Source organism: Cetorhinus maximus, chromosome 1 (assembly GCF_964194155.1).
Source record: "Cetorhinus maximus chromosome 1, sCetMax3.hap1.1, whole genome shotgun sequence".
Classification (NCBI taxonomy): domain Eukaryota; kingdom Metazoa; phylum Chordata; class Chondrichthyes; order Lamniformes; family Cetorhinidae; genus Cetorhinus; species Cetorhinus maximus.
In genome coordinates, this window is record NC_135879.1 from 97936188 (window position 1) to 98224545 (window position 288358).

Sequence of the window (288358 nt, forward strand, 5' to 3'; positions counted from 1 at the left end):
CTCCCACCAACCCAGTACGGATCACAGCTCCATCACTTCATCAAATCCTGACAATCACAGTGAGTCACGCACAGTCTTATCTAGCTCATGCTCATTAGCTGAAGCTCTATTTTCTAGGCACCAGCAGATCAAGACCCCCAAGCCAGCCCAGCACCAGTGCGAGTCCACAGAGTACGCACCCTCCACCAGCTCAGAAACACACACGTCGGTGGGTCTCAGCTGCAGATTAGACTTCGGCTCACTTTCTGGGCTACACCTCACTGACAGGTCCCCGCAGCAGTCAGAGGCAGGGACATACCAGGTCTCTGGCACTCAGAGGACTGCTGGAGACCAGCCACCTGCTTGGTCCAAGTCAGATGGTGAGCCTCTGGAAACAGCAACCAAATCTATGCTGGAGATGCAACGACAGGCGGCAGAACATCAGGCAGAGATTCGACAGCCACTCAGCAGACTAGAGCAAATGATGGAGGAGTCTGTCTGCGTTCTGTCTGATGTCACGGCTCTGACATGCGAGCGCCTCAAGGTCACCTTGGGAAGGATGGCAACCACCATGGAGACCTTGGTCCAGCAGATCTTGCCAGATTTGTGCTCAGCCCTGCACTCCATGGCCACACACCCTGGTGGGCACCATCAGGATGTAGGTGACATGGGGATGAGGCACCTTGACCTCCCTCCGGGTGCACCATCTCCTGTAGGACTAAGGGTGGGGTCCACGAACACCCACAGGGAGGATGAGCATCAGCCCCCTCGCAGGACACTTCAAGGGTATGTAGCCGCTCACAGCCCCCTCTGCCTGTGACCCCACCCACTCCAGCTGCTCAGGCCGCCGAGGGCGCTGCTGCCCCTGAACAGGTGACCCTTATCAGGCCGAGGCCCTCCAGGCCTCGAGCCACCAGAGGGCGTCCGCCAAGGTCATCACAGACATCAGGGCGTAGCAGTCAGCAGGCTGCCTCCACCTGTGCTGCGGATGTCGGGGCTGTACACAGGTAGAGTTAGGGAAGCTACAAAAAATTGATGTCACTTTTGGGTCACGTATGCTAGACATGTAACTAAATTGCACTTTTGTTAATACATTTGATGGCTATGTGAATGTTCCTGTCAACTGAAGGTGCCTTCCTCCCACTCAGTGTCCCATTGTGAGATTCACGTTCCTGTGATGTCAACCTCAGTTGAACTAGTCTCCACATCCTTGTGAGATGTCAGAGAGATGTGTTTAAATCTTATTGGAAGTGTGTGGTGTAAGTGTTTCTAACCTTTCTTCCTCAAAGAACACCATTGAGTGAGGGCAGCTTATCAGCATTGATATTCTAGCGGCCTTTGTGTCTCCTCTGTGGTGGTGGCAGAAGAAAAGACACGCACGGGAGGAGGAGATCCCTCAGCATGTCCACATCTCAGTCCCAGCAGTGTTTGCATCATTAGTAGCAACGAAGGCTTCATGTCTTCTCTCGCATCGTTCTTGTTCCTAAGTGGGCTCTCCGTTCTCAGAGTGAGCTCACTCACAGGGCGCCATGGACCAAAGCGAAGATCATGGCCTGGAGATTCACGAGGCCAGAACATGCAAGTGTGAATGCGGGACTCGTTCTCGCTGCAAGTGGGTGGACATCCCCTCAGTTGAAAGTAAATGGTATTGAGGGCCCTGAGAGATGTGGCCATATTCCCTCACTTAACTTTATTCTTCCTTGAACCTGTCAGCAGTTAACGTATCACGGCCATGTCGCCCACGTCTCCCTTCCTCCATAGCGTAATCGTGCTCATGGTGACCCTCACAGCCTCCTCAAGTTCCTTGGCCTCCAGATCTTCATCCTCCAATGAGCTCTCATCCTCCTCCAGGTCATCCTCTGGCAGGGGTTCACCTCTTTGTATTGCCAGATTGTGAAGGGTGCAACACACTGTGATGATGCAGGAAACCCTATCGGGAGTGTATTGAAGTGAGTCTCCTGAGCGGTCCAAGCACCTGAAACGCATCTTCAGAAGCCCTATGGTCTGCTGTATAAGGGAGCATGTGGAACTGTGAGCAGCATTGTACCTCTTCTTGGCATGACTCTTGAAGGTGACAGACTGGTGTCATCATCCAGTGTTTCATTGGGTACCCCTTATCCCCAAACAGCCATCCCTGCAGATGTAATGGCCCCTCAAGAATCTCAGGCACCTGTGAGTGACTTACGATGTAGGAGTCATGACAACTCTCAGGGTACCGCGCACAAATGTGCAGTATGTGCTTCCTGTGATCACACACTAGTTGTACATTGATGGAATGATAGCCCTTGCGGTTTATAAACATTAGGGACTGCTGCCATGGAGCCCGTAAAGCCACATGGGTGCAGTCTATTGCACCCTGCACTCTTGGGAAGCCTGAGACGGCGGCGAAGCCGGTGAATCTTGCAGCCTGACTATCTTCATCCAGACCAAACCTGACATAATGATGGGCCTTCCTGTAAAGGGCATCTGTGACCTCCTTTATGCATCGATGTGTTGTGGACTGAGATGTTGCACAGATCACCTGTTGATCCTTGGAAAGAACCAGAGACCAAGAAATTGAGTGCAGCGGTCACCTTCAAAGTCACTGACAGGGGATATCCACGTGGCGTCAGGTCTTCATGAAGAATATGGTATATGTGATGTACTAGAGCTTAGGACAAGTGCAGACATGCACGGCATTGCCTCTCACTCATTTGTAAATAGGAAACTCTTGGACGATAAACCTAGGTCTGGCAAGTAACCCCTGTTGTATGGGTCTCTCCTCCTGACCCTCCTGTTCATGCTCTGGCTCCGCTTGACCGTGTCCCTCCTGCTGGAACTGCACGTGGAGTCGCCTCTCCCTCCTTCACCTCCTCCATGGTATTAGGACCCTGACAAAGGCAGCACTGAGCCCTGGATCCATATCTGTTTTTGCCTTCTCTCTGAAAGGAAACATTGAAGACATTAATGATTCAAGGGGCAAGAAAGTGAAGCTGAGAATGACAAGTTTGGAGACTGTAAGGGTCCATAGCTTTTCCTGCCCTAGGTGTATGGTGGCTGATGCCACCTTGTCCATGAGACACTAGCACACACATCGAGGTGACCAAGATGGCATCGCAGATATGTAACATCTTGAGCCCTGTGTGGGATGCTAAAGTTTCAGTAAGATGATTGACCCAACCTAGCTCTGCGCTCCAATCTCTTATGTGGCATATTAATGCCCAATCATTGCTCATGGTCAATGAGTGGGAGCCCTTTTGCCCATTAGGGTGTCAATTCTGGTGAACACGTGACAGGCCTTCATTAATGGAATGTCATATATGATACAGCTGTGCCTCTTTCACTATTGCCTGCACTCCCAAATTCTACATTCCTATGTGTTACACTTGACATGCAGCAACTGTGATGTGAAGCCACTGAGTTCTGAGTAGCCCTTTAACAGTGCTAATGAAGCCATTGGCTTTCAGTGGCTTTCATCGCAAGGAGGTCTTCCTCTTTTATTTCTAAGCAGACTCCTGCTCACTCTGGCAGCAACAAGAAGTTAGAAGGTGACCCCAGAAAGGCCCCCCTCATGTTTGTGCTTCCCCCTCGCTGCCACTCCACAGCCTTCCCTTCCCGTTGCCCTCCTAGTGCTCGCCCTTCCTCCTGGGTTACCATTCCACAGCCTTCCCTCCCCGTTGCCCTCCTCGTGTTCATCAGCCCCACCCTCGCCTCACAGCCCACCCCTATTGAAGTGCTAGTCTCTGAAAGTGGGAGGCCTGCATGAGTACCACAGCACAGTGGTGTTCATCAGGACAATGAAAGCAAAGAGAAAGAGCAGTCCAGGCCTACAGCCCCAGCAGAGTGGCATTCATTGCAACAAGACCAGCGCAGCGCTATGGCAGATATGTTCCACTCACCTCGAAGTTACCAGTGAACTGAGGTCCGACTCGTGCAGCCACCCCTTTTCCAAATGGATTTGAGGCCGATGTAATTTCCTGCTGGCAAGATAGGAAGGCCTGACAGGATTCCAATGAGCAGCTGTTTTAATGAGCATTCATGACATGTTAATGAATGCAAATGACGTTCATGCCACTAGTTGGCGGAATAACCAACTCGCCATAAACCCACCATCAGGAGAATTGCAAGCTGTTTTTACGCTGTCAGATTTCCAACTTTTTGCCTGCCACTGGATTCTCTGCTCTCACCCACCATGAAACCCGCCCGATGGGAAAATTCTGCCCCAAGTTTCAGAAATGGCAATGACACAGTGTGCAGAATGGCAATGACACAGTGTGCAGAATGGCAATGACACAGTGTGCAGAATGGCAATGACACAGTGTGCAGAATAGCAATGACACAGTGTACAGAATAGTCTCCTGTACTGTAACATGCTATGAATGTAAACTTTAAAACTGTCACATAATTAGTGTGTGAGGGAATCAAAAGAATTCCACAGAACACAGGTAATGATACATTTACTTGACCAGATTTTGATAACTGCAAGATGAATAAACAAAATGACAAAGGCATTGGAGGGAATTAGAGAACATTCATCTTCAAAATTTGAATTCAAATTTGAATCCAGTATTTCAAAATGTAAGGTTATTTTGGTTAAAAAAAAAGCTACAAGTGCTGACAATTTGAAAGAGAGGAAGGTACAAACGCAAAACAGGTCTTCCAGTATCTGTAAAGCAAAACGAAAGATTAATGTCTGAGGTAGAGCATTTGGTATGAAGAAAATCAAAGGGAGATTTTCCCCTTCAGTAATTCCAGCACACACTATTCAGATGGAAAATCATGGACTGGGCATGCAATTTTCCAATAAGTGACCCCCTAGAAGGTGCAAGGAAGACTGGAGCATTACGTTTTAATTCTGATGAAGTTTCTACCCTAAACATGGCCCAAATCTTCCAGTCTCTAGATCGTCAGAGATGGGACATACGTTGGGCGATGTGCTTCAGGACCCTAGAGAAGTCCTGACGCTGGAATATGCAGAAATTTCCCAGGATGTTTAAACTTCCCATGGGCTGATTCCTGCTGCCCGAGACCCTCCACGAATGTTTCCAACCTTGAGCTCAGGGCAAAGACTTGTGCCATATACACAAAACTTACCTGCATACTTACCCAGAAAATGTTAGACAGCTTAAATCCTGGTCTAACAACTGTGCAACTCAACTGAGCACCATAATGAGTCCTCCCCAATCAGCTCATCCCAAACCATTCGACCACCACGTGACTACCCCTCACCCCGATCAGACCCAACTACCCCCGACCACCTCACTCACTCACCCATCTACCCACCTCAGTTACCTACCTACTTGCCCACATCACCCACCTACCCATTCACACACCCATTCATTCACTCGCTAACTCACATTAATTCATTAAAACACTTGAGACCTTTAAAAACTTAGTTCAATGCAGCAGCTACTGTTGTAAAAAGGGGCGTGTCCTCTCCTTCCCCCAACCCTCCGACTGGACTCACCCTGGAATGACTGCGCTGCCCACTTCTGCTTCAATCGTGATCGGAAGATCCTGGAAGAAGTGGGTAGCATTGCCTGTTCGAGAAAAACTTCACAGCAATGCGTCCAGCTGAGCGGAAGATTTAGGCCCATATCCTCACTCTTTTTCGAGAACAGAATGGATCTGTTCTGTATTTCCAGAATTCGATGTTTGCTTCAGATTATTCAGCCTCCCTTGTTGAGTACTGAGACTCAACTTTAATTTTTCTGCTGACAGTGAGATTGGGAAATTTCTTGGAGCCACTCCCACTTTGCCAGTGTTAGTTCATTAGAAGTGTGACAGAAACTGCAAATAATGCTTGCAAATGGGGTTCTGTCACCCCTACAGTGAAGTAATGCTGGCGAACCAGGAACAGCTTCAAGGAATTTCCCAGCCATAGAGGGGTTGGGATGAGAGGGGGATGTGAGGGGGTGGGCGGGAGGGAGGGGGGCTGGGGGTGAGAGCGGGTGGGGGTGAGAGGGGTGCGAGGGGGAGGAGGGTGGGTGGGTGGGGTGGAGGGAGGGGAGAGGGTGGGTAGGGGGAGGGAGGGGAGAGGGTGGGTAGGGGGAGGGAGGGGAGAGGGTGGGTAAGGGGGAGGGAGGGGAGAGGTTGGGTGGGGGAGGTGAGGGTGGGTGGGGGGAGGGAGGGGAGAGGTGGGGTGGCGGGGAGGGAGGGGAGAGGTGGGGTGAGGGGAGGGAGGGGAGAGGTGGGGTGGGGGGAGGGAGGGGAGAGGTGGGGTGAGGGGAGGGAGGGGAGGGGAGAGGTGGGGGGAGGGAGGGGAGAGGTGGGGTGGGGGGAGGGAGGGAGGGAGGGGAGAGGGTGGGTGGGGGGGAGGGAGGTGAGAGGTGAGGTGGGGGGGAGGGAGGTGGGGTGGGGGAGAAGGAGGAGGGAGAGGGGGGTGGTGGGAGGAAGGGGAGAGGGGGGTGGGGGAAGGAAGGAGAGGGGGGTGGGGCGAAGGAAGGGGAGGTGGGGTGGGATTTGGGAGGGGAAGGGGGTGCGGGGGAAGGAAGGGGAGGTGGGGTGCGGGGTAGGGAGGAGAAGGGGGGGTGGGAGGGGAGAGGATGCGTTGCGGGGAGTGAGGGGTGGGTTGCGGGGAGGGAGGTGTGGTGGGGGGATGGGAGGGAGGGGGGATGGTGGTGAGGGGGTGGAGGAGGGAGGGGGTTGGGGTGGGGGATAGGGAGGGGAAGGGGGGTGGGAGGGGAGAGGATGGGTTGCGGGGAGTGAGGGGTGGGTTGCGGGGAGGGAGGGGCGGTGGGGGGTTGGGAGGGAGGAGGGAGGGGTGGTGAGGGGGGTGGGGGGGGAGAGATGGGGTGGGGGGGAGAGAGGAGGTGGGGTGGGGAGGGGGGTGGGGGGGAGAGAGGGGATGTTGGGGTGGAGGGAGAAAGGGGGTGGGGGGGAGGGAGGGGGGTGAGGGGGCGTGGAGAGGGAGGGGAGGGGAGGGGCGTGGAGAGGGAGGAGAGGGGAGGGGAGTGGAGAGGGAGTGGAGAGGGAGGGGAGTGGAGAGGGAGGGGAGGGGAGGGGGAGGGGGAATGGAGGGGAGGGAAGGGAGGGAAGAGGGGGAGGGGAGGGGAGGGGGTTGGTTTGGTGTTGAGGGGGGTTTGGGGTGAGAGGGTGTGTGGGGGGGAGAGAGGGGGTGTGGGGGGGAGAGAGGGGGGGTGGGGGGGAGAGAGGGGTGGGTGGTGAGAGGGGGGAGGGTGGAGAGGGGGGGAGGGGGAAGGGGGTGGGGGGAGAGAGGGGGGTGGGGAGGAAAGAAGGGCAGTGGGGGGAGGGATGAGGTGTGGAGGAGAGAGGGGGTGGGGGGCAAGAGAGGGGGGGAGAGGGGGCGTGGGGGGGAGACGGGGGGACCGGAGGTGGGGGAGAGAGGTGGGTGGGAGGGAAGAAAGGGGATGTGGGGGGAGAGGGGGGTGTGGGGGGGAGAGAGGGGGGTGTGGGGGGGAGAGAGGTGGGGTGGGGGGAGAGAGGGGGGTGAGGGGGGTGTTGGGGGGAGAGAGGTGGGGTGGGGGGAGAGAGGGGTGTGTGGGGAGAGCGGGGGGTGAGGGGGAGAGAGGGGGGTGTGGGGGGGAAGGGGAGGTGGGGGGAGAGAGGGGGGTGGGGTGGAAGAAAGGGGGGGGTGGGGGGAGTGGAGAGGGAGGGGGAGGGGAGAGGAGATGGGGAGTCGGGGGGGGGGGTGGAGGGGGGATTGGGGAGTGGCGGGGGAGGGGGAATTGGGGAGTGGCGGGGGAGGGGGAGTGGGGGGAGAGGGGGTGGGGGGGAGGGGAGAGGGGGTAGTTCAAGATTCTCCCACTAGTGGAAACATCTTCTCAACATCTACCTGTCAAGCCCCCTCGGAATCTTGTACGTTTCAATAAGATCACCCCTCATTCTTCTAAACTCTAATGAATAAAGGCCTAACCTATTTAGCTGTTCTTGATAAGTCCTAGTGAATCTCTTTTGAACCGACTCCAATGCGATTATATCCTTTCTTAAATACGGGAACTTCTTCTTATCGTGTCCACGGACAGTCTATACATGGCCCAGCCAGAACTGGACGCATTTTTTCGCCTTGTTGTTGAATTCGGAAAGATCTGCAACAGTGCAGGGTTCCTCTAGTGTTAGGCATTGCAGGAGATGTTGCATAGTCTGTGGCTCAGTTCCACATTCACAAGTTGTCGGGCTGGTTGTTAAAAAATTCCCAATCCTCTGGCCTTCACCACTTTTCGCCACTTTGTATGCCTTAGTCTTTGATTGGATGCTCACCTTGACCACCTTTGTTAACCACAAGTGGTTCATCCTTCTCATCGAGTCCTTTTTGACTGGGATAAATTTTTGTTGTGCGTTATGAAATTTTGCTTAAATGTCTGCCATGGCTCATCTACTGACCTTCCTGTAGCCTATTTTCCCAGCCCGCTTTAGACAGCTCTTTTTTCATACCTCTGTAATTGCCCTTATTTAAGTTGAGGACACTGGTTTGAGACCCAAGTTGCTCGCCCTCAAACTGAATTTGAAATTCTACTATGTTGTGATTGCTACCTTCTAGAGGATCCTTAACTATGACATTTCTTATTAATCCCACCGCATTACACATTACTAGATCTAAATTAGCCTGTTCCCAGGTAGGTTCTGCAATGTATTGCTCTAAAAAACAATCCCTGATGCACTCTACAAATTCGTCTTCTATGTTGCCCCTGCCAATCTGATTTGTCCAGTCAATATGCAGATTAAAATCACCCATGACAATTGTAGGGCCCTTCTAACGCGCCTCCATTATTTCCTGATTTATACTTTGTCCTACAGTGAGGCAACTCTTTGGAGGCCTATAGACGACTCCCACTCATGACTTCTTCCCCTTGCTATTCCTTATTTCCACCCAAACTGATTCCACATCATGATCTATTGCACCTATATCACTACTCACCACCGCACTGAGTAGGCAACACAGCCTTCGGGACTCTCTGTCTTTGCTGCAGAGAACAGTATCTATTCCTCTAACTATGCTATCCCCTATTACTACTACATTTCTCTTTTCTCCCCCCACTTGAATGGCGCTCTGTACCACGGTGCTGTGGTCAGTTCACTCATCCTCCCTGCAGTCTGTGCCCTCGTCCTACCTATTGGACAAGGGCACTGTCTGAGGTTCCTCCAAAGCTAAATTCTGAAACCCCATACCTGCCTCACTCACAGTCACACCCTCCTGTCCTTGACCACGGTCCAAATTTGATGTAATAAATCTAAGGAGCGTGACTGTCTCCTGAAACAGTGTCCAGGTAACTGTCCCCCTCCTTGATGTGTTGCAGTGTCCACAGCTCAGACTCTAACTCATCAACTCTGAGCCGAAGTTCCCTGAGCAGCCAACACTTGCTGCAGATGTGGTCACTGTGGATCACACCAGCGTCCGCCAGTTCCCACATACTACAGCTGCAACACATCGCCTGCCCAGCCATCTCTATTCTAATTAATTCATTCATTTGGATGTTAAATATTTTTAAAGTGAATTTATTAACTGTACCCTTCAGCTGTAATAATGTCTCCTGATTTAAACCATTTGGCCCATCAAAAGAGACACGGAAGAGATACCTACCAATCACCTACCTGTTTTGCTCTGACGCCACACTTTGGCTCTGACAGGTAGAAACAGTTCCTCCTCTCGCACTCTCCTCAGGGCTATATTTTCCTGCTGAATAATGAAATATACATGAAAGTGATGCAGTGAAATATTGCTCTGTGTTTGATGCTGATCAAAGAATTCTGCTCTTACAAAAATGGGTTATTGAATAGTTAAAAAGAAAAATAGTAAAAAAGTAAAATAGCTGATTTTCACTGAAGCTTGTTAATAGTGAGCTTGTACTGCTTCCCACAGTTGCAGAATCAAGTTGAAAAATTAATATTTCACTACAATACAGGCCTGGTATTTGAGTTTAATAAACAGGAAAAAAAATGGTAATATTTTAAAATATCACCAAAACAGGGACAGAAATGAAACAGAGGCAATTATTTTGCCTGCTTCTCTGACCAGGTATCAGACTCCACAAACTGAAGTTACAACAATTAAACTGTTCATTATCTTCTCCTGTTCTCCACAACAAGTGAGCTCTCTTTGGGGTCAGGTTAGCTCCAAAAAGACATGGCTGATGATGGGAAGTACGACTGTATCAATGGGCTGGATATAGTCCTACCATTGCGGCACCCACCGGCAGGCCCAGAAGTCATCTGGAATCTGGCGTCGGTGTGTGCCAGTCAGTTGAACTGAATTACATGGCAGCAAGCTCATGATTGCGGCTGAAGTGAGCTTGCTGCCAGATCATGTGGTGGGTGTGGCTCTGACATCAGGAAGTCCGCATCACCTGATGGCCATGCAGGCGCTGGTGCCATATTTAAAGAGCAGCCAGCCCTGTATTAGAGATCATCTTACAGGCTTTTTAAGGAAGCTCTGCAAGTTTAAATCTGAATTTCTGTAGCTCCAGCACAAAAAGACGTTCCAAAGTTCAGGGAGACGATCCCTCTGCCATCACACAAGTTCATTTGGTGGCATCAATGAGTTAAACTGAGATGTCACAATCCAGCCAGTCCATCCCCTCCAGTGCTCAAAGAAGGACAGAGTGGATGATTCCCTTGCTGCCACTACCTCTCCTTTCCTTCCACTGAGAGCAGGGCAGGGGGTGGGGGGTGGTGGGACCTTGAGCAGAGTCTCCACTTCCAGGTGCCCTTTCTTCATCTTCCCTCTCAAGACCCACCCGCACTTCCGGGCTGGACAAGGAGCTGGACAGCACTTTAGTGACGCACTAACCAGTCAAGGCTAGGTTTTCCTCCATTTCAGTGTGCAGGCCATTGGTGAGGGCCTTGGTTACAGTCGGTTGCTGCCACTTCTGATTCTCCATGAAGATGGCCACTCTTCCCATCAAAGTGGACTCAGCACAGAGGCCTGTGACATCACAGCCATCATGCTAGAGCCAGACTCCTCCAATCTCACTCCAATGGTGAACAGTAACTCTGGAAATTCTAACAGAACCTCACACATATTTAGCTGCTGCCCCAGAATACTCTTTCATCACTGACCCCCGAGACTCAGCATCTGCATGCAGCTGAGGAGAGCTTGGAGTATCCAATGGAGACTCTCCATTTCTGTCCCTGTTTCTGACACCGGGTCTTCCTCCTCAGTGTGCACGACTTCCTCTAAGGAGTCCTTGGCCTTATCCTGCACCATGTCCTGCTTGATGTTTAAAGGAGCTGTGGGAGGTGAAAGACATAAATTAGAACTGACAAGGTGAAAGGGTTCAAAGTCATCATTATGCAGATGATCATATTTCAGTAGCTGCTGACATTGCTGAATCCTCCGCTATTGACATCCTGGGGGTTACCATTGGCCAGAAACTGAACTGGACTATCTATAAATACTGTGGCTACAACAGCAGGTCAGAGTATAGGAATCCTGAGGCGAGTAACTCACCTCCTGACTCCCCAAAGCCTGTCCACCATCTACAAGGCACAAGTCAGGATTGTGATGGAATACTCCCAACTTGGCTGGATAGTGCAGCTCCCACAACACTCAAGCAGCTTGAAACCATCCAGGACAAAGCAGCTGCTTGATTGGCACCATGTCCACAAACATTCACTCCCTCCACCACTGACGAGCAATGGCAGCAGTGTGTATCATCTTCAAGATGCACTGCAGAAACTCACCAAGGCTCCTTAGACAGCATCTTCCAAACTCACAACTGCCATCTAGAAGGACAAGGGCAATAGATACACAGGAACATCACCACCTGGAAGTTCCCCTCCAACTTTCTAACCATCCTGACTTGGAAATATATCACAGTTCGTTCACTCTCGTTTGATCAAAATCCTGGAATTCCCCCCCACTAACAGCACTATGGGTGTACCTACACCACATGGACTGCAGCAGTTCAAGGAGGCAGCTCACCACCCCCTTCTCAAGGGCAATAAGCGATGGGCAATAAATGCTGACCTAACCAGCAACGCCTACATACCATAACTGAATAGAATTAGCTGCTAGACTGGGTCTGCAGCAGGTGGTGAGGGAACCAACAACAGGGAAAAACATGCTTCACCTCATCCTCACCAACCTGCCTGCCACAGATGCATCTGTCCATGACAATATCGGTAGGAGTGACCACCGCACAGTCATTGTGGAGACTAAGTCCTGCCTTCACATTGAGATACCCTCCATCGTGTTGTGTGGCACTACCAATGTGCTAAATGGGATAAATTTTGAACAGATCTAGCAACTCAAGACTGGACATCCATGAGGCACTATGGGCCATCAGCAGCAGCAGAATTGTACTCGAACACAATCTGTAGCCTTATGGCCTCACATATCTCCCACTCTACCATTACCACCAAGTCAGGGGATCAACCCTGGTTCGATAAAGAGTGCAGGAGGGCATGCCAGGAGCAGCACCAGGCATACCTAAAACTGGGGTGTCAACCTGGTGAAGCTACAATATAGGACTACTTGTGTGCCAAACAGCATAACCAGCCAATGATAGACAGGGCTAAGCGATCCCACATCCAATGGATCGGATCTAAGTTCTGCAGTCCTGCCACATCCAGTCGTGAATGGTGGTGGACAATTAAACAACTCACTGGAGGAGGAGGCTCCACAAATATCCCCATCCTTATTGATGGGGGAGCCCAGCACATCAGTGCAAAAGATAAGACTGAAGCATTTGCTACAATCTTCAGCCAGAAGTGCCAAGTGGATAATCCATCTCAGCCTCCTCCTGAGGTCCCCAGTATCACAGATACCAGTCTTCAGCCAATTGAATTCACTCCACGTGATATCAAGAAAAGGCTGATGGCACCGAATGCTGCAAAGGCTATGGGCCCTGACAACATTCCGGCAATAGTACTGAAGTCTTGTGCATCAGAACTTGCCACGCCCCTAGCCAAGCTGGTCCAGCACAGCTACAGCACTGGTATCTACCTGGCTATGTGAAAAATTGCCCAGGTATGTCCTGTACACAAAAAGCAGGACAAATCCAACCTGGCCAATTACCGCCCCATCAGTCTGCTCTTGATCATCAGTAAAGTAATGGAAGGGGTCATCAACAGTGCTATCAAGCGGTACTTGCTTAGCAATGACCTGCTCACTGACTCCCAGTTTGGGTTCCGCCAGGGCCACTCAGTTCCTGACCCCATTACAGCCTTGGTTCAAACATAGGCAAAAGAGCTGAACTCCTGAGGTGAGGTGAGAGTGACTGCCCTGGACATCAAGGCCGCATTTGACCGAGTGTGGCATCAACGAGCCCTAGCAAAACTGGAGTTAATGGGAATCAGGGGGAAAACTCTCCGCTGGTTGCAGTCATACCTAGCACAAAGAAAGATGGTTGTGGTTGTTGGAAGTTAGTTATCTCAACTCCAGGTCATCACTGCAGGAGTTCCTCAGGGTAGTGTCCTCGGCCCAACCATCTTCAGCTGCTTCATCAATGACCTTCCTTCCATCATTAGGTCAGAAGTGGGGATGTTCGCTGATGACTGCACAATGTTCAGCACTATTTGCGACCCCTCAGATACTGAAGCAGTCCATGTCCAAATGCAGCAAGACCTGGACAATATCCAGGCTTGGGCTGACAAGTGGCAAGTAACATTCACATGACACAAGTGCCAGGCAATGACCATCTCTAACAAGAGAGAATTGAACCATCGCCCTTTGACGTTCAATGTCATGCCATCACTAAATCCTCCACTAACAACATCCTGAGGGTTACCGTTGACCATAAACTGAACTGGACTAGCCATATAAATACTGTGGCTACAAGAGCAGGTCAGAGACTAGGAATCCGGCGATGAGTAACTCATCTCCTGACTCCCCAAAGCCTGTCCACCATCTACAAGGCACAAGTCAGGAGTGTGATGGAATACTCCCCACTTGCCTGGATGAGTGCAGCTCCCACAACACTCAAGAAGCTTGACACCATCCAGAACAAAGCAGCCCACTTCATTGGCATCATGTCCACAAACATTTACTCCCTCCACCACCAACATACAGTAGCAGCAATGTGTACCATCTACAAGATGCACTGCAGGAATTTATCAAGGCTTCTTAGACAGCACCTTCCAAACCCACAACTACTACCATCTAGAAGGACAAGGGTAGCAGATAGGTGGGAACACCACCACCTATAAGTTCCCCTCCAAGTCACTCACCATCCAGACTTGGAAATATATCGCCGTTCCTTCAATGCCGCCGGGTCAAAATCCTGGAACTCCCTCCCTAACAGCACTGTGGGTGTACAAACACCACATGGACTGCAGCGGTTCAAGAAGGCAGCTCACCACCACATTCTCAAGGGCAACTAGGGATGGGCAATAAATGCTGGCCTAGCCAACGAAGCCCACATCCCATGAATGAATTTAAAAAAAAATAAATGTTGTGTTCCATTTGACTGTGCGAAATCTAATTATATCACCAGATACGAGGGAGACCTACCATCTGTCCAACCCCAATGACCATGCACACCACTACTCTGCTGTTCTCTATGGAATCTTCCTCCTTAGTGGGCAGGGTGGTGATTACTGGAGGGCCACGCCACTGCCGTATTGAGACTCCATTATTAAGCCAGTTGCTATCTCCATCCCAGCAATTGTATAATGAATCCATTCTGATCCCTGCCGGAGTCCCTTTAAATAGTGAGGCTTGAACGGGCAGTTGTGGTTTGTGACCACACCCGCCCACTCCGATTGGTCGGCGAACCCAGAAATTGGATACAAATACTGTGGCTGAGTTAAAAGTCCACGGCAAAACCCTCTGGACTGTTTGGGTTCCAGACCGGCAGGGAGCCGCCCCTGCTGCAACCAAGTGCAAAGTTTAAATTTCTGCTCTGTGGGTCTGAGGGAATTCCTATTAACTCTTGAATTCTAAAACTGGGGCAAGAATTGTAATTGCAGAGAAGCTTCTACCTTTTTAATTTGTCAGAAAAATGGTATTTTTTCATGCTTCATTTCCTATAACACAGCTACAAGGTCTGCAGTAAGGCTGCTATCTTGGAGAGAACATTGTTGGGTTTGGGCACTGGTTGGCATAACACATTCGGTGTCAAATAACTTGGAGCAGCTTGGTACATCTAGTTAATCCTTAATATCAGCGAACAAAAGGGAAAAAAAGCTCGTAGGAGGGACAATTTCTTCAGAAGAGAGTAATTATTCGTCAAGCTGTTTAAACTGTTGATAGATTTTGCATTATTTTCCACATAATGGAATTTTATCTTACTTAGTTTGTTGCTAGCAAATCATCAGGTTTGATTGTTGATACACACTCAGGGTGGTATTCAACCCAATTTAATAAATCTCTCAACAAAGACTCCTACAGTTTCACCATTACACATCCAGCTGTTTCTTAAATTATCCCAGGGTTTATGCCGCCATGAGCCTGCCCTATGCATTCTTCACTTTTTGTATGAAAAAGAACTAATTGACATCAGTCCTAAAATTGCACTTGAATAGTTTGAATCTGTTTTCCCTGTTGCCCAATGTGCTATATGTTTGAAGTTCTGTTATGGATCTACCTTTTCGATACCATTTATTTTCTAGTATATCTTTATAGGATCTCAGTTCCTTCCTGTTAAGGCTGATAAAACACTTTTAACTCTTTTCCCATAACTCAGGCTTCAATTGCAGGGATCTTGTGTTGTAGGTCCACTTTGCAGTGACTCCATGGTTGAATGTTTCCTTTGTGCCTCGATGTCCAGAACTGGATACTATACTCAGGTTATGGTCCCACCAGAGTGCTGTACATTTTGAGCATGACTCCCTTTAATTTCAGATACACATCCTTTTGTCCTATTGTTTGCTGCTCCGCAGTGATTGGACATTAAAAAAAATCATCGGACATTTTTTCACTCAGTTACATATTTGTCTAATTAATACAAAAGAAAAATAATGCTGGAAATCTGAAATTAAAACGGACAATGGTAAAAAAAATACTCAGCAGGTCAGGCAACGTCTGTAGAAAGAGAAACAGCTCATGGGCAGAATTTTGCCCTAGGTTGGCGGGCGGGCCCCACCAGCTCGGCGGCGGGCAGGCAGCCGAACTCTGCCACCGAAACGGGGCACGCCGCCATTTTGAGTGTGCGGGCCAATTAAGGCCCACCCAGCGGCCTGCCCAACGGGAAGCGCTATGCGCATCCTGTGCGGGCGGGGAGGGATTCCCCAACTGTCAAAGTGCGCTCTTTCACGCGAAAGAGCGCACTGCTCCCTGAGACAAAGTGCTGTCTCAGGGAGATTACTGACATTCTAAAAAGCTTTAAAAATAGAAAAATTAAAAAATTATTAACATGTCCCCCTCATGTGACAATGTCACACGAGATGGGACATGTTAATAAGAAGCACATAAACTTAATTAAAGTTTTTAAAAACGGACATGAAACCTCATCCCGCCAGTGGATGAGGTTTCATGTATTATCAGAAGCTCGCTGGGGCTCCTGGCCTGTCCGCCAGCCTTAAGGTTGGATGGGCAGGATCTTTAATTATCTTAATTACTCTGTCAATTGGCCATTGACAGGTCGGCGGGGTGGACAGCTGACTTTGCTGTCCGCCCACCTTCCTCAATATTTAAATGGACTGGGATGATGTCGGGGGTTCCTCCCAACATTATCCCGCGTCATTTTCCCGTCGGCGAGTGGGCCCCGCCCCCAAATCGTCGACGGGAAAATTCAGGCCCATGTTTCAGGTCAGTGACTTTTCATCAGAACTGGAAAATGTTGGAGATGTAACAGTTTTTAAGTGGGGGTGGGAGGGAGGGGGGCAGGGGAAGAATCAAAGGGAAAGTCTAAGATAGGATGGAAGGCAGGAGAAATTAAATAATCAAAGCAATGAGTATGTAAGGCAAAAGGAGATGTCAACTGGACAAGTAATGAAACCAAAGATCAGTCCGATATTAATGGGAAATAGCAAAATCATCACCAACAGCTGCTGCCAAAAAATGAGAGCAGAGGATATGAACTGAAATTGTTAAACTCAATGTTGAGTCCAGAAGGCTGTGAAATGTCAAGCTGAAAGATGAGGTGCTATTCCTCAAGCTTACGTTGAGCATCATTGGAACAGTATCGGAGATCGAGGACAGAGAGAAAGCGGGTCAGAGAATTAAAATGACAGGTGGCTGGAAGCTCAGGGTCACACTTGCAGACTGAACCAATCAGTGTTTGCTGTCCTCAGTGCACTGTGAGGAGCAGTAACTTAAAATTGGAAATATGCCAAGGAGTTCTCTGTGAGGCGATTAGTAGCCTGAATCCAAGTTGTGAAATGGAATTGAGAAACAATAGGATTCCCAACACAATTCCCTCGGGAACCATACTCTGCCCTTGCTCCACCCCAACATAATTTCTCTAATTGTTTCCTATGTTTCAGTCACAGGAAGTTCCACAGTTTATTTGGGATGTCACAAAATCTTTACAGTGCAGAAGGAGGCTATTTGGCCCATCAAGTCTACACTGGCTCTCTGAAAGAGCATTCTACCTTGTCCCACTCCCCTGCCTTATCCCTGCAAACTTGCACATTCTTTTCAGATAGCAGTCCAATTCTGTTCTGAATACCTCGATCGAACCTGCCTCCACCACCATCTCAGGAAGTTTGTTCCAGACTCCAACCACCCTCTGGGTAAAAAGATTTTTCCCCACATCACATTTACTTCTTTTGCCAATTATTTTGAAACTGCGCCCTCTAGTTCTTGATGTTCCCTTGAGTGGGAACAGTTTCCATAAGACTGTAAGACCATAAGACCATAAGACGTAGGAGCAGAAGTAGGCCATTCGGCCCATCAAGTCTGCTCTGCCACTCAATGAAATTATGGCTGATCTCATAATCCTCAACTCCACTTTCCTGCCTTTTCCCCATAACCCTTGATTCCTTTACTGAATAAAAATGTCTATCTCAGCCTTGAATATACTTAACAACCCAACCCCTACAGCTCTCTGCGGTAAAGAATTCCACAGAATGACTACCCTCTGAGAGAAGAAATTCCTCTTCATCTCTGCCTTAAATGGGTGACCCCTTACTGTGAGATTATGCCCTCTGGTCCTAGATTCTTTCCCAAGGGGAAACAACATCTCAGCATCTACCCTGTCAAGCCCCCTAAGAATCTTAAATGTTTCAATAAGGTCACCTCTCATTCTTCTAAACTCCAATGAGCACAGGCCCAACCTACTCAACCTCTCCTCATAAGAAAATCCCTCCATACCCGGGATCAACCTAGTGAACCTTCTCTGGACTGCCTCCAATGCCAGTTTATCTTTCCTTAGATACGGGGACTAAAACTGTTCTCATTATTCTAGATGTGGTAGAACTAGAGGGCGCAGATTCTTGTATAGTTTTAGCAAGACTTCCCTATTTTTATACTCCATTCCTTTTGAAGTAAAGGCCAACATTCCAATCACCTTCCCTATTACCTGCTGAACGTGCATGCACGAGGACCCCCAAATCCCTCTGTGCCGCAGCTTTCTGCAGTTTTTCTCCATTTAAATAATATTCAGCTCCTCTGTTCATGCCAAAGTGCATAACCTCACATTTTCCCACATTATATTCCATCTGCCAAGTTTTTGCCCACTCACTTAACCTGTCTATATCCCTCTGTAGACTCTTTGTGTCATCCTCACCACTTGCCTTCCCACCTATTCTTGTGTCATCCGCAAACTTGGTAATAGTACATTCACTTCTCTCATCCAAATCATTTATATATATTGTAAATAATTTAGGCCCCAGCACTGATCCCTGTGGCACTCCACTAGTTACAGGCTGCCATCATGAAAATGCCCCCCTTATCCCAAGTCTCTGTCTGCTATTAGTTAGCCAATCCTCTATCCATGCTAATATACTATCCCCAGCACCATGGGCTCTTATCCTGTTAAGTAGCCTTATGTGGGGTACCTTATTGAACGCCTTTTGGAAATCCAAATAAATTACATCTACTGGTTCCCCTTTATCTATCCTGCTTGTTGCCTCCTCAAAGAATTCTAATAAATTTGTCAGGCATGGTTTCCCCTTCATGAAGCCAAGCTGACCCTGCATGATTATATTATGTATTTCTAAATGCTCTGCTATTACATCCTTTATAATAGACTCTGACATTTCCCCAGTGATAGATGTTAAGCTAACTGGCCGATAGCTACCTGTTTTTTTTATCTCCCCCTCTTCTTGATGAAGGATGTTATATTGGCAGTTTTCCAATCCTCTGGGACTTTTCCAGAATCCAAGGATTCTTGGAAGATTACTACCAGTGCAACCATTATTTGCATAGCTTCTTCCTTTAATATCCAAGGATGCAACCCATCAGGTCCAGGGGACGTATCGACCTTTAACCCCATTAGTTTCCCTAGTACTTTTTCTCTAGTGATAGTTATTGTATTTATTTCCTGCTCCCCCGCCTCCCACCTTTTGCCCCTTGATTATTTAATATTTTTGGAATGCTATTAGTGTCTTCTACAATGAAGACTGATGTAAAGGATTTATTCAATTCCTCTGCCATTTCCTGGTTCCTTATTATTATTTCTCCAGTTTCATTCCCTAAGAGGCCTATGTTCACTTTGGCCTCTCCCTTAATTTTTATATATTTAAAGAAGCTCTTACTGTCCGTTTTTATATTACTTGCTAGTTTACCCTCAAAGTTTATTTTCTCCCTCTTCATTATTTTTTTGGTCATCTTTTGTTGGTTTTTAAACTTTTCCCAGTCCTCTGGCTTACCACTAATCTTTGCCACTCCCTATTTACCCTGTCCATACCCCTCAAGATCTTAAATAGCTCTATCAAGTCTCCTCTCAGCCTTCTTTTCTCCAAGGAAAATAGTCCCAACCTCTCCAATCTATCTTCATAGCTACAGTTCTTTATTCCTGGAATCATCTTGTGAATCTCCTCTACTCTCTCCAATGCCTTCCTCAAGTATGGCACCCAGAACTGGATGCAGTACTCCAGGTGAGGCTTAACTAGTGTATTATACAAGTTCAACATGACTTCCTTACTCTTGTACTCAATGCACCTATTAATAAAGCCTAAGATACTATATGCTTTATTAACTGCTCTCTCAACATCCCCTGCTGTCCTCAATGACCTATGTACATATACACCGAGGTCCCTCTGTTCCTGCACCTCCTTTAGTTTCCCCCTTTATTTTATACAGTCTCTCCATATTCTTCCTGCTAAAATGAATCACCTCACACTTCTCTGCATTGAACTTCATCTGCCACTTGCCCAATCCACCAACATATCTATGTCCTTTTTCAAGACTATCCTCATCACAGTTGACAACGTTTCCAATCTTTGTATTTAAATTGTCTCAGTAATTTAAAGGAGATCAATCAGGTAGAATCTTCCCCATCTAAATCCTTGTTGGTTACTGTTTAGTATGATACTATCATGCTGGTACTCCTCAACTTTACTGCTGATAATTGACTTCATTAGTTTACCTAATGCTGAAGTAAGGCAAATGCATCTATAGTTGCCACATTCTGTTTTATCACCCACTTTTGAAATTGGAAACCACCGTTTACCTGTTTCCAATCTACTGAAATCTCCCAAGTGTTCATCAGCTCTCTCTTAATGACACACCATACTCTCAAAATCTTTTGTTGGAAGTGCAACAGGAACACTACAAAAACAATGTTTACACTGTGGCTCCTCTGCTGAAACTCTTTCGAGTTATCAACAGTCACAGATTGCAACTCTTTCGAGTACAATCACAGTTCTTGGTTTCCGGGAGTGAGACATGAACCCACAACCCTCTGAGTCAAAGGCGAGGGTGCTATGGACTGAGCCACAGCTGACACCAAGTTGCAACAAGCAAAAGAATCCCCAATTACATGTCCCTAAGTATGTTAATGATCCTGTGCTCACTCTAGGTTTCAGCCTCATCACAACCTTTTATGAAGCTCATGTTCTCTGATTACCCTCATACTGGTTACTGATCAAATGAAGCGACTATTATAAAAGCATATCTGATCATGATTTATACCTTCCACACTCTTTTTAAGGGAGAACTTCCAAGTGATCAGTTTTGATTAATGTTTCAGGAGAAGACAAATTGCCTGTGAAGAAGGGATGAGAAGGCAGGTCCCCTGGAAAGGAAAATATGGAAGCAACAAAGGCAGGTCTCAGAAGGCAACCTGATATTAAGGTTGTTTTTAAGTTAAGACCATAGTCTGACAGACTGTTGATAAACTAAGCTGTCTGATTGCGATGGGTGTTTACTTCTTCAGGCATGAGTGATGTTAAGTTATGGTGACCTTTTTATACTATTTTTGTAACTTATAGCATATTGCTTTAGTGTGCCAAATTGTAAAGGAATACAAGGACCGGGGTCATGAGTGTGCCTGTCCTCGTCTTGACTAGTGCCAGCTTTATGTCAACAGAAAGTTATGTTTCAAGGTCAGGATTTCAAAAGTGAATATTTAATTGAATGAAAAGAACAAGCATTAGTTATCAAATCTTTGAAAGTAGTTACTGGTGTTGCAATTTCTGCCCATATAAAGTGTCACAGTGATACATGAACTTTGTTAAGGAGTAATGCCGTGACACCACTCAAAGCGCAATAGTCTCTCAATCCTTACACACAACAAATATTTATTTTAAAAAATCAAAATTGCATGCTTTGTACAACAAAAGTGTCCTGCAAAATCATTCTTACAGTCAGAAATATTTTAGTAGCCATTTTATTTTGCATGCTCTAGGGCTGAAAACTTTATATAGAGAAACCCACTGAAATTTCCCTAAAGAATTGACACATCAACTAAGGTCTGAGAATTGAAGGATTAAAGTTACCACAGACAACTGAAGCTGGAAATTTTGAACCTTTTCATTAATTAATTATTACTATTCTATAGTAATAGTTGAAGACACGTAGGAGTCGTAGACCAGAATAATATTGTTTTTAGTAAAATACTAGCATGACTAAAAGTTCTGCAGCACAAAACTGTACTTTGTTTGGAAGTGTGTCATAAGATATGTGAGTGGCTATTTCTCTGTACTCATATACAACATTGACTTGGGTGTACTTATAAATTGCCACTGCTATATTTGTTCGCATCTGTCAGGAAGAAACGCTTCTAATCCAGTGTGTCCCTTGTGTTCATAAGATTTATAAAATTCAATTCATCAATGGACATAAAGGTCTTCCAGGATTCTTGCTCTATAAATGGACATATACCCTCTCCAGTCCTTCCTCACAATAAAATATAATAGAGTCAATTAGCATTGCTGTCTTACCCTTATAATTTTATTTGAAGACAAGTGAAACATGCAGGCAGAATGTCCTGCAGCTTCTCAATAACAGCCAAATATTATTCTGCAGCATTGCTACATAAAAAGGAAGAAAAATAAGCCATTTTTAATTTTATGATGTTCACATATATTTGCCACACATTACAGGACAAAGTTATTTTTTGAAACACCTCCTTTTGTGCCTCCCCAACTGGCCTTCAAAACGCGCCCCTCAACCCGCTGTCCCCTTCCCCTCGGTACCCTATCCCTCCCCGTCCAAAATTCCCGGACTTGACCTCAGTCTGGTGTCCATCTTCGATCTTCATGGGCCTCCTTGCAGTCCCAGCAGCTCCCACCACTCCCTTCTGGTGCTGCTGGGACTGCAAGAGTGACCAGCCAATCTGATTGGAGATCAAACTCTTAACTTGATAAGGCAATCTGCAGAGTGATATCACTGTGGGAGGCCATTTTTTTAAAAAGTCGATCAGTTTGCAACTGACTTATTTTCTGGGGGGCGCGGAGGGGGTGGCAAGCAATATACCACTTTGTAAAAATCAGCCCAATATTTCACAATTTGCCTTCTCAAATATTATATTGCCCTTTTACATTTCAAGATTTTAGCCTATCTGCTCTAGAAGGAATTTTGGGGTTAATTAATATCGTGAGACATAAAGTTAACTAAAGTACAATGAAGTTAAATTTGGTTCACATGGGTTTAATTAACACACACCAGTAGAGATGAAATACTAACAGAACTCTGCAAATACACATTCCTGTATTAATCTGAGACAATGGGCTGAATAATATGGGGGGGTGGGGGGCAGATGGCTTGCTGCATGCCCCCCGGAACCAAAGTTGGCATGGAACATGCTCCACCCTGACCCATCCCGCAGCCATAAAGCGCTGTGGGGTGGCTGAACGAGGGCCAAGTGGGAGGGCCAAGTGGCCAAGAGCACATCATTGGCCGCTGCTGGGACTGCAGGAGAAGAAGGAAGAAGGCCCATGGATCCCTGGAGAATGTAAGTACTGGGTCTTGGGCAGGGAGGGTTTGGGTAGTTTAGGTCGGGGGGCATGGTGAGAAGGAAGGGATGGATTTAAAGCTCCAAGCAGCTGCCCTGCAGTCGGCAAAATGGGGGCCCTGAAGAGCAAACCCCCCACTTCCTTCCTGCCCTTTGAAGAATTTTTAAAACAAATTTGGGTTGCCCGCTCCTGCCCAGCTGTGCACGCCAAACGTTTTATGGCGTGGGCAGTGTATTACCAGGGTCAATTAGCTTGATAACAAGCCTAATTGACCCTTGATTACTTATTTAAATATGATGGGCGAGTTGCTGATTTTGGCACTCGCTCACCCCTCTATTATGGGGGTGCGCTCAGGGGTGGGCGGGAAGGTGATGGGGTGAGCACCCACCCTATTTTACGTGTCCCCCTGCCCAAAACCCAACCAGCAGGGGCACGTAAAATACAGCCCAATGAGTGAAGATGGGAGTTAGAAAAATGCAGAGATGTTTGCACCTGTTCGGCTGAATTTAATGCCAGTGGTGTGGCATAGATGGTGAGCTTGAAAACCAGGGGCAACATTGCCTCATCTGTTTAATGAAGCCCCAACACAATTTTGTATCCATCAGGCAATTAATTGGCATTGGGGCTCCCGTCCAGTTAAGGGTGGTGATCTTGCCTCCAAGACCCGCCAGCCAATCGGAGGGCAGGCAACTCTTCAGTTCCAGCAGAGCCACTGGAAGCAGTGACCACTGCTGGGACTGCAACCAGCCAGGAGGAGCAAGATAGACCAGGCTCCGAAACCCCGGTGAGATTGGTCGGGTTCGCTGGGGCCAGTCAGGCAGGTCGGGAGTCTTTGGCGTGGGCAGTGGGTGTGTTTCCGAGGTGCCCTCTGTGGGCTACAGGGTGCCCGATCAAGAGACCTGCCCCCACCAGGTCCACAGGAGGGTTGCCAGCTTTCACTGGGCAGTCTTCCCACATGGCTGTGGGAAGAGTCCCTTAAGTGGTCCTTAATTGGCCACTTAAGGACCTCAGTTAGCCTTTGTGTAGGAAGGCAGCCCTCAACCTTTCCTATTGGACAGAGTCAGGAAGATAATAAGCATTCCACTTCTTGCCTTCCCTCCCGCTTCTACGGCCCCTCTGCCTTGCTGTCCACTCCCATGGGCTGGATTAATTTCCATCCATAATATTGGAACATTTCATTAATTGTGCACAGCAGGAAACCTGGATAAACAGGCATTGAGGCTGCAGTCAATCTTATACCAAGGGGTGAGAGATTCCTCACTCAGTGTGGTAGCATTGATAGCTACATAATTCAATCCTCAGCACACAGACTCATGAAGAAGCCAGTTGTTGTGACCAATAGGAAATAGATAAAAGTCAATGTTAAAACTGTATTCTATCCAGTTATATATTACTTATAAAATAAATCAAGGTTCATTCACAATTAGCCTCCTAAATAAAGTGAAATAAAAACAGGAAAAACTCAGCAGTTCTGGCAGCATCTGAGGAGAGAGAAACAGAGTTAACATTTTGAGTCCAATATGACGCTTCTTCAGAACTGAAGGGAGGCAGAAATGTGATGGATTTTATGATGTTAAAAGGGGGGGAGGGTCAGGTGGAGCAAAAAGCGAAGGTCAGGGATAGGTTAGAGGGCGGGGAGATTAAATTACAAAGGTGTCATAGAACAGAAGGTAAAGAGAGTGGGTATGGTAGTAGTAAAGGAACAAAGCATTGATCCAGAGTAAGCGCTAATAGCAGCAAACACAAGGAGGGAAATGAAAAGCAATGAAGGCGAACAAGTTGAAATAAACAAACAGAAATACAGTTGGAGAGAAGAGCAGAGCTTCTTCAAGGTGGGCATTTCTGGAAAAGGAGTGTCAGTGAATCAAACACTACAATAAAAGCAAAATACTGTGGATGCTGGAAATCTGAAATAAAAACAGAAAATGCTGGAAAAACTCAGGTCTGGCAGCATCTATGGAACGTGAAAAACAGAATTAACGTTTTGAATCCAGTACAACTTACAATACACCATCTAACTATTGAAACTGAAAGAATAATTTTATTTCTGTATTTGAAAGCCTGTCAATGAAAGAATTCCAGGAACAGGCAACTTTTTTTTAGGTTCCTACTTAGGACTGGGGTTTCCCTGTGGCTCACTCCTCCTCTGAGAGGCTACTTCAAAGATTAGTCCACACTAGTCTGTGTGGACTAGAATCATCTGTTGGCCAGAAGAAGGGGGTGGCAATGTCTCTTCCATAAAAAAAGATAGAACCAATTGAAATTTTACAACAACCAGGCAGCTTGCATGGGAATGCCTTGTGGTACCAGATTTATTAAGTCCAATTTTTCAAGCTACTAAACAGCCAGAGCAGGCAAATCTGAATCCTTTAAGGTATCTAGAGTATTAGAACAAGGAATCGGTTAGAACGAATGAAAGGGTGGCTAAGGATAAATGGCATGAAGAACCTCCACGTGTAAAAAGTGACCAGCACTTGAAATGGTCTTTTGGAGGCAAAAACCTTAGATTAATTCAAAACAAAAACAGAATTACCTGGAAAAACTCAGCAGGTCTGGCAGCATCAGCGGAGAAGAGTTGACATTTCGAGTCCTCATGACCCTTCCGCAGAACTGAGTGAAGTTAGGAGAGGGGTGAAATATAAGCTGGTTTAAGGTGGGGGGGTTGGGGGGAGAGAAGTTGGGGGGGTTGGTTGTAGGGACAAGCAAGCAGTGATAGGAGCAGATAATCAAAAGATGTCACAGACAAAAGGAACAAAGGTGTTGAAGGTGGTGATATTATCTAAGAGAATGTGCTAATTAAGAATGGAGGGCAGGACACTCAAGGTACAGCTCTAGTTGGGGTGGGGTGGAAAGACTGACAGGGTATTACAGGTATAGATTTAAAAATAATGGAAATAGGTGGGAAAAGAAAAATCTTTATAAATTATTGGAAAAAACAAAAGGGAGGGGGGAAAATCGGAAAGGGGGTGGGGATGGGGGAGGGAGTTTAAGATCTAAAGTTGTTGAATTCAATATTCAGCCCCGAGTGTCCTGCCATCCATTCTTAATTAGCACATTCTCTTAGATAATATCACCACCTTCAACACCTCTTTGTTCCTTTTGTCTGTGACATCTTTTGATTATCTGCTCCTATCAGTGCTTGCTTGTCGCTACAACCAACCCCCCCCAACTTCTCTCCCCCCAACCCCCCCCATCTTAAACCAGCTTATATTTCACCTCTCTCCTAACTTTACTCAGTTCTGCTGAAGGGTCGTGAGGACTCGAAACGTCAACTCTTTTCTTCTCCGCCGATGCTGCCAGACCTGCTGAGTTTTTCCAGGTAATTCTGTTTTTGTTTTAGATTTCCAGCATCCGCAGTAGTTTTTTTGTTGTTAGATTAATTCATACGGCTTTCAAATGGTTGAGCTAAGAAGAGATACACAGGGGGAACAGTGCAATTTCTAACGAAAAGCTCGCACAACCTGCCATTGGGTTTGTGTATAGTGGCACGGGGATTGGCTTGGGGCCCGGAGGCGGGGGCGGGGCCTGGACCGGGAGGCGGGGCCGGGGATTTGTCCAGAGCAACAGCTGAAAAGGTTCAGAGTGAAGTAGAATCCCTGGAAGAGTTGGCGGTCTCAGCATTAACGGCGATGGCAACCAGGCTGGCGAGTTTATTGCAGGAATTAGTTGCAATGTTGAGCAGCGTGTGGGCAGTACTGCCGGTGGCGCTGGCAGTCGCCCTCAGCACCTGGCTGTGGTTTAGCAGAGGCAAGAAGCAGGAGCAGCCGGAGAGCCGGCAGGCAGCCGGGCTGCAGAGCACTTCCCCGGAGGACAGTGACCGCGGACAGGGGGAGATCAGCCCTGAGGACGGAGAGAGGCGGCCAGAGGAGAGGGAGGGCTGGCAGCCGGACAGTGCTGGTAAAGATTAACTAGCTGTTTACATTGGAGCTGCTTGGCCAGGGCAGCAGCAGCTTTCTCAGTTACCATGCTTCATATACAGAGAGAGGTCCCCGGGAGATCTGCCCCATCAGTCCGGGACCGCTATGGGCAGGAGGCTCACTGGGGAATATTGAGATTTAAGCATAAATCTGGCGTACGCTGATAGCACAAACCTCTGGGGGAGGAAAATCCCGTTTCCTTAAATTCCCCGAGCAGCGCTTTGCACTTCATTCTCCCTCTTACCTGCTTTCAACACCATAACATGGAGCCTGGAGGTGACTAAATCAAACTGCGGTAGAAAGGTCACATTTTGGGCTATATTGCTGAAGCAGAAATAGCTACTCCTCTGATTTGCATTCCCCGACAACTTCACCTTAATCACTTTAGGGGCTTTTAGAAGTTTGTTTTCAAAAACGGAATATCGGCACCTGAGGGGATGTGAACTTCATTTTTTTTTGAAATGCGTGTATTATTATTATTATCCGGTTCTGTTCGGGAGAAGTGATGCATTTCGTATAATATCGAATCGAACAAGCGTCACATCAGCGAATGAATCCGAATAGTTCACTGCCATCATGGAGTCACATGTTGATTTTTGAGGTGATTCGGAATTTACTGAAGGGAGGGGGGAGCCCGGCGAGTCCACACCGACTCGGATCTCTCCTGCCTGCCCACCCCCCTGGCCGCATTGCGCCAAATGAACACTGCGCTCTCCTGACCAGAGTGTGTTAGCCCTTCAAACCTGTTGTCTGCAACACTGGCGGTGTGCCAGTTTGGTGCTGCTTGCTGTTTTAAATGATTTTCACCGGCCCGCTAGCGCGAACTGCTCTGTTGCTGGGCTGAACGAATATAATTAATGGCTGGCGCCAGTTAAAGTTAGCGCGCAGCCCTGGCGGAGCAACTACTGGCAGTTGTGCAGGGAATGAATCCGACCTGTGAAAAGCACCAGCAATGGATCAACATGGGAGAGAGAATGGGCTCCAAGAGTCTTGGCTGTGCTGGAAGTCTTGGTGGAAGAAATGCAAAGTGGGAGTGATGCCTTGTATCTGCATAACCTCTTCCAGACAGTGCTCTGAAGACAGTGGAAGTACGGGTGCCAGTGCAAGCAGGTGGGTCCTGAGCACCGGGACGTGTGCAAGAAGTTGTCAAGGTTAGTGATTGCACCTTCAAATCCTACCAATTGCAACACCAGCCTCAGTCACGGCTCAAATCACCAAACCCCCATCATTGGCCAACAACTTGCATAATCAGTACCTGACTTTACTGTGTCCTCATGATTTCTCCCTTGTTATTGTTAATTTAGTTAATTGTTTTAACTCTACAAGAGTTACACTTAGCACTGCTGCATACCACCCACCCCATTCTCACAGCTTGCACACATTGCCAGCTAGCTAACCATGACAGCCATATCAGCCAAACCGATTGCATGACACTCACTGGCATACTTCCTCCTCTCTTTTATAGAGGAAGATGCACAACCAGAGGCAGCAGGAAGTAACTGGAAGTGGACAGGCATGCCAACACGTTATGATCTCTATGGATGAGACATTGCTGGTTATTATTGGGATGCCTGTTGCTGAAGGTATGGCCAGCAACAGGGTTGAAACCACTGAAGGTGATGGTATCCTCATGCCTAATTCTCCTCTTAACCCACACTCTTATTCACAAGCATGCATCTCTTACACTGCCCTGCTGCACCACAACCTTTGTGCTTTTCTCCTTCCAGATATCCAGGCAGTGGAGAAACAGTAGTGATGACAATGCAGCACTGTTACCTGATATCACATTTACAGCTGCCAGCTCAGATACTGACACTGTGCAATTTAGAGGATAGCATGTGGTGAGGCAGTGGATATGTGGCCAGGACAGGAAACAAGGTTAATACATATATCAGCTCACTGGAGGGAGAACTTGCACATGGGTTCTGCTGTACAGGACTCAGATAAGCACTTCAATGGGGTGACCTACAGAAGAAGGTTAATTGATATGCACAACAAAATACCTGATGCATTGGCATGCCTGCAAGAAACACTGATCACTGTTAACAAGCATGAAGGAGTCCAGCAACAACTTGGCACAGGTCTTTGCACTAAAGACCTTTCCAATGTGAAGCGGTGGCCAACTCAATCAGTGCACTTGTGGACCCAGCCATGATTCAGCATCTGATGGCCAATGTCTCTGCTTCCACCAGAAGTCCAAGAGCTGCTGTCAAAGCTCAGACTTCAGCCATCATGGCTGCTGATAACAGTGCTCAGGACATCACAACAAGCTAGCACCCTGTCATCCAACAGATTACTAGAATTGCTGGGGCTATCCAGGGGTAGTGGCTCCATGAAGCAGTCATCTGCTGTCCTCTCTTGGGAAGACTGCATTTGGAACCTCCACTGCCATTCACCAGTGCTCTTGCTGTTTGTTGCTGCTCATGCCAAGAGGGTGCCGCTGGGCTTCTTAGGCTCAGTGCTGCTTAAGGTCATCCTCAGCAACCACCACCCCCACCCCCTCACTGTTGTGAAAGTTAGTGAGCTTCCACCAACCAGATTGCAGCCGTTGGGGTAGCACTGCATAGGCACAGAAGATGAGCACAGAGATTCCCCAAGGATGATTGGTTGAATTTAGCACGCTATATGGCATGGTTTGATTTTATAGACTTAGCTTTCAATGTTGTGGTAGCATTTATTTTTGCATTGCATCCAGATGGATGCGATGATGGTCACTGACAGAGGGAAGGTAAGGATTGAGACTGCTGGTAAATGTGGTTGTAGTTATTGATAGAAGACTTGGATGTTTATTTATGGACAGTCTGGACGGGAAAGGGCTGTGAAGGTTGCCACCTTTTTTTTTCCCTCTCGTGTTGATCAGGGTTGTCTCCATATGAGGCTGTGTGGCAGGCATAAAGAATCTTGACATCCGTGCTGTCAAATACACCAGAGTCGTCCAGACAGTGGAAACATTGTTTCAGCACACCAGTGGTCTTACTTTGCATTGCTTTCATTCTCCTGCATGCTGTGCATGTGAGTTGTGTATTAGAGTTATGAGGTATGTGGTCAGCAGATTGTCCTTGGTTTGTTGTGGTGACTCAAATGCAGATGGTATGGTGGACTGCTGCAGAATGAAGGAATTGTGATTGCTGCTTGGACATTGATTTGCATGATTCTCTGCCTATAGTTACACACCAGCTGAACACTGAGGGAGTGGAATCCTTTTTTGGTTGCAGTATCTGGTGGAGTTGACATGTAGTGCCTGCAAAAATGATGTGTCTCCAGGCAATTGCATCATGGGGAAGCCAGCAAACCTCAGAGTCACGTGCTCAATCTGCCTGCTTCTCTGACCAAGAATGAAATGTACTTGGTTCTCAAAGAAAAGGGTCAGTGATACAGTGTGTGCAACAGTAGACTGCAAACTGCAGGATGTTGCCAATATCTCCATCTCCACCCTGAAAGGAGTCTGCATAAAAATTCATAACTAGAATTACCTTTGTAGCTACTGGCCACATGGTCCTTGCCCTGTTCAGAGGTTGCTGTTGTGACACTTCAGGTGACAGATTTAAGAGGTAATGTCTTTTCGTTCCTCTTGAGGTTATTAGAATATTTCCCTGAACACCCTAGGTAGATTTGACTGCAACCTCCTCAAGCAGCTTGTCCTGCCCTTGTGGCTCTGTTCATTCTCTAGTCCTGTATTCCAATGGGAATGATATCTAGTGCGCCCTGTCTCCCTGAGCACCTACCACACCAAATCCTTGTAGACTTTGGCAACTTACAATACATCACGTATTTTCTACATTTTAACAACAGCCATAGAAATGAACTAGCAACTAACCAAGTAGTTGATTCTCTTTAAATAGTGGTGGTGCTGGATTCCTGCTGCTGCTGCTGAACAAGTGTTCATCTGTGAGGTAAAGGGTTGGCTGGAGTGTTGAGCTCTTTTTTTTTCAAGAATATATATACTTTATTCATAAAATGTCTAATAACATTAATGACCATTTTGAAATGTTTTGTACAGAGTACAATGATATTCAAATTTTCTACATTGATCATGTTGCACTGAGGTGCTTTAATACAATTGTGATGCATGTAATATTTACTGTAACAATCAATGTGAGTCATACAGCCTGAAGTGTTCCATACAGTTTCCAGCTTCTCGGTGCACTATGGCTGAAAGGCCTTAGACGGCAACCTTTCCCCATTGCGTCTCTATGGCGGCTGCCCTAAACTTTTGTGCATCTCTCAGCATGTACTCCTGGACCTTGATATGTGACAGTCTGCAACATCGTGTCATGGACAGCTCTGCACTGGAAGACCCAACAAGTTCTGGGCAGACCAAAGAGCGTCTTTCACAGAGTTGATGATCCTCCAGCTGCAGTTGATGTTTGCTTTGGTGTGCATTCCTGGGAACAGCCCATAGAACACAGTCTAGTGTCACAGAGCTGCTTGGGATGAACCTTGACAAAAACCACTATCTCTCTCCAGACCTTCTTTGCAAAGGCACATTCCAAAAGGAGGTGAGCAATGGTCTCTTCCCACCACAGCCACCTTGAGGGCAACATGTGGTGCAGGTGAGAATCTGGACATGTACATAGGTCTACTCCTATTCCTATGTTCCATTCAGCCTGCTGTCACTCGATTAGATCATGGTTGATCATCTACCTCTACCACATTCCTGTATTATCTCCATATCCCTGATGTCATTAGTCATCAGAAATCGATCAATTTTTCTGTTTTGAACAGGCTCAATGATTTGAGCTTCTCTGGGGTAGAGAATCCCAAAGATTCACCACCCTCCTGATAAAATTCTTCCTCATCTGTCTTAAATAACCTTCCCCTTATCCTGAAATTATGTCCCCTGGTTTTAGGTTTCCCCTGGTTAATGAGTCTATCTACCCTATCATGCCCTGTAAAGAATTTAAGTTTCAAAGAGGTCACACACACACACACCACCCCCCCACCACCGCTCTCTAGGGAATACAGACCCAGTCTCCCCAATGTAGAAAGGATCTGATGGGGAGGGCCTTTCTCACCACCAGTCAAGTTACGTCTTGGTGCCTGTTTGAAAGCTCTGGCGGTGAGGCTGAATTTGACAGCCTTCTTGGGGAACCATCTGACAGGATCCACCATCTCCTTTTCCCACGGGGCCTCTCTGACATTACGTGCAGACCACTGCCTGATGGACTTGTGGTGAAAGGTGTTTCTCTGCATAAACTTTTCCATGGGGCACAGGTGGTGCAGCACGATCCAACTCCTTAGCATTCCGCGGCAGCGTGGCCAGACCCATCCTTTGCAACACCAGGGACAGGTAGAACCTCAGCAAGTACTGACTGTTGGTGTACCAAGAATCTACACATAGCTTGATGCAGCCACACAAAAAGGTGGCCATCAGGATGAGGGCGATGTTGGGTACTTCCCCCATGCTCCCCTCCCCTTTATTGAGAAGTTTGCACTGTGTTCCTGTGAATGTGGTCCATTTTTTGACCTTCAGATAAAGTGGAGAATGGCTTGGGTGATCACCGCAGTGCAGGAGTGAGGAAAGGGCCAGACCTGCGCCACGTACAGCAACAGAGTACCTCACACACCTGATGACCAGGTTCTCACCTTCAATGGAGAGGAAGTGTCGCTCCCACATGCCCAGTTTTTTTTTTTGACCAAAGCTGCTCACTCCTTCCAGTTTCTAGCGCATGGCCCAGCCCCTCCAAACCATATCCCTAACGTTTCAGGCAGTCTGATCTGACAGTGATGGGAACGAAGGATCAGTCAGCCTAGTTCCCAAAGGATGTGGCCTCACACTTGCCTTGGCACCTGAGGCTAGTTCAAACTGGTCGCAGATGTGCACCAGTCTCTGCACCGACAGCAGGTCCAAGCAGAAGACGGCAACATTGTCCATGCACAGGGAAGGAGTGTTGAGCTGAAATGGCACCACAGACATCAAGTTTCACTTATTTTTGAGCCATTTTTGCGTACTTCCAGTGGCTTCTCACTGCACGCCCCAATGCTCTCACCAATATGGTGTCCAGTGTGACGTGTCTTAGAAGTGTGCACAGATGCTTGCTGCAGATGTTGAACTAGTAATCAGCCCAGAGATCAAGCTGTTTCCAGTCAGCATGATTTCTGTTTACAGGCCACTCGTGCACAGGGGGTCGAATGACTTTTCGCTTCCAGTTGAAATCATTGATCTGCATTTGGCAATTTTCATAGCATCTGAGATAAAACTCCATGAATGGAGGAGGCTAATCTAAAGATCAGGATTGCATTTCTTTAGCCAAGTGATTTTGCTAATTACTCATAGAGGTCTACAGCACAGAAAAAGGCTCTTCGGCCCATCGAGTCTGCGCTGGTCAAACAAATACCTAACTATCCTAATCCCATTTTCCAGCGCTAGGCCTTGTATACCATGGCATCGCAAGTGCACATCCAAATACTAAAATATTATGAGGGTTTTTGCCTCTACCACCCTTTTAGGCAGTGAGTTCCAGATTCCCACCACCCTCTGGGTGAAAACATTCTTCCTCACATCCCCTCTAAACCTCCTGCCCCTTATCTTAAATCTATGCCCCCTGGTTATTGATCCCACCACCAAGAGGAAAAGTTCCTTCCTGTTTACCCTATCTATGTCCCTCTTAATTTTATACACCTCAATCATGTCCCCCCTCAATCTCCTCTGCTCCAGGGAAAATAACCCCAGCCTATCCAATCTCCCCATATAACTATAAAACTCCAGGCCAGGCAACATCCTGGTAAATCTCTGCACTCTCTCTAGTGCAGTCACATCCTTCCTATAATGCGGATTCCAGAACTGCACGCAATACTCTACTCTAGCTGTGGCCTAACCAGCGTTTTATACAGTTCCAGCATAACCTCCCTGCTCTTATATTCAATGCCTCAACTAATAAAGGCAAGTATCCCATATGCTGCCTTAACCACCTTATCTACCTGTCCCGGTACCTTAAGGGACCTGTGGACATGCACACCAAGGTCCCTCTGATCCTTGGTACTTCCCAGGGTCCTAGCTTTCACCATGTATTCCTGTGCCTTGTTTGTCCTGCCCAAGTGCATCACCTCACGCTTATCCAGATTAAATTCCATTTGCCACTGATCAGCCCATCTGACCAGGCTGTCTATATCCTCCTGTAATCTAAGGCTATCCTCCTCACTATTTACCACCCCACCAATTTTCGTGTCGCAAAGGACCCAACACCGATCCCTTTGGAACCCCACTGGATACAGGCATCCAGTCACAAAAACTCCCCTTGACCATCACCTGCTTCCTGCCACTCAGCCAATTCTGGATCCAATTTGCCAAATTGCCTTGGATCCCATGGGCTCTTATCTACTTTATCAGTCTCCCATTTGGGACCATATCAAAAGGTCAAATGCATTGCCCTCATCTGTGTACCTGGTCACCTCTTCAAAAAATTCAATCAAATTGGTCAGACATGACCTCCCCTTACAAAACCATGCTGACTGTCCTTGATTAATCCCTGCCTCTCCGAGTGTAGATTAATTCTGTCCCCCTCAATTGCTTCCAATGATTTCCCCACCACTGAGGTTAGACTGACTGGCCTGAAGTTTCCTGGTTTATGCCTTCCTCCCTTCTTGAATAACGGTACCACATTGGCTGTCCTCCAGTCCTCTGGCACCTCTCCTGTGGCCAGAGGGGTATTGAAAATTATTGCCAGCGCCCCTGCTATCTCCTCCCTTGACTCACTCAACAGCCTGGGATACATTTCATCTGGGCCTGGAGATTCATCTACTTTTAAGCCTGCCAGACCACTTAGAACCTCCTCTCTTTCTATGCTAATTTCTTAATTATATCACAGTCCTTCTGCCTGATTTCCATACCCACTCTTAATGGGCCCTACTCTTTCCCTAGTTATCCTCTTCCTCTTAATGTACTTGTAAAATAACTTTGGATTTTCCTTTATTTTACCTGGCAATGTTTTTTCATGCCCCTTCTTTTACTCTCCTAATTTCCTTTTTAAGATATTCCCCCCCGCCACACACACACATTCTATACTCCTTTAGGGCTTCCGCTATTGCTCCGTTTTTGTATTTAAGTTCTACCCATATTGGTTCATTTGAGGAGCCTTCTAAGATGTCATCCCTCCTTACTGCTGTAATTGATTCCTTGATCAATATGGCGATACCCCCTCTTTTACCTCCTTCCCTGACTCACCTGAAGACCCTATATCCTGGAATATCGAGCTGCCAATTCTGCCCCCCCTCTCAACCATGTCCCTGTGACAGCAATGACATCATAATTCCATGTGTTAATTTGTGCCCTCAACTCATCTGTATTATTCGTCAGACTCCTTGCATTAAAATAAATACCATCCAACCTTGCCAAACTACCTTGTGCCTTAACTGGCCTCTAATGTCTATGCCTTCCAGACTCACTTGATCTCTCTTCTAATTTTGGCTGTGCATCTCCCCTGCTGAACCTCCTCTCAAGATCCCATCCCCCTGCCAAGTTAGTTTAAACCCTTCCCAACAGCACTAGCAAACCTCCTTGCAAGGATGTTGATCCCATTCCAGTTCAGGTGCAACCCATCTGCCTTGTACAGGTCCCACCGCCCCCAGAAACGGTCCCAATGTCGCAGAAATCTAAAGCCCACCCTCCTGCACCATCTCTCCAGCCATGCATTCATCTGGACTAACCTATTTCTATACTCACTAGCAAGTGGCACTGGAAGTAATCCAGAGATTACTATCTTTTGAGGTCTTGTTTTTTAATCTGCTTCCTAGCTCCCTAAATTCTGCTTGCAGGACCTCATCCCTCTTTCTACCTATGTCGTTGGTACCAATATGCATCATGATCTCTGTCTGCTTGCCCCCCTCCCCCCCCCCCCCCCCTTTAGAATGCCCTGCAGCCATTCAGTGACATCCTTGACCCGGCACGAGGAAGGCAACATACCATCCTGGAGTCACGTCTACGGCTGCAGAAACGCCTGTTTGTTCCCCTTACTATCGAGTCTCCTACCACCATTGCTCCTCGTGTCCCCCCCGCCCCCCGGGAACTGAGCCACTCAGTGCCCATGAGCATGGCTGCACTTCCCAGAGGAACCGTCACTCTCACCGTTTTCCAACACAGAAAAACGGTTCTTGAGCGAGATGCACCCTGGGGATTTCCTGACTATCTGCCTGACACCTTTCTTCTGACTGGTCACCCAGACCCTCTCTGGCTGCACTTCCGTAAGCTGTGGGGTGACCACATCTAAAAATGTGCTATCCACAAAGCTCTCAGCCTCGCGGATGCACCTCAGTGCCTCCAGCTGCTGTTCAAGCTCCAAACCTCGGAGCTCAAGTAGCTGCAGCTGGTGGCACTTCCTGCACACATGGTCGGTCAGAGTGCAAGGAGCATCTAGGACTTCCCACATGTTGCAGGCAGTACATAACATGGGACTGAGCTGCCCTGCCGTGCCTCCAGTTGGAAAAAAAACCCCTTTAAGTTAAGTACAGTTTTTAAAAAAAATTAAATTATTTATGTACTCTAAATAAAAACTCGAATTCTTACCTTTCCTAAACTTAATCTATTTTAAACTGGAGAAAAAAATGAGAAAAACACTTACCCACTACTCACCAATCAGCTCTCACCTTTGTGCTGATGTCCCTTTTTGAAGCTTCCCTGCACTCGCGCTGGTTCTGATCTCTTCACCGCTCTCTCGCGTTGTCTTGGAATGTCACTCTTATTTTCAACAAGAACTGACTGCAGGACACTCTTCCCAGACAGCTTTGCTGCGATGTTGGCTGCAGGACACTCTCTTCCCAGACTCACTATTGTGCCAGTAAATTTGCTTGTTGCAGGAATAAATTGCCTGAAACAAAACAGGACTTTGGATATTGTATATTTATGACATGTCATATCTATGACATGGCATCCAAGATTATTTGTATGAAAAATGAAATGAACTAAATCCCCATGTTATGAAAAAAATCAATGTTTGTCAAACTAGTTTTTAATTGATACTTAAACCATGCAAGTATTCTTAAATAGAATGATGTTAACATTCCTGGAGATTAGTTCATGTACATTTATTCTTGAAGTAGGAACCTAAACAAATTGCTTTCTTAATTAAATCAACCATGGAGTATTGTGGTAAATTTGGATTGTTTGAATGCTTCCATGTGTTTACTAGTGCTGATTTTGGGCAAAGTATTAAGGGTAAACATGTCTTTCTGTCTCCTTACAGATAAAATTACAGGTGGTGAGAGGGACAATATACCAAAGATCAAGACAACAGAGTTGAGTGTTAGTGGTCAGCAGTCTCCTGTTGAACAAAAAGCTACTGCTTTGGAGGCTGACGATATATCCGATGCAATGATCAAGAATGAGAAAGAGGGTGAGCAGGACCAAAATCTGTCAAATAAGCAGGATCTTTCTGATTCCAAACAGAAGATGAATGTTTGTGAGAATAACCACACACAAATTCAATTGGTGGCTTGGCCAACCAACATTGGGCAAGTTACTATTCATAATGCAAGCATTACTGATGAATGTAATTATGGCAAAGAGAGGATGTCTGTTTGTGAAACAAAGTCAGCTGTCAATATTGAAAAGGTGCATGAAAAATTCGAGCATAAAGATGAAATTCTTGATCTAGTTTCAGCAATTGATCATAAATTCAGTAGAACAGGTCATCTAAATATTGGTGACGTGACTGATGATATCTGTGAAAGTAATGTTGACATGAGTGAGTTGAAATGCATTAAAACTGAAATGGAAAGAGAAGATAAAAGAAAATTCTTTCATGAGCAACAGGTTAATGCTGAGCCAGAAAGAACAAATATAAACTCAGAGCCTGAAAATATTGCCAGGAAAATTGCTGCAGTGTCTCCTTTGCCCCTCAACAACGTCTCTGTGAATTTTAATGTTCACTATATTACTTGTTCAAGTGCTCAGATCCTTGCAGTGACAGGAAACCATGAATGTCTAGGGCAGTGGGAGAAGTATGTACCATTGAAACCAAACAAGGATGGATTCTGGTCCAGTCCCATTCTGCTTCCAGTGAATTCCAAGATTGAGTGGAAATATGTGGTGGTGGAAGATGGAAAGATCTGCCGGTGGGAGGAATGTTTCAATAGGGCACTGGAGACTGGTCATGAAGATTTTGAAGTATACCAGTGCTGGGGTTACCATTGAATCGCAAGTTGGAGCAGCGTAATGTCCAAAAAATGCACTGGTCAGTACTGCAAGATGGAATTAAAATTAGAACTTTGAGTTCACTTAACTGACTGCTTTCAAAAGGGAACTGTACTTCAGTGATTATCTAACCCCTCTCTTTCAATTGTCATAATTTGTAGCAGTTTAACATCTGTTAGCTGTTTCTTTTCTAGTCTATTTCTATGCTTCAATTTCAGATTATGTGGGCTGCCAGGATTTTCAGTGTTAAAGGTTGTCTGTCTCTAGGTAACAGTTTGATGCTGCTGAGATGTGCTTTGCACTGTCATTTCCTCTTCCTTTGGAAGAGTAAGATTACTATGGTAATCAGCAATGTAAATAAGCATAGAATATTCAAATATTTACTGTAAATTTTAATGAGTAATATAACAATTAATGCATGAGGTTATAATCACTCTAATTCTCAACTATTTTTACTTTAGTCACTTTCCCACATGCAGATTAATTTAATGAAAGTTACATATAGGATTTCAGTGAATTTATATTTTTCAGGTGAAAGGGTACTGAGCTTTTGCATGATATTAGTGTACTGACTGCCACCGCTCCCCCCCACCCCCTCCACCACCACCAAACTAAGATGTTATAGGAAAACAAAGCTATTTAAGTGCAATTCAAAAATCTAATGTCATACTTCTATGTAGAATAGACAGTAAAGGAACAGCATCAGGATCTGTAGATTGTCATTAAAATAAAAGCTTTTTGGGGGGAATAAAAAACGAGCATTCCGATCAGGTTTGGATGTGTTGCATCTTCCTAACTGAAGGAATACTCTTGTTGAAGAGGGGTGGTTTAAAACTCAATGTGTTTAAAAATTGATTATTTGAAACTTGAGCTTTTAACTTGCTTTGCATGTTGTGAATCTACTCTTATTTAGCCCTTTGATCATGTAAATCTACAATATACTGAATTGTCAAAATGTGCTACCTCTTGTAGTGCAATGATGATGCTATTCATATTTTGAATATAATTTCTGCTAAATTAAATACCAACAAGGACAAAACAGTATATGCCACTACAATATATGAAACCTGTAGTTCAGTCCACCCTAAAGTTATGAAATTAGGTCTTTTTCTGAAGTCCTGCATTGAACTAATGTGAATAATCTCGGATCTGCTAGTGCTCAAGTCAGACCCAGTGGGGTTGTTGAGGTTGGAGTTCAAATAAATCCGGTATTGAATAGGGAGCAGATTTACTTGGATTTGAGAAGTGTTTGCAGCCTTGGGTCCTGGGACAGAATGTTTGATTCCTCATTTAGCAGAAGTTAAATTCTTTAAACTCATTGGGAGATAATTTTGTGTACACAATTCAGGAAATTTTAACCGTTTTTAGCCAGAAAACACTACAGGGAAATAGCCACAGTTCCAGTGGTGAAAAAACATAAGCTTCCCTTCTGACACACTAAATAAACTTCTGAGTAAACCATTTATACTTGTCTTTCATTAAATTTAAATTTCCCTTTTTGAATACCAGAAGTTTAATTTGTGGCCATCTACTAAATTTTAATCTGACTGGAGGAATGAAGTTTTGGATGGTGACTTTCTTATACCTTTGCCATAGTGATATATCTAGCTTATGTACACTTACAATGCCAGTGTTTTTTTTACTGTCTTCAGAGAATTGAGTGTCCTTTTTAAATTCACAACAATCAAGATTTTCCAATTTCTCACTGCACCCAGATCACTTCAAGGTGACAGAGATCAGACTGATTTCTGCATATGCATTAGTTAAATTATATAAACCCAAACTGAGAAATTGTCAACATGCCTGTATTTTTCCCATCAGTAGTCAAGAACATATTGTCAGTGGTGCATCTCGCATGTACCACAATTGAAACTAGTGAGTTACAACACAAGTCTTACCAACATTGGGTCTTGAGAGTAGTATGAGTCTTTTGTCTGCAGTTCTGAAGAATGGGGTAAATTCTGAACATGTCATGCCTGTCAGGATTATGTCCTGAAGGTTTCCATCTACATACCTTTCTTTCTTCACCAACCCTATGCATATACTTTTAATTGCTCTCCTCCTTAGCAAAGGATGGACAAGACTAGTTGAAAGCTGGTCTTTTTCAGCCAATAACTAGCTTCATTTGGACATCTTTTTATCTACTGATGCTGGAGTCCTGTTTTCCATTCCATATCACTTTCCCAGAAGTGTGTTCCACAGCAACCTAGAAATCACACATTTCTGCCCACCCCTCTAGCATTTAGCAAGTATACTCTTCTTCTCAGGCATAGTTTATTATTTTCACTAATTATTCCTGTTCAGGTGTTAAATCTATACTGAAATTTCATATGGCCTTAAGACATTTGTTCTAATTTTGTATACATGAACTGGCTAAGAGCTGAGTCTGTAGTTTTTTTTTGCTTGTAAGATTTGTCTGTGGAATTAAAGTGCTCTTGCCAAAATTGTTAAATTCCACAGATGGCTGGCTTTTACTGGTAGTCAGAATATCTTAAAAGAAAATGGAAGCATAGGTCATTTCAGTTTCCTGTACAAATTTTAATCTCCCAGCTATCTAATTACATAGGGGTAGATTGAATGAATAAAATAGGTTTCACAAGGTATTAAATAGCAGCAGATTTTATTTTGTGTACTGCAGCAAGTCAAAACCCATACATGGTAAAGAATAAAATGCAGAAACATGGACTTCACTTCTTTAGCATTTTCTCTCTGTCTTTTACTCTCTTTATCCTCTTCTCTTGGTTTCTGATCATGGAGGACATTTCTGTAAATCAAACGTTTTAGATTCTGTAATGTTCTGAAGCATTAAATTGTATTAACTTGAACGAAACCCTGAAAAATAAACTGATTACATACAAACAGCTGCTTTTTGAGATGTGTATAATGGAAGCATGCACCAGAATAAATCTTAAAGTCCAATTTCCAATATAGTAGAGATTTATTCCTAACTGAAGGAAACCATTTAAAAAGTAGAGGAGGATGCAAAAAAAAACTCCAATAATTTAAAATGTGAGCAAATTTTAAGTATTACAATACCATGATTCTTGAGCTGTAGATCTTCCACCAGGTTTTGCAGGCCATCCAGTTTATTCTGCAGTTTTTTGCAGGCCTGCCCTGCAACGTCCATCTGGTCAGTATCTGAAGGGATAAATAGGCCGAGAGTGCATTTATAACCTGATGATTTGATAAATGTAGGCTGCCGCATTTGCTACATCACAACAGTGACTACACTTCTAAATGCATCAGTGCCTGTAAAGCACTTGATGTCTTGTGGTCATGAGAAAGGTGCTATATAAATGCAAGTCTTGGGTACTTTCCCCACTATAAAGGCATCTCAGCAGAATTTGAATCACTTTTAGCTAAGGAATAAAATGCTTTCTATTGAATAGTCATCAAATCTAGCTAGAATGATTACTGAAAATCATTATTAGCAATTCTCATCTCCATTTAAATTGTCAGTATATATGTCACTATGCTGGGACAAATGATACAGGAACAGGGAAGAGGTCTTGATGAAAGAGTAGTGGGAGTTAGGCTCCCAATTAAGAAGCAGGACCTCAAGGGCAAGAATTTCTGGATTATTGCCTGAACCGTGTGCAAATTGGTATTGGAGCAGACCGATCAGGAGAATAAACGTATAGCTAAAGGGAGGACTGGGGGGTTCCTTTTTCATGGGATACTAGCCCCAGTTCTGGAACAGAAAGGGCTCCATCTGAACCAGGATGGGATTCATGTCCTGGTGAAAAGGGTAAATAGGGAGGCGGCAGAGGCTTTAAACTAGTAAAAGGAGGGGGAGGGACATACAAGAAACATAAGCAGCCTAAATAAGCAGAACCGGGCAGGAAAGCTTATGAAAGAATTTAAAAAAGGAGGATATTGATGGCAAAGGAATAGTTATAGAATGGGAGTGAACAAAGATCTGGAGGTTGTTCAGAGGAGGTTTACTATATTGATACTTGGAATGAGTGGGCTGTCTTATGAGGACAGGTTGGACAGACTGGGCTTGTTTAGAAGTTAGGGGTGACTTGATTGAAGGATATAAGATCTTGAACAGTCTGGCAAAGTGGGTGCGGAAAGGATGTTTCTTGTGGGTGAGTCTAGAACTAGGGGGCACTTTTAAAATCAGGGGTTGCCCTTTTGGGACAGAGGAGGAGAATTTCTTTTGAGGATTGTGACTTTGGAACTCACTGCCTTAGAAGGTGGTTATCGAAAGGGTGGAAAGACCCTTGAGCAAGGGAATCAAAGGTTACTGGAGGTGGATGGGAATGTGGAATTTGAAACACAAACAGATCAGCCATGATCTTATTGAATGGTGGAGCAGACATTTGGGGCCGAATGGCCGACTTCTGTTCCTATTTCGTATGCATGTTTTTGTATTTAAGTGAGAAAAATCCTATTTGAAAATGTCTGTATAGCAATGCACATAGTGTCTGTAATAAAAAGATAAGTAATTGTGTATTGGGAGGAATTCGACATAGTAAGAATTACTGAGATGTGGTCTCAGCAAGATGAGGACTGGGAATTAAACATTGCAGGGTATAACATTTAGCAGAGATTGATGGGGTAAATGGTCAGCAAGACAAAAATAGAATCCATGTGGATAAAGATAGAGGATCAATCAAACTAATAGGGTGTAGTCCAGAGATCACCAGAGTGGAAGAAATATGCTGATTAGGGAATTGAGTTTGCGGGGGGGAAATTAAATAAAACATCATGGGGGATTTCAGGCTACCATATTATGAATTGGCCAGAAGAGGTAGGTAAGGGGGAAAAGGGAATGGAGTTCTTACAATGTGCACAGGACTCCATTTTAACTCAATATAGAAAAAGCACAACAAAGGGAAGACTCACTAATGGATCTAGTAATGGCACATGAACCACTACAGATAAGTAGAGGAACTTCTAGGTAATAGTGACCATAATATATTATGCTTTTAATAGGAGGAGGAGTACACAACTTGGTTTTCATCACACTTATCAGATTTTTTAGAGGCTGAGAGTAGAATTTGAAAATAAAATAGGCAAGTCTCTTGGCAAACAATGGGACATATTTGAAACAATGTTCAATAGAATGGAAGAAAAATATATTCCATTAAAAGGGATGAACAAGCTAAACACTAGTGGGATCCATGGAAGAATAAAGATATAAAAGACAATTAGACTAGTAATCCAGAGACCCAGGCTAATGCTCTGCGGAACCAGGTTTGGATCCTGCCACGGCAGATGTTGAAATTTGAGTTCAATAAAAATCTGGAATTAAAAGTCTACTGATGACCCCATGAAACCATTGTCAATTGTCGTAAAAGTCCATCTGGTTCACTAATGTCCTTTAGGGAAGGAAATCTGCCATCCTTACCTGGTCTGGCCTACATGTGACTCCAGACCCATAGCAATGTGCTTGACTCTTAACTGCCCTCTGAACAAGGGCAATTAGGGATGGGCAATAAATGCTGGCCTAGCCAGTGACACCCACATCCCATGAATGAATTTTTAAAAATTTAGCCTTAGGAAAGAGGCATATGTTAAGTACATATCACATTCTCTCAGACAGTAGAGGAGTGTATGAAGAGATTGGAAGAGAAGTTAAAAACAATTAGGAAGGCAAAGAACAACTAAAATTATTAAAGAACACAAAGCAAAATAGTGAAATGTTTTACATTTATTTCAATTAAAGGAAGACTGTGATAGGAATAGGACCATTAGGTGATAGGATAGTATCACCAGTAACAGAGATAGTAAAATAATTATTTAATATTTTTGACTTGGTATTTACAAGGGAGATAGAACAGGTAGACATGATATTGAATGATGTAATGAGAGGAATATTTAAACAGAAAATAGAACCATCTCGAACTGAGAAATATGATGAATAGCATGGATTTCAAAAGGGAAAATCTTGCATGATCAAACTTATTGATCTTGTTTTGAGGTGGGGAGAGTAGACAATGGGCCTTCAATAAGGTGTCCTATAATAAAGTAATAAGATCAAAGACCACATATTAGGAAGGAGTGCAGAAAAGTTGGGACTGTTTTCCTTGGGAAAGAGAAGGTTAAGGGGAGATTTGATAGAGGTATTCAAAGTCATGAAGGGTCTGGACAGAGTAGACAGGGAGAAACTGTTCCCATTGTTGTAAGGATCGAGAACCAGAGGGGACAGATTTAAGGTAATTGGCAAAAGAAGTAACGATGACATGAAAAACTTTTACACAGTGAGTGGTTCGGATTTGGAATGCACTGCTTGAGTGTGGTGGAGGCAGGTTCAATCAAGGCATTCAAAAGGGAATTAGATTGTTAGCTGAAAAGGGGGAAAAAAATCTATTAGTTTGTGTGTGGACGTCACTGGTTAGGCCAGCATTTTTTGCCCATTCCCTAATTGCCTTTAAGAAGGTGATGGTGAGCTGCCGCTATGAACTGCTGCAGTCCATGTGGCGTGGTTACATCCACAGTGCTGTTGGGGAGGAAGTTGCAAGTTTTTTCCCAGCGACAGTGAAGGAACAGTGATATATTTCCAAGTTAGAACGGTGAGTGGCTTGAAGGGGAACTTCCAGGTGGAGGTGTTCCCATGTGTCTGCTGCCCTTGTCCTTCTACATGGTAGTGGTCATGGGTTTGGAAGGTGCTGTCTAAGGAAGCTTGGTAAGATCCTGCAGTGCATTTTGTAGATGGTACACATTGCTGCCACCCTGTATCGGTGATGGAGGGAGTGAACGTTTGTGGATGTGGTGCCAATCAAGTGGGCTGCTTTGCCCTGGATGGTGTCAGGTGCGGGGCTATGGGGAAAAGTGGCACGAGGTGAATTGCACAGACATGGGTTACAGCACAGCCTATTTGGTCCATTCTATGATTCTTGGAATGTGGAGTTGGGGACAACTGGCAGAATGGATTGCTAACTAGCTTCAAGACAGAAAGTAGAGTTTGTGAATAGTGGGTAGTTCTTCAGCAGCAGAAGGTGGGAAGTGGTGTTCCACAAGGATCAGTGCTGGGACCACTGCTGTTCACAATTTACATTAATATTTTGGAATCAAGAACACTAAATTCACAGATGACACCAAATTTTTTGGGGGGTGTGTGGTGGGGACTGGAATAGTAAATACAGAGAAGGACTGCAACAAATTACAGGAGGACATTAATAAAACTGCAGAATGGGCAAATGATGAGCACATGAAGTTCAACACGGATAAATGTGAGGTAGTACGTTCTGATAGGAAGACTAGAGAAATCACTTATTACATAGAAGGTGTAAGTCTAGGTAGGGTAGGGGAACAAAAGAATCTGAGTACAAATACATCAATCACTAAGTTGCGCCACAGGTTAGCAAGGTGGATTTCTTACAAAAAAGCAAGCCAAGCATTGGGTTTTACTTATACAGGGATAGAATTGGAAAATAGGGAAGTTATGCTATCAAACCTTGGTCAGACCAGAGTATTGTTTGCAGTTCTGGTCGCCATATTCTAAAAAGGATATAGAGGCATTGGAGATGGTGCTAGAGATTAACAATGATGATACCAGAAATGTAGATATACACAACAGGAAAAGATTGACAGGCTGGATCTTTTCTCCTGAAAAAAAGGATGAGGGGGTGACCTAATCTTTAAAATTATGAAAGGTTTTGATAGATTGGATGCTTGGGGTGAAACGTACCTAGAGGCCATAATATAGTCACCATGAAATGCAACAGGAAATTCAGAATAAATTTTTTTTTACCCAAAGAGTGGTAAGAATGTGGGACTTGCTGCTACAGGGAGTGGTTGAAGTGAATAGCATAGATGCATTTAAGGGGAAACTAGGCAAGCATATGAAGGAGAAGGGATAGGTGGTTACAATGGCAGATTTAGATGAGAAAAGATGGGAGGAGACTAGAGTGGAGCATAAACACTGGCATAGACTGGTTGGGCCAAATAACTTGTTTCTGTACCATATATATCCTATGTAATCTTGTGTATTTAGAGAAAAAAAAGTTCCAACTAACTTGGCTTAAACTTATTTTTATACTCTGTTCTATTTAATCACAACCTTAGTTCCTCATTTTGGAAGATACTTTTCTGCTGCAAGTTTCTTGGGCACTCTGGTTCAACAATGGTGAGGCTTTTAATGTAATTTTGCTAGTGGCACTCATCTACTCGTGTGTTTTTAGTTTGGATTCGAAGCTTAAAGTTTTGAAATCTTGCAATCTAAACTGACAACTGATGTGATTTTTGAGCCAACAATTCATGTTGTTGATATAACCAATTAATACATTTGTCTGATACTTTTGCTCCCTTTAATTGACTGCAGATGCTAACCTTATGTTGAAAGTTAGCTCTGCAAAAGCAAACCAAAAGTCAAACAACAAAAAGTCAAATGCCCCATCAAGGCTACAAGAAGGAAAAGGTTAGAATAAGTTTTAGTGGCTCCCCTTTTCTCTCATGGGGTACACAATTTCTCTTACCGTGACTTTGGAAGTGAAGTTCATTTTCTGAATATGGTGCTGACATGTAGCTGGTCCTTGAAGTGCACAGGTCATCGAGGACCGAGGTTTCCCTTCTGTGTTCACATAATGAGCCAGTTAGCAAGGAAGATACAGGTGATCTCTCTGACGGACTCTGACGCCTGGGGGAGGAGGTGTAACATGGACCACCTACCTGTAATGAGTGGTCTGCTGCAGGGAGAAAAACATTTTTTATATTTAGCAAAATGTAATTGGGTAATTGAAGTATATAGTTAACTATCACTAGATGCATCAACATGAGTTGCTGCCATTAGATCAACTGAGAACTGATCTCTATGACTAATCAAAGTGAGTTATTGCACTTGTGCACATCTTTATTTTATGTAACTGAAGTCATGGGTTCAGTCCTGCTTGCTTTTTCAGTTGGTCAACAGACTTGGCTGAAGTCCCATTTTAAATGTTGCAATAGTTAGGTGTAAGCAAACGTTTGTGCGTATAAGGCTTTCACGTAGGAAAACGTCCCAGTGCGTTTAACAAGCGTGAAAATCGGAAAAATAAATTTATCTTGTCATGGGAAATCTTGTTTTGGACCGATGTTTTACTGTTGGTAAATTGATTTTCTAGCATCTTTTTTCAATATGGGCTTTTCATAAAAATGTCCCATGTAAATCCGCTGCCTGAATTAGTGTTTTGTGCCTCTGAAGGGTGAAGTGTAGACCTCAGCTAGCAAATGATCAGCTCAATACCTTCAATTCAACCTCTTGCTAACAACAAAGTTAAGATTTGTGGCGAAGTCCACAATATTAGAGGGATGACGGGGGGAGAAATTTAATTAAAATTGAACCTTGAGCGTATTGTTGCCTCTGCCCATCTTTCCTGGAACTCCATATTTGAATCCCTCCAATCAGGTTCCTGATCCTGCCACAGTACCAAAACAGCTCTTATCAAAATATAAGTAACATCCTGTGTGATAATGGCAAAAGTAAATTATTCCTCCTTTAATCTTCTTGAGCTGCCTGCAGCCTTTGACACAGTTGACCACACCACCCTCCTCCAGCCACCCCTCCATTTTCACCCAACTGGGCGGTGCTACACTCACCAGGTCCATTCTTACCAACCTATTTGTAGTCAGAGAATCCCTGCCGTGACTTCTCTTTCTGCTCCTGCACTTTTAACTGTGGTGTCCCCTAAGGATCCATTCTTGGCTTCCTTCTAATTGCTAATTGACATGTTGCTCCTCAGTGACATCATCCGAAAACACAGTATCAGTTTCCATGTGTATGCTGATTACACCAAACTTAACCTAATCACCACTTCTCTCGACCCTGCTACTGTCTCCACATTGTCAGACTGCTCGCCAGTCATCCAGTACTGGATAAGCAGAAATTTCTCCCAATTAAGGATTGGGAAGACTGAAGCCTTGCCTTTGGTACCCACCACAAACTCCATTTCCTCACTGCTGACTCAATCTGGCAATTTTATGAGGCTGAACTAGATTGTTCACAACCTTGATGTCATAGTTGATCCTGAAATGAGCTTCCAACCATACATCCGTGCTGATACTAAGGCTACCTGTTTCCACTTATATATGGCCCATGGCTCAGTTCGTCTGTTGCTGAAACTCTCATCCATGCCTTTGGTACCTCTAGACTTGACTATTCCTATGTACTTCTGCCCAGCTTCCCACATTCTACCCTCCGTAAATTTGAGACCATCCAGAACTCTGCTACCCTTCTAACTCGCACCAAGTTCAATTCAACCATCATGCCTTTGTTCAATGACCTATGCTGCCTCTCAGTTAAATAATGCCTTTGTTTTAAAATTCTCCTAATTTTCAAATCTCCCCCACCACCCCACCATTGCCTCACTCTTCTCTGCCTCTACTCTCCTCCAGCCCTACCACCCCAGCCCCCACAACCTGTTGCTGAGGGGCAGCACGTAGATTAGAAATTGGAGGGAGCCAAGGATCGATCCTTGGGTGGTACCACAGTTAAAAATGCAGGAGCAGAAAGAGAAGTCATTCTGCACTTCCAAATCTGGTCTCTTCTGCATCCCCAGTTTTAATTGCACCATCATTGGCAGCTGTGCTTGCAGCTAAAATTTCCTCCCGAAACCTCTCTGCTTCTCTTTTCCTTTTTTTTACCGCAGTCCTTGGTCCATAGCCCTGCAGGTTAAGGCACTTCAAGTGCATATCTAAGTATTTTTAAGGCAATCCTTAAAACCTCACTAAGCAGCTTTTGGTTATCAGCCTTAAGATGTCCTTATGTGGCTTTGTGTGAAATTTTGAAATGCCTTGGGGTGTTTTACTACATTACAGGTAGTGATAGTCTGAACATTACAATGAAAGCTGGAAGTGAGGGAAGAACTTGGAAAAATATTGCTGGAGTGTTTTCAAACTGAAAAGGCTGTGCAATAAATGCTGTTAGAATGTTTTTTCAAAGGGAAACTGGCCGCTTGAACTTTTGGGACAAGGACAATTCTAATCATTATGCTAATCATTGTTCTTTCTTGCAGTTCATTGTGTTGAATATATGAAGTCATTGTTTTAGCTTGCACGATTCTACTCTTGATTGATGACAAAATATTACATACCTCCATAAAGCTCAGTGGGATAGTTTATTGTAATTAGCTTCATTAGACCTGACCTGTGTAAACTTTAAAGTTTGGCAGGTGTGTTTACACAGTGCTGGTTTATAACACATCCTTTTGGCATGATTAGAAGGAAGGGGAGGTATTTAAAGAGCCAAACATAAGTATTGAACAGAGTAAAACAGATAATCATGGCTTGAGCCAAATAGAACTTGTACTACTTCAGCCATAAACAGGATCTGAATTAAACTGGTTTGCTCTCCTACCAGGTAAGGTAGAGTAGCTCTGTCATAAAGGTGCCTCAGATGGTATCGGAAGCTAGACTTGCTTTGCCATATGTGCAACAAATTAGTAGGGCTAGTGTCAAGAAAACGTCATATTTTCCCTCTGTTAATAACCCTGTCATATTTCTTATGTACTGGAAGACAAGCTGTTGGGGGTTCGTAAATATGGTAATTGGTGACGGCAAGTGTCTAAAGCCAAAAGCAAGAAGTGGTTTTGATATGTTAATGAACCAAGAAGAACTTCAATTAGTGTTTTACATAAAACAATAACAGGAGTAATTTTGAATTGAGTTGTTTTAGTTCAAAGGAGGACGTATGCAGGTTGTAAAAAAAGGTGCAAGTAAAAAAGGTAAAATAGGGTAAGTTTAAGTTTCTTTTAAACCTAAGAGCTAAAGTAAAGCATCTAATCAATTCTGGGAAGAAAGCATTTCTGAAGAGACTGGTGAAGACAATAGAGAGATCAAAGGGAAGGAACACATTTAAGGAAATACTGAAGCCCAGGCTGGGGTAGCTGTTTTAGATCTCCCAGAAGACAGCAGGATAGCTGGTCATAACTCCCAAAAGACAGTGTGAACAAGGCCAAACCAGGAGAACCAGGTGCTGTCAGCCTCAGAGGACACCCCAAGGAAAAAAGGCACTGTGTGGTAAAAATTACTGGAATTCTATAGATTTTGAAATCTATAAGGATAGTTGCTGAACGGAAAAGAGGACGGTTGGCTCTGAGGGTAGTTAAATTAAAATCTTGTGGAACTGTTTTAAAGTACTGTTTACTGTGTAAAGCCATTCTTGTATTTAAGTGTAACTGTTTTGTTCCCTTTATTCTTTTAATAAATGTTTACTTACTATAAAATCATCACAAGGAGTTGGGAGCTTCATTTCCTGATTTCAGAACCTCTCCTTGTACTATACAAATTGCAAAATCCGTTTTGGCAGCTGTTTCAAGTTTCCCTCTGGGATTTGGGCAGCTTGGCATTTACCATTAGCCACAACAAAGCTGGGCTCTTTGCGGGATATTAAAAGAGTAATTCCTTGATTTGCTTGGAATTGGTGAATTTAAAGACGAGGGTGAGCAGTATATGGTTACCAGGAGTGGTATTGCGAGCTTTTAAAGTGGGAGACTGCAAAATGGCTTTAGCAGTTGCTAAGACTTGTCTGGGAGTAGAAGTTATAACTTTGGATGGTTTACAAAAGGTAACTAAAGCTAAGTTAATAGAATTGGCAGATAAATTACAATTAGGATTACCTACAGGGGTAAGGAAATCAGACATAATTGAGGTAATAGCATAATATTTGAAACTGGAAGGGATACCTGAAACTAGTGAGTCATAGCTGGAGATAGTGAGGCTTCAGTTACAAATGAAGAAGCTTGAATTTGAACAAGCAAAGGAACTGAAGAAACTTGAATTGGAAGTAAAAGAAAAGGAACAAAGAAGGGCATTCCAAACAGAACTGGCAGCAAGAGAGAGACAAGACAAGAGAATGAGAAGACAGGAAAGAGAATCAGAAATGGGTTCTGGGTTCGAATCCCACCATGGCAGATGGTGGAATTTGAATTAAATAAAAAAACAATCTGGAATTAAAAATCTGATGATTACCATTAAACCATTGCCAATTGTTGTAAAAATCCATCTGGTTCACTAATGCCCTTTAGGGAAGGAAATCTGCTGTCCTTACGTGGTCAGGCCTACATGTGACCCCTAACCCACAGAAATGTGGTTGACTCTTAAATGCCTCTGAACAGGGTATTTATGGATGGGCAATAAATGCTGGCCTAGTCAGCGATGCCCACATCCCATGAATGAATAAGAAAAGTAACAGAAGAAATATCTGGGGAATATGCTGCAGTGAAGAAGGCTATTTTGAGTGCCTAGGAGTTGGTTCCTAGGAGAAGGTGAGAAAACAGCCTGGACAGGCTTATATTAAGTTTGAAAGTGTCAGGTGGATCAGGGCATTAAAAATAGAGGGAACCTATGAAGCCCTTAGAGAAGTAATTCTTTTGGACTAGTGGATAGTGTAGAGGATAGCCATAATCTCCAAAATGATATAGTTGGGTTGGTGGAGTGGGCGGTAAAGTGGCAGATGGATTTTAACATGGAGAAGTGTGAGGTCATACATTCAGGGAGGTCAAACAGTTACAGGGATTACACAATAAATGGGATTATACTAAAATGGGTAGATGAAGTGAGAGATCTTGGCCTACAAGTACACAGGTCCCTGAAGGCAGCAGTTCAAGTAGACAAGGTTGTAAAGAAGGCATATGGAATGCTCTCCTTCATTGGCAGAGGTATAGAATATAAAAGTAAAGATATAATGTTGGAATTGTATAAAACACTGCGAGGCCACAACTGGAGTATTGTGTGCAGTTCTGGTCACCACATTACAGGAAGGACGTAATAGCTCTAGAGAGAGTGCAGAGGAGGTTTACAAGAATGTGCCAGGGTTAGAAAAGTGTAGCTATGAGGAGAGATTGGATAGGTTGGGGTTATTTTCCTTTGAACAAAGAAGGCTGAGAGATGACTTGATTGAGGTGTACAAAATTATGAGGGGAATAGATAGAGTGGACAGGATAAAATTGTTTCCCTTGGAGAATTCTAGAACCAGGGGACATAGATTCAAGATAAGTGGCAGAAGGTGTAGGGGGGACATGGGGAAGAACTTTTTTATGCAGAGGGTAGTGGGTGTCTGGAATTCGCTGCCCAAGTTGGTCGTAGAGGCAGAAACTTTAAACTCTTTTTAAAAAGTACCTGGATCTGCACCTTAAGTGCTGTAAGCTGCAGGGCTATGGGCCGGGTGCAGGAAGGTGGGATTAGAAAGGGCACCTGGGTGTCCTCGGGCTGGCATGGACAAGATGGGCCGAATGGCCTCCTTCTGTGCTGTAACTTTTCTATGGTTTAGTAGTAAGAACCCATGTGGAGGAACAAAGGGTTAAAATTGCTAGGCAGGCAGTAGAGATAGCAGATGATCATGAGCTGATCCATTACTCAAAACCTTTTTGACACCCTTTTAAATCTGAGAAGGATAAAAAATGGGAAGGTGAGAGGAAGGTAGTTAGTCAAGAAAAACAAGAAACAGCTGGAGATTCTAAGGAGATTTCACCATTGACTAGAAAGGAGGGTGCTGAGAGTGGAAGAGATATAAGAAAGCTTAAATGTTTTCATTGTAATAAGATTGGCCATACAAAGTCAATGTGCTGGGGGTACATAGAAAACCTTTTGGATTAGTAGAGACTATGAAAGGTGCTGTAAAGTCGGCGGTTTTAGAAGAGGACAAACAGGTAGCATTTATTCGAGCAGAAAACCAAGCACCAGTATTAGCTGAAGGTGTGAAAATAGGTTCCCAGCCTATTCAAAGGAATGCTGAAAGGCAGGTTGCAGACATGTTTAAAGATTTCATCTGTGAGGGAAAAGTCTTTTCATGTGTACAAGGTGGAGTTGGCAAAGATATATAAATTTTAAGGGATACGGGAGCTAGCCAATCCTTAATGTTATGGGATAGTGATATTTGTTGGCCAGAGGGAATTTTGCAGGAAAAGGTTTTAATAATGGGAATTCATGGAGAAACAAAGTATTCCTTTATGTATGGTGAATTTGAAAAATAGCTTGAAAACAGGTAAAGTGATTGTAGGAGCAGTGGGAAAATTGCCCATTGCAGGGGTTTAATTTATTTTAGCTAATAATATAGCTGGGTCACAGATTTTAATTACACCTACTGTGGTTGAACAGCCTATGGAAAAACAATCCACAGTGTGTTGCAGGAAGAACATCCTGGTTTGTTTCCAGACTGTGGTAACACGATCACATACTCATAAGTTGAGACAGGAGGAGGAGGAGTCTAGAAGACAGGGCAAAGAGACTGAAGTGCAATTAGCTGATACTATCATTGATAAGATTGTTCCGAAAAAGAGAATGGAGGAGAAGTTAAAAGCAAAGAACTGCGGATGCTGGAAATCCAAAACAAAAACAGAAACAGAAATACCTGGAAAAACTCAGCAGGTCTGGCAGCATCGTCGGAGAAGAGCACAGTTGACGTTTCGAGTCCTCATGACCCTTCAACAGAACTAAGTAAAAATAGGAAAGGGGTGAAATATAAGTTGGTTTGGGGGATGGGGGTGGGGGGGGTTTGTTGGGACAAAAAGCCAGTAATAGGTGGAAGATCTCCAGAGGAGATGAGGTCAGTGACAGTCCTGGAAACAATGGTTTGATGTTCAGTGGTGGGGTCATGGTCCAGGGAGAAGTAGGAGGAAGTGTCGGTGAGTTGACGCTCAGCCTTCGCGAGGTAGAGGTCAGTGCGCCAGACAACAACAGCACCACCCTTGTCAGCGGGTTTGATGACAATGTTAGGGTTGGACTTGAGAGAACGGAGTGCAGCAAGTTCAGAGAGAGACAGGTTAGAATGGGTGAGAGGAGCAGAGAAATTGAGACGACTAATGTCACGCCGACAGTTCTCAATGAAAAGATCAAGAGAAGGTAAGAATCCAGAGGGAGGGGTCCAGGTGGAGGGAGAATATTGGAGGTGGGTAAAAGGATCCGTTGAACGGGGGGAGGACTCCTGCCCAAAAAAGTGAGCATGGAGATGAAGGCGGCGGAAGAAGAGTTCAGCATCGTTCCGACCCCAAAATTCATTGAGATGAGGGCGTAAGGGTATGAAACTGAGTCCTTTGCTGAGCACTGAACGTTCAGTGTCGGAGAGGAGAAGGAGGAGAAGTTAGTGAGTAGGAATTCAGAAACTGCAATCTTGGACTATGTATCAAAGTTCAGGGAAAGATTGAACACAGCATGTGAATTAGCTAAAGATCATTTAAAAATATCACAGCAGGTGATGAAGACAGAAGCAGGTGGGAAGGCAAAGACTTGTAGCTTTGTAGCTGGGGAAAAAGTTAGTTTTGTTGCCAGTATCAGGCGAACCATTAAAAGCCAAGTTTAGTGGGCCTTACCAAATTGAAAAGAAATTAACTGAAGTGAATTATTTGAAAAGAACTCCAGGTAGAAGAAAAACCCAGAGGGTATGTCGTATAAATATGCTCAAAAAGTACTTTGATAGGGAGGATAACCAAAATGAAGTAGTATAAGTAGTGGTGAATCAGGAAAAGGAATTAGAGATGGAAGATTCTGAAATTGACTTTCCTCAAATTCAATTGGTCCATGGGGAAGAGCTGAAAAATCTGAATGAAATACTGCGTTACCTTCCAGATAAGAATCGAAGTGACTTGAGAGAGCTATTGCAGTCACACAGAACTATCTGTGGGAATAAATTGTGAAAAACAAAGGTAGCTAGCTGTACATGATGTAGATGTGGGGAATTCTATTCCAATCAAGCAATATCCTTATGGGTTGAATCCAGTAAAATTATCACAAGTGAGAAAAAAAATTTAATTTATGCTCAAGAATGATATTATTGAGTTGAGTTGCAGCAATTGGAGTTCACCTATTGTGATGGTACCGAAGCCGGATGGAACACAAAGGCTGTGTGGATTATCGAATGGTAAATGCAGTGACGAAAGCGGATTCATATCTTAATCCACGTTTGGAAGACAATGGGAAGTGGGACAATCAAAGTTAATTACAAAGATTAATTTGCTGAGAGGATATTGGCTGGTACCTCTATCGGAAAGGGCAACAGAGGTTTCAGATTTTGTATCACCAGATGGACTTTATCAGTTCAAAATCATGCTGTTTGGTATGAAAACTACCAGAAACCTTCCAGAGACTAACGAATAAGGTTATCGCTGGACTGAGTCACTGCTGTGTACACTGATGATTTGGTGATATTCAGTCAAACATGGGAGGAACACTTACAGCATCTGGGAGAACTATTCGATCTGGTGGTGAACTTGGCTAAGAGTGAATATGTGAAAGCACAGCTGACATATTTAGGCCATACTGTTGGACATGGTAAGATGGCCCCACGAGTTGTAAAAATAAAGGCGATTGATGAGTTCCCAGTGTCTTCAATGAAAAGGGAAGTTTTATGATTTATGGGCATGAGTGATTTTTACAGGAAGTTCGTGCCAAATTTTAGCAGTGTGGTTGCTCCATTAATTGAAATCTAAAAAATGAACAAGATGTTCAGCTAGACATCAGTGCCAAAATGCATTCAAAATTCTGAAAACTGTGTTGACAACAGCACCAGTTTTAACAACACCGAATTATGCCAAGCAGTTTAAATTGGCAGTTGATGCAAGTGATGTGGGTATTGATGCTGTATTGTTGCAGGAAGATGACACAGATATTGAAAAGCCTTTGGGATATTTTTTAAAGAAGTCATCAACAGAAATACTCAACCATTGAGAAGGAAAAACAGAGTTTGGCATTGGCATTGCACCATTTTGAAATTTATGTTGCCCAGAATTCATCAGAAACAATTGTTTACACTAACCATAACCCATCCAGATTTTTGGAAAAGTTCTGAAACCGGAATGCGAGACTGTTTAGATGGAGTCTATTGTTGCAACCATTTAACTTGCAAATTATACATGTGGCTGGACGAGAAAACCTAATTGCAGATGTATTATCATGGGTTTAAGTTGTAAGGAAGATTGGATATGTGAAACCTGGAAAAAAGGACTGAAATGGACTCTATTTTTACTGAAACCTTGGGTATATTATTATGTTAAGGCATGTATTTTATAATGTATAGTGTATAGAGTTAAGTAGTAATTAATAGTAAAGAGGTTGAGAAAATTAAACCATCTTTTTGAATGATGATGGTTCATTTTCTAAAGGGGGAGGTCTCAAGAAAACAAAAAATTGTAATATTTTTCATCTGGTAATATCACTGTCATATTTCGTATGTAATGGGAGACAGGCTGTTGGGGGTTTGTAAATATAGTAATAGCTAGAGTGACTGCAAGAGTCTAAGACCAACAGTAAGAAGTGGTTTTGATATGTTAATGAACCAAGAGGAACTTCAATCAGTGATTTACATAAAACAATAACAGGAGTAATTTTGAATTGAGTTGTTTTAGTTCAAAGCAGTACACATGCAGGTTGTAAAAAAGTAAAGTAAATAAGGTAAAAATAGGGTAAGTTTACTTTTTTAAACCTAAGAGCTAAAGTAAAGAAGCGTTTAATCAATTCTGGGAAGGAAGCATTTCTGAAGAGACTGGTTGAGACATGCATTTAAGGAAATACAGAAGTCTAGGTGGGAGTAGCTGTTTTAGACCTCCCAGAAGACAGCAAGATAGCTGGTCAGATCTCCCAGAAGACAGTGTGAACAAGGCCAGACCAGGAGAACAGGTCAGCCTCAGAAGACACCCCAGGGAAAAAAGGCACTGTGTGGTAAAAATTACTGGAATTCTATAGATTTTGAAATCTATAAGGATAGTTGCTGAATGGAAAAGAGGACGGTTGGCTCTGTGGGTAGTTAAATTAAGATCTTGTGGAACTGTTTTAAAGTACTGTTTACTGTGTAAAGCCATTCTTGTATTAAAGTGTAATTGTGTTTTGTTCCCTTTATTCTTTTAATAAATGTTTACTTTACTATAAAGTCATCACAAGGAGTTGGGAACTTCATTTCCTGATTTCAGAACTTCTCCTCATACTATACAAATTACAAAAACTGTTTTCAAGTTTCAAAAGCTGTTTCAAGTTTCCCTCTGGGATTTGGGCTGCTCGGCATTCACCATCACTCGTGCCATAACACTATGGATGACATTGCTGGTCAGTAGCTTTTCTGCACACTTTGGGCACATGCGAAACCTTAAAAACAAATCTACAATGAAAGCAAAATGCCCCAGGATTTCCTGCAATAGCAAAATAAGCTATGCATGCTGCAAATTTCACCATTTTGTGTGTTGATTGCCTCATTGCTAATTTACATTTTATTCAACTTGGTTCTCAAATCGGAAGCATTGCAGCCATTGTTTCCCAGCATTGACATTGTCAAGGAAATTGACTCATGCAGTTTGGGATTATTTCGTATGAAATAATTGAGTAACTCAGTCAAATCTTAATTAACCAATTCATTCCTTTTATTGTTTAACATGATAATGCAATATCCCACACTTTTGATACCAGAATGCTGCCTTTCAACATCCATAAGGAGCTCAGTAAGATATCCACCAGCTTTCATTGCATTTAACCCCTTATTGATCTAAAGATTGCTTGATGGTCTGGAAAGTTGCAATGCTAAAAAGGAGGGATTTCAAACTGTTACTAGATGTGGTTTTAAAACTGGTCACATTTGTAGGCTGATCTACGATTTCCTGCTTCAGATTGCATTGTTTTACACTGAATCAAAATTATGGTCTTAGTCTAACACTGAAACATTACCGACAACAACACAATTTAGTATTTTTAAAACAAGAAACTTTGCCTCTTAGCATATTGTTTTTCTCACCCTCCAAGTTTTTCAATGCATGGGAAACATCATATCATTTTGCCCTGGAACTATAAACTGAATGTATACCCCTTTTTAATATTGTCAAAATTAATGCAATATTCCCTATAAGGTATGAAGTAAATGTACTTCATGCAATGTTGCACTTACAATAGTCTGTAGCCTTGAATCAGCGGTCACATCAGAAGCACAGATGACATGTTTTATTTGTCTTTCTTTGTTTTGTAAAACTCAAACATAAGTGTTAAAAAAAAACTTGTAAGAAAAAGTGCTCAGGTCTATTATGGAAGAATCTACAGCAACATGTGATGTGTTTGTGCTGTGATTCTCTCCAATAATGATTAAAAATTTAGCTTCTGGTTTTGTCCCAGTTGTTTCTATTTGATGGACAATAATTTTTTGTCCTCCTTGTAAATAGTTCTTGGAGACTGACATCTTAGTTCAGCATGACCCATTCATAACTAAGCAGACAATTGATGCATTAGAGCTATAGGTCTACAGACAAGTATCTATGATGTATATAAATACAATCTGTACATAAACTAATGTATTGCTATAAGAAAGAGCATGACAATTTAAAGGACTTGACTGCTGGCTATGTTTCGGTTGTGACAGCTAGTGCTGGTCTGAGAAAGGTAAGAAGAATGAAAGCTGATTCCACATACAAACATATTAGGAAGCCTGAAATAAAAGCAAAAAAATGTTGAAAATACTCAGCTGGTCAGGCGGCATCTGTGGAGACAGAAAGAGTTAACTTTTCGGGTCATTGACCTTACATCAGAACTGAAAAAAGTTAGAGATGTAACAAGTTTTAAGCAAATTCAGAGTCAGGAAACAGGTGTGATCGAAGGGGAAAGAGCATAAAGGCAAAATTTGGGCAGCTCCTAATCAAATACAAAAAGGGAAAGAGAAAACAATGAAGGTGAACAAGGTAAAAGAGACAAACAAAAGTCCTTTCACAGAAGAGCAGAACTTCAAGGTGGACATTCTTGGGGGAGAAGTGGCAGTGAATTAAACACCAAGAAAACAAAATACCGTAGATGTGAAATAAAAACAGAAGATGCTGGAAATATTCAGCAGGTCAGGCAATATCTAGCATTTCCATTTGGCTATTTTATCTCATTCACCTTTATTGGTTTCTATTTCCCTTGTGTTTGATCTGGTACCTACTTAAACTTGCCCTTTTGTTCAACCACTCGGCCAATTTTTGTATCTCCTGGAAACTCCTTAATCATGCCCCCTATATTTAAATAGGATGTGGTGGCATAGCGATTGTTATTGGACTAAAAATTCATAGGCATGGACTACTGATTCTGAGACCTAAGTTCAATCTTACCGTGGCAGCTAGGGAATTTAAATTGTTATTTTTTTTCCAGATTTATGTAATTATCAGTAGTGGTGGCTATGAAACTACAGATTGTCGTAAAAATTCACCTGGCTTACTAATGCTCTTTAGGCCCGGCCAGGACAGCAAATTTTCTATACATTGTGTGACTCCAGACCCGCAGCATGTGGTTGAGTCTCAAGTGCCCTCTGAAATGGTCGAGTAAGCAGCTCAGTTGTATCAAGTTGTTACACAAAAGTTTAAGAGGAATAAAACCGGCAATGACTCTGCATCGTCCCTGGACATGACGTGAACACAACCTGCCCAGTCGATCCCAGAAAGCTCACTAACATCTGGGGACTTGTGTTAAAATTGGGAGCCTTGTCCTGCGGAACAGTGAAGCAACAGTTTGACATACCATACTCTCAGAATCAACATCTCAGTTTCCTCCATCACCATCCCTGGTTATGTCCTGTCCCACCAACAGGACAAACCTACCAAAGGTAGCAGCACAGTTGTGTACAGATGAGATGCAGTTACTCTTGGAGTTCTCAACAATGACTCTGGACTCCATGAAGTCTCATGGCATCAGGTCAGACATAGGCAAGGAAGCCTTCTGCTGTCTACAACCTACCACACTCCCTCAGCTGATGAATTAGTGCTCCTCCATGTTAAACACCACTTAGAAGAAGCGCTGAAGGTAGCAATGACATAGAATGTACTCTGGGTGGGGGACTTCCAAGTCCTGAAGGACATAGCTTCCAGAATGGGCCTGCGGCAGGTAGTGAGAGAACCAGTAAGAGGAAAAAAACTATTTGACCTAATTTACCTGTTGCGGTTGCACCTGTTCATGACAGTATTGGCAGGAGTGACCACGGCACAGCTCTTGTGGAGACGAAGTCTCGTTTTCATAATGAACATACCTTCCATCGTGTTATGTGGCACCCTCACAATGCTAAATGGCATAGATTCAGAACAGATCTGGCAGCTCAAAACTGGGCATCCGTGAAGTGATGTGGGCCATCAGCAGTAGCAGAATTGTATCTCCCCACGATCTGTAACCTCACGTTCTCACTCTACCATTATCATCAATCCATGGGGACGAAGCCTGGTTCACTGAGGAGTGCAGAGGAGCATGCTATGAGCATCAGTGAGCATACCCAAATATGAGGCAGCAACCTAGTGAAGCTATAAGAGAGGACTTCATGTGTGCTAACAATTAGAAGCAGCATGCTACAATTGAATAACTTATAAGGGGAGCAGGCTTCATGCTTAACCCCATCTGTAATGACGGCAGAGACCAGCAAGTGAATGCAAAAGACAATGCTGAATTGTTTGCAGCCATCTTCAGCCAGGTGTCATGTGGATGATCCACCTTCCGAGGTGTCCACGATCGCGGTGGCCTGGCTTCAGCCAATTAGATTCAGTCCATGCGATATCAAGAAACGTCCAAGTACATTGAATACAATAACATGCTGGTTGCAGGGTTCTCGGCTTCTGCTCCAGACCTAGTCATGCCTTTAGCTGAGCTGTGCCAATATAGTCACAACATTGGCATCTACCTGACGAAATAGAAAATTGCCCAGGTATGTCTTGTCCTCAAGACGAAGCACAAATCCAACCTGGCCAACTACTGCCCCATCAGTCTGCTCTCAATCATCAGCAAAGTGTCTGGTCAGTCATAACCCCCAGGATGTTGGTGATGGGGGAATTCAGTGATGGTAATCCTGTAGAATGTCTATGGGGAGGTGATTAGATTTTCTCTTGTTGGAAATGGTCATTACCTGGCTTTTGGTGGCACAAAAGTTACTTGAATGATGTCCAGGTATTGCTTGTGGGTACGGACTGCTTCAGCAGCTGCAGAGTTGAATGAAGTTTAACACTATCCATTCATCAGCAAACATCCACTTCTGACCTTAGGAAGGTCATTGATGAAGCAACTGAAGATGGTTGGGCCTAGGACACTACCCTGAGGAACTCCTGCAGCAATGCACTGAGGGTGATTGACCTCCAACAACAACAACCATCTTCCTTTGTACTAGGTATGACTCCAACCAGTACAGAGCCTACCCCCACCGATCCTCATTGACTTCAATTTTATAGGCCTCCATGATGGCACACTCGTCAAATATTACCTTGAAGGTTGTCATCCAGAGTGACATCAAGCAGCAGTTGGTCGCAAATAATTCACTGATGCTCTGTTGGGTTCTGCCAAGGCCACTCAGCTCTAGACCTCATTACAAATATTAACTAAAGTATTGAATTCCAGAGGCGAGATGAGAGTGACTGCCCTTGACATCAAAGCAACATTTGACTGAGTGTAGCATCAAGGAGCCCTAGCAAAATTGAAGCCAAAGGGAATCAGAGGAAAACACTTCACAGGTGCACAGAGGTAGTAGTGTGTAACATCGACAAGTGGCAGTGCAGCAACTCACCAAGCCTCCTTTGACAGCACCTTCCAAACCCTGTGACCTCTCCTCTCTAGAAGATCAAGAACAGCAGATGCATGAGAACACCATCACCTGCATGTTCCCATCCAAGTCATGCACCATTCTGGCTTGGAAATGTATCGCTGTTCCTTCGTCATAGCTGGGTTAAACTCCTAGAACTCCCTCACAGCACTGAGAGTTAACCACATGGACTATAGAAGTTCAAGAAAATTGCTCATCATCATCTCCTCATGGGCAGTTAGGAATGGGTAATATATATTATCCTTTCCAGTGAAACAACATCCCACGAACTAATCAAAAAAGTCAAAATTATTGAAATATAATCTGTGCCTAAGTAACGATTTATGTTGTCCCTCAAAATTTTTCCAATAGTTTCTCTCCCCGTCCACCCCAGTGAGGTTAGACTGACTGAATTGTAATTGAAATGGAAACTCCATGTAAAGCCCTTTGACTTTTCAGTGACAACCTTTCTCCCTACCCCAGTCAGTACCCAATAGGTTGCCTTGCATACATATGCTATGTCTAATTGTGCACATGTGCAGATGCAACAGCCTTTGGCAGGGCCTTCATGGACACCAAAACCCAGAGGTCTTCAGCCAAGAGCATCTTCACAGTCAGAGCAGGGATCTGCACAGCCTGCAGATTATCTCTGCTGAAACTGCAGGTGTTGCACCATTTGGGAGCAATATGAATAGTAAAAGTTTTGTAGTCGCACAATGGTATGCACAAGGGTGTATGAGGAAATGTCATGTTGTCAAGTTTCTGTTCTTTATTAGAATTATAAATATTATTTTGCACCACTTTGCCAAATTTTCCATTCATTTTTTTAATCATTCATGGGATGTGGACATCGCTGGCAAAGCCAGCATTTATTGTCCATCCATTGCCCTTGAGAAGGTGGTGATGAGCTGCCAGTCCAGGTGGTATAGACATTCCCAGTACTGTCAGATCGGTGAAGGAACCGCGATACAGTTCCATGTCAGAATGGTGCATGACTTGGAGGGGAACTTGCAGGCGGTGGTGTTTCCATACATCTGCTGTCTTTGTTCTTCTAGGTGATGGAGGCTGTGATTTAGAAGGACCTGTCCAATAGCAGTGAAGGGAGTGAATGTTTAAGGTTTTGAATGAAGTGCCAAACAAGCAGGTTGCTTTAACAAGCTGGAGCTGCACTCACCCAGGCAGGTTAGAAATGTTCCATCACATTCCTGACTGTACCTTGTAAATGGTGGAAAAGATATGGGGAGTTGGGAGGTGAGCTACACGCCACAGAGTTTTGTTAAGTTTCTGGTCAACGCTAATCCCCAGGATTCCCAGAAGGTGAGAATTCAGTGATGATAGTGTCGTTGAGTGTCAAAAGGAGGTGATTAAATTTGTGCTGGATATGTTCATTGCCTGGCACGAATGTGATTTGCCGCCTATTAGCCCAAGTCTGAATATTGTCCAGGAACAGTACATTACGGGGTGGGGGAGCCATAAGAACTAGGAGCAGGAGTAGGCAATTCAGCCCCTCGAGCCTGCCCCGCCATTCAATACGATCATGGCTGATCTCATTTCAGCCTCCACTCCAATTTCCCGCCCTCTCCCCATAACCTTTCAACCCGTTACTAATTAAAAATCTATCTATCTCCTCCTTAAATTTATTCAGCATCCCGGCATCCACTGCACTCTGAGGTAGTGAATTCCACAGATTCACGACCCTTTGAGAAAAGTAATTCCTCCTCATCTCTGATTTAAAACTACCACCCCGTAGCCTAGAACGATGTCCTCTCGTTCTAGAATGCCCCACAAGGGGAAACATCCACTCCACGTTTAGCATCTTATATACCTTAATTAGATCTCCTCTTATCCTTCTAAACTCTAGCGAGTATAAGCCTCAACTGCTCAATTTCTCCTCATAAGACAAGCCCCACATCTCTGGAATCAATCTAGTGAACCCCCTCTGAACCGCCTCCAATGCAACTATATCCTTCCTCAAGTAAGGTGACCAAAACTGTGCACAGTACTCCAGATGTGGTCTCACCAATGCTTTGTACAGATGCAACAACACTTCCCTATTTTTATACTCTATTCCTTTAGCAATAAATGCCAAAATTCCATTTGCCTTCCTTATTACCTGCTGGACCTGCACACTAGCTTTCAGCCATTCGTGCACGAGGACACCCAGATCCCTCTGCACTGAAGCATTCGGAAGTTTCTCTCCATTTAAATAATAAATCGCCTTTTTATTCTTCCAACCAAAATGGATAACCTCACAATTATCCACATTAAACTCCATCTGCCAAATTTTGGCCCACTCACCTAACCTGTCCATATCCATTTGTAAATTTCTTATTTCTTCATTGCAACTTACTTTGCCATCTATTTTGGTGTCATCTGCAAATTTAGCTATAGTACCTTCTATCCCTGAATCTAAGTCATTAATATAGATTGTAAATAGTTGGGGCCCAAGGACCAAACCCTATGGCACCCCACTAGTTACAGCTTGCCATCCAGAAAAAGACCCATTTATTCCGACTCTCTGCTTTCTGTTGGTTAGCCAATCCTCTATCCAAGCTAATATATTACCCCTAACTCAGTGTGATCTTATCTTGTGTATTAATCTTTTGTGCGGCACCTTATCAAAGGCCTTCTGGAAGCCCAGATATCCATCTACAGGATCCCCATTATCCACTTTGCTTGTCACATCTTCAAAGAACTCTAGCAAATTAGTCAAACACAATTTACTCTTCATAAAACCATGCTGGCTCTGACGGATTGCATTTTGACTTTCCAAATGCCCCATTACTACTTCCTTAATAATGGATTCCAACAATTTCCCAATGACAGACGTTAAACTAACTGGTCAATAGTTTCCTACTTTCTGCCTCCCCGCCTTTTTGAATAAGGGCGTTATATTAACATTTTTCCAATCCACTGGAACCTTTCAAGAATCCAGGGAATTTTGGAATATTATTACCAATGCATCCAGTATCTCTGCTGCCACTTCCTTTAAGACCCTGGGATGTAGGCCATCAGGTCCTGGGGACTTGTCACCCTTTAATCCCAATAGTTTGCTCAGTACTTTTTCTCTAGTGATGGTGATTGCTCTAAGTTCCTCCTTCTCTATATCCTCTGCTTTACCTGTTACTATTGGGGTGGTAGTAGTGTCCTCCACCGTGAAAACTGAGGCAAAATATTGATTAAGCGTCTCTGCCATTTCTGCATTCCCCACTATTAACTTCCCAGTCTCATTCTCCAAGGGACCAACATTCACTTTAGCTACTCTCTTTCCTTTTCTATACTTGTAGAAGCTTTTGCTATCAATTTTTATATTTTGCGCTAGTTTTCTTTCATAATTTACCTTTGCTCTTTTTATTATTGTTTTCGTAACCCTTTGTTGATCGTTAAAAGTTTCCCAATCTTCCAGCCTGCCACTGACCTGTGCAATTTGGTATGCCTTAGTTTTTGCCTTTATGTTATCTTTAACTTCCTTGCTTAGCCATGGATGCTTTTTTCCCCCTCTTACCATCTTTCTTCCTCTTTGGAATATATTTTACTTGGGTGGAATTGAATATCTCCTTAAATATCTGCCACTGTTCATCAACTGTCCTACCTTGTAGTCTTCCTGCCCAGTCCACGAGGGCCAAATCTGCCCTCATGCCTATGTAGTTACCTTTGTTTAACTCCAGAACACTAGTGTGGGGCTCAGGTTTCTTGCTCTCAAACTGAACTTGAAATTCTAGCATGCTATGATCACTCTTCCCTAGAGGATTCTTTACTCTGAGATCATTAATTAATCCCATCTCATTACACAAAACTGCTCCCTGGTTGGTTCCACAACATATTGCTCCAAGAAACAATCTCTAATGCACTCTATGAACTCTCCCTCGAGGCTACCCTTGCCAATTTGATTAGCCCAGTCTATATGCATATTAAAATCACCCATGATTATTGCCATGCCTTTCCTACATGCTCCCAGTATTTCCTGGTTTATACTGTGCCCTACTGCTGAACTACTGCTTGGGAATGTAGATTACTCCCACCAAGGACTTCTTTCCCTTGCTATTTCTTATTTCTACCCAGACTGACTCTATGTCTTGCTCTCCAGTGCCTATATCATTCCTCACTATAGCACTGATCTCTTCCTTTACTAACAAAGCTACACCACCTCCTTTTCCTTCCTCCCTATCCTTCCGAAACACTGAGTACCCTTGGATATTCAACTCCCATACCTGTTCTCCCTGTAACCACGTCTCAGTAATCGCCAGCAAATCATACCTATTTATCTCTATTTGCGCTGTTAACTCATTAGTTTTATTCTGAATGCTACGCGCATTCAGATACAAAGCCTTTAAGTTTCTCCTGTTGTCAATTTTCTCCACTCTTATATGATTCTTTGGCATTCACACACTCTGTCCCTTTCTTTCACTTTTTGGTAACAATCAGTCTCGTCACTAACCTGCACTCTTACCCTCTCCTTAAACTTTGATTTTTTATATTTTCATGCAACTGAACCCTCCCCCCCCAACTAAGATAAAAGCCAGGTAGTTTTTCCAGGTATTTTTGTTTTTATTTTTGTTCCTCCACCCCCCCCCAACTATTTAGTTTGAAGCCCTATCTACAACATTAGTTATGCAATTCGCCAGGACTCTGGTCCCAGCCTGATTCAAGTGGAGCCCATCCGAACGGAATAGCTCCCTCTTTCCCCAATCCGATTGCCTGGCAGCTTCATCAGTCCCAGCAGCGCCAGAGCGTATTTGTGGGCGCTGTTGGGACTGCAACCAGGAACAAGAAGAAGGTCCATGGATCCTGGAGCCAGGTAAGTCCACAGTCTTGGGCAGGGAGAGTTTGGGCAGGTTAGAGAGTGGGCAGGGGGGTGGTGTGTTTGATGGAGCAAGTGGGTAGGAACATAAGTGGGGGGGGGGGTTCTATCTTGGGGGCCCCAATCCGCAAAGGGCACCCCCAAAGACAGTACTCACCCTTACTTCCCACCCTTTTAAAAACATTTTTAAAAAAGCAGCCTGCCCAATTCTGCCCAACTGCCCATGCCAACCATTTTATGGCATGGCAGCATGTTATCATGTCAATTGGCTTTTTATTTAAATACGGTGGGTGGGCTGCTGATTTTGGCACCCTATTTTATGTGTCCTCCCACTGAAAACACGCATTTAAATTGCTGCATGCGGACATGGACTGCTTCAGTACCTAGGAGTTAGTTGAAGGGTGACATGTTGCTTCCTTGATGTTGAATGGAAAGACATGAATTGATGGGCACCAATGAGGGAGATGTACAAGGGTTGGTTGTTTTTTTTTAACAGGACTGTGTCAGTGGCACAGTGGGGTGAGGGGATGGGCAGGGATGTAGAGAGCAGCTACTGTGTGAAAATTCAGGAGGGCAAGATGGAGTAAGTGGTCATACTAAGTTACTTTTTTCAGCATTTTTATGCATTTATTTGCTCCATACATCCAATGAGAAAAGAAAATTACTGCTGGAAGCTTTAATTTTTTTGAGCTATTTGATTTTGTCACAGTAGTATCCAATAAGATGACACTCAGAGGCAATCTTGGGTCACATAGCCTCTTGTAGCGGCACTTCTGAGGTCTTTTGCCACTAACTGAATGTGTGTTGTGCCACTGGCTGCTTCCTGCCTGGTGTAAGTGTGGAAAGAGGGTGCAAGCAGGGGATGTATCTGCATGTGCCGGAAGACAGTAATGAATGCTATCCTGAAGCCACACAGCATACCTGGCCGATGTGATGCCCAGACTGCAAACTTTAAGCATGCAGGTTCTGTCTACATACGTGCTAATCACTCAAGAAAAGAACTAGTGCAGAAAGGCAAGATGGGTTCTGACCTAGGGCTATTTAAAGGGGCACTCAACAATTTACAAGTGACTTACTTTTGCTCAGACAGAGTTGGTGGAAACACTGAGAGTGTTGTCAGAGGTTTTTTTTTTAGCAGTTGGTGATTACAGTCAGGAAGGAGAGAAGAGTACTGGACCCAGGTATGGGGGCAATTGTTGCAGTACCTCTTGGTCAGCAGATGGAAAGGAGGAGGCAGAGAAGGGAAGTTCTGTGAGGAGAGAGGAGGGTTCTCCATTGAATGCCCTATCCAGCACAGGTATTCCGGGAACAGTATTCCTAATTCTTATGAGTCAGGAGCAATGCTTGATGTGGCTTGGATTTACCAGGAGGTGATCTTGGAACTGTGCCACCTCCTTTAGCTCGACCTGAAGCCTCACAGTGGATGAGGCCAGCCTACCTGGTGACTGTGAAGATCACTGTCACCCTCACTTTTTATGCCTTTGGATCTTTCTAGACATTGTGAATATCTTGTCGTATGTCGTTCAGTGCAGCATATGGGAGATGATGGAGGCCATATACACAAGGTAAGGGAACTTCATCCTCTTCTTCCTCAAGAAGCAAGATATCACCAAGAGAGCGGAATTCCCAATGATGCAGGGTGCCACTGACTGTCTGCATATGGCACTGTGTGCCCTATGTCAATCAGAATAAGTACAGAAACACAAGGGCTACAAATCCATAACCATGCAGTTGGTGTGCAACCAGACCAAGAAATTCATCTTTGTGAATGCCTGCTATCCTTGCCACAATGCAATTATCCGGCATCAGTCTGCCCTACCCGCTATCTTTGGGTCTCTGAGAAGGCCCAGAGGCTGGCAGCTCGGGGACAAGGGCTAGCCCCTCTGCATGTAGCTTTGACACCCTTCTGCAACCCCATCATGCAATGCATACACCCAGAGTGGGTGTATAACGAAAGCTAGGGAGCCAGGCGTAACAGCGGAGAGCAGGCAATTAGCCCTATGTAATGCCTCTGCTGCCGACACCACCTGGGGGGATCTTTGCAGTAGGTGTCAGGAAGGGTCTCCCCGTTTGTGGCAGAGGTGCTGCATCCTCCACAACCAGGCTATTAAGAAGGCGCAGGCATTTACCTCCTACTCCTTCAGAGCCCACCTCCGAAGGAGGAGGGGATAATGGAAGGCACAGAAGTGGAAGAGAAGATAGGGAGGAGGCAACGTGGACCCTGTGTAACTGGATGCAGCAAGAGAGCGCGGATTGTGAGTTTCCACTTCACTTGAAAAAAACTTTCCCATCCTAAACTGGGCCCACATTCTCCACTGTAACATCCATTTCAGATTCCCCACCTCAAAGTCTCCTTGGTCAACATTCAACAATAAAAGTCACAGATAAGTCTTCAGAAAACATCTTTATCCAACAACACATCCAAATATACAAACAACAACGAACTATTCACACTTATACATTATCTTAGTGCCCGTTTTGTGGGTGCTCTTCCCTGGCTTTGGGCTCCTGCACAGTGGTACCCCAGCGGCTGCAGCACGGTTGGTGGCATTCTGCTGCTTCAGGCTGCATCATCTTCGCATGGGCAGTAGCAATCTTTTTTTTAAATTATTTGTTCACAGGGTGTGGGCTTTGCAGGCTAGGCCAGCATTTATTGCCCATCCCTAACTGCCCTCAAGAAGGTGGTGGTGAGCAGCCTTCTTGAACCGCTGCAACCCATATGGCATAGATACACCCATAGTGCTGTGAGGAAGGGAGTTTCAGGACTCTGACCCAGCGACAGTGAAGGAACGGCGATATATTTCCAAGTCAGAATGGTGAGTGGCTTGGAGGGGAACTTGCAGGTGTCTGCTGCTCTTGTCCTTCTAGATGGTAGCGGTCGTGGATTTGGAAGGTGCTGTCTAAGGAGGCTTGGTGAGTTTCTGCAGTCCATCTTGTAGATGGTACACACTGCTGCTACTGTGCATCAGAGGTGGAGGAAGTGAATGTTTGTGGATGGGGTGCCAATCAAGTGGGCTGCTTTGTCCTGGATGGTGTCAAGCTTCTTGAGTGTTGATGGAGCTGCACTCATCCAGGCAAGTGGAGAGTATTCCCTCACACTCCTGACTTGTGCCTTGTAGATGGTGGACAGACTTTGGGGAGTCAGAAGATGAGTTACTCACTGCAGGATTCCTGGCCTCAGACCTGCTCTTGTAGCCACAGTATTTCTATGGCTAGTCCAGTTCAGTTTCTGGTCAATGGTAACTCCCAGGATGTTGATAGTGGGGGATTCAGCAATGGGAATGCCACTGAATGGCAAGGTGCAATCACTAGATTCTCTCTTGTTGGAGATGTCATTGCCTGGCACTAGTGTAGTGTGAATGTTACTTGCCATTTGTCAACCCAAGCCTGGATATTGTCCAGATCTTGCTGCATTTGGACATGGACCGCTTCAGTATCTAAGGAGTCATGAATGGCGCTGAACATTGTGCAATCAACAGTGAACATGCCCACTCCTGACCTTATGACAGAAGGAAGATCATTGATGAAGCAGCTGAAGATGGTTGGGCTGAGGTCAAGGGCATTCACTCTCACCTCACCTCTGGAGTTCAGCTCTTTCGTCCATGTTTGAAGGAAGGTTCTAATGAGGTCAGGAGCTGAGTGACCCTGGCAGAACACAAACTGAGCGTCAGTGAGCAGGTTATCACTAAGCAAGTGCCACTTGATAGCAACGTTGATAACACTTCCATTACTTTACTGATGATGGAGAGTAGATTGATGGGGTGGTAATTGGCCGGGTTGGATTTGTCCTGCTTTTTGTGTACAGGACATATCTGAGCAACTTTTCACGTTGCTACCAGTGTTGTAACTGTACTGGAACAGCTTGGCTAGGAACGCGGCAAGTTCTGGAGCACAAGTCTTCAACACTATTGCCGGAATCTTGTCAGGGCCCATAGCTTTTTCAGCATCCAGTGCCTTCAGCAGTTTCTTGATATCAGGAGGAAGGAATTGAATTGGCTGAAGATTGGCATTTGTGATGCTGAGGACCTCCAGAGGAGGCCAAGATGGATCATCCACTCAGCACTTCTGGCTGAAGATTGCTGAAAATGCTTCAGCCTTATCTTTTGCACTGACGTGCTGGGCTACCCCATCATTGAGCATGGGGATATTTGTGGAGCCTCCCCCCCAGTGAGCTGTTTAATTGCCCAGTCTGGGCTGGCTGAGAGGCAACAGTAAGGGCGCTGGCGAAGAGGCAATGATAGGGGCTTGAAAGCTATCATACTGTGAGGATAGAGGACAGGTCAACTGCCATACCCCTGGTACGGAATTTCAGCAAGTCTCCTCATCTGCTAGAGCACAGATGGTTGGACTGTGTGAAAGCATGGCAACAGTCTAAGCCTGGATGGGTCTCATGACCTCCATCCAATCTTTTCCTGCAGCACCGAGACACTGGGAGGATTCCACACTTACTGCACTGGAAGCTGAGGCAGCGATGAGCAGATGTGGGTGTCTCTGGCAAGTCCAGCATTTGGTGCCCATCCCTAGTTGTCCTTGAACTGAGTGGCTTGCTAGGCCATTTCAGAGGACAGTTAAGAGTCAACCACATTGCTGTGGATCTGGAGTCACATGTAGGCCAGGCCAGCTAAGGATGACAGATTTCCTTCCCTGAAGGACATTAGTGAACCAGATAGGTTTTTACAACAAAGGGACAAAGGAACAGGAGAAGACCATTCAGCCCATTGAGCCTGCTCTGCCATTCAATACGATCATGGCTGATCGAACACTTCAATGCCTTTTACCCACACTATTCCCTTTATATTATTGTTAATCAGGAATCTAACAATCTCTACCTTAAACATACTCAATGACTGAACTTCTACGGCCCTCTGGGGTAGAGAATTCCAAAGATTCACAACCCTCTGCATAAAGAAATTTCTCCTCATCTTGGTCGAAGTGGCTTCCCCCTTATTTTGAAATTGTGTCCCCTGGTTTTAGACTCCCCAATCAGGGAAATATCTTACCTCCTTGTACCCTGTCTATTCCTTTAAGTATTTTGTAGGTTTTGATGAGATCACCTCTCATTCTTCAAAACTCTAGAGACTACAGGCTCAGTTTCCCCAGTCTCTTTTCATAAGTCAGTCCCGCCATCCTCGGGACAAGTCTGGTGAACTTTCGTTGCACTCCCTCTATGGCAATAATATCCTTTCTGAGGTAAGGGGACCAAAACTGCACACAGTACTCCAGGTGGGGTCTAACCAAGCTTCTATCCAATTGAAGCAAGACTTCACTACTCTTGTCTTCAAATCCTCTTGCGATAAAGGCTAAAGTTCCATTTGCCTTCTCAATTCCCTGCTACACCTGCATGTTAGCTTTCAGTGATTTATGGACAAGGACACCTAGCTCCATTTGTGCATCTACACTTTCTAATCTCTTACTATTTAGGAAACACTCTGGACATCTATTCCTTCTACCAAAGTGGTAGATTTTCCACGTTATATTCCATCTGCCATGTTCTTGCCCACTTACTAAGTCTGTCCAAATCCTCCTGTAGCCGCTTTCCTCACAACACACATTCCCGCCTAGCTTTGTATCATCTGCGAGCTTGGAAATATTACATTTGATCCCCAAATCCAAATCATTGATAAAAATTGTGAACAGCTGGAGCCCAAGTACTGATCCTTGTGGTTCTGCACTAGTCACAGCCTGCCAATGCGAGAATGACCCATTTATTCCTACTCTCTGTTTTCTGCCTGTTAACCAATCCTTAATCCATGCCAGTATATTGCTTCCTATCCCATTTTGCTAACCAACCTCCTGTGGGTTAGTAATATCCTCAAAAAACTCCAATAAGTTTGTCAAACATGATTTCCTATTCGCAAACCCATGCTGACTATGTCCAATTAGATCATGGTTATCCAAGTATCCATTTATCACATCCTTTATAATAGATTCTAACATTTTCCCTACTACTGATGTAAGGCTAACAGGTCTGTAGTTTGCTGTTTCCTCTCTCCCTCCCATCTTAAACAGTGGGGTGACATTTGCTCCCTTCCAATCTTCAGGAACCATTCCAGAATCTATAGAATTTTGGAAAATGATCACCAATGCATCCACTATCTCATAGCAACCTCTTTCAACACTCTGGGATGCAGAATATCAGGTCCTGGGGACTTAACAACTTTCAGTCCCATTAATTTCTCCAATACAACCTTCTTACTTACACTAATTTCCTTCAACTCCCTATTCTCCCTAGTCCCTTAGATCTCGAAACCTGAGAGATTTCCTGTATCTTCCTTAGTGAAAATAGACACAAAGTAATCATTTAGCTTCTCTGCCATTCCTCTATTCTCCATTATGAATTCTCCTGACTCTGCCTGTAATGGATCCACATTTGTCTTAGCCAAATGCTTCCTTTTTACATACCTATAGAAGCTTTTACAGTCCGTTTTTATGTTTTTTGCTAGGTTGCATTCATTTTCTTTTTCTCCTTTTCTTTACCAGTTTCTTGGTCTTCCTTTGCTGTATTCTAAAAACCTTCCAATCCTCAGGTTTACTACTAGTTCTGGCAACTTTATAAGTCTTTTCTTTTAACCTTATACAATCCTTAACTTCCTTTGTCAGCCACAGTTGACTGACTTTTTTGGGTTTTTGCACCATGAAGGAATGTATAGGTGCTATAAACTATGTAATAGTTCTTTGAAGACTATCCATTGCCTGGTCATACCTTTTAATGTATTTTCCCAATCCACCTCAGCCAATTTGTCCCTCATGCCTTCATAATTTCCTTTATTCAACTTTAACTTGCTTAAGAGTGAACTACCTCACATTCAAACAAAGTAAAATTCTATCATATTGTGGTCACTCATCCCTAAAGGTCCTTTAATAATAAGATTATTAATTAGCCCTTTTTCATTACATAATACTGGATCGAAAATAGCCTGTACTCTCGTCAGCTCCTCAACATACTGGTCTAGAAAACCAAGCCTAACATATTCCAGAAACTCATCTTCCACACCATTAGTGCTCTATAGGTTTATCCAATCTATATGTAGATTGAAGTCACCCATGATTATTGTATTGCCCATGCTACATGCTTCTCTCATCTCCTGATTAATACCATGCCCCACATTACCACTACTGTTTGGTGGCCTATAAACAACTTCAATCAATTTCTGCTGCCCTTTGCTGTTTCCTAGCTCCACCCAAACAGATTCCACATATTGTTCATAATCGTTGATGGTTGTTATTACTGAGACTAACTTTATATTCCAAATTTATTCATTGAATTTAAATTCCACCAGCTGCCGTTGTGGGATTTGAACCCATATCCCCGGAGCACTAGTTTGGGCCCTAGATTACTAGTCCAGTGACATTACTGCTACACCACCATCTCCTGCAAGGCAGAGGGTAGAGTGTCAGTGATTGTGTGGTACTATGTTAGGGTGATATACCTGCCATTGCTGAATAGCTGGAGATGTGTGAAGGCAGCACGAGAATGTTGGTAGTATTGCTACATGGGTGAGGTAGAGCATGTAAAAGTTAAGCATGAGTTCTGGGTGCCAGGGAGTGTTGCAGGAAGAGTGATGGCAGTGTCATGCATTGAGCAGAGTGAGAAATTGTTGGTAGTGGGCATGAGATGAACTGTAAGTATGAAATCATCTAGATCACCTGTGTGAATTATTGTATTTTTTTTCCTGCATTGCTGCTATGTCCATGGCACCAGACATTGGGAATTTACCTCCCAAGCGACGTGCTCCTATTCCCTCTTCAGGCTGTGATTTGTGGGTTTCTTTCCCGTCTGGGGAAAGTTTTGCCTCCCTCCTGGAGTCCCACTCGGTTACTAGAGCATTCAGTACAGCATCACTAATCCAGGCATCCTCCTCCCTTGCCTACTGCCACATCCTTCCAATGCTTGAAAATGATTTTCTATTCAGCTAATAATTACTGCTGTGCAGTCTCCCTTTAATAGGCAGAGTCTTTAGGAAGAGCTGAGAGCCTACAGCACCTGAGCGCCAAACAACGTTGCTGGGAGCCTCATGAGAGAAGTGCTGAGGCTGCCCAGCCCAATGTTATCAGTCAAATGAGGTGAGTAGGTGAAAGCCGTGTTCAGCCCACCTCAATTTCAACAGGTGTGTTCACAAATCATGACCCCCCAAACCTAGGACAGAATCTTCGGCTCAGTGAGCAGGGACGGGCCCCGCTCGCCGACAAGTAAAATGACGTGCGGTGACGTCGGGCGTGCGTCCCGACATCACTGCGCTTCATTCAAATCTTCAGTTCGGCAGGCGTGCAGCCGAACTGTCAAAGGCCTATTAAGGCCATTTAAAAACTAATTAAAATAATTAAATGAGCTGCCCATCCAACCTTAAGGTTGGTGGGCAGGCAAAGAGCCCAGGCGGCCTTCGCATTTATCATGAGACCTCATCCATGGGTGGGATGAGGTTTCATGAAGATTTTTAAAGTTTAATAAAAATTTGTAACAAAATTCATTGACATGTCCCAGCTCATGTGACACTGTCACATGAGGGGACATGTCTTAAAAATTTTTTTTTTCTTTATTCTGTGCCTCAGGGAGATGAGCGCAGGCCCCGACTCAGCCTACTCCCTGAGGGAGTGCTCAGCGCTTCTGGGTGCACGTCACGTTGGGTGGGCCTTAACTGGCCCGCCCATGTAAAATGGCAGCACGCAGCCAATCGCAGGTGGCGATCGGCTACGTGCCCGCCCGCGCCCGCTCCCGTCCAACCTCCCCCGACGGGGAGAAAATTCTCCACTTAAAAACCAGGGCAGACCAAATTAAAGCCCACAGTTTGTGACTTACTCAATTGTAATCCAGTTGTTTTAAATAAGTCAAGAAGGAAATACAATAAAAGCAAAATACTGTGGATGCTGGAAATCTGAAACAAAAACAGAAAATGCTGGAAAAACTCAGCAGGTCTAACAGCATCTGTGAAGAGAGAAACAGAGTTGACATTTCGAGTCCTTATGACTCTTCTTCAGAGATGACGGAAATACAATTTCTGCACATTTTCAAGAAATCCAAAGCAACTTCAATGTTACGTGAGAAAGCTTTATGCAAAAGGGATAATTTTCCTGGTACAAATATCCAGCAGAGAACCACACTGATTGTGAGCCCATACTGGAAATCTGAGCACTAAAAGTTTTCACATTTAAACTAATGGTAGGGAAATCATATGTAGCACATCAGAACTATAGGCTGCCTCCAAGGCCTGTAAAGCCAAGTCAGAAAATGGCTTCTGTATGGTTCACATTAAATACTTGGAAAAACAGCAGGGAATGTTTACATTAACTATAAAGTATTGCACAGGTCTGAGCGCTAGGTATTACAATGGATTAGACACTGGCCTTTCAGCTCTGGGACCTGGCTTCAATCTAGCTGAACTGATAGGATGACAGTCTTCTATCAATTTCTGTCAAGAGGTTCGATGTTGATTGAGTTTCAGTCCAGTTTCAAGTGAAAACAGGCTCACAGCACAAAAATAGCTCAGATTTAGCACTATTTGTTAAACTCAGTTACTCCACTGGGATGTGCTCTTCTGAAGTTGGACTGAAATGCGTGGTTGAGGTGGAGTGAAAGGAATTTCACTTTGTAGCTTATCATGCCATACGATATATGTAAAGTGCTGAATGCTGACCCATTATCTGAAGTACAAAGTGTCTAGTCCCCAGCACCAACACCATCCTCCTGTTGAATATATGCACAAATAAATTCAATTTAATGATTCTGGAGGGATTGTAGACTGAAGATTTCTTTTTATCAACACCTCAGTAAAATATTTTCCATTACACCAACAGTAACATTCCTTACACAAATTTGTTGTGGAAATGTGGTATAGTTTCCCATAAAAATTGTACTTTTTTTTAGAGTAACATATATTTTTCAGAATAACATATCTTGCTGACAAAATCACCATGGAGACACGACTCCAACCAAATCCCAGCTGTGTTGTTAATGTTAAACTCACCAGTACAAGTAAAATGGTCAATATTGAAGGGTTCTTTTACATCCTGAGTACACATTATTCGATCCCTGCAGGGAAAAGAGATGCAAGTAGCATTCCAAGTTGCTAGTAGCATGTACAGGTTTAGTGAACAACAGCATAAGATTTAACTTCAGCAATCATGCAAACAAACATCACTGCTGGGACCGCAAAGGAGTCTCACAGGAGAAGTGCCAGCTGCCCAGCCCAATGAGGTGAGTAGTGCATTCAAGCACAAGTAGTTATGGATTTCAAAGTTACTGTATAAAAAAGGGATGAATTAATTTTCATCCTCAAAGAAAAATGTTGTTCCAAAGTTTAATTTTACATGCTGTAGAAAAAGCAATCCAGTCACCCCTGCTGGAAAGTGTGTGTATTTGTGAATGTCATGAAGCTATTAATGTATATAATATTATTGGAAAATATTTTTCTTTTAAAATAGAGGTTTAGTCTGTGGGTATGTCTTAATTGTATTAAAGCCAGCTAGTCTGGGTGCTTTGATATGTACTAGTTTTGATATGTAAGGGAGATAAAGTGCATTTGCAATTTTTGAATAGAGCATTGAAGAAGTGGGGTGAAAACTGACACCTATGTAGCAAGATACCAAGCAATATGTTTATATTGCTAATAAAATTGGTACTATGAAAGGGGTTTTATTGTTAGAAGAGGCTAGTGATACAATGAGAATTTACATTCAATGAGCTGTGCTAGGTATAACTTCAGCAGTTTTGTGTGTGCAGGGCAGAGGCAATGTAAGATCAAAGGACCTGGAAGCCTACAACTGTCTCCACATGAACCAAAGTGAAAGGAACCTCATTTTGAATTTGTAAGGTGAAAATGCTTTGCCTGGTGTCTGGTTAAGTCTATGGGTTGCTGTTGCCTTAATGGAGATTAGTTTGGGAATTTGATACAAGTTATGATCGTAGTAATTTGTAGCCATATGTATATATTTAACTTATGTACATTAATAAAATGTTTCCTTTAGTTTAATATAAAACCTCTCGAGAACTGGTGGTCTGATTCCTGAATTTATAGTTGCATCTCAAACATACCACTTAAAAATATAGGTTATGACAGTTGTTTAAAGTTCCCCCTGGGATTTTTAAATAACTTAGCTTTACCGAAAGGCTGTCTCATAACAGTGGATGTCAGGTGAGGATGATAGGATCAGGCTTTGTGATGCCTCCCAAGATCCAAGAGTTTTGACACTCACTGTCTGGATTTGGACATAGGTGAGATGTTGGAGGTAGGTTGTGTCTGTGGAACCATAGTCCAGCAATGAAAATTACTGGAATTTAAATAGGGAATGAAAAGAATGAGAACTGAGCATAAGCTTCCTTGACTATGGTCAATTAACACAGGAGTGACAGCATACAAGCAATAAGAAAGGGGAAGAAATTAGAGCAAATTTTCCAACAAATATACATTTATTGAATCCTCTGCTGTCAAACAGAAGTCTTAATTCCCTTTCACACTGGTAACTGCTTTGTAAAAAACCTAGCGTTATAATGTGAGAGAATCCCAGGAGCATAATCACATTATTAAAAATTCACTCAGTTAATTTTAAGTGTTTTTCAAGTATATTTCATAAATTGTGGAATTTGGCATGTTTGATTTACATTTAATTTTATTAATACTACTTGCAGCAGAAAACAATGACAGGTATTTTCAGTTGTCTTTCCAACAACATCAACAACAAAAAAATACTGAGCTGAAAGGGACATGCGTTTGAAAATAAACATATTAAACTAAACTGTAAAATTCTCAAACCTGAAGCAGGTGTCTTGTGTTCCTCTGTCCATACAGAAGTCTGTATTCAAGTCATCCCTAAAAATGAAACAACATGGGATAAAAGTAATGTAAAATTCACGCAACTTTCTAATTTCACAGCTACCAATATTAAGATTATTTTTTGTCTTAAATGGTCATTGCATATTGTTTTCACTGAAATAAATATAGAATTGATCATTAATAGATTTTCCCTCTACTTAGAAATCTAACACTTAAAGCATGCAAAATAGATTTCTTTCTTAAAGAGCCACTCTACCACTGTTCATTTATGAAAGATCATGGTTAAAATATTCCCCCCATTGAGGGGGAAAGTGCGGGAGCGGGCGAGGGCGAGCGGCCCTCTGCACCGCCATTTTTCATGGGCTGGCCAATTAAGGCCCGCCCAGCATGACGTCCGCACAGAAGCGCTGTGCGCTCCCTGTGCAGGTTGGGTGGGGGTGGGGGGGGGATTGGCAAATGCGGAAGTAACTAAGTGCTGCCTCAAGGAGATCGGTTCCCAAAGGGGAAAAGTGATTCTTTCAAAAATTTAATTTACCATCCACGTCCCCTCATGTGACAATGTCACATGAGTTGGGACATGGACATAACTTTAGGTAAAAGTTAATCTTAATTTTTTAATTCAGTCATGAAACCTCCTCCCGCCCGTGGATGAGGTTTCATGCTTTTTCAAGTGGCCGCCATTGCTCCCAACCTGCCCGCCAATCTTAAGGTTGGATGGGCAGGTCCACTAATTGCCTTAATTTCTTATTGAATGGCCTCAATAGGCCGTTGACAGGTCAGCGGGTGCGCAGCTGACTCGGCTGCGCCCCCACCGACCTGAAAATGCAAATTACGCAGGATGATGTCGGGAGTTCTGCCCAACGTAATTTCACATCATTTTATGTGCTGGCAAGCGGGCCCTGCCCCCACTCGCCAACGGGAAAATTCTTGCCCATAAGTATGTAAGGAGGTATATGGTACAAAAATCAAGATTTCCATATTTATAGAAGATACTGGAAGTGTGGCAAAGCAAAGAATGACATGCAAAGCATCTAGAGGCAGAAGGATGTAGAGCTTCCAGTGAACAGGGCCAATAAAATGCAAATATAATTAATTAGGGTAAATTCATTGCATGCTTGGGTGGAGGTGGGGGGTGGAGCAGGAATGGCCACTGCACTTAAAATGACAATATTCAGAAATTGGGCTACAACACTAGCATTGTTTTCCCAATCTGTGCTCTAGTCATCCAAACTGCCATGGGGTACCTGTATGGTGAGCTTACCATATTAAGAAATCAAGGTGGTGGGATACCAAAGCGAAAAATAAAGTAAAATAAAAGATAAGGTAAACTAGGAAGAAACAATTTCAAAACAATTAGTGTAGGAAGAAGGACATAAATAGGCAGTATGCATTAAGTGGAATAGTGGTGCTGTATACTGATCAGAAAAAAGATTGGTGAGTTAATTCAAACCATCAATCTACTTTACGGCTAGAAAGAAAATGGTAAACAGGTAATTATTTGCATTAGTTGAGAGGAAGAAAGCAATTCAAAAGAAGTGATATTGTTACTGATTAGACTAGATTTGAAGTAATTTAGGAAAGATATTTTTGCTCGAGAGAGAGAGAGAGAGAGGGAGAAAGACAGAGAGAAAGATCAGTGTAAAAACAACCAGGATGCTCAACCATGTCTCATGAACCAAAGTTATGAGGAGATTGAGCATGTTGTTCTTGGAAAAGAGCTTTAGGGTTAGCCTAATGAAGTTTTTAACATTTGGAAGGGACTTGATAAAATTGATCAGACATTGTACACAATGACAAAAGATAGAAAAACCTGGGAATATCAACTTCAAAAAATCCAAAAATTAGGATGAAAACAAGGGAGTAGAATTTCTGCTAATTTCCAGTGTTAGGTGCCCAAAATCTGCAAAATCAATGCAAATGATCAAGGAATTTCAAGCAATACAGCCAGAGCAAATTAAGTTTCCACCATTTTTGTGCTAGGTCATAAAACATTGCGCAGGAAGCTGGCCCCTCACACACAAAACCGGCCACGACACCAGATCAAACTAATCAGTGGAGAATTTCATCTAATTGTATTAATTTTTGGGAGCTCGTAAAAATAAGTTGTTTTTTTCTTCTCAGCACAAAGGCACTACTATGCACCAAAAAGTTTTTAATATATTTTTTAAAAATTTACTAAGAAACTGACTACATACACCAATTAAACTAGTTAATGGATCATTATAGCTTTTTAAAGCCATTTTTAGTTATTTAAAATCAGGTTACACATAGGTGATTTACTGAACAAGTTAACGATGCTTTTTTTGTGATAAAGCCACTTTTAGCTGTAGTAATAAAACAACACCAGCTTATCACTCTTAAATAAATCAAAGAATATTTTTAATGCAAAAAAATTACGTTTTAAGCACTGACTGATTGCACTTCTACATTCATAAGATTTTATGTTCAGCAATATGTAAATTTGTTTGTGCAGAAACTTGAACTAAAAGTTATATTTAGAAAATTAGCCAAAGAGCGCAATTCGCAACTGGATCGCCAATTGTGCCCAAAGTGGAAACTCTTCCCAGAGTTTACGCTAAGAGTTACTTCAGAATTCTTGCTGTGAATGCTGTATTGAAAGGTTTCCTGTGTTTAAAACAAAATTTGGTGGCCTGACTGGGACACGAGAAAACCTAGAAACATTCTAAGAATAGGAGAATTGTGGGCCAATGGAATGAAAATGTAGCACCTTATTTATGTTGTGAAACAGATCACAGTTCAACTGATGTCAACATTCAGAACAAAAAAAAATAAACCAAGGGGCATGTAAAGGAAGGATCATGCGGCTCTGAATAGGCTACTATATCCATGGCATGTTGGATACAATGTGTGAGGGATATAATTTTGCTGACATTTTAGCAACTATTGGAAGTAGCATTTGAATAATCTAAGTAGCGATCGACCACTTTATATGAAGTCCAGGGATTCCAACTACAAGACTCAAACAATTAAGATCCACAGACAAAGGAAGAAGTAAGCAAGAATTGCTACTTGACCTCACTATACTTGTGTATATATCAATGGTTTGGGAATGTTATACTTCCAGTTTCAAAATTGCGAAACCTAGTGAAATATCAAAATAAAATTTATACCTTGGAAAAAACTTTTCCAAAAAAGATTGATTTAAGCATACTGAGCTGCAACATTGATGAACATGTTAATAGGTACTCGACACCATGTATATAAAAAGGCAATAAAATAAAGTTTTGCTTACAAAGATTTATAAGATCAGTCTAGCAAATAATGCAGGATTGACTGTATTTTTCTACTTCAATAGAGGGGCAGCAGAAAAAGTATCCTAGAATGCATCATGACAGCCTGAAGAAGGCCCTTTCTCATTTGGCAAACAGCCTCACAAAAGTTCAATAAGATTTGGATTATCTATACCTAACATGTGATGTGAATTTATCCAAATGATAATTCTAAATGAGAATGCTCACCTCCAATGAGAATGCCCCTTTCCATGAATTATATGACCTGCTGTCATAAGAGGTGACAATAATGTCAATAGAAATGTGGGACAGCATGCTTTAATAATGCTGGACAGCACTGTTCAGAAAAGTAAATATGGAATATGGCTTTTCCAAGCACCCCTGAAATTGAAATCCTGATAAATTTAAACTAATTTAACAAACTTAATGCTGCTCCATTATGACCAAACAATGAAACATAGCAAGTGTCTGAATCTTACACAGCATGCATATTCCTTGATGTTCGTTCTCCTTCACATTCAGTGTAATTTACACTACTTGGTCTGTTGCACCCATCACAGACTGTACTCTTAATGTCCATTAGAATATTTTTTAGCTCAGGGTTCAAGTCCTCTTGAAGACCACTGGTCCTGGACACTGCCTGAAGTTTATAAATAGAAGAAAAGTTATAATTGGGATATATTTGAAAAGCTAATAAAAAGGCTAAAGTGAACATTAATATGCAACTTGAATTTGCTTTAGACCTTCAGAGCTGGGGAGGAGACATTGGGTTAATTTTCATCTTAACCATTTAGACAGTAAACAGGTGGAATGGATTGGTGGTCCATTGTAGGAGCCGCCCGATTTTCATTTCCATTGATTCCAAGTTCTATAATGGGCAAGCAATCCACTCTGTCAGTTTACCATCCAAGTGGTGAAGGCAAAATGATCCCCATTTTCTCCAGAGTTGCAAGCTTTTTGAAAAGCTCACTTACTATTGTACTTGGCTTTAACCTTCTCGAAGCTTTAATCCATAATTTTACATTGTGTGAAATGTCCTGCTATAGTTTCATAAGTTTCTAACAAAATTTCAATGAAAAAGCACACACAACGCTTCTTAGTTTGTTGCATCAATGCAGCACTTACTCCATGATCTGCCATTGACCTATTGCAAGTACAGTGAATGCCTGCTTTCTGGAAACTCACACTTCTCAGCATAAAATGTTAAGTATTTTGGGGCAAAAATAATGCAAGAGAATAAAACAAGTGTTCATGTATGAATGTTATCATCAAGAAGATTGAAGCACTCATAGGATCTAATTTTGTCTTCCAATATTTATGCCCTTAAAAGATCGACAATTGCAATGGGGGGAGAGATAGAAATGTATCTATGTATTTTCCATGACTGACATATTCAATTAAATAGCAGTAATTTGTCATTGTGCATGGATATTGACATCTTTGCCTAGGTATTGTTACAACATCTGGGTATCTCTAGCGGTAGATTGGAAGCCAGCAATACTGCAAACACAAGCACAAGCTGCATACTAAGAATATAAGAAATAGGAACAGAAGACAGCCATATTGCCCATCAAGCTTGATTCACCACTCAATCAGATCATGGTTGAATTTCTGCATCAATTCCGCTTTACCGTCCTATTCCCATATACTCTGATTCGTTTATTTATTGTCCATAAATCTATCAATCTCAGTAGAAACAATGAAAATTTCCAGCATAGAAAGAGGTTATGCGGTCCACTGTACCTGAAAGAGAACTATCCAGCCTAAATCTACTTTTAGCTCTTGGTCCATAGCTCTGTAGGTTAAGGCATTTCAAGTGCACATCCAAATTAAATGAGAAGAGGGTTTCTGCTTCCAACGCCCTTTCAGGCAGTAAGTTCCACACCCACCACCACCCTTTGGGTGAAAGAAATCTCAATTCCCCTCTAATCCTTCTGTCAATTACTTTAAATTTATGCCCCCTGGTAATTAACCTCTCTTCTAAGGGAAATAGGTCCTTCCTATCCACACTATCTAGGCTCTTCATAATTGCATACACCGCAACAAAATTGACCCTCAGCTTCCTCTATTCCACAGAAAAAATCCTACCCTATTTCATCTTTCCTCACAGATAAAATTTTCCGCTCCTGACAACATCCTCTCAAATCTCCTCTGCACCTACTCCAGTTTGATCACTTTCTTCCAGTAATGTGACGACCAGAACCATTCACAGTATTCTAGCGGCGGCCTAGTTTTATACAGTTCTAGCATAACCTCCCTACTCTTATATTCTATGCTTTGGCTAAGAAAGGAAAGTACCTGTGTAAGCCTTCCTATCCACCTTATCCACGTCCTATTGCCACCAAGGTGCCTTGGACATGCACTCCAAAGTCCCTCTGTTCCTCTACACTTCTCAGTATCCTATCATTTATGGTGTATTCCCTTGTCTTGTTTGTCCTCCCAAATGCATTACTTCATACTTCTCTGGATTGAATTCATTTGTGACTTTTCTGCCCACCTAACCAGTTCATTGATATCTTTATGCAGTCTACAGCTTTATTCCTCATAATCAACCACATAACAAAATGATGCATTATCTGCAAACTTCTTAATAATGCTCTCTACATTTAAACCTAAATCATTCATATGTACCATGAGAAGCAAAAGACCTAGTACTGAGCAATGCAGAACTCCACTGGAAACAACCCTCCAGTCACAAAAACACCTGTTGAAAATTAGTCTTTGCTTCCTACCACTGAATCAATTTCGGATCTAACTTACCATTTTTCCTTAGGTTCCATGGAATTTTACTTTTCTGATCAGTTTTCCATGTGGGACCTTGTCAAAAGGCTTGTAAAAATTCACAGAGATTACATCAAATCCGCTACTGTCATCAACCCTCGCTGTTACCTCCTCAAAAAATTTAATCAGATTAGTCAGATTTGCCCTTCCCTTAACAAATCCATGCTGACTGATTAATCTGTGTCTTTCTAATTCACAATTTATACTGTTCCTCAGAACTTTTTCCAATAATTTGCTCACCAGCGAGAGCATTTTATCATTCTTTTTATCATGGCTGAGCATTCTTAGTCTTCTGTGGTAGAGAATTCCAAAGATTCACAATCCTCTCAATGAAGAAATCTTTTCTTATCTCAGTCCTAAATAGTCAACTCCTAATTTTGAGACTGAGCCCTAGTTCTAAACTCCCTAGCCAGAGGGAATAGCCTCTCAGCACCTATCCTGTGAAGCCCTCTATGAATTTTATACATTTCAATGAGATCACCTCTCATTCTCCTAAACACCAAAGAATCCATTCCACTCAATCTCTCATCTTAGGTCAGCCGTTTCATCCCAGGAATCAGTCTAGTTAGCCTTTGTTGCACCCCTTCTAATGCAAGTATATCCTTCCTTCAGTAAGGAGAAGAAAACTGTACATAGTACAGGTGCTCCAGGTGTAGTCTTACCTAGGCATTATATAAATTGCAGCAAGTCTTCCTTACTCTCATACTGCACTCCCTTGCAGTAAGGGCTAACATGCCATTTGCTTTCCTAACTGCTTGTTGTACCTCCACGTTAACTTTCTATGATTCATATGCAAAGATCCCCAAACCCCTCTGAATACCAACATTTACTAGTATTTCACCCTTTAAAAAAATTCTGCTTTTCCATTCTCCCTGCCAGTGGATATTTTTACACTTTCCCAGCTTGTACTTCATCTGCCACCTTCTTGTCCAATAAATTAACCTGTCCATATCCCCTTGCAGCCTGTTTATGTCCACCTCACAGCTTACTTTCCCACCTAGCTTTGTATCGTCAGCAAACTTAGTTATATCACACTTGGTCCCTCATCCAAGTCATTGATACAGATTATAAATAGTTGAGACCTGAGCAGATTCTTGCAAAATTTCACAAGATATACCTGAAATCAAAACCAGTTAGGATTTATTTCCTTCTTATACATCTTAAAATAGGCAATAGCACTATCAATAGCTTGTCCTGAAAATTTCTGCAAAAGATAAACCCTAACGAATACTATAATTGATGTCTGAACAAGTTACACTTCCTCATACATTGTTACAAAATTTGTTGTAATAGTTATATTTGCAACAGACTCCATAATTTAGGCTGTTGTGCATCCTATTGTGTGTGATCATCCAGTGGTGCATTTACACCAAAATTTGCTGGACAACCAATTAGAACAAATCATAGTGAACATAGGAGTGGAGCAGAAGTAGTGCAGTCAATGGCTAAAGTAAAAGCTCATTGGGGCATGATGATATTCAAGCACAGAAGTATTTAAAATAGATGTTTAAAGGCTGAACTGATGGATAGAAACAATCACAAATGTAAACTGAGAGATAATTTGTTTTTATGTCTATCCTAAATCTGTCTGATTGGTTAATTACTTTCCCACTGAGGTTGTATGAAAAATACGAAAACCAGAGGCTTTTAGCCTACATTCCTTGAAAGAATAAAAGAAAAGCTGTTTGAAAAATGTGTAGTCCTTTTTCTGACTTGCTACATGAAGGATATTGGACATAGGCTACTAAACACCATATTCAGAACAAACGGAACTCTTCCAATATAGGATACTATATTCACAGCTGATGCAGCAGTCTCCTCTACAATGGGGAGATTAAAAGCAGCTTGGGTAATCACTTTGCAGGACCCCTCTCCTCTATTCTGTCCGTAAGCGTAACCCTGAGCTTCTAGTTGTCTATCATTTTAATTTCCTGTCCCACTCTTACCATAATTTCAATGTCCTCGGTCTCCCATGCTGTCCCAGTGAAGCTCAAAGTAAGCTTGAGGATCAGAATCAAATCTTTTGATTAGGCATTTTACAATCTTCCAGACTCAACACAGAGTTCAACAATTTCACAATTTCATAAAATCTGCCCCCATTTTTTTGGACAGCAACTATTACTGATGTTTCTGCTAGACCCATTTATATCTTCACTAGACCTATCTCTTGTTTCTTTACTTGCCCCATTATCATTTTCTTCTGTCTTGCACCATCACCCCTTTTCTCATTTAATCTCTCCTGCCTTCCAACCTATCACAAACTTTCCCTTTTATTCTCTCCCACCAACATCTCCTCCACCCCATTTCCCTGCCTCTGCACTTACTTAAAATCTGTTTCTCTCTCCACAGATGCTGCCAGACCTGCTGAGTATTTCCAGTATTTTCTAATTTTCTTCCATGGCATTCTCACTTGACATTTTTATTTTGATCAGGTCAACTTGCAAATTCATTTGACCAAAATGGTGAACCATGTTTTGGACAGTCATTAATTGATTTTGTTGGTGTCCTTTCTATTAATACAGCCTTTGAGCTGAAGTAAATACTGGTTGTTCAAATAGTCACACTTTAAAAGTATCAAGTAGACGGGCTCTTAGTTCCTTGTCTGAATAGTTATTTGTTGCTGCCACTGCAGTTCTGCGAGGAAAATCACAGCTACAAAGTCCGCTTCAGTTGTTGATGATGAATGTTTACTACAATTCAATTTAATTGTCCCATTGTTCATTGGTGTAAGTGGTCCATTGCTCTGTCTACTTTTCAATTTGGTTTGGATTCCATGAATGGTCAAACTGCACCACTGAACATCAGCTCCTTCCAAGGCTTCTGGCCCATTATTCTTTCTCAGTCGATCGACAAGACAAAAAGATTTCACCAAACTTTTCGGTCAGTGCAATTGTATGGCAGAACAGGAATGAACCAGGGGAAAATAGCAGCTGACAGCCTGCCCCATTACCCTGCTGCCATCATGTAAAGAAGAGGTAGGTGAAAGATCTGCTGTGGGCAAATCTGAACTTCTAGATGATCCATGAATCTTTAAACTGCTATCCCCACAGGGCCAGTTGCACTCTAAGTACCCTCATAAGGGGTAAAAGAAGTTATTTACAGCAAGATTATGGTCCTGGAAAATAAAAGTGCATTTATTAAATGGATTATGAAAGATGAACGCTTACAGAGGAGAGGTATCCTGATGATGGCCGGGAGGATGATGGATTAACACAAACTGGAGGGGAATAGACTCGAGCATTTGAACATTGACCAAGAGTAGTACTAAAACCTGGACCTTGGAGCTCCTTTAAAACAAAGATATTATACAAAATTATAATAGGTTAGCAGTGTATACTTTTTAAAAAAGTAAAAATATATAGTAATATATTGCAAAAAGCATTAGTATTTGATTGATTTTGATAACACTGTGTTTTACCTAATATGAAAACAAGTAATAAAATATTGGATTAAAAAGGAAAGGGGATAACAAAATGGATGCATTCTCCCACTGAAACCCTGGAACTGAACACTGAAAGGTGCCCAAAATAATATGTGTTGATTTGGCTTCCAATGTTTTGTGTGATAATGCTACTTGTCTTTGCTCAGTGTTTCCTCCAGTGGAACAGCCAAGTTCAAGTACAAACAGGTGGGGATTTATACTTTTACTTATATTTGTTTCAGTGTATCTGGCTATATAAATTAATTCAAATAAAGGAATCCAGATACAACTTGATCAGCAGCAACCAAGCACACCATTGGTTAAATGTAGTTAACTCCTGATTCATCCTAACAACACTGCAAATGTACCTACGCCAAATGGACTGCAGTGATTCAAGGAGGCAGCTCACCACCAGCTTCTCAAAGGCATTCAGGGATTGACAATAAACGCTAGCCTTGCCAGTGATGCCCACATTTCATGAACAAATAAACCAAAACAGTGGCCTGATGTACTATTAACTATTTTATTACTTTAATTTTGTGTCATTAAGGTTAAGTCAATTGCCAATTTAAATAAGTATAGCAAAACTTTGCTCTGGAATTAAAACACAGCATTAAGAGTTCAATTTATTTCAGTTCAGAATTAGTGACACCCTCAGCTAGGATGAAGCATATTAGTAATATTCTGTTTGAAGGATTACAGCATGTACTTTAATCCTGTTAGTCCTTCATAGTTCATGTACAAAATAATAGAAAACACTGTTTAAGGCTACATCTTGGATGACAAGCAAATATCCTCCAATCCAATAGCAGTTTAAATATTACATCACAGTTCCACCTCCCTCCCACCAGCACCCCAACCCCATAAGTCAGTTCTTTTCTTATTTCATGCATTTTGAATGTACTTTTATTGTACAACTGCTTCACTGTTCTGGAGCAATTTAAACACTTATTCACAGACTCCTGCTCAAACTTCAAGTAAATTACAACAGAATTTCCCTTTTTAATTAAACAATATTAAAATATCGCTTTAACAATCAGGTCGAAAGACAACTCCACCTACCAAATCTTCCAATAGACGGCTTATTATTTAAATTGCCAAGGAATTTTTCCACTTAAATAAGTCACCTGAGGGAGGCCAATAATTCGAAGTAAAGCTTCCAAGAAAACATTAAAACTTTAAAATTTTTCCCTGACCCCTTATGGCAATTAAGCAAAACTACAATGCATCAATCAAAACATTACAATATATATTTTCCACTTTTAGCCAGTGTATCTCAGATATTTCAAGGCCTCAGCAGGATTGGAATGGTAATGCTGCCCGCAGTCTATGCCTATTTTTATCCTCATAGCTTTCAATCCCATTCTTAACCTTTTCAAACATTGTTCGTCAACATAGCAGTCATTATGTTAATAGAAGACTATTTCCTCACAACTGCAATACAGCATTGGTAAGCATGTTATTCCCTATTGTGACCTTTCATAGATTCTCACTCGTAATTGTAAAATTAGGAATTAATCTGATTAACAACAATGAAAAAATGATTTTCTAATATTATGTGGGCAGGGTAACCATATGTGGAATGATTTCCTCAGCTCACTAAGTTTCGTACAGTCAAAGATGTGCATAAAAATACCATTTTTGATCTTACTACAAACACAAATAGAGGAAAACTCTTCTTTGTGAGTGGGGTAACCAGGCTTTTAGTGCTGAATTTCAGTGTGAAACAGTAACTTTTGAAAAGGTGATGAACTGTTTAGTATTGGTCAGGTCATTTAGTCTCTCGGGTCAGTTCTGCCATTCAATAGGATCATAGCTAATCGGCGGGATTTTCCGCACCCGCCCGCTGTCGAGATCTTCCAGTCCCGCCGCAAGTCAATGGACTTCTGGCTGGGGCGCCGCCTCGCCCACAGCGGGTCCCACCCGCGACAGGGCCGGAAAATCCCGGCCAATATGTGACCTAGCTCCATATACCAACCTTTGCCCAGTACCTTTAATAAGCAAAACTATCAAATTCAGATTTAAAATTAACGATTGACTCAGCAACAACCACCACTTGTGGAAGAAAATTCTAAACTTCTACCGCTCTTTGTACATAGAAGTGTTTCCTAACTTCATCCCTGAAAGATCTGACTCTAATACTTAGGCAATGTCCTAGATTCTCCAAATCAGCAGAAATAGTTTCTCCCAATCTACTCTATCAGTTCCCTTTAATTCCATGAAAACTTGGAGCAAACCATCCCTTCCCTGGCATACAGTCCTCGTTTGTGCAATTTCTCTTTGCGGTTTAATCTTCAGTCCAGATACCATTCTAGTAAATCTATGTGGCACTCCCTCAAAGGTTATCATATTTTTCCTAAGGTGCAGTGCCCAGACTAAACAGAGCACTTTCTCCTGGTGTAGTCCACTGGATATAAAGGTCAGCATTAGCTTTTTTGATTATTTTTTGCACTAGCCATGAGATTTTAATAATCTACATAAATGCACCCCTTGGCTCTTTGGGTTTTCACTGTTTAAAAAACACACTGGTCTATCCTTTTTTTAGGTCCAAAATGGATAACCCCACACTTGTTTTATATTGAAATCCATTTATATATTAATATCTCTTTGTAATTTGTATACTTTCATTTACATTGCCTACATTGCTACCTATCTTTGTGTCATTGGCAGACTTAGATATGTGGTTCTCCATCCTATCATCTAAGTCGTTAATAAATGCAGTGAATTGTTGGTGCCCCAATACTGATCTCGGTGGGACACCACTGGTCACATAGAATCACAGAACCTCACAGTGCCCTTTGGCCCATCGAGTCTGCACCAACATATGAGAAACACCTGACCTACCTACCTAATCCCATTTACCAGCACTTGACCCATAGCCTTGAATGTTATGACGTGCCAAGTGCTCATCCAGGTACTTTTTAAAGGATGTGAGGCAATGACAATTAGATGTAGGGATATTGGGCAATATCCCGACTCTTGTCTCCTGCTGTCAGCTAATCTCCCAGCCAGATCAATTAATTCCATGATCTTAAACTTTTGCAAACAATGTTTTATGAGAGACTTCATCAAATGCCTTCTGGAAGTCCATATTGATAACATCCATAGGCATTGCTTGAAACAAAAATGGTCAAAGGAGCTGAACTCAAGGGAGGATGGGAGAGTGACTACCCTTGGCATCAAGGCAGCATTTGACTGAGTGTGACATCAAGGAGCCCTGGTAAAACTGGAGTCAATGGGAATTGGTGTGTTGGGGGGACTGCCCACTGGTTGGAGTCATGCCCAGCACAAAGGTAGATGGTTGTGGTTGATAGAGGTCAATAATCTCAGCCCAATGACATTGCAGGCGCTACGCAGGTTAGTGTCCTAGGCTGAACCATCTTCAGCTTCTTCACCAACGACCAAAGTGGGGATGTTCACTGATTTTTGCACCATGTTTAGTATCATTCATGATCCTCAGATATTGAAGTAGTCCTTGTCCAAATGCAGCAAGACCTGGACATCATTCAGACTTGGGCTGATAAGTGGCAAGTCACATTCGTGCCACACAAGTGCCAGGCAATGACTATCTCCAACAAGAGAGAATATACCTATCTCCCTGGCATTTCCATCACTGAATCCCCCACTATCAACATCCTGGGGGTTACCATTGACCAGAAACTGAGCTGGACCAGCCATATAAATACTGTGGCTACAAGAGCAGGTCAGAGGCTGGGAATTCTGTGGTGAGTAACTCACCTCCTGACTTCCCAAAGCCTGTCCACCATCTACAAGGCACAAGTTGGGAGTGTGATGGAATATTTTCAACTTGCCTGGATGAGCACAGCTCCAACAACACTCAAGAAGCTTATCACCATTGAGGGCAAAGCAGCCTGTTTGATCGGCACCCCATCTACCAACTTAAACATTTTCTCCCTTCACCATCGACTCACAGTGTCAGCAGTGTGTACCCTATATAGGATGCACTGCAGCAACTCACCAAGGCTCCTTCGACAGTACCTTTCAAACCTGCACCTACTACCTAGAAGGACAGAGGCAGCAGACACATGGGCACACCACCATCTGCAAGTTCACCTCCAAGCCACAGACCATCCTGACTTGGAACTATATTGCTGTTCCATCACTGTTGAGGGATCAAAATCCGGGAATTCCTTTCCCAGCAGCCCTGTGGATGTACCTGCACCAGATGGACTGCAGCGGTTAAAGAAAGTTGTTCACCCCCACCTCAAGGACATTTAGAGATCAGCAACAAAGGCTGGCCTTGCCAGCGATGCCCATATTCCATGAAAGAATTAAAAAAAATTCCTCTGTCCACTTCTAGAGTAACTGCTTCAGAAACATTCAATCAGGTTGAAGAGACATGAAGTACTCTTTACAAATCCATCTCTCTCTGATCAGCTCAAGGTTTTCCGAGGTGTTCATGCCCATCTTATTCTTAATGACGAACTCCTGTAATTTCCTGGCAACAGATGCTAGGTTAACTGTCTATAATTCCCTCCTTTCTCTCTCACCTATCTTAAATAGCAGAATGACATGCTCAATTATCTAAATACACAGTTAAGTGAGAGAACTTTGGAAGATTATAGTTAGTGCATTTACAATGTTCTCGCCTCCTTTTAAAAGCCTGGGATGGATAACATCTAGTCCTGGTATTCTGTCACTCTTTAGTGCCATTATTTTTTAAATTTGCTTATGTTTGCTTATGTAAATTTGCTTATGTTTGGGGAGTAAATTATGTTGAGTCTCTGACTCATTTTATACAATATCAGTTTCCTTGCAATGACCGGCATGCTATTCTCTTTCTATATTGTAAATACTGATGCAAGTCCGGAGTGGGAAGGCTTGTGGACGGCCTTCCTTACCCGCCACCAATTAATGTCCCCAAGGTCCTTAATCTGAAGGAAGGCCCACGCTGTCACTTAAGTCCCTGACAGGCACTTAATTCCAGCAGGCCTCCCACAACAGAGGCAACGCTGGGCTCCTGCTGGTTTTCCAGCTGATAGGTGAGATCCCCATTGCAAACATTAAATTCTGCCCAATATCTCATTAACCCATTGGCTGGGTCATGTGAGCCGAATGGATGACAGCTGCTGATGTGTTCTATGGCAAACTTACTATTGGCACGAGACCCCCCCCCAGGTCGTCATGTCTACAATACAAGGATGCCTGCAAACGGGACTTAAAGTTGACTGGGATTGGAGTCGATGCATGGGAAGTCCTTTTGGCTGACCGGAGTCCCTACAGGCAAGCAGGCAGGAAGGGCATGGAAAAAGCAGATGACAAAAGAAATGACCAGATGGTGGTAAAAAGAGCCCGCCAGAAGGAAAAAAAACATCAGTCAACCTCGGGCCAACACTACTCATCTGTGCCAGCTACGGAAGGGACTGCCACTCATGAATCAGCCTCTACAGCCACAACAGATGATGTTCAACACAGAAGTGACATACACTCTAGGTGCAATCCATCGTCTCTCGAGATGGACAGATGATAATATTGCAAACCAGAGGGATGATAACATGGACCCTTTATTGAGCCAACTGAATACTATAATCTCTCATGTGCTATTACATGCAGTCTTCTATCATTATGGAAGGCGGACTGAAAAGACATTAAGGAAAATCATGATTATAAACCAACAAAAAGGGTCATTCTGCACGGTACATATCAATGTTGTCCAAGAGAATTTGCTGACTAACTATAAGGGTGGCTACGGTGACACCACTTTAGCCATGTGTGCTAACTTTAGTAGAAAATGCCTAATATGTACCTCACCATGCATAATTACTCGAAAGACATATACCAATTTTCAATGTGAAACTCTGCCATCTTTCTCTTTCATCAAAAGTTGAAATTCTGACATGAATATATCAGACACAATACTTTTTAACTACAGTTTCTAGGCTTTTATACATCAGTCATGAATGATACTTTGACTTTATCAGAATGGCTGTTGAGAATATTGACTCGTTGAGATGCACCAGCCCTGCCCTTGCTCTCCATCCAGAACACGGCTGAATGCTGATTGCCCTTGACCATGTCGTGCCCAGTTGGAGTTGTTTTTTATTGTTGGGTTTCTTTCCTTCTACTGGCCTGGTGTATTCTAACTGGTTGAGCTGGACATGATGACTTCTCCTCTCTCCATATAATGTTGCTCGTGATCCCACAGTGCTTAAGTCTGGCTTTTTAAATTTGTGTTACTTATCACATTAGCAGATTAACATTTTACCAATAAATACATAAAACGTTTCAAGTACACATTCATACATCACGCAAATACACACTATTATTCATTTACTAATCAAAAATGCAATTAGCCAACATGGTAACCGCAATTAGCCACACGTAGCTAGTGGCTCATGTATTGGACAACACTGGTATATACAAATGAACAGAATACACTGTCACAAGGATTGCAATGTGAACTATTAGTTGTTAGTTTCATCGAGTGGTGTAATGCCTTGGATTATTTTTAAAAAGGAAAAGAAACAGCTAGAATAGTTGTTTGGTAGTACAGAACTTGAGTACTGCTGAAAAAAGAGACATGTTGAAGCTTTTCATCTTGCATTCACCAGGACACTTTGCCAAGAATACCAGTATAAAGGGAAAACAACAATTTATACTGTATGTTAAAAGACTGCTGATTGGTTAGCAAGTGGACTCTGATTGGTAGAGGCATTGCCATGGAGAATGCACCAGTGATGATGACTGACAGTTAACTGCCAAGCCTTGTTTGAAACTTAAACGAGGCAGCTTGACCCTGATTGGTCAAGGCATTGCCCTGAGGAATGAGTCAGTGAATGGCTGTCACTTATTTTGTTTAGCTGAAACAGGCACAATGTGTGTACGTGTTCTTTCTGTCTGCAAAGAACAGGGCCCTGTGTATTAATATATATAGCTTCCGGTAACATAAATGTGCCAAACTGTGAGCCTGACTGACGATCTTAAATTGGTTGTCAGCGTAATTCTTAGCACACTCCTCCACCCTGTAACTTGTTCTGTTTTGCATACTAATGTGTGTGCATGTGTATATGTCGTGGATTCGGGGCATGTTTTTATGCTTTCAATAAGTCTTATACTTTTACCAGAATGAGTTTTTTAACAATTAACTAACTCTTTACTTGTTAATTCAAGAGATCTGGCTGGTTTATTTCTTCATATAGCTTTACATATGGTCAATTGCAAAATGAATTGAAAAAACACAAGTTTTAAAAAATTCAAACTCTATTATAGTTAGCATCAGGAATGGGAAAGAGGAATTTATTCACCCTTCTGGAGTTGGTCGTAACAACAGTTTTCACAGAATTGGGGCAAGAGAGGGGGAAATAGAGTGGGGTATAGTGAAAAGTGAGAAAGATTGACAGTGCATAAAAGGAAAAAAATGTGCAAAGAGGATGAGAGAAAAAGAAAGCAAGAGAAAAAGAGAAATTTAATAAAATACATATTTTTCCTCATCTGAAATAGCTGAGTTCCCAGTTGGCTATGACTTCCTCACTTATCGATTGGTCTTTTGAGTGTCCCAGTTCTGCCCAGCCAGTTTTCTTCACATGGGAACAAGAATAGGCCAGTTAGCCCCTTGAGTTGTTCTGCCAATGAGATGTGGTTAATACGCGGTCTAACTCCATTTACATGCCCTTGCGCCATATCCCATAATCCTTTGGCCAGGAAAACTCTAGCAACCTCAGTTTTAAACTTAACAATTGATCTAGCATCAACTACAGTTTGCGGAACAGAGTTCCAAACTTCTGCCACCCTTGCATGAAGGAGTGTTACCTAATTTCACTCCTGAGAAGTCTGGCTCTAATTCTTAGACTCTGCCTCCAGTCCCAGACTCCCCAAACAACAGAAATATTTTCCCCCAAACTACCCTATCTGTTCCACTTAATAGCTTGAAAACCCCTTCACCTTCTAAATTCCAGGGGCAGAATTTTCCCGTTGGCGTGCAGGGGGTGGGCCACGTGGCGAGTATCCTGACGTCACTGCGCGCCATTACGATATTTCATTGGACGGGCGCAGTGATGATATCCGCTGTGCACCTGCCATTAATTAACGGGCCACTTAAGGCCCTTGACTCACCAATCGACGCCGATTTTTCAGTGCAATCTTCGGGTCGGCGCACGATTGCAACGGGCAGGCGGGTAGGACACATTTGTATAAACTTCATCCAAGGGCAGGATAAGAGGGGTCACTGCGGTCTCTCAAGTATTGATTTTTCAAAGTTTTTGAAACTTCCCCGTGCAATCTGCAATACTTCAAAACACATACCAGTTGCTTTGTCTGGACTCTTAACCTTCGAGTCAGCACTCTGCAGTGAGGAATCTTTTTTGGGCCTGCAGGTTTCTGGAAACCTTCCCATAACCTGGGAATGGGAGCTGAACTCTCCACTGTCTCCACTGGAGGCACCTCCTCTGAGAAGGAAGGGAGGGATAGAAGGGGGAGGAGGCCAGGAGTGCACATGCAGCTTCCAGGGGAGCTACCTTTGGGAGGACAGGCACAGGCACAAGGAGCGCAGGGCCAAGAGGTAGACCATGGTGGAAGGGGCTGCAGAAGACGCCACTATCCTGCTGCCAGGTTATATAGGCAGTGAAGCAGCTACCTCAATATGTCTGAGGTGCAGTGCCGAAGGAGGCTCCGTCTGTCAAGGGAGACAGTCAACTATATCTGTCAGATGATTGGGCCTGAGATCTCCACTAACTGTGTGAGTGGACACCCCATGCCAGTGGCTCTGAAGGTCACAGCTGCCCTCAACGTCTAAGCCTTTGGCTCCTTTCAGGGCTTGGTGGGTGATCTTTGCGGTGTCTCTCAATCAGCTGTCCACATTTGTGTCAAGCGGGTTGCAGATGCTCTGTTTAGACGTGAATTGACCTTCATCCACTTCCGTTGGGACCAGGCAAGCCAAACACAGCAAGCCAGAGGCTTTGCAGCCATTGCTGGCTTCCCCCGCGTCCAGGGTGCTATAGACTGTACACATGTGGCCATCAAGGCGCCAGCAGGTGAGCCCGGTGCCTTCGTCAACAGGAAGGGCTTCCATTCCATGAACGTGCAGAGATAGCGTGTGATCACAGGATGCTGATTCTACAAGTCTGTGCACGGTACCCAGGCAGCTCCCAGGATACCTACATCCTCAGACACTCCCAGGTGCCGGGGCTCTTCAGTGCTCCAGCCCGGCAGGATGGATAGCTGCTGGGTGACAAGGGCTATCCCCTCAGAAGGTGGCTCATGACACCTCTCCGCCATCCAAGAACAGAAGCTGAGCAGTGGTACAATAGGAGCCATGGCACCACAAGGGCTGTGGTGGAGAGAACCATCAGTCTTCTCAGGATGCGCTTCCGATGCCTGGACCACTCAGGTGCGCACTCCAATACCCCCCAGATCGTGTGTCGGTGATAGTGGTAGCATGCTGCGCTCTCCACAATCTTGCGCTGGAAAGGGGGGACGCAGTGGACGATGAAGACATTGACGCAGTGGCTGTGGCTGCACACGATGAGTCCAGCAATGAGTCCAAGGATGAGCATGCACAGGGAAATGATGAGGGGGTAGATGCTGACCCAGGCATACTTCAGGGAGGCAGGAACACACGGGAAGCTTTAATCCAATGAACCTTCAGCTAGCACACCACAGATGGACCTCCAGGACAAGCCTGGGCTGTAGGCTCCATACTCGATACCTAAGTGCCAAATCTTCCAGGTTAGGAACAGTAACTAAGGGCCTTGTTAATAAAGCTGAATGGCCCACAAAACACTCATAAAATTTTTGGAAACCATACACATGCATAAGAAAAGAGACACCCTTAGACATGGTCACATGTCTGAATTTAATATCACAGACAAAGAAATTTAATGAAATAAAATGACAAGGGTGTTCCAATTCAAAGCAAATCATAAAGGCCTCATACTGGGCTAACACAAAAGCACCAGTGATAAACCCTTGATGTGCCTAAGGTGCCTTATGTTTACATTTCCGGGTGCTACGTTTTGGTGCTGCCCCATCGCTGGGAGTGGCATCTGAGCCAGCCTGCTGACTCTGCTGTCCTGTTGGCCTTGATGACCTTGGCGGTCGTCCTCTGGCCCCTGGAGCCTGTGCTGGCCCCGCGTGGGAGGGACCTGCCAGTTCCACAGCTGGCATTTCCCCAGTCGTCACAACCTCATCGGATGCCACGGTCACTGGGAGAGGGACGGAGGAGCTGCCGCCCTCATCCAGAGCACCCTAAAAGGTGCCCGCAGAGACGACAGGCAGCTGCTGCACTGATGTGAGGTTACTAAGGACCTCCCTGCTCACTGTGGATGGATGGGCACTGAGCTGGGAAACTTGGTGCCACACCATCTCCCACACTGGCTCTGACCAGCTGAGGTCAATGCCGATGTGAGGGCTTGCTGGTCAGAGCGCATCCCCAGGAAGCCCTGATGGGTCTCCTGGAGGAGGCTCTCCACGAGAGTCGCCACTCTCTTCAGAGAGGATGCATGGTGCTCGGACATGTAGTTCATTGCTTTGGCGATCGTCCGTGTAGACTCCTCCACCATGGAGACCAAGCCAAGCATAGCCTCATGTATCTCCCCCAGATGCTCCTGCACACACGGCTGCATCTCATGCCCCTGCTGCGTTGCGGACGACTCCAGAGGCACATCATCAGGCACCGACTGAGCATGCGCCTAGTCCCCTGCAGTCCTCCGACTACTGGCGCCATGGGCCTCTGTCTCTGCCAGCTCCTCCAGCAACTGAGAAGTGCCCTCACCGCTGTGCTTTGGGACACAGTTCTAACTCCCACCAAGATGCTAGTATCTGCGCTGGTGCCTGCCTGGCAGAGATGGTGTGACGCTGGTGAGACTTCAGGGCCCTCAGGTGTGACAGGGGCCTCTGCTGCTCCTCCTCCCGGCCCTGCTCCACTGATGCTGAAAGGGAGAACAAGGACATTAGATCAGTTAACGTGGAAACAATGACAAAGTGCATCCCTGTCCCCCGGATCATTATGCGCTCATCCTTCCATAACCAATGGTCAAGCCATGTTGCAAACTTCAATCACTGAACATTCAGCACTGCCATGGCTGTTGGGAGAACAATGTTGACCTCACTGCTGGGCAAACATACCTGCCCGTGGCACCCCAGCCTCACCGACACCAGTGGACCTGGGCGCATGGTGCCTCTCCAAATGCAGGGCCTCCTGCTCAAACCAGCTGAGAATGGCGATCTGCGCCTGGCCGCCGCCAGTCCTCACACACTCTGCAGCATTATGTGCATTCTTCTCCTGAAAAGGAGAGAAGAGCATTGATTTGTGCAAATTGTACATGGACTCTCTTCGCACACAGCCCATCCTAACCAGAGTGCGACATAACAGGGCTCCAGTGCCTCCTCACCCCGCTGCTGCCGAACACCCACACAAAGATGCTAGGCCTGTTCCCCACCCCACCCCCCCTTAGCCATATGCTGCCCATATCATATTAGGCACCACATGGTATATCCTTCCATAGCAAGGAGGCACAAGCACGTGGAGCGCAGAGGACAGCAGATGGTTCGTTGCCACGCCACCTTGAAGCTCCCCTCCCAGCATGTCATCACCCTGACTTGGACATGTCCTGCAGTTCAAGCACTGTGCCTAGGTGCAGCTCCTCCAGGTTGCCCCCAAAACAGTCATGTGGGTCTCAGTGTACCACATGCTGCGGGTGCAGAACCCATCTCTTCACCACCCTCCCAAGCTGACCTTGGCATGGGCAATATCTGCTGGCCCACCCAGTGAAGGACACATGCCATCAATGATTCAACACAGTCACTACACTCAGACTTGGGGGCCGGGGGGGCAGCAGGGGGAAAAGCCTACCTGCTGGGTTAAGTGACCAATGCCAACATTGTCCTCACCCTTCCAGAGCACAACAAGTCATTGAAGTGTTTTCAACACTTGATCCAGGTGCGCTGCACCATGTTGCGGGAGCTCACCACCTCCGCCACCTCCTCCCAGGCACGTTTCGTCATGTGGGGGGAGGCCTCCTCCTCCCGTCCTGGGGAACCAGCACCGCCCGCCATGCTGCCACCTCCTCGAAGAGGGTAGGAGGCAGTCATTGGAAAAACGAGGGCCACACTGGCCCCCCACCCCACCCTCTGGACTGGCCTGCCCCGATGGCCTACCTTCAGGACTTGCATAACCTCCATTGCCCCTCTGCAGAGCCCTTCGCCCAGCCATTGCGAGCAGCCTTTCCAAGGCTGCCAGGCCTTCCTTTATACCGGCTGCTGGGTCGCCATTGGACCCGGCGGGCTGCCAGCCTACTCCCGCTATGCATGGGAGTCGTGAAGCACACTGAGCAGGCCTTAATTGGCACACCTGCATAAAATGGCAGCCGGGACCTAATTGCAAGGGTGATCGGGTCCCCACCCGCTCCCGCTCCGCCCCCCCTGCCATCCAGAAAATTCTGCATCAGGGAAAACAAACTTAGTTTAACCCTTGGAGTTCAGGTATTATTCTAGTAAACCTATGCTGTATTCCCTCCAAGACCAATATATCCTTCTTAAGATGCGGTATCCAGAACGACTCCAGTACTTCAGGCGTGATCAAACCAGGGCTTTATATAGCTGAAGCATGACTTCTACCCCCTTGTATTCTGGTCCTCTAGATATAACGGCCAGTATTCCATTAGACTTTTTCATTATTTTCTGTTCATGATATTTTAATGATCTGTGTATCTTGACCACCCAAGTCTCTTTGGACCTCCACTGTTTCTAGCTTTTAACCATTTAGAAAGTACGTGATTTTAGGTCCAAAGTGGATGACCTCACATTTATCGACATTGAAATCCACTTGCCACAGTTTTGCCCATTCACTTCATCTATCAATATCGCTTTGTAATTATATGCTTCCTGTCATTAGCAAACTGGTTTTCCATCCTAACATAATAATTGCAATGAAATTCTGAGGCCCCAACACAAATCTCTGTGGTACACCATTGGCCACATTGTGCCAATTAGAGTACATGTCCATTATCTTTACTCTCTGTCTTATTCCGCTCAGTCAATTTCCTACCTGGGTGAATAATTCTCCTTCAATTCTATGAGCTTCAACTTTAGCTCTTGGAAGGGATTTTATCAATTGCCACCTGAAAGTCCATATAAATAACACTTATAGACATTCATCTGTCCACTACTTTAGTCACTGATCTGGAGTGCAGCCTGTGGACTGAACTTAATGGCCATGGCAGTGGCCCTGTCCATTGGCTGGAGAGCTGTTGGCAACACTGCCGCAGCCATTTCTGGGTGCCCCGATGGGATGAAATCCCAATCAAGCATTTACCTGCCTGTCGGTGGGGTTCCCAGGCCTTCAGGACCAGGATGTTGCCTCCAAGAGTAAATCAGGGGTCAGCAGTTTTCAGACCCAAAAGTGCTGCTGGTAGCGGTGGCCACTGCAGAAGGTCCAGGATGAGAAGCAGCCATGGAGGCCCCAGAACCCAAGTGGGGTGCCCCTACTGGTGATGTCAGGTAGACCCTGAAGAGGGTGGCAGGGAGAGGAGCATTGATGTGAAGTACAGGGGGGTGGGGGGAGAGGGGGCCTTCAGGCCCCACCAGTTTTTACTGGGCAGCTAGACCACGTATGGACGCACCCACCCCGCTCCTGCCCCCGCAAAATCCTTGCCACTAGTCGAATACCAGTGGCAATGAGATGAGGCCCTTAATCGGTCTCTTAAGGGCTTCAATTGACCTAGGATTGGGAAGGCTGACTGTGAACTTCCCCGTCCCTAACTTAATTGGGGGAGGGTGGCGGGGTGTAAATCAGGGAGGCGACAAGCTCCCTACCCAAGCCTTCCCACCTGATTAAACAGTCACCCCACATTCCAGCCCAATCTGGGGTGGTGGGCTGGTGGGGTTGGGGGCATTATATTTGCCTGATTCTTATATGCCTGGTTCTTATATGCCTGGTTCTTCCTAGCCTCCTGGTAGGCACAATGCATGGAAATGATTCAAAATAACTAGGACTAGACTATGATGAAAATCAAGTCTCAACATGCAAAACTAAACAGTATATAATGGTTTGCCTCTCTGGAGATCCATCTGGGAGACACACAAATTAAAGTTCTAAATAATTTAAAACATTAAGTCAAAAAATGTTGATCTTCTGGGAGTCATTACTTTGTAAGCCGAGTCCAATTTTAATAGGAATACCATCATATGAATTAAAACAAATCCTTACTATTTTATATGGGTATAAGTCGCAAAGTATTACACTAGTTATAGCAGATGCAAAATCACCCAAAATTGTTTAGTTATCCAGGCCTAGAAATCAAGTACCAATTACAAAGACTGAAACTAAGATTTAAAAGATATCATTAAACAGCAAAGCATCTACAAAAGATTAAAACGTAATAGCAAATAAACAGTTCATACCTTTACTTCCAAGGCATGCTGTAGCTTTAAGCGCATGAAGTCCTGCTCCTGGCGCTGAATAACTGACTGACAATCAGAAAACCTAAGGCAAGCCTGTTTCACATGGAAATCACAAGCAAGTCAAATTTATCAGCCAAGTTTAGCTGTTCTCTTAGCAATTTTTATTCAAAGCTTTATTTATATCCCTGAACTACCAATTATAGACAGAACTTTGGTGTGGCTCCAAATGGTAAATACATCTACAATTTATGATTCTATGATTTTCAACTGGAACACTATATAACATTTCTTTGTTTTGTAGGAGGGGTGTCCAACCTGTGGCCCCAAGGTCATGTGATATAGTCACCTCATAAATCCAGCCCTTGATGCTTTTGTAACTCAGTCCTAATTGTGTTCATATGTTTCATTTGCTCATTTGTCTGTTTAAATTCTGCGAATTTGTGAAGGATTGTTTTGAGTGCTGTTGGTTCATAGATAATTGTTAGGACTTAAAAATAAACTGTCCATCCACCAAGATAAATAGAATCTGATTTTGTAATGTACAGTGAAACCTGTACAAATGGGCAGTCCAAGGAAATGGACATCTGCAAAAAATGGGCATTTACTGGTAGTCCCAAATAGCTTACATTGTAATAACTCAGTACCAAATAAAGTTACACTGCGATAGAACTTGGACCCCAAAAACATGGACACTCATAAATTATTGATCACAAAGAGCCTTCAATGCACCAAGTTATCTTACAACTTAAAACATTGGACAGACAATATGTGCTATATTACAATGGGTGAAGAAACAGTTTTTGTGTAATGAGGGTACTTACCCAGCATGCAGAGCAGCAGAGAAACAGCTCTATCTCTGGGATTGAATGCTTGCATGGCTCTATCACAGTGATACAGGGGTTTCTCTGATGCTAGGTAAAGGAAACCCTAATACACAAAGCAAGGAACTGCTGGAGGGTGGACTGAGTGGGAAGTTGGGAATCAGGGGCCCAGAAATCATGGGGGCAGGGTAGGGGTACCCTTCAGTCTCCGGCGGGGGTGGGGGGGGGAACAAAAATTGGTGAGACTGAAGAATGGTGGCTTAGGAGAGATGTGGACTGGGGAATGGAGGTTGAAAGGGATGGAGACTGGGGCTCAGGGAAAGGGGTGGGAGTTAGTGGTAGGGGAGAGGGAAAGAATGGTTTTATCTTTCTTCCTGGTTTTCCTTCTTTGCCTGCTCTCAGGTGGCCTCCTGGTTCATGGAACCTCTCATACAACAACTAGGCATGAAACCACAAATGAAGATTCTTAACTAAAGGGACGAAACTTTTGGTCTGCTTCCTTAAGGGGGGATATATCTGCACTGGAAGCAGTTAAGGGAAGCTTCACTAGGCTGACTCATGGGGTGAAGGAGTTGTCTCATGATGAAAGGTTGAGCAGGTTTGGCCTATACTCATTGGAGTTTGGAAGAATGAGAGGTGACCTTATTGGAACATATAAGATTCTGAGGGGGTTTGACAGGGTAGATGCTAAGAGGTTGTTTGCCCTCGTGGGGGAATCTAGAACTAAGACACAGTTTAAAAATAAGAGGTCTCCCATTTAAGACAGAGACGAAGAGGAATTTCTTGTCTCGAAGTGACATTTTTCTTTGGAATTCTCTTCCCCATTGAGCAGTGGATGCTGGGTCATTGAATATATTAAAGGCTGAGTTAGACAGATTTTTGATAGACAAGAGAGTCAAGCATTATGGGGGGCCAGGCGGAAAATTGGAGTTAAGGCCACAATCAGATGGTGGAGCAGTTTTGATGGGCCAAATGACCTACTCCAGCTCCTTTATAAGGCAAATCCTGTAACCTTTGTAGAAGTCACTTGACCCAGTCAGTGATCAAACTTCCAGAAATGCCTCCAACTAGAGTTGACAACTTTATTCCACGAATACCTGATGTACTCATGAGCTGTTGCCCTCTATCAATTAAACACAGCTGCTACACACAAAGGGAGAGGTGTGCAATAATCCCTTCCCATCCCACCACCACCCTCCCACCCCATTTTGTCTGGGATTTGCCAGATACTCTGTCCTTCAGTAGCCACCTCGCCCTGTCCAGGCAGCCAACGTAGCATCAGGGCATCACTCCCTTGAGGGAGAAGGACCCTGGGATGACAATGAACTGGGAAACACAATAAACATAAAATGAACTGAAATCACGTCCTGCTGACAGGGCTCCAAATTATGCACTGGTGAAAGTGAAAAAAAGGAACGCTGCACAAGATGCAGCCAATCGCAGAATATTTGGCTCACCTGCTTTCTTGTACATACAATGACTATTTTGAAAGTAATGACACCTGCAAATAAAGGACATCTGATCCAAATCCCTTAGGTACTCCTAATTTACAGGTTTCATTATATAAAATACCCATTCCCAGAAGCTACAAGAAACAGATATAACAAAGGATTTTCTTTTACAAAAGAAGTATTGAAACACCATGCAATGCTAACTGTTTGTAGAACTGATCCTAAAAACAAAAGAAACATTTTTTAAGTACCAATGGCTACTGAAAATACTTTTACTACAAGCAAAAAGCTTGTAACAGAGGAATCTTTGAAAGGCCAACCAATCTAATAATCTAATGGCAGAGCATCACACAGCTACTGGGGACACCTTTAGCAAAAGAATAGTAGCGAAGAGGGATCTTCTTCTAGATCATGTCAAAGAAAGGTCAGGAGAAAAGTCTCTTGAAGGGACAAGTATTTTATTTATTTCCCCTCCCATTCCCCATGTTGCAAAATTTACACTTTACTTGTGGCATGTGGCCTAAGAAAACTGATAGGACAATCGTCAGTGAAAACTTTAATAATTTCTACTTTAATACAGTTGTCACCAGAGCAGAAAATGAGTGGTGCAGTCGTTAGTATACTGACCTTTCCCTTACATGGCTTGGGTTCAAATCCAGCCCAGTCTTGACGTTAGCAAAGTCTGCTTTACCCGCTGGTCAGTGCATGTTTTGGGTAATGGATGCAAAAACTTGGAGGCAAAGTTTATTTTTAAAAAAAAGAGCCACAGTCCCCAGCACTGAAGTTATCTATGCTGATGAATACAAAATATGCCCCAAATAAATAAAAGAAAAATTAAAATTGGTACAGCTACCTTCTCTAGTGCTGACTCCAATCTAATCAGTTTCTCCTTCAAGCTTTTTTCTTGAGACTTCAGGGTATCAAGCTCTCCAGCAATTTTGTTTCGTTCTGATACTATACAGGCAAGCTCCTTAGTTAGTCGAACCTTCTCTTCTTTTAGGTAACATTTCTCCTACAAAACGTAAAACAGGTTAAACAACTAAACCTGTCAATGTTAATGGGGGACAAAGGAGGTTGAAGAAGAGAGAGGAAATGCAATCATACACATTGTTTCAAAGCCAATACTCCTGTCCAAATCCTAGCCCGATTATTCATAGACAGCATCAAGGTTTCTAAAACCAGAAAAGCCAAAATAAAAAACATGAGATTCATGGGATGTAAATAGGAAGAGCACCATCTAAATTGCAGTGAAATGACTTATACAGTTCTAGGATTATCCTAATCAGAAATATAGATGACTTCCTGACATAAAAATGCGTGTTATTTAGGGCATTTGCCCATTTATGAGTGGGAAATTTGATGCATTTAAACACCTTCAGCAGTTTAAATGAGCAGACAGACACTGTGGTTTTCCTAATTGGAATTAAACAAGCTTCTTTGGTGTTTCACCATTTCTTCAAGGGGAGCTATTTATCTGCATTGTTCAAATTTGTTTGGCCAAAAATAGGGCAAATTGGAGAACTGGAGTGTCACAGGACTCTCATGCAAAGCTGCTCAAGTTAAATACCCATTCTTGTTACTTCATCAAAATCCTTCATAATTTTGAATACTTCCATTAAACCTTCCTTCAGCTTCTTTGTACCAAGGAGAACAACTCTAGTTTTTCTGCTGTCCCTGTAAAACCGGTACCTCATCCCTGGTATCATTATGGTAAATCTCCTTTGCAAATTCTCGAAGACTGTGACATCCTTCCTGAAAGTAGCTCCCAGAATTGGACACACCTCAGCTGAGGCCTAAACTTGTTGCAAGAGAAGGCTTCTTCCTGAATTCTCTGCCTGAAGGCAGGTCATTGGCAATTATTCACTGAACCATTTCAACCTACCACAATTTCATTTCCCACACTGGTAAATAAGTAAATTTTTGTGCATTTTTATTTATGCAAAACCTGAAATTGGACAATATTAATAAATCAGGTGCCTGGGCTTTATTATGAACAAAAACAATTTTGACAGATTGATATTTTCTTGATCCGGAAAATATGAATTAAATAATTGAATGTGTTTTGTGGATGTTTCCACAAATGATAAGAAATGTTTCGCATAATCTAAGAGCTGAGATAGCTTTTCAGTGCTTAAAATGTTAATGGCTTGCCAGGTTTCTCATTGTGTACAGTATAATCATTGTAGTTAATTAACCTATCTCAAGGCATTTAGGGCCATCCAAAATGCTGAATATTTTTATTATAGAATGCAATTATAAACCTGCAGTATAGAATAGTAAATATTAAAGTGCAATTAAAAATAGAAAGGATATCTTCAATTTAGCACTTGTAAATATAACAACCCCAGTTGAAGCAGAACCATTCCTTCTAAGGCTGCTAGGGAAGTCAGCTAAATTTAACCAAGTTTGAACTTCTGCCAAAAGCAGCTGGCTGGAAAACTTAAAACTCTCACCCTGGGTATGCAGCTATAAAAAAATTCTGTGGGGGAAGAGTGAAACATTTCACCAATAAGCTCTATCAGATAACAATTAAAGCATGCGGTGAGTTTACATCATATAGACACTTTATTTGGTCCACAGCAAAAATAAAAAGTCAGGCTTTGGAAAGCTGATGGTGTACACCTCCAAATGCTTAAATTGAAATAAGTTGTAGGGAAATGTAAAGAAAAGCACAATTGCTATTTCATATAATGGTGCAAAGTAGGAAGAAGGAGTTGTCTGTAAGCAATGTGAGTGGGTGGTGGAGCTAAGAAGATAAAGAACAGAAAGGAGAGGGAGAGTATGAATGACGTATTGTGCTTTCACAGCTTCTGAAAATGGTATCTTCTGGATCCACCCTCCTCAGGAATGTTTCAAACATGCACTGGAGTGAAGGACAGGATGAAGGTTACAAATAGCGAAATATGTCAATTGTAGGAAAAAACCCCTCAGAGCTGTAGGTCCAAATGCACATTTGGATTTCTCGCTTGCGGGTTGATGAATTTCTTTGGCTGCCCTTGTCAGCTCTGGCAAGTTCACAAAGTTGAGCTCTGCACTGGGTTTTTTCTCAAAATGCAGTTTCGTAAACTGTGTCTTTGCTTCCTTCCACTTATCCCACTCCCATCTGAAAGTAATTTCCCTGAATATTAGGAAAGGCATTGTCAGGTAAGGTGTTCCCCCCATCACCCCATCTCCCCCCATCACTACCACCCCCCCCAATTAGATAAGGTGTTACATTTCTTGGCCAGCCTCAACCATTCAATGATGCAGCAGTGCTGGAGGTATTGAAATGTCATTGTGGAGGTCCACGATAGGTTGAAGCTTGGAGCTTTAGAGATCCTAAGACATCAGCAGCGAAACATGTGTGTCAGTTATCCAAAAGGACAAATAACGTTCAATGCGAGTCTGAAATTCAGAATTTGGCATCAACCGGAATGGAAGATGATTCTGCCAGAGATCGCCTGCTTGAAGCTGGAGCCAATTTAAATAATAATAATAAAAACAAGCTAGGAATGGAAGCATTGGTGACTACAAACAATCAAACTTGTCGCAGGTGTGTAAAGTTTAGAAAAACTTCTACTAAACTTCGACAGATGATTATAATAACTACATTACTTATAACAGTAAGTTGAAGGGATACAGAAGGTTTTTGTACTGTGTGCACAAGAAAAACTATTATGAAATATCAGTATTTGATAGTAGAGAAACTAAAGTGTGGCTTAGAACAAAGTCTTAAGCAAGGAAATGTTAGGAAGCAACACCTGATTAGGATGACTCCACAAGGTAAAAGCATTAAAGGAAATGTGTGTCTTGGAATGAGTCGCCTCCTGCAACATGCCTCCATTAGATGATGAGGTATCATTATTAAGTAGAGGGTGATCAAGTGAAGAACAACAACTTGTTTTTAATCAAAGTTTTGAATAAGATTTTAAGATTAATGAATTACTGCATACCCTCTCAGAGTTCTCTAAAGCTTCTTCCAGGTACTGGATCTTGCTCTGTAGTGCATCTATCTGTCCACGCTTGGCCGTGATCTGCTTTTGCATTCCCATGGCAACTTTCATTGCTATAGGGCACACAAATTAACTTTTCAAATTAAATTAGGGCATTACATTGACAGCAAAGCAGGAAGGGTACAACTATGTGTGACAAATCCTTATAGCAAACAGACAAATTTGGGGCATTCTATGACTGAGGATTAGAAAAGTACCAACAATTTTTGTTGGTATCCAGTAGATAATTTTTCTTCAGATTCTTCAAAGTACAGGAGAGTTCAACTATTCAAAATATATCAGGCCCTGAATTTTTAAAGGGATTATCCCAATTTCCTGCCATACCTTCAGTGTAAGATTGTTGGAGCTTTCTTAGAAATAGCATAGATGACCCTTTCCAGTCAATTCTCCGAGAGTGACAGCAACCTTCCACCAAAATTATGGCAGGGGATTACAAAAACCCAACATTCTCTCCCCATATAAATTCAGGGCCACAAATTGCAAATTTAGAATTGTGTAATTAAATCAGAAAATATCAGAAATGCAGACCATGTCAGCCAGTGTCTGAAAGGGAAAAATAGGATACCCTTCATCTGAAATCTTCTAGAGACAAACTGACCATCATTAATTCCAGCATTTTCTGTAATTCACAGTTCCCATTGAGTTTTCCCTTCTCAGGAAGACACAAAAGGATTGCAATCACATCACTGTATTGTGGGATATTGCAAGAGTATTAAAGTATAAAGGGATATGGAACACATGCTGCAATGTGGTCAGAGAATTACCAGATCTCTTCCAGTTACAGTACTACAAATTTTAGTGGTTTCACTGGAAGACAAAACATTAAAAAAGTTTAGCATTTTCAGGATGTTAAAAGTAATGCTTCTTGTTTGGCTAATGGCATGTCCATAGGGAGATTACTTGAATGTGCATGTTATTTAACAGTTATCAAAGGCCCAAATATTTGAATCATATTTTTTTTTGGCAAATCACCACAGTGCATCCACTATACAAGTAAATGACATTTTCAGGAAAAAAGCATGGTACAACAAAGTAGCTTGTACATACAATAATATAAAAGCAAAATACTGCGGGTTCTGGAAATCTGAAATAAAGACAGAAAACGCTGGAAAAACTCAGCAGGTCTGATAGCATCCATGGAGAGAGAAACAGAGTTAACATTTCGAGTCTGTATGATTTCTTCAGAGCTTCTTCACAGCTCTGAAGAAGGATCATACAGACTCGAAACGTTAACTCTCTCCACAGATGCTGTCAGACCTGCTGAGTTTTTCCAGAATTTTCTGTTTTTATTATTGTATATACAATAGTCTAGCAAATATGGACTAAAGATTGGTACCATGGGTATCGGCTCCTTCGAGTACTTTCATTGCTTCTCTGGTTTGTTCAAGATCATTTTGGGTTGATTTCAGCTGAGCTTTAAGTTTGTTTGTAGCCCAATCGTATTCTTCCGTTTTGCAAGTGTAGCTCCTCTGCAAATTATTGTACTCCTCTACAATCAACCAATAAAGAGCTAAATCATAAACTCAAATAAACAAATAACATTTGAACTTTTAAGTATTCAACAGTCCTTATTTGATATATTTCACATTTATACAACAAAGCACAAAATCAAAGCATTGCAACACAGTAACAGACCATCTGCTTCTTTAAAATGTATTTCCCATCACTAGGTTTTTTCAAGTGCTTCATAGGGCAGAATCTTCAGATTGGCGTGCGGGTAAAATGACACATGGTGACTTCGGGAATGATGTTACCGTGCGTCATTCCGATCTTTAGTTTGGTGGGCGCGCAGCAGAGTCGGCTGCGCACCCGCCGAACTGTCAAAGGCCTGTTAAGGCCATTAATAAACTATTTGAAGTAATTATCAGGACTGTCCGTCCAACCTTAAGGTTGGCGGGCAGACAAAGAGCCCAGGCGGCCTTTGCATTTTTCATGAAACCTCATCCACAGGCAGGGTGAGGTTTCATGAAGGTTTTATTAATTCAATAAAAATTTCCATGAAAATTCATAAACATGTCCCAGCTCATGTGACACCGTCACATGAGGGGACATGGCTGAATAATTTTATTTTTTATTTTTTTCAATGTTTTATTATGAAATTAATCTCCGTGCCTCAGGGAGATTTCTGCGTTCTTTTGCACACATGCGCGAAAGAGTGCAGGCCCTGACTCTCTCTCCTCACCCCGCCCGCACAGGTAGCGCTGAGTGCTACCCGGCACACGTCAAGCTGGACGGGCCTTAATTGGCCCGCCCATGTAAAATGGCGGCACGTAACCGATCCAGGTGGTAATCGGCTCCGCACCCACTGCGCTCACTCCGACAGGGAGAATTCTCCCCACAATTTCATTCAGTATTACAGGCTCCTTGGTTTATCAACCAACTAAAGCAAAACAAACAGAACTAAAATTTCCTAGCATGCGTGAAGGGAGCTGTCATATTTTTAACCTTCCAGCCCTCTAGTAAAATGTTTTTTGCTGCAGGAAAATTATGAAAAATTGTAGGAGGCCTTGCTATTTCTTCCTTGGTTCACCCCAGGCTTCTTGTTTAGAAACCAATGGGGTGCTAGTAATTTGTCCATTTCATTAAATAATAACCTCCACTCACTGTTCTGTTTTTCCTCTGGTACTGTATAACTTCAAGACCTAGTTTTCTCTTGAAAACTGAGGCAACGTATTTATTTAGTATCTCCCCTATCCCATCATTCTCCACAAGTTTGCCTACTTAGTGGCCCTAATTCTACCTATTACTACAAATATCCCTATGGAAAACATCATGGACGGAGATTTGTGCTCAGCAGGTGGGCGCGTGCCGGACCCACTCGAGCGTGAAATGACGCGCGTTGACATCAGCCAAGCGTGCTGACATCAACGCACAGTCACGCGATAGTTCAGTTGGCAGGCACGCGCCACAGTCGGCAGTGCACCCGGCGACAATTAAAAGGCCTGTTAAGGCCATTAAATAACCAATTAACTTAAATTTTTCACTGCCCGTCCAACCTAATGGTTGGCGGGCAGGCGAAAAGGCCAAGCGGCCTTTGCATTTTTTTTTTGGAAACCTCATCCATGGGCGGGATGAGGTTTCCAAAAGACAATAAAAATAAAAATTTTAAAATATAATTAATAATATGTCCCTGCACAGAGTCACATGAGGGGACATGTTTTATTGCATTTTTATTTTCTTTATTTTCTTTTTTAAAAACACTTCATCTCCCTGAGGCAACTTTGTGCCTCAGTGGGACTTTCAAACGCCCACTCTCGCGCACGCGTGAAGTTCATGCTTGGCCCGCTCATCCTCCTCCCCTCCCAACCCCCCCCCCCCCCCCCCCCACCACCGCCCAAGCAGCACTGAGTGCTGCTGCTTACGTTTGATGCGGGCCTTAATTGACCCACCAGCGTGAAATCACAGTCCAGTCCCAATCGCGGGTGGCAGTTGGCTTCCCGATCGCCCCCACCCACTCCCGCCGAGCCCGCCTGCCAAGGGCAAAATTCTGCTCCATACATTTTAGAATGTTCACTCTTACTCCCTCTCAGCCTTTATTATCTCCATTTTATGTTTCCTTTTCTCTTTATTGCCCTGGCTTCAATTTTTATTAATTGTCTTGTGAGCATTAAATGCTTCTTTTTAGATTCAAATTTGCTCTTGCATCCCTATTCATTGATGGAATACTAGAATATACTTGATTTGTATCTTTTCTAACTCCTGTTTAAATATTTCCCATTCCTAATCATTGGTTTATTTGCAAATTTCTCCTTCCATCTAATCTGGAAAAAGGTCCCTTATTATCTCATTATACTTCGCTTTTTCCCAGTCCCTTTCTTGTACTAATCCTAACTATATCATGGTCATTGTTTCCCAAACATTTTCCTACTTTTAGATTGACTATTTGGTCTGCTTCATTAGCCAGAACCAAGTTAAGAAATACAATCTTTTTTGCTGCAACAGATGAGAAAATAGACCCCCACCCACAGCAATAAAAGTTCTTTCTAGTCACAAACATTTTCCCTATTCCAAGCTTTTATTGGATAAGTTAGAAGTTAGGTGTAGAAATGTATTTGAATTGCTAATGAGTAAACGTGGATGCTGTTTTAGCATGTAAGGTGTGGAGGAAATTTTCATTTTTAGATAAGTGAAGGATTTGTTTGGATTTCAAAGGGATGTTAGAATGTTTACAACTAGCCAGATAAGCAAGGCCAAGCAGTGTGTTTATTTTTCCCAAAGGTTACTGACAATATTGGCAACATGAAAGTTTTTTATATTATGGGAAAAGTACATTTCCAAAGACATTTGGAACAATGGAATTCACAGATTAAAGAGAGAGAAACATACATAATGTGGAATGAAAGGCTATGTTTGAGGGGTGGGGGCATGTAAGATCTAACAGGAGTGTGTGAAACTGCCTTGAAGAAGCCTCCAGCCATTTTTGCAAAAGTCTGCTGTGTCTGGTAACTAAAATTCGAGAAACGCCTTTGGGAATTCCAATATCAAATGGGTACTGTGGTAACTTGCTGCCTTGCTTTTTACATTTAAAATCCATTTTGGACTGTTGCCTAAAGGTGCTGTGCAGTTGGGAGTCAGGTTATTTAGGAATTTTAGGATTTGTTATAGTATTAAGTAATTACAGTCTTATGTGTGTGCTTGAAATCTTTTCTTTTGTTAATAAATATTTTAATTTAATTTCTTAAATCTCTAAAGGTCTTAGTGGACTCATTACTTCTGAATTCAGTGCACACATCTTCTCGTAATAAATACAAATTGCAAACCTGTTGTGACAGCATGGCCAAGTTTCCGTTGTGGATTTGGTCTGCCTGGCACATGTCATCTGCCACATTATAACAGTGACACACAAAGGTTAATACACAAGATAAGGGCTCTTGGAGTTGTGAGTAATATATTAGCAAAGATAGAGAATTGGTTAATGGGCAGGAAGCAAAGAGTAGGGATAAATGAGGCATTCTCAGGTTGGCAGGCTGTAACTAGTAGAGTGCCACAAAGATCAGTGCAGGTCCTCAGCTATTCGCAATTACTTAGATGGAGAGACAGAGAGTTGAAGGGCAGAACATGCTTGAGGGGCTGAATAGTCCACTCATGTTCCTATTTCATATGTCCTGTCTATCCATCTCACTCCTGGTCCTAGCAGCCCAGGATTGTGAATTTTTACCTCATTCATCATTTCTGTAGCCACGCATTCACCTCTCTAATCTGGCTATCACATAGCATTGGTAGTAAACCTGAAATTACCTGTAATATTCTGCTTCTTACTTTCCAACTCCTGAAGCATTTTTTTTGTTGCCAATCCTGAATCCTGTCCTTGCCAATGTTGTTTATGTTGGTATGAACCATGGTTTACAGATGATTCGCCAACTTCTACACCTGCTTTCTAATGTCCTTTACCCTGGCATCTGGGAGATAGCACAGCATTCAGGGTTCACTGTCATAGAATTGAATGTCTAGTGTCCTCACGACTGGTTGCAGGTGCATTCTTGCATTCAACTCTCCTTCTCTGGGCAAACAAGGATTCTAAGCAGCTCACTGTTGCCCTTCCTGAGTCATCATCCTTGAAACATCTGTTCATTATTGAAAACTTACCTGTCAATACAGGGCCTCTTTCCACCTCATTGTACAATCACCAATCCTTCTACTCTATCACCTGAACTGTAAAGCAACTATTTCTTGAAATGTGCATTCCAGAAACCTCTCCCCTTCCATCTGGGGAGCAATAACTCCTGCTGCCTGTTCAGGCTCAATAACTTTAAGACTGAGTGAATACTGCAGGATACAGTTCCTATTAGTAGGTTTGCCTGAGATGCTCAAATCAACTCTCATATCTACCACAGCAACATTTGGAGAACACAAATCACCCCTGCCACTTAACCTTTCAAAACTTTTATCTTACTTATGTTACACAATGTGAAGATACTTAAGGAGATGGTCCTATCACTTTAAATAATATGATAAAATCCAGATTACTAATTCTCCAGCATGGTCCTTACTTTAACAAATACACAGCAGTTAACACAGTATGCAATTACATGGATGCATGGGTACGCCACCACCTTAAAACTGCCCACCAAGCCACACACATATGAACATACGAGTTAGGAGCAGGAGTAGGCCACTCGGCCCTTCAAGCCTGTTCTGCCATTCAATAAGATCATGGCTGATCTGACTGTAACCTCCCTGCTATCCCCGATAACCTTTCACCTCATTGTTTATCAAGAATCTATCTATCCCTGCCTTGAAAACATTCAAAGATTCTGCTTCCACTGCCTTTTGAGGAAGGGAGTTCCAAAGACTCATTACCCTCCGAGACAAAAAAATTCTTCTCATCTCTGTCTTAAATGGATAACTCTTTATTTTTAAACAGTGATCCCTAGTTCTACATTCTCCCACAAGAGGAAACATCCCTGACTTTGAATTACATCGCCGTCGCTGGGTCAAAATCCTGGAATTCCCTTCCTAACAGCACTGTGGATGTTCCTACACAACACGGACCGCAGAAGTTCAAGAAGGCAGCTCGCCACCACCTTTTCAATGGCAATTAGGGATGGGCAATAAATATTGGCCTAGCCAGCAATGCCCACAGCCCAAGAGCGAATAAATTTAAAAAAAATTATGTTCCATTTACAGCATTGGTTAACATTATCAAATAATTCACCAACAGCACTACTTTTCAATGAGATATTGATGAGGCCTCAGATATCATCAATTGCCTTGCAATCACAAAGATATCAAACTCATATTTATATGAACATGGAGTTTTGTTTACTTCGGGAGGATGGAAGAAGAATTTAAGACAATGCTGGGAAAACATGAGAGGCTCAATCAAGATCCAAAAGCCTTGAATTTGCCTTGTTGGCAGACTGTCCTCATACCTTTCAAATCAGCCATTTGGTTCTGGACGAGATTTAATTCCGTTGCAAGTACATCCTTTTCCTGTAACAAGTCTCTCAATTCAGACATTTGCTCAGTTGCAGAATTTACCAGCTTAATTTTCTCCTTTTCCAACTCAGAGAGGTGTGCCTTTAGCTCTTGCATTTGTGCATCTTTGTGTTCCAATTCAGTCTAACAGAAAACACAGTTATTAACAACAAATTGGATTAATGCAAAATGACAACCTATATGGGTGTACATGTATAAACATGCCTCTACCTGTTGTTCACTATTGCAGAAACAGCATGTTTATGTCATACTTCTAGTAACTTGCTACTTTTACCAACCTTTGTTTAGGAGCAAATTTATGCTAAATAAAGCAAAGTTCCTGCAGCTGACTCAAATGCAGATTTATTTCACCCAGTCACTCAAACTATCATAACAATACCAACAATCATACATATGTTTCACTGATATTTTACAATTGCAATGGTCAGCACACAGGGTTGTCTCAGAACAGAGTGCGGCAGAAACAGAGTGCAAAAGTTTGGTGCAAATGGGAGCCTTTGATAGGCGAGTAGTGGGTGTGTACAGTCTAAATGAAATTTAGTTTAACTTTTTAGTTTAACTTTTTGAATTTAATTTGAAACTTCAAAAGCTCTAAAGGAAACTGCAGGATGGCCAAATTTAACAGCGAAGGCCTGGCAGTGGCAGTTATTTGTCAATGAGTTGTGATTGTCTGAATAGGTGCTAATAATTGTGAGTAGGAAGCTGAATCAGTAACGTACGGGTAGTGGGTTAAACTGAGAAATTTTGTTCGTACTGTAATAAATAGAGGCACAGTAGGGCACCTCAGTCCATTGAATGCAAATCTTGTGCCACTGAGAACTACAGGGCATTTTTCGTGTCCTAGACGACCACATGTGCAGGAAAAATTGTCAGCTGGAGGAGCTCAAACTCTGGGGGTAGAGTTTTCCCCTGTCGGGGGTGGTTGTGCGGGGGCGGGCGTGGACGCAATCGGCACCCCTGATCAGGTCCGCGCCACCATTTTACATGGGTGGGCCAATTAAGGCCCGCCCAGTGTGACACGTGCCCAGCAGCGCTGTGCGCTCCCTGCGCGGGTGGAGGGGGGGTTCCCTGAGTCAGGAGTGCATGCACGCAAAAGAGCGCAGAAATCTCTCTGAGGCACAAAGGTGACTCAGGAAGATTAGTTTAAAGTTTCTAAAGTTTAATAAAGGAAAAGAAAATCTTTAGACCATGTCCCCTCATTTGAATCTGTCACGTGAGCTGGGATATGTGTATTAATTTTATTAAAAATTTTTCCAAGATTTCAAAGACATTAATGAAATCTCATCCCACCAGTGGATGAGGTTTCATGAAAAATGTGAAGGCTGCCTGGGCTCTTCGCCTGCCCGCCAACAGACCTTTGACAGTTTGGCGCACGCGCAGCCAATTCGGCTGCGTGCCTGCCAAACTGAAAATCTAAATGACGCTCGGTAATGTCGGCAAGCAAGCCCGACGTCACCCCATGTCATTTTATGCCTCGGCGAGCGGGCCCCGCTCACCAAGCTGAAAATTCTCCCCTAGGTTTTGCTTATTGAGCAGCACCTGACGTCACAGTGCTATATCCAGAAGGCTGACTGGATAGCAGGTTTCTGCAGGTGGTCACCCTGCAGCTTATGGATGTGCAGGCAGAAAGTCTGGCAGCTAAGGAGGTCTAGGCCGATAGTACAGGAGTCTCATGAGTGCAAAATGCCCACTAACCTAAAAGTTAATGTGTGTGGAGGTGGAAGACACAAGCATTGTTCTTAATTAATATTTTGCGTCTCTTCACAAAGAGGACAATGTTGTGGACATTGTAGTTAATAAGGGGGAGTGTGAAATATTGGATGGGATAAACACAGAAGGGGAGGAAATATTAAGCGGTTAGCATCTTTGTAAGTGGACAAATCCCCAGGCCTGGATGAAATGTTTTCCACACTGCCAAGTGAAGCAACAGAGGAAGTAGCAGAGGCTCTGACCATTTTCCATTCCTCTCTGGCTATAGGCACCATTGCAAAGGACCGCTACATTCTATTATTATTTAAAAAGGGAGTCAGGCCAGTCAGCCTAACGTTGGTAGTGGGTTAATTATTGGAAAAGACTGGCAAGTCCTTTAACTAGGGTGGTATAGAGGGCTTTAAACTAAATAGTGGGGTCAAAGAGATCATGTGAGAGGGGATGTCACAAATCAAATGGAAGCAATAAGGTAATACAGCAAGATAAAGATTTGGGTAATGATAACCAGAGTGTGATAGGAAGGGACAGAGCATACAAACTTAAGAGTGCACCGGTAGAAAAGGTCAGAGATTGCAGAAACAGTAATAAGACACAGTTAAAGGCTCTGCATCTAAATGTGCGCAGCATTCATAACAAGATGGATGAATTGTTAGCACTGATAGAAATAAATATATATGACCTGATAGTCATTACAGAGACATGGTCGCAAGGTGGCCAAGGCTGGGACCTGAATCTTGAAGGGTATTTGACATTTCGAAAGACAGAAAGCTAGGAAAAGGTGATGAGGTAGCTCTGTTAATTAGGATATCTGTAAAAATGGGAGCAGTCAGACTAGGACTTAGGAGCAGGAGTAGGCCATTTAGCCCTTCAAACCTGCTCCGCCATTCAATAAGATCATGGCTGATTTGATTGTGGTTTCAACTCCAGTTTCCTGTCTGCCCCCATAACCATTGACTTCCTTGTCTATCAAAAGTCTATCAAAAACCTATCTAACTCAGCCTTGAATAAATTCAATGACCCAGCCTCCACTGCTTTCTGGGGAGGGGAATTCCACAGACTAACAACCCCCTGGAGTAAAAATTTCTCCTCATCTCAGTCTTAAAAAGGAGACCTCTTATTCTTAAACTGGGGATGGGGTGGGGGGAGGGGGCAGTGGTGGGGGAGAAATGATAGAAAATGGGATAAAAGGGGGGATAAAAAAAGGGATAAAACAATGAATAAAAACAAAAATAAATAAAAATAAAAATGAGTGGATAAAAAGTAAAAATGAATGTAGAAAAAAGGGGATAAAAAAGGGGTGAGGATAGAGGAGAGGGTTCATGGTCTGAAGTTGTTGAACTCAATATTGAGTCCGGAAGGCTGTAAAGTGCCTAATCAGAAGATGAGGTGCTGTTCCTCCAGTTTGCGTTAAGCTTCACTGGAACATTGCAGCAGGCCAAGGACGGACATGTGAGCATGAGAGCAGGATGGTGTGTTGAAATGCAACAGGAAGGTCTGGGTCACGCTTGCAGACAGACCAAAGGCGGTCACCCAGTCTGCATTTGGTTTCCCCAATGCAGAGGAGACCACACTGGGAGCAGCAAATGCAGTAGACTAAATTGAGGGAAGTGCAAGTGATGGGCTGCTTCACCTGAAAGGAGTGTTTGTTCCCTTGGATGGTGAGGAGGGAGGAGGTAAAGGGGCAGGTGTTGCACCTTCTGCGATTGTATGGCAAGGTGCCATGGGAAGGGGATGAGGTGTTGGCAGTAATGGAGGAGTGGGCCAGGGTGTCACAGAGGGAACAGTCTCTATGGAATGCCGCCAGGGGGGGTGAATGGAAGATGTGTTTGGTGGTGGCATCACGCTGGAGTTGGCGGGAGTGCCAGAGGATGATACTTTGAATGAGGAGGCTGGTGGGGTGAAAAGTGAGGACAAGGGGAACCTTGTCATGATTTTGGGAGGGAGGGGAAGGTGCGAGGGCAGAGGCGCAAAAGATGAGTTGGACACGGTTGAGGGCCCTGTCAACCACAGTTGTGGGGGGGGATCCTCAGTTAAGAAAGAAGGAAGACATGTCAGAAGAACTGTTTTGGAAAGTGGCATCATCAGAACAGATGCAACGGAGGCGAAGGAACTGAGAGAATGGGATGGTGTCCTTACAGGAAGCAGAGTGTGAGGAGCTGCAGTCAAGGTAGCCGTGGGAGTTGGTGGGCTTGTAATGAATATTGGTGGACAGTCTATCACCATAAATGGAGACAGAGAGGTCAAGGAAGGGAAAGGAAGTGTCAGAGATGGACCATGTGAAGATGATAGAGAGGTGGAAATTGGAAGCAAAATTGATAAATTTTTCCAGGTCCAGACGAGAGCATGAAGCAGCACCAAAACAATGATCGATGTACTGAAAAAGAGTTGTGGGAGGGGGCCTGAGTAGGACTGGAACAAGGAATGCTCCACATACCCTATAAAAAGACAGGCATAACTGGGGCCTAAGTGGGCACTCATAGCCACGCCTTTTATTTGGAGGAAGGTGAGACAAGTTTAAGGAAAAATTGTTCAGTGAGAGAACAAGTTCAGCCAGGTGGTAGAGAGCAGTGGTGGATGGGGATTGTTAGGGCCTCTGTTCAAGGGAGAAGCGGAGAGCCCTTAGACCATCCTGGTGGGGGATGGAGGTGTAGAGGGATTGAACGTCCATGGTGAAGAGGAGGCGGTTAGGGCCAGGGAACTGGAAATTGTTGATATGACATAGAGCTTCGGAGGAATCATGGATGTAGGTGGGAAGAGACTGGACAAGGGGAGAGAGAACGGAGACAAGATGGGAAGAAATGAGTTCCGTGGGGCAGGAACAGGCTGACACAATCAGTCTACCGGGACAGTCCTGTTTGTGGATTTTGGGAAGGAGGTAGAAGGGGGCTCTCCAGGTTGGGAGACAATGAGGTCTATTTTGCTTTAATGAGACCTTTTTAAAAAAACAAAAAGCACTGGGATTCATTTCCAGAGAGATAAGAAGTTATGTTAAACATACATAGAACTTTGGTTAGACCACACTTGGAGTGTTGTTTACATTTCTTGTCTCTGGACTATAGAAAGAATATAGAGATGCTGAAGAAGATGTAAAAAAGATTAACAAGGAAGTTATACCTATCAAGACAAACTGAATGGGCTGGAGCTCTTTTATCTAGAAAAGCCAAGACTGAAGGGTGAGCTGATAGATGCTAGATAATTATGAAAGGGTTTAAGGTCAACATAGAGAAAGTATTTTCAGTTGTAGAGGGTCCAAAACTAGGAGACATAAACGTAAAAGATAGTCACTGATAGATCTAATTGGAAAGTCAGAAGCATCTTCTTTACACGGGGTGTGATTAGAATATGGAACTCAGTACATGGAAAAGTTGAGGCGAATAGCATTAATGTATTTAAGAGGAAGCTATAATATATATATATATATATATATATACACACATAGAAACACACGAGGGAGAAAGAAATAGAAAGTCATGCTGATAAGGTTAAAGAGAGGTGGGACAAGACTTATGTGATACATAAAGAAGTTGACCCGAATGGCCTGTTTCTGACTATATAATATTTCTTATCTGACCTTTAACTCTTGAATCTTCTGGTTTTGGCAATCTACTTCTGTCTGAAGTTGTTTTCTTTCAAGCTGCAGTGCCTCAGTTGCACAACTCTGTTGCGATGTCATTTCAGAAATGCTTTCCATTTCTTGTCGTAGATTAGAAAGTATCTTGTTTTTCTCATTCAACTCCATTTTCACTGAATCATTATCACTCTGCATTTTCTTTAAGTGGGTAACAGCTTCTTCAAACTGATCGCAAATGGTCTCTTCTGCTATTTTCATCCTATGAATTTTTTGGCACTTATCTTCAATTTCATGTTGCAGTTTACTTTTTTCTTTGGCTTCATTTTCCAAACATCTTTCCTTTTCTTTTATTGATTCCTTCAACTGACAAATGGTTGTTTCTGTTTTGTCAAGTTGCTGGTTCTTCTGATTCAGCTCCTGTCCAGTTTTATAAAGGTGTTCCTCACAGATCTCATATTGTTTGACTATGGTCTTGATTTTTTCTTGGTCTTCAGTCCTTTGCTCCTCTAATGCTGCCTTTGATTGAACAAGGAAAAGAAATGGTGAAACTATCTAAAAGCATTTTTATTCTAAAAGAATCCTATTGATTTCAACCTTATAGTATGGGCCATGTTCTTTTTCCTAATTTCTCAATGCATCAAAAAATCTCTTGTAAATTTTGAAGCAAATGTTCTGGCACTATTCATTACCAATACATTCTCAGTCTTTGCCAACATAAGTGGTAGAGGTGGAATAAAACTGTTCCAGTGTGGAAGAGACTGTTTTTTTTTTTCTCTCTGGCCACTGGAAGTGATATTCAAAAGTCTGTCCTGACCTGCATTCAGAAAATTGGTCCTTTGCATGTTCTACTCTCTGCAATGTTTCTGCTTTGAGATTTACACTGCCAACCCCACACTTAAAGAATGTCTTGTGGTTAGAGAAAATGTTTTCCAAACTTAGTCTTATACCATAAAAACCCGTGGGAACAATAAAGAAAAACTTTATAATCTTCCATATTTAGAAGGAACAAAGAAGCACTTCAAGGCCCCATAACAGAATATGTAAAATTTGAACCTATGGCATGTATGATAGAGGACTTCTTACTTAAAGCAAGAACAATACAACACTTTCAGGCAAGAGATTACATAAGTGACTGCTGCAAATTCAACTTCTCGGCTAGGCCTTTTGTGACAGATTAGTTTTGTCATATGAAATGCTACCTAAAATACATGATACAAGCTTAAATGGCCTTTACCCAACCATCTTCAGCTATTTCATCAATGATCTTCCCTCTATTATAAGGTCAGAAATGGGGATATTCACTGATGATTGCACAAAGTTCAGTTCCATTCATAATTCATTAGATGATGAAGCAGACCATGCCCACACACAAGACTTGGACAACATTCAGACTTGGGTTGATGTGCCTACCAACAGATTCATGCTACACAAAGTCCAGGCAATGACCATCTCCAAGTAGAGAGAATCTAGCCATCTCCCCTTGACATTCAACTGCATTACCATCGCTAAACCCCCCACCATCAATATTCTGGGGGTCACCATTGATAAATAAGGTGATTACAAGAACATGACAGAGGCTGGGGATTCAGTGGCAAGTAACTCACCTCCTGACTCCGTAAAGCCTATTCACCATCTACAAGGCACAAGTCAGGGGTGTAATGGAACATTCTCCACTTGCCCAAATGAGTGCAGCTCCAACAACACTCAAGAAGCTCAACGCTATCCAGGAAGAAAGTAGTCTGCTTGATCGGCACCCCATTTATCACCTTAATCATTCACTTCACTACTGTCTCAGTGTGGCAACAGGGTGTACCAACTATAAGATGCACTGCAGCAATTTGCCAAGGCTTCGACAAAGCTCCTTCCAAACCCTTTAGTGCCTAGAAGGACAAGGCAGCAGAGAAGTGCTAAGGGCAGTGTAGGCTGGCTACGTCACCTCAAAGTGGGGTGGCATGGAGGAACACTGGGCAGAATCATCCCAGATTTGCATTAAGTGTGGTAGTGGGCGTGAAAAAAGACGTTTTACCCACCGGCCAAAATGATGGGTTTTCCTGCTGTATCGTCCCCTTCCCGCCTCATAAATCTTGCAGTCACGGGAAACACATGTGATCGTTGGCGGGTAACCTTCGATTTGCCTGCCACAACATTACCTTGCCACTTCCTCACTCCAGATGCTATATTTAAACTGCAGCCGCACACACAGTTCTCAATGCTTGTAGTCCAAGGCTGGTCCAGTGAAGACATGGCTCCAAAAACCAACAACAGTGGCAACACCCGCCCCACACACCGATTCAGTGACGCATCCCTGGGACGCTTCTGGATGCCATGGAGACCCGCCATGATATCCTCTGCCTCTGTTCTGGCCGCAGGAGGCCCATTCGCCTCACCGCTCTGGCTTGGGAGGTGGTGGCAGAGGTGGTCAGTGCCAACACTTCACACAAGAGGTTGGCCATCCTGTGCAAAAAATGGATGAATGATCTCATCCGTGCTGCTAGGGTAAGTCAACCATCTCGCAAATCTCAACTCACCCACTCATACGCCCATCACACATTCATTAGTATCTCATTCACTACCAGCTCAAGGGACATCACCACTCACTGTCTCACACACACCGTCACATCTCCATCTGGTCTCATCACCTCTGGAGACTGCCTCCTCAGCCCTCACCATCTTGAGGCCACTTGCACAGATCAAGATGTGCCCCCACACACACCCTGGGATACCACCCTCCCCCAGCACAGCCGTCGCCCTGCAGCCTCTTCCCTTGCCTGAGGCCAGTTCTCCCCCTTCTCCAAGCAAACCTAGCCCTGCAGCTGTTGAAAAGCCAACCCTGCCTTACGGCTGGTCTAACAGGTAGAGACTGCCTGTGAGCATCCCTAAAAGTGATGTGGTGCTGTCTGTGAAGCCTGGTGCTGATGATTGCGACTAAGTCCCGAGCAAAGTGCAGCTTGCCAGGTGCATGTTGCTTATATACTGTTGTGAAACACGTCAGCGTCCCTGGATGAACATGCTAAAATATTGAAATTAGGTTCCTGATGTGTGATGGCAGGAAACCCGGCCTGTCATTGGCGAGTGGAGCGGACGATCGCAACCTGGTTTCATGACGGCGTAAAACCAATTGTTGGCCTTCTTATCATATTGTCTATTCACGCCTGCCATGACACCCGCCACCAACAGGACCGGATGATTGCTAATCCAATTGAAAAGAGGTCCCTTAATCGAAGAAGTTTGCGAATCACTGTCCTAACTAACCTGACATTGCAACTGATGCTGGTACTGCTCCTTCAGAGAGTTTATCACACCATCCAGCCGCAGTATTTCCTGATTTTTGCATTCCAATTCCTGCTCCAAGTTTTCAACAGAGATGCTAGTACTTGTGCCACGTTCCCACAGCTTCTGGTTTTGCTCTTTTGCCACTTTAAGGTCCTCTTCAATTTTACAATAGTCAGCCTGAAAGTCCAATACATTAAAAAGTGACTATAAGTTGAAAAACACTTATGCCCACAGTAAATAACTTATTAGGACAGTTTTTTTGGAGTTTGGGAAATGGAGGCAATAAGGGCATAATGGGCTGAATGTGCAAGAAATTGCAGTTGGTAGGACCTCATGAACATGTCATAAATGCACGGATGCAATTCCTTTCTTTCTCCCCTCCCCATCCCTCACCTTGACCAGCAGGTCAGGCTTTGCCTGCTGGACCCCTTTATTACTTCTCCAATAAGAATTAAATTGGAGCCACTGGGGGATGAGCTTTGCAGAATCAGGAAGCCACAAACAGAAAAAGGAGCAAAAGTCTGACAGCTCTCAGTTCACTGGAGGCCAATATGCCCAGTGAGATGGGTGGCACCAGCTATAAGAACGAGGCAAGTGGGACACTGTATGGAAGGAGGGGGAGGGATTGCAGACCAGGAAAGCAGTAAGCAGTTTCCTTTTTTTTTCGATTTTGACAGGGAGACTAAGGAGGTCTGGGTAACACCCCTCCTCCGTGCATCTACTGCTCCTGTTCTAGATCCCTGAGTCATTGGGAATAGTCTGTTTCTCTCTGCATTGTACCACTCCTTCATAATTTAAGTACTTCAATCAAAACATTAATTAATCTGAATTTTAATGAAAAATGCCCTAATTTTTCCAAGTCATTTTCTGTATTATATTTCCTCATACCAGGCAGCATCCTGGCAAATCTAAGTTGTCCCCTCTCTATTGCCTCCTTGTAGTGTGAAGCCCAAACTTGCACATAATACTCTAACTGTGATCTTCCGAAGGTTTTATAATGATTCATAGTTCCATGGCAACTTTTATATTCTATACTAGCATTGTGTTATCTTGTCCATTGCCTTATCAACTTGAGGTGGTACTTTTAATGTCTTGTAAAGCTAAATGCCCAAGCTTTGTTGCTCTTGCACATCATCCAGCTTTCTTCCAAAAGTATAATTATTTTAATTTGATGCTTTTAATTGAAGTGTATCACCTCACAATTTACTGACGCTGAATTCCAACTGGCACTTTCTTTTGCCCATTGCACCACTTTATCAACATCCCTTTGCAGCTTCACTTGGTCCTCAGATTTATTTCTATGCCTCCTATTTCAGACTTTTCTGCAAATTTGAATGCCCACATCCAAATCATTGTTCTAACAGTGAACAAAAGCACAATGAGAGCAGCATCATGAGACATCACTATCCATTTTCATCACTGAGAAACTCCTCTCAACTTTCTACTCTCTGGGCGGAATTTAATGTCCTCCCTTGAGGCTCATTTGGTGGCAGGGGGGCATTTAATTGGGCCGGTGGGTGGCGAGTGGGGTCCCCGCCGCTGCCCAGTTAAGTGCCTGACTGGCACTTAATACAGCAAGCTTCTCCTAAAGTAGGTGACACAGGGTTTTTGCTGACTCTCCAGCCTGCAGCCAAGACCCCTGTCACCTACATTAACTTCTGCCCTCTGCTTCTCCCCTTCTAACCAGTTTTGATTCAAATTTGCTACCCTCCTTCCAATTCTATACCTCTTCAACTTCTCCAATAGTCTGCTATTTGGTACCTTGTTAAATGCCTGTTGAAAATCCTTTTGCACATCCACTCAATTTTCCTCATCCATCATGTTTATTATCTCAAAAGAAATTTTATGAAGTTTGTCCAATACAGACTTCCTTTCTGAAATCCATGTTGGTTACATCTAATCAATTTCTCTCTGTCCCAGCACATCAGCTGTTGAAACATTCATCCATGCTTTTGTTACCTCTAGATTTGACTATTCCAATGCTCTCTTTCTGGATTTCTTATCCAATTTAAGAAAACCACCAAGGGAATTCAGGAGAAACTTCTTTACCTGAAGACTGGTGAGAATATGGAACTCACTGCCACAGGTAGTGGTTGAAGCAAATTGTACAGTTGCATTTAAGGGGAAGCTAGACAAGCATATGAGGGCAAAGGAAATAGAGGGTTACGATGATAGATTTAGATAAAGAAAGATGGGGGGTGCTGAAATGGAGCATAAACAGCAGCATGTACTGATTGGGCCAAATGACCTATTTCTCTGCCATATATCCTATTTAGTCTTCCATAAAATTCACCTTAGCCAAAACTCTACGACCATATCCTAGCTCACACTATCCCATTCATCCATCATCCCTGTGCTGGCTGACCTAAGTTGTTTCCTGATCAGGCAATGCCAGGAATTTAAAATTCTTGGCCTTGTCTTCAAGTCACTCCAAGGTCTTATAACTTACCTCCAAGCCCTACAACCCAACGAGATTTCTGCACTTTTCTAATTTTGGCCTATTGCAAGTCTCCAATTTCCATTTCCCCATCATTACCAGCCAGTGATTTTAGCTGCCTAAGCCTTGAGCTCTGGAATTCCCGCTGCCTCTATCTCTCGGTCCTTAAAACCTACCTTTTTGATCAAGCTTTAAGTCGCTTGTGTGGCTAAGATTCAAATTTTGTTTGATAATGCTCCTGTGAAATGTCTTGGTGAACAGCACCCATATCAATAAATTATGCAAGCATGGCCACAGATTTAGCCTTTACTATTTCAAAAAGGGCTACGACTACAGATGGTGATTGGATAATGCGACCAAGATGCAATTCACACCTTGTATTTGCTTGTGAGCCAGCTTTAGATGAGTTAATTAATGATAGTAAGACAAATTGCAAGCAGACTTCTCAATTGACAGCAAAGATAAGCATTACAAAAGTTTATCACTGGAATGGATCCATGGGACCAGGTTTGCATCTCCCAATGGAGGTGTAAATCAGGTCGCAAAATGCTGAACTTAGTTTTTTTTGCAGGTTGGGTCAGGAAGACCTCGTGTGCAAACATTAACACATCTCTTTTGAGGTCAGGTCAGGACTACAGGGAAATTGTATTTCTTCCTGCACACTATTTTCATGTGGGTTTTGTAAGACCTGAAAAAAAACCTGCTTCAAGAGATTGTGACCACTGGGGGAAGTCTGCTGATGAGTCAGGAACATTCTGAAAGGTAAGTGTAAAATGTTTTGACACCTTCAAATATCATTATTAGATGTTATATTGTAATGTAGATATATTTTGATGCAGTGATTCATCATAGGGATCTGTCCTGCAAAAATAAGTTGGCCCTTATGTTGAGCAGCATTGTGTAATTGTTGTAATGCATTACAGTACTTTTCCATTTGTTAAAAGTTCCATAATGGATTAAAGATGTAAAAATAAATGTCCTTTCAGCCTCAGCTGTCATGTTTTCTCTTGTTATTTAAATTGACTGACAGCTCTCCATGTTAAAAAACCCTGCTTTTGAAAGTTGAAAAAAATCTCTGCTCCTGCTCCCCTCCATTAATTGATAGGTACTCTGCTTTGAAATGGAAATGGGATATTTGTTGTGTCAGTTTCAGGCAATGTAGCTGGAAGCTTTTGTTATGACAGCTATTCCAATAATGAATGCTTGGCTGCTAATGGTTTCAACTCAGCAGGTCCAAGAATAATTGAAACTTTTAAGAGGCTTTAATAAGAGATTATACCTTTGATGTGGTTTCTTGTTGCTTCTAAACCTGATGGGTACTTAAAGGATTAGATTTTTGACACAAGTCTTTTTTTCAGTATTAATGATATTGAGCTTTAATTTAGGGCTCTATTAGATTGTTAGAAGTTTAATTTTGTGTGGCCCTTAAGGACTGTACACAATGCATTCTGGCTGAGTGGCTATGGAGAATACATGGAGATAATGGAGGTGGTATGGGGGAATCTGAGGGGGCATGGAGGTGGAATGGGGATGGGTGGGGTGTAGGAAGGCATGGAGATGGCATGGGGGGATCCAAGGGGCATGGAGGTAGCATGGGGTGGATGTGGTTTGAGAGAGCATGGAGATGGCATGAGGGGATCCGAGGGGACATAGAGGTAGCACAGGCAATCTGATAGGGCATGGGATGGGTGGGGGGCAGTGGTGAGGGCTGAAATTTAGGGGGCCTTTAGTTGATGTTGGGAGAACCGAGGTAAGCCTTCTAACCAGCCCTCTTCACCAATCCTCATGCGAACCTGACCTCTGTGTAAAATGACAAAAATCTTGGGCAAAGTTACACATGAGTTGGGTGTGCATTTCGGAAGGTGCAAAAGTGTGTAGGCCAGGTTTTCCCAAGCACACATGAAAATCTGGCCCCTTATCCTTGACAAAGATTATCCAAGCAAGAGTTGCTGTCAGTCGAATCAGAGATGGGATTGATTGGTACTTAGCCTACCCAATCAACATATGATTTACTTTTCAATACCCACTCATGGTGGCATTGGTAGTTTGTCCTATAATAATGTCATGAAATTTTCCAAAAAGAATCTAACTGGAAAATCTTCATTATAGAAAACGAATCAATTGTAGGAAATGTTCTAATCTAAATTATAATTAAAAATAATATGTCAAAATTATTTTTCTGATGTGAAATAGAACAGAGGTATGGTGCTAATGATGAGAGAAGAGAACCAAGGGCATAGTCTGAACAAGGCATTATAACAAACTGCCTTCTCTTCTGACTCATGCATGATGTGAATGAACTTCTTATAAGTGGTGTCCTTGGATCATTTTCCTCTGTGGGATGATTGGAATTCTTATTTTAACCTAGAAGATCAGCAGGTAAAGGAGTGTGTAACAAGCAATGTGCATAAGGGGAACCTGTAGATGTGGCGTACTTGGATTTTTAAAAGGCATTCGAAAAGGTGCCACATCAAAGGTTACTACATAAGATAAGAGCTCATGATGTAGAGGGCAACTTTTAGCGTGGATAGAGGATTGGTTAACCAACAGGAAGCAGAGAGAATGGATAAATGGCTCATTTTCGGGTTGACAAGCTGTAACTGGTGGAGTGCCACAGGGATCATTGCTGGGGCCTCAAATATTTACAATCTATATCAATGACTTGGATGAAGGGACTGAATGTATGGCTGCTGAATTTGCTGATGAGACAAAGATAGGTAGGAGGGTAAGTTGTGAAGGGAACATAAGAAGCCTGAAAAGGGGTACAGATAGGTTTTAAAAAAGTGGGAAAAATTTGACAGATGGAATATAATGTGGAAAAACTTGAACTTGTCCACTTTGGCAGGGAGGACAGAAAAGCAGCATTTAATTTAAATGGAGAGAGATTGTAGAACTCTGCCGTACAGAGGGATCTGGATGTCCTGGTAAATGAATCACAAAAGGTTAGTGTGCAGGTACAGCAAGTGATTAGGAAGGCAAATGGAATGTTGTCATTTATTGCAAGGGGAATGGAATAGGGATGTTTTGCTACAATTACACAGGGCATTGGTGAGACCATATCTGGAGTACTGAGAACAGTTTTGGTCTCCTTACTTAAGAAAGGATATTATTGCATTAGAAGCAGTTTAGAGAAGGTTCACATGACTAGCTCAGTTTGCTGGACAACTGATTTGTGATGCAGAGTGACACCAACAGCACAGGTTCAACTCTCGTACCAGCTGAAGTTGTCCATGAAGGCCCTGCCTTCTCAATCTCGCCCCTTGCCTGTGGTGTGGTGGTCCTCAGGTTAAACTCACCACCAGTCATCTCTCACTGATGAGAGAGCAGCCTATGGTCCTCTGGGACTACAGTGACTTTCCTTTCTTTGACTGATTCCTGGGATGAAGGAATTAATTTATGAGGACAGGTTGGGCCTATATCAATTAGAGTTTTAAAGAATGAGAGGTGATCTTATTGAAACATATAAGATCCTGAAGGGGACTTGACAGGGTGGATTATGAGAGGATGTTTCCCTTTATGAGAGAAACTAAAACTAAGGGCCACAGTTTAAAAATAAGGTGTCTCCCATTTAAGAATGAGATGAGGAGATTTTTTTTCTCTCAGAGGGGTCATTAGGGGATTTGCTTCCCCAGAGAGCAGTGGAGGAAGGGTCACTGAATGCGCTTAAGGCTGATTTAAATAGATTATTATTGACAAGGGAGTCAAATGGTATAGGGGTAGACAGGAAAGCAGCGTTGAGGCCACAATCAGTTCAGCCATGATCTTATCAGGTGGTGTAGCAGGTTCAAGGGGCCGAATGGCCTACTCATTCTTCTCATAGAGTCATAGAGGTGTACAGCACAGAAAAAAGCTCTTTGGCCCTTTGAGTCTGTGCCGATCAAACAAGTACCTACCTAGGTGGGGTGAGTGCCTACCTATTCTAATTCCATTTTCCAGCACTAGGCCCATAGCCTTGTATGCCATGGCATCGCAAGTGCACATCCAAATACTTCTTAAATGTTATGTGGGTATCTGCCTCAACCACCCTTTCAGGCAGTGAGTTCCAGATTCCCACCACCCTCTGGATGAAAATATTCTTCCTCACATCCCCTCTAAACCTCCTACCCCTTACCTTAAATCTATGCCCTTGGCTATTGATCCCTCCACCAAGGGGAAAAGTTCCTTCCTGTCTACGCCATCTATGCCCCTCATAATTTTATACACCTCAATCATGTCTCTCTCAATCTCCTCTGTTCCCAGTCTAATTAGTATATTCATATGTGTAACTGAAAGTCTATGAAAACCAGTTAAAAGCATCTAACAATTGTAATTAACTACAAAAAAAACTACCCTTGATGTATTAAATGTAAATGATTTCAGTTTAAAAGCTAAGCAGCAGCTAAACTTACCATTAACAGTTGGACTCGGCCATTCGTGCTTTCAACCTGTTGCCTGAATTCATCTCTTTCTCTCTTGCAATTATAAATCTCACAATGAGATTGCTCTACTTGCTTTTCCAAGTTCTCTATCTGATGAAACAGCACGAAAGTGCAATGAAGCTATATATCGGTTTAAACAAGGCTGTTTATTTGTGTCATAACACCAGGGGAGCACTTTCTGCACATGCGCACTTGCAGTCTCAGTGTCAGAATGCCAGCTGCGTGCATAAAAACAAACACGTTGGCTTGACACAGACTAACAATAAAGTTCAACTTCCCCATTTTTAGGTCTGTGCAGTCCTTACCAAGTTGCAAGTTCAAATATCTAGTCCACCTCCCACGACACCCACATCCCATGAATGAATAAAAAAAACCTATCGTTTGTCAACTGTTCGCTCTGTATAACTTGCTTTTGATGATTCAGTAAATAAAGAAGGTATATAATCAGAAAATTTCAGTAAATGAGATTCTCAACTTCAAGTGTGGAGAATTAATTGCAATATTTATTTTAAGGACACTTCTTGGTAAAAAAAAAAATCAATAAAACAGTATTTTGACTAAAATATTTAAGAAGAAAAATCATTATCCAATGTGGAACTCAAAAATCATGACCTTGGAATTAAGGGTCACATTATCAACCAAATGAGCTACCCAAACTGTTTGGGAACTCCTTGCACAAAGCCTTAACACTCTGAATCTATTTTAAGAAGGCAGCACTCACAAAATCTCATCGAAATTGCGATCCCATCACAGATTGAGACCCATGATGGATTGTTGCTAGCAAATAAATTATGTTTTTCTATGTGCGACACAGCTACAGTGAAATGCTACAGAGTATTATAATGCCACTTGGTGGTATTACTGGCAACGTACACACCTGTAAATATTGAATTTTAATATTGGAATTCCCGTGGGAAATGCTTACATTGCAGGTTCCAATGCAGTGTGAGACTACTACATTACTATCTCTTTTTAATAGATCCAAACTCCTGCCGCTGATTGGACATGTACTCTGACCTCCCTGTTGTGTACAGTCAATAAAATTCTACGTTGATGTTCCACAACTAAAGTATCATTTTAATTTAATCATTGGCAACTTCTGCATAGTTCTTGTTATGATACAACAATATAATGTATGCACAGTATATTGTTTACAATGCATTATGTGATAAACCCTGAAAATTAGTATTGTTACATTGGATTTGTGGATTACCTAGGCAGTGACTTGAACCTTTTCCAAGTTTATTTGGTTAGGAGGGAAGTGTGCCTTTTGCAGATATTGCTACCAGAACAAAAAGTGACATGAATTGTTTAACCCACTCCTTTACAAGGTGTGTCTCTCGTATTTCCAATAAGGTGGCTAGGAAAGAGAATGTTGCTGACATCAAACAACTCCTATTTTTTTTTGTGCCATTACATTTCTTTTTTTTTAGGCCAGAGCAACTAAAAGAAGCTATTGTATAAATATATGTTTACCAGACCTTCTCCTCATATATCTTTTTCGCTTCCCGTAATTCAGTTCGCAGGTGGCAGACTGTGGACTCCAGTTCTGTAAGCTGTCGTGAGTACATCGTGCTCTGATTCCTTGCCTGCTCTCTGGATGCAGGAAAAATACTGAATTTTTTTCAATACGTAACACCGGAAAAAATAGTTGTGAATTTAAATGTATATTCTACAGTCATAAATATGATTAAACTCCAAACAGCAACTCCAATAAAACAAACAGGATGGTAAAATTTAATATTTAAATGTTTTATAACCTTGAAATATTTGGTACTACCACCACGTTCCTCCTTCCATCAATTACCACAATTAGAAACATTCCCAAAATCAACAGAACTCAACTAAGCAAACATGACTCTAAATGGATTAACAATAACATTTGAGCAGAAATAAAGAGGAAAAGTAAGGATGTAAAAATTCTGCAGAGGCAAGGGGTGCTGTTCACTGGGATTACTGAGAAAATACAGAACGTTGTCAGAACTATAACCAGTGGAGCAAGCAGAAACCTGGAAAAGGGCATAGCAGCTGACGCTAAGAACAACAGTAAAAGATTCTTTATGTACCTAAACAGTAAAAGGTCCATTTAAAGAGATGAAAACCGTAATTGTTACAAATGGGTTTGAAACAGAAGATGACCATAAAACTAAAAATTCTAAATGATGACATGGGAAGGCATGAGCAGCATGCCCATTCCAAAGAACGATATCTCAAGTGAAAGGAAGGGAGAAACTTAAAACATTTTCTATCATGAGAGAAAAAGCATTGAGAAAACTACTGGGACTAAAGGTTGACAAGTCCCCTGGACCTGAAGGCCTGCGTCCTAAGTACTTAAAAGAAGTGGCTGCAGAGATAGTAGATGCATTGCTCATAATCTTTCAAAATTCCCTAGATTCTGGAAAGGTCCAACTTGATTGGAAAACCACAAATGTGACATTTCTATCCAAGAAGGGAGGCAGAAAGCAGGAAAGTATAGGCCATTTAGCCTAACATCTGTCACTGGGAAAATGCTGGAATCCATTATTAAGGAAGTAATCAAAGGACATTTAGAAAATCTTAAAAGTCAGGCAGAGTCAACATGGTTTTACATATGAACAAGGAGCAGGAGTAGGCCATTCCTGCTCTGCCATTTAATAAGATCATGGCTGATCTGATAGTAACCTGAAATCTGCATCCTACCTGCCCTGATAACCTATCACCCCCTTGCTTACCAAGAATCTATCCACCTCTGCTTTAAAAATGTTCAAAGACTCTACTTTCACTGCCTTTTGAGGAAGAGTTCCAAAGACTCACGACCCTCTGAGAGAAAAAAGTTCACCTCATCTCCGTTTTAAATGGGCAACCATTTTTAAACCGTGACCCCCGGTTCTAGATCCTCCCACAAGAGGAAACATCCTCTCCACATCCACCCTGTCAAGACGCCTCAGGATCTTATATGTTTCAATCAAGTTGCCTCTTACTCTTCTAAATTCCAGTGGATACAAGCCTAGCCTTTCTTCAAAAGTCAACCCACCCATTCCAGGCATTAGTCTGGTAAACCTTCTCTGAACTGCTTCCAACGCATTTACATCCTTTCTTAAATAAGGTGACCAATACTATACACAGTACTCCAGATGTGGTCTCACTAGTGCCTTGTACAACTGAAGCATACGCAGCCCCCTACTTTTGTATTCAATTCCCCTCGCAATAAATGATAACATTCTATAGGCTTTCCTAATAGCTGCATACTAGCCTTTTGCAATTCATGCACTAAGATACCCAGATCCTTCTGCATTTGTGAAAGGGAAATTGTGTTTGACAAATTTATTAGAGTTCTTTGTGGATGGAGCAAGCAAGGTGGATAAAGCATAACCAGTGGATGTAGCATATTTGGATTCCAGAAGGCATTCAACAAGGGGCCACATAAAAGATTACTACACAAGACACGAGCTCATGGTTTTGGGAGTGAAAAATTGGAAGGATAAATGATTGGTTAACCAAAAGGTAACAGAGATTTGGGACAAGCGGGACATTTTCAGGTTGGCAAATTGTAACTAGTGGGTTGTCACCAGGATCAGTGCCAGTCCTCAACTATTTACAATCTATATTAATGACTTGAATGAAGGGACTTAGTATATTGTAGCCAGATTTGCTGACAATACAAAGATAGATAGGAAAGCAAGTTGTGTGGAGGGTACAAAGAGTAGGCAAAGGGATATGTATAGGTTAAGTGAATGAGCATAACATTGGCAGATGGAAAAATAATGTGAGAAAATGTGAGGTTGTCTATTTTGGCGGGGAGAATTGAAGACTGCAGAATACTGAGGGACAAAGGAACCTGGCAGTCCTGGTACATGAATCACAAAAAAGTTAGCATGCAGTACAGCAAATAATTAGGAAGGAAATGGATTGTTAGCCTTTATAACAAGGGGGATGGGGTATAAAACCAGGGAAGTCTTGCTACAACTATATAGAGCATTGGTGAGATCACACCTAGAGTATTGTAAAAGGTTTTGGGAATGAATTTTATAGCCACAAATTGAGTGGGTGGATGGGCTGCTTCTCCCCACCCCACTGCGCTTACATAAAATATGGCATAATGACATTAGCCATACATGTGTCATTACACTGGCCTCTGCCATTAAGGAAGGCGAGCGAGCGCTGAAATTGGAAGCTCACCCACGACTTTAAAAAGAACAATTAACAAGCTATTGAGTTTGTAAATGACTCAAGTGACTGCAATTTTCTACTGACCATTTCACTTTTTGGTAGCCAGGTTAGAAAATGTTTGGGGGTGATTTACGCCAGGTATGAGGTGGCAGCACAGGGGCAGATGAAAGAGCCTGCAAATGGGACCATGGCTGCATGTAGCAGCAGAGCCTGCTGATGATGGTGGCAGCATTTGGATGTTATTAGACTTTATTTATTCACTGGTTTAGGCCAACATGACAAACAGGGAGAGATTGAGATGGCAGGGGATCTTTAAATTGGTGGCCATGATCAACTTTCAGATCACAGCAATACCCTTCTCCCACCTGATGTCCTGGCCTAGACGCCCGGTTGGGCACAGAGCCCCTTTCCAATGCAAACTGGCCACCTTCCCGCTTGGTGGCCAATAATGGGCCATCTGGCTTGATTGACATGCTGAGATGGTGGGGACGGGAGCAACAGACCACACACTTCTCATTGCTCCACCCTCATCCTGCTGAAAACCGTAAAATCCAGCCCCCCCTCTCCTTACTTAAGGAGGGGTAAACTTGTATTGAAGGCAGTTCAGAGAAGCTTCACCTGGGATGAAGGGGTTATCTTATGAGGAAAGGTTGAGCAGATTGGGTATGTATTCACTGCAGTTTAGAAGAATGAGAAATGATCTTATTGAAATATATAAGTTTCTGAAGGGACTTGACAGGGAAGACACTGAGAGGATGGAGGGAATTTAATGAGGGCACGTGGGGGGCCCGACGTCTGCCACCAAAATTGATGGCATCTGTGCCCACCTGGTCTCTGCATGCTCAAGGGAGTTCAGTCCCTAATTGAAAGCGGGAACCCTGTTACCTGGGCTCCCAGCTCCACAGGGGACTTTTAATTGTAAACATCCCCCAGTGCAGTGGGAACCCCGACCCTGAGAAGCTGCTGGCCAATCAAAAGCTGGCCGTACTGCATTATCGGCAGCATCACCTGGAGTGGTGACTGCTGCCGGCCCCACCCCACCCATTCTGCATGTAAACCGGCAGGGTCTGCTAGGTGGTCTTCCTCACATGGCGAGATCCCCCTGCCACTGGTTGAATACTATTGATTGCTCACTTAAGGGCCTTAACTGGCGTCTAGGTGGAAAGGCCACCTGCAAGCCTTCCCACCCCAGACTTAATCGGAGGAAGGCAGGAAGATGGTGGATCTCCATCCCGCAATTGCATGCACCCACTCCGCCTAAAAATTTGCAGGAGGGGTGGGGCATTAAATTCCTCCCAATGTTTCCCCTCATATGGTTTCAAAATAAGGAGTCTCCAATTTAAGACAGATATGAGATGGGATTTCTTCTCTCAGAGGGTCATTAGTCTTTAGAATCCTCTACCCGAGAGGGCAATAGAGACTGAGTCATTGAATATATTCAAGACTGAGTTAGACAGCTTTTTGATCTACAATGGAATCAAGGGTTATGGGGATAGGCAGGAAAGTGGAGCTAAGGCTACAATCAAATCAGCCATGATCTTATTGAATGGCGGAGCAGGTTTAAGGGGCCAAATGGTCTACACCTGCTCCTATTTCTTATGTTCTTATGTAAACTGAAAGACTTCAGCATGTACAAGATGGAACTTCTAAAGCAGGTTACGTGTATTCAAAACAAATAAATTCCCAGTGTTAGATGGTTTTTACTCTAGGGTGCTGAGAGTAGGGAGCAGAATTCTGAGACACGAACAATCATATTGAGTAGGCACCAACGGACACTGGGGAAGTTCCAGTCAATTGGGAACAGGCAAATATGATACACATATTCAAAAAGGGTCACAAAGCAGACAAAGAAAGCTACAGATTTAATTCAAAAACAAAAATTGCTGGAAAAACTCAGCAGGTCTGACAGCATCTGTGGAGAGGAAAACAGAGTTAACGTTTCGAGTCCGTATGACTCTTCATCAGAACAATTTTTGTTTTTGTTTCAGATTTCCAGCATCCGCACTATTTTGCTTTTATCTACAGATTTAATTAGTCTTTTTGCATCCCATATAAAATAATGGAGTTAGTTATCAGGAATAAGCTTGAAAATCACCTGTGCAATAATAAACTGCTAGACAGCAGTCAACATGAATTCTAAGGTTAAGAACCTGCCTGACTAACCACCTCTATTTCTTTGAGGAAGTGACAATGTAACTGGATTGTAGAAAACCTTATGGACTTGGTGTACCTTGGCTTTTAAAAGGATTTTGCCTTTCCACATGAAAGATTATCAATTGAAACTGAAATGGGGGGTTTAGAGTAAGCCCAGGAATTGGATATAAAAGCAGCTGAAGTGCTCATTAGAAGGGTTATATGTGTTATGTGCTACCAGGGTTTGAAGCTGAGACAATTTCCATTCTAATTTACATAAATTACCTCATGCAGAAACTCAATGCAAAGTGGTCAGAGTTGCAGATGATATCAAACTGGGAAGGGCAGGGGAATCAGCTGTTGCAGCTCAGAAATTACAGAATGAGCTGGACTAAATAAATGTGGCCAAAACAACAGATGAAATTTAATACAGACAAGTATAAAATGCTACATATAAGAAAGAAAAGTACATGATATGCATATTCCACCAATGGTGTTGAAATAGTGGACGACACTAGATATGTCCAATTAATGCAGAATAATAAATAAAGAAAATAGCATGTTTGAGTAAATAACAAAAATAGTGGAATGTAAGTCAAAGGATATAATGATCAAACTAAATAGTGCTCCCCAAAGACTGAACCTTAAATACTTCATGCAGTTTTAGTCACCAAGAAACAAGAAAGACATGCCAAAGGGAACGTCTATGGTACATGTAAAGAAACAAAAGATGTTTCTAGAGTAGGTGTGAGTGGCAGAATGCTGAACAACTGCCACCCAAAAGCAAAGGAAGAGAAAAACAAGGCAGTAATACCAAAACCTGCAAAGATAAAGGAGACAAAACTTGAACTTGAACCAATCCCTTTGACCTTGCAACAACCACCCTTTTGTAATTTAGAGCCAAATGTTCCTCTGGGTTTGGGGAAACCCAACTGCACACTTTCACAGCTGGCAAACTGCATATCTGTCCCACATGTGAATTCAAACGCCATTTTTGCCCTTTGACACTGGAGTTAAGTTCACAGTACAGTTTGCAAGCCAGGAACCAGTGCAGGAGGAGTGTGGGTGTGGAGGGGTTCTCCAACACAGTATCCCAGCTCCCAACAGGGTTTAAAAGTCCTTAATCCCTATCTCTCACCTCCCTCACTCCCCACCCATTCCGATGCCAGCCCATACCCTCTCAATGCCATGCATCCTCCATAGCTACATATCAATGGAACATTTCTGGTGGGGGGAGGTGCAGGGGGAAATGGGCTTCTCACCATCTGTTAAAAGCCTCCATATCATTAATACTGAAAGAAAAATTGCATTTTTCCAGGTGTGAAAAAAACCTTCTAATATTTGTAATCCTATTAGCTGGTGTCAACAAACCAGAAGGAAAGAACAGGTTCTCATTTCAATTTCAAAGCAGAGTGCCTGTCAATCAATATAGGGAAGCAGATGATTAGATTTTTGCAAGTTTAAAAACCAGTCTTTTTTTTTAATTAGCCAGAACCATTTATATCACAATAGAAAAGACAACAGCACAGGTTGACAGACCTCAGCGGGGGCAGGTGAGCATTTTGCACATGAACAAAGGCCAGAGGAAGATGGGAATGCTGACTAAAATCACATTTCCTCCAAAGTGTGGCCATTTCTGCACTGAGTACCGTCGCCGAACTGTGGCAAAAATTTGTCCCTTAATCTCTCCTGTCTTCAACCCATCACAGACCTTCCCTTTTATTCTTTTTCAAACCCTCCCTCTTTCACTTGCTTGAAATCTATTACATTTCTAACATTTCCAGTTCTGATCAAAGATCCTCAAACTGAAATGTTAACTCTGTTTCTCTCTCCATGGTCACTGCCTGACCTGCTGAATATTTACAACATTTTCTCTTTTTAATTCAGATTTACAGCATCTGCAGTATTTTATTTTTGTATTAGTGCTCCATAACTGCAGGATTCACTTCATTTGACATATTTCATTAAAAAGCTAGTCCATTAAATTTCACATCCTTGTTAACATATATATCTACAATTTGATACCTGATAACCAAGTTCAAAGTATATCAAAGTAACAAGCACCAAGGGACTTGTATGGTTTTTCAACTCTTCAAAGAGTCATCTAAACAATGACGATAATGCATGGTGGATTCTACAAACCAATTGCAAAGATGGAATGTACTAATTGATTTTCCTGTAGATCTTCCTGCGTCTTTTTGGCAAAGGTTTATACTTACTGTATGGCCTCCACTTGATTCTGGAAACTTGTGGCAAAGCTGCGAGAACGGTTTACTTTTCCAGTTAGTGCTGACAATTCTTGTTCATGTTCATGATTCAGCTGCTCTATTCTATGAAAGAAGGATTAGGAGTTACCCTATAATTCACCACATGGTACCTTTTTGTTTTAAAAGATACACACAAAAAATATATTTTCAAAGTACTGTGCAAAGATTCTTTGAGAGGATCACAATATTGCTGCCCTTTTAAAAGGAATATCAATTAAGAACAAGGAACAACTTTATTTATTTTCATTTATATGTTTTTTTATAAAAATCAACAGAAGTTGATCTCCCATGACATCTCTCCACCAGACTTGGATTTTTATTGTTTACGGGGTGCCCAGGTGCACACTAAGCTTTCCTTCTCAATAGGGGTGGGGGAGAAATTCTGGCTGACTATTAATTAGTCAGTTCATACCTGGATTTAAGGGCAGAATCTTCCGGTCGGCGAGCGGGGGCAGGCCCGACACGCTGACGTGTAAAATGACGTGCGATGACGGTGGGCATGCGTCCCGACATCATTGCTCGCCATCGTATTATTTCATTCGGCGGACACTCACCAGAGTCGGCTGCGCACTCACCGAAATGTCAACGGCCTAATAAGGTCATTAAGATATTAACTAAAGTAACTAAGAACGCTGCCCATCCAACCTTAAGGTTGGCGGAAAGGCGAAAAGCCCAAGCGGCCTTCGTGTTTTTCAGTAAACCTCATGGTAGGCGGGTGGGAAGAGGTTTCCTGAAGCTTTTATAAAATAAATTAATTAATTTTCCCACCTTTACAAACATGTCCCAACTCATGTGACATGAGGGGACATCTTTGAATAAATATTCAAATCCATTTTTAAATTATTTTCATAACCATTCAATCTCTCTCAGGCAACTCTGTGCCTCAGGGAGATTGCTGGGCTCTTTCATGCGCATACGCGAAAGAGCACTGGCCCCTCCTCTCCCTCCTCTTCCTGCCTGCACAGGTAGCGCTGAGCACTATCAGCCGCATATTACGCTGGGCAGGTCTTAATTGGCCCACCCATCTAAAATGGCGGCACGCAGTCGGTCACGGGCGCCGATTGGCTCCGTGCCCGCCTCCGCCCGCTCCCACCCAGCCCACCCGCCTGCCATAGGAAAAATCCAGGCCTAGTAAAGTCAGTCTAACATTATGCATGGTGGGGGTTGAGTAGAAGGTTGCAAGCTAAAGCCTTGATTTAGTTGTCAGAGTCAAGGAAGGGTAGGATTTAATACTTGATTATCTTGTTATTTCTCCTCTCACATGACAGTAAAATAGACCATTGTCTGATCTAATCAGTGTTCAGGAGCCAATTCTTGACATTCCTTTTCCTCTATTCACCCAGACTACAATTTTTATTGCAAATTGGTAGAGAAGGTGTTGGATAATACTGTGAGCACCCCGATTATTGCATTACAGTAAGTCCTCACTTTAAGTTCTGACGGACTCGAAACATCAACCGCATCCCTCTCCGCAGATGCTGTCAGACCTGCTGAGATTTTCCAGGTATTTTTGTTTTTGTTCTAGATTTCCAGCATCCGCAGTATTTTGCTTTTATCTCACTTTAAGTTGCTCCACTTAACGTCATTTTAGTTTCAAGTCATTTACTCTTTAGGGCCTATTTTCCGATTTGCGCCTCCATTTTCATTTTTATGTCATTTAGTTGCGTCAGCGTGGAGTTACGCATCGTCATTGCAGATCAGCATACAACAAGTGAAAGAAATCCTACTGACACGAATCTGTGGATATCCAGGCAAAGAATATTGGAAACCCATCTGAAGGTGTTTGGAGGGCTTGGGTAGCCATTTGTGACACAGGATTAAATATTTTCTTCAAAGGATGAAGAACACTTGGGAAGAAAATCATGGGGGCAACTAATCGCAATGTGAAGAGATAAAAGGAGATGTGAAAACGTAATGCAGCATTTCATAATTGAAAGGTTACTAAAAGATATTTTTAAAAATACATTTAGCTGTATGACTGGAAGAGCTGCAGAAGAAAACACTTAGGGGACAAGGTTTCTGAGCCTTACAGAGGAAAACATAGCAGAGATTTTCTGTGGATTTTAGGGAAAAGGTCCGAGGACCCAGGGTCAGAGATTGCTCCCCAGCTACTAATCAAAGAACAATCAAATTACACAGCACAGAAGGTAGCCATTCAGCCTATCATGCCTATGTTGGCTCTTTGAAATACTGTAGCTATCCAACTAGTCCCTTTCCCCTGCTCTTTCTCCATGGTCCTGCAATATTTTCCCTTCAATTTAAAGTGTTTCTTTTATATTTAGTGACTTGTTTTATTTTGAAAGTTATTTCAGCTAGGAATGCACAGTGCTGCACATATATTGTACAGATTTTCAATGTGTACATTGCTTTTTCCAGGCAAGAAATGTCCGAAAGAACCTAACTCCGGCTTTAGCGTTGACTCCCACGATCTACTTAAAGTTGTTTCACTTTAAAGTCGTTATTTTCAGGAACGCAATTGCAACTTTAAGTGCGGACTTGCTACAAATGATCACAACCTCAGACAGATACTCACCTTGATACTCCAGCTCTGGGATTTAAGACTCTCAGAGCAAATACTCTATTGGCAAAGGATACTGCAGTGAACAGAACATGACAGGAGTTTTCATAGTGTTAATACCAACCACAACACCACCTACAAGCGTAACAAGCACTGCAGTTAAATGTTGATACTTTTAGAATGGTGCTTTCCATTAATAAAGCCCTAACATAGAAGTTTTCAATGTATGTTGAGATGGAATGTTGCAGCCCATACAACATTTTTAAGACACAATAGATTGTATTTGCCAAGTACTCAAGACATCAGAAAAATAGCTAGAAAATATTGAATCAAACACTAAAATGAAGAAAAAAACATTCCATTTATCTAGTGCCTTATCACACCTCAAAAACATCCCAAAGCATTCCATATTGAACAAATTTCTTTGAAGCTCAAAGATTAAAAATGTAGTAGCCATTCTGCACACATTAAGGTGTCACAAAAACCAACAGATTGATCAGAAAGAGGAATGTTAGCTGGGACAATGGGCAAAATTTATCATCTCATTGAAAGGACCCCACCTTTGACTGTGTAACACTCCCTCAGCACTGCACTGAAGTACAGATTATTGCTGTAATATTATTATATTATGTTATGCTAAACCTTTATAAAACATATAGACCCCAGTTGGAGTATTGTGTTCAATTAGAAGCACCACATGTTAGAAAAGATGTCAAGGCCTTAGAGAAGATGCAAGAGGGATTTACTAGAAATGAGAAACGGTAATGAGAAACTTCAGTCATGTGGAGAGACTGGAGAAGCTGGAGTCAAAGCTGAGAAGGTTAAAAAGAAATTTGATTGAGGTTCTCAAAGTCATGAACCGTTTTGATACAGTAAATAAGGATAAACAATTTCTCATGCCAGAAGGGTATTCTTCTCAAAGAGAATGGAGTATAAAAATAAGGAAGTGTTGCTAAAACAATACAAGGCACTAGTTAGGCCACGCCTGGAATACTGTGAACAATTTTGGTCCCCTTATCTAAGGAAAGATATACTGGCATTGGAGACAGTCCAAAAATGGTTCACTAGGTTGATCTTGGGGATGGAGGGATTTTCTTATGAGGGGAGGTTGAGTAGGTTGGGCCTGTACTCATTGGAGTTTAGAAGAATGAGAGGCGACCTTATTGAAACATATAAGATTCTTAGGGGGCTTGACAGGGTAGATGCTGAGAGGTTGTTTCCCCTTGTGGGAGAGTGTAGGACTAGAGGGCATAATCTCAGAGTAAGGGGGTGCCCATTTAAAACAGAGATGAGGAGGAATTTCTTCTCTCAGAGAGTAATGAATCTGTGGAATTCTTTACCACAGAGGGCTGTAGAGGCTGGGTTATTCAGTATATTCAAGGCTGAGATAGACAGATGTTTAATCAGTAAGGGAATCAAAGGTTATAGGGAAAAGGCAGGAAAGTGGAGTTGATGATTATCAGATCAGCCATGATCTCATTGAATCACAGAGCAGACTCGATGGGTCGAATGGCCTACTTCTGCTCTTGCATCTTATGGTCTTAGAAGGGTTGGTAACCAGATGACACAAATTCAAGATGATTAGCTAAGGAACCAGTACTGACATGAGAAAACATTGATTTATTTAACAAGCTGCTGTGATCTAGAATGCACTGCCTGAAAGGACAGCAAAAACTCTTTCAATAGTAACTTTCAAAATGGAATTGGATAAATACTTGAAGGGGAAAAAAATTACAGTTCTATGTCGAAAGAGTAGGGGAGTGGGACTAACTGGATAGCTCCACTGGAGCCATCACAGGCACGATGAGCTGAGCTGCCTCCTTCTGTGTAGTATCATTCTATGTTTCTATGAAAATGTAACAGCAAACGTAAAATCAAAATTCTTAATTGTTGGGCTAGTAGAAAGTTCTGAACAACGCTTTATGCGCACTAATGGTATCCACTCCAATAAACGTTTGATTTCAGCTAAAATATTGTAGAGCAATTCCTGAGTAAAGGTGGCTGCCACCTCACAGGAGAAGAGGAACTGGAGGGAGAATTAGTGTTGTATTTTTGAGTTGGATCCCCAAGTAGCTTGCATTCACAGCAGCAGTGATGAGTGCCAGGAGCTTAGTCCTCTTACAGTAACACATCCCAAGAAAGTACTGAAGTGCACATATATTTGAATTCAATATATCATCCTCTTTAATAGTTTAAATTAACAGTGGAATGATATTAAATATAAGTCATTATTCGTACACTAATGATGCATCATACCATTTTATTGCATACATCGATAGGAATGCATACAAAGATAGGAATTTTAGATTTCCTATCTTTGTTGTGGTTTTCTATAAATCCAGTTCAGCCTCCACATAAAAAGGAATGAGTCAGCATTCATTGGAAAGGGAGAGGGGAACCCCCTTAAACATGGTCATTTTTGAACCATTCAGAAAACATACAGTGATCCTCCCATCCCTGTTGAATTATAACATCCAACTTTTTAAAAATTGAATCATAGAACAATAGATGACTAAATAAATGCACACAAAAAGAATAAGAATCACTAAGTAGACCAAATCAGAAAAGCACTGAGGCATGATTATACGGCGAGACCTGTACTCAAAGGAGAAGGGAAAGTGTAAGTTAAAATCTTAAACATTCCTCAAAACTTATTTATTCTTCAGATAGGAATGCTGTAAGCGAAAGGAGTAGAGAAAAATGGAGATGTGAATCTCCAGGAGTTAATTTTGAGGCAAGCCTCAATTAGATATAAAAGTACTTAACTTGAGCACCAATTCAAGACAATAATACTTGCAAACTATTCCATGTAGCAAACTTGAGCTTGCCAAGATAGACTATTTATAGTTTAGTCTGTTATGACACAGCAGTTGGCAGAGGGAATCTTTAAACAACTGTCATAACCTATATTTTCAGTTTGTATGTTTGAGTTGCAACTCTGAATTCAGAAATGAAAGAAGCCTCTGGAGGTTTTTTATATAAATTAAATTAAACATTTATTAATTTTAAAAAGAAATTAAACACATACACGTCTGCAAATTACTACCATAATAACCATTAAACAAATCCCCAAATTAATCACTCCCAGGTAATCTTCCCCAAGGCAACAATAACCCATAGGCTTAAACAGACACCAGGCAAAGCACATTTTATCTTATGAATTCAAAATGAGGTCCCTTTCAATGTGTTCCTTTGCAGACACAGTGATAGGCTTACAGGCTTAGATCTTACATGCCTTTGACTTCCACACACACAACTTTTCTGTATATACCTAGCCTTCCCTTTGAATGCAAATTCTCATTGTATCACCAGGCCCTTTGAACTCCACCTCTTCTAACAATAAAACTCCTTTCACAGTACCAATTTTATTAGTAATATAAACATATTGCTTGGTGTCTCCCAGCTAGCTGCAAGATTTCACCCCCAGTCTTTGAATGGTTTATTCAACAAAATGTAAATGTACTCTTTATCTTACTGTTTAACATCTCAAAACTACTATGCATCAAAGCACCCAGACTAGCTGGCTTTAATCTAATTAAGGCACATACACTCACACACAGAGACACAGACTATACTACAAGTCCAATTTAAAATAATTTCCAATAACATTATATACATTAACATCTCTTCATGGCAGGTCCATGGCACAAGCAGAATAATCCCAAGCTGCTCATTTTAGCTTATGAGCAAGGATGTATTCTACCACACATCCAGCCAAATATTATTCTTTTATCGCTTTCACTAACTGCCAAGTTTCATATAAATGATTGGTTGCTCCATGTAAAACACAAAACTTTTTATACCTGAACAAAATGCTGTTTTCCATACAGAGAGGACAGATGTGATGGAAGGTAAAATTTCAGGCACAATTTAAGGTTCAAATTTCAGGTGTAGTAATAGGAATGCTCTATGTCATTGCCTAAATAGTGTGGAGGAAATTGCCAAGTACGCAGCTCACCCGTGCTTCAAATTAAAAATATATGGGGAAAAAGTTGGGGGGGGGCCAAGTGTGGGAGCGGGCGCGAATGGGTGCGTCTCCGATCGGCACCCCCAATCGGGGGCACGCCGCCATTTTACATGGGAGGGCTAATTAAGGCCCGTGCAGCGTGACGTCCGCCAGGAAGCACTATGCGCTCCCTGTGCAGGTGGGTGGGGGGGGGGAGATTCCCTCAGTCGGGAGTGCGCTCTTTCACGCATATGCACGAAAGAGCGCACAGATCTCCTTGCGGCTAAGTGCTGCTTCAGGGACACTGTTACATGAGTTGGGACATGTCCATAACTTTTATTGAAACTTTTATTGAAAATTTAAAAACCCTCATGAAACTTCATCCCGCCGTGGATGAGGTTTCATGCTTTTTCCGAAGCCTACCAGGGCTCCCGGCTTGCCCGCCAACCTTAAGATTGGATGGGCAGGTCCATTAATGACCTTAATTAGTTTTTCAATGGCCTCCATTGACAGGTCGGTGGGCGCACAGCTGACTCGGCTGCGCCCCTGCCGACCTGAAAATGGAAATGACGCGGGGTGTTGTCGGGAGTTCCACCCAACGCCATCCCGCGCCATTTTATGCGTTGGCGAGCGGGTCCCCCCCCACCACCCCCCCTCCCACCGACCAGAAGATCCTGCCCACGAAGTACGATATCCACATAATAGCAAGAGTTGAAACAGATCAGAAATGGGCTTACAAAAAGCAAGGCTCATGTTGCAGGTAAACGCAATAGGAATGTGTAAAGTTTGGGTTTTCACCTGTTTAACATGAACCTGGAACATGAAACACAAAATGCCAACAAATTACCCGATGGACCGAAAAATTCCAAAAGAAAACAAGATAGTTGGAGTACTGGATAGCCAAGGATCAAGGAATTTAAATTAATTTGACATTTTATGATTTTATAGTGGAGCTTTTTCTGAATGCTGAATAATTGCCACATGAGAAAAGATACATCGCCTCAATAAAATCTTCCTCCCAAGAGTCGCATTAAATAACTGGCCATTCCAAGGGAAGCTATGAGTATCCAGGGCTCTGTTTGAAAGAGTAGCTCCTGCCTTTACGGTGTGAGGTTGGTAAGACTGTCAAGACCAGGGATTCACCAATTATTGGTTAATCTCCTAAATAAAAAAATGATTAGACATATAACTTGAAACTGCATTTCCTTAAAGTGGCAGGGAGGCATTCAGAAGTCTCAGGTGCAAGCATTTAAATACGTGTTTCCCAGTCAATAAGGAAATGTCAATCACCAGAGCAGGTGGACAGTTGAACCTACAGTGACAAAATGCTTGTTTTGTCACATTTTCCCCTCCCTCTCCGAAGAACATGAGATTTAAGTAGCAGTTGTCTAATTGCTTATTTATGCTTCCTGGAACAACTGTGGGTGCTTCAGGGCACACTGCAGGAGAAGGTTTAGCGACAATGTTCTTGTGAATCTTTTTGTATCTGACACAACAAAGCTGTCCTGTCTGGCCTATAGCAGTTTTACACTTGAATCCTGCTTACTGCTCCATGGGATACAAAATTATACCGAGACTATAAGCAGATCTGTCTGAAATGAAGTAGTTTTGAAGTGCAGATCTATTGTTGATTCTAGTTCATAGTTTTCTTCAAGGAGGAATTACAGTTTCTCCATGAATATAGTCTTAAGAGTTTTGAAAAGAAATTTGGCTGATTCAATTTCTAAGCGGCTACAAATATGAAGCTGCTACAGCCAACAAGCACTTTGGAAATGCTGACATCAGGCTGAATGGCGGAATATTATATTGATAGTTTGCTTTGAGACTTGAGTGCTGTACTTACCTTGGTTATCACATGCGGAACTTTAAGCTTGATAGATGCCAGGAATCTATTTCCTAAATGATCTGAAGTAGCATTACTATTTTGAACATCTCCTTGAAGATAAAATTATTTAAGATCCTTATATCAAATATATTTCAGAGAATGCTAACCTTGTTCAGGATGACAAAACATCCTGCAGATGTAAGAGTAAATCCTGCAGTTTTCTGGTCACAAAGAAGGCACATCTTTAGCTGAAAATGAGCCTCCAGAGAGTCATAGAATGATACAGCACAGGAGGAAGCCATTTGACCCATAATGCTTGTACCAGCTCTTAGAAAAAGATATTTAATTAGTCCCACACTCCAACTCTTTCCCACAGTCCCACAAATGTTTTCCCTTCAGGTATCTATCCAATTTTCTGTTGAAAATTATTATTGAATCTACTTCCAATACCTTTCAGGTAGGCGTATTCCAGAATATAACTACTTAGGTGAAAAATCTTTTTACCTCACATCATCCCGGGTTCTTTTGCCAATTATCTTAAATCTCTTGGTATTGACCCTTATGCCACGGGAAACAGTTGCCCCTTACTTAACCTATTAAAACCCTTCACAATTTTTAATACCTCTACTAAATCTTCTAATCTTCTCTGCTCTTAGAAGTAGAAGCCCAGTACTTTTAGTCTCTCCATGTAGCTGAAGTAGTTCACACCTGGCACCGTTCTAATAAATCTCTTCTGCCCCTTCTCAAAGGCATTGACATCCTTCCTAATTGGCCATAGTACTCCTGCTGGGGCCCTGAACAGTGTTCATGAAAGGTTTGGCATAACTTTGTTGCTTTCGTATTCTAATGTTTCTATTTGCAAAGCCAAGGATCCCACATGCCTTTTTACATAGCCTTCTCAATTTGTCCTGCCACCTGCAAAGGCTTGTGTATGTCCACCTGTAAGTATCTGTTCCTGTACTTCCTTTTAATTGTACTACTTAGTTTATAATGTCTCTCCTCTTTCTTCTTGCCAAAATGAATCACTTCACACTGCCATATGTCTGCCCATTACACAAGACTGTCTGTATCCTCCTGAAGTCTGTTACTATCCTCCTGTCTGTTAATATCCCCCTCAGTTTTTACTACATTTTGTGTGTCATCTACAAACTTTGAAATTATGTCATGTATACCCAAGTCCAGGTCATTAATACATATCAAAGACAGCAGTGGTCCCAACACCAACGCCTGCACGCCACAACTGCACATTTCACCACAGTTTGAAAAACAACCATTCAATCTTTACCTCTGAAGCCAAAATCTCCATAGTAATAGGTTGGCTGTTCGAAGAAACCTAGCCCCCGAATTCTGAGGATTTCTTTGAAAGGATATGGAAAAGAAGAAATCATTTAAAAATTGGGGTCTCTGTGCTAAAACTATATGTGCTCATGTCACTCTCAAAATGAGTTAAATTTATTTACCGAGTGGCTCAAGTTAATGATGACATTAACTAACCTCATGCCATTGTCAGGGATAGCTGGTTTGCTATGTTGTTTTTGCACAGCCTGCTAAGCTACTGCAACAATCCACAATTGATGACCTCATTGGTGGTGGTGGTGGATGATGCAGCTCAGGATACCTTGCTCCACAGGCATGCATGTTTACACATTTCAGATCTCCCCAGTAACAGTCAGATGATTCTTCCAGTCTCTCTCGACAGTAGAATTTCTCTTATGAGAAGTTGGAGATGCTGAACAATTTCACCAAACGTGATCCTAGGTACAGCTCAACTGTTTGCTTGTGCAACTTAACATCTAGCCTTAATCTAAACAAAACAAAGAAGCCCTCAATACTTAGGAGATTCAAGCTCAGAGGTTCAAGCTCACCAGATAAGGGCACCAGCACTATCCAAACAAGGTGATTTTTACCAGCTGGTACTCACAATGCTAGACCCCACTTGTGACCTTGTTTGTCATTGCTCTTCCCTCAGTACTCTAAGACCTGCCACCGGGAATAGGATTAAATATTTTGTGTATGAGTAGAACCTCATCACATTGGCTCCGTGGGCAAAGCAGACTGTACAGGAATCTTGCATTGCCATACTTGGGATAACAGAGTTGGTCATCACCAAGTAACGAAAGGTATAATAGGTCTACTCATATTCACTATTTTTTTTAATTGCTGAGGAAAGTGGAGATAAAGCCTCCTACACTATTTTGGTGGAATTCAGCATGGAAAAAGTGAAAGGGAAAAGTCTACATTATCTTCTAGTACAAGATACCTGTTCCCTTGCCATCGGTAGAATTCACAATGTGAGCAGAGCAACATCAAGTGCAATTGCTGTGTGAGCATAATATTCCTCAATTATTCATTTATATTTGATTTGTATTTGCCTAAACCCAATGGCTATCTGAAGTATCATTTATCCTAGTAACTCAACAAACTCTTGGGATAGCCAAAAGACAATAAATACCCATTGTCTCAGCTGGATCAGGTGTCAAGATAAATAGACAAGCATGCATCAGTCAGGGGCTGTTGGTATGGAAGTATGTTGAACAACTCATTATTAAAAACAATTTCCTCCCTCTCCATTCCCATCACTTCTCATAAATCAGGGCCACAACTAAAGGCCAACAACATGAGCAGTTACTGAGAAGCTGGCTTCTTTGCAAAAGGTTTTGAGGAGGGATCCTCATGCAACCATCACTGATAACTGTATTCCTGAGATTAAAGTTGGTTTTGTTCCATTTGTCGCACTCAGTTAGAGCTACTTCACTGCAGAAGACTTGTCTGAGCTAGAGGAGATGGGCAAGTACAGAGGATCCCCAATACCATTCCATCTTCTAGGATCACCTTGCACCACTTCAGCCTCCCAACAAGTCCAATAGGAGTCTTGAAACAAGCTTAGTACGTAAATGCACTGCTTAATGCACAGAAGCAATGTAGGCAACATTTGTGGGTATCATTACCCACTGACTAAAGGTGGTCTCTAATGTTATCAGCAACTTTTATGCAGTCACAATGGTCAATAGATGTCACACTTAATGACACACACCTCGACTTAAGAATGTAGACATTGTTCTCTGGAATAGAGGATGGAATTTAATGAGCGTGACAGGGGTCTCGCCCACCAATAGGAGAACCAGTGGGAGGCCTGTGTTGTTTCTCTCCAGGAGACCTGATGCGATTACCAGGTAATCAGACATTTACCTGGACAGCATCAGGCCTCCCACCCGATTAAGGCTCCAATAGAGTGGAAATCCCACTCCTGTGTGCAGCTGACCAATCAGAAGCCGGCAGCTCTCCAGTACCAGCAGTGCCACCAGGAACAGTGTCCAATGTAGGTGCTTCATGCAAGCCTGCAGGAAGGATCAATGATGGATCTTACATAGAGGTGAGTCACGGAGAGGGTATTGTCAGTGGTGGGGGGAGGGAAGGGGGGTCAGAAGCAAGGCGCTGGCTTTCAGCAGGCCCTCCTCCTTGCTCATGAATGAGGGATCTGCCCCGCTAAGCCGCTGGTAAAATCGACAGGGTTTGCTGTGTGGCCTCCCCAGATGGTGAGTCCCCCATCCATTGAATACCAGCAATGGCAGGATGAGGCCCTTAAGTAGTTACTTGAGAAAGTCACCCAACACCCTTCCCTCTCGGAGCTTAAACAGAAGGATTTGGGTAGGCAGCAGTGTCCCCATCCCACCCACTCGATCAAACAGCCACTCCCCCACTCCTCGCTGCCTCCGAACTTGCCTCAGGGGAAGCATTAAATTTTGTCCAGAGAATCAATAACACATACTAAAATGAACAAAACGCTTGCAAGCATTTATTTTAATGTATTTTGCCCAAACTAATCAAATTACTGAAACTATAAGTAGTGACCAAGCAGATAGCAAGTTTGAAGATTTTTTTTCTCTGGTGTGGACTAATAGGATTAGTGCCAAAGATAACAGAAATTTAAACTGAAGTGCAAATTCAGTAGACGTTGCATGAAGTGTGGCTGATATAAGGAAGGATGAGTTCTCTGGAGCATGTTACTGCAGGAACAGAGATTCTTAAGTCATAAGATCATAAGAAATATGAGCAGGAGTAGGCCATTCGTCTCACAGAGCATATTCTGCCATTCAATAAGATCAGGGCTGAGCTGACTGTGGCCTTAACTCCACTTTTCTACCTGCCTCCATAACACTTGACTCCCTTGTAGATCAAAAATCTGTCTAAAGAAACAGTACTTTGTAGTTTTCCCAATTTGATGATTGTTCATTTTATTAAGAGGCCAATAAATAAGGAAGAATTAAACAGTGCTAGCATATCCACAAAGGGTGCATACGGTATACATTACAATTAGTCAAGAAATAAACTAAGCAATTCTGATACCAGCTAAATATATTGTTACTTTACTTTTCTCTAAATAGACAAGGCCAGTCATAACATTGCAATTCTGTGTATGAAAGATTTTCTTTGTAAGGGATGTTAATGCTTATGGAATGTAACATTCCTCATTGCGTAGACCTTTTGGGATTTGTACCACTTGCAAAAATTCTGGCCTGCCAAAAGTGCATGTTGGAAAACTATATGCAGTGGCCTTTAATTTTACACTGTGTGGTGCCAGCAAGTGAGAACATAACATCAGAAAAAGGAGCAGGAGTCGGCCACCCAGCCCCTCTGCCACTTGGTAAACTCATGGCTGATCTTTGACCTGCCCCATATCCTCCAATTCACCTCGAGTCAAAAAATATATCTATAACAGCCTTGAATATACTCAAAGACTGAGCATCTATAGCTCTCTGGTGTAAAAAAATTCCAGATTCACAACCCTCTATGTGAAGGATTTTCTCCTCATCTCAGTCTTTAATGATCGACACCTTATCCTGATACTATGCTTCCTAGCTCTAAATTTTCTAGCAAGGGGAAAAACTCAGCATCTGCCCTGTCAAGCCCCCTCAGAATCTAATGGGCATGGAATTCAATTGCATAGCAGCACTAGAGCTCCATGTTTGTAATGCAGGAGGCACTGCTGGCCGCTCCCCTCATGAGACTTGCATCAGGCAATTCGAGTGGTGCACATAGTTGAATCTCCCATGCACCTGCAGGAACACAGATTCTTAAGTCATAAGATCATAAGAAATATGGGCAGGAGTAGGCCATTCATCCCACAGAGCATGCTCTGCTATTCAATAAGATCAAGGCTGATCTGATTGTGGCCTTAACTCCACTTTTCTACCTGCCTCCATAACACTTGACTCCCTTGTAGGTCAAAAATCTGTGTAAAGAAACAGTACTTTGTAATTTCCCCAGTTTGATGATTGTTCATTTTATTAAGAGGTCAATAAGGGGTTGAAACATAGAAACATAGAAAATAGAAGCAGGAGTAGGTCATTCATCCCTTCAAGCCTGCTCCGCCATTTAATATGATCATGGCTGATCGTCTATCTCAAAGCCATACTCCCACTCTCTCCCCATACCCCTTGACGCCTTTAGAGTGTAGAAATCTATTTCCTTCTTAAATATATTCAGTGACTTGGCCTCCATAGTCAATTCTCTAGAGAATTCCACAGGTTCACCATTCTCTGAGTGAAGTTTCTCCTCATCTCAGTCCTAAATGGCCTACCCCATATCCTGAGATTGTGATCTCTTGTTCAAGACTCCCCAGCCAGAGGAAAGATCATCCCTGCATCCAGTCTGTACAGTCCTGTCAGAATTTTATACGTTTCAATGAGATCCCCTCTCATTCTTCTAAACTCCAGTGAATACAGGCCTAGTCGGTCCAATCTCTCCTCATACGGCAATCCTGCCAGACCAGGAATCAGTCTGGTGAACCTTTGCTGCACTCCCTCCAAGGCAAGTATAGCCTTCCTGAGGTAAGGAGACCAAAGCTGTACACAATACTCCAGGTGTGGTTTCACCAAGGCCCTGCACAGCTGCAGTAAGACATCCTTGCTCCTGTACTCAAGTCCTCTTTCAATGAAGGCCAGCATACCATTTGCCTTCTTGACTGCTTGCTGCACCTGCATGCTTGCTTTCAGTGATTGGTGTACAAGGACATCCAGGTCCCGTTGTAATCAACATTTCCCAATCTATCACCATTTAAATAATACTCTGCCATTCTGTTTTTCCTACCAAAGTGGATAACTTCACACTTATCCACGATATACTGCATCTGCCATGTATTTGCCCACTCACTCAACTTGTCTAAGTCGCCTTGAAGCCTCTTAACAGCCTCCTCACCACTCATTCCCACCAAGTTTCATGTCATCAACAAACTAGGAAATATTACATCTGGTTCCCTCATCCAAATCATTGATATAAAGGGCGAAACCATAATATCACAGACGGGCTGACGTAATGCACAAAAACAAAACTTGAATGTGCAAGGAACACCTTCCTTATTCATGCCTACAACAACAAGTGTTAGCAAGCAGGATGGGACCTGTTCTGGGACTACTTAAAGGGTCACTCAACAAGTTCAAGCTGAGATGTTTTTGACCTACTTGTCCTGTGGTGAGTTGCTGGAGGGGTTTGAAGATTTCTGTTGACCACAGTAAGGCTAAGTGAATTACATAGCCTTTGGTAAGTAGGAGGGCAGTAACTGCTGTGCCACTTGCTCTGCAGCATGATCAGGACAGGCAGAGGCAGAGGTAGAGAGGAGAACCTCTGCGAGTAGGAGGAGGGCTATCCTTAGAAGGCCTTACTCGAGAGAGTCTTTCAGGAGCATCCATCTTACTTTGGCATGAGTCAGAAGGCTTCAAAAGTGCTTCAGAAGGCTTTGCCTTACTAAGGAGGTGATCATAGAGCTGTGTTACTTCCTTCACAAGGAGATGGAGGCGAGGGTGGCCCTCCCAGTGCCAGTGAAGATCACTGTCATCCTTTCTTTCTTTCCAACTGGTTCACTCCAGGCAGGAGTGACATTAGCAACATCGCAATTTGCCATCCACAGAGTTATCTTGGAGGAGACAGAGGCGCTCCACAGGAGGAAAGGAAACTTCACCCATTTCCTCCTGAGGACTGAAGACCAGGATGAGAGGGTACGTGGGTTCACCAGGATAGCAGAATTCCTGATTGTGATCCTAACACAAATGCATCCCATATTAAGTTCAAGAGTGACACAATGAATCAAAAACAATAATCTTAAACTTAAACAAAGTCAATTACATAGGTATGAGGAAAGAACTGACTAAGATTGACTCAAAGGTTTGGTGGCAAATAGTGGGAAAAATTTTTAAAAGTGATTCAAAATGTTCAACAAAAATATGCTCCACTAAAAAGCAAAAACTCAGTGAGAAAGATCCATTCAAGACTTACTTGGGAAATTAAGAATGGTATTAGGTTAAAAGAGGAGGCTTATAGTGTTGCAAAGAATAGTCATAAGTCTGAAGATTGGGAGAGTTTTAGAAACCAGCAAAGGGCGATCAATCGGTTGACTAAAATGGAAAAAAAATAAATATAAAAAGGTTTGTATGAGCTTTTATAAGTATATAAAAAGGAGAATAGCTGAAGTAAATGTAGGCCCCTTAGAGGCAGAGACATGAGAAATTATCATATGGAATGAGAAAATGTCAGCGATGTGACCAAATATTATGGCCCCGTTCACCAACATGAATATCAGGGGCAATCCTGCTTCTGCCAATCATGGAAGCCCAGACCAAACTTCATATTGAACAGGCAGTTAATTGCCTACAGTTGTGGCTTCCACCCCTCTCCGAGAGGATACCCTGCCTGCAAGAGGTGCCAGTCAATTGGAGGGCCAGCAGTTCTTCTCTCTCAGTAGCGCTACCAGGAACAGTGGTCACTGCTGGGACTGCAGCAGGTCCCAGAACAGCAGCCATTGAGGATGCCTGTAGCATGTGGGTAAGTGATGGGATTGAGGCTCACCAGTACCAATCAGGCAGACCCAACGAGGTGGGTGGGGGGAGGGGTCAATTGTAAAATCGGGGGGGAGGTTAGCAATGTGGGTGGTACGCCACTTGGTGGGGGCTCTCCATGGGCCACAGGGAGCTCGATCAGAGGACACATCCTCCCCGTCGCCCCCCTCACCCCAGAGACCACAGGTGCCCAGCCGCTGCTGATAAAATCCCAGCAGTGGTGAGAAGGCAACGGGCATCTCACCTGATAGCTGCAGTGATAGTGGATGCACTGGTTATGATGTTCCAAAATTCCCTAGATTCTAAAATGGTCCCAGCAGATTAGAAGTTCACAAATTTAACAACACTATTCAGGAAAGGAGACAGGAGAAAACAGGTCAGTTGTCAGGAGGATATAATAATTTTCATAATGTTATTGGAATTTATTGTAGAGTAATAGTGGGGTCTGTGTCTGTGTGTGTGTGTGTGGGTGGGGGGAACTTATTTGAATTAATGGCAGCTGGTCTGAAGGCTTTGATGTATCAGAAGATAAGCTAGGTTTGAAATGTTAAGTAGGTAAATTTAGGTGTAAAGGGAAAATTTGCATTTTTACATAAACCAGACTAGATTGAATTCAAAAGAGGGAGTGAAATGTGTCACCTAGCCAGGAGATGTTAAGAAACAGTGTGTTTACTTTTTCCAAAGACTACTGGTAAAGTTGGTACTGTGATACATTTTATTATGAAAGGTAAAAGTCCAACGGCTTTGTGAAACAATAGGAATTCACATTCAAAGAGGAAAATATGTATAAAGGAGAAGAGATTATGTGTAAGGGCAGGATTCTAAGATCTAACAAGTGTGAAAAGCCTCCAGCATCTAAGCCTTAAGCTGCTGTCTACAAAGAATTGAAGTTGAGAAAACTCATTTAGAATTTGACTGTTCAGGCTATTTTGTGTTACTTTGCCTGGGCCTTTTAAAATCCATGTGTCTCACTGTTACCTTAACGGAGGTTTAACAGAGGTTTAGATTAATTAGGGGATTCAGAAGTTATCAGGGTAGTAATCTGTAGATCTATGTATGTGCTTAAAATCATTTGTCCTATTAATAAAGGTTTAATTTAGTTTTGTAAGAAACCTATAAGACTTGGTGGCCTTCTTTTACTGAATTCATAGCCTGCATCTCGAAATAAGTACAAATTGCAAAAATAGTTGTGACAGCTGCTTCAAGCTTCCAGCTGGGATTTGGGCAACTTGGCATTTACCATAACACGGTTTTGGGGAAAATGCTGGAATCTATTATTATTCTTCTTCTCTAGGTAACATCCTCAATTATTCAAGGGTCGCTGAACCATGTCTTACACTGTGATTTTAATATAGGTCAGGGCGAGGAGGCAGGCCCAAAGTCTACCTCAGCCAGAACGGGAATCGAACCCCACACTGTTGCCGTTATTCTGAATCACACGCCAACTGATCTAACCCACACTCCCCTGTTCCAGAATCTATTATTATGCAAGTCATAACAATGCATTTAGATAATCACAGTATGATCAGACAAAGTCAACATGGTTATACAAAAGGAAAACCGTGTTTGACAAATTTATTTGTGTTTTTTGAGAATGTAACTAGTAGGGTAGATAAAAGGGAGCCAGTAGATGTAGTATACTTGGATTTCTAAAAGGTATTCAATAACCTGCCATACATAAGGTTAATATGCAAGATAAGGGCTCCTAGGGTTGGGGGAATATATAAGCATTTATGTAGGATTGAATAACCCACAGGAAGCAGAGAGTAGGGATAAATGAGGCACTGCAAGTTGGCAGGCTGTAACTAGTGATGTGCCACAAGGGTCAGTGCTGTGGCCTCAACTATTTACATTCTATATTAATGATTTAGACAAAGAGACAGAGAGTAGTGTATCTAAGTTTACTGACGGTACAAAGCCAGCTGTGAAAGTAAGCTGTGAGGAGGACACAAAGAGGTGGCAAAGAGATATAGACAAGTTAAGTGAGTGGGCAACAAGGTGGCGGATGAAGTATAATGTGGGAAAGTGTGAGGTTATTCACTTTGGTAAAAATAGAAAAGCAGTACTTTTTTTAAAAAACATGGAAATTTTAAATGCTGCTGTTGACAGAGACTTGGGTGTACTTGTACAAGGAACATAGAATATTAGCATGCAGATACAACAAGCAATTAGGAAGGCAAATGGCATGTTGGCTTTTATCACAAGGAGAATGGAGTACAAGACCAAGAACAAAGAAATCTTCAAGTCACACACCATGCTGACTTGGAATTATATCGTCTATTCTTTATTTTCACTGGATCCAATCCTGGAACTCCCTCTCTAACTTCATTGTGGGTATACCTACAGCACTTGGACTGTAGTAGTTCGAGAAGGTGGCTCACCGCCACTTTCTCAGGGGCAATTAGGAATGGTCAATAAATAATGGCCTTGCCAGCAATGCCCACATCCCATGAATAACGAATAAAAAAATTGCCGGTCAGTTGCGAGAGCCTGCATGCCACATGAAGGAATGAGATCTTGGGAGTAAAACAATCTCTCAGCAAAGAATGAGGAGTGACACAGGATGAATCTAAAAAGGGAGAACATGTGTACAATTTAAAACCACAAATTTTAAACATTTACATTTACCATGTAAACTGTGAGGGGAAGTTTCAGACAACAATTTTGTTCTAACCCAGTTTCTCCCCACCCAGTAGTCCAAGATAACAATAGCTACAATTTAACTGATAGGAGACCATTAAAGAGAATTACCTGTTTTCTTGCTGCTTAAGCAAAGCTTCAGTTTTGCTTTGAGATTCAGTTTTCAGGCTTTCCAGCTGTTCTTCAATCTAAACCCAAATAACATGCTTCAAGATGTTAATTTTGAATATCTAATTCAACTAGCAAACAGACAGTGACAAAACAATACTGAATTGTTTCTCAGCAATAAAAATGTACAGGAAACATGCAAATATCCTTTTTTTTTAAATAGAAAGCTGGAATATTCCTGGAACTAATTTCTAATGAATAAAATCTAGATCTAAATATATTCACTCCCTACTGTGATTGCCCTTGCTTATCTATCACAGCATAATTCTTTTTATCTCTTTATCTGATCTTTTTTATCTTCCAATCCCCCTCTCTGGCTCTTAAACTTTCTCACTGCTGCCTCTATTTAAATAGCTTGCGCACTTTCTCCATCATGTTATAGATTTCTCTTTCTCTTTCTCTCTGCTTCCAATTCATCTTAGGTCCGCCTTTCTCTCTAACCGTCATTGATTTAATCTATTTATAATAATTTTTACACGTTAACAAAAAACTAATGCATTTATCAAAGTGCAGTAATAGATGCTAGGGAAGAGATTACCCTAACTGAAAGGGAAAGTGAAACTTCAGGGCCAGAATCTTACACTGATCGAGTGGGCACGTGCCTGATCTGAACGCACGTGAAATTGTGCAAAATGACGTTGGTCATGCATCCCAACATCGTCGCACACGCGAGCAATATTGAGATCGGCACAGGAGCTGGTGCCGCACCCGCCGACAATTTAAGGGCCAATTAAGGCCATTAAAAACCCTATTGTCCATGATTTTATGTTGCCCGTGCGATTTCGCACTCATCACACTAACTAAATGGGCAGGCGGGCAGCCCGTTTTTAATGAAGCCTCTTCCAAGGGCGGGATGAGATGTCCGGGGTGAAGTATAATAAAAAAAGATATCTGAGGACTGATGCTTTTTGAGTTCTGATGTCAGGTGCTTGAATGTGTTGCAAGACACAGTTTGGTGCATTTCTTTCTAGACATTTAATCTGTACAGGTCTGCAGCTCCCTGAGGCAGCTCCATAGCAGCTGTCTCCCTTCACAGAGTTAGCTAGAAGCGTCCACCCGCACCCTTAATTTTGCCGGCACCCACCCTCTTCCTGCCCCCCTTGGCAGCACTGAGGCTTTCTCAGTGCGCGTTTCACGCTGCCTGGCCGTTAATTGGCCAGCAAGCGTGAAATTGCATTCGGGGTCCGATTGTGGACGGAAGCGCATTTCATGACCACTTCCGGGCCAACCGACTTGCACACACCAAGCGCAAAATTCAGGCCCAGGTTTCTGGAAAATGAAACTGTGACCTCAGGTTTCCGGGAAAGAGGCTGTGACCTCAGGTTTCTGGGGAATCTGAAACTAGTTGAACCTAGATAAATACATAGGGCCATAAAAGCTCAGATTTCCCAGTAGTGCAGGCAGACCGTGCAGAGTTGTGCATGGGGTAGTTTAAAGAAGGAAACTTGAAGGCTGAATCCCAGAGCAGTGATAAGAAAAGTGAAGTTACTGCCACTGTTTCAGTCAATTTAAAGGGACCAATTAACCAGAGCCAGCCATTTTGGTGAAGACTGTACCCGCCGGACTCAGGTTGGTTAGAAGCAGCTGGCGGAGTAAAATCAGTGTCATACTCGTGCGTGGAGAAAGGAACTGGATCTCTACCTGAGGAAGACAGAATTTTGACAGGCTTTGTGACTGAATGTGGTGCCATATGTGCTAAATGGGCTGCCTAGTAAATCCATGAAATCTATTTTTGTTGTATCTGCTATTTAAAGTGCAATATATAGTTTATATTGACCATAATTTGTCTTTTAATTAATATTTATGTTGATTTTGGTTTCATTGTTAAAGTAAAGTTATGAAAAGTGAAATCTTGTCCGTGGATCATTTCATTGCAGGTCATTCGATAAATTTGGTTCTTTTAGTTTGTTGGTCTCCACAGGGATCATAACACAGGTTTTCTCTCCTGCCACAGAACTGAAAGGGCTCTTATCAAAGTTATGAATGGCATCCTATGTGACTGTGACAAAGGTAAATTACTCCCCTTCTCGACCTGTTTGCAGCCTTCAACATGGCTGACAACGCCACCCTCCTCCAATGCTTCTCAACAAGCTGGGTGGGACTGCACTTGCCTGGTTCTATTCTTATCCATCTAATCATAGTCAGGTTATTGTCTGCAATGGCTTCTCTTCCTACTCCACATCATTACCTCTGGTGTCTCCCAAAGATTTATCCTTGGCCCAATCCTATCAGCATGCTGCCCCTTGATGACATCCAGCTCTGCCTCACCACCACCTCTCCCAATTCCTCCATAGCTGCTAAATCATGAGACTGTTTGTCGGGCATCAGTACTGGATGAGCAAAAATTTTGTCTACTTAAATATCAGGAAGAGTGCTCTGAGTTGGCTGCTGGTTTTAAGGATCCTGTGAAATGAGTTTAAATGGTCTCAATCCAAAATCATCCTGAGCATAAACTAAAAGCCACATCAGTGTTTGGTACTAATTGGCAAGTTCATTCAGGTCCCTGCTCCAAATACCAGTCCCCCCAGCTATTAACTCCATTCTTCTCCCTGACAACTACCCGAGACTAAACCAGTCTGTTCGCAATCTCGTGCCATATTTGGCCCCAAGATAAGCATCCAACAATATATTCACGCCATCATTAAGATTGCCTGTTTCCACCTCTGCAACACTGCCTGACTTTGTCCCATCTTAGTTTATCCTCATCCTTGCTTTTGCTACTTCTAAACTTGACTATTCCAAACACTCTCGGCCAGCTGCCGACATTCTATGTTCCGTAAACCGGAGGCCATCCCTCTGCTGGCCGTGTTCTCACTCGCACCAAGTCTGTGCATCTGGACCTGCTGGCTCCCAATTAAGCTACACCTCAATTTTAAAATTTTCATCCTTGTCTTTAAGTCTCCCCTATCTTTCTAATTTCCTCTAGCCTTACAACCCAAGGTCAATGTGCAGTGTCTTCACTTTTCCACTGACCATGAAAGCTGAGCCATTGCCTTGGTCAAAGAGGTAGCTTTTAAGGAGCGTCTCAGAGAAGGAGCAGAAATTAGATGGGTAGAGACGTTTGGGAAGGGAATTCCAGAGCTTATAGCCCAGGTAACTAGGTGCACAGCTTTGAAAAGCATAAGAATAGGTGCACAGAAATCACATAGGGTTCTGTGCTGGAGGGGCAAGGCTATGAAGGGATTTGAAAATAAGGATGAAAATGGGTGGACTGGAATCAATGTAAGCCAGCGAGCGTAGCAAGATGAGGGCCTGAGCTGGAATGTTTTCAACTCCAGTTTGGATTGTTTTCCAGTCACGTGCAGTAGATCTGAAGCTGCAACCTCAAAGGCACTATAACATGGCACAAGGGAAAAATTCAAGGCCAGTCCCCGAGGAAAATACAGGGCCAACTGCATTGAGAAGTGGGACAATTCCAGGAAAAGAAGTAGCGAGTTAGGCCAAAAGCCAGATCAAAAGTTAGGGAGAAGCCTGGCTGAGGCCGGAAATCTGGCAGTAAAACACTGTTAAATTAACAATGGCATAAAAATGAGTCAAGTCCTAGTCAGTATCTGATTAAGCCCTAACCATTAGCATTTCATTATTATCTGCCAGAGATACATTAATAGTCATGTGGTTAGCAGGGAGCAATTGGAAATCGTCACACTGACATACAGAGGGAGAAACAAGTGCATGCATATCAATTCTTGTTAAAATAGGGCTGCAACAACAAATAGAATTACTTCAAATTGTGCACAACAGATATTAATATGACAACTATATGGCAATATGCCACACAGATCAGGAGTGTCACAAACTTGATAAATAGAATGTGCTAAAATAAATGCTGTCAGCTGTGGGGAAACTATATTTATCAGAGGCTAAATCTGTCTCAGTGTCCTTAGGCAGGGGTAATGGAAAGTCAGCTAGGATTCCCAGACACACAAAACACTGCTAGAAAATGCATGCAAAACACCAGGCTATTATTTTTTAAAAATACAGAAAAGCAGCTTTTCCTGTGTCAGGATCAAGACTAATACTATATTCTAGTTCTAGTAAAATTATAGATAAATTAATTCAGAAGATAACTCTGACTTCAAACTTGGCAAATGATATCAAAAATATATACTTTCCTAGGAAAATGATCAGATGTGAAATTACATTTCCATACCACTAACACAGAGGTGCCTCCTTGTTTGCTATTCACATGATTCTTCAGATAATAATATTTTTTGACTGCTAACTTTAATATTAGTTTTGCTATCTCATGCTTCACTTGGACTGCTTCCAGGCAACATGTAAGGTAGCTGCAGCAACTTGCACTTATATTGCGTCTAAGACATTCCAAGGCACTTCACACAGGCACAAGGAAAATATGGACGTCGAGCATAAGGAAGTACAAAAAGGATATGAGGGCACTGGGAGCCAAAATAGGTCAATGCCAATGGGGCTGAGGAGCTGAGGTGTGGAATAGGAAATGGAGAGTAGGCTATGGGGCTGACGGGTAGAGTGTGGAGATGGGCTGAGGCAGGGGTGCAAGCAGGCGATGTTATGGGGGTGGAAGTAGGCATTTTTATGATTGATAGGATATGGAGTCACAACTCAGCCCAGGGTTGAACAGGATTCCAAGATTACTAACAGTCTTGTTCAGCCTGAGAGTGGCTGAGGAGGAGAATGGAATTGGTAGCAAGCGTAATGAATTATTGGCAGGAGCTTAAGCCTTATCAAAATTCAACTGGAGAAAACTGCAGTTCATCCGATTGATTCCTGCAATGAGAGGGCACTCTTAAGAGGAGTGGTTGATTAGAATGAGCTTATATTTTCTGGAGTTTAGAAGAATGAGATGTGATCTCATCAAAATGTATAAAGTTCTGAGAGGGCTTGGATAGATGCTATAAGACTGTTTCCTCTTTTGGAGAACAAAGAACACAGCACCATAGACTTAGAATGAGGAGTCAGCCTTTAGTAGTGAAAATGAGGAGAACGTTCCTCACAGGGTTGTAAATCTTTGGAATTATCTACCACACAGAGCTGCTGATGTGCAGCTATTGAGTATATTTCAAGACTGAGATCAATAGATTTTTGGATATGAAAGGACCAAGGAATATGAGGATAGGGCAGGAAAGTGGAGTTAAAGTAGAAGATCAACCATGGTCATATTGGATAGCAGAGCTTGGTCGAGCGGCCTATATGGCCTACTCCTGCTCATGCTTCTTATGTTTTTACTCAAGTCTGGATGCTAGACACGCAAACAGACAACACAAAAGGACCAAAGGAGTCACGAGAAGTGTTGGGAGAGTTACAGATAGATATTGTCAGTGTAAATGTAGAAACTGATCCCATGCCTGTGGATGTTAACATCAAGGAGCATCATTTTTGAGACAGGTCAGGGGCCAAGGATAAATCCTTGAGAGAGTCTAGAGATACTGGTGCATCACAAGAAAAAAAGGCCATTGCTGGAGACGCTCTAGCTAAAATTGGAATGATAAGAGTGGAAAGAAGGTATTGCAGTTGTACTAGGTTGGAAATTGAAAAGCTTTGAAGGAGGATGACGTGGTCAATTGTGTCACTGGTTGCAGAGATATGGAGACGAATGAGAAAGAATAATGCACTGTGGGGCACAGTAACTGGGGATGTGATTTGTGAATGTCATTAGGGTTGTTTCAGTATTGTGGTATGGCAGAAACCAGATTGGAGAGATTCAAACAAGATGTTGTAGGAAAGATGGACTTGGATATGGAAGTAATAAGGACTGGAGAAACAGGGCAAATTGGAGCTCTGGTGTAAAAATCAGAAAATGCTGGAAATACTCTTCAGGTCTGGCAACATCTGTGGAGAGAGAAGCAATGTTTACATTTCAGGTTGATGAGTTTTCATTTTGTTGAAGCTTGGTCGGGTACTTCCAAGGACACAGAGTCAAGAGTGGGTTTTATGAGGAATGGGTATGATAGCAGTTTCGAAGGGGAGAGACCTGTGCTCAAGGGAGGGGATCATTTACTGATTGATATTTGTGATCAGTGCCTGGGGGTTACCATTAACCAGAAACTGAACTGGACTAGCCATATAAATACAGTTGCTACAAGAGCAGGTCAGAGGCTAAGAATCCTGCGGCAAGTAACTCACCTCCTGACTTCCCAAAGCCTGTCCACCATCTACAACGCACAGGACAGGAGTGTGATGGAATACTCTCCACTTGCCTGGATAAGCATAGTTCCAACAACACTCAAGAAGCTTGACACCGTCCAGAGCAAAGCAGCCTGCTTGATTGGCACCCCATTCACAAATATTCACTCCCTCCACCACTGACGCACAGTAGCAGCAGTATGTACCATCTACAAGTTGCACTGAAAGAATTCAACAAGGCTCCTTAGACAGCACCTTCCAAGCCCGCGGACCACTACCATCTAGAAGGACAAGGGCAGCAGATAGATAGGAACACCACCATCTGGAAGTACCCCTCCAAGTCACTCACCCTATCCTGACTTGGAACTATATTGCCATTCCTACACTGTCGCTGGGTCAAAATCCTGGAACTCGCTCCCTAACAGCACTGTGGGTGTACCTACATCATATGGACTGCAGCGATTCAAGAAGGCAGCTCACCACCACCTTCTCAAGGACAATTAAGGATGGGCAATAAATGCTAACCTAGTCAGATATGCCCACATTCCACGTATGAATAAAAAAATACTTCAGGTGGACTGGGATCAAGGGGGTGGGAGTAAGTCTTATTGACAAGAGATGCTCGGAGAAGGTGTGATGAGACATCAGAGAGAAACATGACAGATATCCAAGAGAAACTTGAGATGTGTTCAGAGTTTGACCATGAAAAGGAGGAGAAGGCTGCAGAAGCAGTTGAACAGATGGTCTCTAGCTTTTGAAGGTGAGGGTGGAGGATGCAGGGGAAAGGGTTGGTAAAGAGGAGCAGAAGCCAGGAGTAATCTTGGTTCCCCTGGATAATCCTGGAGTAGTGGGTGGCTTTGGCAGAGAGAGATGAGATCCAATAGGTCATGACTTGTTACAGCCAGATGTGATAATAGATGGCTAAAACAGTTGTGCACTAGATGAGCTCAAGTCTAAACTCCTAGGACTTGAAGGTGGAAAGACTGGAGCTATACTGGGAAAATGAATGAGATTAGTGAGTTTTTGCTGGGGACAAGGACATCAAAGGTGCAAGTGCGTCTGTTTGAGTAAACAGTATACCAGAAGTATCCTGGTTCCATCAGAAATCTTTAGAAAACAATGGTCAGGACATTCAAGAAGGGAGGAAGGGATAAACTAGGGAACTACAGGCCAGTCAGTCTAACCTCAGTGGTAGGGAAACTATTGGAAGCAATTCTGAGGGACAGAATTAATCTACACTTGGAGAGGCAGGGATTAATCAAGGATAGTCAGCATGGTTTTGTTAAAGTGAGGTCATGTCTGGCCAATTTGACTGAATTTTTCGAAGAGGTGACCTGGTGTGTAGATGAGGGTAATGCATTTGACATAGTCTACTTGGACTTCAACAAGGCTTTTGATAAGGTCCCACATGGGAGACTGATAACGAAGGTAAGAGCCCATGGGATCCAAGGCAATTTGGCAAATTGGATCCAGAATTGGCTGAGTGGCAGGAAGCAGAGGGTGATAGTCAAGGGGTGTTTTTGTGATTGGATGGCTGTATCCAGTGGGGTTCCACAGGGATCGGTGTTAGGTCCCTTGCTGTTTGTGGTATATATAAACGATTTAGGCTTGAATGTAGGAGGGCTGATCAGCAAGTTCGCGGATGACACAAAAATTGGTGGGGTGGTCAATAGTGAGGGGGATAGCCTTAGATTACAGGAGGATATAGACGGGCTGGTCAGATGGGCTGATCAGTGGCAAATGGAATTTAATCTGGATAAGTGTGAGGTGATGCAATTGGGCAGGACAAACAAGGCACGGGACTACATGATGAATGATAGGACTCTGGGAAGTACCGAGGATCAGAGGGACCTTGGTGTACATGTCCACTGGTCCCTTAAGGTAGCGGAACAGGTAGTAAGGTGGTTAAGAAGGCATATGGGGTACTTGCCTTTATTAGCCGAGGCATAGAATATAAGAGCAGGGAGGTTATGCTGGAATTGTATAAAACGCTGGTTAGGCCACAGCTAGAGTATTGCGTGCAGTTCTGGAATCCGCATTATAGGGAGGGTGTGATTGCACTGGAGAGAGTGCAGAGGAGATTTACCAGGATCTTGCCTGGGCTGGAGAGTTTTAGTTATGAGGAGAGATTGGATAGACTGGGGTTATTTTCCCTGGAGCAGAGGAGATTGAGGGGGGACATGATTGAGGTGTATAAAATTATGAGGGGCATAGATAGGGTAGACAGGAAGGAACTTTTCCCCTTGGTGGAGGGATCAATAACCAGAGGGCATAGATTTAAGGTAAGGGGCAGGATGTTTAGAGGGGATGTGAGGAAGAATTTTTTTCACCCAGAGGGTGATGGGAATCTGGAACTCACTGCCTAAAAGGGTGGTAGAGGCAGAAACCCTCATAACATTTAAGTAGTATTTGGATGTGCACTTGCGATGCCATGGCATACAAGGCTATGGGCCTAGTGCTGGAAAATGGGATTAGAATAGTTAGGTACTTGTTTGACCGGCGCAGACTCGATGGGCCGAAGGGCCTTTTTCTGTGCTGTAGACCTCTATGACCCTATGACTTTATTACCGCAAAGGGACTCTGACATTGAGACTAAATGGGCATCCTGAGCCCAAATTTGCCAGCACTTTGACATGTTCAGCTCCAAAGCCCTCGTGGATAACCCCTCCATGAAGCTGGCAGCCACCCCACAGAGCAGGGGATCACTCTGTCACCATAACCCGAAGAATAGACTCTAATAATGGTCCTTCAATATTTAAGTTGGCAGGCAGCCACTTCACATCCAGTCCTGTAGCTGGGAAACTTTCCTGGCAACAGGACTTTGTCAGAAAGCTGTCCTAAAATAGCACCCGCTATTTTCCCAGCAACACCCCACATCACCTCCACATCCCCGCACCCAGACCCCAGACCATCATATGGAAGCCAGGAAATTCCTACCCAATGAAACTTGACAATCACTTACTGGGCCAAGTCTTCCTTCGAGGTAGGAAACGTTAGCGTCCATGTCTCTCAGGATTTTATCCACTGCTGTGCCCATGCTTTGGACATGAAGGCTGCAGATATTTTCATGTTCATATATTTTCTTGCCAGTGCGCTCTTCATAATGCATCATTGCTTGACGGACTTCATTTAGCACAGTATCGTAGACATGTACCTTTTTCCTCAGTTGCTCGATCTGAACATTGGCATCTCGAACAGTCTCATCCTGCATATGATTAACTGTTTCAAGGTCTTGCACTGTGTTGTGCAGCTTGCATATCAATTCACCTTGGTCCTGACTCTCTTTAAATCTGAAATATAATACAAATTCACTGATTTCAGCAAATGCTATTGCAAGATCCTATTAATTCTCAGCCTGTTACTTGCACTTTTCTACAGAGTATTGAAAAGGTTTTTTAGGTTTTCACAGCTCTCGTTAAACATCTTTAAATCGATCTAGAACAATTTCATATAATTTTTGTATTAAAGTAGAAAAATGCAACTGGGAACAACACAGGAGCATTATGAATGAGGAAAAATAACAGCTGGCATACTTGCCCAGTGCCACCATTGCACAAAACTGGTGGTCTGTCATACCAACAGCACCACCTGAGACGTCAGCAGGTTTCAGCTCTGGAATAGTATGTTAATGCACTGAGTCTCCAGGGGAGATGGGGGCAAGATGGAGAACAGACAGACCACAATTTTTTGAAAAAAGATTTAATTTACAGGATGAAACACACCAGCTGGTGTGCTGCTGAGCCATGCACACAAAGAACCCTCCAGTTGCACATGCTGGTCTTTACCAAATTAACTGAGTTACAGCTACTTTGCTTCAGTATTCTATCACTGCCCTTAGTAGCTTGGTGTAAAAATGAAATAGGGAGTCCTGGGTGAAAAAAAATGTCAGATTTTCCATTGTATGCCTGTGTGAACTTCAGGGGAAGATGGAAAATGCTATTCCGTGTAGGCACTCACAGTTGCTGTAAAGAATGGCTGATTAGACGATATAATAGAGGGGCAGGTAAGGCAGAAAGTGCACCTTGACAGATGATCAGCATCTTGAGAGAATTGGATGAAAATTGGACACAGTTCTTTTTTAAAAATAAACAACTGTTTACTTAAGCTAGAGGTTGCTTTGTGTTCCTTCGAATTCAACTGGTCCTGTCACCCTCCAGATCAGAGTGATAGACATGATAGTGAGCTTATTCATCACAAGGCATCTACAAAAAACATGACCAACTGCAGATGGTTGCAAATGTGAAGCTACATTCTGCTCAGATTGTTCACATTTAAGACCATGACTGTTGTATTATATGGAAAATACTAGGTTTCTGAAAGCAACAATCTCTAAGTGGTTAAAGTCTGGAAGGTACTGCCTGAGTGTGGTGGAGGCAGGTTCAATTGAATCATTCAAAAGGGAATTAGACTGTTATCTGAAAAAGGAGAATGTGTGGGAGAAGGCGGGAGAATGGAACGAAGTGCATGGTCATTCAGGGAGCCGGTACACACGTGATGGACCAAATGGCCTCCTGCTGCGCTGTAACAATTCTGAGATTCAGTGAAATTCAGATGATGTCAAAAAAAAAAGCCTTAAATATGGCTATAGTTATCTGAACACCAAAATATATTTCAAATTGTTTTGTTTTGTTATTGGATGGTGCAAGATTTCAGGTCATGAATAGAATATATAATTTACAATTCTATACACCCATATAATTCTGCACACTTTTGTGGGGCTGCTAATTGACAGAGCTTGGTTCCTTCCTCTGCATAGGAGCTCAGATTACATATGTAACAATCACTTGGCCTCTGTGATGGACAGTTCTGGCATCTGTGGGAGGAATAAGGCATGATTTTGGTGGGGTTCCACCAAAACACAGCTTACAGGTCCCTTTAGTTTTCAGGTAGGAGTGGGGGGTGGGTGTTAGGTGCAGTGGGGCCCATGCTTCTTGGTATTTCCAAGTTTCGTCTTTTAACAGTCCATCACTTGCACTGCTTGATGTCTCACAGGTTCTTTCTCTACAAGTTGTGAGTGGTGTCCGATTGCACCACAACTGAAGGATGCTTTTTCTTGTTACCTAAAACAACAGCTGGGCAAATCCAGGAGTAACAGGGTTTTTTGCATCCCTGGCAATTGGCCAGTTCTGGATATAGTGAGGCCAGTTCTGATGGTCTCCAGGAACTACACCCAATAAGACTGGAGGGCTCAGGCATGACTAATGCCAGAATGAGGCATGCCTTTTTGACACAGTTCTGTCAATGCAACAGAGTTGGGATGAATTTATAAAGTTTGTATGTGCTGAAGTTAATATGGTAGAAAATATTGATTTGGGCCTTTTTCAGTCTGCTCTAGGTTAAGGCTGAGATTGTCAGTTTCAATGTTTCCATTCACAGCTCCTCAGTGAATACAAGCTAGTCACATTCCCAGGATTCATACAAGCTGTTACAATTATGAAGTTTATAAGATTATGGCCAGGATTCTGGGTGGGACCTGAAATTCCTGCCCAAAGTTAACGGACCTTTGACTGGCCCGTCAAATATTTTGGGACTGTGACTTTAAATTTAGGGTAAAATGAAGGAAGTCATGTGACCGCAGCGCTCAATTTTTATGCTAGTGGCTCTTTTCAGGTGTCCACAGGTGACCTCTGTGGGATATCACAAGCCTCCACACACAAATGAATCCATGAGGTCACAGATGCCATCTTCGCAAGGGCACACAACTTTGTGTATTTCGCCCGGGACCAGGAAAGCCAGGACGCAAGAACGATTGGATTTGCCCAGATCTCAGGTTTTCCACAGGTGCAGAGTGCCATCAACTGCACTCACGTGATGCTCAGATCTCTATCGCAACACGCGGTCAACTATGTCAACCACCAGGGCTTCATTTGCTGAATGTTCAGTTGGTGCGCGACCACCAAAAACGCATCCGACAGGTCTGCGCATGGTTTCCAGGGAGTGTCCATGACTCCTACATTCTCAGTCAGTCACAAATCCTTGACGTCTTCCAGGGTCCACAGAGGCTGCAGGGGTGGCTCCTCGGGGACAAGGACTACCCACAGAGGGCGTAGCTGATGACACTCGTGCGGCGGCCTCAGACTGCAGCAGAGCGAAGGTATAACAAAGTTCATGCTGCAACTCGCAACTTGGTGGATCAAACCATTGCAATGCTGAAAATGAGGTTCCAGTGCCTGGATCAGTCTGGTGGAGCCCTGCAATACAGTCCACAGAGGGTGTCACGCATTGTCATTGCCTGCTGTGCCCTTTACAACCAGGCGCTGCAACAAGGAGAGGAGCTGGCTAAGGAGGAGATAAAGGAGCTGGAGGTCTCCTCAGATGAGAGGATGCTGACAGGGATGAGGGCGAGGAGGACCTCAAAGGCGGCGATGACAGTGCTGAGGCCATCGCACTGGCCAGACAAGACAGGCGCATTCAGGAGGCCCTCATAGCTGCCAGATTTGTGGAGGATGACGATGACATGCAATGAGGTGACCCCATATATCCTCATATTGCATCTGTCAATGTTTGACTCCAGTCTGGCTTATGGCAGCACACATACCCTCTCTGATAAGGCTTTTGTCAGAGACGCAGTGGAGGCCCTAATAGTCGCTCGATTTCAAAAGGATGATGATGACATGCAGTGAGGACGCTCCATAGATCTTCACATAACCTCTGAGAATATCTGGTTCCTGAATGACCGAGAGCAGCTCGCTTGCGCTCTGTGATCAGGGTCATATCATGGAGATGCAGCCATGAAACTTTAAATGCACCTGATCCTTTGTCCGCCTTCAGCACCTTACCCCTTTCAGGAGCACAACGTCACTGGTCACAGATGCTGAAGAGATGGGGGCCAGCTCACCTTAAAAGGTGCTGAGAGCACACAGAATGACGGAACTCTGTGATGCCCGCCACAACATTCTGGCAGCAATGATAAGCACCATCAAGGTAATGTGTCCAGGGAGAGAGAGGCCGGACCATCACTTTCGTCTGAAGGCTGCACACTGCACAGGGAAGAGGCCCTCGACTGAGACAACTGCCTTTATCTTGTGCAGGAAGCAAGGTTTCACACCTGAGTGACATGAACACTGCTCATCAGAACAAGAAGCCATAGGCAGGAAGACAATCTTGGCAGTTTATTTACAATAATGAACATTACGTACAAGTGATTAACACCCATGCCCAGGCTGTGCAACTACATCTTCTTAACCTTCCTAACTCTGCCGCTACATCTTGGTGCTCCCCAGGCATCCACAGTGGAGGTGGAGGCAGCCTGCTGACTGCTACGCCCTGAATGTGATGACCTTGGCGGGCCTTCCAGAGGGCTGAAATCTGGAGGGCCCCGGCGTGTTTTCAGGGTCCTGCTGTGTGGTAGTAACACCTTCCTCAGCCTGTGGAGCTGGAGTTGCTGAAATAACAGGAAGTGGGGATTCGAATGGGCTGGACACTCCTGGAGTCACCTGGGTGGATGGCCCTGGGGTGTGCACCTGCTGATCCTCCTCCCTATGGGTGCGCAAGGGCCCCAGGCTGACTCCTTGAGGAGAAGGGGTAGCTGGAGTGAGATCGAGCTGCCCTGCATCTCTCTCGCGTACACACTGTTGGAGACCAATGATGGCGTCAGTGATGGAGTTCAGCCCGTGCAGCAGTGCAGGACCGATGTTCTGGACCAAGGTCTCCATAGCAGCCGCCATCCTACCGGTGTTGTCCTCGGTGCGTTGGCAAGCCAGCGCTATCACCTCAGCCTGAAGGCGGACGGACTCCTCCATTGTGCCCTGAAATCCGAGGAGTGCAGCGGACATCCCTTCCTGATGTCCCCGAGCTTGCCTTTGCAGCTCCAGGAATTGGACATAGCCGAGTCCAGAGGCTCATCATCAGACTTAGACTCAGCAAATTTCTGGCCTCCAACAGTCCTCTGAGTACCAGAAAACTTTGAAGTCCCTGCTGCCGCCTCCTTTGGATCAGACTGTGCAATGTGCTCACCAGATTGTGATCCTGAAGCTATTCTAAAGCTAGGTCCCACCGAGGTATGTGTCTCTGAACTGGTGAAGGGTGTGGGTGAGCGCTGTGACGGGTCTTCAATGAAGGTGCCTCCAGATTCCTCTTCAGAGGTTTCTTTAGGGCTTGATTGGAGGCCCTGGGTCGTGAACTCTGTCAGCTGTTTCCCAGATGCGCCTTTAAAGCAAGGGGAGATAATTAGTGCATGGCAGGGGACTACGGAACAGGACACATGATTCATAGCATGGCTGTCTGATGGACGTTGCATTGCTGGATCCTCATTTGATAGAGCACCGCTGAACTCATCGTCAGCACAGGAATGGTCCAGATCCTCGCCAGCCAGCTGGATGGCTCTATTTTCAAAGTCCGTGAGGATCTTGATTTCAGGCATTCCTCCACCAGTCTGTGACCTCTCCCTCTTGTTGCATGCCAGCTTGTCCTGCATGAATAGAGATGGAGAAAGTGTAAGGAGGATGCCTGCCAGACCAGATGATAAGTATGCCTGGCATATGTGGGTGCTGAGCGGTCCCATGGATGGGATGAGGATAATGAAGGTGTGTGTGAGAGAGTGAATGGTGATGTCCCTTGAACTGGCAGTGAGTGAGATCCCTGTGGATGTGTGATAGGTTTGTGAATGTGCGAGTTGAGAATTATAAGTATGGCTTACCCTGACGGAACGGAGGAGATCATTCATCCTATTTCAGCATTGGGTGGCTGCCCTATTTTGCAGGTCGTTGGCACTGACCACCGCTGCCGCTGCCTCACATGCTGGGTTACTCCTGCGGCCACAGCGGAGGTAGAGGACATCACGGCGGGCCTCATCTGTGCCCAAAAGGCACTCGAGGGACGCATCATTAAACTGGGGGTCTGCAGTCTTCTTGCCTTTTGGGGCCATGTCTTCCACACAGCAGTCCTGGGCTGGAAGCACTGAGAGGTGTGCGCGTGGCTGCACTTTAAATATGGTGCCCAGTGTAACAAAGGGGCAAGGAGATGACGTGGCAGGCAAATGAGGGCCCACCTGCCATTGAAACGGTGTGTTTCCTGGGAACACATTATTAATGAGGTGGGTTTGGGACAATACAGCGTGAAAAGCCATCATTGCGACTGGCGGGTAAAATGTCTTTTTTCCCCACATGCTACCGCACTTAATGTAAATCTGGGCCGATTCCACCCGAAATCTTCTCCGTTCAGCTATTGACTGAAAATTCAAATTTCTTTTTAATAGTTATTTGTCTCTACAGGAGTCATAACAAAATGTCCAAAAAAGCTTGAGGAAAGCCCAATAATGCTTAACCCTATCTACTAAACAGTGTTAATGGACAAGGAGAATGACAAAAGCTCTGTGTCAACTTTCAGAAAACGTCTCTTATCCCCAATTCCCTAAGGTAATCCAGCATGCTTTTGGAGACAACAGTCCCTACATTACATCAGGGCTACTCATTTAAGCCTTACAACTAATATATCACAATGCAACTAGGGAGGTCGGACTGTCCAGGCCTAGAAAAGTCAATTTCCATGGGTCAGTCCCAAAGAACACTTATTCCAAACTTCATGACCCATTTTGTGTGTTGTTATCCAGCTTTGAAAACCCGCAAGAACTGAAATGATGGTGTGGGTTTTCCCTGTAACTCTGGTTCCCTCCCTGTCTACCCATTTCAATGCTGCGGCAGAGGAGAGTCAACTGCCAAAGTTACCTTCATTCAAGACTAGTCACAAGATTCTGACAGAACTGTTAAGATTTTGGACTCTTATTACTTTATTTCAGAACAGTTAAAATGATTGTGCAAGTCCAATATTGTACTGCTGGCCACTTGCTGAAGGAAGAAACAATTAACTTGCTCTTATCACATCATCAGAATGCTCCAAAGTGTATTTGCAACCAACATATTACTATTTTTAAGATAAAAGCAAAAAACTGCGGATGCTGGAAATTCGAAACAAAAACAAAAATACCTGGAAAAACTCAGCAGGTGAGAGTTGAGGTACCTGCTGAGTTTTTCCAGGTATTTTTGTTTTTATTACTATTTTTGCTTGTTGCTTATGACGTAGGGAGGTTTGACAATCAATGTGGACACATCAAGTCCCCACAAAAAGCCAATGAATGAATGATTATGTGCTGAATTTCTCAGCACCTTGCTGGGCGTGCTTTTCACTTGGGGGGGGGGGGGGCTGTGTGTGTGTGTGTGTTTGTGGTATGTAAATACATCAGGTGGCTAGCCCACTGCTTTCCTGGTCACCCCCAACCTAGCCCCCATAATACAGAGGGTTGGTAAGGCAACCACTATGCTGCCTGCCCTTAGGCCTATTGAGGGCCTTAAGTAGCCAATTATTGCCCACTTAAAGCCCTCAATCCACCTCCATCACCATAATACACTGGCCGGCTGAAGACAGGCTAGAGTTAGTAGGCCAGTTTTACACCAGCTTTGGTGAAAGGGCAGGAAGGAAGGGATTACCTCCTTTTGTTGGGGGGAGGGCCTTTGCACATCGCAAGTACCCCACCCTATGATCTTACCCCCACCTTTGTACCTTCCCACCTGACCTTCAAACCCCCCCCCACCACCCAAAGTGCCCCTTATGTCCCTCACTAGGCGCCATGATCCCTCTCCAGGCTCCCCAATCCCTCCCCATCCAAACCTCGGGATACCCAAGTTCAGAGACGATGTCATCTTTGCTGTCCCAGCAGCACCCACACAGTTTAGTTGGCAGCTCTTGAGGGCAGGACTTCCTCCCATTGAGGGGCAGAAGTCTAATTCTCACCTCATTTAGGCCACCAGGAGCCTTTCATAGCTGTGGGGCGGTTTTGATAAAAGTCAGTCGATTTGGGACTGATTTAAAATGCAGCCCTAGGTTTTGTTTGCTGTTGGCTCTTGACACCTGGAGAACTTCTGTTGTTCTTTAAAAAATTTGAATGCCATTTTGGGTTAATTTTGCTTTGCTGGTAATAACTGCAATTATCAAAACATTCCAGAAAGTTGACTTGCATTGACTTCCACATTGAAATATGAATCATTTTGATTAGGGAGGAGGTTATAGAGGGACAAAAATGTGATTCATCAGATTTTCCAACAGTAATTCAGGTCAGTACTTACCTGAGATCCATCAGATTATCTCTTTCTGCTTGCAATTCCTGTAATTTACTCTGCAAATCTATCACAGACCGTCTAATATTAAACTTCGGCTGTTCATGATGCTGAACACTCTGAAAAGAGGGAGGAAAATGGATATGATGTTGCCGTACAAAATTATTTACATTTTTCATAGTTTAGCATAATTAAACTTCAATTCACTTCAATTTTAATTTATTGTCTGCACGGAAATTCATTTCAAGTACATTGCTCGTTCATTAAAAAATTACATATATATGAATAGTAACAATAAAGAGAAAGAAAATTACCCTATCACAAAAGTCCAACTTTAATTAAAATATATGATAAAGACTATTCCAGTACATTAAAATAGTCAGTCAGTGAATCCCCTTATAAGTGCACATCATCATCCATTCATCAAACTCCTGTTAAAAGTTCTGACAGAAAAGAGTAAGCACGAGTTCAGGAACCAATCTGTCCTGCATCTAAAGGATTGTAGCCTTTTCCCTGAACACATCCAAAAGTAATACTGAAAGAAGGGGTGATTCTCACTGTTCATGATACCCTTTACTTTCGTCAAGATTCTTCAAGGACAGCATTACTTTCATTAATTTTCTGTGAAAAAACATCTGGGAAGGAATTTAAATGTACTTTGAACTAACAAAATACAGTGATCAGGACTTCTTTAAATTCTAACCCTGGATCTGCCCATTGTAGAAGCCTTGCTGATTTGTAGTGCACTAAATTTCAAATTGGGGCATGTTTGATGAAAATTAAATTTACAGAAAAATGAGAATGTTTTTCATTGCAAAAGACAAAGTTTCAAACATTCTTAATTTACAGTCAGATAGGACCCATCAATGATCAAAGGATCATTGTTCTTTTTAATGTTCTCCAATGTTAAAAATATATTTGATTTGTCTGTACTTTATGTATCATTTTTTTACTATGGAACTTTTTCATATATACGTGCCAAAATAGAGTGTTATTTTAGATGTGTAATCCAATACATTTTCAATGTGATTGCTCAAATATTTGCCTAAAAAAGCCACAAGAACCAACATGTTGAATCAAAATAATATCTAAATATGTGGTGACTATCAAAGAAGAAGATGAATACTACAGTTATGAATTTCAACAAGTTATCGTATTTTCTCCCTCTGTAATACATTAAAGGCATCAGCAGTTCTGCAGGTAAAGGTAGATCCTTGGTACCTCAGCCAATTAGTTATCTTCTTGTATGAGCCAGATGAATGGTAGGCCATTTAATCATGAGCTAATGGGTTTCACAGCCAAGTTTAATCCTTTCCACGGCTCACATCCACATGTCTATAACAATGCTCACTTTTTGTTACCCGGCTCTAAAGAAGAGGCATACGGACTCAAAACTCTCTCCACATATACTGCCAGACCTGCTGAATTTTTCCAGCATTTTCTGCTTTTACTTCAGATTTCCATGTCGGCATTATTTTGCTTTTATCTCAGTTTTTGTCTGTTGGAACAGTTTTGATTGATCAGTTGAAGAGGCATGTCTATTGGTGGGTTTATTTGATGGACATTGCCTGATGCATTTGGAGGCACATGGGGCATGCAGAAGACAGGAACACTTGATGCATGTGCGACTGCCAATGATGGCGGCAGCAACAGAGTGGGTGCATTGATGGAGAAAAATAACAGCAAGGTAAGGGGGGCCCAATGGGAAAGTTTCAGTGGCTGGAGAGATCACAATAAGGCATACACAATGAGGCTTGGCTGATCGAGAGCCCAGACATCCATTACTTCTGTTGAGATAGTTGAACCTCAGAGAAAACATTGGTTGATTGACAGGTCTAGCTCACTGATCTCCACAGTCAATTCCACAATGTTTATTCATACAAGGTTAAGTGGTTTTCAAGAATTTGTGGTTTCTGTTTCTGATACTTTAAAGGGTCTGGATGATTGACACTTTTATTGCCTTGTAGTGAAATGATTTTTTTAAAACATCGTGGAAAGTAATGAATGAATAACTTTTTGAAGCTTTTTGTTAAAAATACAGATCCTACTAATAAATAGGGTTTATTGGTCGAGATAGTGTACAGGGGATCAATTGGCATGGAAGTGCCATTGTTTGGCATAGGTGGCATGAGGGACAATGGGGGTGGGTGGATGCTATAACCTGGCATAGGGAGCATGAGGGACCATAGGAGGTGGGTGGAGTACCATAGCTTGGTATAGGGGCATGAGGCAGTACGGATGGGGCATGGAGAGTGTGTGAAGAATGAGGGGGGGGGGGGGGGGTGTGAGGGGTGAGGCCTGGAGGGCCTTTGTGTTTTTATTTTAACTGGAACAAAGTCCCAAAGCACCAAGAGTTTGGTTGCCACTACAAATGGCTTGGCAAGTAGGTACAAATAATTAAAGTTTGCAACAAGTATATGAACGCCACAGAAAGGAGAAGATGCAGGTTTCATAACTACAATTTCCCCAAAGGTGAGTTCACAATCTTGATCAAGAAAAGGAATGCAATTTTTTTTAAATCTCTGGGTATAGCTGAATAAGATGCTATTAGTGACCAGCTCAAGAGTAGGACTGACTCTCAAGCATTGCCTACACATACTTTCAAGCATGAAATGGAGAGATAGGGGACGGAAGGTGCAGTTTTAAATAATTTGCTTTTCATAAAGAATTTTACTTCACTTGGTCACTTATTGTTTACCTCATTTGCACAGTCGTCCATTGACTTCTCCACACATGGTGATCCAGAAGACAGAACGTTCTTTCTGGAGACAACCAAATCTAGGTCATATTTTGTAGTCTGTGGCGATTTGTTATGAGGGGCTTTTGAGATAGAAGCCTGAAATAATGAGCTATGAAACGGAGATCTCACATTTGGGAAGGTTGCTGTAAAAGAACCTGAAACAACAATTTAAAAACAAATAATTGTTTGGCTGTAAAAAATTGAGTATGGCTGAAAAATGAGGCATTGTCGCAACGATGTGACTTGTTCATGAATGATATTAATCTGTAATTTCATCATATGAACAAAAATATGCTGAACTGTTTAAAAAGGACTTTTTAAAGACAAGAAAAGACACAGACTAAAGATGGCTGCCATGAGTCACCTGATGTCTGGTATTGCAAGTTGACCAGCTTCTGGAAAGTTCCACTATGAATTGTAATCCAGACATGCCCAGACACCTTCATGGAATTTCACACTGAGGATGTCAAGAACTACTTCAAAGGGGTTTACTGAAAAAATGTACCAAACCTAACATGTATATTTCTATAAGACTACCTCTCCAGCGGAGACAAAAAGTCTGCTGGAACAATGGCTATATGGAGATATATCTTCCTATTTCATCAAGCTGGATACTGACTCATTCAGGGGATTAATGGCTGGGAATTACAGGATCTACTCACATACACCACGCCCGCCTCCCCTCTCTCCCAGCCATAAAACAAAAGCGATGTCTGTTCAGGCATCATATAAACAAACACTTTGTGAAATCATTATGAGGAGAGAGGTGTTATGTGACTGAGGTAACCATTTTGAAACCCCTTTAATATAGCATGTAAGATGCAGTGTTCAGTAGTCTGGAAAAGCTGCCAATGGAGCAGTAAGGAGCTCCCTTCCCTCCTCCCCCAAGTTAAGACCCTATCGCTTACTGTTTAAAAATCCACCACATTAAATCAGGCAAGAACATGGCAAACGGAATATAATGTGAAGAAATGTGAAGTTAACCACTTTGGTCGGAAAATTAGAAAAGCAGAATATATTTTTAAATTGAGAAAGTCTATTAAATGTTGGTATTCAGAGCGACCGACAGTCCTTGTATGCGAATCACAGGAAGTTAACATGCAGGTGCATGTTAGGAAGGCAATGTTGTGTTTGTCCTTATTACAAAATAAATAAGGTGTGTGATGGCCCATGCACTTTGGGGAGAAAATGAAACTATATTTTATGCTGGGGTGTTGGTTCCTTTAAGAACTAGGGATGGAATCGTCCCAGATTTGCATTAAGTGTGGTAGCGGGCAGGTAAACCGACGTTTTACCCGCTGGCCGCAATGGCGGGTTTACACGCCGTATCGTCCCAAGCCCGTCGCATTACTTATGCATTGCTGGGAAACATGATGTTTCCATAGTGGGCGGTCTCTCATTCACCTGCCATGCCATCACCTCACCCCTTCATCACGCTGGGCGCCATATTTAAAGTCCAGCCACACACGCACATCTCAGTACTCCCAACCCATGACTGCTGCAGGAAAGATGTGCACAAAAAGCAAAAAGACTGTAGACCCGAGGTTTCACAACGTGTCACTGGAACAGCTTTTGGACGCCATGGAGGCCCACCACAATGTCGGCTGCCCTCGCTCTGGCCACAGGATGGGGCAGCAACGTGACCAACCAGGCTTGGGAGGCAGTGGCAGCTGTGGTCAGCGCCAACACCCTTCAAGAGTACACAGCCACCCAGTTCCGCAAGGGGATGAATGATCTCCTCCATTCCGGCAGGGTAAGTCACTCCTCTCACACTCTCAATCACACACTCACAAACCCATCACAAATCTCACTCACTGCTAGTTCAAGGGACATCACCATTCACTCTCTCACACCTTCATTGTCCTCAGCTTGTCCATGGGACCACTCACCACCTACACATGCCAGGCATACTTATCATCTAGCATGGCAGGCATCCTGCTTACACTCTCTCAATCTATATTCATGCAGGACAAGCTGTGCACAACAAGAGGGAGAGGTCACAGGCCGGTGGAGGAATGCCTGAAATCAAGGTCCTCACAGATGTTGAAAATAGAGCCATCCAGCTGGCCAGTGAAGATCTGGACCGGTCCAGTACTGACAATTAGATCAGCGGTGCTCTACCAAGTGAGAGTCCAACAGTGTAACATCCATCAGACAACCATTCTGTGAGAGAAGTGTCCTGTTTCACAGGCCACTATCATGCACTAATTATCTCCTCTTGCTTCCGCAGGCATTTCTGGGAAACAGCCAACGGAGTCCACGACCCAGGGCCTCCAATCAAGGCCCAAAGAAACCTCTAAAGAGGAATCTGAAGGCAATCTCCTTGAAGTCCCATCCCAGCGCTCACTCACACCCTCCACCAGTGCAGAGACACACACCTCAGTGGGGCCTAGCTTTAGAATAGCCTCGGGATAACAATCTGGGGTGCACATCGCACTGTCTGATCCACAGCAGGCGATAGCAATGACTTCCCTGGTGTCCAGCATTCATAAGACTGTTAGAGGCTGGAAATTTGCTGAGTCCAAGTCAGATGAGGAGCCTCTGGACTCGATCATGTCACAGCTGCTGCAGCTGCAAAGGCAAGCTCGGAAACATCAGGAAGGGATGTCCACTTCACTCCTCAGATTGCAAGGCACGATGGAGGAGTCCGTCCACCTTTAGGCTGAGGTGATAGCGCTGGCATGCCAATGCATGGAGGTCAACACTGGTAGGACGGCAGCCGCCATGGAGTCCTTGGTTCAGGATGTCGCTCCTGCACCACTGCATGGGCTCAAATCCATCGCTGATGCCATAGTTGGCCTCCAACAATGTGTGCATACGTGAGAGGGGTGTGGGGCAGCTCGATCTCACTCCAGCTACCCCTTCTCCTCAAGGAGTTAGCCCGGGGCCCTTGGGTACCCATAGGGTGTAGGACCAGCAGGTGTGCCCCCCGGGGCCACCCATGGAGGTGACTCCGCGAGTGTTTGGCCCATCCAAATCCCTTCTTCCTGTGACCTCAGCAACTACAGGTCCAAAGGAGGAGGGTGTCACTGCCACACAGCAGGACTCCGAAAGTAGGCCAGGGCCCCCCAGGTCTCAGCCCTCCAGATGACGCCCGCCAAGGTCATCACAGACAGGGCGTAGCAGTCAGCAGGCTGCTTCCACCTCCGCTGTGTCCAGGGAGCACCAAGATTAGAAAAGTTAAGATGTAAAAAAAAACTCTTTCGGAGTCAACTAAATAAACTAAATTAACAAAATGAGGGACAAAATAAACACATCCCCTAAATTAGGGAACAGCAAAACCAAAGACAAAATTTAAAGGAAACTTACAAACATCGAATCAAAATGTGATTAAAGGGGTTGATAAAGCACCCCAGTCCCCGCAGTGCCCACCGGGCAAAGAAGGCCTCGACGGTGCCGGCACACACCTCGTGCTTTCTCTCCAGGGACACCCAGCCGCGAACATAGCCATGGAAGAGGAGCAGACAGTCGGGTCGGACGACCCCCCTCGATCACCCACTGCCTGGACATGTTAATGGCTAACTTGGCCAGGCCCAGGAGCAGGTTCATGAGGCGGTCCTCCTCCCTCCCAACCCCCTCCACACTGGGTGCCCGTAAATCAGGAGCATGGGGCTGAAGTGCAAACAAAACATCAGTAAAAGGTTTTTTAAATAACTGAAAAGGGAATGCAGCCTACAATACCCTATATATACATGATCCACGGACTACACAAGGCCTGGTTGCACAGCCTGGGGACGGGTGTTAATCACTTACACATACTGTTCACTATTGTCAATAAACTCCCAAGAATGTCTCCCTGCCTATGGCTCCTTGTTCTGGATGAGCAGTATGTGTGTCACTCAGATGTGAAGCCTTTCTGCACAAGATAAAGGCAGGTGTCTCAGTCCAGGGCCACTTCCCTGTGCTCTGTGCAGCCTTCAGACCAAAGTGATGGTCCGGCCTCACACTCCCTGGACACATTACTGATGCCTGCACCTCGAAGGTGCTCGTTGTTGCTGCCAGAATGTAGTGGGAAGGTGTCAAGAGTTCTGTCATTCTCTCTGTGTGCTCTCAGCACCTTTAAGGTGGGCCTGGCCCCCATCTCTGCAGCATCTGTGACCAGTGACGCTCTGCTCCTGAAGGGGTCAGGTGATGAAGGCAGACAAAGGATCAGGTGCTTTCAAAGTTTCATGGCTGTATCTCTATGATATGACCCTGATCACAGAGCGCAAGAGAGCTGCCCTCAGCCAAACAGAAGTCAGATATTCTCAGAGGCTATGTGAAGATCTATGGAGCATCCTCACTGCATGTCATCATCATCCTCCTGGAATCGAGCGACTATTAGAGGCTCCACTGTGTCTCCGTGACAGGAACATTATCACAGAGGGTATGTGTGTTGCCATAAGCCAGACTGGAGTCAAACGTTCACAGATGCAAGGTGAGGATCTATGGTGTCTCCTCACTGCATGTCGTCATCATCCTCCACAAATCTAGCAGCTATGAGGGCTTCCTGAGCACACCTGCCTCATCTGACCAGTGCAAGGATCACATCCCTGTCATCGCCGCCTTCGAGGACCTCCTCACCCTCATCCCCATCATCATCCTCCTCATCCAAGGAGACATCCAGCTCCTCCACCTCCTCCCCAGCCAGCTCCTCTCCCCGTTGCAGCACCAGGTTGTAATGGGCGCAACAGGTGACAACGATACATGACACCCTCTGTGGGATATATTGCAGGGCTCCACTAGACAGGCCAGGCACCGGAACCTCATTTTCAGCATCCCAATGGTCTGCTCCACCAAGTTGAGAGTTGCAGCATGAGCCTAACTATACCTATGCTTTGCTGCAGTCTGAGGCTGCTGCACAGGTGTCATCAGCCACGGCCTCTGCAGGTAGTCCTTGTTCCCAAGGAGCCATCACTGCAGCTTCTGTGGACCCTGGAATACATCAGGGATCTATGGCCGACTGAGAATGTAGGAGTCGTGCACACTCCCTGGAAACTGTGCGCAGACCTGCAGGATGCATTTCTGGTGGTCACACACCAGTTGCACATTTTGTGATTGATGTAGTTGACCACGTCCTGTGATGGAGATCCGAGTGTCACGCGAGTGCAGTCGATGGCACCTTGCACCTGTGGGAAACCTGAGATCTGGGAAAATCTAATCGCTCTTGCATCCTGACTGTCCTGGTCCCGGGCGAAATGCACAAAGTTGTGTGCCCTCACGGAGAAGGCATCCATGACCTCATGGATGCATTTGTGGGTGGAGGCTTGTGATATCCCACAGTGATATCCTCACCTGTGGAGTCCTGAAAGGAGCCACTGGCCTAAAAATTGAGCACCACGGTCACTTTCACAGCCACTGGTAGTGGTTGCCCTCCATGTCCCCGTAGTGGCAAATCCTGCAGCAGCTGTCAGATGTGACTGACCAGTTCCTTAGACATGCACAGCCATCGGCGACACTGATTCTCAATCATCTGCAGGAATGAAAGGCAGCGTCTATAGACCCTGGGTGTCGCTAAGCACCGACCAGCGATGGCTCGCTGCAGCTCTTCGGCAGCATGTGCGTGAACCTCAGCCACCCCTTCTTCCTGAGGGTGTTGCTCTTTCCTCTGTGCAGCCAGGTCCATCCATCGCTCTCACCTCCATCGTCTTCACTGACTGTACAACACAAGGCGTACAGTTAGTTCACCAGGCTCCATGATCCTGATGTACTCCTACTGCAGGATGAAAGAGAGAGATACGTGGTTAGCATGGGTGTACTAAGAATCTGTCTTGGTTAAGTGCGAAGGCCCCTTAACGCTTCTGGGAGAGTGCTAGCCACCCCTTGGATGGCCAGAGTTTAGTGCACTGCGTGGCTGCTTGAAACCCCACTCACTTCCACCCCACTCCACCTGACTGATTGGCAGCAGCTTTGCCCACTGGACTGCATGCTGCGCTCTCAGCTCACGTGCAGACATTCTCCTAACCCGCACTGCAAGGCTGCACTGTTAGCGTGAACCATCCAGGAGACTGGTCCAAACCGGGATGCTGACATTGCAAGGGGCTGTGAGCGCCTCCACCACTGTCTGCTCCATGGCCAGCTTTAGCAAGGAGATTATACAACATGCCCAGTCGTCCAACTGTTCTGCAGTCCACTAAAATGCTTATTACTTTGCAGTCTGTGCCAGGGGGGTGAAAAGCTCTTGAGCATTTGGCGGCACTTTGATGCCTCTGCGTTGCTTGAGTGGGCAAATAAACTAGTAGCCCGACTCCAATCATATCAATGGCTGCGCCTGAACTGTCTCATTTGCAGAGGAATGGTCACCTTATATAAGGTATCCCTAATGCGTGGCTGCTTCCCTTGCCTGCCCTACCCTCCACCCTAAATGCTTGTGCGCTACATTCAACCGCAGGGCTGCCCTTGCACCTGCCCCCACCCCCTCCACCCCCACAAGTCACCTCAACTGCAGGGCTGCCCTTGCACCCGCCCCCACCCCCAAGTCACCTCAACCGCAGGGCCGCCCTTGCACCCTCCCCACCACCCACCAACACACCTCAAGCTTGAAGACCAACAGGCAACCCAGGTGAGCGCTGCGCAATGTTACCATGCACTCATCTCCAAGTTCCCCTCAAAGTGCAGCCCACCAAGTGCACGCCTTTTATGTGCTGTTGTGAAACAAGTTGGCATGGGTGGACGATCCAGCGTGGGTGGGGGTTGATTCCGGCAGGCAGGCCTAATAATGATATGCAGATGTATTACAATGAGGTTCCCAAAATCCGATGGTGGGAAAAGCGGCCCGCCATCGGCAGGCTGAGCGGACAACTGCAAACTGGTTTCATGTCATCGTGAAACCAATTGCGTCATACTGTCTGCTCACGCCAGCAAACATGCCTGACTCCAGCGGGCACGGAAAATCCCGTTCCAGGTTTCTGTAGGAGTTGATTTCTGGGAAAGCACCTGGCTTCCAGTAAATGATCATGTGACCAAGCTGCCTGGGAGATAAGCGATAGAATAGTACAGTCAACAAGAAGTTAATTATAGGGATGACTAGCGGGTGGGTGTGGCTCTGGTCTCAAGCAGGGTTTTTAGAATAATCTGACTGCAGAGCAAGGTGCACAGATCATGTGGTTAATCTTTGAAATTTTGTTAAGTATCTGACTTGGGTTTTGGGGGTGGAAGTCAAATGGGAGTAGAAGGAAATTTGAGTTAAGTTCAGTTTAGAAAATAAGTAACTGTTTATTGTACTTTTAATATCTTCAACGTAATTGACCATTTAAGTTGGTGCAGTTTTGAATATTCATGTTCTTTGATTTTTCTTTAGTAAAATTCTTTTGACTTAAGCCATGAAGCTTGTGTTTTCATTCTTTGAGCAAGTACCTGGGTTTTCGGATTCTAAAAGGAAAACAAATAAACACGTTACCGGTCTCTACTGAGATCATAACAATTGGTGGTCTCATTCAGGATCGTAACAGGTACAAAGTAAAGAAGTCTTACTTCCATTATTAGGGCCTTGGTGAGACCGCACCTGAAGTACTGTATATAGTTTTGGTCTCCTTAACCTGAAAAGGATGGACATGCCTATGAGGGAATGCACCCAAGGTTTACTGGACTGATTTCTGAGATGAGTGGATTGTCCTATGAGGAGAGATTGAGTAGAATAACCCATATTCGCTAGAGTTTAGAAGAATGAAAGAAAATCTCATTGAAACACATAAAATTCTTAAGGAACTTGACAAGTAGATGCTGGGAGATGTTTATCCTGGCTGCAGAGTCTAGAATTAGGGGTCAGAGTTTCAGAATGAAGGTTTGGCCACTTAGGACTGAGATGAGAAATTTCTTCACTGAAAGGTTGTGATACTTTGGAATTCTCTACCCCAGGGAATTGTGGATACTCAGTTGTTGAGTATATTCAAGACAGAGATTACCGTATGTTTGGATACATAGGAATCAGGAGATATAGAGATGCTGTAGGAACTGGAAGTAGAGGAGATCAACCATGATCATACTGAATGATAGAGCAGGCTCAAAGGGCCAAATGGCTTACTCCTGTTACTGTTTCTTACTTTCTTATGTTCTAACACCATGGTCTGAAAGGGAGACTGCAAAATGTAAAATAGCTCATTACATAACCATATGTATAAGATAAATACAAAGAAAATGCCAAAAGGTGCAGAGAGCCATATAGTGTGTGGAAGTTATGCAGAACACAGGAAAGAAAGAAGTCAGAGAAAGATAGAAAATGAGATAAAGTTCCAGACACCTAGGGCAGAATTTTCTGCCTATCGGGTGGGCCGTGCAGGAGTGGGCGCGGGCAGGCGTGGACCCGGTCGCTGCCTGCGATCGGGTCCACGCCGCCATTTTACGTGGCGGGCCAATTAAGGCCCACCCAGCGTGAAACGCGGCTCCCGGGACAGCGGGAGTGGGCGGGCAGCAGCGGGACTGCTTTGACCGCTGGGTCCAATGGCGACCCGGTGGCCTGTTTAAAAAGCTCCTGCAGCCTTGCAAAGACTGTCAAACATGGCCAGCAGAAAGGCTCCCCAGAGCACTGCTGGTGAGCAGGCCAGGCAGGAGGGTAGGGCAGGAGGGCACTGTGCCCCTCGTTTCTCAGACGGTTGCCTTGCTGCCCTCCTCAAGGAGGTGGCAGCACGGCGGGAGGTCCTCGTACCCCAGGCCGGGAGGAGGAGGCCCCCCACATGACCAAACGTGCCTGGGAGGAGGTGGCGGAGGTGGTGAGCTCCCGCGATGTGGTGTGATGCAACTGGATCCAGTGTCGCAAGCGTTTCAACGACCTTTTGCACTCTGGAAGGGTGAGTACCATGTTGGCATTGGTCATTTAACCCAGCAGGTAGGCTTTCTCCCCTGGCCGCGCACTTCCCCCACCCACAAATTCTGAGTGTAGTTACTGCATTGAATCATTTACATCATGTGTCCTTCGCTGGGTGGGCCAGCAGATATTGGCCATTCCAAGGTCACCCCGAGAGGTTAGTGATGAGATGGGTTCTGCACCCGCAGCATGTGGTATAGTGACACCCACATTACTGTTTTGGGGGCAACATGGAGGATCTGCACCTAGGCGCAGTGCTGGAACTCCAGGACATGTCAAAGTCAGGGTGATGACATGCTGGGAGGGGAGCTTCAAGGTGGCGCGGCACCGATCGATCTGCTGCCCTTTGCATTCTATGTGCTTGCGCCTCCTTCCTCTGCAAGATTGGACTGTACGGTGCCAAATGTGATGTAGGCTGCACTTGGCAGGGTGGGGGGGAGGTGTTGAGGAGGCACTGGAGCCCTGCAATGTCTGGTTGGGGTGGGCCGTCCGTGAAGAGAATCCAGGTACAAGTTGCACTAATCAATGCTCATCTCTCCTTTTCAGGAGAAGAATGCAAAAAAAATGCAGCCGAGCGGGTGAGGACTGGCGGAGGGCCGGCCCAGTTGGCCATCATTACCTGGTTCGAGCAGGGGGCCCTCAATCTGGAGATGCACCATGCGCCCTGATCCACCGGTGTCGATGAGGCTGGGGTGCCACGGGCAGGTACGTTTGCCCAGCACTGAAGTCACTGTTAACATCCCAACAGCCATGGCAGTGCTGAATGTTCAGCGATTGAAGTTTGCAACATGGCTTGACCATTGCTTATGGAAGGATGAGCGTATAATGATCCGGGGGACAGGGATGCATATTGACATTGTCTCCATGTTAACTGATCAAGTGTCCTTGTTCTTCCTTTCAGCATCAGCGGAGCAGGGCCAGGAAGAGGAGGCACAGGGGCCCCTGAGGGCCCTGAAGTCTCTAACCCACCAGCGTCACACCATCTCTGCCAGGCAGGCACTAGCAGAGATACTAGCACCTCAGTGGTAATTAGATCATGGGCTAGTGTCCCGGGGCACAGCGATGAGGACACGTCACAGTCGCTCGAGGAGCTGGCAGAGACAGAGGATGTCCATGGCGCCAGCAGTCGGAGGATTGCAGGGGACCAGGCACATGCACAGTCCGCGGTTGATGATGTGCCTCTGGAGTCGTCCATGAGGCAGCAAACGCTGGAAGTCCAGCAGGGTGTGAGGGAGGATCTGGCGGAGATACATGAGGCCATGCTTGGCTTGATCTCCATGGTGGAGGAGTCCATGCGGACCATCACCGAAGCAATGAGCCTCGTGGCCAAGCACCATGCTTCCCCCATGGAGAGAGTGGCGACTCTCGTGGAGAGGCTCCTTGAGGAGAACAGTCAGGGTTTCCTGGGGGATACGCTCGGACCAGCAAGCCCTCACATCGGCATTGACCTCATCTGGTCAGTGCCAGTGTGGGAGATGGTCTGGGCACCAAGTTTCCCAGCTCAGCGCCCATCTACCCACAGTGAGCAGGGAGGTCCAAAGCGAGCTTACGTCGGCGCAGCAGCTGCCTGTCATTTCTGTGGGCTCCTCTCAGGGTGCTCCGGATGAGGGCAGCAGTCCCTCCGCCCCTCTGCCAGTGACCACTGCATCTGATGAGGCTGCAACAACTGGGGGGATGCCAGCTGTGGAACTGGCTGTTTCCTCCCAGGCGGGGCCAGCACAGGCTCCACAGGCCAATGGACGGCCGCCAAGGTCATCGAGGCCAACAGGACAGCAGTCAGCAGGCTGTCTTAGATGCCAGTGCAGCAAGGGGACAGCACCTAAACGTAGCACCCGAAAGCGTAAATTTAAGGCACCTTAGGCACACCACAGGTTTCTCACTGGTGCATTTTTGTCCCGCAATGAGGTCATGATTAGTGGGTGTGGTGTTTAACACCTTTGTTATTTTGTTTCCTTAAGTTCGTTTTGTTATATCATTAAATTTAGACATGTGACCATGGCTGATGGTGCCTCTTTTCCTCTGCAGGTGGATGGGTACCCATGATGCTATGAGTGAGTTGTGTCACATTGAGCTTTATTGACAAGGCCCTTAGTTAATGTTCCTATCCAGGCAGATTTAACACTCAGGTATCGAATATGGAGCCTGCAGCACAGGCTTTTGTGGGAGGTCCATCTGTGGTGTTCTAACTGAAGGTTCATTGGATTAAAGCCTCCCAGGTGTCCCTGCCTCCCTCGAGCATGCCTGGGTCAGCGTCTACCCCCTCAGCATTTCAGTGTATGTGCTCATCCTCAGACTCACTGCTGGACTCATCACGTGCAGCAGCAGCAGCCACTGGGTCTACATCTTCATTGTCCACAGCACCCACCCCCCCCACCTTTTCAGCGCAAGATTGTGGAGAGCGCAGTGTGCAACCACTATCAGCGACACACGATCTGGGGTGTACTGGAGTGCACCCCTTGAACAGTCCAGGCATTGGATGCGCATCTTCAGAACACCGATGGTTCTCTCCACCACAGCCTTTGTGGAGGCGTAGCTCCTGTTATACCGCTGCTCTGCTTCTGTTCTTGGATGGTGGAGAGGTGTCATGAGCCACCTTCTGAGGGGGTAGCCCTTGTCACCCAGCAGCCATCCATCTAGCCGCGCTGGAGCACTGAAGAGCCCTGGCACCTGGGAATGTCTGAGGATGTAGGCATCGTGGGAGCTGCCTGGGTACCTTGCACAGACTTGCAGTATCTGCAGCTTGTGGTCACACACTATCTGCACGTTCATGGAGTGGAAGCCCTTCCTGTTGACAAAGGCACCGGGCTCACCTGCCTTGATGGCCACATGTGTGCAGTCTATTCACCCTGAACAGGGGGAAGACAGCAATGGCCGCAAAGCCTCTGACTCACTGTGTCTGGCTTGCCTGGTTCCAATGGCAGTAGATGAAGGTCAATGCATGCCTGAACAGAGTATCTGTCAACTGCTTGACACAAGTGTGGACAGCTGATTGGGAGACACCGCAAAGATCACCCACTGAGCCCTGGAAAGAGCCAGAGGCATAGAATTTGAGGGCAGTTGTGACCTTTAGAGCCACTGGCACAGGGAGTCCACCCACAGAGTTAGCGGAGATCTCAGGACCTACCATCTGACAGATAGAGTTGACTGTCTCCCTTGAGAGATGAAGCCTCCTTTGGTACTGCACCTCAGACATATTGAGGTAGTTGCTTCACCGCCTGTATACCCTGGCAGCAGGATAGTGGGTTCTTTCGCGGCCCCTTCCGCCTTGGGCTTACTGTTGGCCCTGTGTCCCTTGTGCCTGGGCCTCTCCTCCCAAAGGTGGCTCCCCTGGAGGCTGAATGCGCACTCCTGGCCTCCTCCACCTTCTGGCCCTCCCTTCCTCCTCAGGGAAGGTACCTCCAGTGGAGAGCACAACTCCCATTCCCAGGCTAAGGGAAGGCTTCCTGAAACCTGCAGGCTCCAAAAAAGGATCTTCACTCTAGAGTGCTGACCTGAAGGTTGAGTCCTGTCCAAGCATCTGGGATGAGTTTTGAGGTATTTCTGCTCGCACAGGCAAGTATCAGTAACTTTCCAAATTAAATATCTGACTGAGCACATTCGCGACCCCACTGACCCTTCTTATCCCACTCGTGGATGAGGTTTGTACAAATGTGTCCTACCTGCCTGCCTATTGCGCCAGTGCAACCTGAAGATCGCACGGGCCCCGAAAAATTGCCGTCAATTGGTGCCTCAAGGGCCTTAAGTGGCCCGTTAACTAATGACGGGCACACATCATCGCGCACCCGCCCATCAAAATATTGCAATGACACGCTGTGACGTCGCGACACTCAGCCAACGTCACCGCGCGTCATTTTACACGTTGGCATGCAGGGCCCGTCCCCACCACGCTAACGGCAAAATTCTGCCCTTGTGCAGGTAAGCAGATTACATCAATTTTAAAACAAATCTCGTCAAATGAAATATTTTAAAATTATTTTTGATTTTTATTCCCTATGAATTATGTTTTTGGATTCCCCACATGCCTCATCGGTGATGATGTAGTTGAGACCTCTGGTGGTTCAGGAATTTTTCATGAGTTGGTAAAAACAGCATCATCCTCTTGGGATCAAGATGTGTGACCAGCAATGTAACAAAAGAATAGTTAGTCTAGTTTAATTCCAAGATCATGGCTACAATCAGAAATTGGTAGGCTGGTACGAACAGCAAGATATGTTTCAGCACAGCCTTTGTTTCTCTTTTTGCATTCTCTACATTACCCAACAGTTCATGTAGCAGGCTTCCCAAAGCCACTATCATGTCTCCATTAATGAGTACAAGAGAAGAGGAAGTGCAAAAACATGTTTCCTGGGGAAAGTGTGGTAAAGAGAGTTGCTTAAATCTATCCCCCTCGTTCCAACTTTGAATATAATTCTCCCATGAGCTCACTACACTCAAGTCATTTACAACATATTAATACCAGTAGAATATTGGTCAGAAGAAATTCTCATTAGACTATATAATGCTCTGACCAGACTGCAGCTCAAAAACGGTGCCCAGTTCTGCTAGCCAAGGAACCCAAGGAACAAGGGAATAAAAACAAAGTGCTGGAAAAACTTAGCAGGTCTGGCAGCATTTGCGGAGAGAGAAACAGAGTTAACAGTGAGTCAAATACGACTCCTTTTTTAGAACTTCCAGTTCTGTGTTTCTCTCCACAGATGCTGACAGGCCTGAGTTTTTCCGGTACTTGATGTTTTTATTTCAGATTTCAAGCATCCACAGTATTTTGCGCTTATTCAAGAAACAAGGGAGACGTTTAAGATTTTGAGCAAGTACAGAAAAGGCTGATCTCCAATGTAAAAGTCCTGGATTATGGGGAAATATTGAGCTTTTCAACCTGAGCAAGAGACTTCTGAAAGGTGGCTATAAAGGTTTACAAAATTATTCAGGGAATAGAGATGGCAAATTTAAAACATTACATTAATCTGAACTAGCCCCACTATTATCTCAATTACCCACGGCTAAGGTTATGTCTTTTACTTGGTTCCACTCCCAATTGTCTCAAAGCAACTAACGCATCTCTGGCAATGGATTCTCTTCCTGTCACTTTACAGTCATTCATGTCCTTGAAGAATCTATTCTTAACTCAGACCTCTTCCTCATCAATATGCTGACCATCAATATTCTCTGCTGTGATTGAGTCACCTTGCACAGCACACCACTCTACCTATATGTCATTTCCCTCAGCTCTAGAACCATCACAATGCCATCAGGCTGTCTGTTTGGTGTGAGGTCCTGGTTAAGCCAATAGTTCCTCCAGCTGAGCAAAAGGAATATGGAGGCCATAATTTTCAGTCCTCTCCCTGGCTAGTTGTGCACAGTCCAGTTCAGGTTGCACAACATTGATATCCTGCTTGCTGCAGAATTCTGCTTAAAATGCGATACCCTATTCATCATCAAGATCACTACTTCCACATTTGCAAAATTTCCCATATCCACCATAGTTCAACCTTCACAAAAACCCTTATACATTTACTTCTACTGTGCTTTGTTTCTCAAATGCCCTTCTGAACCCAGCTTTTAATTTGTCCAAACCTCTACTGCCCACACCCGGTCATGCATCAGATTCTGTTCATTCTCAATGACTTAATCTAGCTTCTGTCTTTGTCCTGGTTTTATATATTTGTTCACAGGATGTGGGTGATACTCATAAGGCAACATTCATTGCCCATCTCTAGCTACTGCAGTCTGTGTGGCAATGGCCTACCTACAATGGCATTAGGTAAGGAACTGCAGAATTTTAAACCAGTTGCAATGATGGAATGATAATGTCTGTTCAAGACAGGACAACACAGTTGCTAATGGTATTCCCAAGATACTGCTGCCTTTGTTCTTCCCAATGGTAAAGCCACAGGGCTAGGAAGTGCTGTTAAAGTAACCTTGGTGAGTTACTGCAGTGTACCCTGTAAATTGAATGTACCGAAGCCACAGTGTGCCAGTGATAGAGTGAATGGATTATCGAATCTGATGGCAGGACACTGATCAAGCATATTCCACTGTCCTAGGTGATGGTGAGCTTCGATTGCCATTGCAGCCACCCTGATAAAAACACGTGACGAGTTTTCAATCATGCCTTGATTGAGCTGGCAAAGCTTTGAGTTGTCAAGAGGTGGTGCACTTGTCAGGTACATAACCTCTGCTCTTATTGCCATTCATATGTTATATTAATATGTTTGATCCAGTTAAAATTCTGTTCAAAATGACACAGAGGATTTGGAACGTGGGGGATTCAAAATGCTATTAATGGTTAGGAGGGTGTGGTTGTAGTTTGCCTTGCTGCAGATGGTCATTAAGTAGTACTTATGTCATGCAGATGGTCCTTGACACTTGTCAGCCCAAGTTTGGATACTGTCCAGGTCTTGCTGTGGTTCTGCAATGGGCTGTTTCAATGTCAGAGGAGCTGTGAATGGACCTGTGCACCTTGTAATTGTCACCAAACAACGCCACTCCTGACATCATAATGAGGGGAAGGTCATCAAAGGAGCAATTTAAGGTGGTTGGGCTGAAAGTGATGGCCAATGAACTCCTGCAGCAACAACTCTCCTCCAACAATCACAACCACTTTCTCATAGATCAGTGACATTCATTAGAGGATTTCCAGCTTTGTGCCGTATTAAGTTGAATGCGAGGTGTCAGCTGTGGCTCAGTTCATGGCACCCTCACCTTTGAGTCAGAAGGTTGTGGGTTCATGTCCCACTCCAAGACTTTGAACAAAAAAAAAGAAAAAAAAAAAGTCAAGAACTGTGAATGTACTCGAAAGAGTTACATCCTTTGTATTAAGTTGAATGCGGAAGTGCACTCACTCTCTCCCCGCTCCGGCATTTAGCTCTTGCATCTATGCCTGCAATAAGACAGTGATGAAGTCTGAAGCCAAATGGTTTGATGGAATCTGCATTGGGAATTAATGAGTAGGTTACTGCGAACACATGTTGCCTCATGGCACTATTGGTAGCTTCATCCATTACTTTGCTGATGATTGGGTGAGGTCAGATATGTCATATTTATTCTTTTCTTGCAGATAGGATATACCTTAGCAATTTTACACATTGTCAAGTAGATACCAGTGTCAGCTGCACTCAAGCAGCTTCACTGATGGTAAGGGGGTGGGAGGGTTCTTGTCTACAAATTCCTCCCTTACCATCCCCACCAGAAGTCTGCAACCTCATCAAGTCTGGCTAATGTACCTATGCAGGAGCAGCAGAGGCTTGGCTAGGATAAATGGCCGCAGTTTACCAAAGTATGGTGGAATAAGACCACTGAGGGATTGCAATGTTTGGACCGGGATTGCAATGTTTGGACCAGGATCTTAAAGTTAGCTAACAGGGTGCATATCATTAATAAATATTTTGCATTGTAATTCCTATAATTGCCTCCTGTTCTTGATTTTGGCTTTGAGTGCATTCCCCTCTCATTCCATTCTGCCTTGGGCAGTAGGTACTTTAGCTACTTTGGTCCTATTCTGGGACTCCTTCCCTAAACCACTCCACCAGTTTCTTCATTATAAGGAATCTGCTGAGACCCATCTCTTTGACCAAGCTTGCAGTCACCTCTCATAACTGGCTTTCCCCAGGGTTGCTTTATGTTTCAACAAAGAAAGGGACAATTTTCTTGATGAAAGTTCAGCACTTAATCCTTTCCTCTTCTGTGAGGCACCTTGGATATTTTTCTCTATGTTAAATGTGCTGTATAAGTGCAAAACTGAGATTGATAAATTGTTGTTAGGTAATAACATCAAGGAACATAGAGCAAAGGTGGGCAAATGAGGTTTAGGTACAAATCAACCATTACTTAATTGAATGGTGGAGCAGGATGAAGGGACTGAAATCCTTTTGACTATTCCTAAGCTGTATTAGTGATGAAGTTAAAAATTTCATCCTCTATTGAAATAACAGAAACTCTACCTGTGTGGAATTCTCAATAGTTTGGTTTCAGAAACTCTTAAGCATAATGGTGGTTTCCAAGCAGGCTGTCCAAAAAGAGAGAATTTGTAATGCACTATGACCATCACTCAAAAGTGTTTCACATTCTTGCAAAGACTTTAACAAGTTAATTGCTTAAGATTAATTAGGCCATTACAAAAATGTTTTGATTTTGCAGTATTACTCATGAACAAAGTTATCATGATCGAATGTTGGCAAGCAAGGCATGGTATTTAGAACCAAAGTTATTTTCAATGTAGGAAGAACCTGAGAGCAGGAAAAAAAAAATCAGTCTTTTTAGGCTAGGGCACTAACATGTGCCCTTCACTAGAGATGGGTGATTGGAGGAAATAGCAGCAACACAAATTTTGAATAAACTTGAGACTTTGGTTTAACAATATCTGAAAATTGTAACAAATGTTGGGAATCATATCCTTACAATATCAAAATGGAGATTGTGGCATAAACGTTTATTTTCCATTGTAGTGCATTGAAAGAAAGGTTTTACTGTACATTCTCAACATTGCGAACAATGAATATCCAGTGTCCTTTAAAATGCATCTTTTAAGAGCCATCTTATCCAATTACGAAAGAGTGAGTGTCATTGAACCACATTATATATGCGTAAAATTTATGATAATTGTACTATGCATCAAGACATCATCTCCACAGTGTAGTACATGGAACTATACTTACGGTCTGATTTTGACTTGTCTTTTGGGCTAGTTGAGAACTCATCGTGACTACAACTTCTACCCTCATTAAAATTCCAGTTGAATTTGTCCATTGTTAATTTGGTGGCAAGCTCTACTTCTTCCTGAAGTATCTTTGTTTCTTTTGTCTGTTTTTCGAGTTCTTTCCTGTAGATAGGAGCACAAAAATAGTGTACAAGGTATTTTGTTCTTGATGCTAGAAAATGTTCTATGAGCCAACAGTAACATCCATCATCTCGACACTCACAAAAGAAAATCAGCCAATGATAAACTGCACTTGCTGCACTCATTATAGATAAATCAGTAATATTTTTACTAAAGATTATTCTTGTCCCTTGTCCCTATTACAAGTATCAATAATCGGATCTTAGCTAGATTCTAATTCCTACACACCATAAAACACATGCAGAAGTGAAAAATACAATGCTTTGTTACATTCATCCAAAATAATTTTCCATTATTTTAGTAACAAGATGAATATTATTTTTGAAGTCTTATTCATAGGTCCAGAAACAGTCATAAAATTTATAACTACAATTCAGTGGGCCAGAATTTGCTGAAAAGACATTTCAAAAATGGACACTTATTAAAACACAAATCAGCCATCAACATATAGTGAGGAAGAAATATCACATGAATTGTGAATCCCCACAAGTTGCTGGTTGATTTGCAAGGCTCTGCAATTAGCTACAGGAAAAGGTATCTTGTGCTTAACCTTCTTCTGAGTTTCATGAAGTTGCTGCATTTGCACAAGATAAGATCACACGGAATCAGGGGTAATATATTAGCTTGGATAGAGGATTGGCTAACCAACAGAAAGCAGAGAGTCAGGATAAATGGGTCTTTTTTCTGGATGGCAAGCTGTAACTAGTGGGGTGCCACAGGGTTCGGTCCTTGGGCCCCAACTATTTACAATCTATATTAATGACTTGGATTCAGGGATAGAAGGTACTATAGCTAAATTTGCAGATGACACCAAAATAGATGGCAAAGTAAGTTGCAATGAAGAAATAAGAAATTTACAAATGGATATGGACAGGTTAGGTGAATGGGCCAAAATTTGGCGGATGGAGTTTAATGTGGATAAGTGTGAGGTTATCCATTTTGGTTGGAAGAATAAAAATACGACTTATTATTTAAATGGAAAGAAACTTCAAAATGCTTTAGTGCAGAGGGATCTGGGTGTCCTCGTGCATAAATCGCTGAAAGCTAGTATGCAGGTCCAGCAGGTAATAAGGAAGGCAAATGGAATTTTGGCATTTATTGCTAAAGGAATAGAGTATAAAAATAGGGAAGAGTTGTTGCAACTGTACAAGGCATTGGTGAGACCGCACCTGGAGTACTGTGCACAGTTTTGGTCCCCTTACTTGAGGAAGGATGTAATTGCACTGGAGGCGGTTCAGAGGAGGTCCACTAGATTGATTCCAGAGATGTGTGGCTTGTCTTATGAGGAGAGATTGAGCAGTTTAGGCCTACACTCGCTAAGTTTAGAAGGATGAGAGGAGATCTAATTGAGGTATATAAGATGCTAAAGGGGATGGACAAAGTAGACGTGGAGCGGATGTTTCCCCTTCTAGGGCATTCTAGAATGAGAGGCCATAGTTTTAGGCTAAGGGGTGGTAGAGTTAAATCAGAGATGAGGAGGAATTACTTTTCTCAAAGGGTCGTGAATCTGTGGAATTCACTACCTCAGAGTGCAGTGGATGCCGGGACGCTGAATAAATTTAAGGAGGAGATAGACAGATTTTTAATTAGTAACGGGTTGAAAGGTTATGGGGAGAGGGCGGGAAATTGGAGTTGAGGCCGAAATTAGATCAGCCATGATCGAAATGAATGGCAGGGCAGACTCAAGGGGCTGAATTGCCTACTCCTGCTCCTAGTTCTTATGTTCTAACTGTCCATTAAATTTACCAAAATTCACCAAAGTCTAGTAATTTTCAGTGTAAGTACCTTTTTAACAATGTAATTGTTGATGATTTCCAATCAAACTCTCTTGCCCAGTAAGTAAACAATTCTAAGAGTGGAGTCTCATTCCTTCAGGTTGTTAAAGATTTTTAAAAGGTCAAATATAATTTTTTAAAAAAGATTATCTTTCCTTAAGCTCTTTTTTTAACCTCTCTCCCTGGATCCAATCTTTTTTTCCCTCTTTATTTCTTTTTCTGTGCCTGATTTGACATTGAATTCAATCACTAATTTACCCTCCTCCTCAGTCCCTCCTCTCTCTGTTTCTCAATCTTTTAATCTCATTGATTAATGGGATACATCATTTGTCCCATTGTTCACCAAGGTCCCAGATGCACTGTTGCCCTTGCTGTGCCACTATCGGTTTGCAGTTTCAACTGCCTAGGCAAACTTTTTTAAACCTAAACTTGCTGCACCAAATCTAATTTTATGGAACAGCTCCATCAGAATCTGGCCAATTATCTCTTAAGTTTAAGAAGTATTTACAGCATTGCTGTCTTTAATCCTAAATAAGAAAAACAAATTTCTAAATTCACAAAAGTAACGAAGTCTTCAACCCCAGCTATTGTCTTAAATTGAAGCTGACCATAACATAATTTCAACATCTAATTTAGCTCTGAACAGATCTTCCAACTTCATATTCTACATCACAACGACCATCAGGTTCCACCACTAACATTGCCTGTCTCCACCCCTGCCTGAGTCAATTAGCTGCCAAAACCCTCACCCATAGTTTTTTTACCTCCAGAGTCAACTATTCAAATACTTTCTTGGCTGTCCTCCCATCTTCCATAAACTCTGCTGCCCATAACCCAACTTGTACCAAATTTTGTTCAGCTATTAATCCTGAGCTCACTGATCTACATTGGTTCCTGGTCTTCCAACAATTCCAATTTAAAATACTCATCCTTGTGTTTCAATTCCTTCATGGCCTCTCCTTTCCCTATCTCTGAAACCTCTTCCAGCCCAACAATTCAAGATTTCTGGCCTCTTGTGCATCCCCACTTTCTTCACCTTACTATTGATGATCTTGCCTTCAGCAGTCTAAGTCCTATGTTCTGATATTCCCTCCTTAAACCTCTCTATCTCTCTCTCCTTTAAGACCTTCCTTCAAACCTACCTCTTTGATCAAACTTTTAGTCTCCCAATATCTCCTTCTTTAGCTCAGTCAATTTTTGATGTTTTTCTATTAGAGTCTAGATAAATGTACAATGTTGTTGTTATTTAACACATTCTAGTCTTCAGGCCACCATAGTCTATTCTGACTAGAATCAGTCGTTCTTTATTAGTTACATTGATGTTCATATTCAGAAACATCTGTTATAAAAACAACTCGGTCAGAGGAGAGAAAGTTCTGTTAAAATCTGAAGTATTAATGTGTTAGCGTGACACATCAGGTTTTATTACACTTTCAGCTTTTGAAAAGGACCAAGTGCTCAATTAAGCTCTGTTATTAAGCTTGTTGCAAATAGATTAGTTGAGGAGGGAGTGGGGAAAAAAACAGTAACTATATTATCAGAAAAATTATGATTTAAGAAAAGAAATTGTCATTATGTGGCTGAATGAATGAACAATTAGCTTAGATATCAAAATATTACCAACAGGAATAGTTCAGCAACTTTTAGTATTTAATGTGCTTCTGAGAAAAGGATGAATGTTAGTGAACAGATGCGTCTTAGTAAGAAAGTTTCCCAGAAATGAATTGTTTACAAATTGGCATTTACAGACATAGCACTGACTGATGGAAACTGCTACAATGGCCTGGATTTTCCAGCCCCGCCATGGCCGGAACAGCCGCCGACGATGCAGCAGCCCAGCTAAAAGTCCATTGACTTTCGGCGGGACCGGATGATCCTGGCGGTGGGCGGGGCTGGAAAATCCAGCCCAATGTATGCTCACTCACTCCATCTTCACAATATAAGGTGCAGAGGAATACAGCGGTCTCTAAGTTAAAGATATGGTCATCCATATCCATTAAAAAGAACAGAATTGTTTTAATCTTTTTTTTAATCTTTCATCTAAATGACAAATTATACCCACTGATTTTGACCTTCCAAGTTTACCCCACCTCACCTGTATCCCACAGATCAGAGGTCAGGAATGGGAAAACGGTAACAATATGCAGTTCGTTTGAAAATTGTGTCAAATGCATCAGAAAATACCTTCCTTGGAGTCTAAAACTCAAACTTGTGCAGAGTGGAAGAGTGACTCCTTGAGCGAAATCTTGTTAAGGTATCGGGGGTCTCACCCATTGGATAGAGAGCTGGCAAAAGACCGTCGCTGCTTCCTTTCAGGAACGTCCACTGAACCACAAGCCAATCAGGCAGTTGAGAGGCCAGCGACAGGTCTTCCCCCCTGAATCCAGACCCTAACGGGGCAGAAGTCTCTCCTACCAAGAGCTGGTGACCAATCAGAGGCCAGCAGCAGAAGCCACTTGGGAGGACAGGCACCAGAGTCCCAGGATTGCCAAGCAACCCGAGTCACAGGTAAGTGATGTGTTGGGAAGTGGGGGTGCGGTTGCAGGGTGAAGGTTGTGAGGCGATGGATACAGGGGGTCAGCAGCAAGGCCAAAGGGGTGACTCTCAGCCGGCTCCCTCACTTCCTGATGTCCAGTCCCTCGGTCAGGCACTGAGTGTTTGACCTCCCCCCATCACCCCCCAACCCCGTGAGGGCTGGCCGCACAGTTTTAGCTGCCATGCATGCTGCATGGTGACAGGCCTGCCTGCAGCTGGGGTTAATTTTTTTTAATTCATTCACGAGGTGTAGGCTGCAGTATTTATTGCCCATCCCTAGTTGCCCTTGAAAAGGTGGTGGTGAGCTGTCTTCTTGAACTGCAGCAATCCATGTGGTGTAGGTACACCAAAGTGCTGCTTTGGAGGGAGTTCCAGGATTTTGACCCAGCAACAGTGAAGGAATGGCGATATATTTCCAAGTCAGGAGGTGAATGACTTGGAGGGGAACTTCCAGGTGGTGGCATTCCCATCTATCTGCTGCCCTTGTCCTTCTAGATAGTAGTAGTCATGGGAAGGAGCCTTGGTGAATTGCTGCAGTGCATCTTGTAGACGGTACATACTGCTGCTACCGTGCATCAGTGGTGGAGGGAGTGAATGTTTGTGGATGTGGTGCCAATCAAGTGGGCTGATTTATCCTGGACGGTGTCAAGCTTCTTGAGTGCTGTTTGAGCTGCACTCATCCAGGCAAGTGGGGTGTATTCCATTAGACTCCTGACTTGTGCCTTGTAGATGGTGTACTGCTTTGGGGAGTCAGGAGGTGAGTTACTCGTCACAGGATTCCTAGCCTCTGACATGATCTTGTAGCCACAGTATTTATATGGCTAGTCCAGTTCAGTTGCTGGTCAATGGTAATCCCCAGGATGTTGATAGTGGGGGATTCAGTGCTGGTAATGCCATTGAACATCAAGGGGCGATGGTTAGATTCTGTCTTGTTGAAGATGGTCATTGCTTGACACTTGTGTGGTGCAAATGTTACTTGCCACTTGTTAACCCAAGCATGGAAATTGTCCAAGTCTTACTGTATTGGACATGGACTACTTCAGAATCTGAGGAGTCATGAAAGGTGCTGAACATTGTGCAATCAGCAGCAAACATCCCCACTTCTGACCTTATGATGGAAGAAAGGTCATTGATGAAGCAGCTGAAGATGGTTGGGCCGAGGACACTACCCTGAGGAACCCCTGCGGTGATGTCCTAGAGCTGAGATGACTGACCTCCAAAAACCACAACCATCTTCCTTTGTGCTAGGTATGACTCCAACCAGTGGGTTGTTTTCCCACTGATTCCCATTGCCTGAAGTTTTGCTAGGGCTCCTTGATGCCATACCCAATCAAATGCGGCCTTGATGTCAAGGGCAGTCACTCTCACCTCACCTTAATACAAGCAGTAGTGGGATGAGGCCATTAAGTGGTCATTAATTGGCCACTTAAGTGCCTTAATTGGTGACAACGGTGTACACCACCATCCCACTTAATTAAATGCCCTTCCCACCTCCAAGCTCACCAGATAGAGCAGGAGATTCCACCTATTGATTTAATATTCCTAGTGAAAAGTACACCTTGAAAATTGCGAAATGCCACCTGCGATTTCTGTCCATTAATTTTAATGCATATAAAAGTCACAGACTGCCCTCTCTCAATTTCCCAAGTTATACTCTCTCTGAATTCCACTCCACGGTATGTGCGCAGGATCACAGAATAATCGTTCATATTCTAATTTATGGTAAGGCTGTTAAATGTATGAGATGAATTTCTCCTAAATTTTCCACCTTTGGATGAGAACAAGTAATGCACTGTCTGCAGCACATTCAGTTCAGTGTCACATCAGCTGAGAACATCAGCTGCATATGCATTTAGCAACTCTACCTGAAACTAACCTCAATTCCTCTAAGTTTTTGCTCGGTCTTCTGCTATCAGAAATATCTGGAAAAAAAAGACCATTATTCACAAAATTTTCATTTGAAGATTATGGGAATCAAATTGCAACTAATCAAACCAAGAATTTGAAAATATCAGTGTTTCCTTAGATTCCTGAATGAATTTTTAAGAAAACTTTTGATTGTAACTGCCAAAGATGCACTTTGTTCAAGACAGAGAACAAAGTACACGGCTTATTATATTTTGATTGGCATCTGTGTCAGTATCCTATGGGAAAGGGACAGGGTCATTGGCTGGTCGTAATTTTCTTTAACAAATAGCTCAATAGCCAGAGATATGCTATTACATTAATAAATTAAGCACCACATGATGAGCGAATCAAACCTACAGCACAAAGACAGGCCATTCAGCCCAACTGGTCTATGCTGGTGTTTAGGTTCCACATGAGGCCCCCCCCCTCACCCTAATTTCATCTAATTCTAACCCCATCAGCCTTAAAGGTACCCGCATTATTCTTAAATGAAAATATAGCACGCAACTTCCTACATGTATGATTGTGACTCTAGGGGAGGCGATGGTGTAGTGGTATTGTCACTGGGCTAGTAATCCAGAGACCCAGGGTAATGCTCTGGGGCCTTGGTTCAAATCCTACCATGGTGAAATAAATCAATAAAAAATCTGGAATTAAAAGTTTAATGATGACCAAGACACCATTGTCGATTCACTGGTTCACTAATGTCCCTTTAGGGAAGGAAATCTGCTGTCCTTACCTGGTCTGGCCAACATGTGACTCCAGACCTACAGCAGTGTGGTTGACTCTTAAATGCCCTGTGAAATGGCCTAGCAAGCCACTCAGTTGTAACAAACCGCTACAAAGTCACAAGGAATGAAACTGGACAGACCACCCGGCATCAACCTAGGCACGGGAATCGACAACAGCAATTGCAGCCCTGTCTACCCTGCAAAGTGCTCCTTACTAACATCTGGGGGCTAGTGCCAAAATTGGGAGAGCTGTCTGACAGACTAGTCAAGCAACAGCCTGACATAATCATCCTCACTGAATCATGTCTTACAGATCATGTCCCAGACATCACCATCACCATCCCTAGATATGTCCTGTCCCACCGGAAGGACAGACGCAGCAGAGGTGGCGTTACAGTGGCATACAGTCGAGAGGGAGTTGCCCTGGGGGTCTTCAACATTGACTCCAGACCCCATGAAGTCTCATGGCATCAGGTCAAACATGGGCAAGGAAACCTCCTGCTGATTACCATGTACCACCTTCCCTCAGCTGATGAATCAGTGCTCCTCCATGTTGAACATCACTTGGAGGAAGCACTGAGGGAGGCAAGGGAGCAGAATGTACTCTGGGTGGGGACTTCACTGTCCACCACCAAGAGTGGCTCGGTAGCATTATTACTGACCGAGCTGGCCGAGTCCTAAATAACGTAGCTGCTAGACTGGGTCTGCGGCAGGTGGTGAGGGAACCAACAAGAGGGAAAAACATAGTTGACCTCATCCTCACCAACCTGCCTGCCGCAGATGCATTGTGTCCATGACAGCATCGGTAGGAATGACCACCGCACAGTCGTTGTGAAGGTGAAGTCCTGCCTTCACATTGAGGATACCCTCCATTGTGTTGTGTGGCACTACCACTGTGCTAAATGGGATAGATGTCGAATAGGTCTAGCAACTCAAGACTAGGCATCCATGAGGCGCTGTGGGCCATCAGCAGCAGCAGAATTGTACTCGAACACAACCTCATGGCCCTGCATATCCCCATTCTACCATTACCATCATGCCAAGGGATCAATCCTGGTTCAATGAAGAGGGCAGGAGGGCATGCCAGGAGCAGCACCAGGCATACCTAAAAATGAGCGGTCAACGTGGTGAAGCTACAACAGAGGACTACTTGTGTGCCAAACAGCATAAGCAGCAAGTGATAGACAGAGCTAAACGATCCCACAACCAACGGATCAGATCTAAACTCTGCAGTCCTGCGACATCCAGTCGTGAATGGTGGAGGACAACTAAACAACTCACTGGAGGAGGAGGCTCTTCAAATATCCCCATCCTCAATGAGCCCAGCACATCAGTACAAAAGAAAAGGCTGAAGCATTTGCGACAATCTTCAGCCGTAAGTGCCGAGCAGTGATCCATCTCGGCCTCTTCCGGAGGTCCCCAGCATCACAGATGCCAGTCTTCAGCCAATTCGGTTCACTCCAAGTGATATCAAAAAACAGCTGAAGTCACTGGATACTTATGGGCCCTGACAATATTCCGGCAACAGAAGACTTGTGCTCTTGCTGCACCCCTAGCCAAGCTGTTCCAGTACAGATACAACACTAGCATGTACCCGTCTATGTGGAAATTTGTTCAGGTATGTCCTGTACACAAAAAGCAGGACAAATCCAACCCGGCCAATCATACATGGACAAAAGAGCTGAACTCCCAAGGTGAGGTGAGAGTGACTGCCCTTGACATCAAGGCCGCTGGTTGGAGTCATACCTAGCACAAAGGAAGTTGGTTGTAGTTGTTGGAGGTCAGTCATCTCAGCTCCAGGACATCACTGCAGGAGTTCCTCAGGGTAGTGTCCTTGGCCCAACCATCTTCAGCTGCTTCGTCAATGACCTTCCTTCCATCATAAGGTCAGAAATGGGGATGTTCGCTGATGATTGCACAGTGTTCAGCACCATTTGCGACTCCCCAGATACTGAAGCAGTCCATGTCCAAATGCAGCAAAACCTGAACAATATCCAGGCTTGGGCTGATAAGTGGCATGTAACATTCACACCACACAAGTTTCAGACAATGACCACCTCCAACAAGACAGAATCTAACCATCACCCTTGATGTTCAATGGCATTACCAGCACTGAATCCCCCACTATCAACATCCTGGGGGTTATCATTGACCAGAAATTAAACTGGACTAGCCATATAAATACTGTGGCTACAAGGACAGGTCAGAGGCTTAGAATCCTGCGATGAGCAAGTCACCTCCTGACTCTCCGAAGCCTGTCCACCATCTAAAAGGCACAAGTCAGGAGTGTGATGGAATACTCTCCATTTGCCTGGATGAGTGCACCTCCAACAACACTCAAGAAGCTTGACACCGTCCAGAACAAAGCAGCCAACTTGATTGGCACCGCATCAACAAACATTCACTCCCTCCACCACCGACGCACGGTAGCAACGGTGTATACCATCTATAAGATGCACTGCAGGAATTCTCCAAGGCTCCTTAGGCAGCACCTTCCAAACCCACGACCACTGCCACCTAGAAGGACAAGGGCAGCAGATAGGTGGGAACATCACCACTTGCAAATTCCCCTCGAAGCCACTCACCATCCTGACTTGGAAATATATCAAGGTTGTCGCTGGGTCAAAATCCTGGAACTCCCTCCTTAACAGCACTGTGGGTGTACCTACAGCACATGGACTGCAGCGGTTCAAGAAGGCAGCTCGCCACCACCTTCTTAAGGGCAATTAGGGATGAGCAATAAATGCCTGCCGAGCCAGTGATGCCCACATCCCATGAATGAATTAAAAAAAAACTGCTGCTGAGTTATCATAACATATGTAATAACAGGCTAGATTCAAATAGAGAAGCTGCCCATAGTGTTTCTGTTCATGTAGTCACTTGTTGACTTGGCTGTCATGTCCTGAGTGCAAATGGAGTGTGGCAATTCGACAGATCAAAGAAAAACCCCAGAGAAGGAGCCAAAGCAAACCAACACATGGGGAAAGTAGCTTTACTTGCTTGCACTCTTATATGCAGTGATAGCTTTTGTTTTATTATTCGTTCATTGGATATGGGCACCATTGGCAAGGCCAGCATTTATTGCCCAGCCCTAACTGCCCTTGAGAAGGTGGTGATGAGCTGCCTCCTTGAATTATTGTAAGTGTAGGTGCACCCCAGTGCTGCCTGGGAGAAAATTCCAGGATTTTGACCCTGCAACCATATCGGAAAGGCTATATAGTTCAAAGTCAGGATAGTGTGTGACTTGCACTGGAACCTGCAGGCAGTGATGCTCCCATGCGTCTGCTGTCCATCTTCTTCAAGGTAGTAGATGTCAGGGGTTTGGAAAGTGCTGGTGTAGAAACCTTGGCGAGTTGCTGTAGCGCATCTTGCAGATAGTACACATTTCTACTACTAGGTGCCCCTAGTGGAGGGAGTGAATGTTTAAGATCGTGGATGGCGGGGCGGGGTCAATCAAACGGGTTGCTTTGTCCTGAATGATGTTGAGCTTCTTGAGTGTTGCTGGATCTGCACTTATTCAGGCAAGTGGAGAGTATTCCACCACACTACTGACTTGTGCCTTGTCGATGGTGGAGCAACTTTGGGGAGTCAGGAGTTACTCACAGCAGAATACCCAGGGCAGAATTTTGAGTTCGGCGGGCTGGCACAATTGGCAGGCCAGGGAGCAGCCAGGAAAGGTGCCACCGCTCACGATCAGCCCCCGACCGCAATTTCATGCTGGCAGGCCAATTAAGGCCCGAATATGGGCGGCTCCCCAATGGTCAGGAAAGGGCAGGCAGGGGATGGGGCCTGTCGGTCGCTGGGTCCATGGCAATCCGGCGGCCAGTTTAAAACCGGGACAGTCAGGCCCTGGAAAGCTGCCAGCGAAGACAACATCTTTGGTGTTGTCAACAGGAGTAAAAATTATGGATTCAAGTGCGGCTGCAGATGCCATGCGGGAGGGCAGGTTGGGTGGGCACTCACCCCCCCACCACGGTTTTCTGATGAGGGCCTCGCAGTCCTCCTGGAGGAGGTGGCTGCCAGAAGGGACACCCTTGTCCCCAGGGATGGAAGGAGGCAGCCACCGCACCTTTCGAAAAAGAGCATGGAAGGAGGTGGCAGCGCTCCTCAGCAGCCATTATGCTATGCGGCGGACCTGGGTACAGTGCCACAAGAGGTTTAATGACCTGTTGTGCTCAGGAAAGGTGAATACTGTGTTGGCATGGATCAGGGTGTTGAAGCATTAAGGACTGGCCATCCCCCTGTGGAGCTCAGGGGTGTTAGAGTCTGAGCGCCAACTGTCAATCACACCTGAGCTGGCCAAGGGGGTGAGACCTGTTTGCCTGGACTGAGTGCCTTGCAGCTCAAGGCCCACGACTCGGACGTGCCCTGCAAGGTGTTCTCAGGTGGGGTTAGCCGGGTTGCAATGGCGCTGCAGGTAGAGAGTGGACTAATTAATGCTCCTCTGTCCTTTCAGGAGAAGACAAGCCATAACAACATTGAAAGGGCGCGGACCCCGTTGGAAGGCCCGCAAACCTCCTAATCCTAACCAGATACAAGCAGGACACCTTGGAGCTGGAGAGGTGCCACGCAGCTTGGTCAGCCGGTAATGGAGAGGATGGGGTGTCAGATGAAGGTAACAGTGCAGTGCACAGAGATGACAGTTTTGGATGGTGCAAACATTCTTGTGTAGTCTCATCATTGATGGGAGCTTCAAAACTGGAGTCCCCATTGATCAGTGAAAGATGATGGCACCATGATGTAGATCTCCATGGTCTCACCAGGGTGCCTGGCATGCACAGTGACAATGTGATGACTTAAACTAATGACATGTCGTTGTTCTCCCTTGGGTTTGCCACCATGCACCAAATTGCAGGAACCCGAAGACCAATCCCTGACGCCAGAGGACCGCCAGGCTCCAGATGCACCAGTCACACCCGCTCTCTGAACCAGGCACCAGCACAGATACCAGCACCTCGGTGGGCTTTAGATCTTCAGCTAGACTGTTGGTGCACATTCACACTCACTTGAGGTGCAGACTGCTGGGGACCAGGACGATGCTGAGTTGAAGGCAGATGATGAGCCTCTGGAGTCGTCCATTAGGCGGCAGATGCTGGATGTCCAGCGAGATGTGCAGGAGGATCTGGTGAAGATCCATGAGGGTATGCGTGCCACGGTGTCCATTATGGAGGAGTCCATTACGAAGCACCAGCACTGCGTTGACCCTTATGGCCAAGCGCACTGCCTCCTCCATTGAGAGAGAGGCGATTCTCAAGGAGAGGCAGCTCCAGGAACAGAATCAGAGGTTCCTGGGGTTGCGCTCAGACCTGCAAGCCTCACACAAGGATTGACCTCAGGTGGTCAGTGTCCATGTGGGAGATGGATGAGGCACCCAGTATCCCACTTAAGTGCCCGTCCATCAATGGTGAGCAGGGAGGTCCAGGGCAACCTCACATTGGCGCATGAGCTGCCTGTTGTTTCTGCGGGCCCCTCTCAGGGTCCTCTGGATGACGGCAGCAGCTCCTCCACCCCTCTGCCATGACCGTGGCATCTGATGAGGCTGCAGTGACTGGGGAGCCATGGCACTGGCTGCTCCCTCCCAGGCAAGGCCAGCACAGGCTCCACTGGCAACAGGACAACTGCCATGGTCATCAAGGCCAACAGGACAGCAGAGTCAGTAGGCTGTCTCCAATATTGCTGCCAGCAAGGATGGAGCACAAAGATGTAGCACTCGCAAATGTAAGTTTAAGGCACCATGTGCACAACAGGGACTAGTCATGGTGATCTTCTGTTGTGCAATGTTTTGTTTATGTTTACTGGTCTGGGGTTGAAGACCAGAGAAGATTCTGTTAATTTGTTTTGACTGTCAGCATGAGATTAATTTTCTTTTGTCACAATGGCATGAGTATGCTTCACCTTTCTTATTTAATGTGGTGCAGGGTGCACCAGTGTGTAATGCTGGATGTGGGCGGCTCGAAACATTATTGCACAGGCAGAGTGGACTTTGGAGTTAAAGGAAAGGGTCATTGCAGACATCCGGGACAGAGGCAGCAGCACTTATGTGGCAGCCTAGCTGAAGGAGCGTTGGATCAGGGTGTCCCTGGTGTCCCTGCCTCCCTGGAGGTTACAGGGGTCTGCCTGCATGCCCTCAGCATTCTCCTCAACGTGCTCCTCTTCTGACTCACTACTGGATTCATTATCTGTGGCCTGTGGAGCTGCCTCAAGATCCCCTTCCTCCAGTGGGTCCCCCCTTGCCAGTGCCAGATTGTGGAGAGTGCAGCATGCAACCACTATCAGTGACACCCGCTCTGGGGGATATTGTAGTGCTCCCCCTGAACGGTCAAGCCATCGGAAACGCATCTTCAGAAGACCTATGGTTCTCTCTATCGCTGCCCTTGTGGAAGCATGGCTCCTGTTATACCGCTGCTCTGCCTCTGTTCTTGGGTGGTGGAGAGGCGTCATAAGACACCTTTTCAAGGGGTAGCCCTTGTCACCTAGCAGCCATCCATCCAGTCAGGCTGGAGCACTGAAGAGCCTCGGCACCTGGGAGTGTCTCAGGATATATGTGTCATGGGAGCTGCCAGGGTACCTTGCACAGACTTGTAAAATAGTAATCCTATGGTCACACACTATCTGCATGTTCATGGAGTGGAATCCCTTTCTGTTGACGAAGGCACCCAGCTGACCCACTTGCCCGACGTCATCATGCGCTATTTTATACTCGAGTGGGTTGGGCGCAAGCCCGCCACTCAGCGAAAAATTCTACTCCCAGGCTTTGGCCTGATCCTGGAGCCATAGTATTTATATGGCTGGTCTAGTTAAGTTTCTGACCAATGGTAACCCCCAGGATGTTGATAATGAGAGATTCTGTGATGGCAGTGTCATTGAATATCGAGAGAGGCGGTTAGATTCTCTTGTTGTGAAGGGTCATGTTTGGCACTTGAGTGGTATGAATATTAATGCTCAGTTATCAAACCAAGCCTGAATGGTGTCTAGGTCTTGCTGCACACGGGACCGACTGTTTCATTATCTAAGGAGTTGTGAATGGTAATAGACACTGTGCAATCAGCGAAAATCCCTGCTTCTGACATTAAGCTGGAGGGAGGTCATTGATGTGGCAGTTGAAGGTGTTTGGATCTAGGACATTACCCTCCAACCATAAACATCTTCCTTTGATTCCAGTGAGTGGAGAGCTCCCCCACTCCCACTACCAACACCCTCACAATCCCCTGCACTGCACCCCCCCACCGCCAGTCTGATTCCCATTGACTTCAGTTTTGCCAGGGCTCCTTGATGCCACACTTGTCAAATGCTGCCTTGATGTCAAGAGCAGCCACTGTCACCTCACTTCTGGAATTCAGTGTTCTTTTGTCCACGTTTGGACCAAGGCTGTAGTAAGGTCTGGAGCCAGGTCGTGCTGGCAGAACCCAAACTGAGCATTGGTGAACAGATATTTGGTAAGTGCCACTTGGTAGCATTGTCAATGACACACTTCCATCACTTCGCTGACGATTGAGAGTAGACAGGCGATAATTGGCTAGATTGGATTAATCCTGTTTTTGTGGACAGGGCATTTCTGAGTAACTTTCCACATTGTTGCGTAGATGCTAGTGTTGCAACTGTACTGGAACAGTTTGGCTAGAGGCATGGCTGGTATTGGCGTAGAAGTTTTCAGTACTACTGCTGGGATACTGTTGGGACCCAGAGCTTTTGTTGTATCCAATGTCTTCAGTTTCTGGGTATCATGTGGAGTGAATTGAATTGACTGAAGACAGGTATCTGTAATGCTGGGGATCTCAAGGGGAAGCCTAGATGGATCATCTACTCAGTACCTCTGGCAGAAGATGGTTGCAAATGCTTCAGCCTTTTCCTTTGCCCTCAGATGCTGGGCTCCACCATTATTAAAGATGGGGATTGTCCTTCTCCTGTTAGTTATTTAATTGTCCTTCTCCTGTTAGTTATTTAATTGTCCACCATCATTCATGATTGGATATGGCAGGGCTGCAGAGTTTAGATCTAATCCATTGGCTGTGGGATTGCTTAGCTCTTGTATATAGCATGCTCTTCTGCTGTTAGCATGCACGTGTTCCTGTGTTGCATTTTCACCAAGTTGGCACCCCATTTTTAAGTATGCCTGGCGCTGTTCCTGACATTCATTCTGCACTCATCACTGAAGCAGGGTGACCCCCTGGCTTGAAGGTAATGGTAGAATGAGGGATATGCCAGGCTATGAGGTTACAGATTGTGTTTGGATACAATTCTGCTGATGACCCGCAACAGATCATGGATGCCTAGTTTTGAGTTGCCAGATCTGTTCTGAATCTATCCTAATTTGCATGGTGGTAGTGCCACACAACACAATGAAGGGTGACAAGGTGGGACTTCACCTCCTAAGGTCATTTCTACCAATACTGCCATGGACAGATGCATCTATGACAGGTTGTTTGGTGAGGACAAAGTCAAGTAGGCTTTTCACTCACGTGGGTTCCCTCACCACCTGCCACTGGCCCAGCCTGGCAGATGTATCCTTCAGGACTCAGGCAGCTATCAGTAATGGCACTACTGATGCACTCTTTGTGATGGACATTGAAGCCTCCTACCTAGAGTACGTTCTATGCCTTTGCCACATTCAGTGCTTCTTCCAAGTGGCATTCAACGTTGGGGAGTACTGATTCATCAGTTGAAGGAGGGCAGTAGATTTCCTTGAATATGTTTGACTGGATGCCATGGAACTCCATAGGCTCTGGAATCAATGTTGAGGACTCCGAGGCTACTCCTTACCAACTGATGGGTCTATCCTGCCAGTGGGTCAGGACAAAATGGTGAAGGAGGAGCTCTGCAACATTGGCTGTAAGGTAGTCAGGCTATTGCTAAACTAGTCTATGAGACAGCTATCCAAATTTCGGCAAAAGTCCCAGATGTTAGTGTGAAAGACTTTGTAGGGCCAACTGGGCAGGATGTGCCCTTGTTTAGTCTGCTCCCTAGGTGAATATTGGGAGGTCTGTCCAGTTTTATTTTTATTAAACTTTGCTTTGCAGTTTGGTACAACTGAATGGCTTGCTGGGCCATTTCAGAGGGCAGTTAAGACAACCACATTGCTGTGGGTCTTGAGTCACATATAGGCCAGAACAGGTTTGGACAGCAGATTTCCTTTTCTAAAGGACACTTGTGAACCAGATGGGTTTTACGACAATTGTGATCACTATTACTGAGACTAGCTTTTTATTCTAGATTTATTTAATTAAATGAATTTGAATTTAGCTTGCACCCTCCCCATCCAATAACATTTCCTAACACACTGAAGCTGCACAGGCTACACCTATACCCACAAGCTGTGCTGTTCCACAAAAATACACAAGCAGCTTTCTGAAGTTAAAATTCCATGGCAGTTCAGAAAGGCTTAATAATTCCCTCATGTAGAAAGAAATTTTATTATAAAATGACAGAGCATATAATAGCTTTATAAAAATTATCATTGTAGGTTAAAATTTGCCACCACAGAATAAAAACTGACACACATGCCTTATAATCCCTTTCCTCCATATTCTCTCCACTGCAAAGATTCACAAGAACACATTAAGAACCCAAAAACACAAGAGACAGGAATAGGAGTAGACCATACAGTTCAGTCTGCTCTGCCATTCAATATGATCATGACTGATCTCAGGTTTCAGCTCTACTTTCCCGCCTGCTCCCCACATCCCTTGATTCCCTGAGAAACCAAAAATCTGTCTATTGCAGCCTTAAACATAGTCAACAGTGGAGCATCCACAACCCTCTGGGGTACAGAATGCCAAAGGTTCACAACCCTTTGAGTAAAGAAATTTCTTCTCATCTCAGTCCTAGATGATCAGCTCCTAACCCTGAAACTGTGCCCTGTGGTCTAGATTCCTAGACAACCTCTGTGTCTAAAATTCTGTTAGTGTTGCATTCAAGTGCTCAATCAGGAATTAAAATATCCGAAGAATATCAATAATCCAAACACTTACATTTACACAATGTAAATGGTTCTTTTCCAGCTTTTGAGGCATGCAGACTTGACTGACAAGACCGACAGTCAGTAGATGATAAGTGTCCACGAGCCCCTAGTAATCAAATAACATAAATATCAGAATATAGAAATCAATTGACAATCATACTCTTCTTCTCTTGTTGCCCTTTTGTCTGTGTGCATGCTGTTGCTCTTCTTTTTAACCCAGCTCAATCACTAGCTTTTACTTTATTCTTACAATACCAAACTACATCAATTCACTCATTCCAAAAAAAAATACTTCATACTCATGAAGCATAATTGAAACATTCTAAGAGTAGCACTGAGGTAAAAATGTTCCTTTCCTGCATGCGATTGAACTAACAGCTGACAGCAACAGTATTGCAATAGATTTTTGTAACACGTTCTGTATCACGTTAAGTCAATGGTCATATTATATAAATATTGCCACTTTGCAAAAATACAAGTTAACAGTGAAGTTGAATAATGAATTTCCCCAAAATGTCAAACTGTTCAGTTAATATTCAATCTGATCTAACAAACTAGTTAGAAAGCACAGAAATAAATAATACAGTTACAATGTTCTTCTTTGGGTTCTGCCACAAGAGGTTGCTTCTCAGTGACAACAGTTGACAGCAGCTTCCTCCACTGATGGAAACTGAGAACTACAACAGTCCAAGAACATTACTGAGAGGAGATGAACATTTTGATTAAATCATGTCCAATGCCAGTAGAAATCTAAAAGATGATTTCTCTCCACCAGATAATCAGCTAAAAGTCATCCACTGTATTACCAGACATCAGGTCAGGCCATCACTGGATATATCATAGCAACCCATTTGTTGTTTTAGGTGCCATAACTTTTGCACTTCCTATATTCAAAGGATTATAAAATAACAGCATGGTATTACTCGCATTACAGGGCATTACTCGCTTTGGATAATGAAAGTGAAGATAAACCCAATGTAGACTAAATGTTCCAAGTATTAATTTCCGACTTGTATCACTACAACTACAATCACAGCCATAAGAACTTGCATTTATATAGCAAGACCAAGGACAACTTACAATGAAGGAGAAAAGGGGATATAGTGAATAAAAAAGAGGTGCAAGAAGGGAACAGAGAAGCTCGGATAGGAAAGTACTTTTGCAGAGGGGAGTTTTGAAGGTGCTTTCAAAAGTAGGGAAGGAATTAGGAAGAAAACTCCAAAGGACAGCAGGATCACAGTGGATGAATAAGTAGCTGTTGATGATAGAAAGGCTAAGAAATCTAACTTCCGAAGAGTGAAGGGTGCATGCAGGAATGTAACACAGGAGGAGGCAATGGAAGGTGGGCGAGTGTCGAATCAACTGCTGGGGTCTAGAGTCATTGATTTTGGAGAGGACTTGGAAACAGGGCTTACTGTGGATGAGGAAATGAAATGTGTTGTTTTAGAGGAGTCTAAACTTGTGGCAGATTGATGCTGGAGAGCTCGCAGCAACAGCATTAGAGAAACCAAGCCTTGAGAGACCAGGGTTTCATTGGCATAAAGGAGAAACGGGTTGGAGGTGGATGCTGTGGAATGCTGTGGAAATGGAAGGAATTGTTTGTGTCATGGACAAGACATGGACAAAAAGATTGTTAAGAATTGGGTCCTGTGATGAGTTTTTTTTTAAGAAAAAAAGAGAAAGGATAGAGAAAGAAAAGGAGAAAGATATTAGAAAAAAAAGAGACACATATTCAGGAAGGAAGTCCTAAAGAGTAGGACAGAAGCAGTTAAAAGCACTGCAACTAATGGTGGATCAAAGAACAGGTGATACTCAGGTCAGAGTGAGAGAAAGAACATACAGTGCCTGAGGAGATTGCAAAGATGGAGTGGGGCAAGGCAATGGAAAGATTTACAGGAGAGGTCAAGGATTTTGAATGTGGTGTTGGGAGACCATAAATTAGTGTAGAAACCAAATTAAGAGTGGTATGGTGGGATTCTCCTTATCCACTAGCACCGGAAATTATGACTTTAATGGAATGGGGTCAGATTCAAAATTGCATGATTAGCAAACAAACAGCAACAAAAATGCCCCTGTTCCAATGAAGCCAATTTCTTCCATGGATTCTATGTGGTCTATTGTGTTACGCAGACTACAAAACCATTTAAACAGTTAAAGGAAAATTCTGCAAGTGACTACAGCTTTACCGAAAGTAAAGTGAAATTTCATTTTGTGCTACCTTGTACTAATTCATTAAGAGTGCAACTATAAGAAACATTAAGAAAAAATCCTAGCTTCAAAATAATACAGTATTGTTCACAGTTCTCTTCCAAAATGATTTCACACTGTATCAAATGAGGTGCAGTAACATTTTCTCAATCAACTTCAATATTTAAGGTTACACTAATAAAACTACTTTTAAAATTTAAGCACGGGTATTTAAGATATTAAAATACATCCAGACCCGTGTGTGCATATCAAGAGTAAACAGCAAGGGTATAACTTAAAAATCAAGGGCTTCAAATGATATTAATTGGTAAAGGCGCAGCTGCAGTCTTCTACTTTCTTCATTATACATATGTGTTGAAACAAAATTAAAAATTGAAGGGAGATATTCTTACCGCCACAGCTGGGCAACAGTGGAAAAAGCTTAAGGAGATGTTGCAGTGACAGTGTTGTGATGGGGTATTATGACATAGTTAACAAAGAATAATCAGTTTGTGATTCACAGCAACATATAACAAGAAAATTATTTTGCACTTGGGAATTTATGATTTCTCTCATATTTATGGAAATCATAATCAATGATCTTGCTAATCAATTTTATCTTAAATTTGCCCTTCCCTCGGTATGTTTATGACACATTCGTTTCCTCCTTCCATCTCTGCTCCACGCCTCACTTACTTCTGCCACATCTACAATGAACTGTGGCACAGTGGGATACTGTGGGTTTGGGTTTCAGTTCCTCACACCTCAAGCTACTGATTTCTGCCATGCCATAAAATAGATGCAACAATTAGAAGAGACCCCATTCCCATGTGAAAAGTGTAAAAATAAATCAAAGTGTGAACTACCCTTGGTGCTCTTTTGTTTTTGTATATTCATTCATGGGATGTGAGCATTGCTGGCTAGGCCAGCATTTATTGCTCATCCCTAATTGCCCTTGAGAAGGTGGTGGTGAGCTACCTTCTTGAACCGCTGCAGTCCATGTGCTGTAGGACCACCCATCGTGCTGTTAGGGAGGGAGTTCCAGGATTTTAACCCAGTGACAGTGAAGGAATGGCGATATATTTCCAATTCAGGATGGTGAGTGACTTGGAAGGGAACTTGCAGGTGGTGGTGTTGCCAGCATCTGCTGCCCTTGTCTTTCTACGTGTTAGAGGTTGCGGGTTTGAAAGGTGTTGTCGAAAGGTGCATTGCTGCAGAGACATATTTAGGAAGGAAATTCTAAAGGGTAGGACAGAAGCAATTAAAAGCTCTGTGACTAATGGTGGGATAAAGAACAAGGGATACTCAGGTCAGAGTTCAAGAAAGAACATTCAGGACAGGATACAGTGCCTGAGGAGATCGTAAAGTTAGAGTCTTTGAAAGCATCTTGTATGTGGTACACACTACTACCACTGTGCAGTGGTGGTGGAGGCAGAGAATGTTTGTGTTTGTGGTGGATGGGGTGCAAATCAAGCGGGCTGCTTTGTCCTGGATGGTGTTGAGTTTGTTGACTGTTGGACCTGCACTCATCCAGGCAAGTGGAGAGTATTCCATCACACTCCTGACTTGTGCCTTGCAGTCAATGGATATATAGGCTTTGGGGAGATGAGGAACTCTCCGTAGAATGCCTAGCTTCTGTCCTGCTCTTGTAGCCACAGTATTTATATGGCAGGTGCTGTTCAGTTTCTGGTCAATGGCAACCCCCAGGATGTTAATAGTGGGGGGTTCAGTGATGGTAATGCCATTGAATGCCTTGGGGAAGTGGTTAGATTCTCTCTTGTTGGAGATGGTCATTGCCTGGCACTTGTGTGGCACAAATGTTACTTGCTTATCAGCCAAAGCCTGGATGTTGTCCAGATCTGGACAGACTGTTTCAGTACCTGAGGAGTCACAAATATTGCTGAACATTGTGCAATCATCTGTGAACATCCCCCTTTTCTGATCTTATAATGGAGGGAAGGTGCACAACTTGCACACCTCACCATTGATTCGAAAATAACTCTAGCAGTGGTTTGGATAAAAATATCATTACCGCTTGTTCAGCAAGGAGCACAAGCCATAACGGAAGTTAAAGAGCACAGAGAGTGAGAGGCAAGAGTCCATTAAAGTGCATGGAGTGAGAGGCAACAGTCCATTAAAGAGTGCAGAGAGAAGTGAGAGTCCATTATAGAGTGGACCCAGTGGTGTGGTGCCGTCAGTGGGGCTCAGCCTGTGGACCAACCGCATTCGGAGAATTATCAAAGTGAGAGGTCACAAGGAAGCAGATAAGTGATTGGTTAGTGAGTATTTTGCTCCTTTATCTTTTAAAAGTGTGTAAATTATTAATAATTGTAAGATTCTACTGGTAGTATTAAGGTCTACTAGCAGTAGTAAAGGTTACTGGGAGTAATGGGGTTTATTAATTATAAATTAAGTAAGGAAAAGTAATTAATTAACTAAGTAACATATAATAAAGATGACAGGGCAGGTGATGTGTTGCGACTACAGAATGTGCTAGCTCCTAGATACCAGTGTGATCCAGGGCAAACACGTCTGCACTAAGCGTCTGGAGCTTGAGGAGCTTCGGCTCAGAGTCATTGGCCTGGAGACAGAGCTGCAGACACTATGGGTCGATCAGGAGTGAGTGCAGGGGGCACAGAGCCAATCGCCGCCCGCGATTGGCTGCGCGCTGCCATTTTACATGGACGAGCCAATTAAGGCCCACCCAGCGTGATGCGCGCCCAGTAGTGAGCGCTACCTGTGCGGGCGTGGGGAGGAGGGAGAGTCGGGGCCTGTGCTCTTTCACGCATGCGCGCGCAAGAGTGCAGAAATCTCCCTGAGGCACAGAGCTGCCTCAGGGAGATTAAGTTCAATTTGAAACATCAAAATAAAAAAAATTAAAAATCATTTACACTTGTCCCCTCATGTGACAGCGTCACATGAGCTGGGACATGTTTATCAAACGTTTAAAAAATATTTATTAATTTAATGAACACTTCATGAAACCTCATCCCACCCGTGGATGAGATTTCATGAAAAATGCGAAGGCTGCCTGGGCCCGCCAACCTTAAGGTTAAGCCCTGTCCATTTGGTTAATTAGTTTATTAATGGCCTTAACAGGCCTTTGACAGTTCACTGGGTGCACAGCCAACTCCGGTGCACACCCACCGAACGAAAGATCGGAATGACGCGTGATGACGTAGGAACGCACGCCCGACATCACTGCGTGTCATTTTACATGTTGGCATGTGGGGCCCGCCCCCACACGCCAAACAGAAAATTCTGGCCCATGATGCATCGGGTGAGGGGATGGTGTGACTGCAGGTCAGGTTGGTGTGGGGACTCAGCATGTAGTGATGGAGGAGCCTCAGCCCCTGACTTTGTCCAACAGGTACGAGGTGCTTGCTAGCTGTGTGGATGAGGAGAAGGACTGCAAGGTGGATGAATGGACTGACCATAACAGCATGGTGAAGGATGCCATTCAAGTGGGTGGAGCGAAGAGGAATGTGGTAGTGATAGGAGACAGCATAGTCAGGAGGATAGATACTGTTCTCTGCAGCCACAACAGGGAGCTTCAAAGGTTGTGTTGCCTGCCAGGTGCCAGCATTAAGGAGATCTCCTCACGGCTGGAGACAAACAGAGTGGGAGGGGAAAGATCCAGTCGTTGTGGTCCATGTGGGAACCAATGACAAAGGTAGAGCCAGGAATGATGTTTTACCAAGAGATTTTGAGGTATTAGGGTCCAAATTAAAATGGAGAACAAAAAAGATAATCATTTCTGAATTGTTACCTGAGCCACACGCCAATTGGCATAGGGTTAATTGGATCAGGGAATTAAACACGTGGCTCAAAGAGTGTTGTGGGGAGAAAGGGTTTCACTTCATGGGGCACTGGCATCAGTACTCAGGGAAGAGTGAGCTATTCCATTGGGATAGGCTCTACTTGAACTGGGCTGGGACCAGTGTCTTCGCCAATCATATAATTGGGGCTGTGGACAGCATGTTAAACCAACAGATTGGGAGTGGGTTGGGGAGGCGGTTGAAGGGAGATTTAGAAATTCAAAGAGAAGAGTCGAGGCTTTGGAACAGTATAGCAATGGGGGTAAAGACAAGCAGAGTGGGTCAGGAAGGTACAGAGGGTTTAACAAAAATTGTACAACAGCCAATAAGGTCATTGCAGGTAGAAGTAAAAAATTAAGTTAAAGGTTCTTTATCTGAATGTACAAAGCATCTGCAATAAGGTAAATGAGCTAGTGGCACAAAGACAGGTAAATGATTTAAATCTGATCATCATTACAGAAACATGGTTACAAGGTGATCAAGGTTGGGGAATGAATATTCCAGGGTGCACAATATTTTGAACAGACAGACAGAATGGCAAAAGAACTGGGGTAGCTCTTATAGTAAAGGATGACATAAGGACATAAGTGAGAATGAATTCGGCCTCTGAAGATCATGAAGTAGAATCAGTATGGATGGAAATTAGAAATAGCAAGAATCAGAAAACACTAGTGGGAGTAGTTTATGGGCCTCCTAACAGGAGTTATACCGTTGGACAGAGCATTTAATAAGAAACCATTGGTGCTTGTAACAATTGTGAGGGACTTTAATCTTGATATAGACTGAGACAAGGTGGCCCAACTAGATGGCTCCTGCTAGGCTGCCCTAGGGAGCTCCTAACCATACCCATCAATGTATAGCTATCTGCCGCCATCCCTTGCTGTTTCACCCCTCTAAATCCTCACTTCTGCTGATTAAGTTCCTCTGATTCTAACCGTGGGTCCATTTTAACACAAACTTCAAGTTAACTTTTATTTTTAACAGCCTCTACCTCATGGCTCAAAGCCCATCCCCTGACGTGAGCTTTGCTGAAGATCTGGAAAAGACCTGGCTTCGGATTTGCTCTCAAATCTTGTTTTAAATTCCTCGACATCATCGGACATCTAGACCATAATTCGGCGCTGGATTACATTGGGGAAAAAAAAGTAAGACCCTGCTTCTGACCAGAATCTGCTGTAATTTTTTCTCTTCTTTCCTGATCTACAACCTCTGGAATAACCTAGATCAACAACATCTTTCAAACACAAAGATAAAAACAAAAAGCTAAAAGCTACTGCGGATGCTGGAAATCCAAAACAAAACAAAAACAGAATTACCTGGAAAAACTCAGCAAGTCTGGCAGCATCGGCGGAGAAGAAATCAGTCAACGTTTCGAGCCTCCATGGCCCTTCGGCAGAACTGCAGCATAGTTTCAACAAGGGAGAAATATAAAATGGTTTAAGGTGGGTGGGGGGGGGGGGGGAAGAGACACATTGAGGGTGTGGTGTGAGCAGATAATAATCAAAAGATGTCACAGACAAAAGGGTCAAAGAGGTGTTGAAGGTGGTGGTCTTTGTCTGAGAAAAGTGCTAATTAAGATTGGAAAACAGGATATTCAAAGTACAGCTCTAGTGGGGGTGGGGTGGAAAGACTAAAGGTTTTAGTTTTAGATTTAAAAATAATGGAAATAGGTGGGGAAAGAAGAATCTATATAAATTATTGAAAAAAAAGCGGGTGGGGGGGGAAAAGAAACGGGGTGGGGATGGGGGGAGGGGGAGTTTAAGATCTAAAGTTGTTGAATTCAATATTCAGCCCAGAGGGCTGTAAAGTGCCTAGTCGGAAGATGAGGTGCTGTTCCTCCAGTTTGCGTTGGGCTTCACTGGAACAATGCAGCAAGCCAAGGACAGACATGTTGGCAAGAGAACAGGGTGGAGTGTTAAAATGGCAAGCGACAGGGAGGTTTGGGTCTTTCTTGCGGACAGACCGCAGGTGTTCCGCAAAACGGTCGCCCAGTTTGCGTTTGGTCTCTCCAATGTAGAGGAGACCGCATTGGGAGCAACGAATGCAGTAGACTAAGTTAGGGGAAATGCAAGTGAAATGCTGCTTCACTTGAAAGGAGTGTTTGGGCCCTTGGACGGTGAGGAGTGAGGAAGTGAAGGGGCAGGTGTTGCATCTTCTGCGTGGGCATGGGGAGGTGCCATAAGTGGGGGTTGAGGAGTAGGGGGTGATGGAGGAGTGGACCAGGGTGTCCCGGAGGGAACGATCCCTACGGAATGCCGTCAACGGGGGTGAAGGGAAGATGTGTTTGGTGGTGGCATCATGCTGGAGTTGGCGGAAATGGCGGAGGATGATCCTTTGAATGCGGAGGCTGGTGGGGTGATAAGTGAGGACAAGGGGGACCCTATCATGTTTCTGGGAAGGAGGAGAAGGCGTGAGGGAGGATGCGCGGGATATGGGCCGGACACGGTTGAGGGCCCTGTCAACGACCGTGGATGGAAAACCTCGGTTAAGGAAGAAGGAGGACATGTCAGAGGAGCTGTTTTTGAAGGTAGCGTCATCAGAACAGATGCGACGGAGGCGAAGGAACTGAGAGAATGGGATGGAGTCTTTACAGGAAGCGGGGTGTGAGGAGCTGTAGTCGAGGTAGCTGTGGGAGTCGGTAGGCTTGTAATGGATATTAAACATCTTTCAAGCTTGGCTTCTAATTCCTGGATTCCTCTCAACATCAATTCAACATTTTCTGCTCTGGACCACACTGGCTTTACTATAAGACCTAAACTCTATCTCTCTCTTGCTGATCTCCTGTGAAATTTAAACCTCAGGTAGAGTCTACTGCCCTACCCCCATCACTACATTGATTGTGACAGAAGATGGAGCATTAGGGAGAGTCAGCGGCGCTTGGGGAAGGAAAGGAAAGGAATCGGAAAAGAAGCATGAAACAGATCAGAATAATTCAGGAGAGCGGGGTGGGGGAAAGCAACACAACCTGGTGGCTTCTATATGTTCACGTCCTGCCTGTCATTGTGCTGAGAGAGAGAGAGAAAAATATAATAACGACAAGGATGGCTAGTGCCAGTGGTTTGAAAGTGGAATTTATCGTCAGTGACAAATACAAACTGGTCAGGAAAATTGGCAGTGGCTCATTTGGCGATATCTACCTGGTGATTAACATCACCAACGGGGAGGAGGTGGCAGTGAAATTGGATCCACAGGAAGCAAGGCATCCTCAGCTTCTCTATGAGAGCAAACTGTACAAGATCTTGCAGGGAGGAGTCGGCACCCCTCACATCCGAGGGAATGCAATTTAAGGATTGTATGTCCTAGGTCCACACAGTGGAGCCTGGTCTCCAGTCATCTCAGACCCCCTTGTCACTGGACCAAGGCCTTGCTCCGTGAAGCCCGTGTGGTAGCTGGTGTGCAATGGTCACCCCGTGTTAAAAGAACTCAGACACAGGCATCTTCCACCCCCTTAATATGGAGTTCAGGACCTGGAACGTAAGGACCCTCATGGACAACCCCAACAGCATCAAACTGGAACAGCGTACTGCTATCATTGCCCGGGAGCTCAGACATTTTGACATTGACACCGCCCTAAGTAAGACCAGCAGGCAGGAGAAGGCCAGCTCAAGGAACAAGGTGGCGGTTACACCTTCTTCTGGAAATGTAAATCAATAGAAGATCACCGCCTCCACAGGCTTGACTTCGCCATTAAAAACAAACTAGTTGGCCACCTCAAAGACACCCCTTGTGGGATAAACGAATGCCTCATTACCCTTCGGCTCACCCTGGACCAGAGCCAATGTGCTACAGTCCTCAGCATGTACGTCCCAACACTGGATGCTACAGACGAGTCCAAAGAGGAACTTTACTCCAGCCTCGAACAAGCCCTGGCCCGAGTCCCAAAGGGCAATAAGCTGATCCTCCTTGGCGGCTTCAACACCAGAGTTGGGGAGGACATAGACCTCTGGGGGGATGTAATCGGCATAGAAGGGGTAGGGAAATCCAACACCAACAGTACCTTGCTCCTGACAAAATGCCTAGAACACAGTCATAACCAACGCCTTGTTCTGTCATAGACACAAGTACCAGGCCTCATGGCAAAACCCTTGCTCCAAGCACTGGCACTTGCTCAACGTCATTGTCCGAACAAGGGGCCACAAGGATGTGCGTATCACCCAAGCCATGACAGGTGCCGACAACTGCTGGACGGATCAGCGCCTCATTTGCTCCGTCATCAACATCATTGTAGCCCCAAAGCAGCGACGGCAACAGAAACAATGCCGCAGGAAAATCAACACTGAGGCACTCAAGGACCTTGATAAGAGAGCCCTATTCACTGCCAACCTGGTGACTCCCGGTGACCCAGAGACGGAGAGTGTCCACGGCGCCTGGTCTGCCCTCAAGGACTCCATCATCAGCACCTGCGATGAGACGTTTGGTCACTCGACCAGAAAGCACCAAGACTGGTTTGATGAGAATGACCAAAAGATCCAGGAGCTGATAAGCTGCAAGTGCAGGGCATTTCTGAACCTGAAACAGCAACCCAGCTCGAGAGCAAGTAAGCAACTCTACAGAAAGCTGAAGGCTGAGGTCCAGCAAAAAGACCCATGACCTAAAGAACAGATGATAGGTGGAGAAAGCGCAGGAGATCCAACAGTTAGCCGACAACCATGACGTGTGAGGTTTCTTTAGCGGAATCAAGATCACCTACGACCTGAGCACCCAAGATCCCAGTCCACTGCTGGCCAAAAACGGAGAGGTGCTTATGAAGGGCAGAGAGGCAGTCAGCACCTGCTGGAAGGAGCACTTCAAAGATCTTAACAGAGACTCTGTCTTCAACGCGAGTGTCCTCGACTCCATCCTGCAGCATGCTACCCGCCACCACCTCAGCACAAGACAAACCCAGCACGAGGTAGAAAAGGCCATTTGACAGCTAAAGAGCAACATGGCATCAGGAGAAAATGGAATCCCCACCGAAGCACTAAGCACAGTGGAGAAGCACTATTGGCGCAAATACGTGGCATCATCTGCCTTATCTGAAGAAGGATAGCATGCCAGGAGATCTCAGAGATGCTGTAATCATGACCGTCTTCAAAAAAGGTGACAAGACCGACTGTGGTAACTATAGAGGAATCTCCCTGCTGTCGGCCACGGGGAAGGTCATTGCAAGAATCCTCCTCAGTCGCCTTCTCCCTGTGGCTGAAGACCTCCTCCCAGAGTCGCAATGCAGATTCTGCCCACTATGGGGCACAACGGACATGATCTTCACCACGTGGCAACTGCAAGAAAAATACAGGGAACAGCACCGACCCTTCTACATGGCCTTCTTTGAGCTCACAAAAGCCTTCGACACTGTTAACCGCGAAGGATTATGGGGCATCCTCCTCCGTTTCCGCTGCCCCCAAAAGTTTCTCACCATCCTCCGCCTGCTCCATGATGACATGCAAGCTGTGATCCTGACCAATGGATCCACCATAGACCCAATCCACGCTCGGACCGGAGTCAAGCAAGGCTGTGTCATTGCACTGACGCTCTTCTCAATCTTCCTTGCCGCAATGCTCCATCTCAGCAAGCTCTCCACTGGAGCAGAGCTAAACTACAAAGCAAACGGGAACATGTTCAACCTCCGCCGCCTGCAGGCCAGATCCAAGGTCGTCCCGTCCTCTGACATTGAACTACAGTATGCAGACGATACTTGTGTCTGTGCACACTCCAAAGGCCAAGCCTCAATCCATTGTCAACACCTTCACCAAGGCATACGTGAGCATGGGCCTTACAGTAAATATCCGTAAAACAAAGGTCTTCTATCAGCCTACCCCCACCACACCACACAGCCCCTCCCACGCCCCAGGTTATCAAAATCCACGACGAAGCCCTGGATGATGTGAACCACTTTCCATACCTTGGAAACCTACTGTCAACAAGGGCAGACATCTACGACGAGGTTCAGCACCGCCTTCAGCGTGCCTGGGCAGCCTTCAGCCACCTGAGGAAGAGAGTGTTTGAAGATCAGGACCTCAAACCTGGCACAAAGTTCATGGTCTACAGAACCGCCCTCCTATATTGCTCATAGATGTGGACTACGTACAACAGGCACCTCAAAACGCTGCAGAAGTGCCACCTGCGCTGCCTCCGCAAGATCCTGCAAATCCATTGGCAGGATCGGCACACCAACATCAGTGTTCTTGCTCAGGCCAACATCCCCAGCATCGATGCACTGACCACACTCAATCAGCTCCGCTGGGCGGGCCAAATCGTCTGCATGTCTGACACGAGATTCCCGAAACAAGTGCTCTACTCGGAGCTTCGACATGGCAAGTGAGCCCCAGGAAGGCAGAGGAAATGCTTCAAGGACACCCTCAAAGCCTCCTTGAAGAAGTGCAACATCCTCACCGACGTCTGAGAATCCCTGGTCCAAGACCACTCGAAGTGGAGGGAAGGCATCCGGGAAGGAATTGAACACCTCTAGTCCCATCGCCGAGGGCTAGCTGAAGCCAAGCGTTGACAGCGAAAGGAGTACATGGAAACCTGGGCACCCCACCAGTCCGTTCCCCCTACCACCGTCTACCCCACCGATGACAGAGACTACAGGTTGCACATTAGACTCTTCAGTCGCCTGGGATTTAATTTTTAATGTGGAAGCAAGTCATCCTTGACCCTGAGGGGCTGCCTAAGATATAGACTGGGGCAATCAAATTGGCAAGAATGGTCTAGAAAATGACTTTATAGAATGCTTTCATGTCAGTTTCTTGGAGAAGTACGTAGTTGAATCGACTAGGGATAGAGCTATCATAGATCTAGTATTGTGTAATGAAGCAGGGTTACTTAGTAATGTCATAGTAAAAGATCCACTGGGAAATAGTGACCATAATACCATTCAATTCCATGTTAAGTTTGAAAGTGACATGGTTCAATCACAAACGAAAAGCTTAAACTTCAACAAAGCCAATTACATAGGTATAAGGGGAGAATCAGCTAGGTTAATTGGGCAAATCAACTAAAAGATATGGAGGTAAATGAACATTAGGAAACATTTAATGAAACAATTCAAAATGTTCAACAAAAATAGCTTCCATTGAAAAGCAAAACCTCAGCAAGAAGGACCCATCTGTGGCTCACTCAGGATATTAAGGATAGTATTAGATTAAAAGAAGAAGCTTATAATGTTGCAAAAACAATTGTAAGTCTGAGGATTGGGAGTGTTTTAGAAACCAGCAAAGGGCCACCAAAAAGTTGATAAAAAGGGAAAAAAATAGAATATGAGAGTAAACTAGCCAGAAATATAAAAACAGATTGTAAGAGTTTTTCTGAGTATATAAAAAAGAGTCGCTGAAGTAAACATTGGTCCCTTAGAAGCAGTGGCAGGGGAAATTATCATGGGGAATGAGGAAGTGGAGGAGGCATTGAACAAATATGTTGTGTCTGTCTTCACAGTAGAAGACACAAGTTCCAAAAAGTGCGGAAATTATAGAAATTCATATCAGCAGAAATAAAGCATTGGAGAAACTTAAGGGAATAAAATCCAACAAGTACCCAGGACCTGAAGGCCTACACCCTAGGGTTCTAAATGGGATACCTGTAGAGATAATAGATGTGCTGGCTATGATTTTCCAAAATTCCTTAGATTCAGGAACAATCCCACTAGATTGGAGGTTGGCAAATGATATACCGCTTTCCAGGAAGGAGGGAGAGAGAAAAAAAATGAACTACACTAACATCAGTTGTTGGGAAAATGCTGGAATCTATTATTAAGAAAATCTTAACAATGCACTTAGAAAAGCATAGTATGATTAGAAGAAGTCAACCTGGTTTTACTAAAGGGAAATCCCGTTTGACAATTCTCTTCGTAAAATGCATACAATTTTAACTTCTTAACATGATAAATCTTATGTATATGCCACCATAACAGTACCTCAACTACGTAACTCATCGTCATATTTGCCCTCTGCCTTATAAAGAGCCTTCCAGTGGGCCTATAGTTTATAACAAAAACAGAATTACCTGGAAAAACTCAGCAGGTCTGGCAGCATCAGTGGAGAAGAAAAGCGCTGACGTTTCGAGTCCTCATGACCCTTCAACAGAATGTTCTGTTGAAGGGTCATGAGGACTCGAAAAGTCAGCTCTTATCTTCTCCACCGATGCTGCCAGACCTGCTGAGTTTTTCCAGGTAATTCTGTTTTTGTTTTGGATTTCCAGCAATAGCTTTTAGCTTTTTGTTTTTAGGCCTATAGTTTATGTTTTGCTAACAGCAGAACCAGGATTTTGGTTCATGTGGTACTTGCAAATGTTCACATTATGATTTTAGCAGAATTTCTGGCAACTCTGCACAAGTTGCAGATTTTCCTCAGTGCATTCTACCAATGAGGTCAAGTCATCCTGCAATTTGAGACACACACCACCAAATTTCTGTCTTCCCTGACAAGCTACCGTGATCAACAATGGTCTATTCAGCATGCAAACAATGACTGAAAATGGTGCCACCAGCCTCTCTGTACAAGGTACATTTAACTTATAATTCCAGTCACAGGAGTTCTATTCAGCATATGGGTGTAACATTTGGTTCTGTGCTTCAATAAATCTCTCCATCAGGAATAGTGCAGAGCTGTTTGATGTGGCACTACTTCCCTAGTTACATGACTAACTGGAAGGTAAGGTTTCTAACCTGATTGGATAGAATTTCTTATAGAAAATCAATATATAAAAGACATGAATAGCTGGGTTTTTCCAAATATATCTTCCACTAGAGTTAGTATCACTCCTTCCAGATGTCTAATGCATAGCTCACGTTTTATCCACACACTGGGTTATTCCTGGCCAGCAATGGCCCCATGATGTTTGCACCCACTTTTTCAAAAAGGCTGTTTACATTTTAAAAAATATTCCATAGAGAATGCTTTGCCTCGATCCCCTCGTCTTATGCAATTTCTGGTATTAATTGCATGTTCTATAACATTGAATCTTTTAAACTTTAAAATAATTGAGCAATAAAAATGGGGTAGTAAACAATGCTTCATACATTGTGCCTCCTGATGCAGAGTGAATGGAATTTTGTGGGTTACTTTTAATAATTCTTTACGATATTTCTGGTGCAACTCTATTTGCTGGAACACTTCAAATTCTATGCCACTGGTTTGTTTCGAACTCCACATCTAACCAATGCAGCTGAACAAAGCCACTGCTTCTGCTACACTTTGCTGTTGGCCTGCATGTTTTGCTCTCATGCAGCTTGTACAATGGGACCAGTCTTAGTCTGTCAAATCCAATCTGTTCAAATCTCCAGGCTCCCCCTTGATAGCTGTACCAAAGATGATGTTGTGCAGGGATTATCTACCTCTCCATATGCCTTAATAATATTCTGGCCAAACACACTAGAATTCTCCTCTGATTAATGCTATCTCTTCCCTCTATTCAGACAGTAAATGCCTCTGCTCTTCTATAATGCACTCCACTTCCATTATAGTCTGCCTTATCGCAATGTAATAAAATAACTAGTCAACAGTGCCATCAAGTCACACTTACTCACCAATACCTTGATTACCAAAGCTCAGTTTGGAGTCAGCCAGGACCACTCGACTCTAATAAAAACAAAAAACTACTGCGGATGCTGGAAATCCAAAACAAAAACAGAATTACCTGGAAAAACTCAGCAGGTGTGGCAGCATCAGCGGAGAAGAAAAGAGTTGACATTTCGAGTCCTCATGACCCTTCAGCAGAACTGAGTGAAGTTAGGAGAGGGGTGAAATATAAGCTGGTTTAAGGTGGGGGGGAAGGAGAGAGAGAGAGAGGGAGAGAGAGCTCTCTCCCCCCACCTTAAACCAGCTTATATTTCACCCCTCTCCTAACTTCACTCGACTCTAAACCTCATTACAGCTTGGTTCAAATATGGACACGAGCTGAATTCCAGGATGAGGTGAGAATGGCTGCTTTTGACATCAAGGCCAAATTTGACCAAGTGTGACATCAAGGAGCCCCCAAAGCTGAAGTCAGTGGGGTCAGAAAGGGCAACTAAAGTGAACAATGTCAATGGCAGCTACAGGCCAGCAACCAACCGACTGAAATATGTGTCAGAGGCAAACTCACACCTGGTGAGTCAGAAATTAGCTCTGACTCTATAAACAAGGTACAAAACAATGACAACGTCTATTTGTATTCGGACCAGCCAGTTTTCCTAGCAGGTAACCTCGACATCTGATATGGTCTTCAGTTTTCAGTTATATAAGTGGATGTGAATACCCTTTAGTAGAGGCAGGCTGTCAGCAATAATATTGATACTGCACTGGAGGAGTCTCTGACTCTCTTAGGATGTGGTACCCAGCAGGCAGGTAATAGCACTGCAGCACTTAAGATTCTTAAGCGCTGCAAAGAGGTAATTAAGCTGATGGTTTTAAGGGGGATCAAACAAGTGAGGAAAATGTTGGGAGTCTTGGGATATACTTGATATAACTATGGACTGGTGCCACATTTGGGAAAGAGAGGGAGAAAGAAGCAGGATTTCCAATATAAAGCACAATATTTTAGGCTCAAAATTTTTTTAATTCATTCACGAGATATGGGCTTTGCTGGCCGGGCCAGCATTTTTATTGCCCATCTCTAGTAGCCCTTGAGGTGGTGGTGAGCTGCCTTCTTGAACCGCTACAAGTGGTGTAGGTACACCCACAGCACTGTTAGGAAGGGAGTTCCAGGATTTTGACCCAGCGACAGTGAAGGAACAGCGATATATTTCCAAGTCAGGATGGTGAGTTACTTGCAGGGGACCTCCAGGTGGTGGTGTTCCCATCTATCTGCTGCCCTTGTCCTTCTAGGTGGTAGTGGTCGTGGGTTTGAAAGGTGCTGTCTCAGGAGCCTTGGAGAATTCCTGCAGTGCATCTTGCAGATGATACACAGTGCTGCTATTGTGCATCGGTAGTGGAGGGGGTGAATGTTTGTGGATGTGGTGCCAGTCAAGCACATGCTTTGTCCTGGACGGTGACCAGCTTCTTGAGTGTTGTGGGAGCTGCACTCATCCAGGCAAGTGGGGAGTATTCCATCACACTCCTGACTTGTGCCTTGTAGATGGTGAACAGGCTTTGGGGAATCAGGAGGTGAGTTACTCATCACATGATTCCTAGTCTCTGACCTGCTCTTGTAGCCACAGTATTTATATAGCTAGTCCAGTTCAGTTTCTGGTCAATGAAGGATGTTCACAGTGGGGAATTCAGTGATGGTAATGCCATTGAACATCAAGGTGCGATGGTTGGATTCTCTCTTGTTGGATCTGGTCATTGCCTGACACTTAAGCGGCAAGTAATATTCGTGCCACACATCAGCCCAAGCCTGGATATTGTCCAGGTCTTGCAGCATTTAGACATGGACTGCTTCAGTATTTGAGGAGTTGTGAATGGTGCTGAACATTGTGCAATCATCAGCGAACATCCCCACTTCTGACCTTATGATGGAAGGAAGGTCATTGATGAAGCAACTGAAGATGGTTGGGCTGAGGACACTACCCTAAGAAACTTTTGAAGTGATGTCCTGGAGCTGAGATGACTGACCTCTAACAACCACAACCTTTGTGTTATGTATGACTCCAACCAGTGGAGAGTTTTCCTCCTAATTCCCATTGAATCCAGTTTTGCTAGGTCTCCTTGATGCCATACTATGTCAAATGCTGCCTTGATGTCAAGGGCAGTCACTCTCACCTCACCTTGGGAGTTCAGCTCTTTTGTCCATGTTTGAACCAAGGCTGTAATGAGGTCGGGAGCTGAGTGACCCCGAAAGAACCCAAACTGGGCATCAGTGAGCAAGTTATTGCTAAGCAAGTACCGCTTGATAGCACTGTTGATGACCCCTTTCATTACTTTACTGATGATCGAGAGTAGACTGATGGGGCGGTAATTGGCCAGGTTGGATTTGTCCTGCTTTCTGTGTACAGGACGTACCTGGGCAATTTTCCACATAGCTGGGTATTGCCAGTGTTGTAGCTGTACTGGAAAAGCTTGGCTAGGGACGTAGCAAGTTCTGGAGCACAAGTCTTCAGTACTATTGCCGGAATATTGTCAGGGCCCATAGCCTTTGCAGTATCCAGTGCCTTCAGGCGTTTCTTGATATCACGTGGAGTGAATCGATTTGGCTGAAGACTGGCATCTGTGATGCAGGGGACCTCCGGAGGAAGCCAAGATGGATCATCCACTCGGCACTTCTGGCTGAAGATTGTTGCGATGCTTCAGTCTTATCTTTTGCATTGCTGTATTGGGCTCCTCCGTCATTGAGGATGGGAATATTTATGTGGGCCTCCTCCTCCAGTGAGTTGTTTAATTGTCCACCGCCATTCATGACCGGATGTGGCAGGACTGCGGGGCTTAGATCTGGTCCATTGGTTGTGGGATCGCTCAGTTCTATCACTTGCTGCTTATGCTGTTTGGTAAGCAAGTTGTCCTGTGCTGTGGCTTCACCAGGTTGCAACCTCATTTTTAGGTATGCATGGTGCTGCTCCTGGCATGCCCTCCTGTCCTCTTCATTGAACCAGGGTTGAATCCCTGGCTTGATGGTAACGGTAGAGTGGGGGATATGCCAGGTCACAAGGTTACAGACAGTGTTCGAGTACAATTCTGCTGCTGCTGATGGCCCACAGTGTCTCATGGATGCCCAGTCTTGAGTTGCTCGATCTGTTCGAAATCTATCCCATTTAGCACGGTAGCAGTGCCACACAACACAATGGAGGATATTCCTCAATGTGAAGGCAGGACTTCGTCTCCACAATGACTGTGCGGTGGTCATTCCTACTGATACTGTCATGGACAGATGCATCAGCGGCAGGCAGGTTGGTGAGGTAGAGGTCAAGTATGTTTTTCCCTCTTGCTGATTCTCTCACCACCTGCCGCAGACCCAAACTAGCAGCTACGCCATTTAGGACTCGGCCGCCCGGTCAGTAGTGGTGCTACCGAGCCACTCTTGGTGATGGACATTGAAGTCCCCACCCAGAGTACATTCTGCGCCCTTGCCACTCTCAGTCCTTCCTCCAAGTTATGTTCAACATTGGAGGAGCACTGATTCATCTGTTGAGGGAGGGCGGTACATGATAATCAGCAGGAGGTTTGCTTGCCCATGTTTGGCCTGATGCCATGAAACTTCATGGGGTCCGGAGTTGATGTTGAGGACTCCCAGGTCAACTCCCTCCCAACTGTATACCACTGCGCTGCCTCCTCTGCTGGGTCTGTCCTGCCAGTGGGACAGGACATACCCAGGGATGGTGATGATGGAGTCTGGGACATTATCTGTAAGGTATGATTCCATGAGCGTGACTATGTCAGGCTGTTGCTTGACTAGTCTGTGAGACAGCTCTCCAAATTTTGGCACTAGCCCCTATAAGTTAATAAGGAGGACTTTGCAGGGTTGACAGGGCTGCGATTGCCATTGTCGTTTCCGGTGCCTAGGTTGATGCCAGGTGGTCCATCCGGTTTCATTCCTTTTTTGTGACTTTGTTACAACTGAGTGGCTTGCTAGGCCATTTCAGAGGGCATTTAAGAGTCAACCACATGGTTGTGGATCTGGAGTCACATGTAGGCTAGACCAGGCAAGGACGACAGATTTCTTTCCCTAAAGGACATTAGTGAACCAGATGGGTTTTTACAACAATCGACAATGAACAATGGTTTCATGGTCATCATTAGACTTTTATTTCCAGATTTTTATTGAATTCAAATTCCACCATGTGCCGCGGCAGAATTCGAACCCAGATTCCCAGAGTTTTACCCTCGGTCTCTGGATTACTAGTCCAGCGACAATACCACTACGCCATCGCCTCCCCAATGGAATAAGCCCCATGGAATAAAAGAGACGATGGTTGAATGACAGGAAACAGAGAGTAGCGATGAACAATTGCTTTTTGGACAGGAGGAATGCATATAGTGAGTCTCCCCAGGGATCATTGGTAGGACTACTGCTTTTCTTGATCTATATCAGTGACTCAGACTTGAATGTAGAGGACATAATTTCAAAGTATGTGGATGACACAAAACCTGGAGGCATAATGAACTATGCAGAGGATAGTGATAGGCTTCAAGAGGACATAGGCTGGTTGATGGAATGGACAGATGCAATTTAATGCAGAGGAGTTCAAAGTGATACATTTTGGTGGAAAGAACGAGGAGAGCCAACATTCTAAAGATGGTGTAGGAACAGAGAGACCTGGGGGTATGTGTGAACAAATCATTGGAGGTGGCAGGGCAGGTTGAGAAAGTGGTTAAAAAGGCAAATGAATGGGCTTTTTAAATTGAGGCATATAGGGTACAAAAGCAAAGAAGTTACGATGAATCTTTAGAAAACACTAGTTCGGCCTCAACTGGAGTATTCTGCCAATTCTGGGCTTTGCACGTCAGGAAGGATGTGAAGGCTTTAGAGAGGGTGCAGAAAATAGTTACCAGAATAGTTCCAGGAATAAGGGACTTCAGTTATTTGGATAGGCTGGAGAAAATGGGATTGTTCTCCTTGGAGTAGAGGAGGTTGAGAGGAGATTTGATGGAGGTGTTTAAAATCATGAGGGGTCTGGACAGAGTAGATTAATACCACTGGTGGAAAGGTTGAGAACCAGAATACACCAATTTAAAATGATTGGAAAAAGAAGAAATGGAAACATGAGGAAAAACTTTTTTTTTTACACAGTAAGGTGGATAGGCTCTGCAATGCACTGCCTGAAATGCTGGTGGAGGCAAATTCAATCATGGTTTTCAAAAGGGGATTGGATAAGGATCTGAGGGGGAAAAAATGCAGGGCTATGAGGAGAGGGTCAGGGAATGCATCGACGGGCAGAGGGATCTGGGTGTACAGGTCCACAGGTCACTGAAAGTGGCAACGCAGATGGATAAGGTAGTCAGGAAGGCATATGTCATGCTTGCCTTCATTGGCAGGGGTATTGAGTATAAAAGCTGGGAAGTCATGCTGCAGCTGTATAGAACCTTGGTTAGGCCACACTTGGAATATTGCGTGCAATTCTGGTCACCACATTACCAGGAGGATATGGAGGCGTTGGAGAGAGTGCAGAGGAGTTTTACCAGGATGCTGCCTGGTCTGGAGGTTATTAGCTACGAGGAGAGGTTGGAGAAACACGGATTGTTCTCACTAGAGCGACGGAGATTGAGGGGCGACTTGATAGAAGTTTACAAAATTATGAGTGGCATGGACAGAGTAGATAGTCAGAAGCTTTTTCCTAGGGTGGAAGAGTCAATTACATGGGGACATAGATTTAAGGTGAGAGGAGAAAACTATAAAAGTGATGTGTGGGGCAAGTTTTTTACGCAGAGGGTAGTGAGTGTCTGGAATTCGTTGCCAGAGGAGGTGGTGGAAGCAGGTACGATAGTGGTGTTTAAGAGGCAGCTTGACAAATACATGAATAGGATGGGAATAGAGGGATACGGACCCCGGAAGTGCAAAATGCTTTAGTTGACGGGCAATATGATCGGCGCAGGCTTGGAGGGCCAAAGGGCCTGTTCCTGTGCTGTACTTTTCTTTGTTCTTTGTTCTTTGAGTGAGACTATCTGGCCTGAATTTTCGGTCTCAGTTGAGAGCGCAGAGTTGGTAAAATTCCAGGCTCCACAAACCTGACTTGGGAGTAATACCTCGGACTGTATATACACCGGACTACCAATGCTTGCTATTTCACTCTGTATTTTGATATAAGCCTGAGAGCTATCTGGCTGGTTTCACAACCTATCATTATCATTGGAGTGCCTGTCAGTTCACAGTTTGAATGTATAGATAGTTCAGTGTATAGACTCTCTGGGGCATTTCTCCCAGGCTGTCAGACTTTGGTTCGGTGCGGGGTTGGGGTAGGGAGTGGGGGGGTAAGGGAGGTGGTGATAACTGGAGTAAGATCCACCAGCCTTGGAAAGGGTTCAGAGGCAGCCACAGGGGCTGTCAGAGGCAGAAGCTATGCAAATGGCCCGCCTCAGTGATCCGGGACTCTGCTTTAAAACAAACAATAAAACAAAAAGCATCCCTCCAGCCCTCACTCCTTACCCTCCCACACACCCCATGCCGCATCCATACCACCTCATACGGTCCACCCAACCCCCAGGGCCCCTCATACCATTCATGCCAACCTATGCCCCTTTCCATGGCCCTTTATAGCCCTAATGCCAAAGTGGTGCCAACACAATGCAACCCATGCTCCTTATCCAGCCCCCTTTGTGCTTAAACCCTCCATGCCAACTCACCCAGTATCCACCATGGGCATACCTCAGGACCCATGATGAGATCAAATAATGTATCTATTTATGAATTCACAGTTAAAAAACACTCTCATTGGTAAAAGCCTATCACTAGATTTAACTTTCTCCAACTAGTTAGTCCCTTATAAACAAACATTTATATTCATAGCCCCACTTCAAAAACTTTATAAGTATTTGGAGCTGTCAATCAAATTGGGAACTGACAGGCACCCCACTGTGATAATGAGAGGTTGTGAAATCATTTACCGGGCCCAAATCTTGTAATGACAGCTCTTCGATCTATGTCATCAGACAGAGTGCAATAGTAAGCATTGATTTTTTTAAACTGCAGATTTTTCCAAAAATTTAAAGGCCAGAAGATTTAAATGTCTTGACAGCTTGACAGTTCCAATGAGTTTATCCACTTTTTACACACATTCATGTCTAATTTTAACAATCCCAAAAGGCACCTGACCTCTCCTAAAGGTGTCCCTGGACCTGTCGAAAAGGGTACCCTATCACTCCAAAGAATTCTGGCAACTTTAGACCTTTTCCTGAAGCGCCTAAAGCTCACGAGTTGCATTTTGGCCATTCCACTGGTAAAACTTGGACCTGACTGAAGGCAACTGCCTCCGTGAATCACAGATGTGGCAAACTACAACCTGCCCCCAAACCCCCCTCCCCCCAACACACACACAGTGAAAATGCTGGGTGCTCAGTTTGAGGGCATGACTTCGGGTTTCAGGCCTTTGGCACCATTTTGGATAAGCTGGAGACCCTCTCCATTGTGGTAAAATTTCAGGCCTTTAAATTGCTCTTGCAGAGCTGGCATGCACTTCTCATGTAACCATTCTGTGATTCTATATATTGACCATCCTAGGACAGGTGGAACTAAGAAATTAAAAGCCCCTGGCAAGATTGAGTGGGAGCTTGACGTGATTCACAAAGGAGACATGGTAGAGGATGGATAAATGAGCTTTGTCAAAAGGAGGGAAAGTGCACCATGGTCACAGACGTATAGGATGCCACAGATCAGGACACACTCAGTGTTTGGTGGGAGAGTGGGCAGGGGAGGTTTAGGGGGCTGTAGAAATTAAAACTGTTGAGCAAAAGATTAAAAGGGTTTTCCCTTGGCCCAGAGTTGTGTACCACGTGAACAAAATTCCCAGTTAAAGCAGGTAATGCTGCGTCAATAAACAGTTTTTAAAAAAAGTTTGGTTGATTATTACTTTAAGAGTACTGGAGATTATAAAGGGCAAATATAAACTGAGATATTGAAATCAAAAGTTCTGTCTGGAACGATATCCCTTCAGTCATTAAGATCTTGAAAATGCCTTGCAAGGAAGGCACTTATCAGAGATGAAAACAATACCAGATAAATATTCTGGAGTTCCTGACTTCCATTTGGGTGACAGGGAGAAACTCTGCAGAGCCATTCATCAAGAGAGTGGGCTGCAGTTTCATTTCCATTTAGCATTGGTTTCAAGCTTTTGGGGACACAGTGATTCAGAAGTGTTAGGTTAGCTGAGGTCAGGTCCCAATTTTTGAAGCCAAGTGACACGAGATCACCTCCTGGACATAGTGTCACACATCACCACCTTGCACTGAGTACTTTTACTCAGCCTAAATTAGTTGGATAGAGGCCACAACAGATTAATATGAATACTTGCATTTATACTACATCTCACACAAGTTATTAACGAAACATTGTCACTATTGTTTTCTACGCAGAGCATTCATTCTGCACCAGTAATATCCCACAACCATCCTTGAGATGCATGATCAATTGACTTGTTTTATGATGGCTGTAGCTGAAGGAGTAATATCGACCTATTCTCCAAATAGTGCCATGGGATTTTTTAGGATCCACAGAATCATAAAATCCTACAACACAGGAGGCCATTCAGTCTACCATGCCTTTGCCCACTCTTTGAAACAACTGTCCAATTTAGATTCACACCCGGGCTTTTTCTCCATAACCCTGCACATTAGTGCTCTTCAGGTATGTGAAATTTCCTGTGGCATCTGATTCCACCACCCTTACAGGTAGAGCTCTCCATCCCCCTGTGTGAAAAAAAAATTCTCATCATTTCCCCTCTAAATGATTTTAACCTTTGATCTCTAGTTATTGATCCACTTGTTAGGGGAAACAGTTTCTCCCCACTTATCCACAAAAATTCCTCATAACTTTGAATATCTCTATTCGATCTCCCTTTAACTTTCTTTGCTTCAAGGAGAACAATCTCAGCTTCTCCAGCCTTTCCACATAACAGAAATCTCATATCCCTGGTATCATCATGGTAAACCTCCTCTGTACCCTCTCCAAGGCCTTGACATCCTTCCTAAAGTGCGGTGTCCAGAATTATACACAATACTCCAGCTGAGACTTAACCAGAGACTTGTAAAGGTTTAGCACGACATCCTTGTTTTTGTGTTCACTGCTGTTCTTTAAAGCCAAGTAACACTTTCCTAACTGCCATATCAACTGGCCTTGCAACCTTCAAAAATTTGTGAATATGCACCCCCAGGTCCTTCTGCTCTTGCACTCCCCTCAAACTTATGTTCAAATATATTACATATTCATGTTGTATTCCCCAAGGGTGTCACTTTACGGCTACCAGCATTAAAATGTATCTGCCATGTTTCTGGCCATTTCACCAGACTGTCTACATGCTTCTGAGGTCTCATCAATTCTGCTCACTACGTACCACATTGCCACATTTTATATCATCCATGTTACAACTGCAGCCGATTTTAATTGCTGCGCAAAGCAAATCCCAGAGGGAAACTTGGCTTACGGGCCATTGCCTTTCTTTCTGTATTCTCAATATGAGAAGAAGGCGTACTGATCTCAGCAGGAAGAAGTCCAGTAACACTTATGGGATCTTAGAAAATTCAAAGTAAAAGTTTTAATAACAAGATTACAGTTTCGCAGTTAAACTTAGTCTTACAAAACATTCCCCCAAAGAGACTCTCTACTTGGTCAGACCCACAAGTATACAGCTTCCAGGCAACACTCCCTTAAAGATGTTTAACTATAAAAATCCAGTAATATTACCCAATGAAAACTGCTGTAGCTTTAATGAAGGCATACCACATGACCTGTAACTCTCTTTCATTCTGTGGTGGAAATCCAAACTTCAGAATAAAACTGCTTTTTGCAGCTCAAGACTTTTCTAGTTTGTCTGAATGGCTGATTCAAACCTGCATCTTCTCCCAGCCCAGAGCCACAGCTCCCAACTCAGCTCCAGCTCAACAGCTTAGCGCCAGCTCCAGCTCCAGTCACCACGTCTCAAACAGCTCCCTTAAGCTATCTGCAGTAACTCCAAAATACCTTTTTCCCCTTTCATTTCGGGTTCCATTGTTTACATACCTCTTTGAACTCAGATACTTCCAAAAATAAGATCTTTCATGTTTCCACCTTGTCTTTGCTTTTGGGTCAATAAAATATAATATCCCCATTTTTATTTACCTATGGAACTCCTGCAAGATGAAAACACGTTTCTTGTTTCCTCTGACTTCCCTTTGATATTCAAACCAACTCTCAACTTATCTATGAATCTAACCTATTAACTTGTACCTCAAACCTAACACCTCTGTCCTTCTATATAAAAACAAAAAACTACTGCGGATGCTGGAAATCCAAAACAAAAACAGAATTACCTGGAAAAACTCAGCAGGTCTGGCAGCATCGGCGGAGAAGAAAAGAGTTGATATTTCGAGTCCTCATGACCCTTCAGCAGAACTGAGTAAAGTTAGGAGAGGGGTGAAATATAAGCTGGTTTGAAGGTGGGGGGTGGGTGGGGGGAGAGAAGTTGGGGGGGGTGGTAGTAGGGACAAGCAAGCAGTGATAGGAGCAGATAATCAAAATATGTCACAGACAAAGGAACAAAGACGTGTTAAAGGTGGTGATATTATCTAAGAGAATGTGCTAATTAAGAATGGATGGCAGGACACTCAAGGTACAGCTCTATTGGGGGTGGGGTGGAAAGATTGACAGGGTATTACAGGTATAGATTTGAAAATAATGGAAATAGGTGGGAAAAGAAAAATCTTTATAAATTATTGGAAAAAACAAAAGGGAGGGGGGAAAATCGGAAAGGGGGTGGGGATGGGGGAGGGAGTTTAAGATCTAAAGTTGTTGAATTCAATATTCAGCCCAGAGTGTCCTGCCATCCATTCTTAATTAGCACATTCTCTTAGATAATATCACCACCTTTAACACGTCTTTGTTCCTTTGTCTGTGACATCTTTTGATTATCTGCTCCTATCACTGCTTGCTTGTCCCTACTACCACCCCCCCCACAACTTCTCTCCCCCCACCCACCCCCCACCTTAAACCAGCTTATATTTCACCCCTCTCCTAACTTTACTCAGTTCTGCTGAAGGATCATGAGGACTCGAAACGTCAACTCTTTTCTTCTCCGCCGATGCTGCCAGGCCTGCTGAGTTTTTCCAGGTAATTCTGTTTTTGTTTTACCTCTGTCCTTCTCATGTTTTAAACCCCCCAACCTGTCTCCTTTTAATCTCTGTCCAGCTTAATTAAGTCTCTCTCTCACACACACACACACACACACACCCTTCTTCACAGAATAACAATATTCCCCAAAAATATTTTAAAAATCAATTTCTCACTTCTGCAAATTTTAAAATTGTACTTATAAAAAAAGGAACGGAGTAGGCCATTCGGCCCTTCAAGCATGCTCCTCCATTCAATAAGTTTGTGGCTGATCTTCTACCTCAATTTCACCTTCCTGCATTATCCTGGTATTTCTCTTGATTCCCATAGGATCCAAAAATCTACTGATCTCTGTCTTGAATATACTCAACAAGTGAGCCTCCACAGCCCTCAGGGGTAGAGAATTCCAAAGATTCGTGACCCTTTGAGTGAAGAAATTTCTCATCATCTCAGTACTAAATGTCTGACCGATTATTCTGAAACTGTGGCCTCTGTTTCTAGATTCCCCAGCTAGGGGAAACATCTATCAGCATCTATCCAGTCAAACCCCTTAAGAATTTTATGTTTCAATCAGAATATCTCTCATTCTTCTAAATGTAAGGGAAAACAGGCCTAAATTCTCCTCATAAATGCTAAATTTCTCCTCATTGGAAAATCCCCTCATCTCAGAAACCAGTCTAGCAATTGAACTTTTGTTGCACTCCCTCTGAAGCAAATACATCCTTCCTTAGGTAAGGAGTCCAAAACTGCAGTCTAATCCAATACTGACCTCCAGCAGGCACCACTGCATACTTCGCTCCAGTCAGAAAAGCATCCATTCACCACTGCTCTCTACTTCCTTTCACTCAGTCAGTGTACCCAATTAATCACCGTCACTTTCACACAATGTGTTTCTATTTTCCAAATAAGTCCATTATGTGGGACTTCATCAAATTTCTTTTGAAAGCCCACATATAGATCTACTGCAAAACCATCGTCAATCCTCTCTGCTACTTCCAAGAACAGAATCAGTTAGTCAGACACTATTTGTCTTCAACAAATCTGCATTGGCTGTCCTATATTAAACCTGCTCCAGTGGTTCAGGTGGATTAACGTCTCATCCCAAAGACATATTCAATTGTTGGTGAAAGGAAAACATATGATGAACCCAATTACTTGTTCTGCTAAGTAAACTTATTGATATTACACCAGACATTAGCGATAGATCATCACCACCCTCTCGAGGGCAATTAGGATGGGCAATAAATAAAACTTTGTTTTCATTTTTCCTGTTGGGAGGTGGTGAGAAACAAAAGCTAGAGTGAACGTGGACTCAGTGGAAACTGGAACCTGCGGGAGACTCGTGCCTGGCTCCCTCAATTCCATCTTGAGGTTCAGCACCGCTGATTTAAATCAGCTTTTCCATGGGAGCAAGAACGCTTGTAGAACTGCGGCCTATAGTTTAAGATGAAAAGTGCTTCTCTTCCCCCCTCCTTACCTTGGTAACGTTCAACTTTAATCAGACACTCATTCCCATCAAAATTTCCAATTCAGAACCATTCTCTTGGATTACACGCCCACGGCTCACAATTGTCTGTATTACACCGCATGAATTAAAACAGGTCATAGAGAATTTACCACAAAGAGTTCACCAAGACACTCACTCTCTAAAGATCGGGAGAGCTCTGAAACACCGAAGGGCGATCGGCTGGTCAGGAATCCACCTTTCGTAAAGCTGTCACAGGTCGTTGTGTTCTTGGCTTCAGTTTCAAAAACGTTGGACATTTTTAATACACCCGAGCGACTTTTTAAAAAGAACCTTTGGGCATTAACGTTTGTTTACTTAAAAATAAACATTTACAGTAAATAAATATACCGACCTTTATGCGATAATTTATTTCTTTAAAAAAGTTCAGATAAAAAAATATATTCCAAATAAGATAATAAAAATATAACTATTGGCTAATTGTTTCCTGCCCGCCGCGTACACTGAGGGTTCGGTTAAACGCCACCTGTCGCCCTGGTTACTGTGGAAGCCTTTTCCGCAGCTCTCTCCGAGCAGTAAGCGCCACCCCCCCACGGCTGTTGTTCCAAAGTGCGGCCGCCGCCCGGTCCCCGGGAACCGACTGCACGCGGGAAAAGAAGCGGCAGAACGCTCGCGGGATTCCAGCGCTCCGTATCTTAGCAATCGCCGTTCCAATTCCCAGAGGCTCTGTGAGGTCACAAAGGACTGTCCCTGTGAGATCACAACAGACTGTCGCTGTAGGGATTCCTGGGCCATTCTTCTTCAAACAGGAGCCTACCTCCTGTTGCCATTCCCCCCCCCCCCCCCCAGGTCTGGGGCTTGCTCACAGGAAGACGTGCTTGGGGGCTTGTCGTCTGGTCCACAGAGCATTGCCCTGTTGCTCCCATTAGGCATTTTCGACAGCAGCTTCCAAAGCCCCAACCTCCAGCACTTCGCAGGACAAGGGCTGCAGATGTAAGGGAACACCACCATCTGCAAAGTCCCCTCCACACCATCCTGACAAGGAACCATATGGCTGTTACCTTGACAACTGTTGGGTCAAAATCCGGAACTCCCTCCCTAACAGCACTGTGGGTGTTGCTACAACACATGGACCGTAACGATTCAGGAAGGCAGCTCACCACCACATTCTCAAGGGCAGTTAGGAATGGGCAATAAATTCTGGCCTAGCCAGTGATGCCCACATCCCATGAATGAATAAATAAAAGAAATTTGGGCATAAAAAAGCACTAATATTTTGGATAGGAAAGTCATTCAGGTTTGAGGAATTATTTGGAATGACAGTTGTAACAATCACTAGCAAAAAGAACTTAAATACTTGCCTGTAAGGGAGGCGATGGCGTGCGTAGTGGTATTGTTGCTGGAATAATAATCCAAAGACCCAGGGGAATGCTCTGGGAACCTGGGTTCGAATCCTGGCAAATGGTGGAATTTGAACTCAATAAAAATCTGGAATTAAAAGTCTATAATGACCATGGAATCATTGTCAATTGTTGTAATGCCCTTTAGAGAAGGGAATCTGTCGCCCTTACCTGGTCTGGCCTACACGTGACTCCAGACCCATAGTTGACTCTTAAATGCCCTCTGAAATGGCTACAACCAGACGGACCACCCGGCATCGACCTAGGCACCGGAAACTACAACAGCAATCTGAGCCCTGTCCTCCTTACTAACATCCGGGGGTTAGTGCCAAAACTGGGAGAGCTGTCTCACAGACTAGTCAAGCAACAGCAGGACAGAGTCATCCTCACAGAATTATACCTTACAGATAATGGCCCAGACACCACCATCACCATTCCTAAATATGTCCTGTTCCACCGGCAGGATGGACCCAGCAGAGGTGGTGGCACAGTGGTATACAGTCGGGAGGGAGTTGCCCTGGGAGTCCTCAACATTGACTCCGGACCCCATGAAGTCTCATAGCACCAGGTCAAACATGGGCAAGGAAACCTCCTGCTGATTACCACGTACTGCCCTCCCTCAGTTGATGAATCAGTGCACCACTGAGGGCAAGGGTGCAGAATGTACTCTGGGTGAGGGACTACTTCAATGTCCATACTGACCGAGCTGGCCAAGTCCTAAATGACATAGCTGCTAGACTGGGTCTGCGGCAGGTGGTGAGGGGACCAACAAGAGAGGAACACGTACTGGACCTCATCCTCACCAACCTGCCTGCCGCAGATGCATCTGTCCATGACAGTGTCGGTAGGAGCAATCACTGGACAGTCATTCTGGAGACAAAATCCCACCTTCACACTGAAGATACCCTCCATCAGCTTGTGTGACACTACCACTGTGCTAAATGGGATAGATTTCGAACAGATCTAGCAACTCAAGACTGGGCATCCATGAGGCACTGTGGGCCATTAGCAGCAGCAGAATTGTACTCGAACACAATCTAACCTCACAGCCCGGCATATCCCCAATCTACCATTTCCATCAACCCAGGAGCAGCACCAGGCATACCTAAAAATGAGGTTTCAACCTGGTGAAACTATAACACAGGACTAATTGCATGCCAAACAGCATGAACAGTAAGTGATAGAAAGAGCTAAGCGATCCCACAACCAATGGATCAGATCTAAGTTCTGCAGTCCTGCCATATCCAGTCGTGAATAGTGGTGGACAATTAATCAACTCACTGGAGGAGGAGGCTCCAAAAATATCCCCATGCTCAATGATGGAGGAGTCCAGCACCTCAGTGCAAAAGATAAGGCTGAAGCATTTGCTACAATCTTCAGCCAGAAGTGCTGTGTGCATAATCCATCTCAGCCTCCTCCAGAAGTCCCCAGTATCACCGATGCCAGTTTTCAGCTAATTCAATTCACTCCACGTGATATCAAGAAACAGCTGAAGGCACTGGATACTGCAAAGGCTATTTTCCCTGACAATATCCCAGCAATAGTACTGAAGACTTGTGCTCCAGAATTTGCCGCACCCCTAGCCAAGCTGTTCCAGTACAACTACAATACTGGCATCTACCCGACTATGTGGAAAATTGCCCAGGTATGTCCTGTACACAAAAAGCAGGACAAATCCAACCTGCCCTTCCTTCCATCATAAAGTCAAAAGTGGGGTTGTTTGCTGATGATTGCACTATTCACAACTCCTCAGATGCTGAAGCACTCCATGACCTGCAGCAAGACCTGGACAATATCCAGGCTTGGGCTGACAAGTGGCAAATAACATTCGCGCCACACAAGTGCCAGGCAATGATCATCTCCAACAAGACAGAATCTAACCATCGCCCTTTGATGTTCATTGGCATTACCAGCGCTGAATCCCCCACTATCAACATCCTGGGGGTTACCATTGATCAGAAACTGAACTGGACTAGCCATATAAATACTGTGGCAACAAGAGCAGGTCAGAGGCTAGGAATCCTGTGACGAGTAACTCACCTCCTGTCTCCTCAAAGCCTGTCCACCATCTACAAGGCACAAGTCAGGAGTGTGATGGAATACTCCCCACTTGCCTGGATGAGTGCAGCTCCCACAGCACTCAAGAAGCTTGACACAATCCAGGACAAAGCTTGATTGACAGCACATCCACAAACATTCACTCCCTCCGTCACTGATGCACAGTAGCAGCAGTGTGTACCATCTACAAGATGCACTGCAGGAATTCACCAAGGCTCCTTCTACAGCACCTTCCAAATCCATGACTGCTACCATCTAGAAGGACATGGGCAGCAGATAGATGGGAACATCACCACCTAGAAGTTCCCCTCAAAGTCACTCACTATATTGACTTTGAAATATAACGCTGTTCCTTCACTATCGCTGGGTCAAATTCCTGGAACTCCCTTCCTAACAGCACTGTGGATATACCTACACCACAAAGACTGCAGCGGTTCAAGAAGGCAGCTCACCACCACCTCAAGGCAACTAGGGATGGGCAATAAATGCTGGCCCAGCCAGTGAAGCCCACATCCTGTAAAATTAATTTTTAAAAATGTTGATGTTCTGAACATTGGTGAATCATGGGCACTAATGATGACCTTAAATTCCAGAAGCCAAAAGGTAGAGGAGATAGGTTGTCTACTGTGCTGACCCAGTACTCTTTCCAGGGTGTTGGGGAGTGCCAGTGACTGAGACATTATTTACACCATGGCTGTTGCTGAAATTTCCTGACATGTCCTTGCTGAATCATTGTTGGGCCATAACTTTCTAGCAAAATAATGGCAAATTTAATGCACGTATCAGTATTAGCGTGTAAATTGTGCAGCAGTTTTTGGCAGAAATGGTGTGAGTTGTGAATCACCAAAGATTGCTGGAAGATTTGCACTGTTCTGTTTTTAACCACGTGGGAGCAATGGCTTGACATCAACCTCCTTGTGAGTTTCAAGAAATTGCTGCATTTATACATTCATGACAAATCAAACTTGTTGCTGAAAGTCAGGGCTGATAACTGCACAATTCCAATATTTATGCTCCTGTAATGTCTGTCAACCTCTCTGGCCCAGAAAGAGAAAATTGAAATGGGAAGTCCCTGCAGTTAGTAAATTGTTCCTTGAGGTTTTCAAAATTTAATTTTATTTTGCTTTACCTTTCTGTCTCTTTATTCTCTCTCAATCTAATCTTTCTTCCCCTCCCTTTCTTTCTCTTTCTGTACTTGATTTTATTCTAATTCACAGTGTTTCCTTCTCTGTCATTCCTCTGATTCAGTATTGATCCTTTATTCCCATTGGTTACACACTGTTGGTCCAGCTGTTCACCAAAGTTCCAGCTGCCCCATTATCAACTCACACACCCAGCAAATTACGGTGCAAAAATATGTTGAGCCGAAGATTGAGGAAAAAAGTACGAGAAGGTCACACTCCAGTAAATTCTGGGCGTGTAGAACATCTAACTTTCATGACTCTGCCCCATTATAATCCATGACAAGATCAAGTTTGCTGATTTAACCTCCTGAGAATGCCATTAACCATAGAAGATTGGCACTTGTGGGTGAATATAGAGGAATCAGATTGATCAAAGCAGACGCCACATTTTTGAAGACTTAATGTTGTGCACCTGAGAAAGTCTCGCAGTGATGTCCTGGAACTGAGATGATTGACCTCCAACAACCACAACCATCTCCCTCAAGTCTAGGTATGACTCCAACTAGCGGGGAGCATTCCTCCTGATTCCCATTGGTTCCAGTTTTGCTAGGGCTTCTTGATGCCGTACCCGGTCAAATGCTGCCTTGACGTCAAGGGCCGTCACTTTCACCTCACCTTAACATTATAGCTTAGAAAGACTTTCCATAAACTCAGTTCTACTGTTTACTTCCCCCAAGAGTTCCTTTATCTTACAAAACCTTGAAGGTTCATTCGCTTTTCCTGGGATCAACCCAAAAGGTATGCCACTGTCCTCTGGAATTTGCTTTAATTCGCCTTAAAATTCCAGCTATCACTCCGTGGTAAGATTTGGGGGTCCTTCCATTAGCATTTTTATTATATGACCCTCCATCATTTCCTTTACCGACTTCGCGGCTGTGGATGCGTCATCTCCTTATTCAGATTGCTGGCAGATATCCAACTGCTTCCCACAGCTTTTTAAGTTAACTCTGCTGACCACTTTCTGCCACAGGCTCTATGAGGACCACTATAGATTTCTTCCACCAGCTCCAAGCTAGAGAAAATCTCCCAGCAGCCTCTCCCTCACAAAATCTAAACTGAACAGCCTGCTTCTGTCAGCAAACACATAAAGATAAATCAAACAAAAGAACCTTCCGACCAAGGCTCCACCCCAAACCACTATCGCTATGGCAATGTGGCATGTTTTGGGATGATTCAACCAAACAAGTTATTTTACCTTCAACATAACTCTTTGATTCTGTAACCCATATGAATAAGTTACTTTGCTAATAGATGTAATTGCCCTCTCTTCAGAATTGCAGGCCCTGTTCCTTAACAACCTGTTTACAACCTGGTCTTACTTTCTTTTGATCTGGGAGCTATATAAATAATTTAAATCTTTAATTGCAGTAAGTATAGACCTTCTGGCTCCCTTATGTTATGATGTGGCAGGTGACATGTGCCAGGTGGACCAAATCCACAAGGGAAACTTAGCAGTGCTATCACAACAGTTTTGCAATTTGTATTTATTACGAGAAAATTTGTGCATTGAATTCAGAAGTAATGAGTCCACTAACAACTTTAGAGTTTTTAAAAATTAAATTAAAACATTTATTAACAAAGAAAATAATTCAAATATGTACCTAGGATTACAGTTACTTAATACTGTAACAAATCCCAAAATTCCTAATTAACCTGACACCTAACCACACACCCCTTTTAAGGCAACAGTCCAAAATAGATTTTGAAGTTAAATAGGCAATCCAGCAAGGTTACCACAGCACCCACTCAACAATGGAATTCCAAAGGCTTTTTAACACAACTTTAGTAACTGGAACTCCTTCTGCAAAAATGGCTAGAGGCTTTTTCCCAAGGCTGTTTCACATTGTGTACCTTTCAAAATTTTACACAGCCACACCCACATAGCCTTCCATCCTTCTTTATATATGTTTCTCTCTCTTTAATGTATAAAATTCCATTGTTCTACACGTCTTTGGAAATTTACTTATGCCATAATATAAAAATCTTTCATGTCATCATTATGGTTAGCTCTTTTGGGAAAAATAAGCGCATTGCTTTGCCTCACTTATCTTGTTAGTTGTAAACATTGCACCATCCCTTTGAAAATCAAACCACCCCTTCACTTATCTAAAAATGCATATTTTCTTCACACTCTATCTGTGGAACCCTCATCCTAGCTTATCCATCTCCATTTCAAAAGTGTGGTTTACACCTACTCTCTTGACAATTCCAACATTGTAGCCTAAGCATCGCAAGTCTAATTAAATCAGCGACACAGACAAAACCATCCACACTCACACTAATAATATTATGAAAAATATGATAGTTTCGTGACACTTACAAACTCCGAGTTGGGCTAATTCATTATTTAAGTTTTACACTTCTATCACTGACCTTGCAAGATAAGCAAAAGTTACCTTTTAAGTGTAATAAATCCAGCGTTGTCTGAGCTTCATTTACACCTCAACCTATCTACCGTTACAAAACCTTTTGTAATTTTGAACATGGCTTGTCTGCTTTGGCTGGATGGGGAGCACTCTCACCCCTGAGTCAAAGATTCTGGGTTCAGGTCCCACTCCAGAGACTTGAGCATTAAAATCTAGGTTGACTTTCCAATGCAGAACTGAGGGAGTGCTGTAGTGTCTTTCAAATGAGGCCCTATTTGTTTTCCAAGTGAACGTAAAAGATTCCATGACACTAATTTGATGAAGAGCAGAGAAGTTATCCATGGTGTCCTGACCAATATTTACCCCTCAATCAGCATTACAAAAACAGGGTATCTGGTCATTGTCACATTAATGTTTGTCGGGGTTTGCTGTACGCAAATTGGATGTCACATTTCCTATGTCTCAACAGTGACTGCACTTCAGAAGTGCTTCATTGTCTGTAAAGTTCTTCGAGACATCCTAAGGTTGTGAAAGGGACTAAAGTGCAAGTCTTTTTCAAATCCTCCCTAAATTTCTCTGCACTCGGAATAAAATTCCCAGCCTCCCCATATAACCAAAGCTTCTCATCCCTGTTATCATTCTAGTAAATCTCTCTGCACCATTAATAGGCCCAAATCTCCTTCCTAAAGTGTGGTTAGTTAATTAATTCTTTAACGATTTCATAATGATTGTGTTCACGCTACAGTCAACATAGACAAAATGCAACTTTTATAAATATTTGAAAACAAACAATTTACTGGGATTAGAGATTAATTAGGTTTGTATTTTAACCTATAATTGGCATTGCACTCCCACAGAGTGTTTAATTTTATGGGGTAGAATTCTTCCCCCATTGGGGGGTTGTGCGGGGGCGGGCACAGACCCAATCGGCGCCCCCGATCAGGTCTGCACCGCCATTTTACATGGGCAGGCCAATTAAGGCCCGCCCAGCATGACGCGCGCCCGGAAGTGCTGTGCCCAAAGGTGCCTCAGGGAGATTAGTTTTAAGTTTTAACAATTCAATAAAGTGTTGTAAAAATTTTTATGACATGTTCCCTCATGTGAAACTGTCATATGAGCTGGGACATGCGCATTAATTTTAATAAAAATTTTTCTGAAAATTTTAAGTCATTCATGAAACCTCATCCCACCCGTGGATTGGACGGGCAGCTTTTTAGGCTTAATTGGTTCATTAACGGCCTTGCTGTGTGCCCGCTGAACTGAAAATCTAAGTGATGCATGGTGACGTTGGGTGTCATTTTACGTATCGGTGAGCGGGCCCCGCCCCCGCTCACTGAGCCAAAGATTCAGCCCTTGATCTAAAGGTTGAAATTCCCACAGAAACCTGCAATTGAAATTAATTCATCACTTTCTATTATTCGCACCGTTGCACTGCTTTGTTTACTGAGGCATATTCTGATTGTTTGTCCAGTGAATTTTGGTGTGAATGCCCCACTGGGGGATGAGGAATATCAATATTGCATTGATTTGGTCATCAAAACAATGCCCTCGCTGCATGTTCAGGGAATTGTGAAAGATCCTATAACATTATTCAAAGAAGAGAAATGGAGAAAATGGTTGCAGTATTTCCCAACCTAACTATAGTAACTATACTTCAAAAGTAATTCATTTGTTTGGAATTGCTTTGGGACGTGCTGAGAATGTGCATGGTGCTTTATAAAAGGAAGTTTGTTCTTGGTAAAATAGGTAGGAGAAATTTTCTTAGTTAATTTACAGTATTAGGTCTCCTTTCATGGAATGTTGGGGGAAAATGATCATTTCTGCTAAAGTCCAGTCAATCACTGTCAAGATTATGTGACAACAGAAACCCATTGCTTTATAAGATAAAACAAAAGTGAACAAATATATATCAGATCAACAATTAATTTTTCACACCAACAACACAAATTTAGATAATTCACAACTCACTCCAAATAACTCAGTTTTTCATTATCCCATTATCATTTTTAGGCTCACTTTTAAACTGCATTTATCATGTTGTAATTACACTTTCCTGCCAGTGGTGATGGTGTAGTACCTCAAGTTTGAATCTCCCAGCTTCTCAGCTTCCCAAATTACTGTACCTTTTTCTGATTAATTATATATAATATAAAATAACAACAGAATATGACTTTAAATTGGCAACCGAATTAGATCTGTGCTCACTGGTCCACTTATGCCCTGTCCTCTTACCCTGTTTCAATGAAAGACTGCGCTTTGCCTTGACACTCCATGTGCAATGCCAAGGGGGGCATAATCATATGAAAACATGCAAACTTTTAGGGGTGAAAATCTTATTTTCATAAAATAATGGAGCTGATTTTTATTCATACCTTGATAATTAATTTTCACTGTCAGGATGTGCACATTTCCAATTCCTGTAATTATGTCAGCTGGTAACTAATTACAGAGAATAATAAGCCTAATTAATTAAAAACCTGACGACACAACGACAAAAATTTGAGATGTTCTCAACTTGAGAATGTAAATTAGTTATCAAGTCATTGATTATAGAAAAGGGGAGACATGCTGTTTGTTTTGGAAAAACTTCACTAGCAACATCACCAAAGCACCCCACACCACCCCCCCAAACTCAACCACCCCCCCCAAATCTATTCCCTTCTCATTCTCCTCTGCTTCTGTTTTTATTTTGTAGATTTTATTTCTATTCCGTATAAGCAAATCTATCTTTTCTAATCTTTTAAAAATCAATTTGAACAGCATTCAATGCTTTTCTGTGGGACGTCTGATTGTTTATGTTGGCTTAAGGACAGAAAACCGCAAATCATGGTAAATGGTTATTTTTCAGACTTGTAGATGGTAGACAGTGGTGTTCCCCGAAGGGTCAGTACTAGGACCACTAATTTTTAAAATATGTATAAACGACTTGGATATTGTAATACAGAGTAAAGTTTCAAAATTTGCCAACTATACAAAATTTGGACATCTATCAGACAGTGAGGATAATACAGATCGACTGTAAGAGGACATAGATAGGTTATCAGAATGTGCAGACCAGTGCCAGTTGGAATTCAATACAGAGAAATGTGAGGTAATGCATTTTGGCAGAATGGATAGATTGGGAGAGGCAGTATTGACTCAGTGGCACAGTTCTAAAGAATGTGCAGGGACGGAGAGACCTGGGGGTTCATGTGCATAGATCTTTGAAGGTGGCAGGGTGCATTGAGAGAGTAGTTAGCAAAGCAGATGGGATTTGGGGAAAAAAATGGTTTTTAGTACAAAATCAGAAAAGTTATTCTGAATTTTATAAAGCTCTGGTTAGGCCAGACTTGAGAATTTTGTCCAGTTCTGGGGTCAGCACAGTTTAGGAAGGATGGGCATGTCTGTGAGAGAGTACAGAAGAGATTTATCAGACTGGTTTCAGGGATGAGGGATTTTAGCTAAAAGGTTATGTCATGATAATGAAGGAAGAAACACCAAATTGCGTCTGGAAATATTGGACTTTAAAAATAAGACATGAGTTTTAAAATGCACACAAGCCACTGGCTGGAATGCTGCAGGGTGACTCCCTAAAGGGTAATGGAACCCCACCCTGTGGACAGACAAGGTACTTCTAAAGACATCCAGAAAATAATTGCTCCCTCTGGTAGAAACAATGGGACATAATTGGAGACTGAATATAGGTGGGGTGCCAGGGACCCCACCCGGGACATAACAATTTGGGGATTTCCCAGCCAGATGGTGACAAATTGAGGGGCCTCACCTGGATCAACAACTTTGGGGAACTTCACCTGGGGGTGGGTCCTAACAATTAGGATGGAGAAGCTGAGGTTGTTTGCTTTAGAGCAAAGGAGGTTGGGTGGAGATTTGCTATATGTGTACAAGATTATGACAGGTTAGATAAAGTAGACAAAGAAAAGCTTTTCCAATTAGCTGATGGTACAAGGACTAGGGGACGCAGATTTCAGATTTTTGGCAAGAAGCACATTGAGTATGTGAGGAAAAACTCCTTTAAGCAACGAGTGGTAATGACCTGAAACTTGCTGACTATGAGGGTGGAGAAAACAAAGGTGAGCAATGATTTTAGAAGGAAATTGGATAAGCACTTGAGGGAAATAAACTTGCAGGTTTATGAGGATAGAAAGAGAGAATGGGACTGACTGGATTGCTCTACAGAGAACCGGCATGGACTCAATAGGCTAAATGGCCTCCTTCTGTGCTGTGTAAACTCTATGGCTTTATGAAGTGAAAGTCACACAGGAAAAATGCCCTTGAAAGCTGTCACCAATGGTTGGTTCTTAAAAAAAAAACTACTTTCGAGACATATGGTGCATCAATAATCATTGAATTCCAGAATCAATTCTGTTGTGATAGTTTGAAGAAATTTTATCATTTTGAGCACAGGAAAAAGCATAGGGCAGAATTTTACACCTTGTGGGCGGGAGCGCGTCTGACCCGATCAGGCATAAAATCGCGTGAGAAGATGTTGGGCGAGTGTCCCGATGTTATCCCGCACGTGCGCAATCTTCAGGTGTGCAAGGTCAGTGGGCATGCGCAAGGGTCGGAGCGGTGCCCACCATCAATTAAAAGGCCACTTACGGCCATGAAAAACCTAATTGAACCTGATTTTACACTGCCCGTGCAATTACGCGCTCGTAGTGAGGAGTTTACAGATAGTTTGCTGCTGGTTGCTTATTTGAACTTGATGGCTTCATCTCAGTTCTGAGCTTCATTCTTAGCCTTTCTAGGCTTCATTTCAGATCTCATTGGTGACTCCAACGGCCCCGGAGTATTTTAACCGTGTGGACCCTTCCAGATATCAGGCAGCCTTCAGTTACCTTGGTAATGGGGATTGCAGTCTCTGTTGGTGGCATTTCCTGTGAGGAAGAAGAGAGGGGCAGAAGGGAGAGGAGGCCAGGTGCCCCAATTTAGCTTTCAGGGGAGCAACCTGTGGGTGGAGAAATGCAGGCACAAGGGGCGCAGGGCCAGCAGGTAGTCCAATGCGGAAGGGGCCGCACAAGATGCCACTATCCTGCTGCCAGGGTTTACAGGCGGTGCTGAAGCTACCTCAATATGTCCGGGGTGCAATGCTGAAGGAGGCTCCGCCTCTCCAGGGAGACAGTGACCTCCATTTATCAGATTTTTGGACCTGAGATCACCTCAAACACTGTGTGGGTGGGCACCCTATGCCAGTGGCTCTGAAGATCACAGTGGCCCTCAACTTCTATGCCTCCAGCTCTTTCCATGGGTCAGTGGGGGATCTTTGTGGAATATCCCAAACAGCTGTCCACAGTTGCGTCAATCTGATGACAGGAGCTCTGTTCAGGCGGGTATTGACTTTCTTTCATTTCCATACAGACGAGGCCAGCCAGGCTGAGTGAGCCAGAGGCTTTGCAGCGATTGCTGGCTTCCCCCACAGCCAGGGTGCCATCGACGGCACACATGTGGCCATCAAGGCGCCAACGGGTCAGCTAGGTGCCTTCGTCAACAGGAAGGAATTCCACTCAATGAGCATCCAGATAGTTTGTGACCACAAGACACAGATTCTGCAAGTCTGTGCAAGGTACCCTGGCAGCTCCCATGACGCTTATATCCTCAGACACTCCCAGGTGCTGAGGCTGTTCAGTGCTCCAGCACGGCTGGATGAATGGCTGCTGGGTGATAAGAGCTATCCGTTGAAAGGCTGGCTTATGATGCTTCTCCATCACCCAAGAACAGAGGCAGAGCTGCGTTACAATACGAGTCACGCCTCCACAAGGGCGGTGATAGAGAGGACCATAGATCTTTTCAAGATGCGCTTCTGATGCCTGGACAGTTCAGGGGGAGGACTATAATACCCCCCAGAGCGGGTGTCACTGATAGTGGCTGCGTGCTGCACTCTCCACAATCTGGCACCGGCAAGGAGGGATTCACTGGGGGAAGAGGATCTTGAGGCAGCTCCACAGGCCACAGAAGATGAATCCAGTAGTGAGTCAGAAGAGGAGTATGGTGAGGAGAATGCTGTGAGCGTGGAGGCAGACCTCTATATCCTTCAGGGAGGCAGGGACACCAGGGACACGTTGATCCAATGGTCCTTCAGCTGGGCTGCCAAAGATCTGCTTCCACCTCATGCCAGGGCTGCCGCCTCCGTCCCGGATGTATGAAATGACCCTTTCATTTGAACCCAAAGCCCATTCAGTGACTGTGCAATAAAGTTTAGAGCCAGTCACATCCAGAATTACATACTGGCATACCCTGCACCAAAAAAAAGGTGAAACATACTCAGGCCATTATGACAAAAACAAAATTTATGTAATTTTCACACTCAGAACAAATTAACATTACCATCTCTGGTGTTCATTTCCACACCAGTAAACATAAATAAAACATTACAGAACAGAAGGTCACCCATGGCCAGTCCCTCTTTTGCTCATGATGCCTTAAACTTGCATTTATGAGTGCTATGTCTTGGTGCCCCCGCCCCCCGAGACAACCTGCTGACTCTGGTGTCCTGTTGGCCTTGATGACCTTGGTGGTTGTCCTCTGGCCAGTGGAGCCTATGTTGTCCCCGCCTGGGAGGGAGCGGCCAGTGCCATGGCTGGCATCTCCCAAGTCAACACAGCATCACCAGATGCCATGGTCACTGGTGGTGGGGGGGAGGAGCTGCTGCCATCATCCAGAGCACCCCATGAGGAGCCCGCAGAGACAACAGGCAGTTTGTGCACCAACATGAGGTTGCTCTGGACCTCCCTGCTCGCCGTTGATGGGCAGGCACCTAGCTGGGATACTGGATGCCTCATCCATCTCCCACGCTGGCACTGACCACCTGAGGACATTGTCTGTGTGAGGGCTTGCAGGTCCGAGCACAACCCCAGGAACCTCTGATTCTGTTCCTGGAGCTGAATCTCCATGAGAGTCGCCACTTTCTCAATGGAGGAGGCAGTGTGCTCGGCCATGAGGGTCAATACAGTGCTTGTGTTCCACATGGACTCCTCCACAACAGAGACCATGGCACACATACCCTCATGGATCTCCGCTAGATCCTCCCACACATCTCGCTGGACATCCAGCATTTGCCGCTTGATCGACGACTCCAGAGGGTCATCATATGCCTTCAACTCAGCATGGTCCTGGTCTCTAGCAATCATCCAACTGCCGGTGCCCTGGGCATTTTCTACCTCCGCCTGCACCTCAAGTGAGTGTGAAGTGCCCTCACTGATGTGCACCGACATTCTAGCCGAAGATCCAACACCCATTGAGGTGCTGGTATCTGCACTGGTGCCTGGTTCAAAGAGCGGGTGTAATGCAGGTGCAGCTGAAGCCCAGCAGTCCTCTGGCATCAGGGGTAGCTCTTCAGGGTCCTGCGAACAATTGCCTGCTGGCAAATCTAAGGGAGAACAACAACATGTCACTGTGCATGCCAGGCACCCTGATGAGACAATGGAGATTTGCATCATGGTGCCACCGTCTTTGAATGATCAATGGGGACTCGAGTTTTGAGGCTCCCATCAATGCAGAGACTACACAAAAATGTTTGCACCATCCAAACCTCTCGCCTCTGTCCACTGCACTCTTACCTTTGTCTTACACCCCAGCCTCTCCACGACCATCTGACCAAGGTGCATGGTGCCTCTCCAGCTCCAAGGTGCCCTGCTCAAATCTGGTCAATATTAGGAGGTTTGGGGGGCCTCCGCCTGTCCGTGATCTCTCAATGTGGTTATGGCTCGTCTTCTCCTGAAAGGACAGAAGGAGCATTGATTACTCCACTCTCTACCTGCAGCGCCATTGCAGCCTGGCCAACCCCAGCTGAGGAACAACTTGCAGGGCCCATCCGAGTTGTGGCCCTTGAGCCACACAGCATTCAGTCCAAGCAGCCAGGGCTCACCCCCTTGGCTAGCTCTGATGTCATTGACAGTTGGCAATCAAGCTCTAATACCCCTGAGCTCCACAAGGGAATGGCCAGCCCTTAATGCTTCACCACACTGATCCGTGCCAATGTGGTACTCACCCTTCCTGAGCGCAGCAGGCCGTTGAACGTTTTGCGACACTGCATCCATGTGCGCCGCACACCGTCGTGGCTGCTGACTTTGGCTGCCACCTCCTCCCAAGCTTTATTTGTCTGGTGCGGTGGCCTCTGCCTTCCATCTCTGGGGATGAGGATGTCCCTCCTGGCAGCCACCTCCTCCAAGGGCACTGCGAGTCACTCGCCCGAAAAGCAGTGGGAAGGCGGATGCAAGTGCCCACCCGACCTGCCCTGCAGCCAACCATCTTCAGCCGCTGTTGAGGCCATAGCTTCACTCTCCAGAATGCAGAATATATGATTCTTCCCTGGTAGCCTTCAAGGAGCTGCCTGTGCCGTTTTTAAACCACCCGCCGGGTCGCCATTGGACCCGGCACCCGATAGGCCCCTGCCCCTGCCCCTGCCCGGCCCTTCCCCACCCTTGGAAAGACACGTTTCACACTGGGTGGGCCTTAATTGGTCATCCTGTTTCCCGACCGGCCCCTGGCCCTGCCGATCGCACATGCCTGCCAAGGGCAAAATACAGACCATAAACTCCATATATGTTTTTTGTTGATTATAAAAATAGAAAATAAATTAATTATGAATTTCATGGCCTGAATTTTATCCTTGGTGAGTGTGTGCGACGGGCAGGCCTGTGACCGGTTGGGAAACCGCGATTAGCCCCTGACCGTGATTTCACACTGGCCAATTAACGTCCAGACAGTGTGAAACACATACTGAAATGCTCAGCGCTGCTGGGCTGGGGGTGGGAAGAGGGCGGGCAATGACGTTTCCCCGGGCGTGGGTGAGAACTGTGAAAGAGCTCCCTGAAAGCAGACAGCTACCTCAGGGAGCTGGAGACCTGAAAACGCTAAAATAAAGTTTTTAAAAGCTGAAAAAAAGTGTCCGCGCATCATTAGCCATCACCTGAAAGTATAGCTGATAAATCTGCTGTTCAAAAAATATATTTTTATTTTGTTGCATCAAGGAAATTTCATCCCGCCCTTGGATGAGGTTTGATGAAAAATGCAAAGGCCATAAGGTTGGACAGGCCATGAAAAATCGGAGACAATTGCACCATTAATGGGCTTAATTGCCCATTTTAATTGTCGGCGGACGCGCTTCCAACTTCTGCGCGTGCTGCTGAGCGAGTGCTGGGTGACGTCAGGACACATGCCAACGTCTTCTCGCGCTTCTTTACGCCCCATCGGGTCGGGCGCGCGCCCACGCACGAGGCTCAAAATTCTGCCCCATGTTTTTGGATGTACTGTCTTTAAATAGAGGGTAGTTAAAATAGGGAATTTGACTCAATTACAAATTCATTTACGTTCGATGCGCCTCGGAGGGAAATTATTTAGCATAATGATAGTAATTCCATTGAGGCAGTGATTTAAAAAATGCTGTAGCAATATAATCGACAATAATGCACTACTCTGTGATGTCTCTGAAATAATTTTTGTTGCTCATGTAGTCATAAAACAATTCTAATTCTGTTTTTAAAAATGCCTGCCAAAAAGAACAATGGATGTTACATCAAAGGACATCCTTGATCGGAAATGGAAATTGTATTTTCAGATGTGACTTTCAATGCAGCACACATGAAAGTGGAAGACCACTGGCAAAATAATGGGTGGGAAGTTAAAGTTTGTCTGTTGCTACAATAACCGATGAGGATTTCTTTTAACGTTAGCTTCAGGAATTACACCACAAATTGAGTATAAATGGCACAGATCTACAGTGAAGCAATAGCGACATGTTCAACGTCCCTTGTATAAACAATCAATGGTGCCATTTTAATGGAAAATATAGCTTAGATGGAAATACTACACTCCAGACTTTTTCTCATTGCCTTTGCCAAATTGAGAATTGGACAACTCAACAGATCCTTTTCGTGACACTAATGACCACAAATACGTGGAAAAGGATGGCGGACTTCTTTACTGGCGACAGGAACAACTGGAAACACTGACAACTGTTTTGCACCCACTGCTGCCCCTTCCAACAATGTACTCTATGACATTTAAAGAACAAACTGCTTTACATTAAATTATCAGTAATAGTATATAAAAGAGTTTCACATCATTCCTAAAATAACCTTGGGCTGGATCTTACGGCTGCAAATTGATCCGACATCAGATCAGCAATATGACATCCTCATGCCAGTCTCAAATATTACGCAAGGTGAGCCAGCACATAAATCAGGAGCCCACCTGCCATTTTTAAATCGCCAATTAACAAGCTATTAAGCTCGTATAGTGAGGTGTAACAACGTGGCACAAGAGCTGAAGAAAAGGCCTGCCACTGAGACTATGGCTGAATGTAGCAGCAGATTCTGCTGGTGAAGGTGGCAGCACCTGTATGATTTTTGAGTTCACTGTTAATTTTTCTGAGCCTTCAATAAAAAGTAGTCAGATTCAGATAGCAGGGGTCCTTTAAATTTGTAACCACGACCGACTTCCTGTTTGTGGTACAACCCCTCAGCCACATGACGTCCCAGCCTTGACTCTTGATTGGGTGGGGAGCCTCCCTTTGCATCTCTGATTGGCTGCCTTCCAGCCGGATGGCGATGAATAGGCCATCCCTGCTTGAATCGACGATCTGAGGCGATGGGGGGTGGATGCGAGAGATCAGCCAGTGACTTTCAAATCCACCTCCCCCTCCTCACCAAATAATGCAAGATCCAGTATCTTGCTTCTCACATTTTTTTGCTTTAACATGCTTTCATTATGATGCTCTTTTTCAGGCCTTTCCTGCACCGACCCATAATAACTTGTGTTTCTTCTTCACAAACAATTGTTATTCGTATGAGTCAGTACTCAGCTGAAAATAGAAAGCTTCTTTCTTTGTGACTGCCCACACATCTTTAGTTTCGTACTCATTTGTTTTGCCAATCATTGAATACTGCAAGCACACAACTATTTCAATACTCTCCTGTCCAGCCTCCCATTTTCCTTCCTTCAGAAACTTGAATTCATCCAAATCTCTGCTGCCTGTATGCCAACTCACACTAAGTTTCAAAACAAAAACAGAAACAGAAATACCTGGAAAAACTCAGCAGGTCTGGCAGCATCGGCGGAGAAGAGCACAGTTGACGTTTCGAGTCCTCATGACCCTTTTTTACACACTAAGTTCCATTCACCATCACCCCTGTGCTCACAGTCCTATGTTGATTTCCAGTCCAACAATAGCTTGATTTTAAAATTTTCATCCTGGTTTTCAAATCCCTTCATGGCCTCACCCCTACCTATATCTGTGACATCCTCCAGCCTCACAACCCTCTAAGATCTCTGTGTTCATCCAATCCTGGCCTCCTGCACATCCCAAATTTTAATTCTTTCATCATTGGAAACCATGCTTTCAGCTGCCCGGGCCCTCAGCTCTGGAAGGCCAGCTCAAAACCTCTCTGCCTTTCTACCTCTCTGTCGTCCTTTAAGATGCTCATTAAAACCTGCCTCTTTGGCCACATGTTCCAATGTCTCCTTATATGGCTCTGTTTCAAGTTTTGTTTGATGATGCTCCTATGGCATACCTATGGATGGTTTACTATGTTAAAGGCCATACATAAATGCAAGTTGTTGTTGTACACATCCCCACTGTTGCATTTTTGCCTCTTCTTCACATAAGATTTAAGGCGGAATCGTCCATGCCTGCTAGCATCAGGAGTGTTTGGTGGCATAAGTGGACAATATGGCGGGCCACATTTCCTGCCATCAGACGTCGGGAACCTCATTGTAATACATCTGCATACCTTTATAAGCCCAGCCTGCTAGAATCATCTCCCCTCCCCCAACCCCCCCACCACCGTCTGCCCACCACGACGACATGTTTTACAACAGCATATAAAAGGCGTGCACTTGATGGGCTGCCCTTTGAGGGGAATTCAGGAGTGCGTGCACAGTAACGTTGTGGAGCGCTAGCCTGGGTCACCTGTTGGACTTCATGGTTGAGGCGCATTGCTGGGGAGTGGGGGGGGTGGGTGGTGTCAAGGGCTGCCCTGCGGCTGAAGGTAGTGCACAAGGAGATGCTGAATGGGGTGGGGGGGGGGGGCGGATGGGCAAGGGAAGCGTCCATGCATTAGGGACACCTTATATAAAGTGACCATTCCTCTGCAGCTGAGACAGTTCAGGTGAAGCCACATTGATATGATTGGAGTTGGGCTTCTAGCTTATCTGCCCAATTAAGCAACGCAGAGGCACCAAAGCGCCACCAAATGCTCCAGAGCTTTTCACCCCTCTGGCACAGACTGCAAAGTAATGAGCATTTTAGTGGACTGCAGAACACTTGGACGACTGCAGACATTGCCCAATCTCCTTGAGAAAGCTGGCCATGGAGCAGTCACTGGTGGAGGCGCTCACAGCCCCTTGCAATGTCATCCTCCGGCTTGGACCAGTCTCCCCCATGGTTCACGCTAACAGTGCAGCTTTGCAGTGCGGGTTAGGGGAATGCCTGCGCCTGAGCTGAGAGCACAGCATGCAGTCCAATGGGCAAAGCTGCTGCCAATCGGTCAGGTGGAGTGGGGCGGGAGGTGGGTGGGGTTGTGGGCAGCCATGCAGTGCACTAAACTCTGGCCATCCAAGTGGTGGCCATCACTCTCTGGCATGCATTAAGGGGCCTTCAATTAACCAAGAGAGGTTCTTAGTACATCCATGCTAACCCACACATCTCTCTTTTTCATCCTGCAGGAGAAGTTCATCAGGATCATGAAGCTGGGTGAACTAGCTGTATGCCTCGTGACGTACAGAGAGCAAAGACAGCTGAGAAGAGAGCGACTGAGGCTCCTGGCTGTGCAGAGGGAGGAGCAGCACCCTCTGGAAGAAGGTGTGGCTGGGGCTCCTGCACATGTTGCAGAGCCACAGTGAGCCGTCGCTAGTTGGCACCTAGCTAGCCCCAGGGTCTATAGACACCACCTTTCGTTCCTGCCAATGACCGAGAACCAGTGTCGCCGAAGACTGGGCTTGTCCAGGGAACTGGTCGGTCACATCTCCCAGCTACTGCAGGATTTGGCATCATGAGGACATGGAGGGTATCCACTGCCACTGGCTGTGAAAGCTACCGCGGTTCTCAATTTCTACACCGGTGGCTCCTTTCAGCCCACGGGTGACCTCTGTGGGATATCACAAGCCTGTGCCCACAAATGCATCCATGAGGTCACAGATGCCATCTTCGCAAGGTCACACAACTTTGTGTATTTCACCTGGGACCAGGAAAGCCAGGATGCAAGAGCGATTGGATTTGCCCAGGTCATGGGATTTCAACAGATGCAGGGTGCCATTGACTGCACTCACGTGGCGCTCAGATCTCCGTCGCAACACACAGTCAACTATTTCAACCGCAAAGGGCTTCCATTTGCTGAATGTGCAGTTGGTGTGTGACCATCACAAACACATCCTGCAGGTCTGCACATGGTTTCCAGTGCGTGTCCACGGCTCCTACATTCTCAGTCGATCACAGATCCCTGACATCTTCCAGGGTCCACAGAGGCTGCAGGGATGGCTTCTCGGGGGCAAGAGCTACCCACAGAGGACGTGGCTGATGACACCCGTGCGGTGGCCTCAGACTGTAGCAGAGTGACACTATAATGAGGCTCATGCTGCAACTCACAACTTGGTGGAGCAGACCATTGGGATACTGAAAATGAGGTTCTGGTGCCTGGACCGGTCTGGTGGAGCCCTGCAAAACAGTCCGCAGACAGTGTCACGCATCGTCGTTGCCGGCTGCGCCTTTTACAACCTGGTGCTGCAACAGGGAGAGGAGCTGGCTGAGGAGATGTAGGAGCTGGAGGTCTCCTCTGATGAGAAGGATGCTAATGAGGATGAGGGTGAGGAGGTCATCGAAGACAACGATGGCGGGGATGAGGCCCTTGCACTGAACCGATGAGGCAGGCGCGCTCGGGAGGACCTCATAGCTGCTATATTTGTGGAGGAGATGACGACATGCAGTGAGGAGAGACAATAGATCCTCACATTGCATTTATGATGGTTTGGCTCCAATCTGGCTTATGGGAGTGCACATGCCCTCTCTAATAATGCTCCTGTCGTGGAGACACAGTGGAGGCCCTAATGGTCGCATGAATGCAGGAGGATGATGACGAAATGCAGTGAGGACACTCCATAGATCTTCACATAGCCTCTGAGAATGCCTGACCCCTGTCTGGCTGAGGGCAGCTCACTTGTGCTCTATGATGAGGATAATATCATAGAGACGCAGCCATGAAACTTTAAAAGCATCTGATCCTTTGTCTGCCTTCAGCACCTGAGCCTTTCAGGAGCACAGCGTCACTGGTCACAGGTGCTGAAGAGATGGGGGCCAGCCCCCACCTTAAAGGTGCTGAGGGCACACTGAGAGAATGACGGAACTCTGTAACGCCTGCCCACGACATTCTGGCAACAATGACAGGCACCATTAAGGTGCAGGCATCATTAATATGTCCAGGGAGTGTGAGGTTAGACCATCATTTTGGTCTGAAGGCTGCACAAAGCACAGGGAAGAGGCCCTGGACAGAGACACCTACATTTATCTTGTGCAGAAAGGCTTCACACTTGAGTGACACGAATGCTGCTCATCAGAACAAGGAGCCACAGGCAAGGAGACATTCTTGGGAGTTTATTTACAATAGTGAACATTATGTACAAGTGATTAACACCCAAGCCTATGTAACTACATCTTCTTAACTTTCCTAATCCTGCCTCTACATTTTGGTGCTCCCCCGACATCCACAGCGGAGGTGGAGGCAGCCTGCTGACTGCTACACCCTGTCTGTGATGGCCTTGGTGGGTGTCCTCTGGAGGGCTGAGACCTGGAGGGCCCTGGCCTGCTTTTAGGGTCCTGCTGTGTGGCAGTGACACCCTCCTCAGCCTGTGGACCTGGAGCTGCTGGGGTCACAGGAAGAGGGGATTTGGTTGACCAGACACTCCCGGAACCTCCTGGATAGATGGCCCCGGGGGGGTAAACCGGCTGATCCTCCTCCTATTGGTGCCCAAGGGCCTCTGGCAGAATCCCTGAGGAGAAGGAGTAGCAGGAGTGAGATTGAGCTGCCCCGCACCCCTCTCACGTACACACTGTTGGAGACCAACTATGGCGTCAGCGGTGGAGCTCAGCTTATGTAGCAAGCAGGAGCGACATCCTGGACCAAGGTCTCCATGATGGCCACCATCCAACCAGTGTTGGCCTTGGTGCATTGGCATGCTGGCGCAACCACCTCAGCCTGAAGGTGGATGGATTTCTCCATCGTGCCTTGCAATCTGAGGAGTGCAGCAGACATCCCTTCCTGATGTTCCCAAGCTTACCTTTGCAGCTCCAGCAACTGTGACATGACCGAGTCCAGAGGTTCGTCATCTGACTCGGACTCAGCAAATTTCTGGCCTCCAGCAGTCCTCCGAGTGCCGGATACCTGGGAAGTCCCTGCCACTGCCTGCTGTGGATCAGACAGGCCAATGTGCTCACCAGGTTGTGATCCCGAGGCTACTGTAAAGCTAGGTCCCACCGAGGTGTGTGTCTCAGTGCTGGTGGAGGGTGTGGGTGAGCGCTGTGATGGGTCTTCAAGGAGGGTGCCTCCAGATTCCTCTTCAGAGGTTTCTTCGGGGCTTGATTGGAGGCCCTGTGTTGTGGACTCTGTCAGCTGTTTCCTGGATATGCCTGCGGAAGTAAGGGGAGATAATTAGCGTATGGCAGTGAAACACAACACATCAGTCACAGCATGGTTGTCTGATAGACGTTGCACTGCTGGATCCTCACTTGGTAGAGCACCGCCGACCTCACCATCAGCACAGGAATGGTCCAGATCCTCGCCAGCCAGCTGGATGGCTCTGTTCTCAAAGTCTGTGAGGACTTTGATTTCAGGCATTCCTCCACCAGTCTGCGACCTCTCCTTCTTGTTGTGTGCCAGCTTGACCTGCATGAATAGAGATGGAGAGAGTGTAAGCCGGATGCCTGCCAGGCCAGATGATAAGTATGCCTGGCATGTGTGGGTGGTGAGTGTTCCCATGGACGGGATGAGGACAATGAAGATATGTGTGAGACAGTGCATGGTAATGTCCCTTGAACCAGCAGTGAGTGAGCGCCCTGTGGGTGTGTGATGAATTTGTGAGTGTGTGAGTTGAGAGTGATGAGAAGAGTAACTTACCTTGGCGGAACAGAGGAGATCATTCATCCTCTTGCGGCACTGGGTGGCTGTCCTCTTTTGCAGGGCATTGGCGCTGACCGCTGCTGCCACCACCCCCCAAGCCAGATTAGTGAGATTGCTGCCCATCCTGCAGCCAGAGTGGGGAGTAGGGGACATCACGGCAAGCCTCCACTGCACCCAAAATACGCTTGAGCGACACATCATTAAACCAGGGGCTGCAGTCTTTTTGCCTTTCAGGGCCATGTCTTCTTTACAGCAGTCCTGGGCTGGAAGCACTGAGAGATGTGCGGGCGGCTGGACTTTACATATGGCGCTCGGCATGATGAAGTGGTGAGGTGGTGATGTGGCGGGTGAATGAGAGCTTGGGAATGCATTAGTAATACGGCAGGTTTGGGATGAAATGGCATGAAAAACCACCATTGCGGCCGGCAGGTAATACATCGTTTTACCCGCCTGTTACCGCACTTAGTGGAAATTTGGGAGGATTCCACGCTTAGTTTCTTTTTGTCCCTCTTTCTTGAGGGAATTCTTCTGTATAAAGTGGAATAACCTCTTGAATCATAACTACCTCAAATCTAAGGAGCTGAATTATGGTGTGTACTAAAGGCATCTTATTTCTCTTACATTCATATTCAATTCATTGTAGTAATTAAGTAATTAATTAAATCACATTAAGGATGGCAGGACAGGTGATGTGGCAAGGCTGCGGCATGTGGGAGCTCCTAGATACCATTGTGATCAAGGGAAAACACATCTGAACTGGAGGCTGAGCTGCAGACACAGCGAGACATCAGGGAGGGGGAAAGTTACCTGGGTGTTTTGTACCAGGAATCAGTCACACTACTTCAGACAGTGTCTTGTGATTTGGTCAGTGACCAGGGACAAGAGGGTGTGACTGCGAGTGAGGACGGTAAGGGGACATAGAGGGCAAGAGTGCCGAAGTGTCAGTCTCTGCAATTGTCCAATAGGTTAAAGGTTCTCTCAGTTTGTTTGGGTGAGAATGGGGGCTACATGGTGGATGAGCAAACTGATCATGGCACCGTGGTACAGGAAGCCATTCAAGTGGAGGGAGCAAAAAGGAATGTAATGGTTGTAGGGGACAGTATAGTGAGGGGGATTGATACTGTTCTCTGCAGCAAAGAGCGAGAGTCCAGATGGCTATATTGCCTGCCTGATGCCAGGGTTCCAGACATCTGCTCAGGGCTGGAGAGGAACATGCAGTGGGAGGGGGAACATCCAGTTGTCGTGGTCCATTTAGGTACCAACGACATAGGTAGAACTAGGAAAGAGGTTTAAGAGGTTCTGCATAGAGAGTATGAGGAGCTAGGCACTAAATTAAAAAGCAGAACCTCAAAGATTATAATCTCTGGATTATTACCTGAGCCATGTGCAAATTGGCATAAGGGTACATAAAATTACAATCACTAGGGAAGCGGTACTGAGCAAACTGATGGAGCTGCGGACTGACAAGTCTCCAGGTCCTGATGGACTTCATCCTAGGGTCTTAAATGAGGTGGCTAATAAGGTAGTAGATGTGTTGATATTAATTTTCCAAAATTCCCTAGATTCTAGAAAAATTCCATCAGACTGAAAAATAGCAAACATAACGCCTCTAATCAAGAAGGGAGGGAGGCAGAAAACCAGGAAACTGTCGGCCAGTTAGCTTGACATCTGTCATGGGAAGGTGTTAGAATCGATCATTAAAAAGGTTATAACTGGGCACTTATAAAAACTCAAGGTAAGCAGGAAGAGTCAGCATGGTTTTGTGAAAGGGAAATCACATTTAACCAATTTATTAGAGTTATTTGAAGGAGTAACATGTGCTGTGGATAAAGGGGAGCCGGTAGACATAATGTACTTGGATTTCGAGAAGCTATTTGATAAGGTGCCTCATCAAAGGTTATTGCGAAAAATAAAAGCTCATGGTGTAGGGGGTAACATATTAGCATGGATAGAAGATTAGCTGGCTGGCAGAAAACAGAGAGTATGCATATGAACAAACATGCATACAAACATACAAATTAGGAGCAGGAATAGGCCCCTCGGCCCCTCGAGCCTGCTCTGCCATTCAATAAGATCATGGCTGATCTGAATGTAACCTCAACCCCACATTCCTGCCTAGCCCTGGTAGCCTTTCACCCCCTTGATAATCAAGAATCTATCCAGCTCTGTCTTAAAAATATTCAAAAACTCTGCTTCTACCACCTTTCCGGGAAGAAAGTTCCAAAGACTCACTACCCTCTGAGAGAAATAAATTCTCCTCATCACTGTCTTAAATGAGCAACCCTTTATTTTTAAACAGTGACCCCTAGTTCTAGATTCTCCCAAAAGAGGAAACATCCTCTCCACATCTACTCTGTCAAGATCCCTCAGGATCTTAAAGGTTTCAATTAAGTCGCCTCTTACTCTTCTAAATTCCAGTGGATAGAAGTCTAACCTGTTCAGCCTTTCCTTATAAGACAACTCGCCCATTCCTGGTATTAGTCTAGTAAACCTTCTCTGAACTGCTTCTAATGCATTTACATCTCTGTTTAAATAAGGAGACCTGTACTGTACACAATACTCCAGATGTGGTCTCACCAATGCTCTGTACAACTGAAGTATAATCACCCTACTTTTGTAGTCAATTTCGCTCATAATAAATGATAAAATTCTATTAGTTTTCCTAATTACCTGCTGTACCTGCATACTAACATTTTGTGATTTACGCACTAGGACACCCAGATCCCTCTGAATCTCAGGGCTCTGCAATCTCTCACCATTCAAATAATAAGCTTTCTTTTTATTCTTTGATTGAAGAATAAACAATTTAACATTTGCCCACATTATACTCCATTTGCCAGATCTTTACCCACTCACTTACCTATCTGTGTCACTTTGTAGCCTCCTTACATCCTCTTCACAATTTACTTTCCTAACTATCTTTGTGTCATCAGCAAACTTAACCACCATTCCTTCGGTCCCTTCATCCAAGTCATTTATGTAAGTTGTAAAATGTTGAAGTCCCAGCACTGATACCTGTGGTGCACCAGTTGTTACATCCTACCAAGTAATTTTGCCAACTCTCTCTTCCTGTTAGCTAACCAATCTTCTATCCATGCCAATATGTTACCATAAATGGGTCAGTGTCTGATTGGCAGGATGTGATGAGTGGAGTCCCACAGGGGTCTGTACTGGGGCTTCAACCTTTCACAATTTACATCAATGACTTAGATGAGGGGAGCGAAGGCATCGTAGCTAAATTTGCAGATGACGCAAAGATAAGCAGGAAAGTATGTTGTGAAGAAGGCACAAGGAGTTTGCAGACAGATATAGATCGGTTGAGTGAATGAGCAAAAATCTGGCAGATGGAGTATAATGTAGGAAAATGGGCAGTTGTTCACTCAGGCAGTAAGAATAAAAAAGCAGAGTATTATTTAAATGGAGAACGACTGCAGAACTCCATGGTGCAGAGGGATTTAGGTGTTCTAGTGCAAGAGTCACAGAAAGTTAGTATGCAGGTATAGCACATAATCAAGAAGACTAATGGAATGATATCCTTTATTACGAGAGGAATGGAACATAAAAGTAAATATGTTATGCTTCAGTTATACAGGACATTATTCAGACCACATCTTGAATACTTTGTGCAGTTTTGGTCTCTTTATTTAAGGGAGGATGTAAATGTGTTGGAGTCATTTCAGAGGAGATTTACTAGATTGATACCTGGAATGAACAGGTTGACTTATAAGGGTAGGTTGGACAGGCTGGGCTTGTTTCCACTGGAGCAAAGAAGAGTGAAGGCTGACTTGATTGAAGTATATAAGATCCTGAACGATCTTGACAAGGTGGATGTGGAAAGGATGTTTCCTCTTGTGGGTGAGTCCAGAACTAAGGGGCACTGTTTTAAATTTAGGTGTTGCCCTTTTATGTCAGAGATGAGGCGAATTTTTTCTCTCAGAGGGTTGTGCGACTTTGGAACTCTCTGCCTTGGAAGGTGGTGGAGGCGGGGTCATTGTATATTTTCAAGGCAGAGGTAGATAGATTCTTTATGGGGTATGTGGAACATTCCATGTACCAGTCCTACTCCGGCCCCCTCCCACAAATCTTTCTCCGGTACATCGATGATTACTTTGGTGCTGCTTCATGCTCTCTTCTGGACCTGGAAAAATTTATTAATTTTGCTTCCAATTTCCACCCCTCCATCATTTTCACATGGTCCAGCTCTGACACTTCCCTTCCCTTCCTTCACCTCTCTCTCAATTTCTGGTGATAGACTGTCCACCAATATCCATTACAAGCCTACCGAGTCCCACAGCTACCTCGACTACAGCACCTCACACCCCACTTCCTGTAAGGACTCCATCCCATTCTCTCAATTCCTTCGCCTCCGTCGCATCTGTTCTGATGATGCCACTTCCAAAAACAGTTCCTCTGACATGTCTTCCTTCTTCCTTAACCGAGGTTTTCCACCCACGGTGGTTGACAGGGCCCTCAACCATGTCCGGCCCATCTTCCGCGCATCCGCCCTCACACCTTCCTCTCCCTCCCAGAAACATGATAGAGTCCCCCTTGTCCTCACTTATCACTCCACCAGCCTCTGCATTCAAAGGATCATCCTCCGCCATTTCCGCCAACTCCAGCATGATGCCACCACCAAACACATCTTCCCTTCACCTCCCCTGGCGGCATTCCGTAGGGATCGTTCTCTCTGGGACACCCTGGTCCACTCCTCCATCACCCCCTACATCTCAACACCCTCCCATGGCACCTTCCCATGCAACCGCAGAAGGTGCAACACCTGCCCCATTTTTTCCCCTCTCCTCACCATCCAAGGGCCCAAACACTCCTTTCAAGTGAAGCAGCATTTCACTTGCACTTCCCTCAATTTAGTCTACTGCATTCGTTGCTCCCAATGCAGTTTCCTCTACATTGGAGAGACCAAACGCAGACTGGGTGACCACTTTGCGGAACACCTTGGGTCTGTCCCCAAGCATTACCCAGACCTCCCTGTCGCTTGCCATTTCGACACTCCACCCTGCTCTCATGCCCACATGTCCGTCCTTGGCCTGCTGCATTGTTCCAGTGAAGCTCAACGCAAATGGAGGAACAGCACCTCATCTTCCGACTAGGCACTTTACAGCCTTCTGGACTGAATATTGAGTTCAACAATTTTAGATCATGAACTCTCTCCTCCATCCCCACCCCCTTTCCGATTCCCCCCTTTTTTTTCCAATAATTTATATAGATTTTTCTTTTCCCACCTATTTCCATTATTTTTAAATGTATTTCCATCCATTGTTTTATCTCTACCTTTTAGCCTTTTTCAATTCCTTCACCCCACCCCACTCCCACCAGGGCCATTTGTACCTCGCTCGTCCTGCTTTCTACCCTTAATTAGCACATTCCTTAGATAATATCACCACCTTCAACACCTCTTTGTTCTTAGCTCTACTTATCCCACCCCCACTTAAACCAGCTTATATTTCACCTCTCTTCTATTTTTACTTAGTTCTGTTGAAGGGTCATTCGGACTCGAAACGTTAACTGTGTTCCTCTCTGCAGATGCTGCCAGACCTTTTTTCCCAGGTATTTTTGTTTTTGTTTTGGATTTCCAGCATCCGCAGTTTTTTGCTTTTATATTATTGTAGATAGATTCTTGTTAGGCAAGGGAATCAAAGGTTATTGGGGGTAGATGGGAATATGGAACTCGAATCACAAACAGATCAGCCATGATCTTATTCAATGAAGGAGCAGGCTCGAAGGGCTGCATGGCCTACTTCTGTTCCTATTTTATATGTTCATATTGTCCAAGTTCAAAAGAATAACCAGGATTCATCTTTTCCCCTCTACCTATTGCTTAACCTTTATTTTCTCAATTTTAATTGTTTTTCAGTAATACAAAAGCAAAATGCTACAGATGCTGGAACCCTGAAATAGAAACAAAGGATGCTGGAAATGCCCAGCAGGTCAGGCAGCATCTGTGATGAGAAACAAAGTTAATGTTTCAGATTGATGACATTTCACCAGAAGCTGATAGGCCTGTTCTGATGAAAGGCCATTGACCTAAAACATCAACTCTGTTTCTCTCCACAAATGCCGCCTGACCTGTTGAGCATTTCCAGCAATTGTTTTTCAGTGCCTGATGCTACATTGTTGACTACATTATATCAACCCATGTTAATCATCTTGTAATAACTTTTCAGATAACATGCTGTTATTTTGACCTCACTGTGTTTGGTTTCCCCAAATTGTCCACTGCATTTCCCTACAGTTACAACAGTGAGTATAGTTCAAAAAGTACATCATTAACTATAATGTACTTTAGGATGTTCTGAGTTCATGAAGGTTACTATATGAATAGAAATTCTTTCTTCCTGTTGTCGTTGCAAATATTATTGAGAGGTTTTACTCCATAATTTACATGTATCTATCTAATTCTCTAAAACTCTTATAATTATATGCACTTCTATTTGTACCACTTTAATTGATGTTATCATGATTTTGTCACCTTTTGTCTCAATTCTTTACCATTATAAATTCCTTTGCCCAAATTTAAGATGTTCTTTTCTCTGCAAACTCATCATGCTGTAATTGCATAAACTGAACACCGGGGGGCTTGGTGCCCAGTCTGCAACCATTTCTGGACTACCCCCAGAAATTTTTAGACCCTCTTTCTCTCATCTTGTTTTTTTTTTCTTTGGCTAAGTTTAAATTTAATCTTTTTCTTAACAGAATTTTTTGCATTTTTTTTCTTTTTGGAGAGTTTAGGCCTCATGCCTTGCTCATCCTTTGTGAAAATGAGAAATCAGCCCTTTCCATGCTGTTTGGCTCATTCTAAGATCTTCAGGAACAATCCTCGTCCCAGTCAAGATTTCTTTTTTAAACTTGTATTTATGCACCAATAATGTCCTGCGTGGGGAGCCGGTTAGCTCAGTTGGCTGGACAGCTAGCGTGTGGATCAGATTAATGTCAACGGCATGGGGTTCCATCCCTATTCCAGCTGAGGTAGTCTGAGGACCTGCGTCCTCACCCTACCCATGCTAAAAAAATCAGGGCACTTACCCACGGTTTAGTGAATAATTGCCAAGGACTTTTGAGCAGAGAACTCAAGAAAAATGTCCTCCATATCTTGTGTGATCTCTTAAATGATAGGTTGCTCCTCTCAGGAAGATTGCCAGGCCCTCACTGTAGCAAGCATTCCAGTTAATGGACCTGGCCCCAGGTCCGGTCCCGCTCTTCTAAATTATGTAGTCACTAGCCATGTCAGTGATTGTGCATTTGCTGAATAGACTTCATCCACACATTGCTGTTCATTTACACATGGCTGCTTCCCCTCCCTGATCCTACAGCTACATTGATTGCTTGAACTCAGGTCCCACTGACAGCTCACTAGGTAACAGTATATATATATATATGTATATATATAAAATTAAAAAACAGAATGTGACAACGGAAGCTAGTAGGGAAATTGAACAGGATAAAAATAGATTAAGAAGGGGTACTAAACAGTTAGGCTGTGCTCAAAGTTGAAAAATCACTCTCCTGATGGAATGTATCCTAGGGTTGTTGTAGAAAGTAAGGGTGGAAATTGTAGACGCTCTGGCCACAACCTTCCAATTCTCCTTAGAGATGGGACTGGTGCCAGGGGATTGGAGGATCGCAAAAATGACACCCTTGTTCAAAAAGGGGAGAGGATGTCCCCCAGGATTCAGTATTGGGACCACTGCTCTTTTTGATATCGATTAATGAGCTGGACTTGAGTACACGTGGCATAATTTCAAAGTTTGCAGATGACACAAAATTCAGCAAATTAGTAACCATGAGGAAGATGAAAACAGACTTCAGGAGGACATACACTGACTGATAAATGAACAGACATATGACAAATGGGAATCGTGGGAAAACTCTCCACTCGTTGGAGTCATACCCAGCACAAAGGAAGATGGTTGTAGTTGTTGGAGGACAATCTCCTCAGTCACAGGACATCACTGCAGGAGTTCCTCAGGGTAGTGTCCTAAACCTAACCATCTTCAGCTGCTTCATCGATTCTTTTCATCATGAGGTCAGAAGTGGGGATGTTCACTGATGAATGGCACAATGTTTAGTTCCATTCGCAACTCCTCAGATAATGAAGAAATCCATCTTCATATCCAGGAAGACCTGGAGAACAATCAGATTTGGGCGGATAAGTGACAAATAACATTTGTGCCACACAAGTGCCAGATAATGATAATCTCCAACAAGAGAGAATCTAACCATCTCCCCTTGACATTCAACAGCATTACCTTTGACCAGAAAATGAACGGATGAGTCATATAAATACTGTGGCTACAAGAGCAGGTCAGAGGCTGGGAATTTTGCACTGAGTAACTCACCTCCTGACTCCCCAAAGTCTGTCCACCATCTACAAGGCACAAGTCAGGAGTGAGATGGAATACTCTCCACTTGTCAGGATGAGTGCAGCTCCAACAACACTCAAGAAGCTCGGCACTATCCAGCAGCCCACTTGATCAGCGCCACATCTCCACCATTGGTGCACAGTGTCTGCAGTGGGTATCAAATACAAGATTCATTGCAGCATGTTGCCAAACCTCCTTTGATAGCACCTTCAAAAACCTGGAAACTCTACCACCTAGAAGGACAAGGGCAACAGACTCATGGGAACAGCACCACTTGCAAGTTCCCCTCAAAGCCGCACACCATCCCGACTTGGAACTTTATCGTTGTTCCTTTACTGTCACTGGGTCAAAAAACCTGGAACTCTCTTCCCAACTGCACTGTAGGTGTACCTATATCAGAAGGACTGTAATGATTCAAGATGATAATAAGTAATAGGAAACATAGCGTAATGGTCAATTATTATTTTTCGGGCTGGAGGAAGGTTTGTAGTGGAGTTCCCCATGAAAGAATTTTTAAAAATGAAATTAAACACAGGGAAGAGTGAAGCGATTAATTTTGATAGAAGAATGACAGAGGCAATATAATTTAAATGGTACAATTTTAAAGTGGGTGCAGCAACACAGAGACCTGTGAGTGTACAAGGACAAATTGAAAAGATTGTTAAAAAGGCATATGGGATCCTTGACTTTAAAAGGCAGCCGCCAGCAAAGCACTCATCGCCACCAGCTCACCACCACTGCCCGGGAGACATGGCCAGCAAAGGAAAAAAGACTGCAGCTCCCCGCTTCAACAACGGGTCCCTCGAGCAACTGCTGGATGCCGTGGATGTGCTCTACCCTGGCTCTGGCCACAGGATCAGCAGCAATGTCACCAATCCAGCTTGGGAGGCGGTGACAGCAGTGGTCAGTGTAAATGCCCTGCAGAGGAGGACAGCCACCTTGTGCCACAAAAGTATGAATGATATCCTCCGTTCCACCAGGGTAAGTCACCTTTTTCATCACTCCCAACTCACACACTCACATACCCATCACACATCCACAGGGCCCTCACTCACTGTCCGTGCAAGGGAATCACCGTCATTGTCCTCATCCCGTCCATGGGACCACTCACCACCCACACAGGTCAGGTATACTTATCATCTGGCCCAGCAAGCATCCTGACACACACTCCCCATCTCCATCTATGCAGGACAAACTGGCTCACCACAGGAGGGAAAGGTTGCAGACAGGTGGGGGGATGCCGGAGATCAAAGTTCTGACAGCAGTGCAACGTCCATCAGACAACCATGCCGTGAGTGATGTATCCTCTTTCACAGGCCACTGCCATGCAGTAATTATCTCCTCTTGCTTTCGCAGACACATCTGCCAATCAGCCGACAGAGTCCATGACCCAGGGCCTTCAATCAAGTCCCGAGGCAACCTCTGAAGAGGAACCTGAAGGCAATCTCCTTGAAGTCCCGTCACAGCGCTCACCCACACCCTCCACCAGCGCAAAGACACACACCTCAGTAGGACCTAGCTTTAGAGCAGCCTTGGGACCACAATCTGGTGAGCATATCGCACTGTCTGGTCCACAGCAGGCGGAGGCAGGGACTTCCCAGGTCCCCGGCACTCGGAGGACTGCTGGAGGCCAGAATGTTGCTGAGTCCGAGTCAGATGACGAGCCTCTGGATTTGGTCATGTCACAGTTGCTGGAGCTGCAAAGACAAGCTCAGGAACATCAGGAAGTGACGTCCGCTGCACTCCTCAGATTGCAAGGCACAATGGAGGAGTCAGTCCTTCTTCAGGCTGAGGTGATAGCGCCGGCATGCCAACACACCGAGGTCAACACTGGCAGGATGGCAGCTGCCATGGAGACCTTGGTCCAGGACGTGACTCCTGCACTGCTGCGCAGGCTTAACTCCATTGCTGATGCCATATTTGGCCTCCAATAGTGAGTACACGAGAGGGGCACTGGGCAGCTCGATCTCACTCCAGCTACCCCTTGTGCTCACAGAGTCAGCAGGGGCCCTCAGGCACCCATAGGGAGCAAGTGCACACTCCAGTTCCATCCACTCAGGTGACTCTGAGAGTGACCGGCCTATCCAAATCCCCTTTTCCTGTGATCTCCACAGCTGCAGCTTCACAGGCCAAGGAGGGTGCCACTGCCACACAGCAGGACCCCGAAAGCAGGCCGGGGCCCTCCAGGTCTCAGTCCTCCAGAGGACACCCACCAAAGTCATCACAGACAGGGCGTAGCAGTCAGCAGGCTATCTCCACCTCTGCTGTGGATGTCCGGAGAGCACCAAGACGTAGCGGCAGGATTAGGAAAGTTAGGTAAAAGTAGTTGCACAGTCTGGGCACGGGTGTTGATCACTTGTACATACTGTTCATTATTGTCAATAAACTCCCAATGTCTCCCTGTCTATGGCTCCTTGTTCTGATGAGCAGTGTTCTTGTCACTCAGATGTGAAACCTTTCTGCACAAGATATAAGGCAGGTGTCTCAGTCCAGCTTCCCCATGCTCTGTGCAGCCTTCAAACCACAGTGACAGTCCAGTCTCACACTCCCTGGAAACATTACTGATGCCTGCACCTCGGCGGTGCTGGTCCTTGCTGCCAGAATGTAGTGAGCAGGCACCACAGAATTCACTCATACTCTCTGTGTGCTCTCAGCACCTTTAAGGTGGGGCTGGCCCCATCTCACCAGCATGTGTGACCAGTGATGCTGTGCACTAGCTCCTGAAGGGCTGAGGTGCTGAAGGTGTACACAGCATCAGATGTGTCTAAAGTTTTATGGCTGCGTCCCTGAGATGGACCTGATCATGGAGAGCAAGCGAGCTGCCCTCGGCCAGACAGGAGTCAGACATTCCCAGAGGCTCTGTGAAGATCTATGGCGTGTCGTCACTGCATGTTGTCATCATCCTCCTGCGATTGAGTGACTATTAGAACCTCCACTGCATCTCCATGACAGGAGCATTCTCACAGAGGGTATTGGTGTTGAGATAAGCCAGACTGGAGTCAACCGTTCACAACTGTGATGTGAGGATCTATAGGAACACCACACATCATCCTCCACAAATATGGCAGCTATGAGGGCTTCCCGAGCATGCCTGCTTCATCTAGCCAGTGCGAGAGCTTCATGCCCGTCATTGCCAGCACCAAGGACCCCCTCACTCTCATTCCCCTCGGTGTCCTCCTCATCTGAGGAGACCTCCAGCTCCTCCATCTCCTCCTCAGCCAGCTCATCTCCCCGTTGCAGCGCCTGGATGTAAAGGGTGCAGCAGACAACAACAATGCATGACATCCTCTGTGGACTGTATTGCAGGGCTCCACCAGACCGGTCCAGGCACCAGAACCATATCTTCAACATCCCGATCGTTTGCTCCACCAAGTTGCGAACTGCTGCATGAGCCTCGTTATAGCGTCGCCCTGCTGCAGTCTGAGGCCGCCGCACGGGTGTCATCAGCCATGGCCTCTGCGGGTAGCCCTTGTCCCTGAGAAGCCAACCCTGCAGCCTCTGTGGACCCTCGAAGACTGCAGGGATCTGCAAGTGACTCATGATGTAGGCATTGTGCGCACTCCCTGGAAACCGTGCGCATACCTGCAGGATGTGTTTCCGGTGGTCGCATACCAGCTGCACGTTCAGTGAGTGGAAGCCCTTACGGTTGATGAAGTCCACTGAGTGTAGCGACGGAGACCTGAGCACCACATGAGTGCAGTCAATCGCACCCTGCACCTGTGGGAATCCCGAGATCAGGGCGAATCCAATGGCCCTTGCATCTTGGTTGTCCCAGTCCTGGGCGAAATGCACAAAGTTGTGTGCCATGGAGAAGATGGCATCTGTGACCTCATGGATGCATTTGTGGGTGGCGGATTATGAAATCCCACAGAGATCACCTATGGAGCCCTGAAAGGAGCCAGTGGCATAGAAATTGAGCACCGTGATCACTTTCACAGCCACTGGCAGTGGATGCCCTCCATGTCCCCATGGCGCCAAGTCCTGCATTAAGTGCCAGATGTGAGCCACCAGGTTCCTAGACATGCGCAGTCATTGTCGACACTGGTTCTCAGTCATCTGCAGGAATGGCAGGCAGTCTATATAGACCCTGGGTGTCGCTAGGTGCCGACCAGCCACAGCTCGCTGTCGCTCCTGGGCAGCGTGTGTTGGAGCCCCTTCTGCTCCTCTTTCATGAGGTTGCTGCTCCTGCCTTTGTGCAGCCAGGAGCCTCAGTCGCTCTCTCCTCAATCTTCTACAGTCTCTGGAGGCCATCAGGCATACAGCTAGCTCACCAGGATCCATGACCCTGACATGATCCTCCTGCAGCATGAAAGAGAGAGAGACGTGATTATCATGGTTGTACTTAGCACCTTTCCTGGCCCTGTGTGACCGCCCCTTAACGCTTCCTGGAGAGTGCTGGTCACCCTTGGATGGCCAGAGATGAGTGCGCTGCATGGCTGCTCTGTCAACCTGCGAGATGGGGGACACTGGTCCAAACCAGGATGCTGAGATTGCAAGGGGCTGTGAGCATCTCCAGCCTTGACTGCTACATGGCCAGTATTAGCGAGGAGATTGTACAACGTGTGCAGTCCAACTGCTCCACAGTCCAATAAAGTGGTGGCGGACTTGAAGTCTGTGCTGTGCCTGGGGGGTAAGGTATGGAGCGCTTGGTGGCCCTTTGGTCCCACCACATTGCTTGCATGGGCAGGCAGGCTAGGAGCCTGACCCCAATCATATCACTGTGACTGCGCCCAATCTGTCTCAGCTGCAGAGGCATGGTCAGTTTATACAGGCATCCCTAATTTCCCTCGCTCACCCTGACCCCACCTCGATTGTCTGTGCCTGCCCTCACCGACATTGGTTGCCTCCGAGGCTGGCCAGCACTTGCCCGGACACCAACCCCCCCACCAACTGCCCCCCCCACCCTGCCCTGCTCAGCAGTCGCCTCCGGGGCCAGGCATCAGTTGCCCCTGTCCCCCAGCGCCCCTGAGGCCTGTAAACAACAGGCGAGCTGTAGTAACTCTGCTGCTCACTCACCTCAGTTCCCCCAAATTGAAGGCCCCAAGTGCATGTCGCCTGCGTGCTGCTGTGAAACACGTTGGCATGGATGGACAATACGGCAGGGTTCCAAGAGCCTGGCGGGATGGCCTTTTAATTATATGCTGATGTATTACAATTAGCTCCCTGCCAACCGATGGCGGGAAATGCGTCCCGTCGTTGGCGGGCTGAGCAGACAATCGTGACTTGCCTTCACGCCATTGTGAAGCAGGTGGCGCCATATTTTCCGTGCATGTCAACTATCACGTGCACCGCCTGCGAGCTTGGAAAATTCCAGCCACAGTTTCAAAGACATATAAAACAATAAAATTTACATATTTAAAAGAGAGAAACATACATAAAAGAGAATTCGGCTATGTGCCAGGAGAAGACATTGTGAGATCTAACAGAAATGTGTGAAATAGCCTCAATGAAGCCTCCAGTATTTGTGCATAAGCCTGCTGTCTACAGAAACCGAAGTTGGAGGAGAAAGCCATTTGGAATTCTGCTGTCCAGGGCATTGTTGGATCTATTTAACATCTAAAATCTATTTTTGGACAGTTGCCTTAAAGGGGGTGTAACTGGGAGTCAGGCTAATTGGGAATTTAAGGAGTTATTATATGTATGTGCTTGAAGTCTTTTGTTAATAAATATTTTAATTTAGCTTTTTTAAAAAATCTCTAAAAGTCTTGGTGGACTTATTACTTCTGAATTCAGTGCATGCACCTCAAAATAAATACAAATTGCAAACCCGTTGTGATAACGCGATCAAATTTCTCTCATGGATTTGATCCGCCTGGCACACATCATCTGCCACATCATAACAGAATGTATTGCCTGAAAAGGTGGTGTAAGCATTTCAATGATAACTTGCAAAGGAGAATTGGATAATATCTCGAGGGAGAAAAAGTGGCAAGACTATGGGGAAAGAACAAAGGAGTAGGACAAATTGGGTAACTCTTTCAAAGAGCGAGAACAAGCACAATGGACCAAATGGCTTCTTTCTGTAATTTTATGTAAGTCTCACATTCAAAATTGACCATGATGCTTTACAAATACAAAGTTCCTTCCTTCACCTTCTCCTGTATCCTTACCTCCAGCCTAAATATCCTTTCTCCTTCAATACATCCTCTCATAGCCTCACTCACAGACTGATAGTGGCACTTAACAAAAAAACAAAGAAATCGCCCTTCTCATTTCACCCATCTCCCTATAAGTGACACAGTCCTGCTCCCACACTTCTGACCCAGGAGCTACAGTCACCTGCCAGGGTGTTCCCTCTAGACTGTTCTCTCAGTCTTGTCATGACCACATATCCTATCCCCGAATTACTTAAGGGCATATTGAACTTTTAAATAAGACCTGTGTTTTTTTCAAGAAAGGACATATAAGCAAAAGCTGGCTGTAAGGTAACCACTTGCTGGAAAATTCCTATGTGGATTACTTGGCCAACTAGCTCAGAGAGAACGGAATGTCACACCTAAAAGGTGTGAAGTGGCCTACTTCAGACAGAGGCCTTTCAAAGGTAAAGATATATTGCAAACAGAACTGTAATCTCCTGTGGTTGCGGAGATAATGGCAAATGATTACAATCTCAGCTGAAACCACCTCCTGATGAGTTATATCCCAGAGAATGAACATGAACTGAGTTGGAGTGAGTGCGTGCAGTTGTTGTGTAAGAAAGTCTACATTTTTATTTTGTACAAATCTAAATTTAGTTTGTATTTTGTAGTTGGCATTAAACTGAAATCTACAGTTTAAATTCTGTAGTTGCCAGACTTAAGCAGGACTTTTTCAGGGGTTCCAGTGAAAGAGCAGCTTAATTAGGAACCAGCTGAAACTGGAACATTGGTGGGTGTAGTCTATAGGCCCCCTAACAGTAGCTATACTGTAGGACAGCGAATAACTTGGGAGATAATGAGGGCATGTAAAAAAGGCAGTACATTAATCATGGGTGACTTTAATCTTCATGTAGACTGGGAAAATCAAACTAGCCGAGGTAGCCACGAGCAAGAATTCATAGGCCTGGATTTTTCCCTCGTTGGGCGGGCTTGGTGGGGGCGGACAGGAGCGATTGGGAATCTGACCGCCGCCCGCAATCGGGGCGGGACTGCCATTTCACATTGTTGGGCGAGTTGAAGCCCACCCAACGTGAAACGCATGCTTCAGCGCTCAGCACTGCCTGCGTGGGGTGGGGGCAAGAGCGCATGTTTGCATATGCACGCGGGTGCACCCTGGAAAAGCTAACTGAGGCACAGAGCTGCCTCAGGGAGATGAAGAGTTTTGAAAATTAAAAATAAAGATTTTTGAAATGTTAATAAACATGTGCGCTCATGTGACTCTGTCACATGAGCAGGGACATGTTAGAAACTGGGGTGAAATTTAAAAAATTTTTTTTAATGACAGGTCAAAACCTCATCCCACCTGTGGATGAGGTTTTGCAAAAAATTCAAAGGCCACTTGGCCTTTTCACTTGCCCGCCAACCGTAAGGTTGGATGGGCAGCAAAAAATTTAATTCAATTACATTTTTGATGGCCTTAATAGGCCTTTTAATTGTCGGTGGGTGCATTACCAACTCCCACATGCGTCCGCCAACCAAAATATAGCGCAAGTTCATGATGATGTTGGGATGCTCGCCCGACGTCATCACATGTCATGTTACACTAGAGCAGGCCGGGCACCCGCGTGCCCAGTCAGGGAAAAATCCTGCCCATAGTGTATTCGGGACAGTTTCGCAGAACAATATGTTGTGGATCCAACCAGGGATCAGGCTATTTTGGATCTGGTAATGTGTCATGAGGCAGGTTTAATAAATGATCTCAGAGTAAAAGATCCCCTAGGAAAGAGTGACCACAACATGGTGGAATTTAGCATTCAGTTTGATAAACTTGAGTCGGAAATAACTCTGCTAAACTTAAATAAGAGTAATTACAAAGGAATGAGGGCAGAGTTAGCTGCAGTGGACTGGGAAAGGAGTTTAGCGGAAAAGATGGTTGATGAACAATGGCAGGCGTTTAAGAAAATAGTTTATGATTCACAACAAAGATATATCCCAGTGAGGAAGAAGGTTTCTAGAAAGGGGATAAACCAACCAAGGAAGTTAAGGATAGCATCAAATTGAAAGAAAAAAACATACAATGTGGCAAAGATCAGTGGTAAGCCAGAGGATTGGGAAAATTTTAAAAACCTACAAAAATGACCAAAAAAAGTTAAGAGGGAGAAAATAAACTTTGAGGGTAAACTAGCAAGTAATATAAAAATGGACAGTAAGAGAGTCATAAGATATAAAAAGGAAAAGAGAGGCCAATGTGAACATAGGCCCCTTAGAGAATAAGGCTTGAGAAATAATAACGGGGAACCAGGAAATGGCAGAGGAGTCAAATAAATACTTTGCATCAGTCTTCACAGTAGAAGGCATAAATCACATTCAAACAATACTAAATAATCAAGGGGCAAAAGGTGGGGAGGAAATAAATATGACAACTATCACTGGAGAAAAAGTGCTAGGGAAACTAATGGGACTAAAGGCCTGGACCTGATGGGTTGCATCCTAGGATATTAAAGGAAGTATCTACACATATAATGGATGCACTGGTAGTAATCTTCCAAGAATCCTTAGATTCTAGAGAAGTCCCAGAGGATTAGAAAACTGCCAATATAACACCCTTATTCAAAAAGGGAGGGAGACAAAAAACAGGTAACTATACGCCAGTTAGCTTAACATCCGTCATTGGGAAAATGTTGGAGTTTATGATAAAGGATGTAATAGCAGAGCATTTAGAAATGCATAATATAATCAAAAAGATTCAGCATGAATTCATGAAGGGGAAATCGTGCCTGACAAATTTATTAGAATTCTTTGAGGAGGTAACAAGCAGGATAGATAAAGGTGGACCAGTAGATGTTATATACTTGGATTTCCAAAAGGCATTTGATAATGTATCACACTTAAGGCTACTTAATAAGAGCCCATGGTCTTGGGGTAGTATATTAGCATGGATAGAGGATTGGCTAAGACAGAGAGTTGGGATAAGGGGGTCAATATCAGGATGGTAACCTGTAACTGTAGTGGAGTGCCACAGGGAATCAGCGTGGGGCTACAATTATTTACAATATATATTAATGACTTGGATAAGGGAAGCAAATGTACTATCACCAAATTTGCGGATGACACAAAAATAGCTGGGAAGGCAAGTGGTGAGGTTGACACAAAGAGTCTACAGAGGGATACAGACGGGTTAAGTGAGTTGGCAAAAACTTGGCAGATGGAATATAATGTGGGAAAATGTGAGGTTATGCACTTTGGCAGGAAGAATAGAGGAGCTGAATATTATTTAAATGGAGAAAGACGGCAGAAAGCTGCAGCACAGAGGGGTTTGGGGGTCCTCGAGCATGAATCACAAAAAGCTATCATACAAGTTCAGCAGGTAATAGTGAAGGCAAATGGAATGTTTGCCTTTATTTCAAAGGGAATAGAGTATAAAATAGGGAAGTCTTGCTAAAACTATACATGGCACCTGTCAGACCACACCTAGAATACTGTGAACTGTTTTGGTCCCCTTATCTAAGGAAAGATATACTGGCATTGGAGGCTGTCCAGAGAAGGTTCACTAGTTGATTCTGGGTATTGGGGGGCGGGGGGGGGGGATTTTCTTATGAGGAGAGATTGAGTAGGTTGGCCCTGTACTCATTAGAAGAATGAGAGGCGACCTTATTGAGACATACAAGATCCTTAGGGGGCTTGACAGGGTAGATGCTGAGAGGTTGTTTCCCCTTGTGGGAGAGTCTAGGACCAGAGGGTATAATCTCAGAGTGAGGGGATGGCCATTTAAGACAGAGATGAGGAGGAAATTCTTCCCTCAGAGGATAGTGAATCTGTGGAATTCTTTACTGCAGAGGGCTGTAGAGGCTGGGTTGTTAAGTATATTCAAAGCTGAGATAGGCAGATGTTTAATCAGTATGGGGAAAAGGCAGGAAAGTGGAATTGAGGATTATCAGATCAGTCATTATTTCATTGAATGGCAGAGAAGACTCAATGGGCCACATGGACTGCTTCGGCTCCTACATCTTTTGGCCTTACAGAAAACAGATCTGGGTGCAAGACATTTTTGTTTTTTCCCTTCCAGGAATACACAAGGAAAGGGATTTTAAAAAAGCCAACTGCAACCCTAGTTCTTTGTGCTAGCCTGGTGTTCTATTCTGGTGTCTCTGTGTGTATGCTGTGAAGGTCACAGCTAAAGGACACCAACTGGGCATCCCTGTGCTTGCAGGTTAAAAAAAAACTTTTTCTCTGATTGCTGGAAGCAAGGCACAAGTCAGCAAAGCCACAGTCAAAAAGAAAACAGGGCAACTCCTTTCAGCTAACTTGCAGAACCAAGATTCTCCAAACCAACTGCTCAGCTTCCAAAGTCAGCGCTATCGGAATCATCTCAACTTAACAGCCGCAACGTTTCACCATCTACTCCTCATGGACACGCCAAAGGACTGATTCGTATATCTTTTTAACTTTTATTTTTGGACTCAATTTCTCATTTCTAATCTGTGTGTATGTGTGTTGCATTTTAATTATATTTTTCTCACCTTTAGTAACTAACAAACTCACTCTTTCTTTGACTCGGGACAGCCTGGTTAAATTGACTCCTTTTTAAAAACATAAATACATTTGGACTGGGAAAGGTATCCACAAGGGAAGGGATCCTTTTTAAATTAGCCTTGTTGCGACCAACCGAGGGGGTTGAATAAAGAAAGGGAGCCAGTTCATCCCTCCTCACCAGAGAGCATAACAATTTGGGGTACCTCATCCAGGATCATAACAAATTGGGGGAACTTCGCCCTGGAACCAGTCATAGCAGTCTATTACCATGTGACTTTATACATCATACTGTGGGTGGTGCTATTCTCCAGTCCCAGATTAAACTTTGCTCTGCCGAGCACCTTTACATTACAGTGACATGCAGGCACACACAACATCGTACAACAGCCCCAACAGGATAATCTTTTTCAAACAAAGTTGGACATTTTTTATTGTGTATGTTCTTCTGTGTTTGTACTAAAAATGGATCCCTTTCCATGTCACCCTTCTCCCTCTCAATCCTCCCAACTCCCCCTCTTTCTCACTCCTACCTTTCCTCCCCTACTCTCCTCATCTCTCCCTCTGTAGCCATCCCTCCTTCTCCATCCCATCCTTCCTTCTTCCCCAATGTGTCATCTCCCCCTCTCCTTCTAAACCCAATCCTCATCAAATTCCCCTAATTCTCCAACCCTTCTTCTCTTCTTCCCCTCCTGTCATCCCCTCTCCATCTCTGCTGCTATATGACTCCAATTTCTCTATTGAGTAGTTTGTAAGGACCTCATTAATTTCAGGTCACCCTCTTGGGTTCAGTGTCACTCGACACTCCCTTAAGTGAATCCTGCATCCACTGTGATCTTCCTTAATTAGAAGTTTACATTTCTTGCCCTATATCATATATACGATAGCATAATCCAGGGGCTCTTAGAATGAAGATCTTTCTTGGATACAGTAATGTTGCACATATACCCATCTGTGTTTCTCTTATCTTCCAGCAAGTAGACTAATACTGTCCTGAGATGAGGCCAATTGTAAAACAAGGAACTTATATATTTTACGTAGGACACATGACTAAACAGAATTTAGCTCAAGACTACAATTGGCTCTACTTCATATCATTCCTCATAAGGAAAAATAGCAAAGTACACCTTACCTCAGGCTACATTCAGGTTACCAATAGGCAATCCCGGAAACTAGCTGTTACTAACTTTAGAAAAGAAAGAATTCTCTCACTCTGCCTGATTTCCTATTTTCCTATTTCATCAATTCAAACATTACATCCAATTTCCTGTCTGGAAGAGGCTGGGGAACCATCTCCAAGTAATGTTCTATACATAATATTCCCAGAACTATTATTTACCAATACCATTGATGCATCAGAAAGGATTCTCAGATTTAGGAGTTTTAGAAGACCATTATGTTGAACAGGTGGTCATTTGCCATGATTTGCTGACTATGACTGACTGACTGACTTATGTCTGAGCTCAGTATCAAATTGCTCCACAAACATCCTTTTTTCCAATCCTGCATAACTATCGGTCTCCTGAGAACACAAAAGGAAAATTTCATTCCAAACAACATCTGAAGTTAAGAGGTTGTACTTATGGCACTAAACTGTGAAAATGCTGAAATAATTAAATCATTTTATTGAATATTTGTAAGAAACTCATTGGCATGGATTTTCACAATGACAGAGGGCCTCTCTGTTGTTGTGAAAATGGCAGAAGAGGCCGAAATCTGGAAATCCCGCCCCCGAACACGGCACCCACTGTTTTCGCAGGGGTGGGAATGGGCCCAAGTTATGATTTCCACATGCACATTTCACAGAACAGTTGCCCATATAAATCAGCAGCTGTCTCCACTCATGTCTAATTTTGGTGACAGGTGTGTGATACACGGTGTGTGCAGATTAGACCTGGTAGGAACAGGTCTGAACTTTGTGGAATCCTTTGGAGAGGTGAGGTACCCTTTTGGAGAGGTGGGAACCCCTTTGGATATGGCCCTGGGACACCTTTGGACAAGGTCAGGTGCCATTTGGGGGAGGTCAGGTGCCATTTGGGGGAGGTAAGGTGCCCCTCGGGATTTGTAAAAGTAGGCATGAATCTGTGTAAAAAGTGCATAAAATCATTAACTGTCAAGCCCATTTTAACTCTCAAAAGTGTCAAAATGAACTGTCAATGGCAACTGTCAAAAGTGTCAAAGCGAACTGTTGAAGGTAACTGTCAAAAGCAACTGTCAAGCTGTCAAGGCATTTAAAACTCCTGCCTTTTAAATCCTTGGAAACATGCCTGGTGTGTTTTTAAAAAATCATTCTTGCTATTTCACTCTGTCTGTGGACAAAAGCCTGTGGGCTATCACTACCGGATTAATGCTGCATGGCTGATTTCACAATCTTCCATTGTCACAGTTGGATTGACAGTTCCAAGTGGTTATAGACTCTTTGAAGTGGGCCTATGAATTCCAATGCTTGTTTTTATAAGGGATTATGCACTTGGATGAAATGTTTATTCTTAAATGGGATTATATGGTTGAAGGAATGTAAATGTAATAAATATTTTATTAATGAATGAGTGTACTTTTAAAAATAAAGTCTGAAATAGACACTTAGAACTTTATTTTATTTCATCTCAGCATGGCTCTTGAAGTCTGCCCATGGTGGATACTGAGTGAATTGGCATGGTATGTGTAAAGGAAAAGAGTTGTGGGTAGGGGGCATGGGTTGACATTAGTTGGAACTAGGTTGGCATAGGGGCTATAAAGGGCCATGTGCGTGTATGGGGACATGAAGTGGCATGGAAGGTGTAAGGAACCATGGGGATGGGAAGAGGGCATGGGTTGGCATGAAAGTATGAGGGGCCGTGGGGGTTGAGCAGAGGAGCATAGTATGGCATGGGTGGTATAAGAGGCCATGGGGGTGGTCAGAGAGGCATAGGTTGGCATTGAGGGCATAAGGGACCATAGGGGGTGGGTGGGGGCGTGGTTTGGCATGGATGGGGAGTGTGTAGAAGGGGTGTGTGGGTGTGAGGGGTGAGGGCTGGAGGGCTGTTTTATGTTTTACTGTTTTTTTATTTAAAACTTTAACACAGTGCTGGAGCACAGTGGCAGACTTTCTGTCCAGCCCACCTTCGCACTCAGCAGCCTCAGCACTCGAACCTGGGTCGTCCAGCCCAACTCCTAGAGAACCCCAACACCCTGGACAGAAAATTCCAGCTTCTGGGGCACTTTCTCCCGGCTTCGGTTTACAGAGCTAGGAATTATCCTGACTCTGTGCTCCCGACTTGGGAGCAAAAATCCAGGCCATCCTATTATTTAATTTTCTACCTGATTCTCATAGCACAGATTGTCGCTTGAGATATTGTCGTTTTATGAGAGGAAAACAAAAACTGCAGCCCTCAATGTGCATTTCTCACTCATAAACGTGCAGAACTTGTCCACAAGTGCTCCAAGTCCCAGGTCTAGTTGAAGGATCCACATGGTTGTCATATTGCATGGGTTTGCATGGAGCACTCTGTACATTGTAATTCTATATAAAAATATTGAAAACAACTCTAATGATGCATCGTTCTACCGCAACATGGACCAGGCTCACAGGAGCTGAAAACTCTCAGGTGAACTGATCAGTTGTGGATTCAAAGTGAATTCCAATCACAGGCCCCAGAGAAGCGAGCAAAGCCATTCAGGGAATACATCTTACAAAGATTTCTAATATTAAATCACCAATGTTATGAATCAGTTTACCACAACAATGCAATGGAACTGTTCAAGGAAGCCTTTTCCTGGTGTTTCTGAATTGTGAACCTTGCAGAATACCAAACAATTTGAAAGGATGGAGTATAGATCCTATTAAAATCCGCTAGTTCACTGATTCAACATCATTAAACATACTAACCTAGTAAAAATACAAATGCAAAGAATCTTTTTCCTTTGCTTTGAACATTTTTAGTTAATAATTACAAACACTGTAAAGAGACAAGTTTATAACAGCAGAATTACTTATCCTCTATTATTTACTAATGCAAATTAATTAACAGGTGTAGATATTAATAAAAAGCAGAATCATGAGAAACTGATAACATCAGAATGAAGGCATCAAAATGTCCTAAGAAAGTAACATTGAGCAGTGTGCAAAGTAATTGGTGTTAATATTCCTCAAAGATAATGGCAGAATTTAACGGGAGCAATGTGGATTCTGACAGCGGAGCGGGAAGTGGGTGGTAATACCACTGAGAGCAGATGCAGTCGGCTACAAACAATCACATGGTGGCCGGCCAATTAACCAGCCGCATGTGTGTGCCCTGCAAAATCATGTGTTGTCATATTGGCGGAAAACTTGGACACAGCTGCTGGCATCTCATGTTATGACGCCATTTTGAAACACCAGCCAGACCAGCCTGCAGTAATTTCTGTGTGTCTTTCTTGTCAATAATAACCATTTATAATCAGCATTACTGCAGGCAAAAGCATCAACCTTCAGCTGAATATTAAAAGATCCGGAAGTGCAAGTTGGTCTTCCTCCATTGCGTGCCACGTTAATCAGAGAAGTCAGTGCCTTAAGTCTTATGAGAAGAAGCTAGGATAAGATTGAGGAAGCTTGGTAAACGCAAAGATCTCCAAGAAAATGACCCCCGGTTCAGTGATGCCCTGCAGGTTCTCTTCCAGGCGACCCAGGAGAGATTTTGTTCCCTACAGAAGGCAATGGAAGGCCATCATGATTAACTAAGGAAGACTGAATGGAGATTGCTGTGGAGGTCAGCAGTTGTGGGGTCTAACAGTGCGACCGGGTCCAGTGTCACAAATGGGCCAATGACCTCTTGTAAATTGCAAGCGTGAGTCTTTTCGAGTGATTTCATGTTCTACAATGATGGGGGAGCCCAGCACATCAGAGCAAAAGATAAGGCTGAAGCATATGCAACCATCTTCAGCCAGAAGTGCCAAGTAGATGATCCATTTCAGCGTCCTCCTGAGGTCCCCAGCATCACAGTTGCCAGTCTTCAGGCAATTCAATTCATTCAATGTGATATTAAGACACAGCTGAAGGCACTGAATACTACAAAGACTATTGGCCCTGACAACATTCTGGCAATAGTACTGAAGACTTGTGCTCCTGAATGAGCCGCACCCCTAGCCAAGCTGTTCCAGTACAACTACAACACTGGCATCTACCCAGCTACATGGAAAATTGACCCGATATGACCTGTCCACAAAAAGCAGGACAAATCCAATCCAGCCAATTACTTCCCCATCAGCCTCCTCTTGATCATGAGCAAAATGATGGAAGGAGTTGTTGACAGTGCTATTAGGCAGCAATTACTCAGCAATAACCTGCTCATGAACACTCAGTTTGGGTTCTGCCAGAGACTCTCAGCTCCTGACCTCATTAGAGACTTAATCCAAACATGGACAAAACAGCTGAACTCAAGATGCGAGGTGAAAGTGACTGCCCTCGATATCAAGGCAGCATTTGACTGAGTTAGGTATCAAGGAGCCCTAGCAAAACTGAAATCAACGGGAACCGGGGGGGAAACTCTCCACTGGTTGGAATCATACCTAGCACAAAGGAAGATGGTTGTGGCTGTTGGAAGACAATCATCTCAGTCCCAGGATATCACTGCAGGAGTTCCTCAGGGTAGTGTCCTAGGCCCTTCTTCAGCTACTTCATCAATGACCTTCCCTCCATCATTAGGTCAGAAGTAGGGATGTTCGCTGATT

General features: G+C 44.2%; 2 protein-coding genes across 4 annotated transcripts; one reads left to right on the plus strand and one right to left on the minus strand.

The window, feature by feature from the left end:
- Nucleotides 1–26689: 26689 nt before the first annotated feature.
- Nucleotides 26690–41043, plus strand: stbd1 (starch binding domain 1). Of its 2 annotated transcripts, none has more exons than XM_078544339.1 (2): nt 26690–27036; nt 37235–41043. In XM_078544339.1, the coding sequence occupies exons 1-2, from the start codon at nt 26769–26771 to the stop codon at nt 38182–38184; spliced, it is 1218 nt and encodes a 405-aa protein (XP_078400465.1). In that variant the 5' UTR covers nt 26690–26768; the 3' UTR covers nt 38185–41043. The 2 variants fall into 2 exon arrangements, with proteins under 2 accessions (XP_078400465.1, XP_078400475.1); XM_078544349.1 differs by having other exon boundaries at nt 26693–28207.
- Nucleotides 40700–241374, minus strand: LOC144682046 (coiled-coil domain-containing protein 158-like). Of its 2 annotated transcripts, XM_078544317.1 has the most exons (25): nt 240750–241374; nt 212490–212585; nt 201759–201804; nt 195391–195554; nt 177916–178112; nt 175227–175336; nt 167129–167456; nt 158008–158084; nt 139088–139198; nt 132068–132182; nt 130557–130676; nt 123711–123908; nt 120459–120974; nt 115111–115300; nt 109575–109727; nt 108179–108291; nt 105100–105258; nt 101975–102067; nt 87363–87482; nt 81894–82054; nt 78143–78199; nt 76358–76422; nt 46611–46820; nt 41221–41322; nt 40700–40948 (listed from the first exon to the last, which is right to left on the minus strand). In XM_078544317.1, exons 1-25 carry the CDS (start codon nt 240868–240870, stop codon nt 40872–40874), a joined length of 3699 nt encoding a protein of 1232 aa, XP_078400443.1. In that variant the 5' UTR covers nt 240871–241374; the 3' UTR covers nt 40700–40871. The 2 variants fall into 2 exon arrangements, with proteins under 2 accessions (XP_078400443.1, XP_078400451.1); XM_078544325.1 differs by lacking the exon at nt 87363–87482.
- Between the last annotated feature and the right edge of the window lie 46984 nt (nt 241375–288358).

Excerpts from the sequence above, each read along its gene's own strand:
- LOC144682046 (XM_078544317.1), bottom strand. The coding sequence starts at position 240,870 with ATGTCCAACGTTTTTGAAACTGAAGCCAAGAACACAACGACCTGTGAC. Across the intron at positions 109,728-115,110 it reads CCAAATGGCTGATTTGAAAG|AGGAGTACAATAATTTGCAG; the intron begins GTATGAGGACAG and ends GGTTGATTGTAG. Across the intron at positions 41,323-46,610 it reads ACTTCACTTCCAAAGTCACG|ATACTGACCAGATGGACGTT; the intron begins GTAAGAGAAATT and ends TTATCCCTTCAG.
- stbd1 (XM_078544339.1), top strand. The coding sequence starts at position 26,769 with ATGGCAACCAGGCTGGCGAGTTTATTGCAGGAATTAGTTGCAATGTTG. Across the intron at positions 27,037-37,234 it reads CTGGCAGCCGGACAGTGCTG|ATAAAATTACAGGTGGTGAG; the intron begins GTAAAGATTAAC and ends GTCTCCTTACAG.